The sequence below is a fragment of the Coregonus clupeaformis genome, chromosome 35 (assembly GCF_020615455.1).
Source record: "Coregonus clupeaformis isolate EN_2021a chromosome 35, ASM2061545v1, whole genome shotgun sequence".
NCBI classification, from domain to species: Eukaryota; Metazoa; Chordata; class Actinopteri; order Salmoniformes; family Salmonidae; genus Coregonus; species Coregonus clupeaformis.
Window position 1 is genome coordinate 1,299,597 of NC_059226.1, and position 243,838 is coordinate 1,543,434.

At 42.7% G+C, this 243,838-nt stretch overlaps 8 protein-coding genes across 11 annotated transcripts in view; 6 read left to right on the plus strand and 2 right to left on the minus strand.

Annotated features, from left to right (window-relative positions):
* The window catches only part of pdgfbb (platelet-derived growth factor beta polypeptide b), a 12,723-nt gene extending 6,930 nt beyond the window's left edge, over positions 1 to 5,793 (plus strand). Inside the window, exons 2-7 of the mRNA XM_041863707.2 lie at positions 47 to 143; positions 951 to 1,028; positions 2,248 to 2,441; positions 2,760 to 3,795; positions 3,976 to 4,141; positions 4,336 to 5,793. Of these exons, the coding sequence (XP_041719641.1) occupies positions 47 to 143; positions 951 to 1,028; positions 2,248 to 2,441; positions 2,760 to 3,795; positions 3,976 to 4,121 (1,551 nt within the window). The 3' untranslated portion in view covers positions 4,122 to 4,141; positions 4,336 to 5,793. The remainder of the gene's footprint in view (positions 1 to 46; positions 144 to 950; positions 1,029 to 2,247; positions 2,442 to 2,759; positions 3,796 to 3,975; positions 4,142 to 4,335) is intronic.
* A 36,842-nt stretch (positions 5,794 to 42,635) lies between these two features.
* csf2rb (colony stimulating factor 2 receptor subunit beta) lies at positions 42,636 to 55,239 on the minus strand. The gene is made up of 13 exons (XM_041864599.2): positions 55,170 to 55,239; positions 54,291 to 54,424; positions 53,879 to 54,026; positions 53,554 to 53,714; positions 49,724 to 49,878; positions 46,730 to 46,874; positions 46,245 to 46,368; positions 45,889 to 46,043; positions 45,345 to 45,472; positions 44,937 to 45,120; positions 44,107 to 44,201; positions 43,369 to 43,438; positions 42,636 to 42,720 (listed from the first exon to the last, which is right to left on the minus strand). Exons 2-12 carry the CDS (start codon positions 54,391 to 54,393, stop codon positions 43,370 to 43,372), a joined length of 1,467 nt encoding a protein of 488 aa, XP_041720533.2. The 5' UTR covers positions 54,394 to 54,424; positions 55,170 to 55,239; the 3' UTR covers positions 42,636 to 42,720; position 43,369.
* Positions 55,240 to 78,838: 23,599 nt separating this feature from the next.
* Positions 78,839 to 123,531, plus strand: LOC121551123 (parvalbumin-7). 2 transcript variants are annotated; one of them, XM_041863674.2, is made up of 5 exons: positions 78,839 to 79,033; positions 121,350 to 121,418; positions 122,253 to 122,385; positions 122,664 to 122,773; positions 122,889 to 123,531. In XM_041863674.2, the coding sequence occupies exons 2-5, from the start codon at positions 121,358 to 121,360 to the stop codon at positions 122,912 to 122,914; spliced, it is 330 nt and encodes a 109-aa protein (XP_041719608.1). In that variant the 5' UTR covers positions 78,839 to 79,033; positions 121,350 to 121,357; the 3' UTR covers positions 122,915 to 123,531. The 2 variants fall into 2 exon arrangements, with proteins under 2 accessions (XP_041719608.1, XP_041719606.1); XM_041863672.1 differs by lacking the exon at positions 78,839 to 79,033 and adding an exon at positions 114,043 to 114,149.
* Positions 123,532 to 123,849: 318 nt separating this feature from the next.
* On the minus strand, positions 123,850 to 148,899 carry LOC121551927 (brain-specific angiogenesis inhibitor 1-associated protein 2-like protein 2). The gene is made up of 12 exons (XM_045210608.1): positions 148,829 to 148,899; positions 148,067 to 148,153; positions 131,958 to 132,019; positions 131,580 to 131,651; positions 131,234 to 131,314; positions 130,839 to 130,964; positions 130,156 to 130,345; positions 129,587 to 129,806; positions 129,167 to 129,232; positions 128,826 to 128,994; positions 128,159 to 128,202; positions 123,850 to 126,085 (listed from the first exon to the last, which is right to left on the minus strand). Exons 1-12 carry the CDS (start codon positions 148,896 to 148,898, stop codon positions 126,007 to 126,009), a joined length of 1,266 nt encoding a protein of 421 aa, XP_045066543.1. The 5' UTR covers position 148,899; the 3' UTR covers positions 123,850 to 126,006.
* A 7,230-nt stretch (positions 148,900 to 156,129) lies between these two features.
* LOC121551723 (neuronal pentraxin receptor) lies at positions 156,130 to 166,125 on the plus strand (the record flags this gene model as incomplete). Its single annotated transcript, XM_041864463.2, has 5 exons — positions 156,130 to 156,852; positions 162,026 to 162,341; positions 164,353 to 164,594; positions 165,294 to 165,473; positions 165,783 to 166,125. Coding segments are annotated over 5 exons (1,704 nt in total), but the record flags the coding sequence as incomplete, so codon positions are not given.
* Positions 165,953 to 179,661, plus strand: LOC121550562 (dynein axonemal light chain 4). 2 transcript variants are annotated; one of them, XM_041862876.2, is made up of 4 exons: positions 165,953 to 166,021; positions 178,359 to 178,442; positions 178,561 to 178,644; positions 179,368 to 179,661. In XM_041862876.2, exons 2-4 carry the CDS (start codon positions 178,371 to 178,373, stop codon positions 179,530 to 179,532), a joined length of 321 nt encoding a protein of 106 aa, XP_041718810.1. In that variant the 5' UTR covers positions 165,953 to 166,021; positions 178,359 to 178,370; the 3' UTR covers positions 179,533 to 179,661. The 2 variants fall into 2 exon arrangements, with proteins under 2 accessions (XP_041718810.1, XP_041718808.1); XM_041862874.2 differs by lacking the exon at positions 165,953 to 166,021 and adding an exon at positions 177,320 to 177,704.
* Positions 179,662 to 186,684: 7,023 nt separating this feature from the next.
* LOC121551683 (extracellular serine/threonine protein kinase FAM20C) lies at positions 186,685 to 197,573 on the plus strand. Its single transcript, XM_041864398.2, has 11 exons — positions 186,685 to 186,989; positions 187,381 to 187,902; positions 188,094 to 188,272; positions 192,238 to 192,316; positions 193,914 to 194,006; positions 194,160 to 194,275; positions 194,627 to 194,807; positions 195,086 to 195,195; positions 195,499 to 195,580; positions 196,810 to 196,869; positions 197,153 to 197,573. The coding sequence occupies exons 2-11, from the start codon at positions 187,382 to 187,384 to the stop codon at positions 197,403 to 197,405; spliced, it is 1,674 nt and encodes a 557-aa protein (XP_041720332.1). The 5' UTR covers positions 186,685 to 186,989; position 187,381; the 3' UTR covers positions 197,406 to 197,573.
* A 1,930-nt stretch (positions 197,574 to 199,503) lies between these two features.
* On the plus strand, positions 199,504 to 224,765 carry LOC121551164 (membrane-spanning 4-domains subfamily A member 4A). 2 transcript variants are annotated; one of them, XM_041863711.2, is made up of 7 exons: positions 199,507 to 199,757; positions 199,881 to 199,997; positions 200,383 to 200,439; positions 200,742 to 200,897; positions 201,215 to 201,337; positions 216,474 to 216,575; positions 224,186 to 224,765. In XM_041863711.2, the coding sequence occupies exons 1-7, from the start codon at positions 199,587 to 199,589 to the stop codon at positions 224,270 to 224,272; spliced, it is 813 nt and encodes a 270-aa protein (XP_041719645.2). In that variant the 5' UTR covers positions 199,507 to 199,586; the 3' UTR covers positions 224,273 to 224,765. The 2 variants fall into 2 exon arrangements, with proteins under 2 accessions (XP_041719646.2, XP_041719645.2); XM_041863712.2 differs by lacking the exon at positions 216,474 to 216,575 and having other exon boundaries at positions 199,504 to 199,757.
* The last annotated feature ends 19,073 nt before the right edge of the window (positions 224,766 to 243,838 follow it).

Here is a 243,838-nt window from a genome sequence, read left to right on the forward strand (position 1 = left end):
TCTGATTTGGAGAATCTAGTTTTATTCCTGTCATCTTTTCTTTCAGGGAGATGCTCTCCCTCCTGGTTTGGTGGAGCTGGTTAGAAGCAACCCTATCTCTTCCATAGAGGACCTGCAGCTGCTACTGCTCAGTGACTCCGTAGGTAAAGATCTCTAACATTGTACTATACTGATACTCATCAACATGCATATGCCATTTAGCAGAATCTGTTTACAAAGAGACTTACTGTCATAGGTGCATATATCTTTACGTATGGGTGACCCCGGGAATCAAACCCACATCCTGGCTTCCAAAGCCTAATGCTCTATCAACTGAGCCATACAGTACCACAAGCCAGCCAGACGCACTGGTCACGCCAAGAGATCTCAGACTAACTAACCCAACCAACAGAGACTGAGGGAAAGATAATGAAAACATTGTCACATGATGCCCAGATTTCATTCCCTACAGGGACAGGCAAACATCACACACAGTAAATACTACAAACAGAATCTCACAGACTGACTAACAGACAAACCGTCAGACCCACAATGACACAGAGGGTAGACAGACTTCTCAAATAGTTACACATATTGCCCAGATTTTATTCCCATCATTGACTAGCAAACATCACACACAGTAAACACTATATACAAACTCAACGAGATAAGAGAAACGAAGAGTGAAGTATTCAACGTCTCAAGATACAAAAACATACAAACATGAGGTCATGACAGATACAAATTCCCACACAAACAGACATCTATTAAAGGGAAGCTAAACGTACAAACAATGTCTCAAACTCTCTCATAAACACACACATGCATCGTACACAAATAAACACACAGACGCACGCACGTGCACGCACACACACACACACACACACAGTAAAAGTCATAACAATAAACAATTGAAGCAATGAGCTGATTAGATCTGTAAACTAATATTGGAGTGGATTGTTTTTTCTCAGATGAGGATGTCTCAGATTATTTATTACCCAGTGGACAACACTCCAACAACACTAGTAACCGACTGCCAAGGAGTCTGGGTGAGTTTGCCTATGTTGTCCTACCCAACTTTCTATGCCTCACGTCTATGTATCTCAATGTCTATTTCTGGTCTAAAACTGTCTCCAATCCAACCATGAAATTATTAATCAGGCAGCTGACAAATATATTCGTTTTTACACCTAAAACACTTTGAGCTGGTTTCCCCGACTCACATTAAGCACTTTCAAAGGAGATTCTCCATGCTTTTTAGTCCAGGATTAGGTTTAATCTGGTTCTACACTGAAAAGGTGCTATCTAGAGCATAAAATGTTCTTCGGCTGTCCAATAGGAGAACCCTTTGAAAAACCCTTTTTGGTTCCAGGTAGAACCCATTTGGTTCTAGGTAGAATCCTTTTGGGTCCCATGTAGAACCCTTTCCACAGCTGTAGGAGTGTTGTAAGAGTTGTAAACCAACTGTAAATGTTGATTAATGGACTTTATATGGTTCTAGTGATATGTGGTCATGTGTGGTTCAGTTGGTAGAGCATGGCACTTGCAACGCCAGGGTTGTAGGTTCGATTTCCACAGGGGACTAATACCATAAACTAAAATGTATGCACTCACTACTGTAAGTCGCTCTAGATAAGAGGTTCTGCTAAATGACTGAAATGTAAAAAATTTAAATATGCTCAAATTCTCCAGTGACCCTTCCTTTTTATCCTGATAGAGCACACATCCTCATAGTCTCTGACACTAGGCTATAAATCCACATATATCCATCACTCCTGTTGACTTGGGTGGTTTTGGACAGCTGTATCTAATCCAAAATTAGTTGCGTAATGCATGTTGTGGTAAAGAAACATCTAAAGTATGTCACCATATTGCGATACATTAGTTATTTGCTGAACAAACACCTTATGACTTGCAACTCCAAGTTCCAAATAGTTCAGCATATAGATTCACTGTTTCAATAGCATGTGCTTTCTTTAAACAGCATAAGTAATATACCTTCAGTAGAATTAGTGTAAACAAAATGTTTTATACATTTTGAAGCCTACAGTATGTGCTGGCTGTTTGGTATGCACTGAGCACTGAGCAGTGTAGAGGGTATGCTTTTAACATTAAGCCTGAGGCTAACTCGAGCACATTTACAATTATGTGTCTGATATGTTGATTAATGTACACTGTCCCATCTTATGAAATCTGTAAGTAATAGGTGACTTAAAAAAAAAAAAAAACATTTTTAAATTGTCTGTCTGTCTGTCTATGTTGTCTCAGACGCACAGCCGGCTCAGCAGGCACAATGTAAGGTGAGGACAGAGGTGATGGAGGTGACCCGTGCCATGTTGGACCGCAGCAACGCCAACTTCCTGTTGTGGCCTCCCTGTGTGGAGATACAGCGATGCTCCGGCTGCTGCAACACCAAGAGCCTGCAGTGTGTCCCCGTGCTGACGCACACCAGGCACCTACAGGTACATATACACACCCCCATCTCAACCCCTGTCCTCTACCCTGAAACTCTCGCCCAGGTTGTTTTTGTAAAATAAAATGTTCTCAGCTGACTTAGTAAAATGGTAAAAGAAAGGGTTAGTCATTACATTAATAAAACATAAAAAAAGTGTTTTAGTCGTTTTGATTTCGTCGTGCCTACCTGGTCAAATAAAGGGTTAGTTATTACATAAATAAAAAATAGAAAAGCGGTTTAGTCATTTTGAATTCTGCACTTCCGGAGAGCTAATCTCCCTCCTCCTCCTCCTCCTCCTCCTCCTCCTCCTCCTCCTCCTGAAAAGGTGATGAAGATCCAGTACGTGGAGAAGCGGCCCAACTACTCCAAGGCAGTCGTCTCGGTCCACGACCACGTGGAGTGTCGTTGCCAGCCCGCCCCTCGCCCCCCGGCCATCCCTAAGAAGAAGTCTACGCCCCGCAGACGGCAGAAAGACAACAAAGGAGAGGTGCATCCAGCCAAGGCCAGATCCAAGGAGGAGCTGCACCGCAGAGACGAGCTGAAGCACAACCAGAGGATCCAGCTGGAAGACCTGCTGGACCAGCACTGGAACCCCAAAGACACCTCCTCAAAACCAGGGGAGGGGAAAGGGGGCTATGGGCTAAACCATGACAAGATGGATCCTCAGTGGGTACTTAACGCTACCAGACAGCTGGGGGCTAAGGAGTGGACCGGACGTCGACATGACATGGAGGAGGAGAGAGACAGTAGTAGTGTCAACGGCACTACAACTGCAGTGGACGTCGACATGGCACAGCTTGATCACGAGAAGAGAGACGGGGTCGAGACGCGAGGGGACTCGCTATTTAACATTACTGAGGGAAATGTCAGTAGGGGAGATAGGCAGCAGGGTAGTCTGAGCCTTAGTGAGGAGGAGGGAGACCAGGAGACACAGAGACAACCCACACAAACACAGAGTCCCTCGCTACGCACCAACACATCAAAGCAACAGCGACATGGGAACAACTCCTCCTCAGAGGAAACCAAAAGCAGAGAGGGAGCCAATCAAAGAATGGAACAGCGATTCCATCCTACGGAGGAAACCAATCAGAGGCCCGAGAGCAGATTTCCTCCCCTTGAGGAAACCGATCAAAGACGTAAAGACAATGAGACCCCTGATTCAGAGAGGAGGCTCCAGCACGCTCTCCAACTGGAACAGGAGAAGCTGGAGGAGGAGAGGAAGGAGCTGTTGTTACTCCACAGGAGGCTGGACGATGAGAAGGAGCTCCTGAGATGGGAGCAACAGAAACAACAGCAAGAAGAAGAGGAGCAGCAGTACCATCGTAAACATCATCAAACTCAAACCACCACACAAAGAACAGGTAGATAGAGAATATTGTGAGCTAGCAAGTGTGTGTGGTGTGTGGTGTTTGTGTGTGTGTGTGTCTGTGTGTCTGTGTGTGTGTGTGTGTGTGTGTGTGTGCTTTGACTTATGTTTCTCAGTTTAAATTGTATTCAAAACTGTTAAATCATCTGTATCTCATATTCTTCTATTCTCCCAGACACAGTGTCGCCCACTTCGACGCGAGCGCCCTCAGTCCCGGCTGGTCCCCGGCCACCTGCTCGGCCCGGCCCATCTAGGAAGAGAATGAGGAAGAACAACCGCAAGCGCATCAGCAAGGCTGCGATGAGAGCAATGCTAATGTAGAACCTACAATCTCTCTGCAGGTAAGAGATCCGCTCTAACACAAATACTTTCCAAACCCATTCAAATACATTTCAAGTACTTTCAAATACCAACACACATTTGCAAATACTTTCCACAGAAAAGTGTATATGCATACACAAAAACTACATTCTAGACAAGCCAGGTCTAGAATGTAACCATTTAAACAATTTTTCTGTTTCTCCTTCTCATCCAGCTTCCATGCTCTCTGTCTTTGTTGTGGACAATCCAGTGACGACACCGAGCAGTTAATTCCTTTCTTATGAGTTAATATTCATGTGTCAGTAACCTGCTCGTCCTGTGACCGTGAGGTATTCCCTAATAGTACTAATGATTGTCTGGTGAACCCAAAACAACCCTTGGACGGAAAGAATTATGGGACAAGAAAAATTGGATGTAAATACATACGAGGTCGAGATGATCCATCAACATATCTCTGATCCATCAAATGATGATCTCTTATTAACAACAAGATGTTCCCCCAGTCTGATCAAGAACACTGGAACGTTGAAACAGAACATTCAAACAACATTAGACCGTTGGAACAGATAATTGGAACAACATTAGAACGTTGGAACAGATAATTGGAACAACATTAGAACTTTGGGAGATATCATTGGAACACTGGAAGAACGTTGGAACGTTCACAAGGATGTTGGACTGTCGTTGGACTCAGTGCTATTGGACCTTCCTCATGACTTTTGAACAGCGTAGTGAACCACTCCAGTCGGTAGACATCAAGTCGGTTAAAGACTCTTCGTATACTCATCCGAGGCATGGTTTACTATAACTCCCAAGAAGTGGACTGATCACGCTTGTCAAGCATTTTTATGTCAGTTAAAATCTCCCCTTTCCCAATGAGCACAAGATGTTGAAAATACATGTTTTTTTGTTGAAAATACATACAACAAATACATATTAAAAAATGTTGCTCACTGGGTTCTGACATGGAAGAAGATATTTTCTTTTTCGGACTAGAAAGACACACTGGTAGAGGATCGGGAAAATAACATGGCAAGCAAATATTACAGGGACAATGGGAAAGAAAGAGGGACCAATGATGACATTTATATGAGCTAGGACAGTTGGAATGACTGGTAGTCTTGACTGATGCGAGCAGTATCCCTACATTGTGTTTAAGCTGCTCTATACGTTCTAGTCTATTCCCGCACTAAGGGAGGGCAATAGAACTACACAGCAAAGATATTACGTCTCTATAGTTACATAATGTAGAATCTCGTTTTCTATAAACATATTTAATTTTATTTAATTTGATTTTAAACACTGGAATTCCACCAACAACAATGCACAGGATTGCATTCTCATGTTCAGCTGAGGCTTTTACACTTCTTCCGGAGAGTGTAATTGAAACAAGATGCAAGGTGCTATACAGGGGTTGCATTACACCTTTATGTCTGTCTTTAACATTATTTATTCCTTATATCACATAGGTCTCCTGTGTTCATTTTCAATAGGATTACTGCATATGAAGCATTTTGGGGGTTGAATATTGATCACTCTTCCGGTCTCAATATAATTTGAGCTGTCAGCCTTTGTGCACACAGACAATAGCCTAGATTCAATCAGATCTAGCGTTATCCGGCGATAGCAGACACCCGCATAGGGGATGTTTTGGCGGTGTCAGAGGAAGAAATGCGTTCAGAACGAGAAAGTGTAGGCTATATAGAAATAAATTAAAATTAAAAACTAATGAAACAAAATAGAGGATTTCTATCATCCTAATCGAGGTGTAGATTACAACTCACATTCCAGTGTTCGAACTTGTAAACAAAGCTGCATAGGATTTCTGTTAATGAGACTCAGACAATGGCAATGTCCGCTTTAGGTATGATGCCGGGAGCCACTTACGGACTTGACAGCTCTAACTCAGTTCCACCTCCGACACCGCCAAAACAACCGCTATGCGGATGTTGGCTAAAGCGGATGCGGATCTGATTGAATTGAGCCCAATTTAACTACAGAGAAAAGCTTTGAAAAGGGAAAAGGTGTTGTCTGTTGCCTGCCATTCACTGTCTGTATGATGGACAGGTGATGGTAATGACTTTGTGTTGTTGTATAACTTTGTGTGTCAGTGTGGGTGTGCGTGTGTATGTGCGTGTCTGTACTCGCGCATGTGTACAATATGAGCGTGTGTGCCCGTGTGAGTGTTAGAGTATATATATGTAAGTATGTGAACAGAATCATATTTATATGTTTGATTACTAACACTCATGAATCCACAAGTCAGATAGTCCCTGATTCACAATGCTCATTGCTAACCAGGCCTTGTCTGCATAGGGAACAGTAGAGCATCAGACCTTCTGTATCCTGAGGCTATGTGTTGCTGTATTTAATACAGACAGACACAGCAAGGGTGCTGGAATGAGGTGCCCTTGTCATTTTTAACACAGAGAATTATGCACTACCGAATACAGAAATTGGGGCTTCTCTCTCTCTCTCTCTGTCAGTTTGTGACAGCACACACAAACACGCCCCAGACTGAGACTGCAGTATTGTGAACCAGCTAAAGCAAGGATTGTGGAGAAATCATACAGTGTGACAGTGGGCCAGTAATCCTAGTTTTAACACCCCTGCTGTATTCAAGCCTTTGCTACAAAATGTTGACATGTAATCTTGATTTACAGTAAATTGTCCTGAAAAAAGGGTTCAAGCTTTGTTTAGTAGTATCCTATGGATTTTACAAGGCCGTTTAGCAAAACTATTAGGTGAAAAATCTAACACTACAATTTGAAGAGAAGAAGTGCCCTGATAAAAGTGTCAGATATTAAAAGCAGCATGGGTCAGATGTGTCAAGCAAAGAAGCTCAGTGCTTGTGTGTGGGCCACTGCTGGTCACCTTTCAGGAATAGTGTGCACACTTCAAATAGCCTAAATACCAGCCAAACTTATTTTAAATATTGAAAATGTTGCATATGTCATAATGCCTTCTTTCAACTGTAATTAGTTATTGTCTGTTTTGTTATGAGTTATCAAAAAATGAATGTTGTGATAATTGCCACTTAATTCTATTTTGATATGATTATAAAAAACATATGTGAGAAAGTGTATTTGTGCTGTGAGCTGTTGCCTTGCTTTTTGTGTTGTGAAGTAAGAGAAGCTACCCACTGGGAACAGACGTCAGTTCGTCTAGTTTTGATTTACATTTGGTTGAGTTGACTAAGGTGAATTCAAGATTGAAGTTATAATGTCACGTGCACAAGTACAGTGAAATGCCTTTCTTGCAAGCTTCAAACCCCACAATGCAGTAATCAATAGGCTAGTCTACATGATGAGATTACTATGGATAAGAGCGAGAATATAAAAAAAATGTAATGGCAGTCAAGCATCAATCCTTATGTCACCAGAATAAGACCTTCGATATTTATTGGAAAGGAGCATCAAAATCACTGTGCACTTACACCACCCTGTGAAGTTCATCATAACTTATTTAATCTGTAGCCTAATAAACTGCATGGTTTCCCAAGTCATAGTGGGAGGACCACACAACATATCACGTGACTCCAAGTTCACTTCGATATGATGGTTATTATATCAATATTAGCGCATAAATGCGTTTCCAGCACCATTTAATTTAAAATACATAAAATGATCCCACCATGTCGAACGAACAAATTATCTGTCGGCATTTATACAATTGTACCAAAACGACCTGTTTCCATCACAGCTGTCATGATTTTTTTTATACGGTATGATTTTACTCCAGAGGAGGCTGGTGGGAGGAGCGATAGGAGGATGGGCTCATTGTATGGCTGGAATGGAATCAATGGAACGCAAATCAAACACATCAAACATGGAAACCATATTCCATTCCAGACATTACAATGAGCTCATCCTCCTATAGCTCCTCCCACCAGCCTCCACCGCTTTACTCGCATAAAAACTGTGGATGGAAACGTGGTTAGTGTAGCACTAAAAATAACATAAGGTAGAACAACAACACAGAATGAATAAAAATAAGAAATGAGATAAGAACACAAGAAGGTAAGAAGCTATATACAGGGTCAGTTCCAATACCATATTTACAATTTGCAGGGATACTGGAGTGATAGAGGTAAATATGTATAGGGGTAAGGTGACTAGGGATCAGGATATATGATAAACAGTAGCAGCAGCGTAAATTATGATTGTATGTGAGTATGTGTGCCTGTGTGTAGTCAGTATAAAAGTGTGTGTTGGAGTGTGCATGAGTGTGTAGAGTCCTGTGAGTGTGCATAGAGACAAAAATGTAAATAAAATACAAGGGTCAACACAGATAGTCTGTGTAGTCATTCTGTTAGCTATTTAGCAGTCGTATGGCTTGGGGATCAGTGGCGTGTATTCATGAAGGCCAGGTTTCCCAAAAAAATTGACAAAGAAAACAAGAAAAAAACATACAATCATTTATATTTCATCTCTCTGTGTTTTCATAATCTTCCTTCAATTCGCAAAAGGCTTCACCGGAGAAAGCATCCGAGCCGAGCGAAACAGCGCCCCTCAGTCTCTGTATGTGTAGGCCATCTATCTGATGCGGTCTGGTCATAAAGAGTATGAATTTGTTGCCACCCATAGCCTTGAATGCAAGGGAAGCCGGTGAGCATTTGGCCTCCCTTGATAAAAAAAGTATAAAACAATAGCCAATCAGCGTTGAGCTAAACTGTGAATGGTCCTGGTGCACCAAAAAAAAGTGTCAACGGAAGGCAGTTTGGATTTGGCTTCAATCCTATCACAGAGAAATATGTAATCGATAGAAACAACTTGAATTGATGCATCTCGTTGTGTTGTTGTCCTCCGGTGGCTAGCTAGCCAGCTAGATACAATTGGCCCTTTCCTAAATTAGCCATGGATGGAGATAGGGATTTGGACTTGGGTTTTACTTACTTCTCTGTACTGGATAATGATTATAATGGCGATTCTGATCCAACCATAAAATACAGGATAGAGGATGGACGTTCATTATGTAGCTAGAAGTAGAAGGCTAATGTTAACTAGCTAACGTTGCCCATGAAAGGAAGATAGGCTAGCGAACAAGCATTTTAGCTAGGTAGCCTAGGACAACAAAAAATAAAAGCGTGTACTGTATGACAGAGTCATAGACCGTTTCGTCAACATGACTGAGAGGAGGATGGCATTGCCGTTTCTCTACAAGTAGGGTGAGTCAACATGTTTTTTCTACTTGCACGAACGCACAAACACACACACACACACACACACATACACAGAACCATGGACAGCCACATCATATTTAGCTTACATTGATTGGATAGTTTTTGGTATCTTTTAGTTGTCACTGTATTCGACTAAGCATAGGTAATTTGATGATGTTGAAATGTTGAAGATGAAATAGTGCTGGAATAGTGGAGGCAGCTCCTGTTTTCTTTGCAACTTGCAGTAACTCTCTGTGGTTCTAAATCAATAGTTGTTAAGTAGTCCAAAAATGTCAGAAAACATGAACGTTCTTGACCATGCTGTAGGTCATGTAACTGTTTGCTGTTGTCATACCAAGTAGTGATGCAGCCAGTCAATATGCTTTCAATGGTGCAGCTGTATAACCTTTTGAGGATTTGAGGGCCAATGAAAAAACCTTTTCAACTTCCTGAGGGGGAAGAGGTGCTGTTGCACCTTCACGACTGCGCGCGTGGACCATTTTAAGTCAGTGATTTGGACACGTAGGAACTTGAAGCTCTCGACCCGTTCCACTGCAGCCCTGTTGATGTGGATTGGGGCATGCTCGCCCCCCATTTCCTGTAGTCCACGATCAGCTTTTTGTTTGATGATTTTTTGTTTCCACGTTGATTCAACGTCATCACATAGATCTTTTGGGTTGAAATGATGTGGAAACAAACATGATTCAAACAGTTTTTGCCCAGTAGGTTACTTTAAATACATTTGTGAAGTCATATCTATCTGTTCCCGATATTGAGTAGAATAGGCCTATAGGCCAGAACCAGTGGAAGTTACTAGAATTTGCCACTGTCACATTCTAAACCTATCAGTTCCATTCACTTACTTTTACTTCAGCTTTTGAGAGTTGACAAGAGAGAGTTCTCTTAAACGAAACAAGACATTTTTGTCTGTGAGCCAACAATAAGGGCGAACAAGGTAAGGCCGAGCGATCAGAATATCTTACAGAGATGTGAGAGAAAAACAGACTTACGGATTAGAAAAACAACTCGTGGTTTTTCACAGAGAGGCATCAACAACAGGTGAGTATGAAGTGGGAACCAGCTGGGAAAAAACTGCTACATGGATTTACACACGACGAGCAGCGCGCTATGTAAACGGCACTATGATTCTCTCAAAGTGTTTTGGCGCTGGGAGTCTCTCACTGATGGAGTGCTGAGGCGAATGCAGCAGGTGCTCATTCCAAGCAACTGCGGTGGGGACACACATGAACTCTGGCACACCTTTTAATTCTGTGGTTTACTTTGCACACTTACCCTCTACTCGACTTCTGGCACTCACAAACTCAGCTGTAAAACTGCATCTCAGCCTCTGCTACATGCAGCAGTGCAAGCCTGCATTGGCACACAGCACAGAAACTATTGCTGCCCCTGCAAACACATGAATGTGGATAACAATTCCTCAGCTGTCAAGTAGTCTAATCTATCAATTCAATTAGAGAATGGTCCCCATGATAATACAAAACACATTCTCATATTATCTCAATATTTTCCACTTCTTTGTGACTGATTATGGCCTTTGAACACAACAGCTGTCCCTCTCTTCTGTATTGGGCTTGGGCACACACAACATAGCTTTATGTTCCTCTCAAGACATCATACAGCAGGTCCCAGAATCCTATACACAAGGCCCATGGCCCTACCATCAACCTCACATCCCCATACTACTTTTAAACAGCACACCATCTCAACATTCAGCACAGAGGTGGGAGGATATATTCAAGGAAGGGATGGTGTAGTTGTCCAACCCCCACAAACATCAAACAACAATGGGGAGGTCACAGAGGTGGGCCTGTTGACTGCCCTCATAGTCCCCATAGTCCCCCAGTAGATTGGGTTCATCCACCATGGCAGTGGGTGTATGTGTGGGACCAGGGACCATGACTAAGGAGACATGGTTCACAAATGACTGGGCCACCCCTACACTGATCTGGGTCATCGGATCAGAACAACACCCTCCCCAACTCTGGACATTCACATCCTGTGCCATGTGAGATATCTCATCCTCTTTCTTGGTTTGTGGGGACTGTTCAACCTTCTAACTTTGTTTCTCTTCAGCCCTTTCTTCACTGCTATTCAATGGTGACTTGAGTGGAGCAGGTGATTGTGGCATAGACAGGGTAGGTGATAGATCCCATGGTTCTGGTGGTGATAGCACCCTTAGAAATCTCCTGGTGACTTCACAGTTTTCTTCTTTTCTATATTTGGGCATTATATCTACAATACTCTGCAAGAAAACACACACATACACATACACACACACACACACACACACACACACACACACACACACAGGGGTGCAACTTTGGTTTTAGAAGTGTGAGGGACATAAACTTGCGGGGGGTCTGGGGGTCCTCCCTCAGAATTTATCTGGGCATCTAAAGCTAAAACCCTTTTGGGGTCTTTTTGGGGTCATTTTGGGTTCATTTTTATTGTAAATAATAATATAATATGTTTCTAAACACTTCTACATGAATGTGGATGCTACCATGATTATGGATAATCCTGAATGAATCATGAATAATGATGAGTGAGAAAGTTATAGATGCACAAATATCATACCCCCCCAAAATGCTAGCTTCCCATGTTGTTGTAATGGTGAGAGGTTAGCATGTCTTGGGGGTATGATATTTGTGCGTCTGTAACTTTCTCACTCATCATTATTCATGATTCATTCAGGATTATCTGTAATCATGGTAGCATCCACATTAATGTAGAAGTGTTTAGAAACATTCTATTCTTATTTACAATAAAAGTGACTCCAAAATGACAATGCATTATTTACCATTCATTTCTATTTGGCACAAAATAATCTAAAACACAACCAAAACAAATAGCAAATACATCCAACAAATGTGTAGAGTCACAAGCTTGATGTAGTCATTGCGTGCTATGAATGTGGGACCAAATACTTCTCACTACTTTAATACACATATAAGTGAATTTGTCCCAATACTTTCGTTCCTCTAAAATGGGGGCACCATGCACAAAAAGTTGTCTAGTTTCTAAACGGTTCACCCGATATGGATGAAAATACCCTAAAATTAAAGCTGACAGTCTGTACTTTAACTTCATAGTCATTGTTTGATTTCAAATCCACACTTTTGGAGTATAGAGCCAAAATAAGAAAAAATGCTTAAATGACCCAATAATTATGGAGGGCACTGTAATTCATATCATAGGCCTAATAAATAAAATAAAATAAAATAAAATAAAATAACATTGTATTGGCCACATGCGCCGAATACAACAGGTGCAGACATTACAGTGAAATGCTTACTTACGGCCCTTAACCAACAGTGCATTTATTTTTAATAAAAAAGTAAAATAAAACAACAACAAAAAAGTGTTGAGAAAAAAAGAGCAGAAGTAAAATAAAATAACAGTAGGGAGGCTATATATACAGGGGGGTACCGGTGCAGAGTCAATGTGCGGGGGCACCGGCTAGTTGAGGTAGTTGAAGTAATATGTACAAGTGGGTAGAGTTAAAGTGATTATGCATAAATAATGAACAGAGTAGCAGCAGCGTAAAAATTTGGGGTGGGGGGGGCAGTGCAAATAGTCCGGGTAGCCATGATTAGCTGTTCAGGAGTCTTATGGCTTGGGGGTAGAAGCTGTTGAGAAGTCTTTTGGACCTAGATTTGGCACTCTGGTGCCGCTTGCCGTGCGGTAGCAGAGAGAACAGTCTATGACTAGGGTGGCTGGAGTCTTTGACAATTTTGAGGGCCTTCCTCTGACACCGCCTGGTATAGAGGTCCTGGATGGCAGGAAGCTTGGCCCCAGTGATGTACTGGGCCGTACGCACTACCCTCTGTAGTGCCTTGCGGTTGGAGGCCAAGCAGTTGCCATACCAGGCGGCGATGCAACCAGTCAGGATGCTCTCGATGGTGCAGCTGTAGAATTTTTTGAGGATCTGAGGACCCATGCCAAATCTTTTCAGTCGCCTGAGGGGGAATAGGCTTTTTCGTGGCCTCTTCACGACTGTCTTGGTGTGTTTGGACCATGATAGTTCGTTGGTGATGTGGACACCAAGGAACTTGAAGCTCTCAACCTGTTCCACTACAGCCCCGTCGATGAGAATGGGGGCGTGCTCAGTCCTCTTTTTTTTCCTGTAGTCCACAATCATCTCCTTTGTCTTGTTCACGTTGAGGGAGAGGTTGTTATCCTGGCACCACACGGCCAGGTCTCTGACCTCCTCCCTATAGGCTGTCTCATCGTTGTCGGTGATCAGGCCTACCACTGTTGTGTCGTCGGCAAACTTAATGATGGTGTTGGAGTCGTGCCTGGCCATGCAGTCATGGGTGAACAGGGAGTACAGGAGGGGACTGAGCACGCACCCCTGAGGGGCCCCCGTGTTGAGGATCAGTGTGGCAGATGTGTTGTTACCTACCCTTACCACCTGGGGACGGCCCGTCAGGAAGTCCAGGATCCAGTTGCAGAGGGAGGTGTTTAGTCCCAGGATCCTTAGCTTAGTGATGAGCTTTGAGGGCACTATGGTGTTGAATGCTGAGCTGTAGTCAATGAATAGCATTCTCACGTAGGTGTTCCTCTTGTCCAGGTGGGAAAGGGCAGTGTGGAGTGCAATAGAGATTGCATCTGTGGATCTGTTGGGGCGGTATGCAAATTGGAGTGGGTCTAGGGTTTCTGGGATAATGGTGTTGATGTGAGCCATGACCAGCCTTTCAAAGCACTTCATGGCTACAGACGTCAGTGCTACGGGTCGGTAGTCATTTAGGCAAGTTATCTTTGTGTCCTTGGGCACGGGGACTTTGGTGGTCTGCTTGAAACATGTTGGTATTACAGACTCAGTCAGGGACATGTTGAAAATGTCAGTGAAGACACTTGCCAGTTGGTCAGCACATGCTCGGAGTACACGTCCTGGTAATCCGTCTGGCCCTGCGGCCTTGTGAATGTTGACCTGCTTAAAAGTCTTACTCACATCGGCTACGGAGAGCGTGATCATATAGTCATCCGGAACAGCTGGTGCTCTCATGCATGTTTCAGTGTTGCTTGCCTCGAAGCGAGCATAGAAGTGGTTTAGCTCGTCTGGAAGTCTTGTGTCACTGGGCAGCTCGTGGCTGTGCTTCCCTTTGTAGTCTGTAATAGTTTTCAAGCCCTGCCACATCCGACGAGCGTCAGAGCCGGTGTAGTATGATTCAATCTTAGTCCTGTATTGACTCTTTGCCTGTTTGATGATTCGTCGGAGGGCATAGCGGGATTTCTTATAAGCGTCCGGGTTAGAGTCCCGCTCCTTGAAAGTGGCAGCTCTACCCTTTAGCTCAGTGCGGATGTTTCCTGTAATCCATGGCTTCTGGTTGGGGTATGTACATACGGTCACTGTGGGGATGACATCATTGATGCACTTATTGATGAAGCCAGTGACTGATGTGGTGTACTCCTCAATGCTATCTGAAGAATCCCGGAACATGTTCCAGTCTGTGCTAGCAAAACAGTACTGTAGCTTAGCATCTGCGTCATCTGACCACTTTTTTATTAACCGAGTCACTGGTGCTTCCTGCTTTAGTTTTTGCTTATAAGCAGGAATCAGGAGGATAGAGTTATGGTCAGATTTGCCAAATGGAGGGCGAGGGAGAGCTTTGTATGCACCTCTGTGTGTGGAGTAAAGGTGGTCTAGAGTTTTTTTTCCCTCTGGTTGCATATTTAACATGCTGGTAGAAATTAGGTAGAACGGATTTAAGTTTCCCTTCATTAAAGTCCCCGGCCACTAGGAGCGCTGCCTCTGGATGAGCGTTTTCCTGTTCACTTATGGCCTTATACAGCTCATTCAGTGCAATCTTTTAATGCCAGCATTGGTTTGTGGTGGTAAATAGACAGCTATGAAAAATATAGATGAAAACTATCTTGGTAAATAGTGTGGTCTACAGCTTATCATAAGATACTCTACCTCAGGTGAGCAAAACCTCGAGACTTCCTTAGTATTTGATTTTGTGCACCAGCTGTTGTTTACAAATATACACAGACCACCACCCCTTGTCTTACCGGAGTCAGCCGTTCTATCCTGCCGATGTAGCGTATAGCCCGCTAGCTGTATGTTGTCCATGTCGTCGTTCAGCCACGACTTGGTGTCCCGTTGGTAGGATAACCGTAATCTTAGGTCATCCAATTAATTCTCAAATGATTGAAGATTGGCTAATAGGATTGATGGGAGAGGCAGTTTACTCGCTCGCCGTCGGATCCTTACAAGGCACCCCGACCTACGTCCACGATATCTCTGTCTCTTTCTCATGTGAATGACAGGGATTTGGGCCTTGTCGGGTGTCTGTAGGATATCCTTCGCGGCCGCCTCGTTGAAGAAAAAATCTTTGTCCAATACGAGGTGAGTAATTGCTGTCCTGATATCCAGAAGCTATTTTTGGTTATAAGAGACGATGGCAGAAACATTATGTACAAAATAAATTACAAATAACGCGGAAAAACACACATAATAGTACAATTGGTTAGAGGGCTGTAAAACGGCAGCCATCTTCTCTGGCGCCATTCTTCCGAATAGTACTCTAGAGCTATTTTTACTTGTTGCACACAATATAGCTGGATAGCCCTGTACTGCCCCTAGGGGTCCACCACCCTGCAGCCCCACAACCCAACACACCCCACTCAGCTTTAGGATCTTAGTGAAACATTCATTATTGGTTTCAGGTGTGTTAGGCCAAGGCCAGAGTGACAACCAACAGTACGGCAAAACCCCAGGGCCAGGACTGAGCAGCCCAGCAGCTAGGGATTGCCTAAATAGGTATCTCCCCTGACGTGGGCATGTTTTCAATACAGACTCCTTTTGTCATACAGTATTCCATATAAGGCATCCAGACCTTATGAAAGTTGCACAGTATACCTTTACTCTTGTAATATATCAAATCTAGTGATACATAACTTTACATTTCTGACATCCATTGTGACATAGCGGGAGGCTAACCTACCTTCCAATTAATGGCAATGCATTTCTTAGCCGCTATAAATGCTAGGTTACACAGTTTCTTCAGATAAGTCTCCAGTATCAACATTTCCAAGCAAACAAAAACAGGGAGAATCTGTAGACATGCTGAGATAAAAGAACATACTCTTTGCCAAATTTCATGCCAACCTTCACAAGAGCATAACATATGCAAATATGTCCCCTTTTTGTGTTTTACATCTCCAGAAGGATAATGACATTTCAGAGTGCATGATATTCAGTTTAACTGGCATTTAGTACGTTCTATGGATTGTCTTAAACTGCAGTCATTTATGTCTGAGATTATATGAACATCACTGTGCATTCAAGCATATCTGTATCCATTCATCATCATCAATAGTGTCTCCCAGGTCTTCCTCACATTTTTGTTTGACATCTTTTGTGTCATCGGGAAAAGCCTCTATCAACCCTTGATACAGTTTGGAAATCAACTTTGGAGGTTTGTCAGACTGCCTTAATATAGTTTCAATCTTTGAAGCTTTTGGCATGTCCAGTGTTTGCTGTACAAAAGATAATAAAGAGTTGCATCTGTAAAAGTTCACCTCAGCTCCATCACAGACTGGACTTCCCTGGTTGCCTGACCCTGCTGAGACCCCAGTCACCATCTGATCCTGCTCAGATGAGGCATGACAAAGAATTACCTTGGTGTACATTTATATATTATATTATCCAATAATAGAATCAATGCTTCAATAATAGAAATGACCATTATTCCCAGATCCGAGACCCCAGACTGTAGCCCACCCATCAACTCAAGATGGAACTTTGTATCCATTCACTGGTTGTTATAATATACTGCAAAATTCACCTGAGCTCCATAGACTGGTTTTCCCTGGCTGTCTGACCCTGCTGAGACATGATGAGCATAGTGTTGTGTACCGACTGTGCACCATGACAGTGAAGCCAGTAGAGCTGTTTATACCATGTCAGTGTGAAAAGTAGGGAATTAGCTAGGGAACCTGACAGATCAATAACGTTACATTGCTATACTGACTCTAAAAAAAACTCACATTGCGCTGTCAAAAAATGTCCGAATATCGGTCTTCAATCATTTGGCTGCTGGTTGCATCGTTTGATTCAGGTCTAGACTAGTGTGATTGAGGCAAAAATAATAGTTAGTGAGCTAGCTAGCTATCTAACATTAGCCAACTTTTTGCTAGCTCTAATGGTATATCAACTGGCAAAAACTAGCCAAGTTAATGTACTTCTGTTGAAACAGGACAAAACAAAGGCTACAAAACATTTCCATACACACAACAGCTGTTAGATACTGCTTCCTGACAGATAGCAAGAGGCTAGAGCTGAACTGTCTGTGGTAGCTACAGTACTTCCTAGCTAGCTAGTTCATTCACTTCAGAGAGAACTTCTGTCGAGAGGGGATGAAACATGTAGCTAATGCATTAGCTAACGTTTCATGTCAGTTACACTAAAAACTCAGCACTGTAAATAAATACTTATTTTTCTGTTAAGTCAAACAGCATTTACCCTGCCAGCTACATCAATCAAATAAAGAGTACCCAGTTTCTGCTCTGCTTGATTTTACAACTCAGAGAAAAAGCACAACACACACAAACAGTTGCCTCTGTTCGCACGTTCTGTGGTGTCTGCACGGTCTTAAATCCAGCCGGTTGATACCACCAAACAGCCTACCCGACCGCTCTGAGGTGTCCGCATGGTCCTAAAGCACCCCATTGCCGCTTTTTATATCACAGTGCAATGATAAAACTGCAGGGGACAAAAATGCCCCGTCCCCAGTGAAAGTTGTGCCCCTGCACACAAACACACACACATACACACACACGGAGGAATAAATCAAACCTGCATAAGATAACAGGAAGAGCCCTTGTGCTGCAGGGAAAGATAAAGATCATATCCATTGTGTGTGCGTGTGCGTGTGTGCCCCTGTGCGACTGTGTGAGTCGTGTGTCCAAGTACTAAATGAAGTCTACAGATGACCTGTAGCCTACTGTTGCTTACTTAATTTTCCCCAATGTCTCATTCACAAAGCTTTTGTGGCTCCAAACTACCTCCATCTCTTTGACGTAGAGAGCATGGAACATGTAATTTTACTGCATGTTGTCTGCAAACATCAGTAAACAACCTTTCCACTTTCCCACTTCTCTCTAATTTAAAGCCATCCTCTGTTCAATTTCCAAGACTTGCACATGATCAGAGATATTACAAGCCTTAGTCGCTGTCCCAAATGGCACCCTATTCCCTACTTAGTGCACTACTTTTAAGTAGGGCCTTATGGGAAGCACATTTAGAGTCGTAAGAATTAGGGGAAGGCCCATTAAACAGTTTTTTTGGTTGTAGGTCGTTCCTGAGTTGGAATTACAGTGTCGCAGTGGAGGCTCCTCAGAGGAGGAAGGGGAGGACCATCCTCCTCAGTGAACTTCATAAAAATAGAATAGTGAAACATAAAAAAAGTTATACTTTTTAGATGAAACTATACTAAATACTGCATATTCATGTCACCAAATAATTGATAAGTAATACACACTGTTTTGCAATGAAGGTCTACAGTAGCCTCAACAATACTCTCTGGGGTAGCACCTTGGTGTAGCCAGAGGACAGCTAGTTTCCGTCTTCCTCTGGGTACATTCACTTTAATACAAAACCTAGGAGGCTCATGGTTCTCACCCCCTTCCATAGACTTACACAGTAATTATGACAATTTCCGGAGGATGCCCTCCAATTTATCAGAGCTCTTGCAGTATGAACTGACATGTTGTCCACCCAATCAAAAGATCAGAGAATGAATCTCATACTGAAAGCATAAGCTACAGCTAGCTAGCACTGCTGTGCATAAAATGTGGTGAGTAGTTGACTCAAAGAGAGAGAAAGAAAATAGTTGAACAGTTTTGAACAAATTAATCTACCGCTTCTTAGACTTGCTTTCAATGATAATGACAGATCTATAACACACATTTCTATGTGAAAGTTACTTATTGCAGCTAGCTAGTGAATGCAGCTAGCTAGTTTAGCCTACTCAAACACCCATCTCAAACAGAGAGGGAAGCTATGTTAGCTAGCTGGCTATGGCTATCCAACACTGGAACTCTTCCAAGTCAATGTAAGGTTTTGGTTTTATTAATTTATTGCCACCAGGGCACGCCAGTGTAACTGCTAAACTGCTTGCTGTACACTGTACTGCATGATTGTAGCGAGTTTACTAACATGTTAGTTCTAGTAGCTACACTATATATACAAAAGTATGTATATACCCCTTCAAATTAGTGGATTCGGCTATTACAGCCACACCCGTTGCTGACAGGTGTGTAAAATCCAGCACACATCCATGCAATCTCCATACACAAACATTGGCAGTAGAATGGCCTTACTGAAGAGCTCAGTAACTTTCAACATGGAACCGTCATAGGATGCCACCTTTCCAACAAGTCAGTTCGTCAAATTTCTGCCCTGCCAGAGCTGCCCCGGTCAACTGTAAGTGCTGTTATTGTGAAGTGGAAATGTCTAGGAGCAACAACGGCTCAGCTGTGAAGTGATAGGCCACACAAGCTCACAGAACGGGACCGCTGAGGGCTGAAGCACGCAGCACGTAAAAATCACCTGGCCTCGGTTGCAACACTCACTACCGAGTTCCAAACTGCCTCTGGAAGCAAGGTCAGCACAATAACTCTCTGGAGTGATGAATCACTCTTCACCATCTGGCAGTCCGACGGATTAATCTGGGTTTGGCGGATGCCAGGAGAACGCTACCTGCCCGATGATTCTGTGCTTTCAACTTTGTGGCAACAGTTTGGGGAATGCCCCCGTGCACAAAGCGAGGTACATACAGAAATAGTTTGTCAGGATCGGTGTGAAAAACTTGACTGGCCTGCACAGAGCCCTGACCTCAACCACATCGAACACCTTTGGGATGAATTGGAATGTCGATTGCGAGCCAGGCCTAATCGCCCAACATCAGTGCCCGACTAATGCTCTTGTTGCTGAATGGAAGCACATCCACGCAGCAATGTTCCAACATCTAGTGGAAAGCCTTCCCAGAACAGTGTAGGCTGTTATCGCAGCAAAGGGCGGACCATCTCCATATTGATGCCTATGATTTTGGAATGAGATGCTCGATGAGCAGGTGTCTACATACTTTTGGTCATGTAGTGTATGTTGACTATGACGTTAGCTAATATGGTGATTATGATGTAGGCTGTGTGTAGCGGTTAGCGGTAATGGTATAAAGTTTTGGCTTGGAAAGGTTTTTTCGCCTGGCCACAGAATAGCGCGTAGATGCGAGAAGGAATTATACAATGAGCAAAGCGATCATGCTGTTTGTATGTGGCTGCTATGAAAGTGAACTGTGTTTGGGGATGATCAGGGGTGTATTCATTCCGCTGATTCTGTTGAAAAACGTTTCTTAAACGGAAGAAAATGGAACGATATGGGGATAAACATACCTGAATTTGTCCAATAGAAACTCTCGTTTGCAACTGTTTGGACTAATGATTACACCCTAGATCAGCTAGATGCAGGCAAGAGCGTGCAAGGCGGTATTGAATGTGTCACTGTATGTCACCTTGATTACTCTAATTTTTCTCTCGACCTGTGCCCCTATGTTGTAAATGTTCATTCGTAGGCTAGGTGGTAGCAACCTCATGATGGGTATAGGGACAATTCGAGTATCATGAAGTAGCCTAAACCTATCGATGTTCCATTGAGCTGGGTGAATGGAATATGAATGACAATCATACAATAGGCTGTAATAGAAAAAAAAAGTAAAAAAACATCCTCCCTACTCTTAAACAGCACTGACCGCCAATGCAGTGTAGGTACAGTGAGGGAAAAAAGTATTTGATACCCTGCTGATTTTGTAAGTTTGCCCACTGACAAAGACATGATCAGTCTATAATTTTAATGGTATGTTTATTTGAACAGTGAGAGACATAATAACAACAACAAAATCCAGAAAAACCCATTTTTAAAATGTTATAAATTGATTTGCATTTTAATGAGGGGAATAAGTATTTGACCCCTCTGCAAAACATGACTTAGTACTTGGTACTTGGTGGCAAAACCCTTGTTGGCAATGACAGAGGTCAGACGTTTCTTGTAGTTGGCCACCAGGTTTGCACACATCTCAGGAGGGATTTTGTCCCACTCCTCTTTGCAGATTTTCTCCAAGTCATTAAGGTTTCGAGGCTGACGTTTGGCAACTCGAACCTTCAGCTCCCTCCACAGATGTTCTATGGGATTAAGGTCTGGAGACTGGCTAGGCCACTCCAGGACCTTAATGTGCTTCTTCTTGAGCCACTCCTTTGTTGCCATGGCTGTGTGTTTTGGGTCATTGTCATGCTGGAATACCCATCCACGACCCATTTGCAATGCCCTGGCTGAAGGAAGGAGGTTCTCACCCAAGATTTGACGGTACATGGCCCCGTCCATCGTCCCTTTGATGCGGTGAAGTTGTCCTGTCCCCTTAGCAGAAAAACACCCCCAAAGCATAATGTTTCCACCTCCATGTTTGACGGTGGGGATGGTGTTCTTGGGGTCATAGGCAGCATTCCTCCTCCTCCAAACACGGCGAGTTGAGTTGATGCCAAAGAGCTCGATTTTGGTCTCATCTGACCACAACACTTTCACCCAGTTCTCCTCTGAATCATTCAGATGTTCATTGGCAAACTTCAGACGGGCCTGTATATGTGCTTTCTTGAGCAGGGGGATCTTGCGGGCGCTGCAGGATTTCAGTCCTTCACGGCGTAGTGTGTTACCAATTGTTTTCTTGGTGACTATGGTCCCAGCTGCCTTGAGATCATTGACAAGATCCTCCCATGTAGTTCTGGGCTGATTCCTCACCGTTCTCATGATCATTGCAACTCCACAAGGTGAGATCTTGCATGGAGCCCCAGGCCGAGGGAGATTGACAGTTATTTTGTGTTTCTTCCATTTGCGAATAATCGCACCAACTGTTGTCACCTTTTCACCAAGCTGCTTGCCGATGGTCTTGTAGCCCATTCCAGCCTTGTGTAGGTCTACAATCTTGTCCCTGACATCCTTGGAGAGCTCTTTGGTCTTGGCCATGATGGAGAGTTTGGAATCTGATTGATTGATTGCTTCTGTGGACAGGTGTCTTTTATACAGGTAACAAACTGAGATTAGGAGCACTCCCTTTAAGAGTGTGCTCCTAATCTCAGCTCATTACCTGTATAAAAGACACCTGGGAGCCAGAAATCTTTTTGATTGAGAGGGGGTCACATACTTATTTCCCTCATTTCTGACATGCGTTTTTCTGGATTTTTGTTGTTGTTATTCTGTCTCTCACTGTTCAAATAAACCTACCATTAAAATTATAGACTGATCATTTCTTTGTCAGTGGGCAAACGTACAAAATCAGCAGGGGATCAAATACTTTTTTCCCTTTAGAACTGATCTAAAGACAGAGGTAGCATACTGTGCTTGGGTTTTCCTGTAGTTGCCTTGGTGGGTAAATTATGTGTTGAAAACATGTCTGGTCTTGTTTCTTCTCGTTTTATGTTTTTGGTTGGCTTTGAACTTGAAAGTGTTGTTTGGAATATACATGCCTAATGCTCCTCAACTGTGATCATTTTTTAATTGAAAGCCTTCGGGGGGGGTGAATGGTGTCCTCTGTGGCACTACATGGTGGCTCCCACCTGTCAGGGGTGAGGGTGACCTAGATGAATTGATCCTGTCGAAAATAGAACAAAATACTTTGAACAAGCCCTTGCATAAGCATCGCTGTGGCGCCACGCACCCCCTACACCTTCTTCACATTTTATTTTCCTGTTCTTATTTACGACAAAGGATGGGGACAGACTGTACACAGAAAAGCCCCCAAGCCCCCACCCCAGACATCACCGACTCTACCTCAACCCAAGCTGCCCTCTCTCTCTTTCTCTGTCTATTTCCCTTTATCCCCCCCCCCCCCTGTGAACAATATAATTGTGGTGTTGACAGAGGAATGTAGGCCAGAGGAATGTGAGTGTTTTGGGGCAGTTTCAGCATCTGAACCAGTTTGGAATGCTTGGAAAAAACGAATCACCTCTTTACCTTCACGCCACGGTCAAGGCCGTGATCTCAATAGTTAAAAAAAATAAAGCTACATGAGAATGTTTGGGGGCAGTTTGACCGAAATGCATGCACACGCGCGCCACACACACACACACACACACACACACAAACACACACATACACGTCTCTGAACAGAACCCCAGAAGACAGGAAGCTGTACCTTGCGAACAGGAAGTAGTACCTTGTGATGGGTTGAAAACACAGGAAGTTCACATCATCGTGCCTGAAATTCTTGCATTGTGTTTTCTGCGCAGACAGAGACACGCACAAGTACACACACACACACACACATATACAACACAAATGACGAATGACACCCACACTAAGGGCCACTGAGATATTAACCATGAATACATGCTACAGTAATTCTCACACACTGACACCAGCTCAGAAAGTGGTTAGTTGGATGAGCAGATACACATGGTCATAAATTTGATGATAAGTAATTCAGAACTGCAGACACAGGAATATTCCCCACGAGCCAGGCTTTTGATGTCAATAGACAGCCAGCCAAATTACACCGTTCAAATAACAGGTGACCTAGCACCTACAGTCGGGAAAAAAAGTATTTAGTCAGCCACCAATTGTGCAAGTTCTCCCACTTAAAAAGATGAGAGAGGCCTGTAATTTTCATCATAGGTACACGTCAACTATGACAGACAAAATGAGAATTTTTTTTCCAGAAAATCACTTTGTAGGATTTTTAATGAATTTATTGGCAAATGATGGTGGAAAATAAGTATTTGGTCAATAACAAAAGTTTCTCAATACTTTGTTATATACCCTTTGTTGGCAATGACACAGGTCAAACGTTTTCTGTAAGTCTTCACAAGGTTTTCACACACTGTTGCTTGTATTTTGGCCCATTCCTCCATGCAGATCTCCTCTAGAGCAGTGATGTTTTGGGGCTGTCGCGGGCAACACAGACTTTCAACTCCCTCCAAAGATTTTCTATGGGGTTGAGATCTGGAGACTGGCTAGGCCACTCCAGGACCTTGAAATGCTTCTTACGAAGCCACTCCTTCGTTGCCCGGGCGGTGTGTTTGGGATCATTGTCATGCTGAAAGACCCAGCCACGTTTCATCTTCAATGCCCTTGCTGATGGAAGGAGGTTTTCACTCAAAATCTCACGATACATGGCCCCATTCATTCTTTCCTTTACACGGATCAGTCGTCCTGGTCCCTTTGCAGAAAAACAGCCCAAAAGCATGATGTTTCCACCCCCATGCTTCACAGTAGGTATGGTGTTCTTTGGATGCAACTCAGCATTCTTGTCCTCCAAACATGACGAGTTGAGTTTTTACCAAAAAAGTTATATTTTGGTTTCATCTGACCAGATGACATTCTCCCAATCCTCTTCTGGATCATCCAAATGCACTTCAGACGGGCCTGGACATGTACTGGCTTAAGCAGGGGGACACGTCTCACACTGCAGGATTTGAGTCCCTGGCGGCGTAGTGTGTTACTGATGGTAGGCTTTGTTACTTTGGTCCCAGCTCTCTGCAGGTCATTCACTAGGCCCCCCGTGTGGTTCTGGGATTTTTGCTCACCGTTCTTGTGATCATTTTGACCCCACGGGGTGAGATCTTGCGTGGAGCCCCAGATTGAGGGAGATTATCAGTGGTCTTGTATGTCTTCCATTTCCTAATAATTGCTCCCACAGTTGATTTCTTCAAACCAAGCTGCTTACCTATTGCAGATTCAGTCTTCCCAGCCTGGTGCAAGTCTACAATTTTGTTTCTGGTGTCCTTTGACAGCTCTTTGGTCTTGGCCATTGTGGAGTTTGGAGTGTGACTGTTTGAGGTTGTGGACAGGTGTCTTTTATACTGATAACAAGTTCAAACAGGTGCCATTAATACAGGTAACGAGTGGAGGACAGAGGAGCCTCTTAAAGAAGAAGTTACAGGTCTGTGAGAGCCAGAAATCTTGCTTGTTTGTAGGTGACCAAATACTTATTTTCCACCATAATTTGCAAATAAATTCATTAAAAATCCTACAATGGGATTTTCTGGAATTTTTTTTCTCAATTTGTCTGTCATAGTTGACGTGTACCTATGATGAAAATTACAGGCCTCTCTCATCTTTTTAAGTGGGAGAACTTGCACAATTGGTGGCTGACTAAATACTTTTTTCCCCACTGTATAAGCAGAAACAGACAGGGACTGGAGAGAAACCACGTTTTGAACAAAATGACAAGAAAAAAATCTAAATATGAACACAGGTGTTTTTCAGAACTTCTCGCAAAATCGAGTGACACTGCCCAATTTCAATTCAACTACTTCAGTAAAATTCATTCCCTATAACCAGGTTTCCATCCAACCATTTCATGTGGATGAATTACCTGACGGATAGAAAAATTGGATAGCAACCTCTGTCCAGTGAAGTCCACAAAGCATATTGCATGTACAGTAACAGACAGTTACATGACCTACAGCATGGTCAAGCAACTTAATGTTTCCGACATTTTCAGACCACTAAACAACTATTGATTTAGAACCACAGAGAGTCGCAACGAAAACAAGAGCTGCCTCCACTATTCCAGCACCATTTCAACTTCAACATTTCAACATCATCAAATCACCTTTACTTAGTCTAATACAGTGACAACTGAAAGATACCAAAAACGATTTAGTCCAATCAACGTAAACTAAATATTATGTGGCTGTCCATGGTTCTGATTTCTGTGTGCATTTGTGTGTGTGTGTGCGTGCACATTCGTGCAAGTAGAAAAACATGTTGACTCACCCTACTCACCCTACCGCCAATGCTATACTCCACTCTTTCATGTTGACAAAACGATCTATCTCTCTGTCATACAGTACACACTTTTATTTTTTGTTGTTCCTAGGCTACCTGCCTAAAATGTTATCTCGCTAGCCTAACTTCCATTCATGGGCAACTTTAACTAGTTAACATTAGCGTTATACATGTAGCTAAATATTGAACTTCCATCCTCTCAGGCCAGGGGCACAACAATGTATGAATTAATGGTTGGATCAGAATCACCATTATAATCATTGGCCAGTACGGAGAATTAAGTAAAACCACAAGTTCAAATCTCCATCCATGGTTAATTTAGGAAACTGACAATTTTAGTTAGCTGGCTAGCTAGCCACCGGAGAACAACAACACAACGAGATGCAACAATTAAACGTTTAAAACAATTTTTTTACAATTTTTTCTGTCAATGATGTATGCTCTCAATGGGATTTCATATGAGTGATGCCAAATCCAAGCTGGCTTTTTTTTGGTTCGCGCCGAGACTAAATACATTTTTTTGTTGTCTTTTTATTATTGGTCCAATTTCTGGGGAAGCCTGGCTTCCCTTGACATCCATGAATTCAAGCCACTGCCTGACGCATGAAAAAAGTGACGGCAGTCTGTTATAAATGATGCCAGACAATTTGTTCGTTGGACATTTAGTTATTTTTGTGTCAGTAAAATGTATTATGCGGGAAGTTGTGGTGGAAACGCTTTTATGCGCAAATATTGATATAACAACCATATCGAAGTAGGCTAAACTTGAAGTCATGGGATGATATGTTGTGTGGTCCTCCCACCATGACTCGGGAAACCATGCAGTTTATTAGGCTACAGATTAAATAAATTGGTGAAAGTGCACGTGATGAGCTTGATGCTCCTTTCCAATAAATATCAAGGGTTTTATTCTGGTGACGTGCTGATCAATATGGCTACCATTTGACAAATAAAAAATATATTGCTCAACAGTTTATGTGATGAAACCATCAGTAGAGTTCAAAATGTGATGGGAACCATTTAACTTGTATTTTTCCTTCGGTACATGGGAATTTAATCGCAAATGTTATTTTGATGTGCACTACATATATCTGCAATAAGTCAGTTTAATGGAAACACCTCTCTGGTGGGAAAATGCGCATATTATTTTATCCAGATTTTAGAATATTTGCATGAAAATCTGTCGCAAATTGGACGGAAACCTAGTTTACTTGTGCTATTCTCTATAGTGCTCAATTTTTTTGATGTTCTGGAAACTACCTGATATAGCCCTCATCTCTACTCCACTTTTTCAGGTTTTCTGGAATGATGCCAAGAAAACAAAAAAACGGGTCCGATGGAGTATAGCACTGTTGAGGCCCTCTGCTCCAATAGGCGCTAAAAGGAATAAGTCAAGTAAAGTGCTAACTGTATTGGTTAGGCTCAAATACAGCCATGATATAAGGTTTAATGGGTAGGATCAAGATCCATAGGTCACAAAGTTCCTAAAGAGCAAGGTTCTGGAGAGACTGCATACATCTGAGAAAGCAAGGTGATGAGAGAGGGAGCGAAAGTGATGGTGGGTCAAGCACATCATAAAATATAAGTAATGGTTGAAAAAGAAAGGAAAAAGAGGGAAGAGAGGAAAGAGGTAGTTGGGTGTCCAAGGGGTGCTGAGTGCCTTGACTAGAGGGATTCGAAATCTCAGATGGGGTGTATGAACAGCTGTTTCTCTCCCACTCCAGATGTCTGTCAGAGAGAGGGGCCACAGAGACAACATGTATGGGCGCAAGAAAGAGGCTTGAATTATCCAAGCATATACTGTACGTTATGTATATTTTCTATAATATGTGTCTGTAGCAGTGGAGGCTGGTGAGGGGAGGACGATCATAAAAATGGCTGGAATGGAGTGGATAGATGATAACCATGTGTTTGATACCATTCCATTCACTGCATTCCGGCCATTATGATGAGCCATCCTCCCCTCAGCAGCCTCCACTGGTCTGTAACATATACAGTGGGGAGAACAAGTATTTGATACACTGCCGATTTTGCAGGTTTTCCTACTTACAAAGCATGTAGAGGTCTGTAATTATTATCATAGGTACACTTCAACTGTGAGAGACGGACTCTAAAACAAAAATTAATTGTATGATTTTTAAGTAATTAATTTGCATTTTATTGCATGACATAAGTATTTGATACATCAGAAAAGCAGAACTTAATATTTGGTAAAGAAACCTTTGTTTGCAATTACAGAGATCATACGTTTCCTGTAGGTCTTGACCAGGTTTGCACACACTGCAGCAGGGATTTTGGCCCACTCCTCCATACAGACCTTCTCCAGATCCTTCAGGTTTCAGGGCTGTCGCTGGGCAATACGGACATTCAGCTCCCTCCAAAGATTTTCTATTGGGTTCAGGTCTGGAGACTGGCTATGCCACTCCAGGACCTTGAGATGCTTCTTACGGAGCCACTCCTTAGTTGCCCTGGCTGTGTGTTCCGGGTCGTTGTCATGCTGGAAGACCCAGCCACGACCCATCTTCAATGCTCTTACTGAGGGAAGGAGGTTGTTGGCCAAGATCTCGCGATACATGGCCCCATCCATCCTCCCCTCAATACGGTGCAGTCGTCCTGTCCCCTTTGCAGAAAAGCATCCCCAAAGAATGATGTTTCTACCTCCATGCTTCACGGTTGGGATGGTGTTCTTGGGGTTGTACTCATCCTTCTTCTTCCTCCAAACACGGTGAGTGGAGTTTAGACCAAAAAGCTATATTTTTGTCTCATCAGACCACATGACCTTCTCCCATTCCTCCTCTGGATCATCCAAATGGTCATTGGCAAACTTCAGACGGGCCTGGACATGCGCTGGCTTGAGCAGGGGGACCTTGCGTGCGCTGCAGGATTTTAATCCATGACGGCGTAGTGTGTTACTAATGGTTTTCTTTGAGACTGTGGTCCCAGCTCTCTTCAGGTCATTGACCAGGTCCTGCCGTGTAGTTCTGGGCTGATCCCTCACCTTCCTCATGATCATTGATGCCCCACGAGGTGAGATCTTGCATGGAGCCCCAGACCGAGGGTGATTGACCGTCATCTTGAACTTCTTCCATTTTCTAATAATTGCGCCAACAGTTGTTGCCTTCTCACCAAGCTGCTTGCCTATTCTCCTGTAGCCCATTCCAGCCTTGTGCAGGTCTACAATTTTATCCCTGATGTCCTTACACAGCTCTCTGGTCTTGGCCGTTGTGGAGAGGTTGGAGTCTGTTTGATTGAGTGTGTGGACAGGTGTCTTTTATACAGGTAACGAGTTCAAACAGGTGCAGTTAATACAGGTAATGAGTGGAGAACAGGAGGGCTTCTTAAAGAAAAACTAACAGGTCTGTGAGAGCCGGAATTCTTACTGGTTAGTAGGTGATCAAATACTTATGTCATGCAATAAAATGCAAATTAATTACTTAAAAATCATACAATGTGACTTTCTGGATTTTTGTTTTAGATTCCGTCTAAAACAAAAAATGATAAAAAATGACAGACCTCTACATGCTTTGTAAGTAGGAAAACCTGCAAAATCTGCAGTGTATCAAATACTTGTTCTCCCCACTGTATGTAGGCCTATATGTGACATAGAGGTCATATCCAAAGCCATAGTCATTTTATTCTTAAATAATAATAGAAGCATACATTAACATCTGACTATAGCAACATAATCTATTTGGATGATCACCTAGAATAGGCCTACAGCACAAAACACATGAAATACATGGTTATTAAAAGTTGGTATACTTTTTCATACATCTCATGTAAAGCATAATATCAATATATTATATTGAATAGTTCAGAAATAAATATGACAGACAAATAGTTAACATTGTGCTAAGGGCACCAGATGATCCAACAGGGCATATATAGTGTGCCAAAGACTCACTAACGTTTACTCTGTGCTGCAGAAACGTTCATAAAGTAGGAGAGACTGGGGATGGTTGTAACACCCACCCCCCAGGTCAGTTGTAACAGCGTTTGGGGTGAAATGTGACAGTTTGAAAAAAATGCATAAATCATGATATGCAATGAAATATTGAAAACCTTATTGAGAACATGAGAACAACATTGCCATGTTTAACATTTTGTGCCGCAGGAATAATACAATATTTGTACGTTCCATTAACTGGTCCTTCTCAACTAAACAACAACATCTGGACTAAACAACTGTATGTTTGTGGTGTCCCTTACGGAAAAAACTAATGAATTCCACACGTGAACACGTGAACACGTGTGATCTTGTGTGATCACATGGCATTTTATGTGAAGTTAATGTGATAAAATGTGACAACATGTGAAGCAACATGTGATAACATGAAACCATACATGACAACGTGAGCACATGTGAGAACATGATCTCATGTTAAATAAATGTGACAACATGGGGATGCAAAATTTCAACATGTGATACCATGAAACTACACGTGACATTTCACATGTGAAATCATTTGTTTTTGGAACACTTCACATTTGTGAAATTTCACATGAAATCATGTGCAAATGTGTTTTTGGAACACTTCATATGAGCTATTGTAGGGATTTCATTATCTGACACAGGTTGCCCCGGCGGGAGGAGTTTGCCCCGGATAAAACGTGATTGCATTCGGTTTGGAACCGGGCTGCATCCCGGGGGTGAGCCAGGTGCCCCGTTCAAAGCCCACGGCGATGTCGGCTCAAAACAAAAGTGACGTACTGTAGATTAAGCACGTGGATGTCCTCAAGACATTTGTTTTATCAGTCATCAGGACGTCACATGATGGTCCCAGATGGTCCCAAACCATTATAATAAAGTAATGGTACAGTGGCTTGCGAAAGTATTCACCCCCCTTGTTGCCTTACAACCTGGAATTAAAATGGATTTTTGGGGGGGTTGTATCATTTGATTTACACAACACGCCTACCACCTAGAAGATGCAAATAAGACAAAAAAACAGAAAACTTGAGCGTGCATAACTATTCACTATTCAAAGTCAATACTTTGTAGAGCCACCTTTTGCAGCAATTACAGCTGTAAGTCTCTTGGGGTATGTCTCTATAAGCTTGGCACATCTAGTCACTGGGATTTTTTCCCATTCTTCAAGGCAAAACTGCTCCAGCTCCTTCAAGTTGGATGGGTTCCGCTGGTGTATGTTATGTTTGTTCCTTTAAATAATGACAAACCAGGGCATAGGTTGAACTACTTTTAATAAACTGATACTTTAGCTAGCAATTTCCTTGTGTAGCCATGCAAGGCATACTTAAACTTCCCCCCCTCGCATAGCCTGCTGGGTAACGTACTCTTCATGATATTAACACATAACAACACATCTTCCTTCCTTTGAAAGAAAACTATATTTTCTCTGTAACTAAACATGTCACATCACATTTGTTTACTCAACCTGCATAACATGCCATTTTCAATAACACACATTTCTTTCCCCTTTTTTTTCTCAACTAAATGCAGTCTCTGTCCAACAATACTCTATTGTGGCTCTATTTCTTTTCACATAAACAAAAACATCCAATCCAGGTGCCCCTTTTTTTAATATATATATATTTTTAGCAATTCTCAATAAGCCTTTCAGGGGCTCTGACAGTCGTTCTGCTGAAGTGCTTCCTGAAGCAGTTGGACAGCGTTCATTGTCAGTCAGGGTGTTATGACTGAATTGTCCATTGGTAAAGGCATTTGACACTTCAGCAGTATCCTCCTGATGATCCTCAGTCCCTTGAGTGAATGGCTGAAGCCTTAGATCCACTCTGTTTAATCTCAGTTGTGATCCATGCTCCGTTTGGATCTCATAGGATTGCGGTGCAACTTCTCTCTGCACGCACCCTTGCTGCATCCAGGTTCTTGTAGTGATGTCTCGGATTTGTACATGATCTCCAGGTTTCAGTTCAGGTAAGTGTCTTGCACTTTTGTCGTGTCGCTGTTTCTGTTTGTCTTTCTGTTTTTCCTTTGCGAGTTTGACGTTGTGAGCACCTCTGGGTGTTAACAAGTCCTCATCAATGGGTAGGTTGGTTCTGATGCGACGTTCCATCAACATTTGTGCAGGTGAAAGTCCATTCTGCAGCAGTGAGCTGCGGTAGATCATCAGACTTTTTAGGAAATCCACCTTTCCATCATGTGCCTTTTTCATCAGACCTTTGACTATTTTGACTGAACTTTCTGCTAAGCCATTGGACCTTGGGTAGTTGGGGCTGGAGGTGTTGTGTTGGAATCCCCAGTCATTAGCGAATGATCGGAATTCAGAACTTGAGAACTGCGGGCCATTGTCCGAGTACAGTTCAGACGCAACTTGCGAAGACTGATTTCAGGTAGGTGATTACAGCTTTGCCGGAGGTAGTTGGCAGTGTTGCTACTTCAGGGTAGTTTGAGTAGTAGTCGGTAACAACAATGTGACTTTTGCCATTGCAGTGAAAAAGGTAAACTCCAACATTTTAGTAGGGTCGGTTGGGTACTGGATGAGGCATTAGCGGTTCTGCTTGCTGCTTTGGCCTGTAGGTCAAACACAGTTCACATGAAGCAGTGGTCTGGCTGATTTCCTGGTTCATTCTTGGCCAGTACATTACTTCTCGTGCTTGTCGTTTGCATTGTTCCTCACCCAAGTGGCCCTTGTGTATTTTCTGTAGCATTTCTTTGCGTAGTGTCATGGGAATGACAATCTTGTTGCCTTTGAACACTATGTCATCCACAACAGTGAGCTCTGCTCTGCACATCCAGTAATCCTGTATTTTCCTTGGACAGTTGTTTTTCTGTGCAGGCCATCCTATCAGTATTGTTTCTTTCAACTTTGTCATTGTTTGGTCAGCTGCTGTCTCTCTTTTGATCTGCACTATTCTCTCAGAAGACACAGGAAGTGATGCAACGATTGTGTTGACGTAGGCCTGAATCTCAGTGTTTTTCTGTGTGTCGGCGCTCTCTTTCTTGTCGACTGCTCGAGAAAGAGTGTCGGCGGCGAACATGAACTTTCCCGGGGTGTAGATCATCTTCACATCATACTTTTGCAGTCTGATCAACATTCTCTGGATTCTCATTGGACAATCATTCAGTGGCTTAGACATGATTGACATCAATGGTTTGTGGTTGGTTTCTACTTGGAAGGCTTGTCCGTAGAGGTATTGGTGAAACCTTTCGCACGTGCATGTGCTCGCCAGTAGTTCTTTTGTTTCTGCGCCTGTCAAGGCTCTGGACACATAAGCGACAGGTTTGCAATGTGTCTTTATGCAGTTGCAGAATAACTGTTTTCAGGCCAAACTGTGATGCATCTGCAGTAGGGGTGTAACGATCCATCTACTACATCGATGTATCGATTTATATTCCTATGATCCAACTACATCGATCTGTGCTCGGCGAGTTGGCCTTTTGGACAACATATATCGATCTAACATCGTTTTAAAATGTAATAAATCGATTGTATCGATACTAGGAAATAACCCATTGGATTTAAGCACGTCAGACTTTATATGGATGTTTTTTCTTAGCACTTTTAATGATAAAGGCTTTAAACATTACTCGATTCAGTCTGCCTATCCGTGATGTCATCGCGCCAACAGCAGCGCAAAGGCGCAAAGACAACAAAACATAGCATGGCGGACGACAGAGGAGAAGCCGACGAGCGAGAAATTATCAAGCCACCATTGCGGTCCTTATCCAGGTATCCAGGTATTTATTTCAGTCACACTGGTTGAATTTTTGGCTAAAAGGTTACTGAATCGATTTCAAGTCACTGAATCGTTTCGGATCGTATCGTTCTAAATGAACCAATATCGTCCTTGAATCGTATCGACAACCACGAATCGTGATACAAATCGAATCGTTGTTAAAACGAATCGTTACACCCCTAATCTGCAGAAATCCTTGTGCTTTTTCTGGATCATAGAACCTGAGCACTGGCTCTTCCGTGATTGCCTTCTTTAGGTTTTTGAAGCAATTTTCCTGCTCATGGGACCATTCCCATTAATTTTTCTGTTCCAGAAGACATCTGAGTGGAGCAGACTGTGCTGACAGTTGAGGTATGATCTTTGCAAGGTAGGTGATCATGCCCATGAAGCGTCTCATGTCATCCTTGTTCTTCGGTCGCTCCATGTTGTTGATGGCTGATGTTTTCCTCGGGTCTGGTTTGACTCCATCCTCTGAAAGTACGTCTCCCACGAAAGTAAGTTTTTTCACACCAAACTCGCATTTGTCCTTGTTTAGCTTCAGGTTGACTTTCCGTGTTAGGTCCAGCACTTGTCTCACTCGCGCGTCGTGTTCTTCTTTTGTGGACCCCCAGACGATGATGTCGTCCATCATGGTCTCTACTCCTGGAATATGCTCGAAGATCTTGTGAATTGTCTTGTGGTAGATCTCTGGCGCTGAGAGAATCCCATATGGTAGACGAAGAAATCTGTACCTGCCCTCAGGTGTGTTGAATGTGCATAGCCTTGAGCTTGCATCATCTAACTTCATTTGCCAGAATCCTGATGAGGCCTCAAGCTTACTGAACCACTTTGCTCCAGCAAACTGCGACATTATCTCTTCTCAGGTTGGCAACTTGAAATGCTCTCGCTTGATAGCTTTGTTGAGATCTCTCGGGTCTAGACATATCCTGAGATCGCCGTTCTTTTTCACCACAATAACCAGTGAGCTTACCCAATCTGTAGGTTCATCCATTTTTGTGATGACGTCCATCTTTTCCATGCATCAGAGTTCCTCCTTTAGTTTTTTCCTCAGTGTAAATGGAACTTTTCGGCACGCATGCACAACTGGAGTAATTTTGTCATCAGTACATATTTTGTGTTCTCCAGGTAAACATCCGAGACCCTCAAACACATTCTCGTACTCAGCCAGTAGCGATTCTTGGTCATTTTCAGTCTGTGATGTCACTACATACACTCTTTCCACCAAATTGAGCTTTTCACATGCACTGATTCCTAGAATAGACTGTACACTCTTTTCCACGATCAGCAGCTGTGCTTTGAACTGTTTTCCTTTGTGCTGTAAAGTTACTATGCAGCTTCCTTTAACTGGTACGTTCTCCCCAGTATAACCAGTAACCTTGATTTTCACAGGGTGTATTTTGCTCTTCACTTTCAGTGTTTTGTAGTCATCCAGCGACAACAGGTTTACCTGAGCTCCACTATCGAGCTTGAATGATATTATAGTTTCATTCACAGTCAATGGCACAATCCATTCAGCTTTTACTGCATTGCATATTTCCACAGAATCAACAAATAATTATTCAGTCTCCTCTTTGACTGTGTGAACCTTTTTCTTTGTAGCCTCAGCTTTGCAGCATTTTGAGAAATTATTATTTTCCCCACAGTTGTTACACTATTTGCCATATGCAGGGACATTTTTTGGTTTGTGGATAACTCCACATTTTCCACATGTAGTGTTTAGATTTTTAGATTTTGCTTGTTTTTGTTTTGTAAAGCGTTGTGTGTGTTGCTCATCCCTGTGCAGCTCTTTAGCTTGTGCTCTGGTGGTTTCAGCTGCTCCACACATATTCACTGTTTTATCCAAAGTTAAATCTTGCTCACGCAGCAATCTCTCCTTGAGTCCATTATCAAGTATGCCACAGACTATCCTGTCTTTCACTAGTGAGTCTTTCAGATTTTCAAATTCACACGTTTTGCTCAGTGTGTTCAGCTCAGCCAAGAACTGGTCAAAACTGACTCCCTGTTTCTGATCATGAGAGAAAAACTTGTATCTCTCAAAGGTGACGTTCAGGCTTGGTACAAAGTACTCCTCAAATTTTGCCATGAGCACAGTCAATGTCAAGTTAGCCTCGTCTAGCTGAAAGCTATTGTAAATGTTCAATGCATCCTCTCCAATAACATGCAGAAAAATGGAAGCTTCCAATTTCTCATCATCTCCCCCTGCTCCGCTGGCTGCTAGGTAGATATTGAATCTCTGCTTGAAACGTTTCCAATTGTCAGCTAGATTGCCTGTTAACTGCATAGGAGTAGGAGGACTAAGCCTATCCATGATGGGAAACACTCGGGAAACAGGTACAGTTTCAATTTCTCTTACTTCTGTAGGTTGCTCATCAACTTGCTCATAAACAGATTCCAGTGCAGCCTCGCTCTCGCTGCTGTCACTCTCGCTGCTGCGGCTCGTTGGCATCGCTGTCACGGTTTCGGCCGAGACTGCTCCTCTTCCTGGTTCGGGCAGGCTTCGGCGTTCGCCGTCCCCGGAATACTAGCTGCCACCGTTGTATGTTTCGTGGTGTGATTGCTTTGGTCTGTCTTGTACACCTGTATCTGTTTGTGTCCTGATTACGTGTCCTATAAGTTCCTTGTTTTGTATTAGTTTGATTGTGTGTTGTTATTCTGCCTGTCGTGCGGAGCTGCGTGTTTGCGCTCTGTCTATTTTGGAGTATTGTTTACGCATGTTTGCGTAATTGCCTCGCCTCCGTTTGTTTTCGAGGTCGTGTATTGTTTTGTTGCACTTTGGACTATTAAAGTATTTTGGACAAATCCTCTGTGTCCTGCGCCTGACTCCTCCACCACATCCACATCGGTTCTTCTGACAATCGCTCTTGCAAGCTAGCATCTTCGACTACTCACGTCACTGGACTTGTGGTAGAATGTTCAATTTTCGTCGCGGAAATTTGCAGAGTTACTCTTTTATTTTCTCTGTCTCGTCATAGCGACTACCAGTCTGATACCATGTTATGTTTGTTCCTTTAAATAATGACAAACAGGGGCGTAGGTTGAACTACTTTTAATAAACTGATACTTTATCTAGTGATCTCCTTGTGTAGCCATGCAAGGCATACTTCAACTTCCCCCCTCGCATAGCCTGCTGGGTAACATAGTCTTCATTCGTTATTAACACATAACAACACAGTGTACAGCAATCTTTAAGTCATACCACAGATTCTCAATTGGATTGAGGTCTGAGCTTTGACTAGGCCATTCCAAGACATTTAAATGTTTCCCCTTAAACCACTCGAGTGTTGTTTTAGCAGTATGCTTAGGGTCATTGTCCTGCTGGAAGGTGAACCTCCGTCCTAGTCTCAAATCTCTGGAAGACTGAAACAGGTTTCCCTCAAGAATTTCCCTGTATTTAGCGCCATCCATCATTCCTTCAATTCTGACCAGTTTCCCAGTCCCTGCCGATGAAAAACATCCCCACAGCATGTTGCTGTCACCACCATGCTTCACTGTGGGGATGGTGTTCTCGGGGTGATGAGAGGTGTTGGGTTTGCGCCAGACATAGCGTTTTCCTTGATGGCCAAAAAGCTCAATTTTAGTCTAATCTGACCAGAGTACCTTCTTCCATATGTTTGGGGAGTCTCCCACATGCCTTTTGGCGAACACCAAACTTGTTTGCTTATTTTTTCTTTAAGCAATGGCATTTTTTCTGGCCACTCTTCTGTAAAGCCCAACTCTGTGGAGTGTACGGCTTAAAGTGGTCCTATGGACAGATACTCCAATCTCCGCTGTGGAGCTTTGCAGCTCCTTCAGGGTTATCTTTGGTTTCTTTGTTGCCTCTCTGATTAATGCCCTCCTTGCCTGGTCCGTGAGTTTTGGTGGGCGGCCCTCTCTTGGCAGGTTTGTTGTGGTGCCATATTCTTTCAATTTTTTAATAATGGATTTAATGATGCTCCGTGGGATGTTCAAAGTTTCTGATATTTTTTTATAACCCAACCCTGATCTGAACATCTCCACAACTATGTCCCTGACCTGTTTGGAGAGCTCCTTGGTCTTCATGGTGCCGCTTGCTTGGTGGTGCCCCTTGCTTAGTGGTGTTGCAGACTCTGGGGCCTTTCAGAATAGGTGTATATATACTGAGATCATGTGACAGATCATGTGACACTTGGATTGCACACAGGTGGACATTATTTAACTAATTATGTGACTTCTGAAGGTAATTGGTTGCACCAGATCTTATTTAGGGGCTTCATAGAAAAGTGGGTGAATACATATGAATGCACCACTTTTCCGTTATTAATTTTTTGAAACAAGTTATTTTTTTCATTCCACTTCACCAATTTGGACTATTTTGTGTATGTCCACTACATGAAATCCAAATAAAAATCAATTTAAATTACAGGTTGTAATGTAACAAAATAGGAAAAATGCCAAGGGGGATGAATACTTTTGCAAGGCAAAAGTTTTCAAGTAAGTTGTATGCTGTTCATCTAAAATATGAGAGAAAGAGAGAGAGAGAGAGAGAGAGAGAGAGAGAGAGAGAGAGAGAGAGAGAGAGAGAGAGAGAGAGAGAGAGAGAGGTGTGCTAATCTTTCTGCTGCACCATAATGTCTGTAGCATTCCGCTACACATTCATTGCCTATAATACATATATGCACTAAGCAAAATAGTGCAATCTGCAGTGCTGTTGTAGTTAACAGTTAATCTGACTATTCTCTCATCACTGATTTCATTTACTTATTTCAGCAATTTGAAGGATTTCTGTATAGTCGTCTAATGTTGGTGGGGCATATTATTCTGTTTCAATGTTACTCCTGAATCACTATGATAAATACATGTACATAGTTTTTCTCGAGTGTATATTTAACAATGCTAAGATTTACTTTGAAGTCCACAGTGCAGGAATACAGGTGTGGTGGCGTAGCAGACATATCATAGTGCCGTGAACAAAGAGGTTGTGAGTTCAAACCCCAGATGATGACACATTGAATAATATTTACTGTATAAATAAACATACACAATGTAGTCAAATATGTAAGAAGAAGACACTGTATGTTAAAAGCACTATATGTGTATCATAGACACATTTTTTGTTGTCCAAAAACACGTTTTCACATGTGAAATGTCACATGTGAAGTGTTCCAAAAACACATGTTTTTTTGCATGTGTGTGTGTGTGTGTGTGTGTGTGTGTGTGTGTGTGTGCAGTGTGAGTGAATGCTGGACATGTTCACTCAATCAGAGTCAGAGTTGTGACAGTGGTATGGTAGTCCTGGGGTACAGGCGTGAAGGGCCCATCATTTGCATTACCAGCACCCAGACCTCCTTAGGCTTGTTCCAACTAGGAATCAGTGCAAATCTTCAATTTTAGCTTGTTCAAAACTTTAGCATTGCTAAGTTATATCAAATATATCTACACACACTGGTTATAAACCTGATATAAGTTTGGTGAATCTAACGACAAAGCAGGGGATGCCATCGCCAAATTAATTTGGTCCCAAAAATTATTTCTTACTTCAAAAACATATTTTTTTCAATAAAATCTGCAGTCTATAATTTGGGACTCAAACTTTGCTACTGTGTGCCCTCCTCTGATGTGTAACGTAAATCTATTCCTGTAGTCGATACAACGCCACATTTTTTATACGTGAGGTGAGGTCCTCGGGACTACTCTAAAACACACAGGTTCTCTAACATCAGGAAGTGGAGCGTGTGAATAATAGGTATAGCGATCAACAATAATTTATTTTCCTGCTGCTTTACACCATACAAAACAATATTTTCATCTTCATCTCCAGACATACGTGTTCCTTGGAAGCTCTAGCGCATACATAATCCCTATCACAGGACATAAAAAACGTTAGTTGACATACAAATCCACAATTAAATTCGATATAGGCCTGAGCTATGGCATAACACAGATCAGATCAATTACTCATGGTCACAGAACATGTTGCACAATACTCTCAGGAGGGCATGCCAAGGGAGAAGGAGAGCGGGTCAAATTGGCATACGGGTACTCTTACCATACACATTTACAAGATCCCCGTATATACTTCAGAATTTGGACTAACCCAATGTTGCCGCTCCCATCCTCCCTGTGCATGCTAACCTTCTCATGGTCATGTGAATCTGTAGAACAACAAGAACAGCCAGGTTAAATACTGAAGGCCACACCCTTAATTACAATTAACAATCTCACACACCTGGCACTGACAGAGGCACAAGTCTGCATTCACCAACTCAATAGTTCCACCCTGTTACATCTTTCCCCTCTATTTTTGAAATGTGTCCTCGCATTTAACCAAGAGAGCTAAAAGTTTGCCACGCTGACCCTCAAGACAGGGGCCCCTCAGGGGTGCATGCTTACTACCCTCCTGTACTCCCTGTTCACCCACGACTGCGTGGCCGCGCACAACTTCAACACCATCATTAAGTTTGCTGAGACCGCCTATAGAGAGGAGGTCAGTGACCTGGCAGTGTGGTGCCAGGACAACAACCTCTCCCTCAACGTCAGCAAGACAAAGGAGCTGATCGTGGACTACAGGAAATGGAGGGCCGAGTATGCCCCTATCCACATCGATGGGGCTGTAGTGGCGCAGGATGAGAGCCTCAAGTTCCTTGGTGTCCACATCACTAAGGAATTAACATGGTCCACACACCCACACATTTGTGAAGAAGGTACGACAACGCCTCTTCCCCCTCAGGAGGCTGAAAATATTTAGCATGGGCCCTCAGATCCTCACAAAGTTCTACAGCTGCACCATTAAAGGCATCTTGACTGGCTGCATCACCGCTTGGTATGGCAACTGCTTGGCATCCAATTGCAAGGCGCTACCGAGGGTAGTGCGTACGGCCCAGTACATCACTGGGGTTGAGCTCCCTGCCATCCAGGACCTCTATACCAGGCGGTGTCAGAGGAAAACATCCACCCAAGTCACAGACTGTTCTCTTTGCTACCGTATGGCAAGCGGTACCGATGCACCAAGTCTGGAACCAACAGGATCCTGAACAGCTTCTACCCCCAAGCCATAGGACTACTAAATAGTTAACCAAATAGCTACCCAGACTATATGCATTTACCTCTTTGCACTAACTCTTTTGACTCATCACATATGCTGCTGCTACTGTTTATTATCTATCTTGTTGCCTAGTCACTTTACCCGTACCTATATGTACATATCTACCTCAATTATCTCGTACCCCTGCACATCAACTAGGTACTGGTACCCCGTGTATATAGCCAAGTTATCGTTACTCATTGTGTATTTATTCCACGTGTTATTATTTGTTTCTATTTTTTTTCTCTCTGCATTGTTGGGAAAGGCCCGTAATTAAGCATTTCACTGTAAGGCTACACCTGTTGTTTACGAAGCATGTGACGAATTACATTTTATTTTATTTGACCAGGAGACCGTCATCACCATTCCCATTCTTTAACACAACACTTTGTCGACCCCTGCTGTAGAATGACAGGAACAGCCACTGGTACTGACAGAGACACAAGGCTGCGTTCACCAACTCAACAGTGCCACCCTGTTACACATTTACCTTCCATGTGATGTGGTGGGAACCTGGGAATCTGGCCCTCAGTCACCTTACCACCCAGAGAGGAATGTTTGTAGTTAGTCCTTACAGTAAAATCCATAGGCCACCTCTGTGAGTTCAATAGATACACAATAAGTACAGTGCTGCCATCTGCTATTGTGAGTAATCAAGGGAGGCTACCTTATGAGGCTCAAACAGTTTTCCTTCCTAGAAATAGAAATGTTTCTCAATCTCAACCCACATGTGGTCCTTTCCAACACTAACACACCTGATTGAACTAGTCCAACTAATAATCAAGCTCTTGTGATTAGTTGAGTCAGGTGTGTTAGTGTTAGAATGGATCAAATATTGAGAACAGTGGCATATAGTGGCCCTCATGTCCTGAGAATGTATTCCACCATCAGATGGGGTTAGCTAGTTAGCTAAGTGGCTAGCTGGGACAGTCTGACGTAGGGATCTTCCTTGCACTGCTCCCCTTGCCCCCTCTCTCTCCTCCAGTCCTGCTGCTCTTGACTGCCCCCTATAGGAGGTCCAGAGGACTGCACATGGCCCCAGCCCCCAAGTGCCTGTAGGGCTGGGAGGAAGCAGTACCCAGAGGTGTGTACGGTAGGGCCCACTGGGGGCAAGGTGAAGGGGGTGGTGGTGGTGGAGGGCGTGTACGCTGGAGGAGGGTCTTCGTTCTCACTGGGTAGTGAGCCGTTGGACATAGCGCTAGGTCGGGGTGGGAGGAGCTCTGACTTGGGCCATGCCATTATGTTTTTGTTGCCGTTGTTCTTACTGTCGTCCCCTACTTCAGCGCTCATAAGACCATCAGACACTCCCTCTGTTGATCTGGACAGGCCAACACTAAACTGAGGCATCGCCACATAGCCCTCGCTCGACCCCGAGAGGGATGGGCCAGTCCTCTCCGAGGAGGAAGATGAAGTGGGTTCAGAGTTAGAGAGAGTGTTGTCGGACTCCTCACATGGAGGCTCCAGACTCAGAAACTCACTCGGCGCTGGTGAACTGTCGCCACACAAGATATAAGGGCCACTGAAGCTGAAGCCAGATGAGTCCAGAGCAGGAGGGCCAGATCTGTCCACAGACAACAGATGTAGGGAGGAAGAGTTTGGGTCATACTTCTTCCACCCATCCTTGGTAATGGAATGGAACAGTCCATTGGCCTTTACATCTGGGGTCAACCACAATGGATTATCTGAAGAGCTGCAACACAACAGAGTGAGGTAAGGGTTAGGGTTGAGGCTTAGGGTTGAGCCAGGTCACCGTGTGTACGAGTTATATTTTATAAGTGTTGGACAGTGAAGGTTAGAAGTATGAAGATATGAGCCAGTTTTACCAGCTAAAGCAGAGACTGATATCCTCCCTGCTCTCCAGTGTCTGTACGCTGCAGATGTAGGTCTGCTCACTTCTCTCACTCTCGGGGAATAACAACCTATCAGGAGACTTCTGTGAAAGAGAATGAACTATGAAAGATGGATACATGCAGGCAAGGTCACAGATAGATGATCTACTGTGTCCTCCCACTCCCCTTTGCCCTCTCACTCGCCCTTCTGGATGGTGGTATATCTTTCTTTGTATACAGTGTTTGTCGTTGTTGTTCTGAACCCATTGCCCCCAAGTCGTCGCGACATCGTCAAGTTCACCCCCCCCCCTCCCCCGTCCCCATTTATAATAAAATGGTCCCCATGAGTGCAACTTCTGTAAGCGCCTCTACTCTACTGCTCTATTCCAAAAAGCAAATGCGATGATATGCAATGCTTTATTATAAAGGTAAAATCAGTTTTTTAAAAATATGTTTAAATGTTCGCTACAGAGGCAGTTAGTATGTTATGAATTTCGAGATATGAATTGCCCTTTTTTTTATTTTGAACACCTGCCCCCTGAAAGGTCTGTGCACAGCCCTGGATCCTACATTGTAATTTATAGTGGTTATGAAAAATAATATTTGTGTACAGTCTAGCCGATTTTAAAACTATCATTATTATTATTATTGAGTGCAGTTGTCATATATTCAATAGATTAATAGTCCACAGCGAGATGCTTTGTGAATAATGCTGGATGAATACTCAGCCATTCAGATGTATTCAGACTTACCTTAATGACCTCTCGCAGTACCTTGCTCTTGAGGGGCGACGGGACAGACACCTCCCACAGGACTACCCTCCTACAGACAGAAAACAAATGAATTAATCAATGGATGGATGAATTAATAGAATGACAGGTAACTGCCAAAATAAATGAAACACCAACATAAAGTTTCTTAAAAGGGTGTTGAACCAGAGCCAGAACAGCTTCAATGCACCTTGGCATAGATTCTACAAGTGTCTGTAACTCTATTGGAAGGATGCGATGCCATTCTTCCACGAGAAATTACATAATTTGGTGTTTTGTTGATGGTGGTGGAAAACGCTGTCTCAGGTGCCGCCCCAGAATGTCCCATAACTGTTCAATTGGGTTGAGATCTGGTGACTGAGACGGCCATGGCATAGGGTGTATATCGTTTTCATGCTCATCAAACCATTCAGTGACCACTCATGCCCTGTGGATGGGGCCATTGTCATCCTATGGGGGCATAGCTATGGTAGCCCAAATAATGGCCTGCCCAGCATTTGTATACATGACACTAAGCATGATGGGATGTTAATTGCTTAATTAACTCAGGAACCACACCTGTGTGGAAGCACCGGCTTTCAATATACTTTGTATCCCTCATTTACTCAGGTGTTTCCATTATTTTGGCAGATACCTGTAGTTTAACATTAGTAATAACACAAAGGGGAATTAAAATTGTAGAAAAACAATAAAAACAGTTGGAGAAGTCTGAGTAATCACCTGTGACAGGCTGGTATGGTAACGTAGAGAGTGATGAAGACAATGGCCACCAGTACACCGATGAGGACGGAGGAAGGTGGTGGCGGACCAGGAAGCTACAAGGAGACATGGGACAAAACATGCATATGTAAGAGTGGAAAATGTAGTTGATGATCATTGATAAGTAATTGATTAGTAGTGTCTGGAAATTCCTGTCTGTCACGTGAACTGATTGAGTGGTTGCTTTAAGAGAACAAAGTCACATTTTTTATGGTAGTTCAATGATAAAACATCCAACTCATCCAAGTTCATTTTTCACATGAAAGCAAATATCGAGGCTTCACGTAAGGCTAACACGTGGAAGCAAGAAACGCTCTTCAATAAATAATGAAAGTGTTTACGTTTGTTTTTGAAAACATTCTTCAAGAGAGATGAACATTGGTGCTTTTTCATTCAGCATCTCATGAATAGATAATCACATTATAGTTTTTAGAGCTCCGCTGTTTTGACTCACAAGGCTGGCACAGCTAGATGAATTGTAAATAATAAAATATGGATCACATCCCCCCATTTGTACTTGTTCTAGTCCAGACTGGTTATCTCTGATGGTAAAATATGTTTTCAGAGTTATTTGCAAAAAAGTATAGAATTAGCTTGGTCCAAGTTTGTGCTCTTGCCAACTCCATTGCTGTCATTATCAAGCCATATACAGCAATTTACATGACAATTAGTGACAAGGAGTTGGCATGATAGCAAAAACAGACTCTCTCAGGCTAGAATAGAATACAACAATAGAATAGAATACTATTAAAAACATGCTTCAACCAGGAGCTACCATATAGGTCCATTACCTGGTTGTGAGGTCCACTCCACTGGATCGGTCCATTCTGAAGGTGGTCCTTCATAAGCATCACCCCTTCCCGGGACCACCAGGGCTCTCACCTTAACCAGGTAACATTCAGAGGGGCGCAGGGACCCCCCCAGGATGGAGAGCGAGAAGGACCCCTGGGAGACATTGAGGAACCTAGTATCCTCCTGAAAAAGAGATTGTTGGACAGAACCAAGTGAGACACCGTAGAATTATCAGTCATCATCAAATGATCTATTCATGAGATGCTTAAAAATGCAAAAGTCTATCTCGCTTGATGAGCATTCTTTAGATGATGATCTAGAGATGATAAAATGTAATACTGAAAATGAAAAGACATCCCACTTCCTGTGAAAGTATAGCACAAAAATAGATCAAATACTTCTCCTACCTGAGTCTCATTACTCCAGTAGTGCACTTGATAGGAGAGTTCAACATTTGATTTTGGCTGATTCCATTTTAGAATCCAGTTCCCATCTATCTCTTCTATCTGCACGTCGAGTGGATGGTTTGGGCGAACTGTGTAGAGAGAGACATCAAGAATCTTTAAAGAGATTGAACGGGATATTAAGCACTTACGAATGTATACATTTTTTGCAGGACGTAACATATCATACGAAATGGATGACATTGTACACAGTTATACACAATTTCCCTGGACCGGTTTTGGCTCATGAGCACTAATTTCTAAACTACTGGCTGAAATTATACATGACCTTCTAGCATCACCTTTGAGAATACTCTTGGGAACCAGCAGTACATTGTGCCTGTGCTACCACAATATAAACTCCAGGTGGCAGCACTGATACACAATCACTGAGGCAGTATATTTTCTGGATTGCATCAAAACAAATATCATCATAAATTGAGTCTCAGCTATGAGATTTTATTCTCCCCCAAATATCACCCCTGTGTCGGAGTGAAAAATGACTCACTGTGTTTGTGTGTTTGAAACTCTTTGGTGTTGCGTGTGGGGATGAGCTCCACCTCCAGCTGCTCTGAGTCTTGGACAGGGAAGGAGCAGCTGTATTTGAGCATTGGACCCCTAGATGGAGCGCTGACCATGGTGTTAACACAGCATTTCTGGGCTCTGGAGAGATGGCGAAAGGGAGAGAGAAATGGATGGATGGAGAAGAGGAAGGACAATTCTGTGAAAGAGAGTAGTCATCTATGAGACTGAAGTGTAGTCAACTGTTTCGTCTCTTATCCATGGGCACAAACATGAACGCATGCACGCACGCACACACACAAATGCATACACACAGTGCTTTGGCAGCAGATCCTAACTCACGGTGCAGTGTTGTTGTGTTTGCAGGACAGATCGAAGGTAAGGAACTGAGCCAGGTCTCTCTTCACCTCCCAGCTGCATGTCACCACATTCTCCTCATCCAACACACACTGCGCATTGGAGGGGCCTGGCAGAGGGAGGGAAGGGAGGTCAGGCAGGGAGGGAGGGATGGAGCAGGAGGACAGGAGGAAGAGAGAGAGAGAGAGAGAGAGGGAGAGAGAGAGGGGGAATTAGGGAGGACGGGAATGAACAAAAGGGAAGGAGACGTTGATGCACCAGTGAGCAATGCTATTCCAAACACATGACATGTTGAGATCACAATTCCCTGACACCTCCACGTAAATCCCACACAATCCTATAAAGTTGCTCATTACAATTTCATTACAAACGCACTACAATCCTATAAAACGAATACATTCCATTACATTATATGACATTACATTATGAAGGATGGAGTATGTTTATGTATATGTAGGGTTTCTACTCACCCTCCTCAGTCAACCAGGTCACTAGGGGGCTCCACTCGCTCCATAGTCCCATCTTCCCCCTTGCCCTCACCTTGGCCTCATACTGGCAGCCAGGCACCTGAGCCTCAAACTTCACACTCAGATGGGTGTCCTCAACCTCCACTGTCTGCACAGAGAGAAAAAGACAAAGAATATGGAGTCCCAAATGGCATACGTCTAAGGCAGTGGTCTAAGGCACTGCATCGCACTGCTAGCTGTGCCACTAGAGATCCTGGTTCGAATCCAGGCTCTGTCGCAGCCGGCCGCGACCGGGAGACTCATGGGCGGCGCACAATTGGCCCAGCGTCGTCCAGGGTAGGGGAGGGAATGGCTGGCAGGGATGTAGCTCAGTTGATAGAGCATGGCGTTTGCAACGCCAGGGTTGTGGGTTTGATTCCCACGGGGGGCCAGTATAAAAAAAATAAAAAAATAAAAAATATATAAAAATATGTATTCACTAACTGTAAGTCGTTCTGGATAAGAGCGTCTGCTAAATGACTAAAATGTAAATGTAATAGGGCCCCACAAGACTCTGGTCTAAAAATTTACACTATATAGGCAATAGGGTGCCATTTGGCACGCACATTATGTGTACATCTCAATTTACTAAAGTAGCTCACCACTGGGCACAGACATCAATTCAACGTCTATTTGACGTTGGTTCAACATCATTTCATTGAAATAACGTGGACACAGCGTTGATTCAACCAGTGGGTTCCTTTCTTTGCCTCCTTCCCTTCATCTGCACTAGTGTGAAGCACCTGGTCTGGACAGGTTGAAAGTAGACTTCCTGAAAGAATCTTTAAATTGCTTTCACCTATAATGTGGTTTCAAATCAGTGCAGATGAAAGGGAGGAAACCATTTTAGACTATTGAGACACAGCCCTGATCTTTATCGGACTCCCGGTGGTGGTTTTGTTTTCTGTACTTTTGCCTTGTGACATCCTGTCTCAGATAGTAGCGCGGTAATCTTTGGTGAGGATCGTGACGTGCAAGAGGAATGATGCCGGAACATGGACGTCACCAGGACCTGGCTGTCGGAGATTTAGCCCCAAATGATTTTGGGTCAGCCACGAATCTTTTGCGCTGCTGCAATGGTCAAAAAAAAAAAATGTGTCAACTGAATGCGCCACTTAAACTGAACTCATCTTGATAAATCAATCAATGTCAGATTTTTGTTTTCACTGAATGTCCGTTTGGATATTAGGTTACAATTATGCTGGGTAATGTTAGCTAAATTAAGGTGAGTACTCATGACTCATTCGTCTAGCAATTAAAAGCAATGCAGATTTTATCTACACACACATTAGGCCTATAGCCTACCTGATGAGCTTGCCTGATGTTTTCCTGAACTTTCCAATACTTTTCTGATGCCTTTCAGTCACTTAGCCTACTGATGCGAATACACATGTGTACACTTTTCCCATAGGCTATTCAAGTCATTTGTCATATTTTGAATTGTTTAAAAAGGTCATAAGGACTACATCGTCTCAATAACAATATAGCTGAAACAACTATTATATTATTGTAACAGTAAGCCTACCTACACAATAACCTAATGTGGGGTTACTGACCACAATCCATTGAATTAATAATAACAAGTGTTGATTATTTGGCCTTGGGGAGAGCATAGTGCATGGAAGAAACCATAGCGCTTGCAGTAAGGGGTGCGGGATGTGCTGCAGATAAATTGAAATAAATTGAACAAATTATATAGTTACTCCTGTCTCTATAAAAAGAAATGAAATCATTGAAATACTACACCAGCATAATTTAGCCACAGAGGATCAACAGCTTATTATTTTTTTGGGGGCTGTAGATAGTGTTTTGTCACATTATGAACGATTAGGCCTTAGTCTACAGTTGGAAATCCTGCAATTGGGCAACCCGGACGGCAAATATAAAACAGCTGATTGTTGAGCAGCTAGAAGGTATTTCGCAATATTTCACAATACAATTGCTGGATAATTCTGTTTAAATAGGTGAGTGCCCCTGTAAAGTTGATGGACTGTAATTTCCTCCTCATTATTGTAGGCCTAAGATCTGTGTACCCACTCTTTTCATTGGCCTATGCTATTTGTTGCATTTAAGACATTGGTTGTTTGTTTTAGTGATCTCAGTATGTAAATGTCAGAGTAGCTTGACATTTTGATCATTCGTGTGGTATAAAAAAATATTATTGTAATGTCTCTAGTCATGTAAAATGATGTCGAATTGCAGGAAATTATTTTAGAAAAGGCCCTTTTTTTCTCACCCACAGCCCCTTCAGCCCCTAGTCTTCAGGACTGAGCCCCCGAATGTTATGAAACTCTGGTGACGCCGCTGGGCAGGAAGCAGAGAGGAAGTGATGAATAATTCTAAGTAAGTGATTAATGATTTTGTAACTGAGCAAAACTACCCTATGCTTGTGCTTGTTTTGCGTGGGATATCTCATGCCATGATGAATAACCATGAGAATTAGCATGTCTTTTTACAAGAGGGTCGGAAAACATAAGCAATATGTTAACTAACAGTCCTCCTACACTCTTAGAAGCAAAGGTGATATCTAGAACCTAAACAGGTTATTCGGCTGTCCCCATAGGAGAACCCTTTGAAGAACCCTTTTTGGTTCCAGGTAGAACCCTATTGGGTTCCATGTAGAACCCTTTCCCCAGAGGGTTCTACATGGAACCCAAAAGAGTTCTACCTGGAACCAAAAAGGATTCTACCTGGAACCAAAAAGGTTTCTCCTGTGGGGACAGCCGAAGAACCCTTTTGGAACCCTTTTTTTCTAAGTGTATACTGTATTTATGAAGATTCAGAAGCACATTTCTTAGATGAATAGGAGTCTTTGAGAGCACCTTGTATGTTAACCTGGTCCCAGATTCGTTTGTGCTCTTGCCTGCTATCCTTGACAATGAGTGACAGGGAGTTGGCAATATATAGCACAAACAAGACATGGTACTCAAGCTAATTGTTTGTTACTCCATTACATACTGTCCAGTCATCCTGGTTAGACCTCCTGTAGTTGACCTGGTAGTTGAGAGTGGGGGTCAGGAGGGAAGAGGGGGGGTAGGGGCTTTCCCAGCTGAGCAAACGGACCCCTCTCTCTACAGCCTGCTGTGATAGGTGGACTGGTGGACGCACCCTCACTGTAATACACACACATACATACACACACACACACACACACACACACACACACACACACACACACACACACACACACACACTGTCAAAAACAAATGAACACATAAATGAATAGTCAAATAATATAGATATAGGACCCTATATATTTCTAGCTAACTTGCAACTAAAATGTAACATGTAAATGTAAAATGATTGAGAACCATGATTTATGACAGTGTCCTGTAATGTTTAAACTCACTATTCTATTTATTTTTATTACTTTTTTACTTTTTTTTAGGGGGCAGATCAGTTTTAATATTGCAGATAGATTGTAACTTCCATCAATGTAATTGTCTGCATCACTTCCAATCCCCCATATATGTTTTTTTTTCTCGCAAATACAGTGAGGGAAAAAAGTATTTGATCCCCTGCTGATTTTGTACGTTTGCCCACTGACAAAGAAATGATCAGTCTATAATTGTAATGGTAGGTTTATTTGAACAGTGAGAGACAGAATAACAACAACAAAATCCAGAAAAACGCATGTCAAAAATGTTATGAATTGATTTGCATTTTAATGAGGGAAATAAGTATTTGACCCCCTCAATCAGAAAGATTTCTGGCTCCCAGGTGTCTTTTATACAGGTAACGAGCTGAGATTAGGAGCACACTCTTAAAGGGAGTGCTCCTAATCTCAGCTTGTTACCTGTATAAAAGACACCTGTCCACAGAAGCAATCAATCAATCAGATTCCAAACTCTCCACCATGGCCAAGACCAAAGAGCTCTCCAAGGATGTCAGGGACAAGATTGTAGACCTACACAAGGCTGGAATGGGCTACAAGACCATCGCCAAGCAGCTTGGTGAGAAGGTGACAACAGTTGGTGCGATTATTCGCAAATGGAAGAAACACAATAGTACTGTCAGTCTCCCTCGGCCTGGGGCTCCATGCAAGATCTCACCTCGTGGAGTTGCAATGATCATGAGAACGGTGAGGAATCAGCCCAGAACTACACGGGAAGATCTTGTTAATGATCTCAAGGCAGCTGGGACCATAGTCACAAAGAAAACAATTGGTAACACACTACGCCGTGAAGGACTGAAATCCTGCAGCGCCCACAAGGTCCCCCTGCTCAAGAAAGCACATATACAGGCCCGTCTGAAGTTTGCCAATGAACATCTGAATGATTCAGAGGAGAACTGGGTGAAAGTGTTGCGGTCAGATGAGACCAAAATCGAGCTCTTTGGCATCAACTCAACTCGCTGTGTTTGGAGGAGGAGGAATGCTGCCTATGACCCCAAGAACACCATCCCCATCGTCAAACATGGAGGTGGAAACATTATACTTTGGGGATGTTTTCTGCTAAGTGGACAGGACAACTTCACCGCATCAAAGGGACGATGGACGGGGCCATGTACCGTCAAATCTTGGGTGAGAACCTCCTTCCCTAAACCAGGGCATTGAAAATGGGTCGTGGATGGGTATTCCAGCATGACAATGACCCAAAACACACGGCCAAGGCAACAAAGGAGTGGCCCAAGAAGAAGCACATTAAGGTCCTGGAGTGGCCTAGCCAGTCTCCAGACCTTAATCCCATGGAAAATCTGTGGAGGGAGCTGAAGGTTCGAGTTGCCAAACGTCAGCCTCGAAACCTTAATGACTTGGAGAAGATCTGCAAAGAGGAGTGGGACAAAATCCCTCCTGAGATGTGTGCAAACATGGTGGCCAACTACAAGAAACGTCTGACCTCTGTGATTACTAACAAGGGTTTTGCCACCAAGTACTAAATCATGTTTTGCAGAGGGGTCAAATACTTATTTCCTTCATTAAAATGCAAATCAATTTATAACATTTTTGACATGCGTTTTTCTGGATATGTTTGTTGTTATTCTGTCTCTCATTGTTCAAATAAACCTACCATTAAAATTATAGACTGATCATGTCTTTGTCAGTGGGCAAACGTACAAAATCAGCAGGGGATCAAATACTTTTTTCCCTCACTGTATATACAAATGAATTACTTAAAAATCATACAATGTGATTTTCTGGATTTTTGTTTTAGATTCCGTCTCTCACAGTTGAAGTGTACCTATGATAAAAATTACAGACCTCTACATGCTTTGTAAGTAGGAAAACCTGCAAAATCGGCAGTGTATCAAATACTTGTTCTCCCCACTGTATATATATACATATATACACATACATATATATATATATATATATATATATATATATATATATATATATATATATATATATATATTTATATTTATATATATATACATATACATACATATACATACACATATACATATCCTTTAAAAAAATATATTTCCCTTTATTACTTTCCAACCCCACCACCCCTTCCCTAATTGGAGTAAACTAGTGAACAACAATGCTTAGGCCTCTACTTCCAGCTTATACATACTATATACATTTTATGGACAATTTCAATTTTACAATAATTCTATTTTGTTTGTTTTTTCTCCTGAACTTCCTCTACCCTCAACCTCTCCGATAATTTTTATTATGTCCATCCGGTTTGCTTCTATATACCATATCTTTCTAACTGTGCTCTTCACAAAAGCTCTCAATCTATAACCTATATACTTATTATGGACACAGTATGCTTTACATTATTAGTTATCTTGTTGTTGTAAGTTGTTGTTAGTTGTTATTAGTCCCATCCTTCAACTTCATTCAACACCACCCATCTATCTCTTAACACCATCCATTTTGGATTTCTATTTGCCATATATTTTTCAACTGTACTGTGATGTTTTACAAAAGTTCTGAACCTTTCTATTCTCATTGCTTCTACAGATTGTAAATTGAAAATAAACATTTTTGCTGAAAGTATTATTATAATATTGATCGATTGACTATGACTTTTCAGATCACCCAGTAGTGCTATCTGCAGGGTTAGCTCCAGGTAAATATAGCAATCCTTTAGCCATTCCTGGACCTGTGTCCAAAAACAAGCTACAAATGGACAGTACCAAAACAAATGATCTAATGATTCTGTCTCTTCGCAGCAAAATCTGCAGAGCTGGGAAGATTATATCCCCCCATATAAATAACATTCTATTGGTAGCAAGAATTTTATATAATAATTTAAATTGAAAAATTCTAAGTTTTGAATCCGGCAATACGTTTTGCGTATCAGTTTATAAACACTATGCCATGGAATCGGTATGTCAAAAATCTCTTCCCAACTATTTTGCAATCTATATGGTTCCTTACTTTTTCCCCCTTCCACTTTCCTCTTCCATTTTTGCGGTAATGCTGCAATTATTTGGTTGTAATTTTGGGTAGAGCAGACATTTCCATATGTTTTTGTTAGCTGCATGTGTGACATAACTCCACCAGTCTTACCGATGATATCATTTACGAAGATTATACCTTTTTTAAACATTTTGTCAAAAATAAACGTTTTTTTATCAATTAGTATATTTCAGTTTAACCACAATATTTGTTGCATTATTTGTTCTGTCGTTTCTGGAGGATTAAATTAAAATTGCAACCAACTTTCTATGGCTTGTTTTAGAATAGTGATATTTGGGAGATTATTTCCTTTTCAAATAACTGAAAGTGAGATGTTGTAATCTGAATAAAGGGAAAAAGGCCATTCTTGAACATTGGGTGAGACAATCTTACTAATTTGCTAGAGAACCAGTTCGGATTTAAGTAAACTCACCATTCTTAGACAGAAGCAGGGCAGAGGGACAGGAGGTCTTGAAGAAGAAGACATGGTTGGTATTGATGCCAAAGTAACGAGTGTTGTACTGACACTGGACGGTGAGCTTGCTGTTGTTGGGATTCAGTGCTGGCTGACCGTAGGGTTTACACAGGGACTCACTGGAGAGACAGAAAAAGAGAGGAGAGAGAAAGAGAGAGCGAGAGATAGAGAGAGACATGAGTTCATTGAGTATATTGTTTCTCGGTGTCCACCTCTTCCTTCTCCCCTCCCTCCCTCCCTCCCTCCCTCCCTCCTCTCATCAGCCCATCAGCTCTATCCTTACCGGTTCTCAGTGCTGTCCCAGTAGTATAGGGCTAACGGAGCTTGTGCGGACGTATGTGGACTCTCCTCCCAGCTACAGCGGACGTAGGAGCTGTAGTCATTGTAGCACTGCAGGGACTCAAGCACAGGGGACACTGTGGATAGAGGGACTGGGAACAAGGATATAGACAATAGAATTAGAAGACATTGTGCTGTATGATGTAGAGTACAGGTCTCACTATAGGGCAGAAAATATGATCTACAATCACTTCTGGAAAAAATACATGTCCAAGTGGATGGCAGTGTTGTGATATTGTCTATATCTTAATAAGACTTTCTATAATGTCCACAATGAAACATTTAACCATATGTCCAACTCATACATTTTGTTGTCATCGATATCTGCTAAAAAGATTCTTAGAGTTAGACCCTACCATGATATTGTTTGTTCTCTTGGATTGTGCAGCGTTTTTGTCCATTATTGCAGAGGACCAGGAGAGGGAGTAGTGATCCACAAGACATCCAGAAGAGAAGCATGTTTCCTGGGTAGCGCAGGAGGACAGGTCCCCTGGAGCAGAAGAACATGGGTAAGGGTCAGCAGGTGGGCCTCAGTAATTAACCTTCTAGATCTAGACCATCCTGGACTGACTGCTATATCTGTCAGGGTTCAGAGAAAAATGGCTCAGATGCAAAAAGTCTCACTCACTCAAACATACTCTCTCTCTCTCTCGCTCTCTCGTGAACGTGTACACACACACTCACCAATATAATCATTCTCGGAAAAAAATGACATCATTACCACTCACTTCCCTTACAGTATATTCTTCTCTAAGTGATATTCCTCCCACCATCCGCTGTGACCACACATCCGTTCTTCTCACCCATGTTAGCTTTCTCTGTCTGCATGTGTTTCAAATGGCACCCTATTCCCTATATACAGTGCACTCTACCCTATGGGACCTGGTCAACAGTAATGCACTTGATAGGGATAATGGTGCCAGTATGGACATAGCCTCTTAATGTCGTGCTATCAGACACTTTGGAAGAGAAGAAGGAAAAAGGATGTGGCAGACATTTGTGACTGTAGAGATATCCCCCTCAGATACAGTGTGTCTGTGTGTGTGTTGTGTGTGTGTGTGTGTGTCTGTGTCTGTGTCTGTGTCTGTGTCTGTGTCTGTGCGTGCTTGCATTTATAAATAAGCATTCCAAGAATACATTGTGGGATAGAGGTTAAAATACAAAGAGATGGTAAGAATCCCCCAAAAATGTACACTTATATGTAAGCTTATTTATACAAGTGAAGTTATTCTCACCTAGTCTCCTCTTCAGTGTTCAGTGAATTCTGTAGTCCTATTTCCAAGAAGTTATGGTGTGTGAAGCAATGTCAAGATCTGTTCGGTCTGTAGCGTCAACTTTATCTGCTTCCTCTTTTCATGCGGCTGTTTACCATGTGGTCAGAAATGACACTTAATCAGCGTTCAGCTCCGTCACAGCGTGATCAGTATGCTCCCAGCGAGCACAAGACATTGAAAAAACAATTTTCAACCCAAAATAAATATTTTCAACATTTTTTCAACCAAAAAGGCATCTTTTCAACATTTTCCACATCTTTTCAACCAAAAAGGTGACTTTTCAACATTTTCAACATCTTTTCATGTCTTGTGCTCATAGGGCTATAGTGTGGCATGAAATGCTGCCCTTAGAGTAGTATAAGTAGCCTAGTAGGTATAGTATGTGTAAATTATGAATATCACTTTCACACAATTTATCTAAAACAAACTTATTCATTTTCTGTCATCTTATAATTGTCTTGCTGTTACAAAAGGGTGAGCTTCTAGCCCAGGCCTTTTATGAGTGATGGGGATTTCCAGTGAGGTGCTACTGAACAGTGTGAAGATTGAGCAGTGAAGTCTCTTAGTTGGTTCAGGCAGTGTCACGTCAGTACAGCAATCATCTGAGTCACAAATGGCACCCTATTCCCTATATAGTACACTACTTTTGACCAGAACCCTATAGGGTGCTATTTGGGATGCAAACAATTGATGTCCTTTAGGTCCCTTTGGCCAGGACTGCACTTCAGTAGAAGATCAATTCCACTGTATAATACACCAGTCCTTAGCTAACCCACAGTCCTACAGGGAAACGCCTGAGTCTGGATCCTGTGTCCCAAACGGCAATCTATTCCCTACAAAGTGCACTACTTATGAACAGAGGCCTATGGGGTGCCATTTGGGACAGAGTCTGGAAGCTGTGCTGTGCTGCTAGAGCAGCTTATCCTGCTCAATGTGGCGTGAAGGGAGAGGCTCGATATCTGTAGAAGAACTCCAGTCTAGTCCCTAGCAGGGTGATGATTTGACTCTGTTAAGTGTATGCTGCTCACATAGACCACTAATGTCCTGAGGTTATTTAAGGTGACTGAAAAGCCTAAACTTACAATCAAATATCGTCACAGAAAGAACAGTGACCATTGAGGATAATGATAAAGCAACACAAGCTCCAAAGAAAACACCACCATAACTGCAGCAACAGAAATACGCCATCCCTGGCTGTTTTAATGATGGTGTGTGGGACAGGCTGTGGTGCTGTCTGTAGATTATGGACTGTGTGGCCGTTTTAATATTTTGACATAGGGGAGACCGGGGATGGTTGTAACACAGGATAGTTGTAACACCCTCAATATCTCTAATCAGGAACAAGCTAGAATCATGTGACTCACTGTGCACATGCTCAGTTTAGTCCTCAACCGTTATGTGAAGAAGCGAGACCCTGTGATAGACTGCAGATTTTATTGACAAAAATCTGATTTTGAGGTAAGAAAGTACTTTTTTGACCAAATTTGTTTTTGCGATGGCATCCCCTGCTTTGTCGTTAGATTCACCAAACTTATATCAGGTTTATAACCAGTGTGTGCAGATATATTTGATGTAAGTTAGCAATGCTAAAGTTTGAACAAGCTAAAATTGAAGATAGCTAATGGCTGCAAGGGTCAGGGTTAGTTGGAACAAGCCTAAGGAGGTCTGGGTGCTGGTAATGCAAATTATGGGCCCTTCAAGCCTGTAACCCAGGACTACCATACCACTGTCACAACTCTGACTTTGATTGAGTGAACATGTCCAACATTAACTCACACACACACAAAAAAAATGTGTTTTTGTAACACTTCCCATGTGACATTTCACATGTGAAAACGTGTTTTTGGACAACAAAAAATGTGTATATGATACACACATAGTGCTTTTAACATACAGTGTTTTCTTCTTACATATTTGACTACATTGTGTATGTTTATTTATACAGTAATCATTATTCAATGTGTCATCATCTGTGATTTGAACTCACAACCTCTTGGTTTTCACGGAATTTTGATATTTCTGCTATGCCACCACACCTGTATTCCTACACTTTGGACTTCAAAGTAAATCTCACCTTTGTTAAATATACACTTAAGAAAAACTATGATACTGTATTTATCATAGTGATTCAGGAGTAACATTAAAACAGAATAATATGCCCCACCAACATTAGACAACTATACAGAAAACCCTAAAATTGCTGAAATAAGTCAATGAAATCAGTGATGAGAGAATAGTCAGATTAACTGATAACTACAACAGCAATGCAGATGGCACTATTTTGCGAAGTGCAGAGATCTATTATAGGCAATGACTGTAGGGGGAATGCTACAGACATTATGGAGCAGCAGAAAGATTATCACACCTCAAATCCAGATAACATGAAACTAAACATGTGACAACATGGGGGGAGTTCTATTTACCTGAACCGTGGTGATGGAGGAACACCCTTCTCTAATCGAATAGTAATCTGTGCCGCTAGGTCATGTTGTCAACAAGGCAGCATGGTGCATCGTCCAGAAACATACAATCTCTTTTCCATAAAATGTATGTTAGAATTTAAAAAATAGTTTTCATTGGGAAGGCAGATAGTGTCTTTATCAAAAGCAATCACTTTGCATGTGAAAACACAGAATCCTACTCATTATTCTATGGTTCCAAAACGAATGCAATCACTTTTCACCCGGGGCAAACTCCTCCCGCCGGGGCAACCTGTGTCAGATAATCAAATCCCCTCAAACTGAAGAGTTCCAAAAACACATTTGCACATGATTTCACATGTGAAATTTCACTTGCACATGATTTCACATGTGAAATTTCACTTGCACATGATTTCACATGTGACATTTCTCAAATGTGAAGTGTTCCAGAAACACATGATTTCATATGTGAAATGTCAGGTGAAGTGTTCCAAAAACAAATGATTTCACATGTTGCTTCACATGTTGTCACATGTTATCACATTAACTTCACATAAAATCACATGTGATCACACAAGATGTGGAATTCATTCATTTTTTCGATAAGGGACACCACAAACATTCAGTTGTTTAGTCCAGATGTTGTTCTTTAGTTGTCAGATATTGTTGTTTAGTTGAGAAGAGCCAACTAATGGAACATAAAAATAATAAACATTTAATGATTTGTATTATTATTTTATTATTTCTGCCGCACAACATTTTTAACATGGCAATGTTGTTCTCATTTTCTCAGTAAAGACTTTCAATATTTCATTGCATGTCATGATTTATACATTTTTTCAAACTGTTACATTTCACCCCAAGCCCTGTTACTGACCAGGGAGGTTGGGTAAATTGTAACATTTCACTCCTTGTATTTGAGACAAAGTCACACCTTGTCTGTTTGATTTAGAGAGATAATACCAATTTGTAGCAGACAAATGGAAGCTGTTCCTATCACACTTTGAATGCAGTAGCTCAAACAATCTCTGAGAAATTTACAAAAATGCTAAAAGTGTTACAACCATCCCCAATCTCCCCTACGTTAGCTGTCAGTCAAACTGTGCAAAAGTGAAACCAAAACTTACCTTGATGGTTAAGTTTAGGAATTAATTTTGAGAATTTGGTTTAAGCCCATCCTCAACCCCATCCGCAACCCGTAGCTCATCGCAAGCCTACTCGATGGGAATAGGCGCTCGCATTGCCCCTAGTGGACGGTAGGAAATTGATATTGAAATAAAATGAAACCCAGTGCCATAATTTCACCATTTCAATTATGGCACTGGGTGTCATATTCCACTAGAGTCTGGCCTGTGATAAAGTCAGGGTCTGCGTCACAAATGGCACCTTATTCCCTACATTATGCACTACTTTTACCCAGGAAATTAGTGCACTATAGGCAGTAGGGTACCATTTGGGATGCAAAAAGGCCTTTAGCTGTTTTTATTTCACATTCATAACTACCACAAATAAGCCATAGTCCTGTGCCATCCAAGTTTCTATGTAATTTCCCTGGCTGTAACCTCTCTGAACAACTACTGTTCTATTGTATTCAAATACAGTTTTCTATTAGATTCTATTCAATTCTATTCCATTCTATTTCTGTAAGGCCCCTCACCCCTATCCCTCAAGAGCAGCAGTCGTACAGTGCCCTTCGAATGAAAAACCTGGCATGTCTATATCAAAGTCACACAGACAATTAACTGAGCTCAGATCAGATACTCTCAGCTCACAGCCACACTGTTCAATTCACTCCCACCAGACTCCCCCTGTTCACGTGCTCAGAAACACCCCTCTAGTCAATCAGACGTGTTTGTTGTTTTGCATTTGAGAAAAAACACCATTTGAGAGAACGCCTGACTTTTCACAAAAGCGTCACTTTCTGTTTTGGACTATGACCTTGTTGTTTAGGTTAGAACATTCTGGCATACTCTTAATCTCTACTCAGTACAGTCAGAAGAGGATGGTCGTGTGACCCAAGTCTCCTTTCTATGTTTCTTTCTACTGAGTTTAATCTGGCCACTGTGCTCTCGCTTCTGCTTTTCTTGGTCTTTGGGGTCTAGGCCGGGTTACTGTAAAGCACATTGTGACAACTGCTGACGTAAACAGGGCTTTGTCAAATAAATGGGATTGATTGGTTGATTAAGGTCCAAGAGTGTGACTGGGATGCAACAGTATATTGCAGTTGTTTGTGTTCAACTCCCTTTTCCATTCACTATCTGTCTGCCAATTAAATGCTTTAACGTTGTAACTATCTGTTATTTAGAGACCGGCAGAACTAAGTAGGATCAAGGAGTTAGCCAGATAACTTGCCTAAATATATATATATATGTTTTAAAGGTAAGCTTGACATGGGCATGGTCTTATTGGCTCAACAACCAAAAACACATATTTAGCTTTCTTAATTAACCAGAAAATCAATAGTTATTTCTGGTTATTTATCAAATTAGCTGGCTAGATTCTTCTTTTTAGTATACCCCTCTGAAGTGTCTTAATGTGTTGTTGTGTCTCACTTTCTTTAACTTCCTGTAAGCAAGTGTCAAACCAAGCAGCAAGTAGTTCCTCTTTCTCTGAAAAATGTGCTCTTAGAATTGTCTTGTGGGTATTCGATGCCTTTCCAAAGAAGGAGATGTTCTATCATCAGATATTACAGTTGTTGGTTGCACTGTATATCATTTCACACATTATCACAGTGTTGAGAGAAATGTATGCATACAGTAACTAATGAGGAAGTCCTTACTGTTATATTCAAGAACTCAACAGAAGTTCACAAATACCCTCCCCATCTTAGATTATAATAGTGATAGCAATAGTGATATTGTTAGGTTTTTTGAAAGGTGTTCTGTGTACTTCTATATCACCCTTATGCAGAGTGCGAATTACACCATGATACACCATGATTTTTTTAGTATGGGCCTAATAATAAAGACGTCATTTAAACTGTAAAAATGAATCACGTTTTAATGTGGCATTAACACAACCAGTCATGATATTTTCATCTGATTGTCAAACAAATCACTTCAAAAAGTAGGCTACCTGTGCATGTTCATCCACTCAAAAATAATTCCAGCATCCAAACTGCATGTATACTGGCGCCATTTGAGGAATGTAAATAGACATCTGTTACAAAACACCAAAAAGTGTGCCTAATGACATTCAGTTATTGCAATTGTTTAGGCCTATATTCATTGATGCATCTTGCTGACAAATTGACATTTTGTAGCTTGAGAAGTCGGGACACCTGAAATGGGGCTGAAACTGTCCCGGGTAAAATGGGATGGTCACCCTACAGTAACACACATGGTCAACTTACTAGACTAGGCTACAATGCGTATAACCATGAACTTCAAAAAGGCCTACCAGTAGGAATTGCGTAAAGATCCTTGCGACATGGGGCCATGCATTATCATGCTGAAACATGAGGTGATGGCGGCAGATGAATGGCACGACAATGGGCCTCAGGATATCGTCACAGTATCTCTGTGCATTCAAATTGCCATCGATAAAATGCAATTGTGTTCGTTGTCCGTAGCATATGCCTGCCAATACCTTAACCCTACAGCCACCATGGGGCACACTGTTCACAACGTTGACATCAGCAAACCGCTTGCCTACACGACGCAATACACGTGGTCTGCGGTTGTGAGGCCGGTTGGACGTACCGCCAAATTCTCTAAAACTACGTTGGAGGCGGCTTATGGTATATTAAATGATCTGGCAACAGCTCTGGTGGGCATGCCAATTGCACACTCTCTCAAAACTTGAGACATCTGTGGCATTGTGTTGTGTGATAAAACTGCACATTTTAGAGTGGCCTTTTATTGTCCCCAGCACAAGGTGCATCTGTGTAATGATGATGCAGTTTAATCAGCTTCTTGATTTGCCATACCTGTCAGGTGGATGGATTATCTTGGCAAAGGAGAAATGCTCACTAACAGGGATGTAAACAAATTTGTGCACAAAATTAGAGAGAAATAGGCTTTTTGTACGTATGGAAGATTTCTGGGATTTTTTATTTCAGCTCATAAAACATGGTACCAACACTTTACATGTTGTTTTTATATTTCTGTTCAGTGTAATACGAGTTGAATCAAAACATGTTTTACATCGTAGTTCATGAGTTGTCCATAATTTATGAGGTAATGCTTGGAGTCTTCACAGATCGTGTGACATAAAACACTACCTTTCTTTCCTTACATTAATGACATTTATGACAGTGTTATTTGTAATTATTAAGAATGTATCAATTTAATTAGAACATTGAACTTAAACCCTGTACGAATCATGGATATTGGAGATCTCTGAAAATGCACCGCAGGCCTAAGTGTAACTATGCCTACTTAACTTTTCATTATGTTTCACTGTGAAAACAGTTCTCATGGGAACACAAATCCAAAATAATGTAGGCCTATGCCATTGCAAAATGGAATGCTTCTAACCGAAAGAGTTAACTATAGGCCTATTGTCATTAATGTATACTTGTTGGATGGATTGGATGCGAGTTGGTGTCTAGCTGCAGGCTAGTTGTCTGATGATTGTTGTAAACAGTTGACTGACAAAAGCAAACAATGATAAATCAAAGGATAAATCTAATGCGTTGGAATAAAGGCTATTTTTATCAAGGACGCATGGCAAACAAATGGAGAAAATGAGGACGTACAAAGATAAATCTATGCGTAAAGGAGCTCAGCTGAGGCCGAAATTCAGAACTACTGGATGAACAGTTCTGCCACATAGAAATAAATGGTTTAAACCATGACAGAGAGATGGGGGTGTTTGTTTCATTGAAATATTTTATTTTCATATTTACCACTGCATTTTAAACAAATAGGAGAATGGTTAAATTAGCATTATTTAGAGACCCCCCCAAAGTTTGACTTTTGTTGCATTTAGGGAAGCTAACATCTCATTCAGGGGAGCTGAGCCCCCCCTGGCTCCCTCGTAATTCGCACCATGCCCTTATGCTAATAAACCTCTCAAAATGCCCCTAGGCAAACGCAATTCATATTAACCTCACCACTTCCATCTAGTGACCACGAAGTGTTACTCTCATTCAGTTGATCAGAAAAGGAAATGTCGTTTTCAGCTGATTTTCAATGTAATGTTTCTTTTTAGAAAACCATTCCATAGTGAGTTCACAATCATATGGACTGTTTTCCTTAATATGTTGGTGATCCATTGCTATTTGTTTTGCTATATCCTATTTTAAGAGTCAAACTGCCACTTTCACAAGCTTCCATTTGGTTGATCAGTTTGAGGTATTGCATGCAGCTATTTGGACCATCTATAAATAAGAGTACACAATGTTGACTATACAATGTTATTTTGTATACACTAAGAGGAAAACAAAAATGCATTGAGTCACAAAAAGGCACTCTTTCCAGAAAAAGATTTTCAGAAGAAGCCTTTATTCAAGGAGAGACTTATTCACATCTTATGAAATGGCTTTTCTCCAGGGCTTATTCATTTTGTTACTGACAGACATTTCATCATGCATAATTTCCACGCTACTATGTCACAATAGTGACTTGCACTAATGTGTGATTACCTTAGCGTGTCATCATTATGAAATATTACAGCCAATAACATCCCACACAGAGGAGGCTGGTGGGAGGAGCTATAGGAGGAAAGGCTCATTGTAATGGCTGGAATGGAATAAATGGAATGGATCAAGCATATGGTTTCACCCTATTCTATTCCTACATGTTTTATAGCAGGTTATTCATCAGAAGTGGAAACATTTTAAATGAAGACATCATGTAACCGTATAGGACCATTTAGATCAGGGGTGTCAAACGTCCGGCCCGCGGGCCGGATCAGGCCCGCAAACGGGTTTAATCCGGCCCGCGAGATGATTAAAAAATATATATAAAAATAAATAAATAATAATAATAATAATAATTTTGTAAAGTATAAAAATGCGCTGCAATTTTTCAATAAAATTAACTGCTGTTCCAATTGCGTCCACTGGATGGCGCAATAGCAATTGTGTTAAGCAAGCAAACTGTTTATACCGGGGCAGAGCAATTAGGTCAAGCACGTGCAGCCAATGAGCTACTTTGTTTTGCCCGCGATATTTATTACGGCTTCTACTTTTAACATTATGTGCTTTGGCACCCTCATTGCCCCAATATGTCTCTGTCAAAAAAGAGAAAAGTGGACGCAGAGTGCAGAGTGTTCCAAGAAAAATGGTCATCCTATTTATGCTGAAAGAATATAACCTTCGTCGCCACTATGTGAGTCTTCATGCCGACAAATATGACAACTTTCAAGGACAGCGGAGATGAGAGAAGGTGAATGAACTGTTGGCGGGTCTGAAGAAACAGCAGTCTGTGTTTACTCACAGCCGAGACATCAGTGACATCAGTGACATCAGTGAGCTAGCTACCTCATTGCTAATGAAATCGCAGTGGCTTCAAAACCATTTAGTGAGGGTGAATTTGTAAAAACATGCATGATGAAGGCAGCGGAGATTGTGTGCCCTGAAAAGCGGCAGGCTTTTGCAAATATCAGCCTGACAAGAAACACAGTTGCAGACAGGATTTCCGATCTTTCAGTGGATTTGGACAGCCAGTTGAAGCAAAAAGTAAAGTCATTTATTGCGTTTTCGGTTGCAATTGATGAAAGCACGGACATTACAGATGTTGCACAACTGGCCATTTTCATCCGCGGAGTTGATGACACATTGACCGTCACCGAGGAGTTCGTGGAGTTGGTGCCGATGACAGATACAACGACAGCAGCTGATATTTTTACCGCACTCGTCGGGCGCGCTGGACAGGGTCGGAGTGGACTGGTCCCGCGCTGTCAGCCTGGCTACAGATGGTGCGCCCTCAATGATCGGGAAAAAAGCAGGCGTTGTGACAAAGTTCAGAGAGAAAGTGCAATCTGCAAATGGAGGACGTGATTTTTTGACTTTTCACTGTATTTTGCACCAGGAGGCTTTGTGTTGCAAGTCATTAAAGATGGATAACGTCATGAAGGTGGTCATCCAAACTGTTAATTTCATCCGATCCAGAAGCCTGAATCACCGTCAGTTTGACAGCCTTCTCAGAGAGAAAGACCACATCTATGGCCTGCCATACCACACGTTTCTTTGATTTACGAGAAGAAATTGAACAGTTCATGGAAGAAAAGGGCAAACCAGTGTTAGAATTTCATTCCGCAGAATGGATGCAGGACCTTGCATTTATGGTGGATGTTACAGAGCACCTGAATAACTTGAACAAACAGCTGCAAGGGCGCAACAAAGTTGTCACGCAGTATTATGACAGCATACGTTCTTTCAAGTTGAAGCTGTCATTGTGGGAGACGCAACTTGCCGGTGGTGATGCAGCTCACTTCCCCTGTCTGAAAAATGTGTGCGCGACCCAACATGTGGCAGACATGAAGCGGTTCAAAGATAAAATAACGGGACTGTTACGGGAGTTTGAGCAACGCTTTCAGATTTATGTTTATATGTTTTTATGTTGATGTGCTATTGTTTTTAATTGATTTTATTTTATTTGTATATTTAACCTATTCTTGACTCTGTGGTTCTTGCACTTGTTTGGGGAACAGGATTTCATTATTTTTATCTACATTTCTGCCTGAGAAATGACACCCTGATATAGTTCTGTGATCTGTGATATACTTCTGATAATCACTGAGGCATTGTGTGTTTGTGTGTTCTTTGTCCTCAGAACTTTCAAATAACTTGAGGTGTTTTATGATTAATAGTGATGATGTGCTTTTGGACACTGTCCTCAGGCTCCAGCTTTATGTTTATATGTTTTTATGTTGATGTGCTATTTTTTTTAATTGTTTTTATTTTATTTGTATATTTAACCTATTCTTGACTCTGTGGTTCTTGCACTTGTTTGGGGAACAGGATTTCATTATTTTTATCTACATTTCTGCCTGAGAAATGACACCCTGATATAGTTCTGTGATCTGTGAAACAGTTCTGTTAATCACTGAGGCATTGTGTGTTTGTGTGTTCTTTTTCTTTAGAATTTTCAAATAAACTTGACGTGTTTTATGATTAATAGTGATGTTGTGCTTGTACTATTTTGGACACACTGTCCTCAGGCTCCAGCTTTATGTTGTATGTTGATCGTATTAAAACAAAGAAAACAATCTGAAGTTGTTGTTTTTAAGTTATATATACCATGATTTTTCCGGTCCGGCCCACTTGGGAATAGATTTTCCTCCATGTGGCCCCTGAGCTAAAATGAGTTTGACACCCCTGATTTAGATCAATAGAGAGAGAGAGGGATGGATGGATGGGAGGGAGCTGTTCCGTTCACACTCTCCTTTATAGATACATTATTGAAATTATAAGGCACTTGTGGTTTTAATCTAAGTGAAGTGCTTTGGGGAGAGCAGAGGAGAGGAGATAACTCTCTAAAACTGCCTTTGAATGAGATAGCTAGAGGGGAGGGGATAAGCATCCACAGCACATCGTGTTGGCTTTGTCTTAAAGCAGCACCATCTCTCTCTCTCTCTCTCTCTCATTCTCCCTAGCTCCCTCTCTATCTCATACAGTGCCTTGCAAAAGTATTCATCCCCCTTGGCGTTTTTCCTGTCTTGTTGCATTACAACCTGTAATTTAAATGGATTTTTATTTGGATTTCATGTAATGGACATTCACAAAATAGTCCAAATTGGTGAAGTGAAATGAAAAAAATAACTTGTTTCCAAAAATGTTTTTTAACAAATAAAGTGGTGTGTGCATATGTATTCACCCCCTTTGCTATGAAGCCCTTAAATTAAATTTGGTGCAACCAATTACCTTCAGAAGTCACATAATTAGTTAAATAAAGTCCACCTGTCTGCAATCTAAGTGTCACATGATCTGTCACATGATCTCAGTATATATACATCTGTTCTGAAAGGCCCCAGAGTCTGCAACAACACTAAGCAAGGGGCACCACCAAGCAAGCGGCACCATGAAGACCAAGGAGCTCTCCAAACAGGTCAGGGACAAAGTTGTGGAGAAGTACATATCAGGGTTGGGTTATAAAAAAATATCTGAAACTTTGAACATCCCATGGAGCACCATTAAATCCATTATTAAAACATGGAAAGAATATGGCACCACAACAAACCTGCCAAGAGAGTGCTGCCCACAAAAACTCACGGACCAGGCAAGGAGGGCATTAATCAGAGAGGCAACAAAGAGAACAAAGATAACCCTGAAGGAGCTGCCAGAAAAAAGCCATTGCTTGAAGAAAAGAATAAGCAAACATTTGGATGAGACAAAAATTGAGCTTTTTGGCCAACAAGGAAAACGCCATGTCTGGCGCAAACCCAACACCTCTCATCACCCCGAGAACACCATCCCCACAGTGAAGCATGGTGGTGGCAGCATCATGCTGTGGGGATGTTTTTCATTGGCAGGGACTGGGAAACTGGTCAGAATTGAAGGAATAATGGATGGCACTAAATACAGGGACATTCTTGAGGGAAACATGTTTCAGTCTGCCAGAGATTTGAGACTGGGATGGAGGTTCACCTTCCAGCAGGACAATGACCCTAAGCATACTGCTAAAGCAACACTCGAGTGGTTTAAGGGGAAACATTTAAATGTCTTGGAATAGCCTAGACAAAGCCCAGACTTTGTCTAGGCTATTCCAATTGAGATTCTGTGGTGTGACTTAAAGAATGCTGTACACCAGCGGAACCCATCCAACTTGAAGGAGCTGGAGCAGTTTTGCCTTGAGGAATGGGCAAAAATCCCAGTGGCTAGATGTGCCAAGCTTATAGAGACATACCCCAAGAGACTTGCAGTTGTAATTGCTGCAAAAGGTGGCTCTATAATGTATTGACTTTGGGGGGGGGTGAATAGTTATGTACGCTCAAGTTTTCTGTTTTTTTGTCTTATTTCTTGTTGGTTTCACAATAAAAAATATGTTGCATCTTCAAAGTGGTAGGCATGTTGTGTAAATCAAATGATACAAACCCCAAAAAAATCAAATTTAATTCCAGAATGGAAGGCAACAAAATAGGAAAAATGGCATGGGGGGTGAATACTTTCGCAAGCCACTTTACCCACACATATGCACGCACACACACACACACACACACACACACACACACACATACACACACACACACAGTTAATTGTGTGATATATGTTAGTTGTGAGATATATGTGTGTTTTTCCCCTCAATTCCTTCACGTCCCCCTGAGAATAGAAGAAGCAGGAATGAACATGTATTGAAATACACTACCAGTCAAAGGTTTGGACACACCTACTCATTCTTTATTTTTTACAGTTCTTTACATTGTAGAATAATAGTGAAGACTTCAAAACTATGAAATTACACATATGGAATCATGTAGTAACCAAAAAGGTGTTAAACAAATCCAAATATATATTATATTTGAGATTCTTCAAATAGCCACCCTTTGCCTTGATGACAGCTTTGCACACTCTTGGCATTCTCTCAACCAGCTTCATGAGGTAGTCACCTGGAATGCATTTCAATTAACAGGTGTGCTTTGTTAAAAGTTAATTTGCGGAATTTCTTTCCTTCTTAAAGCGTTTGCGGCAATCAATTGTGTTGTGACAAGGTAGGGGTGTATACAGAAGATAGCCCTATTTGGTAAAAGACCAAGTCCATATTATGGCACGAACAGCTCAAATAAGCAAAGAGAAACGACAGCCCATCATTACTTTAAGACATGAAGGTCAGTCAATACGCAACATTTCAAGAACCTTTAAAGTTTCTTCAAGTTGAATGCACCAATTTGTAAGTCGCTCTGGATAAGAGCGTCTGCTAAATGACCTAAATGTAAATGTTAAGTGCAGTCGCAAAAACCATCACAGCCTTGAACCACGTGACTTCCGTCTCGCTTCCGCATTGTCTCCGTGCTGCTGTGCTGTTTGTTGCTACTTGGCTACCTGCCAAACTATTCACGTTTTACTTTTAATAAACGTTTAATCAATCTCTGTGTTCAACAAATTTACCAACTTTTTAGTTTTGTCCTCACTCATCTTTTTTCGTTAAACTTTTTCACCCCGGACGTTTTATCCCGAGACAGAAGAGTCATTTTCCTGTGCGTTTTAGCTGCCAATTTTACTTTATTTTCCATTTTTCCATCGCAACTTTTTTCCCTTATTCAACTTTTTCACTCCGGACGCTTTATCTGGACATGGTTCGTCAACATCTTCAACAGCCGAAGCTAAGTAGTAACATTAACATGATGTCTTCTAATTGCAGTCGCTGTACTCATAATATACAGGAGAACGATCGCCTTACGGCGAGAATAGCTGTGCTACAAGCCCAGCTTCAGACGCAATCGTTAGGCAAGGGTAATGTCAGTGTAGGAAAGGAAGAAACAGCGTCTGTGCCACCAGTAAGTACAGACAGTAACGTTAGTATAAATCCCCCCGCACAGTCCCCGCAGCCGGACAACTTTCTCATGGCTTCTGGAGGGAAATACTGTTGGAATGCTCAACCGGTGTCGCTCATTCAGCCGACAGAAACCTTCAACCGGTTTTCCCCATTATGTAGCGAGTCGGAGTCTGAGTCTGAGTCTTCTCTTGTCTCTACTCCTCCCGTTACGGGGTCTGAGACGCCGAAGGCTCCCACCATTAGCTCTGACAAATTGAAAACCCTAGTCATTGGCGACTCCATTACCCGCAGTATTAGACTTAAAACGAATCACCCAGCGATCATACACTGTTTACCAGGGGGCAGGGCTACCGACGTTAAGGCTAATCTAAAGATGGTGCTGGCTAAAGCTAAAACTGGCGAGTGTAGAGAGTATAGAGATATTGTTATCCACGTCGGCACCAACGATGTTAGGATGAAACAGTCAGAGGTCACCAAGTGCAACATAGCTTCAGTGTGTAAATTAGCTAGAAAGATGTGTCGGCATCGAGTAATTGTCTCTGGCCCCCTCCCAGTTAGGGGAAGTGACGAGCTCTACAGCAGAGTCTCAGCACTCAATCGCTGGTTGAAAACTGTTTTCTGCCCCTCCCAAAAGATAACATTTGTGGATAATTGGCCCTCTTTCTGGGACTCACCCACAAACAGGACCAAGCCTGACCTGCTGAGGAGTGACGGACTCCATCCTAGCTGGAGGGGTGCTCTCCTCTTATCTACCAACATAGATAGGGCTCTAACTCCTCTAGCCCCACAGTGAAATAGGGTGCAGGCCAGGCAGCAGGCTGTTAGCCAACCTGCCAGCTTAGTGGAGTCTGCCAATAGCATAGTCAGTGTAGTCAGCTCAGCCATACCCATTGAGACTGTGTCTGTGCCTCGACCTAGGTTGGGCAAAACTAAACATGGCGGTGTTCACCCTAGCAATCTTATTAGGATAAAGACCTCCTCCATTCCTGCCATTATTGAAAGAGATCGTGATACCTCACATCTCAAAATAGGGTTACTTAATGTTAGATCCCTCACTTCAAAGGCAGTCATAGTCAATGAACTAATCACTGATCATAATCTTGATGTGATTGGCCTGACTGAAACATGGCTTAAGCCTGATGAATTTGCTGTGTTAAATGAGGCCTCACCTCCTGGTTACACTAGTGACCATATTCCCCGTGCATCCCGCAAGGGCGGAGGTGTTGCTAACATTTACGATAGCAAATTTCAATTTACAAAAAAAAAATGGCGTTTTCATCTTTTGAGCTTCTAGTCATGAAATCTATGCAGCCTACTCAATCACTTTTTATAGCTACTGTTTACAGGCCTCCTGGGCCATATACAGCGTTCCTCTCTGAGTTTCCTGAATTCCTATCAGACCTTGTAGTCATAGCAGATCATATTCTAATTTTGGGTGATTTTAATATTCACATGGAGAAGTCCACAGACCCACTCCAAAAGTCTTTCGGAGCCATCATCGACTCAGTGGGTTTTGTCCAACATGTCTCTGGACCTACTCACTGCCACAGTCATACTCTGGACCTAGTTTTGTCCCATGGAATAAATGTTGTAGATCTTAATGTTTTTCCACAAAATCCTGGACTATCGGACCACCATTTTATTACGTTTGCAATCGCAACAAATAATCTGCTCAGACCCCAACCAAGGAGCATCAAAAGTCGTGCTATAAATTCTCAGACAACACAAAAATTCCTTGATGCCCTTCCAGACTCCTTCTGCCTACCCAAGGACGTCAGAGGACAAAAATCAGTTAACCACTTAACTGAGGAACTCAATTTAACCTTGCGCAATACCCTAGATGCAGTTGCACCCCTAAAAACGAAAAACATTTGTCATAAGAAACTAGCTCCCTGGTATACAGAAAATACCCGAGCTTTGAAGCAAGCTTCCAGGAAATTGGAACGGAAATGGCGCCACACCAAACTGGAAGTCTTCCGACTAGCTTGGAAAGACAGTACCGTGCAGTACCGAAGAGCCCTCACTGCTGCTCGATCATCCTACTTTTCCAACTTAATCGAGGAAAATAAGAATAATCCAAAATTTCTTTTTGATACTGTTGCAAAGCTAACTAAAAAGCAGCATTCCCCAAGAGAGGATGGCTTTCACTTCAGCAGTAATAAATTCATGAACTTCTTTGAGGAAAAGATCATGACCATTAGAAAGCAAATTACGGACTCCTCTTTGAATCTGCGTATTCCTCCAGGGCTTAGCTGTCCTGGATCTGCACAGACTCTGCGAGGGCCTGGGATCGGGAGAGACACTTAAGTGTTTTAGTACTATATCTCTTGACACAATGATGAAAATAATCATGGCCTCTAAACCTTCAAGCTGCATACTGGATCCTATTCCTACTAAACTGCTGAAGGAGCTGCTTCCTGTGCTTGGCCCTCCTATGTTGAACATAATAAACAGCTCTCTATCCACCGGATGTGTACCAAACTCACTAAAAGTGGCAGTGATAAAGCCTCTCTTGAAAAAGCCAAACCTTGACCCGGAAAATATAAAAAACTATCGGCCTATATCGAATCTTCCATTCCTCTCAAAAATTTTAGAAAAAGCTGTTGCGCAGCAACTCACTGCCTTTCTGAAGACAAACAATGTATACGAAATGCTTCAGTCTGGTTTTAGACCCCATCATAGCACTGAGACTGCACTTGTGAAGGTGGTAAATGACCTTTTAATGGCGTCAGACCGAGGCTCTGCATCTGTCCTCGTGCTACTAGACCTTAGTGCTGCCTTTGACACCATCGATCACCACATTCTTTTGGAGAGACTGGAAACCCAAATTGGTCTACACGGACAAGTTCTGGCCTGGTTTAGATCTTACCTGTCGGAAAGATATCAGTTTGTCTCTGTGAATGGTCTGTCCTCCGACAAATCAACTGTACATTTCGGTGTTCCTCAAGGTTCCGTTTTAGGACCACTATTGTTTTCACTATATATTTTACCTCTTGGGGATGTTATTCGAAAACATAATGTTAACTTTCACTGCTATGCGGATGACACACAGCTGTACATTTCAATGAAACATGGTGAAGCCCCCAAAATTGCCCTCGCTAGAAGCCTGTGTTTCAGACATAAGGAAGTGGATGGCTGAAAACTTTTTACTTTTAAACTCGGACAAAACAGAGATGCTTGTTCTAGGTCCCAAGAAACAAAGAGATCTTCTGTTAAATCTGACAATTCATCTTGATGGTTGTAAAGTCGTCTCAAATAAAACTGTGAAGGACCTCGGCGTTACTCTTGACCCTGATCTCTCTTTTGATGAACATATCAAGACTGTTTCAAGGACAGCTTTTTTCCATCTACGTAACATTGCAAAAATCAGAAATTTTCTGTCCAAAAATGATGCAGAAAAATTAATCCATGCATTTGTTACTTCTAGGTTAGACTACTGCAATGCTCTATTTTCCGGCTACTCGGATAAAGCACTAAATAAACTTCAGTTAGTGCTAAATACGGCTGCTAGAATCCTGACTAGAACCAAGAAATTTGATCATATTACTCCAGTGCTAGCTTCCCTACACTGGCTTCCTGTTAAGGCAAGGGCTGATTTCAAGGTTTTACTGTTAACCTATAAAGCGTTACATGGGCTTGCTCCTACCTATCTTTCCGAGTTGGTCCTGCCGTACATACCAATACGTACGCTACGGTCACAAGACGCAGGCCTCCTAATTGTCCCTAGAATTTCTAAGCAAACAGCGGGAGGCAGGGCTTTCTCCTATAGATCTCCATTTTTATGGAACAGTCTGCCTACCCATGTGAGAGACGCAGACTCGGGTCTCAACCTTTAAGTCTTTACTGAAGACTTATCTCTTCAGTGGGTCATATGATTGAGTGTAGTCTGGCCCAGGAGTGTGAAGGTGAACGGAAAGGCTCTGGAGCAACGAACAGCCCTTGCTGTCTCTGCCAGGCCGGTTCCCCTCTCCACTGGGGTTCTCTGCCTCTAACCCTGTTGCAGGGGCTGAGTCACTGGCTTGCTGGTGCTCTTTCATGCCGTCCCTGGGAGGGGTGCGTCACTTGAGTGGGTTGAGTTACTGACGTGATCTTCCTGTCTGGGTTGGCGCCCCCCTTGGTTTGTGCTGTGGTGGAGACCTCTGTGGGCTATACTCGGCCTTGTCACAGGATTGTAAGTTGGTGGTTGAGGATATCCCTCTAGTGGTGCGGGGGCTGTGCTTTGGCAGAGTGGGTGGGGTTATATCCTTCCTGTTTGGCCCTGTCCGGGGTTTCTTCGGATGGGGCCACAGTGTCTCCGGACCGCTCCTGTCTCAGCCTCCAGTATTTATGCTGCAGTAGTTTATGTGTCGGGGGGCTGGGGTTAGTTGGTTATACCTGGAGTACTTCTCCTGTCTTATCCAGTGTCCTGTGTGAATTTAAGTATGCTCTCTCTAATTCTCTCGTTCTCTCTTTCTCTCTGAGAACCTGAGCCCTAGGACCATACGTCAGGACTACCGGGCATGATGACACCTTGCTGTCCCCAGTCCGCCTGGCCTTGCTGCTATTCCAGTTTCAACTGTTCTGCCTGCGGTTACGAAACCCCTACCTGTCCCAGACCTGCTGTTTTCAACTCTTAATGATCGGCTATGAAAAGCCAACTGAGATTTATTCCTGATTATTATTTGACCATGCTTGTCACTTATGAACATTTTTGAACATCTTGGCATGGTTCTGTTATAATCTTCACCCGGCACAGCCAGAAGAGGACTGGCCACCCCTCATAGCCTGGTTCCTCTCTAGGTTTCTTCCTAGGTTTTCGCCTTTCTAGGGAGTTTTTCCTAGCCACCGTGCTTCTACACCTGCATTACTAGCTGTTTGGGGTTTTAGGCTGGGTTTCTGTACAGCACTTCGAGATATTAGCTGATGTAAGAAGGGCTATATAAAATAAAATTGATTGATTGATTGATCAAGCGCTATGATGAAACTGGCTCTCATGAGGACCGCCACAGGAATGGATGACCCAGAGTTACTTCACCTGCAGAGGATAAGTTAATTAGTTACCAGCCTCAGAAATTGCAGCCCAAATAAATGCTTCACAGACACATCTCAACATCAACTGTTCAGAGGGGACTGTGTGAATCAGGCCTTCATGGTCGATTTTGCTGCAAAGAAACCACTACTAAAGGACTCCAATAAGAAGAAGAGTCCTGCTTGGGCCTAGAAACACAAGCAATGGACATTAGACCGGTGGAAATATGTCCTTTTGTCTGGAGTCCACATTGGAGATTTTTGGTTCCAACCACCGTGTCTTTGTGAGACGCGGTGTGGGTGAACGGATGATCTCCGCATGTGTGGTTCCCTCTGTGAAGCATGGAGGAGGAGGTGTGATGGTGTGGGGGTGCTTTGCTGGTGACACTGTCAATGATTTATTTAGAATTCAAGGCACACTTAACCAGCATGGCTACCACAGCATTCTGCAGCGATATGCCATCCCATCTGGTGTGGGCTTAGTCCGTCTATCATTTGTTTTTCAACAGGACAATGACCCAACACACCTCCAGGCTGTGTAAGGGCTATTTTACCAAGAAGGAGAGTGATGGAGTGCTACATCAGATGACCTGGCCTCCACAATCCCCCAACCTCAACCCAATTGAGATGGTTTGGGATGAGTCGGACGGCAGAGTGAAGGAAAAGCAGCCAACAAGTGCACAGCATATGTGGGAACTCCTTCAAAACTGTTGGAAAAACTAGAGGAAGGATGATGATGCAATCACACTTTCCATTGCTCGGGCAGTGGCTGAATGTACCTTTCACAATCTAGCTTTTCATTGACAATTCTGTGCTCTTTTACAATCTATACTGTTGTAGCGAGCAGCACTGTACCCCAGCTTTCAAGTCAAGTCAAAATCCCTATTCTGGACCCCTGCCCCTAAAGCCTCTCCAATGACTCAGGTAGAAGTCCACTCCGACTTCTCGAATTGTGACACACTCAAAATCAATTGGGACACATTCACCTATTCACAAAGCAACTTATAGTAGGCGTGCTAATCAAGAATCAGGTCCTCCCTCAATAATTTTGATGTAAAACTCTAAGCTGATCCTAGATCAGCACTCCTGCTCTGAGACACTTTGTGAATTCCAGAACTAACACTCAGACCAAGGTCTAGAACAGCCAGCCTAGTCTTTTAGACTAGACGTAACATACTAAATGTAAATCTGTGATGCCCAAATTAGTATGATATGTTACGTTTGGTATGGTTACATAAGACAGAAGGTTACTTAAGGCAAAAACGATCGAGGTATAACGCGAACATCTAGCACCCCAAAGATTAGCATTTTAGCTATTTAGCAACTTTGCAACTACATACTACTTTTTAGCTACTTTTCAACTATTTAGCATGTTAGCTGACCTTCCCCTAACCCTTAACTCTTTAACCTTACTCCTAACCTTAACCTTAACCCTAACCTTAATGTTAGCCACCTAGCTAACGTTAGCATTAGCCACCTAGATAATGTTAGCCACAAATTCAAATTCGTAACATATGATACGTTTTGCAATTTGTAACGTATCATACGAATTGTAATTCGTAACACATTATACTAAATGGAGTGTCCGGATTTACATTTTACAATGTTACATCTATCCCTGAGTCCAGGTTGGAACAGCAGGTTGATATGGGGATATTTCTCAATCTGTAATGCATGTGGTAAGGTTAGAAGTTATCCTCAGGCACTGATCTAGGATCAGCTGAAACTCCCCCAAAGCCTAACTTAAACCATGAGGGTGAAAACACACACCTGACCCTAGATCAGTTTCTACTGTCTAGAGCAGGGGTGTCAAACGTCCGGCCCGCGGGCCGGATCAGGCCCGCAAACGGGTTTAATCCGGCCCGCGAGATGATTAAAAAAAATAATAATAAAAAAATAAAATAATAATAATAATAATTTTGTAAAGTATAAAAATGCGCTGCAATTTTTCAATAAAATAAACTGCTGTTCCAATTGCGTCCACTGGATGGCGCAATAGCAATTGTGTTAAGCAAGCAAACTGTTTATACCGGGGCAGAGCAAGTAGGTCAAGCACGTGCAGCCAATGAGCTACTTTGTTTTGCCCGCGATATTTATTACGGCTTCTACTTTTAACATTATGTGCTTTGGCACCCTCATTGCCCCAACAGCGGAGATGAGAGAAGGTGAATGAACTGTTGGCGGGTCTGAAGAAACAGCAGTCTATGTTTACTCACAGCCTAGACATCAGTGACGCTGCAGTGAAAGCTAGCTACCTCATTGCTAATGAAATCGCAGTGGCTTCAAAACCATTTAGTGAGGGTGAATTTGTAAAAACATGCATGATGAAGGCAGCGGAGATTGTGTGCCCTGAAAAGCGGCAGGCTTTTGCAAATATCAGCCTGACAAGAAACACAGTTGCAGACAGGATTTCCGATCTTTCAGTGGATTTGGACAGCCAGTTGAAGCAAAAAGTAAAGTCATTTATTGCGTTTTCGGTTGCAATTGATGAAAGCACGGACATTACAGATGTTGCACAACTGGCCATTTTCATCCGCGGAGTTGATGACACATTGACCGTCACCGAGGAGTTCGTGGAGTTGGTGCCGATGACAGATACAACGACAGCAGCTGATATTTTTACTGCACTCGTCGGGCGCGCTGGACAGGGTCGGAGTGGACTGGTCCCGCGCTGTCAGCCTGGCTACAGATGGTGCGCCCTCAATGATCGGGAAAAAAGCAGGCGTTGTGACAAAGTTCAGAGAGAAAGTGCAATCTGCAAATGGAGGACGTGATTTTTTGACTTTTCACTGTATTTTGCACCAGGAGGCTTTGTGTTGCAAGTCATTAAAGATGGATAACGACATGAAGATGGTCATCCAAACTGTTAATTTCATCCGATCCAGAAGCCTGAATCACCGTCAGTTTGACAGCCTTCTCAGAGAGAAAGACCACATCTATGGCCTGCCATACCACACTGAGGTAAGATGGTTAAGCCGAGGTGCTGTGCTGAGGCGTTTCTTTGATTTACGAGAAGAAATTGAACAGTTCATGGAAGAAAAGGGCAAACCAGTGTTCGAATTTCATTCCGCAGAATGGATGCAGGACCTTGCATTTATGGTGGATGTTACAGAGCACCTGAATAACTTGAACAAACAGCTGCAAGGGCGCAACAAAGTTGTCACGCAGTATTATGACAGCATACGTTCTTTCAAGTTGAAGCTGTCATTGTGGGAGACGCAACTTGCCGGTGGTGATGCAGCTCACTTCCCCTGTCTGAAAAATGTGTGCGCGACCCAACATGTGGCAGACATGAAGCGGTTCAAAGATAAAATAACGGGACTGTTACGGGAGTTTGAGCAACGCTTTCAGATTTATGTTTATATGTTTTTATGTTGATGTGCTATTGTTTTTAATTGATTTTATTTTATTTGTATATTTAACCTATTCTTGACTCTGTGGTTCTTGCACTTGTTTGGGGAACAGGATTTCATTATTTTTATCTACATTTCTACCTGAGAAATGACACCCTGATATAGTTCTGTGATCTGTGATATACTTCTGTGAATCACTGAGGCATTGTGTGTTTGTGTGTTCTTTGTCCTCAGAACTTTCAAATAACTTGAGGTGTTTTATGATTAATAGTGATGATGTGCTTTTGGACACTGTCCTCAGGCTCCAGCTTTATGTTTATATGTTTTTATGTTGATGTGCTATTGTTTTTAATTGTTTTTATTTTATTTGTATATTTAACCTATTCTTGACTCTGTGGTTCTTGCACTTGTTTGGGGAACAGGATTTCATTATTTGTATCTACATTTCTGCCTGAGAAATGACACCCTGATATAGTTCTGTGATCTGTGAAACAGTTCTGTTAATCACTGAGGCATTGTGTGTTTGTGTGTTCTTTTTCTTTAGAATTTTCAAATAAACTTGACGTGTTTTATGATTAATAGTGATGTTGTGCTTGTACTATTTTGGACACACTGTCCTCAGGCTCCAGCTTTATGTTGTATGTTGATCGTATTAAAACAAAGAAAACAATCTGAAGTTGTTGTTTTTAATAATAATAATAATATGCCATTTAGCAGACGCTTTTTATCCAAAGCGACTTACAGTCATGTGTGCATACATTTTTACGTATGGGTGGTCCCGGGGATCGAACCCACTACTCTGGCGTTACAAGCGCCATGCTCTACCAATTGAGCTACAGAGGACCAGAGTTGAGGTAGATAGTTTTTAAGTTATATATACCATGATTTTTCCGGTCCGGCCCACTTGGGAATAGATTTTCCTCCATGTGGCCCCTGAGCTAAAATGAGTTTGACACCCCTGGTCTAGAGGCATCTTGGATAAAATAGCCCCAAAATAGACTTCTAAATAACCACAAGAACAGGAATTTCAATGTAATCTTTCTCTCGATTTCTTCATGTTATTTTCTTCCTCTGTCCTCCTCCCCGTAACCTTTCACTCCTAAGTGCACTCACCCCCAGCCCCAGGCCAAACTGACATGTTCTCTTTTCTCTCATCGCCATTCTCTCCATCTCTCATCAGCACTTCATCTATAGGACACTCATCCCTCGCTCCACTTTGTACTCCTCCTCCACTCTTCTCTTTTCCATCACCCCCTCTCCTCTCCTCTCCTCTCCTCTCCCCATCCCTTCTTCCACTATCTCCCTCCACTCTACTGCAATCCCTCCCTCCTCTTAAACATCACAAAATCCCCTCCTATCCCAATCCAGGCCTCTCTTCCTCTCTCCCTCCCTCTCCATTTATCTTTCCCTCCCTCTCTCTCTCTCCCCTTCATCTCACCTCCAGCCACTCAGCGCTCCCTCTCCCTCTTCAGCAGCACCGCCCGCTCTCTGTCTCTTTCTACCTTTCTCTCTCTCGCTCTCTCATTTTCTCTCTCCTCCTCTCTTTGGCTCACAGAAGGTTCCCAGGCTGCTGGTCCGTCTGCCTGTCCGTCCGCCCGTCATCCTGACTGTCCGACAATCCCACTGAAGCTCCAGCATCAACCGGGACACAGACTCTCACAAAGGTAGGAAATAGGGGACGATGAGAGGAGAGGAGAGAGGGGCTCTGCTTCCCTCAACTATCACTGATACTGGAGGCAGACAGGATGAGGGAAAGAAAGAGAGAGGGAGTGGGGAGAACCAGAAATGAGAAGAGATAAAGTGGAACAAGAAGAGGGAGAGAGGAGAGGAGTGGAGAGGAGAGGCGGTAATGCAGTGCACTGTTACTTGTGAGAAGAGAGGAATATAGAAAGAGATGTGTAGATTGAAATGGTGTGTCTTGAGGAAACTGTCTGAGAACAGAAAAAGAGAGAACACTTTGATGCATGCAGCGGGCAGAAATGCAGAAAGGGAGAGAGAGAGGGAGAGAGAGGGATAGAAAGAATGTCATGAAAATGTTGGTTTATCAACTGTGTGTGCGGCTGCAGAAAGCAGAAAGCAGCGGCAGCTCTGCCTCTCCGTAAAATCCCATTCACAAATAAGAGCTGAACTCTGGCGACTCCGATTGGTCCCCGAGCGGTGTGTGTTTGCTTCAATGTGTGCGTGCACTGTTTTAGAGAGTGATATTGAGAGAGGGTGTGAGGGAAGGAGGGAAAGGGGGAGGCAGGAGGGGAATAGAAAATCTATTAAATAGCTCTTCTATGGGTCTGGTGCTGAGCGGCTGCTCCAGCAGCACACACCATGCAGGCTAGCAGAGAGAGAGAGAGCTGGGCTGAGTTGGCGTGTACGCTTTCATACGAGATGTAATGTAGGGAGGGAGGGAGGGGGTCCAAATGGAAATAATGAGTGATGTCGCCGGTGCGGGTGGTTATACTTGTCATAATGCAGGCTTTAGAGACAGACACGATCAGTGTGACTTTGCGACAGACTTTGGGACACTTTCCCTCCTACCCTCCTCCCTCCCCTTCCTTTACCCTCCTCCCCTACTCCCTAATTGCCTTGTATCTCACTCCAGATTGCCCCCCATTGATAATATCTGTACAAACAGAGCTGCACTCCTGGCATGCAAACAGCAGTCTGTAAAAGTGACGTTATATTTGTGGGAAACTGTCGTCGGTGTGGCACAGTACGGGCAGCTTGAAGGATATATGGGAGGGAGAGAAGGATGGAGAGAGAGGAATGGAGAGAGGGGGATGGAGGGATGGGAAGAACTTCAGCAACACAAGGGAGATAACCTCCACGGGATCGGTGTCCCGTATACGGGACGGTTGAGCTAATGTGCGCTAATGTGATTAGCATGACTGTTGTAAGTAACAGCAAACCTTCCAGGACATAGACATGTCTTATATGGGCAGAAAGCTTAAATTCTTGATTATCTAACTGCACTGTCCAATTTACAGTAGCTATTACAGTGAAAAGATACCATGCTATTGCTTGAGGAGAGTGCACAACAACAAAAAATGTATCACGGCAACTGGTTTGGTACATTCACCTCTGAAGGTAAATAATGTACTTACTGTACATTCAGTAATCTTGCTCTGATTTGTCATCCTGACGGTCCCAGACATCAAATGTAGCATAGTTTTGTTTGATAAAATCAATTTTTATATTCAGATGTAGGAACTGGGTTCTACAGTTTGAACCCTTGCTGTCTCTGGCTCCACACCCACCCCGCCCGGCCATATAGATGTGTGAAAGTTAGTGTATAAGCTAATGATCCATCATGTATGACATTCCTGGGAGTGTGTAAACTTACATTTTGTATTACCATATCATTTGTGTATGTTCTCTATAGTTATGTACTTGTAAATATATCAATTGACCAATTCGGCACATTTGGGCAGACTTGATACAACATAGTCCAGTATTGCAACGCTTCACTGGATCAATCTGAAACTATGCATACACACTGCTGCCATCTATTGGCCAAAATCTAAATTGCGCCTAAACTGCAATATTATATTGTGGCCTTTCTCTTGCATTTCAAAGATTATAAATATATATATATATATATATATATATATATATATATATATCTGCATGTGTTTTTGTTTGTATTATCTTTTACCAGATCTAATGTGTTATATTCTCCTACATTAATTTCACATTTCCACAAACTTCAAAGTGTATCCTTTCAAATGATATCAAGAATATGCATATCCTTGCTTCAGATCCTGAGCTACAGGCAGTTAGATTTCGGTATGTCATTTTAGGCGAAAATTGAAAAAAGGGGTCCGATCCTTAAGTGGTTAATGGGACAGAGAGGAGAGAGAGAGAGACCGGGAGAGGGAGAGAGAGAGCGAGAGAGAGAGAGAAAAAGAGCAAAAGCATAAACTGACATATGGTGGGAATGAGGAGAATAATGAGTTGGCAGGAGAAAAAGAGGAGTAGGGTTGGACAGACAGAATAAAGTGAGTAGACACAGAGAGAGAGAGAGAGAGAGAGAGAGAGAGAGAGAGAGAGAGAGGGGAGACGAGAGGTGGTAATGCAGTGCACTGTTACTTGTGAGAGGAGAGGAATATAGAACGAGATGTGTAGATTGAAATGGTGTGTCTTGAGGAAACTGTCTGAGAACAGAGAAAGAGAGAACAGTGTGATGCATGCAGCGGGCAGAAATGCAGAAAGGGAGAGAGAGAGAGAGAGGGATGGTAAGAGAGAGGGATGGAGAGGGATAGAGAGGATGTCATGAAAAGGTTGGTGTATCAGCTGTGCGGCTGCAGAAAGCAGAAAGCAGCGGCAGCTCTGCCTCTCTGTAAAATCCCATTCACAAAAACGACCTGGAATAGATGTTGAATTGACATCGGTGCCCAGTGGGTAGAAAGAAACTTCTGCTCCATCCATCCTCTATCTCAGCTTCACTACATATAGTATCTCACACCCCGTCATTCCTCTTTCATTAGAAGTGAATGTGAGGGGTGTGATGCATGACTCTAGTCTATATCACATCATGATTTTCTAGGGATTCACTGATTTAGAGGCGAACTGCTCTTTGGAGTGTGAAATACACCGCCACAGTGTCCGTCGCATTTGTGGCGGCTGGGATCGGCTGGGATACCCAGTACAGCACAAGACAGGAGTGATGGTGATGTGCACGGGAGCATGGTGGAAGGGTGGGACTGTAGGGAGATTTAAGGGTGGAGTCAGTGGGGGTAACTGAGTTCTTGTGTTGTACACCTTCCGCTTGGTGGTAGCTACAGTATGTGTTCAAGGGTTCTGCCTCTGGTTTGGTTTGCTGCTGCAGTGTGTGTTAGAGTAACTTTCGCACTCCTTCTTCTTGGGGTGTCCCTCCACAAACCCTGTCTAAAATAGTGGAGTAGTACAAGCATGTTATTGTGTGTGTTTGTGTGTGTGTCTTCATCCAGACCAGGCAAGAGCAGGCCTCTACAGCGCAATATACTGTAGCACCGCAGTTAATGAAGAATATCTCATCCCAGATCCCTGATTCTGACTCAGGCATGGGCAGATTAATGACACCATGGAACATGGATGGGATTAGAGTACCAATCCAACAGAGATGATCAATCTAGCCTGCTACTACCAGTTTACCAGCACCAGTGTTGCATCCCCACATTAGCCCCATACATCAAACTACAGATATACTTATTATCTATATATTTTCTACAGTTCCACAGACGTGTGTGGGTGCCTTTATGTGTGTGCAGTGCACGTATGTTTGAGTGAGTTTGAGTGAGTGGGTAGCTAGCTGTGTGCCTGTGGGTGGAAGAACAGGAACATATCATGATTACATGGAGGAAGAGTATTTGTTTGTGTGGGATTGTGTAGGTGAGAGGTTGTTAGATGTTAGATAGGACCAACTAATTGTGTGCGGACAGATCCAGAGTGCATGTTAGAATTGTTACGTGGGCAGCCTCAAAACTCAACTGTAGGAAACTAAAGCACAGCTGCATTCTACAGTCCGAAAGGCATCACTCGCAATTCAAAAACTCCCTCACAAAAACTCCCTCACACACACGCATGCACGTGTGCACGCACGCACACACACACACACACAAGCACATACACACAGAACTACACTTTTAGAAAAAAGTATTCCAAAAGGGTTCTTCGGCTGTCCCCATAGGAGAACCCTTTTTGGTTCCAGGTAGAACCCTTTTTGGGTCCAGGTAGAACTATTCCACTCTGTGGAAAGGGTTCTATATGGAACCCAAAGGGGTTCTTCAGAGGGTTCTCCTATGGGGACAGCCGAATAACCTTTGAAGTTCTAGATAGCACCTTTTTTTTCTAAGAGTGTACAGGGATGTGATGAAAACGAACTAATGTATCTTCCCCCACTTAAAAGGCTACTTGCAATTAGCCATCACCCATTATGTGCATTTCTGAGAGATGAAATTGAATTAATTTAAACAAAGCTATTCTCAATTTGCACTGATAGATTTTGACATTAAACATGTAATTAACACAGAGTTAATCGACCTCTTGCAGACCGTTAATTAAAAAACAGATCTCCATCATTATAAAGAGGAGAATAAATGGGGGGATGAGAAAGAGGAGAGGATTTTGTGCTGAAGTGGCAGGCTGTAGTTACACTATAAGGCAGTGGCGGTCGGTGCCGTTTAAGATGAAGGAGGGCCATTTTATTTTTATGAGCATGGCCTTATTTCTATTACAGCATATTGGATGACTGTCATTCATATTCCATTCACCCGGTTCAATGTAACAGCGATAGGTTTAGGCGACTACATGATACTCAGATTATCCCTACACCCATCATGAGGTTGCTACAACCTAGCCTATGAATTAAAGTTTACAATGTAGGTGCACACAGGTTGAGAGGAAAGGTTTGAGGTGACAGACAGTGACACATGGACAGAAAGTGACACATTCAATACCACCTTGCACACTCTTCCCTGCATCTAGCTGATCTAGGGTGTAATCATTAGTCCAACATTTGCAAACATTTGCTTCCGTTTAAGAAAAGTTATTCAACAGAATCAGCAGAATGAATACACCCCTGATCACACGTAAACACAGTTCACTTTCATAGCAGCCACGTTGTATTCCTTCTCGTATCTATGCGCTCTCCTCCTCTCACCTTTTCTCTTCGCTTGTGGACTTCAATGCACAACACATCAGCTGTATGTGACCAGGCGAAAAAACCTTTCCAAGCCAAACCATATCATAACCGCTACACACAGCTTACATCGTTTTCACCATATTAGCTAAAGTAACGTCATAATCAACATAGCTAATATAACTAATGTGTTAGCAAACCCGCTACAATCATGCAGTAACGTTACAGTGTACAGTCAGTAAGCAGTTTAGAACTGACACTGGCGGGCCCCGGTGGCAATAAATTAGTAAAACCAAAATATCACTTTGACTTGGAAGAGTTCCAGTGTTGTGTTGGATATTCATAGCCAGCTAGCTAACATATCATCCCTCTGTTTGAGCAGGGTGTTTGAGTAGGCTAAACTAGCTGGCTGCATTTGCTAGCTAAGTAAGTGAAACCGAAAGTGAAAAAAAATGACAAAATCTCTCTATCTCTCTCTTGCTTGTCCTTCATTTTGGAATAAATTAAATTGTTAAAAACTGTTCAACTATTGTCTTTCTCTCTCTTTGAGTCAACTACTCACCACATTTGATGCACTGCAGTGCTAGCTAACTGTAGCTTATGCTTTCAGTACTAGATTCATTCTCTGATCCTTTGATTGGGTGGACAACATGTCAGTTCATGCTGCAAGAGCTTTAATAGGTTGGAGGACGTCCTCCGGAAGTTGTCATAATTACTGTGTAAGTCTATGGAAGGGGGTGAGAACCATGAGCCTCCTAGGTCAATGTACCCAGAGGAGGACGGAAGCTAGCTGTCCTCCTGCTACACCATGGTGCTACCCTACAGAGTACTGCTGAGGCTACTGTAGATCTTCATTGCAAAAAAGTGTGTTTTAATCAATTATTTGGTGACGTGAATATATTTAGTATAGTTTGATCTAAAAATGATAACTTTTTTAATGTTTTACTTTTTAAAAAAGAAATTCACTGAGGAGGATGGTCCTCCCCTTCCTCCTCTGAGGAGCCTCCACTGCTGTAAGGAGAGGGAAACTCAGAGGCTGCTGCCTGCCTGCCTGTCAGCATCGTGGTGATTGATCCCAATGCAGTTTGACACTCATGTCAACTCATTATTGTGCTGAGACACACTTGCAATAACCCCCACTTGTGCGCACACACACACCAACACACACACACACACACACACACACACACACACATGCCACTTATAAACCCATTTCACCTAGATGCACACATAGCGAGATGTCATACACACCGTTCCGGAAGAGGACATCTAGTTTTTCCATTGCTCAGCAGAACAGCACAAAACCATCTCCATCCCTCCATCCCTCCATCCCTCCATCCTCACCTACATAAACTCCCACGGCCAGGTCACCAATGCAATTCATTCATCTCTTGAAGTTTGGCCAACAAAATTCACTTAGACCTCCCATCATCCTTCAACTCATAATGCCCATGTTTTGGGGTTAGGGTTAGGGTTAGGGTTAGGGTTAGGGTTAGGGTTAGGGTTAGGGTTATGTTTATGGTTAGGGGTTAGAGAAAATAGGATTTTCAATGGGACTGAATTGTGTGTCCCCACAAGGTTAGGTATACAAGACTGTGTGTGTGTGTGTGTGTGTGTGTGTGTGTGTGTGTGTGTGTGTGTGTGTGTGTGTGTGTGCAGAGTGTGTGTGTTACTGATCAGATGAAAGCACATGTGGGACCAAGTGGCATTACGAGGCTGGAAGTTGGAAGCCAGAAGCTGGAAGGGAGCCATAACTTTGAGCCACCTGCTAATAGAGAATTATGGCTGTGGTGCTAATGTAGCCTGGTCCCTGATCTGTTTGTGCTTTTGGTGCATGGTGCTAATGTAGCCTGGTCCCTGATCTGTTTGTGCTTTTAGTGCATGGTGCTAATGGTGCATGGTGCTGGAGCATCATCTGTCATTCCGTCTACATTTGCATCTTGATCATATGATTTCAGTCGTTCTAGTTTTACAAACTCCCTGTGTTATCTTGCAGTAAGTGTATTAATGTGTGGAGGGGAAAATCGTTGTATTGTTTTGATGGATGAGGGATTTTTCTGTTGTTGAATATCCAGGTGCTGATTTAATTGCCACCACACCTGCAATACCCTCACTTTCTTGCATATTCCTCTCTCTCTCTCTCTTTTCCTCTCTCGCTCTCTTCCTCTCTTCCTCACTCTTTTACTTCCTCACATTTTCTTTCTTTCTCTCTATCACCAGCGCTCTCCCTATCCAGATGAAGGTGTGAAAAGGGGACACTTCCCACTTTGTGCCAAAGTTCAGTTGATCTATTTCAGAGATTTGGCCATGTATGTTTTAAGGCCAAGGTATTTTTAAACCGCCCGAGCAACAGAGGTCACTGAGAGCGAATCTAACTTTAGTACTGACACAGAGGTCACCGCAGCTCTGCAGGAGTCAGGCCTAGCAATTAAAACATCCACAAACTCCTAAATGAGATCATTAGTGTGCTGGGATGGCTGGATGTCATCTGGGAAGAGGCAGGGGAGAGGAAAGTGGATTGAGATTTGTCTTTTTATGGGTCACGGAGGGAGGGAGTTTTTGGTTAAATAAATGGGATGATAATATGACATTGTGACCTATTTTGATGCGGAGTGACTTAAAGTCCTTAATCTTTTGGGAGTGCCAGCGGATCTGGATGATATATAGACCCAGATGTACACACAAACACTAAACACACAACAAATGGTACTTCTTACTCAACATCGTTATATAAAGGTGTACTCCTGCTCTGTGACCTTAAAACAGCATCCCTCTGCACCCCAGTTCATGTAAGTGAGACAGGGGGAACTGTTTCACAGACAAATGGATGAGTAGATGGAGATACTGCTGCATTCCCTACATGGGGGCTCAAACTTCTGCTCCATCTCCTCCTGAGGTTTCTCATGAACCTACCTCTTACCGGCTACATAATTAGTCCCTTACAGAAGACTGCTGCCTGGTCCCTGGCTGAACAGTTCAATCTCAGAACTACTCTTTTCTACTCCCTGCATAGAGAATAGAAGCCAAGAGAGGCCAACCTAGTGGGCAAAGTGCAGAAGTTACCAAACTCTATTCTATTCCTGGCAATGCCTATGATGACCAGATATCAGTGTGATACAAGAGATGAGCATGACTTGGAATAGCATTCGTTGTGACCAATATACATCATATCCAGTCCGCCTGGCCTTGCTGCTATTCCAGTTTCAACTGTTCTGCCTGCGGTTACGAAACCCCTACCTGTCCCAGACCTGCTGTTTTCAACTCTTAATGATCGGCTATGAAAAGCCAACTGAGAGACCTGAGCCCTAGGACCATACGTCGGGACTACCGGCCGTGGTGACTCCTTGCTGTCCCCAGTCCGCCTGGCCTTGCTGCTATTCCAGTTTCAACTGTTCTGCCTGCGGTTATGGAACCCCTACCTGTCCCAGACCTGCTGTTTTCAACTCTTAATGATCGGCTATGAAAAGCCAACTGAGATTTATTCCTGATTATTATTTGACCATGCTTGTCACTTATGAACATTTTTGAACATCTTGGTATGGTTCTGTTATAATCTCCACCCGGCACAGCCAGAAGAGGACTGGCCACCCCTCATAGCCTGGTTCCTCTCTAGGTTTCTTCCTAGGTTTTGGCCTTTCTAGGGAGTTTTTCCTAGCCACCGTGCTTCTACACCTGCATTACTAGCTGTTTGGGGTTTTAGGCTGGGTTTCTGTACAGCACTTCGAGATATTAGCTGATGTACGAAGGGCTATATAAAATAAAATTGATTGATTGATTGATTGATATTCCACATCAGCTGTCATATTATCATACACTCCTGAAAACGAGCGGAGAGAATGATGGAAGTTTTCCTCTCCTCCTCCCCCATTACTTTTCTGGCCTGCTATTATGTTTTAAATGGGAGCTGGGAGCATTTCGGAGTGGCCCCTGATCATAGAGGTCATCTGAATGCAGGAAACATGCAATCTCTTTGTGTCCGAAAATCCTCTACATCCCTATATAGTCAACTGCTTTTTAATAGAGCCCTATGGGCACTGGCCAGGAGTAGTGCACTATCTAGCGAATAGGGTGCCATTTTGGATGCAATCGTTATGTCAGTGTGAACGAGGGGCTTGCAGTATAGACAGCGCTAAACGTCTCTGTTTATCGCATATTACACTGATCAGCCTCATTCACTTGAATGTCATCCTCTAGTTGGGAGTGTTAGGTTGAAGCCTTATCAGTGAATGGGCTTTGGTCATGATACTGTAGTACTGTAGATTCACACAGTGTGTGTGTGTGTGTGTGTGTGTGTGTGTGTGTGTGTGTGTGTTCTTTAGCTCTTTTAGATTGTGTCAATCACTCTATCTTTTCTATCTTTATGAATGACTGCACACATCGCTCCTTTGTAGGACCATGAATGTGTGCATCCCCCTTCTCCCTCCTCTCCATCTCTCACCTCCTCCCTCCCTCTTTTCTGTGTGGAGCTGTGAGAGCACTGGCTGGACACACTCAACTCGGCTTGCCCCAGGCTCGGCCCCAGCTCCCACCAGCAGAGTGTGAAGACTGTGTCAGAGTAAGAGAGCAGGAGAGCAGTAGAGGAGGAGTGGAAGCCCAGTGCTGGACTGGCTTTTATTGTGCAAGGTCAATGGAGGGTTTATATTGCTGTGCTCGCACACACACACACACACTTCTGCAAGAAAAGAGGCGCTGTCAGACAGCAGAGTTTCTGCTGCCATTACTGCTGACAAGGCAAGCCACTGCCAATGGGACAGGGGCTTCAGCTCTCTCTCTGAATACACCGACACACTCCGACAATCTATATTGAAACACACACACGGACACACGCACACACACCCTGACTCACTCACACACTCAGTAGATACATGAGCTGAGGAATGTGCAGTTATGCGTGGATGGTGGTCACCCACCCAGTCACCCACACTGCACGAGAAAACACACCAAGAGCTAATGCAAATACATGAACACATACTCAATGTCTGGTTTATATTTAGTCTGATGCAAACAACCACACACGACAAAGCATAGTTAAGTAACGTGATGTTTTGTCAAAGTTCTGACGGATAGACCACTTATTTCATGTACTACTTCTTTGCAGATAATCCCGTAATTACAATTTTGAGAGCCGCACAACCGATAACAGCACAATTATAGGGCTTTGGGCTTTTGTGTTCCCAGCCTGCAAAACCATGGGTTAAATCCCAGACAAACAGAGAATGTGCTGACAATGTAAAGCCCAGACAAATTGTATGTTCAACAATTTTAAGCAGCCTACGACTGTGACTTTAAACCATGTCTCCCCCCTCCTTCATCCCTCTTCTACACCCCCCCCCCCCACCCCCCCATCAAAGACTAGCACAGAATACAAATTGTGTTGTGCTTTAGTTTCTGGGTGCCGTAAGCCGAGGACGTGAGGAGAATGGGGAATAAGAGTGGTCTGTCCCAGGAAGAGAAAGGAGGCACAATAGCTGAGACCGGTCTGATGCAGACAGCTGAGAGGAGGAGAAGAAAGGAGAGAGAAACAAAGAATAAAAGAGAGAGCAAGGAGGAGGAGGAGGACTGTTGAAAGGGAGGTGCTGGAGGGCACGCGAGAAAGAAAGGAAGAGAGGAAGAAAGGAAGAGAGGAAGAAAGAAAGAGATAAAAAAAAAAAAAAAGGCAAACCAGACACAGAGGAGAGGAGAGAGGGATAAAATACCAGAACATAAAGGAAGATAAAGGAGTGTGTGATGGATGGAGGCAGTGTTCTGCGGATGTATGAAGCCTCATCTAAACAGCGCCGGAGAAGATGGCTGCCGTTTTACAGCCCTCTAACCAATTGTACTATTATGTGTGTTTTTCCGCGTTATTTGTAATTTATTTTGTACATAATGTTTATGCCATCGTCTCTTATAACCAAAAAGAGCTTCTGGATATCAGGACAGCGATTACTCACCTCGCATTGGACGAAGACTTTTTCTTCAACGAGTCGGACGCGAAGGATATTCTACAGACACCCGGCAAGGCCCAGATCCCCGTCATTCGCCTGAGGAAGAGACGGAGATATCGTGGACGTAGGTCGGGGTGCCTTGTAAGATCCGACGGCGAGCGAGTAAACTGCCTCTCCCATCAATACTATTAGCCAACGTTCAATCTTTTGAGAATAAAATTGACGATTTAAGATTACGGTTATCCTACCAACGGGACATTAAAAACTGTAATATCTTATGTTTCACGGAGTCGTGGCTGAACGACAACAATGATACCATTCAGCTAGCAGGCTACACGCTACATCGGCAGGACAGAACGGCTGGCTCCGGTAAGACAAAGGGTGGCGGTCTCTGTATATTTGTAAACAACAGCTGGTGTACAAAATCAAATACTAAGGAAGTCTCGAGGTTTTGCTCGCCTGAGGTAGAGTATCTTATGATAAGCTGTAGACCACACTATTTACCAAGAGAGTTTTCAGCTATATTTTTCATAGCTGTCTATTTACCACCACAAACCAATGCTGGCATTAAGATTGCACTGAATGAGTTGTACAAGGCCATTAATCAACAGGAAAACGCTCATCCAGATGCAGCGCTCCTAGTGGCCGGGGACTTTAATGCAGGGAAACTTAAATCCGTTCTACCTAATTTCTACCAGCATGTCAAATGTGCAACCAGAGGGAAAAAAACTCTAGACCACCTTTACTCCACACACAGAGACGCATACAAAGCTCTCCCTCGCCCTCCATTTGGCAAATCTGACCATAACTCTATCCTCCTGATTCCTGCTTATAAGCAAAAACTGAAGCAGGAAGCACCAGTGATTCGGTTAATAAAAAAGTGGTCAGATGACGCAGATGCCAAGCTACAGGACTGTTTTGCTAGCACAGACTGGAACATGTTCCGGGATTCTTCAGACAGCATTGAGGAGTACACCACATCAGTCACTGGCTTCATCAATAAGTGCATCGATGATGTCGTCCCCACAGTGACCGTGACGTACATACCCCAACCAGAAGCCATGGATTACAGGCAACATCCGCACTGAGCTAAAGGGTAGAGCTGCCGCTTTCAAGGAACGGGACTCTAACCCGGAAGCTTATAAGAAATCCCGCTATGACCTCCGACGAACCATCAAACAGGCAAAGAGTCAATACAGGTCTAAGATTGAATCATACTACACTGGCTCTGACGCTCGTCGGATGTGGCAGGGCTTGAAAACTATTACAGACTACAAAGGGAAGCACAGCCGCGAGCTGCCCAGTGACACAAGCCTACCAGACGAGCTAAACCACTTCTATGCTCGGCTTCGAGGCAAGCAACACTGAAGCATGCATGAGAGCACCAGCTGTTCCGGACGACTATGTGATCACGCTCTCCGTAGCCGATGTGAGTAAGACTTTTAAGCAAGTCAACATTCACAAGGCCGCTGGGCCAGACGGATTACCAGGGCGTGTACTCCGAGCATGTGCTGACCAACTGGCAAGTGTCTTCACTGACATTTTCAACATGTCCCTGACCGAGTCTGTAATACCAACATGTTTCAAGCAGACCACCATAGTCCCCGTGCCCAAGAACTCTAAGATAACCTGCCTAAATGACTACCGACCCGTGGCACTGACGTCTGTAGCCATGAAGTGCTTTGAAAGACTGGTCATGGCTCACATCAACAGCATAATCCCAGAAACCCTAGACCCACTCCAATTTGCATACCGCCCCAACAGATCCACAGATGATGCAATCTCTATCGCACTCCACACTGCCCTTTCCCACCTGGACAAGAGGAACACCTACGTGAGAATGCTATTCATTGACTACAGCTCAGCATTCAACACCATAGTGCCCTCTAAGCTCATCACTAAGCTAAGGATCCTGGGACTAAACACCTCCCTCTGCAACTGGATCCTGGACTTCCTGACGGGCCGCCCCCAGGTGGTAAGGGTAGGTAACAACACATCTGCCACACTGATCCTCAACACGGGGGGCCCCTCAGGGGTGCGTGCTCAGTCCCCTCCTGTACTCTCTGTTCACCCATGACTGCATGGCCAGGCACGACTCCAACACCATCATTAAGTTTGCCGACGACACAACAGTGGTAGGCCTGATCACCGACAACGATGAGACAGCCTATAGGGAGGAGGTCAGAGATCTGGCCGTGTGGTGCCAGGACAACAACCTCTCCCTCAACGTGACCAAGACAAAGGAGATGATTGTGGACTACAGGAAAAAAAAGAGGACTGAGCACGCCCCCATTCTCATCGACGGGGCTGTAGTGGAACAGGTTGAGAGCTTCAAGTTCCTTGGTGTCCACATCACCAACGAACTATCATGGTCCAAGCACACCAAGACAGTCGTGAAGAGGGCACGACAAAGCCTATTCCCCCTCAGGAGACTAAAAAGATTTGGCATGGGTCCTCAGATCCTCAAAAAATTCTACAGCTGCACCATCGAGAGCATCCTGACTGGTTGCATCACCGCCTGGTATGGCAACTGCTTGGCCTCTGACCGCAAGGCACTACAGAGGGTAGTGCGTACGGCCCAGTACATCACTGGGGCAAAGCTCCCTGCCATCCAAGACCTCTATACCAGGCGGTGTCAGAGGAAGGCCCTCAAAATTGTCAAAGACTCCAGCCACCCTAGTCATAGACTGTTCTCTCTGCTACCGCACGGCAAGCGGTACCGGAGTGCCAAGTCTAGGTCCAAAAGACTTCTCAACAGCTTCTACCCACAAGCCATAAGACTCCTGAACAGCTAATCATGGCTACCCGGACTATTTGCACTGCCCCCCACCCCATCCTTTTACGCTGCTGCTACTCTGTTAAGTATTTATGCATAGTCACTTTAACTCTACCCACATGTACATATTACCTCAACTACCTCAACTAGCCGGTGCCCCCGCACATTGACTCTGCACCGTTACCCCCCCTGTATATATAGCCTCCCTACTGTCACTTTATTTTACTTCTGCTCTTTGTTTTCCTCAACACTTTTTTTGTTGTTGTTGTTTTATTCTTACTTTTTTTGTTTAAAATAAACGCACTGTTGGTTAAGGGCTGTAAGTAAGCATTTCACTGTAATGTCTGCACTTGTTGTATTCGGCGCATGTGACCAATAAAATTTGATTTGATTTGATTTGATTTGATCAGCCTAAGCACCTAGTGACTAAGTGATACACAGGACCCTGATATCCACCCCCTCCACATAGTCTCTTTCTCTCTCTTTCCCTCTCACCCCTCCCCCCAGGATCCTCTGGCCTCCTCTACTCCGCACACAGGGCTGTGTGACTCAAGCCTCAGCGCCCATCAAAACCCATCAGGCTCATCCTGGACAGGCCTCGCTGCCACTCACGCTATACTAAAGGAAACAGGAATCCCCTTCATACACATAGACACACACACACGCACACTTAGACACACACACCCACACCCAAACACATACACACACATAGTTAACTGGGGGTTAGAGGCAAACCATTTCAGAGTATCAAAGATATTGTCAGTTTGTATACATGTGTGTCACTCAGTATACGTGTGGGTCAGTTTGGATGTGCTTGTGGCACACGAGCCCTCTCCTGACACCACCGTGACCTCTTTTAGCCTCCTTTGTTTACTGCAGTGGCCTGCCCCTGTGGATACTGCTCTCTCTCTCTCTCTCACACACACACACACACACACACACACACACACACACACACACACTCATTCACAAGCACAAACACACACACACACACACACACACACAGTGGCATTGGGGGTGACAACATCTGTCTCGCTTGATTTAGTGTTTTTTTCTACACACAAAGGAAAATTGGGGTGAACAGTAGAACTTTATAGCTCAGGGAAAAAATAAGCCCTTACATCACACTGTGTAAGGCACTCATGCTTGAAAGGGACTGTGGTTTTTGTCCTTGCAGATAGTCTAGTTAGTAATGCACCTATAGGACACTTATTTTGGTGTGGATAGCTATCTGTAAATATCTGTCAATCGAACATTGACTAGTGGAATGCAGTCATATACATACTGTACATAAAGGTACAGAAGGGGTTCAATACCAAAAGAGAATATCCCATCCCTGCCAATCTGGCACTCGTCACTCGAGACTCAATCAAATGCTCTTAGCATATTTGGAGGGGGGAGCCAATTTGACCAGAGGAGGCTGGTGGGTGAATAAATAGGAGGACAGGCTCACCGTAATGGTTGGAATGGAATAAATGGAACGGTATCAAAAATATGGAAACATGTTTGATACCTTTCCATCCATTCCATTGCAGCTATTACGATGAGCCCATATATTGGGAGTTGTTCCCATGTGGTGAATGGATGCTGAGTTCAGAGTTGTTCAGAGTACTCTTGCCCCCCTGCTGAGATGAGGCTTATCACATATGTTGGGTGTTAGGCTCTGAGACTCTGAGGCAGCAACAGGTCAGTCAGCAGTGTGCTGCCTACCTACCTACTCCTTCACCCACTACTACTAATACTACTCTGCATTGGCAAGCCCCCAAGCTGTCAGTCAGTCATCCAGAAGGAGAAGGGGAAGGAGGAAAATGCCCCAGCAGCAAAGAGAGAGGGAGGGAGGGAGTAAGAGAGGTGGAGGTTGGATGGAATGATGCAATGAAGAAAGAGAGATGGAGGGAGGATGTAAGAGGGATGGCAGGAGGTAGAGAGGAAGAGCACCACTGACTGACATAAACCATTCACTGCCAGTGGATTACTGTAGACTGGAAAGACCTTATCGTTTGAACGTTTTACCCATAATCACAGATTATGTATGTTTATAGGGGAGATCACATGTCATGATGTCATTACCAATAAAGGTACATCGAGTGTCCCATCTCAAGACCCATCAAATCAAATGAAGTAGCAGTGGAATAACATAACAGGAGCACTTAAATATAAACAATACCGGAACCTATTTCAGTCCAAGTCAAGCACTGCATAACAGTGATGGAATACATTTACATTTACATTTACGTCATTTAGCAGACGCTCTTATCCAGAGCGACTTACAGTTAGTGCATACATTTTTTTATTTTTTTTTATACTGGCCCCCCGTGGGAATAGTCTGAGTGTTACTGGAAATACTGCCTCTTAAAAGTCGAGTAATTAACATAATACAAAAAATCTCCACCAAAATCTGTCTGTTTAAGCTAGAAATGTCCGGGGGGGTTTTGTATGGGCTGCGTCTCAATCCACCACATCCACCGATCGATGTCGGCCTTCCACATCTGCGGTGGAAAGTGGCAGAGCTACAGCTCTGTTTGTCAGACCAGGAGAAATTCCGAAAATTGGTCTTCTCACGAAAATGTCTGTAGCGTTCCAACTGTTTGGCCTACAAACTATTATGACCACTTTATGGGAAAGGGGAGACTCACGAACACAATGGTTTTCTCCGTTTTGTTCTATGACCCCCACAAGCCCCATGGGACTCATCTGAAGTCGGTACCGCCAATGTGCCAACTTCTGTCTGTAGCGCCCAAATTGTTTGGGATAAAAACGAACTATGATCCACACAAGTGTCACGGGACTCTTCTGAAGGTAACCCGGATGGAAGTATGGAAGTCGTTTTGTGCATCTTAAAACAGGGGTTATTAATAGAGAAGATGAATTTATCCATTTGGAAAGAAAGAGAGGAGAGACCAGAGAGAGGGAGCATTCAGACCACCAAGAGAGGACACCAAGAGGGGGAAGGGGGATGACTAAGCCAGGACAGAAAAACAAAGCTAAAGCAGAAACAACATCACATAAAAACCAGGGTCATATTCACTAGATACCAAACTGAAGAAAATAGACAGAAATGGGGAGGGACTGCCTGAACTGATAAGGAACACTTGTTTTTTGCAAAACGAAGTGCAATAATGAATACAATCCTGATGTTATTCAATGTAAAGCCAGCGACTCCCTGCCAAGGTACATCTGGGCCTCCTTGTTATTGTTCTATCTAACCCACCTGGAACAGAGGGGGCAGGAGCCAAATGATACAGTCATGATAATGGATGGAGAGAGAGATACACACACAGAGAGAGAGAGAGAGAGAGAGAGAGAGAGAGAGAGAGAGAGAGAGAGAGAGAGAGAGAGAGAGAGAGAGAGAGAGAGAGAGAGAGAGAGAGAGTGCCAACATGGCTGGCAGACAGTCACATCATTTCTTAATCTCTGCTGTTTCAAGAGGCTCAAGAGAAACTCCTGATCAGACATTTGGCAAATAGATAAAGAGCAAGATATAAATAAAGAAAGCTAAAGAGAGAGAGAAAATATGTCACAGAAACCAGAGAGAGGGAGCTAAAGACAGGAGTGTTGCATGCAACGAACCAAAAACTATTTGGAGAAGGAGCCGAGCGGAACAAACTATATATTTTTTTATATAGTGAGTAGCGAATAAGTAGAGTCCTTCAAATGGGCTAGCTAAGGCATCAAGCTGCGAGAAGAGACTGGTGATTCCATATTCATAACAGGCCGTTGACAGGGAGAGGACAGGAGAGGTGCCTCCTGTCTGGCAGGTAGAATACCACTCAGCTCCTCAGATTTCCACTCCAGTGGTACAATTGACAGAAATACAGGGGGCAGAGGAGGAGAGGAGAGGCGAGGAAAGGAGAGGAGAGGAGAGGCGAGGAAAGGAGAGGAGGTGGCACTCTTGCATTTCATTTGGCACTGGTTGCATGTGGAGGAGCAGAGTAATGAGGAGAAAACTCAGCCAAGCCAGCAGCATGGCACCTCAATCACACCGTATCTATCTCTGCTCAGAGCAGCATCCACTGGGCCGTTACTGAAGGAGTTTAGCTTATCAGCTCCTCTCCTCTGAGGCCTCCCTCACTTCCATTCCTCCCTCCGGGACGCTGCCACCTCACAAGCCTCACACGCCTCTCCTAATTATGCCCCCTGTCTGTCTCCCAGCCTCTCCACACCTTCCTCCCCTCTCTCTCTCCCCCCTCTCATCTTGTCACCTCCAATTCTAGTTCAGATGGCTTATTGGCAAGGCCACTTCAGGTTCAAAACCAATGCTGGCATTCTGAGAAGATTCCATTATCATCATGACAACAGTAAATAGAGGTTGGTAATAGAATGGTAACAACAGCGGCCAACTTCAATAGATGATCATTGTTCTGAACCCTGGTCAGTTCCTTGGGATTACCTTGTTTAATTAGGGGCGTTCGAAATGCAAGGTCGTGCAAGAGCACTGAGGCTGAGAACAATTGCCATTTATCAATGGTGATCTCCTACCGGTGTGTGTATGACTCTCATAGGATTGGTTTATGCGTATGAACATTCTAAATTCCATTCGTAAGTAGTATTTGAGATAAATTGATAAATGAGGCCCCAGGTGTTCCTTGTCTATGTTCTGTCCACTTACCCACTGCCTATGCTCTATAAGAGGAACGAGACATAGACAAAGGGCTGGTTAAAAGGTTTGGCTGCATCAAATGTCCTTACAACCCTCAAAAATTATGTTTATTTTTCCCTTAGTCTGATAGTCTTTATCATGTGTGTCTTTCACTAGTAGAAGAGCTTCTAGCCAAGCCTGGCTACAGATGAAATAGTCCCGTCTTTGTGTTCACATTCAAACCCCTCTGCCCATATGTGTGAGACTAAGATATATAGAGAGAAATAGTGGGGGACATGAAAGAAAGAGAGGGAGAGAGAGCCAATTGAAGGATATGAGAGAGAGAGACAGCTTGTGTGAAAGTGTGGGCATCTAAGTGCCTCGGGAGAAACAGGCAACATTAGAATGTGAGTAACTGAACTGAGCTCTCGTGGCTCTCTGCTCTAGCGTGATGTCTCCTTCAAATGCATTGTTGTCTCTCCACTGGCTTGCCTTTTGGCCAGTGAGTATAACCTCCTAGATAACTCCTCTCCTTTCACCAACCCGTAATTGTGTGGAAAGAGTCACGATAGAGTTTACGACTCAGTTAGTTATTATAATGCGTCTGTATTAATCAGGGTTGGGGTCAATTCTATTTAATTTCCAGTCAATTCAGGAAGTACAATAAAATTCAAATTCTCTTCTATGCTTTTCAATTAGGAAACATTTGAATTTGAATTGGAGTTTGGTTCACTTTTTGGAATTGACTGGAATTTAAATGGAATTGGTCCCAACCCTGGTATTATTCCTCCGACCCTACACTACACCTCTCATCCCTAGGCGACGTGGACCCATCCTACATCTTAACATGATAGTGATCCTCATCCTACATCGACTTACTGACTACTGACACGAAGGGAACCAACAGGGTCATGAACCCTCCTCATCATATAGTCAGGCCTATAATGTGAACCGAAATGTGTTTTCTCTGTGCCTCCATCTCTCTGTGTAGGCAGAGAGAGAGAGAGCAGAAGAAAACACAATGTACTAGTAGAGAGAGATATATACACGGAATGCATAATAAATAGCCTACAGTGGCGCGATAATCTAAGAGTGAGCACTATCATGTCCTTGCTTGCTAGCTGCTGACAGTACGGGCATAATATCAAACCGTAGTCCTTCCTCTGACCGTCAGGCTCTGTGAAGCAGGAGAGGGTGTGAGCGGGTTTAAAGCTTGATCAATAGCTCGACCTTTGGGCCGATATGGCTGAATAGTATCCGTTATTCTCCTGGGACACTGCGTTCGTTCAACGGCCAGAATCAAAAACTTGCACAAGCCAGGTGAATGTCAATGTTCTTGACTTCAAAAAAGAGTGTGCATGTGTTTGTGTGCGTGTGCACGTGTGTTGTGCATGTATAAATAGTGCTCTCTGTCATCTCCGAGAACAAAGAAAGAGTAATAGAACGCAAGTTAAAGGAAAAAAGAGAGAGAGATGGAGATGGAGATAGAGAAAAGGGGAGAGTGTGTGAGAGAAAGAGAGAGTTGGAGAGAAACCGAATATTTTAACCATATACAGTGCATTCGGAAAGTGTTCAGACCCCTTGACCTTTTCCACATTTTGTTACGTTACAGCCTTATTCTAAAATGGATTAAATAAATAAAAAATCCTCATCCATCTACACGCCATACCCCGAGTGGCGCAGTGGTCTCACGCACTGCATCGCAGTGCTAGCTGTGCCACTAGAGATCCTGGTTCGAATCCAGGCTCTGTCGTAGCCGGCCGCGACCGGGAGACCCATGGGGCGGCGCACAATCTGATGAAACCAAGATTTAACTCTTTGGCCTGAATGCCAAGCGTCACGTCTGGAGAAAACCTACTGTGAAGCATGGTGGTGTCAGCATCATGCAGTGGGGATGTTTTTCAGCGGCAGAGACTGGGAGACTGGTCAGGATCGAGGGGAAGATGAACAGAGCAAAGTACAGAGAGATCCTTGATGAAAACCTGCTCCAGAGTGCTCAGGACCTCAGACTGGGGTGAAGGTTCACCTTCCAACAGGACAACGACCCTAAGCACACAGCCAAGACAACCCAGGAGTGGTTTCGGGACAAGTCTCTGAATGTCCTTGAGTGGCCCAGCCAGAGCCCGGACTTGAACCCGATCGAACATCTCTGGAGAGACCTGAAAATAGCTGTGCAGCAACGCTCCCCATCCAACCTGACGGAGCTTGAGAGGATCTGGAGAGAAGAATGGGAGAAACTCCCCAAATACAGGTGTGCCAAGCTTGTAGCGTCATACCCAAGAAGACTCGAGGCTGTAATCGCTGCCAAAGGTGCTTCAACAAAGTACTGAGTAAAGGGTCTGAATACTTATGTAAATGTAATATTTAAGTTTATTATTGTTTATAACCTGTTTTTGCTTTGTCATTATGGGGTATTGTGTGTAGATTGCTGAGGGGGAAAAATTTTTTATTCCATTTTAGAATAAGGCTGTAACGTAACAAAATGTTGAAAAAATCAAAAGGTCTGAATACTTTCCGAATGCACTGTATATGATCAAATTCACCCAATTAAAGCCTGCAGGATATATACAAGGCCGTACCATGAAATACAATGGCACAACCAAAAAAAGCTATGAAAGAAAAACTGAAATAGAGGTGCTAGTGTCAGAGGTTGAGTACTACCAAAAGGTTTTATTTGGCTCGCTCAGTTGTGGCTTGACCAGTAAAGAATAAAACTACAAAGAGAGGACCATTAGGACAATTCAATTTGGTTTAGCTATGGCAAATATACTTCGACTGAGTAGGCAACACTCACCAATAAGCCATCAATCCTCAACAGCTCTCTCCTGTAGGCGTATTGGCCAACATTGCTGTTCTGCAGAATGAACGAGTCGTGCTATTGCTGTTCTGCAGAATGAACGAGTCGTGAGCTCCACCTGGCCAATTTACGACCACATTCAGCAGCGTTTTTTGCGCATCACATCACATAACCATAGAACTAATTTTGGGATAGTGCTTTTATGGCGATGTCGGTGAAGTCTATTGCTCCATTCGGTTTTTGGAAACAATATCTGATGAGCCAATCTGTACTTTCTGCAAAAAAAGTCCCACCTATCTCTAAAAACGAGCTCTCTGTGAAATGCAGTGTGTGCCAAAACTTTAAACAGAGCAAGATCAGCCATCTCTCATTCGATTTCACATTATCTCAGTCTTTCATAGTATTTCAACAATGGTTTCACTTTCACACGTACCTCTAATTTAACAAATTACTGTACTTTATTTTGATTACTATCTTAACAAATGCACTGATGTGGTCAAATTATATGAAATAGCCTGTCAAGAAATGTTGCATGAATTCACAATGGAAATACAATGAAATATATATATTTAAAAAGTATTACTCACACAATTTCACAAATGTTCAACATACAGTGCATAGAGACAGTCTACACCCACTTGAATGTTTTTCTAATTTAGCTGCCTTAATATTACATCTAAAAAGGGGTTAAATTAGATTTTTTTCCTACAAATCTACACAACCTACTCCACATTTTTTAAGTGAAAGAAAGTTTTTGAAAATGTTCCACAAAAAAATAATAATAGTGAAATACAGTATCATAATTGGATAAGTCTCCACCCCCCTGAGTTAAAACTTGGTGGAAGCACCTCTGGCAGCCATTACAGCTGTGAATCATTGTCATTAAGATTCTACCAACTTTGCACGACTTTTAGGGAAACATGCAGTGCCTTCAGAAAGTATTTATACCCCTTGACTTTTTCCACATTTTGTTGTGCTACAGCCTGAATTTAAAAAATTGACCAAATTTAGATTGTTTTTTTTACGCACAATACCCCATAATGTCAAAGTGGAATTATGTTTTTTGAAAATGTTTACAAATGAATAAAAACGAAAAAGCTGAAATGTCTTGAGCAATAAGCATTCTAACCCTTTGTTATGGCAAGCCTAAATAAGTTCAGGAGTGAAAATTTGCTTAACAAGTCGAAATAAGTTGCATGGACTCACTCTGTGTGCCATAATAGTGTTTAATATGATTCTTGACTACCTCATCTCTGTACCCCACACATACAATTATCTGTAAGGTCCCTCATTCGAGCAGTGAATTTCAAACACTGATTCAACCACAAAGACCAGTGAGGTTTTCCAATTCTTCGCAAAGAAGGGCACCCATTGGTAAATGTTTTTTTTTTTTAAAGGGATAAAAAAGAAACTTGAATGAGTAGGTGTGTCCAAACCTTTGACTGGTACTCTATATATACTTAACATCTAATCAAGATACACTACCGGTCAAAAGGGTTTTTCTTTATTTTTACTATTTTCTACAGTGTAGAATAATAGTGAAGACATTAAAACTATGAAATAACACATATGGAATCATGTAGTAACCAAAAAAGTTTTAAACAAATCAAAATATATTTTATATTTGAGATTCTTCAAATAGCCACCCTTTGCCTTGATGACAGCTTTGCCCACTCTTGGCATTCTCTCAACCAGCTTCACCTGGAATGCTTTTCCAACAGTCTTGAAGGAGTTCCCACATATGCTGAGCACTTGTTGGCTCCTTTTCCTTCACTTTGCCGTCCGACTCATCCCAAACCATCTCAATTGGGTTGAGGTCGGGGGATTGTGGAGGCCAGGTCATCTGATGCAGCACTCCATCACTCTCCTTCTTGGTAAAATAGCCCTTACACAGCCTGGAGGTGTGTTGGGTCGTTGTCTTGTTGAAAAACAAATGATAGTCCTACTAAGCCCAAACCAGATGGGATAGCGTATCGTTGCGGAATGCTGTGGTAGCCATGCTGGTTAAGTGTGCCTTCAATTCGAAATAAATCACCAACAGTGTCACCAGCAAAGCACCTCCACACCATAACACCTCCTCCTCCATGCTTTATGGTGGGAACTACACATGCAGAGATCATCTGTTCACCCACACCGAGTCTCACAAAGACATGGCGGTTGGAACCAAAAATCTCAATTTTGGACTCCAGACCAAATGACAAATTTCCACCAGTCTAATGTCCATTGCTCATGTTTCTTAGCCCAAGCAGGTCTCTTCTTATTATTGGTGTCCTTTAGTAGTGGTTTCTTTGCAGCAATTCGACCATGAAGGCCTGATTCACACAGTCCCCTCTGAACAGTTGATGTTGAGACGTGTTTGTGACTTGAACTCTGTGAAGCATTTATTTGGGCTGCAATTTCTGAGGCTGGTAGCTCCAATGAACTTATCCTCTGCAGCAGAGGTAATTCTGGGTCTTCCACTCCTGTGGCGGTCCTCATGAGAGCCAGTTTCATCATAGCACTTGCTGGTTTTTGCGACTGCACTTGAAGAAACGTTCAAAGCTCTTGAAATGTTCCATGTTGACTGACCTTCATGTCTTAAAGTAATGATGGACTGTCATTTCTCTTTGCTTATTTGAGCTGTTCTTGCCATAATATGGACTTGGTCTTTTACCAAATAGGGCTATCTTCTGTATAAATTTCACAAATTAACTTTCAAGAAGGCACACCTGTTAACTGAAATGCATTCCAGGCGACTACCTCATGAAGCTGGTTGAGAGATTGCCAAGATTGTGCAAAGCTGTCATCAAGGCAAAGGGTGGCTATTTGAAGAAAAAGTAAAGGGGTGTGAATACTTTCTGAAGGCATTGTATTTGTCAAAATTGCTCAAGCTCATTAAAATTATTTCATGCAAAAAGAATTTTTTGCCTTACTGCTGTACAAATGCATTGAAAAACATATTCACTACATGGAACAACAGATAGTACCAAAAAAATATAAACAGAAAGTTTGTTCTGAAGTGTCTCTCCTATATCTGAGAGGTATAAGAAAGATCAGTAAATATTTGTTTGTTTTTTTACATGTATTTAACCCCATATTTTTGGCATCAAACAGTCTCCATCAGTGGAGGCTGCTGAGGGGAGGACGGCTCATATTAATGGCTGGAATGGAGTAAACGGAATGGTATCAACAACATGGAAATCATGTGTTTGATACCATTCCATTGACTCTATTCCAGCCATTATTATCAGCTGTCCTCCCCTCAGCAGCCTCCACTAGTCTCCATATATACTGTACTTCTATAAATGTTTTCAACTGGTACCGGGGGACCTTCAGATGAGTCTTGTGAGGCCTGTAGGCGTCCTAGAGCAAAACAACCGTTGCACAGAGGGGGTAGCCCAAATGGTATTAGTGGGTAGCCCAAACGGTTCGGACGCTACAGGCAGAAGTTGGCAGATTGGCTGTACTGACTTCAGACGAGCCTCCTGACACTTATGGAGGTCATAGAGAAAAACGGAGAACATCATTGTGTTTGTAAGAGTCTCATCTTTCCATAGAGGGGTTTGTAGGCCAAACTGTTCAGACGCTACAGACGATGCAGTGCATTAAGACGTACAACTGACAGATTTCTAGGGGATTTTGTATTATGCTAATTGATTTCCGCAGGGGCGCAGACATCAACCTTATGGGATGACATTTGCTTGAAAATCAGAGACAAGGTTTGAATATTGCTGTCCATCAATGACTCCCAACCAAATTGACTGAGTTTTAGCAATTTTGACGTAAACAATGTATATATGTTGGAGTTCTGCGAAGTTGGTAGAATCTTAATGAAAATGATTCACAGCTGTAATGGCTGCCAAAAGTGCTTCCACCAAGTATTAACTCAGTGGGGTGGAGACTTATCCAATTATGATATTTCAGTCGATTTATTTATATACATTTTTACCATATTCAAAAACTTTCACTTTGAAAATGTGGAGTAGGTTGTGTAGATCTGTAAGAAAAAAATTGAATTAAATCCCTTTCTAGATAACATTTTAAGGCAGCAAAATGTGAAAAACATTCAAGGGGGTGTAGACTTTCTATAAGCACTGTGTTTTTTCCCCATTCACTAGGCTACACTTGACAAGCAGTTCCCTTATTCCACCACTTGGCACCGTGTGTACACATGGTCATGGCTGTGCGTAAATTTACGCACACTCTCAGGCAAACTTTCATATTGATAAATCTCACACAGCGTGGAAATGATCTCACACGTGGTTTACGCACAGATTTGTGCCTACGCATGATTGATAAATTAGGTCCCTGGTGCGCTGTCATCTACTATTCTATCTTAAAAGATTAACCTGAAGCTGGGAATATTGACTTTTATGTGAGTGTCAAAATTATTCTTTGATCTTTTTTAACCAGACATCCCTCTATGGATTTTCTCAGATGTAATAGCAGTGGTCGGTTATTCTGTCTTTTTGGTAAAATATTAATTTTTTCTGTTTGTTCACACAAATCATGAATGATTCAGAAAGAGAGTTGTTCAAAGACTCTGAGACAAATCACCCAACACCCCAATTAGAAGACAATGGTTTGTGAGTGAGTGCGTGCGTGCGTGTGTGCATGTGTTCATGTGTGTGTGTGTGTGTGTGTGTGTGTGTGTGAGTGTGAATGTGTGTGTCTCACCCATTATGTTGGGATTGTGTCGACTGGAATCCCCCACATGAGTAATTAATAAAAATTAACCAACATTGTTTCTCCGAAACGGAAATGTGATATTGTGTGAATGTAATTTCTGCTGAGAGAGATAAAAATAGTTACTGGCGTAAAGCTCATTACCTATATTGAGTGCATCCGAAAAAGACACTCACTTCAAAATCTGCTACACACAGTTAAACCTAACACCAACTATACTCTACATGCAGTATATGTTACTAAATAAATGGCCCAAAACAATGAACGCTTCTTTAGATAATTACACTATGGTGCAGTTGGCTAGCGCAACGACCATGATAAGTCTAATGTGTGTGTCCCAAATGGTACCCAATTCCCTATATAGTACACTACTTTTGACCAAAACTCTATGGGCCCTGGTTCAAAAGTAGTGTAGTAAAATCGAATTAGGGTACCATTTGGGACACTGTCTACTGACTGGCGCAGCTGTGCTGAGGGATATTAGAGTATAGTGGATTGATGTGCACTGGGTGCAGTGCATTAACATTGCTTGATTGCTCTATGGTGGCCACCCCCTGGCTCCCACACACACACATACGTACACACACACTCCCCATACAATGTTAATTTCTCTACTATAAGCTGCCTCCAACGTTGTTTTAGCGAATTTGGCAGTACGTCCAACCAGCCACACAACCGCAGACCACGTGTAACCACGCCAGCCCAGGATCTCCACATCCGGCTTCTTCACCTGCGGGATCGTCTGAAACCAGCCACCCGGACAGCTGATGAAACTGAGGAGTATTTCTGTCTGTAATAAAGCCCTTTTGTGGGGAAAAATTCATTCTGATTGAAGGTCCTGGCTTTCCAGTCGGTCGGCCTGGCTCCCAAGTGGGTGGGCCTCCCAGGCCCACCCATGGCTACGCCCCTGCCCAGTCATGTGAAATCCATATATTAGGGCCTAATGAACTGATTTCCTTATATGAACTGTAACTCAGTAAATTCGTTGAAATTGTTGCATATTGCGTTTATATTTTTGTTCAGTATACATTTAGGGGAATAATTATCATTGTTGTAGTTATTATAATGCTGTGATGCCATTTAGAGCTGCAGTTTAAGCCTGACTGCTTCTTAAGTCGAATGAACTTTAGTGCTCTCTCTTCCTCAGGCCTTGAGCTGGTGTTATGCTCGCTGTATATATTAGAGCTACTATTCACAGTCTTATTACAGTTCATTCACACTATATACTACACCCACACATCTGACACATGTAGCCCACAACTTCAAGGTCATACCGATCTTGGTGTGAGTGTGTGTGCCTGTGCCTGTGCCTGTGTGTGTGTGTGTGTGTGTGTGTGTGTGTGTGTGTGTGTGTGTGTGTGTGTGTGTTGACATGCATGCTTGCATTTTTGTGCTTGCTTGGTGGTGTGATTCTCAAGCGACATGGTTATAAATGTCATTTTGTCAGTTGGCCTACAGAGGAAGAGAAGGTATCACTGACTCGCTGACATGCTTCCTAAAACAAACAGGAACACACTGACATTAGAACCCAAGGAGAGCTAGAAAACGTATGACTTTGATATACAACACACTGATATTAACTCAAAAAGTGTTTTGTTTCCATCCATTATTCGTACTAAATTACATATTTCACACACATCATTCCTCAAACTCAAACTTGCATCCAGCATTAGTTATGACGACATCGCCAGGGATACAGCGTCTGTCTCCCATATTACATTTGTAGCATTGCCGGGTGCAACTCAACACCTCTCTCTTGAGTTGTACGTCGACAGATACTCCTGAGGAATCTCCTCACCCCTCTACTCCCTCTCCCCCCTCACCTCCCTCTCGCTCGCTTTCCCTTCTCAAACTCATTTCCTCACCTTCCTTTCACTTATACCTCCCTCCTCAAATCCCCACACCCTTCTACTCTCCCTCTCTTCCCTCTCCTCATATCTCTTTCCCCATGTTCTCCCTCTTCCCTCATATCTCCCCTTCACAATCTCATATTCTCCCAAAGCCTGTCTCTCTGGTCTAAAGCACCGGTTGAAGGGATTACACACCTCCCTGTGCCAAGTCCATTTCAGACCAGCTCTGATACTCTGTCTACGTCCCAAATGGCACCCTATTCCCTATATAGTGCCCTACTTCTTACCAGAGCCCTTAGGACCATGGTCAAAAGGAGTACATTGCATATACAGTTGAAGTCTGAAGTTTACATACACCTTAGCCAAATACGTTTCAACTCAGTTTTTCACAATTCCTGACATTTAATCCGAGTAAAAATTCCCTGATTTAGGTCAGTTAGGATCACCACTTTATTTTAAGAATGTGAAATGTCAGAATAATAGCACAGAAAATGATTTATTTCAGCTTTTATTTCCCAGTGGGTCAGAAGTTTACATACACTCAATTAGTTTTTGGTAGCATTGCCTTTACATTTCTTGGGTAGCCTTCCACAAGCTTCCCACAATAAGTTGGGTGAATTTTGGCCCAATCCTCCTGACAGAGCTGGTGTAACTGAGTCAGGTTTGTAGGCCTTCTTGCTCACACATTTCCTATAGGATTGAGGTCAGGGCTTTGTGATGGCCACTCCAATACCTTGACTTTGTTGTCCTTAAGCCATTTTGCCACAACTTTGGAAGTATGCTTGGGGTCATTGTCCAGTTGGAAGACCCATTTACGACCAAGCTTTAACTTCCTGACTGATGTCTTGAGATGTTGCTTCAATATATCCACATCATTTTCCTTCCTCACGATGCCATCTATTTTGTGAAGTGCACCAGTCCCTCCTGCAGCAAAGGACCCCCACAGCATGATGCTGCCACCCCCGTGCTTCACGGTTGGGATGGTGTTCTTCGGCTTGCAAGCTCCCCCTTTTTCCTCCAAACATAACGATGGTCATTATGGCCAAACAGTTCTATTTTTGTTTCATCAGACCAGAGGACATTTCTCCAAAAAGTACGATCTTTGTCCCCATGTGCAGTTGCAAACCGTAGTCTGGCTTTTTTATGGCGGTTTTGGAGCAGTGGCTTCTTCCTTGCTGAGCGGCCTTTCAGGTTATGTCGATATAGGACTCGTTCTACTGTGGATATAGATAATTTTGTACCTGTTTCCTCCAGTATCTTCACAAGGTCCTTGTCTCCTTCCTGAGCGGTATGACGGCTGCGTGGTCCCATGGTGTTTATACTTGTGTACTATTGTTTGTACAGATGAACGTGGTACCTTCAGGCATTTGGAAATTACTCCCAAGGATGAACCAGACTTGTGGAGGTCTACAATTTTTTTTCTGAGGTCTTGTCTGATTTATTTAGATTTTCCCATGATGTCAAGCAAAGAGGCACTGAGTTTGAAGGTAGGCCTTGAAATACATCCACAGGTACACCTCCAATTGACTCAAATTATGTCTAAAGCCATGACATCATCTTCTGGAATTTTCAAAGCTGTTTAAAGGCACAGTCAACTTAGTGTATGTAAACTTCTAATACCAATGGAATTGTGATACAGTGAATTATAAGTGAAATAATCTGTCTGTAAACAATTGTTGGAAAAATTACTTGTGTCATGCACAAAGTAGATGTCCTAACCGACTTGCCAAAACTATAGTTTGTTAACAAGAGATTTGTGGAGTGGTTGAAAAACGAGTTTTAATGACTCCAACCTAAGTGTATGTAAACTTCCGACTTCAACTGTAGGACTAGGGTACCATTTGGGACGTATACTCTGTGTGATTAACCCACCCATCGTCTCTGTTGAGGTTCAGCTTTTCTATTGCGGCCACCATCATCTCAAGGGGCTTTCAAGATTTATTGTAATGATTTAGTTCAGATTTGTTGGCGCGATTCACATTGGTTGTCCATACTGGTGTGACCAACTGGATCTGTTAGCCTGCTAAGCCTAGGCATTAACTTGGCGCTAACACAAGTCTTCAGGTCTAAGAAAAGTTAGGCTACTAATCATGCGAGTGCAGTTCACCTGTATGGTCGTCCTTTGAGGTTGACGACAAGACACTGGCGTCCATCTGATTTTTTTCCCTATAGTTTGAGGAACCTTCCTTCATCACATTCGACCAAAACTCAATTTGTCCTCTTTCTCTCCCTGCCTCTCCTTTCTCTTTTTTCCTGTCTCTTTCATCTGTATCTTCTGCACACTATTACTCTCCTAGCCTTCAGACTGGCCCATCATTCTTACTGTCTCTGTGCGTCTCTTGGTATTCCTCTTTTGGGTGTGTCTTCCTCAGCCCTGCGGCGTTCTGTCTATTCTTGCATCAGAACGAAACAGCGTTACATCATTGCAACGGAACGGCTGATCATGCGGAGTGAGAGAGGAGGCCCATCCATCTTAATATTTCAAATGCAGACTCCAATTTATTAAGGCTAGGAGAGGATCCCTGCAGATGGACGACCCAGTAGCTCCTTTATTAAACAAGTCATTAATTTCTGTCCCATGGCCGTCCAGCTCTCATTCTCCTCTCATTCCCTCTGTCAGGACCCATGGATGTCCTTGTCCATCTTGTCCTTTCTCTTTCTTTATCGCTCTCTCTCTCTCTCTCTCTCTCTCTCTCTCTCTCTCTCTCTCTCTCTCTCTCTCTCTCTCTCTCTCTCTCTCTCTCTCTCTCTCTCTCTCTCTCTCTCTCTCTCTCTCTCTCTCTCTCCCTCTCTCTGTCTCTCTCTACCTCCCCTTGGACAGTATCTAATTCCATCGCCTCTCCATTGCCTACCCTTTGTCTTTCTCTCTCTCTTTACACCTTTCATGTTCCCTTCATCCCTTGTTCCCTTGTTCCCTTTATCCCTCTCAGTGTCAATTTTTGCTCTGTGTCTCCCTTGGAGAAAATGCTGAAACAGAGAAATGTAATAGTTGAAGGGAGGATGATGATGATGATTTTCTGTAATGGGTCTATCATGTGATGTCCCACAGCAGGCCAGACAGACAGCAACAGCAATGCCCCTACATACCCACATCTACTGCCAGGTGGCAAGGCTCAGCACAGCACAGCTAAACAAGTAAACAATGCATTGCTTTCAGTGGGTTGCTGAAACAGACTTCGCCAGTATTTTACTGGATACTGATGACACAGTAAATAAACCAGGCTACAAGAAAAGGCTGGCCCTCCAAAATGTCCATAAAAGAAGAAGAAAAAATATGTAACCTCGTTTGAAAAAATAAAAGCCTTCATATTGTCCAACTTTTCATCCAGACCCACACTGTTCTGCAAAGATGACATTTGGAGATCCCACTACCTCTCATCTCACCCTGGACCAGCCGCACAGCCCTTCTGCCTCTTCAAAAGCTGTCAGTTTCAAAGGGACTGAGATTTTGTCTGTTTTAGCTGAGCTTTTTTAGGACTTTTTCAAAGCTTCCCTCCGTCCCCCACCTCCTGTCCCCGCTCTCTCTCTTTCTCTCCCTGGAATTCGGCTTCCTCTAAAACATATTCAGTTTTATCCTCTCACTCTGTCTTCCCCAGAATAACTCTGTCTTTGTTATTGCAGGGAAACAGGGAAATATGTAAACATATTTGTGCTTTCTTCAGCCACAGGAAGTGGCTCTCGCTAGGAAATGTGTTATAAAGAGGAGGCCTTCGAACGACAGTCGCCCACCAGAAACGTAAAAAATAAATATGTGGTTTGGCTAAAGTATAACCATATTTGACATTTAGTTTCATATTATAACTTTGTTTCAGAGTAGACCTAGTGTGAAAATGTCACAGACTTAGACGAACTGAAATCAAACACTCAAAGACCTCATTACAGTTTCAAATCAAATGTTATTTGTCACATGCTGTGTAAACAACAGGTGTAGACTAACAGTGAAATGCTTACTTGTGGCGCAGTGGTCTAAGGCACTGCATCGCAGTGCTAACTGTGCCACTAGAGATCCTGGTTCGAATCCAGGCTCTGGATTCGAACGTAGCCGGCCGCGACCGGGAGACATGGGGCGGCGCACAATTGGCCCAGCGTCGTCCAAGGTAGGGGAGGGTTTGGCCGGCAGGGATGGCGTTTGCAATGCCAGGGTTGTGGGTTCGATTCTCATGGGGGACCAGTATGAAAAAAATAATGTATGCACTCACTAACTGTAAGTCGCTCTGGATAAGAGCGTCTGCTAAAATGACTAAAATGTAAAATGTTACTTATGGGCCCTTCCCAACAATACAGAGAGAAAAAAAAGAGAAATAGTAGAAAATAAATTGAAAAATAACAACACAAGGAATAAGTACATAATGAGTAACTATAACCTAGCTATATACACGTGGTACCAGTACCGAGTCGATGTGCAGGGGTACGAGGTAATTGAGGTAGGTATGTGCATATAGGTAGGGATAAAGTAACTAGGCAACGGAATAGATAATAAACAGTAACAGCAGCGTATGTGGTGAGTCAAAAGAGATTAGTGCAAAAAGTGTCAATGCAGATAGTCCGGGTAGCTATTGGTTAACTATTTAACTAACTATTTAGCAGTCTTATAGCTTAGGGGTAGAAGCTGTTCAGGGTCCTGTTGGTTCCAGACTTGGTGCATCGGTACCGCTTGCATCGGTAACACCCAAGCACGCTGTGGGGTTAAGTCATGCCTCTCGTGGCTCTTGGCTGCATGGACCTGAAAGGCAGAGAGAGGAGGATGATACATTTAGTCTAAGGAAGGATGGAGAGCACAAAAGTTTAGTGGAAGGAAGGAAGGAAGGGGCCCCTTAAAAGGAGGGAATATACCTCTTCATGCAGTGAACGGAAGGCGGAAGGGATGATATCATGAAGGGAAAGAGAGGAGAGAAAGAGTTAAAGATATATAGTGCTTGAGCGCATTAGAATTGGATGGGGGAATAATATTCCCATGAGTGGTACCAGAGGGAATAAGGAATAGGAGAAAGAGGTCTAAATTATAGAGTTATAAATTGCAGAGAAGTACAGATGGGGAGGTGTTCCATATCAAAGTAATTGATTGGAAATATGTCACGATGACTCAACAGCTAATCAAACTGCGTGATTAACCTCATTTGAGAAATGCATGTCATTCCAGAAACAAAACTTTATCAGATTCTTTAAAAAGTACAGCATCTGCTCCATAAACATTCCTGTTGAGATATGGTAAGAAGGTTTAATAGCAGCAGTCACTGAGGTCCCCTCCTCATCACACCATGTCCCAGTACATTTACACATGGGAGCTCAGTGACCCACACCACCACTGCCTCCCTACAAGCATTTCGCTATAACATCTGCTAAATATATGTATGTGACCAACACAATTTGATTTGATTTGATCATATCCAATAGTAAACCTGTTTATTGCTCTCTTTAAGTACAATACACTAGCACCGCAGCCCACATCGCACTCTCCATCTCTGCCTTCAAACCCACCTTTTCAAAGGTCAAAGAGTACACACACACACGCATGCATGCGCACGCACACACACAATATACACAAACACACACACACAATCCCCCCCACACACACACTTCAATAATATCTCAGACATGGAAACAGCTGATGTGTGCAGTCCACTGGTACAGCCATAATCAGTAATACATATCTATATGTGACAGGCTTTAGAGATTCCTGAGGGGGTGCTGCCCCAACCAGATTGACCTGACCCACCAAGCCTCTGTGTTTTATGGTTAGATGATGCTGAGACCCTGTTTGGATTCGTTCCCCACAAAGTAATATAGCCTGCGTCCCAAATGACGCCCTGCCCCCTATATAGTGCACTAATTTTGACCACACCTACACTGTACATATGTAGGATCTTAATTTGATCACTTTTTTGTTGCTGAGATTTTCCTGAACTGCAGGAAATGCAGATGAGCTTCATGATTTACATAAATTCACTGAGAATTCGCATTAAAACATGGTTATATTAACAGTATTGCACTTTTCATGTAGCCTAATTTTGACCAGCTAATAGCCTAACCACCGATCAAGCAACATTAGGGACTAAACGTTCCAATCCTGTTGCTGCAGGATTATTTTGCTGCGATAATACTGGTCAAATTAAGATGCTACATCTGTATATAGGAAAAAGGGTGCCATTTGGGACAAACTCATATGAGCATAGAGCATAAGGTAGCCCACGGATATCAGATTTCAGTTACAGTTAAGATCATGGACGTAAAAAGAAGTCATGATTGTTCCGGATTTACCTTCAGCTTTGCTTTGCCTTGTGTCTGCTATATATAGATTAATTAGGGACAGACAGAAAAATAATAGGATAATGAAGGTGGATGTAAAGGGATGGATTAAGGAAGTTGGCTGATGGTTTTAATCCCCCATCAGAAGGAAAGGTAGATGAGAGAGACGTTAAAATAGGGATGGCCATACATTACAATTAGAAAATACAACTACAAAATACCCTAAAGACCAATGTATCAAAATAAAATATAAGATACTTTTGCAAAGTATTGTATTTAATTTAAATACATGTCTTTTGTATTATAAAATACAAGTAAACGACCGAACAGAAACAACATTCTCAGTAACGGTTACAGAAACGTCTTACTTACTACGACTGTGATATGTTGTTGTTTATCTACCTTAGATGAATGCACTGTCACTCTGGATAAGAGTGTCTGCTAAATTACCAAAATGTAAATGTAAATGTGAAAATGAACAACAGCAAAGCACACTGGCTATTGCCATTGGCCTTGTTTCGGGGCAGCGCTCATTAGAATAATACTCAGCATGCCTTGCAATTGTTCATTTTTACATATACATTTACATTTAGTTAATTTAGCAGACACTCTTATCACACCATAGTGACATCAAACTTTTGATACCAATGTAGGGTGAAAGGGGGCCACAAAATGTTTAACTTCTATAAAGAAATGGTATAGAAAAGTATTTTGTATTTTTTAAATTACAGCTTTCGAAAATATATTGTTACAAAATACATTGGACTGTAGTTCAGCCCAATGTAATACACATACAAAATACTCAGAAGTAATTCAAATACGTATTTCAAATACATGTAACAGAACTACTACCCTTCTCTGCTTTGAGAATGGTTAAGTGTGAGAGACAGGGCAAGTTGGAGACAAAGAAAGGCTTAGGAGATGAAGAGAGTGACAGAGCGAGAGGAGGAAAGAGAGAGATAAAATTACAAAACGAGAGAGTTTCTGAGAAAGAGAGAAATCAAGGGAGGATCTAAGGACAGAGCACCCTGAGCGGGAGGTGTGAGAAAATCAGATGGGTGTAGGGAAGGCGAGAAAGAGCGAGAGTAAAGAAAAGGGTGTCAGGTGGAATGGGTGCTGGAGCCTGAGCAGGTGATTATTAATAGCAGGGGTTTGATTAGTTAAGTGTGGTTAAGGGAAGCGATAGGGTTTCCATTTTCCCTCCTAAAATAGGCGGAGGGGAGGGGTATAAAAAAGAAAGGAGTGGACCCTCGTCTCTTTATCAGACCTCCACCCCACCTCTCTGGCCCCTTTCTCCGTCTCCTCCATACTACTCCTCACCTTAACTCAGGTAAGGCTGCGCGCTTTGGGCAACAACCAGGGTTGGGGTCAATTCAATTTTAATTCAGCCAATTCAGGAAGTGAACATTGAGATTTCAGTTTACTTCCTGAATTGAAATGGAATTGACCCCAACCCTAGTAATAACATGGAAGAGGCTCCATAAATTGGTCACCACAGTAGAGAATATCAATAGTTCAATGTTAAGCAGTTTTGCAGTACACTTACTAACAACTACTTTGTGGGAAAAATGTCAAAAATTCTATGCAAAATTGTGAGGGTAAGCTCTTGTTTAAGTATGTAGGTAGTTACGTGTTGGAAAATAGCATGAGCAGGTGCAATTTATGGTGTTAGTTGTATAATGTGAATAGCTACTGTATAAAGAATATGAACCAAACGACCAAACCTTTCAACAATGACGAAGAGGACATTAACTAAGTATGGTGCAAATTGCTGACACTGTGAAATTGTATTTATTTATTAAATTTTTTAACAAAGATGCCTCTCGGGACCATAACCTTCCCTCATTATCATTCTGTATGTGATTACGTTGAGTCGTTGAGTATGATTAGTGCATTTGCATGATACTCATGTGCTCATATCTCCATGTTAATGCATATTCATGGAGTCAGTGAACTGTTTCAGTGGCTATAGCCTCTGTTAATTAAACAGAGACAAATAATGGTTGTGTCCCAAATGGCACCCTATTCCCTATAGTGCACTACATTTGACCAAGACCCAATAAGGCTCTGGTCAAAAGTAGAGCACTTTGTAGGGGAAAGGGTGCCATTTGGTACGCATGCAACGTATTGTTTGTGTGTCATGATGAAATAATGTATGACTTAAAGACTTCAGATGTTGCTTTAAATGCTAATGGTAGCTTAAGCGATTTACATATTTTTCTTTATTTAATAATTGTATATTATTCTGTTTGTGTTTTATGTAAATGTCTCATGATGTGGTTGTTATTGACATGTTTGGCATTTGCATGTAGATTATTGATTGTCCCATTGTCCCAGATGGAGTTATGAGATGATGTGATTAGTTGATTAGATACGTTTATCCAGGAGAGTCCCCACTACTACACAATGCCTGTTGTTGTAGCTGCTTAGTCATTGAATTGTGGGAACTTTGGTAGCCAGACCTGGGTTCAGATATTATTTGAAATATTTTTTGCATTAGCCTACCTGGATAGCCAGGTGGGCAAGGTTTGCACTGGGACCGCTCTATTGGTTCCATTGTTACAGTCAAATTTAGTCAAGTACAGATAAAGTATTTGAACACAGGTGTGATTGTTCAGTTGTACTGTGGCGGTCCAGTAGGTAGCTAGCTCAGCAGTTCTTTTCAGCACCATGCTGTGAGATAAGATAGTGGACTTTTTTGATATGTCCAAAGATGATACCCCACAATCAATCCCCCACTGCTCTTTGGGTTTTGGTATTGTTACCATGACAAGAGAGGCTGTCATGGTAACTTTTTATAATGAAATCAATGATTTGCAGAATCAATTGCATTTGTTCTGATGGACCGTGAATAGCAAACATTAGATTGGATACACTTAGCACAAGATAGCAGCCATAACTAAAGACATCATTACCCTTGGAGCTACAGCATTGTGTTGTAGCCACCCAGTTGAGCTGTTCTATACACACTTTCAACAATTCATTTACAAGTTGGCTATCATTCTGAATCAAAATCCTCCAATAAAATGTTTCTGCTGGACAGTAGTCCCAGTTTGTTGTGTTTAAATCATTCTAATTCACATAGTGGGTATTTCAATGTGTAATCAACTTGTAAGTAAGAGCCCTACAGGGTATATGAGTCCAGACACACAATATTACAAAATATTATCTAACCAACAGCACACAGACGTACATATATGCATGTACACAAACACACACACAAACTCATAAACCTCCCCATATGCATACCTAACCTATACCAAGCACACAGATCAAATCTAAGTTCGAACACATCACAGACATATTTGCAAAGCCACACTTTCAGTCATACAAACACACACTCTCACACACACACACACACTGACACTAGAAACGACCGCATACAAACATACACATGCTCTAGTAAACTGAGATCGAGGGGGCTTAACTTAATGGGCTTGAGTTTCTTGAGACGCAAGTACATTCTCCCTTGATCCCTTGCTCTCCTCACCCACACCCGGCCTGCCTAGACCCAGAACCCCCTCCTCCAAACATGCACACGCACGCACCATGCAGCTGTTGTAATGAAGGCTAGGAGTCGGTCCGTTCTCCTGAGGCGCGGTTGGGTTTCCCTCACCTCTGGGTGAGAAGAAGGGCACAGCCGGCTCTCACGCAGGACAAAAAGGAGGGTTTCATATTTATACTTTTCATTGGAGCCAAAGGGTTAGCCAAATGGAGGAGTGTTAGAAAGGGGTTGGGTGAAAGGAAGCGCTAGATCTCAATAAGATGAGGCTGACTGTTAAGGCATTCGCATAGGACAAACTGTGGAAAGAGGCTAACTACTAAATAGGGTCTTGTAGGCTCCTATAGAGAGCAATAGTAATGGCGCCTTTTTGTAGGCACTAACTCCACCATGGCTCATTGGCCAAAGCCTACGGGGAAAATGAATGGGTTTTTGGATAAATGGCAAAATAAGGTCTGTAGTAAACACAGGCTTAGGAGACTTTATATGTCTTGTTCTATGAGATCATCTTCATCAGTTAATGTCACTTTTTGTGAATTTTGAAACATTTATGTAATCAAAACAAGCACATAAAGCACATAACCCTTACAGAAAAACCACATGAATTTCAAATGGTCACATATGAAAACGTGTTATCGTGTGATCACATGTCAACAATGTGACCGTGTAAACACATGCAAAATCATGATCTCATGTGAAATAAATGTGACAACATGGGGATGCCAAATTTCAACATGTGACACCATCAAACTACATGTGACAACATTTGAGCACATGTGAAAACCCAGGTGTCAAATGTAATTGAGAATATTTTACTTTAAATGGCATAATTGACATGGGGTACAAAAAGTCAAAGGTAGACTTCACAGGCACACATATGAACTCACATGGTATAGTTTGGTACCTTGTAGGTATAAAGGGTCATTTTTCTCCCCAATATTTTGAATATAAGGTACGAACGTCACTGCACTTCGATAGGTGGGGGCAATGTACTGTGCAATGGCCTCTCCTGAAAAATCAAGTGAAAACAAATAAAATGTACTGGTGGGTTCATTAGCATATTTGGGGGCATGGTCAAATGTATGTGTATTTGTGCCAACAGTTAGTGGAAGTGTTGTAGCAGTTTAAGTGTTTGATGGTTATGTCAATGCAAGTTGAGCACCTCCTTTGACGCTGTCTGTTCTGCATAGGTCACTAATGATCTGCACTCTAAAGAGGTTATTGTGTGTTTTCCAGTAAGTTAACGACAACTTGTTGTTAGAAGTTGCTGTGAATTTGTCAGTAAGTTATTGTAAAATTTGCAATAACTTACTCGCAAAATGTTGAAGTAGGCAACTTGCTGCCACTACCAATACATGCCAGTTAGTGATGTTACGTTTGAGACTGGCGCTCCGAGACATGCGTCGAAATCGCTAAGCAGTTTACTTGAAGCAGTGTGCGGATGCTTGTATCACTTTATCAGAAGCACGTGATCAATGACGTCCAAAGCTTAGTTTTGTCTAACAACCACCAGATTGGTTCGGTATTGGTTTGGTTAAAAAAAGGCTACCCTGCTCACGCGCTATGGTGTGTGCGGATTCATCTATAATAATTTGGCTGTTCTAAATTCTTTTGACCAGCAGGTACCACTAGTGTACAACGTGTTGATCAAAGCCTCGAGTAATGAACAATTTTTTCCCTGACACAATTGGCTGGAAATGCTCAATGCTCCCTTTCCCCGTCACTAATGCCAGTATCCTACTGTGCCTTCACTGTGTTGACAACATGCAACATTACTAGTTAATTGGCAACATACTATAGCAGCTGCAGCCTATCATAATATTGCATGTGTAGCTTATTGGAGGCTTTCAGCTAGCTCTTTCTGGTCTCCCATGAGCAGCAATATCATCCCTGTTAAAACAGATTAGCAACAGTAAATTACTATGAACTTCACAACAACCAATTTGCAGATAGTTGACAATAAGTTATTAAAACTTTTCTTTTAACCATCTGACGTTAAACTACTGGAAATTGCACAGCAACCACTTAACAACACAGCTCTTGAGCATCATCAGTTCTTACAACAATTGAAGAACAGACAGTGTCAAAAGAGGTTCTCAACATTAATCAACATAATGATGAACCACTTAAACTCATACAACATTTCCACTGACGGTTGGTACAAATACAACATATTTTAAACCATGCCCCAAACTATGTTAATGAGCCTGAGCCAGCACATTGCCCCCACCTACATAATAAAGTGCACACTCTAAAAAATGATGGGTTAAAATCTAACCAATTTGGGTAAATATTGGATAGTTATTTTTGGCCACTAGTGAGAGTAAATGTAATACCAGTTAACATATTCTGTTGTATTGTCAACACATGTTAAGGTTGAGCACTGACACTTCGTAGCTTTAATAAGGCTTACACAGAAGTATGAGTTCCTTAAGTGCCTATGCATATCCCAATGTAGCTACCACTTTGTTTTGATATTAAAATATATAATCTGAAGGAAAATATGTAATGTGGAGGAAAACAGAAGTTTACAGTGTACAAACTTAACATGATGAACATTAATGACATTTGCTCTCACGGGTGGCCAAAAATAAATATCTCCACGCCACACAACAAATAGGCTACACCTTTGGATTACCCAAACATGGCTTAATTTAACCATCAGTTGGGTTTTAATTCACATTCATTCTGGGTTGAGCCAGTAGATGGGTCTTTTTTAATGTAATCCATAGTTTTTTTTTTTACTTTCACAGGTGGCCAAAAAGAACTGAAAGCCACGCCTCCAGTATTCTGTATTCTGATCTGACCTGGTGGATCATAGCTCAATAACCCAACTAAGGGACCCAACTGGCTGGGTCAAAAATAACCCAACGTGTTCTGTCCGCTATTTACCCAGCACTGGGTTGTTTTTAACCCAGTACTTTTTAGAGTGCAGTAGGGATTTTACATAGAAAAAATGTACATTATAATAGATTATGCGCACATGTACCCTAAAAGATATTGACCAGTACCCAGTGCCAGATTAAGAAATATTAGGCCCCGGGGCAACAAGCTATATATTTGGTGCGCATGCTGGTCAAAAATGTTGGCCTTTCCAACCAGTAACTGCCAAAATAAGGGACACACTTGAGTAAACAAGAGATACAAATAATATGTTATGGTCTAGGGTGCATTTTCATGGCATGGTTTAGGTCCACTTGTAGGATTTATGCCAAGGCGCATTGAAGCTATTCTGGCAGCTCGTGGCCAAACCCTTTAAAGACACTATGTTGGTGTTTCATTTATTTTGGCAGTTACCTGTATGTGCTTGGAAGTTTTTTTATCCACAGTCATTTTTGGGAAACTATTGTTCCTCTGTGGCTAAATTATGCTCTCTGGTGTATTTTTTTACATTGAGGACGGGCTCCTGTGGTTGGATAAAAAAAATATATATAATAATTTTGCCTCTTGGGCCCTGCCCCTGACTCACACAATTGAAGCCCCTGCATTAAGCCCCTGCATTAAGCCGGCCCTGCCAGTACCATGTGAATTCCTATGTGTACCTCTGAAGGTACCTTATGTGTACCTTTGACCTTATATTCTTGTCTATAAATCTGTGGCCACAGACCTGGTTATGTAGCAGGAAATGCAGCTTGCTGGCATCCCCATTACAGAGAAATTGTGTGTTTTTTTCTGTAAGGGAAAAGCTTAATAATTCATAAAGGTCATGTTAACTAACTGATATTATCTCATAGAACAAAACTTATAAGATCTCCTAAGCCTGTGATAACCTCAGACCTTATTTTCGGCGTTTATCCCAAAACCCCATTCTTTCCCCATTAATTTCCCCCATAGAAACGGTCGAACGAACCAGAGGCAATGCATTTCCATATTTTAGAACTACAAGCTGCTGAGCTCTATTGTACTATATATGTCTAGCTGGGCCTTTTTTCTCACTTATCCCATGAGCCTTTGCTGCAGCAGTGTCTTAGGAATATATCTTAGAGCACCCTACTTGGCCCTGCCGTCCTGCCGCCCTGGAGCAGGGCCACCCCTCGGGGGCCATTACAGATGTAAATGAATCCAAAGATAGATGTATAAATTGCCCTCGCACGATATCATAGCTCGATATGATATCCACCACACGGCCACCACACGGCCACCACACCTCAACCCACTAATCCATTCCTCAATCACTCCTTCTCAACACCACTCGCTCCCCAACTCTCCTCTCCTCTCCTCTCCTCTCCTCTCCTCTCCTCTCCTCTCCTCTCCTCTCCCTCTCCTCTCCTCTCCTCTCCTCTCCTCTCCTCTCCTCTCCTCTCCTCTCCTCTCCTCTCCTCTCCTCTCCTCTCCTCTCCCCTCCTCTCCTCTCCTCTCCTCTCCTCTCCTCTTCTGGGAGACAGATGGGGGCTGGGGGCTGGGGGCTGGGGGCTGGGGGGGGTTAGGAAGGGTAAGGTGATACATTTGTAAGTATGAAGCAATTGACTTCAATGGCACACAAGGTCGGACACACAGGGCCAAGGGGTTTGGACACACAGCTCGCCTTTCAAAGTGTGAGACATATGGAGCCCCCGTCCCACTCTGTAGCTCTACACAACTCTAACTGTTCTGTGGTATGTCCAACGGCCTCCTAGCTCCACAGCTCTAGCTCTTGTTCTTGTTCTATGGTATGTCCGACACAGCACAAGGCTCAGATCCAATGGCGCTAACCCTGCTGAGTAGATGCCTGGAGACCTGCCACGTTTCTCTTATAATACCCCCAACGTCAACCCCCTCCTAAAAAACACACACAAACTAAATGGAGAACTGAGCACCCCCCACCCCCTCCTCCATTTTCTCCTCCTCCCTCCTCTCCCTCCTTTCTAATTCGTTCTCTCAATATCTCGCTCTCGCCCTGATTTCTTGCTCCAGTTCACAAGTCTCAGCAGTGTAATATGAGAATGTCTCTCGCTGTTCCCTTTGCTCTCATGTACCCTTGTGTTTAACTCCTTTCCCCCCTTTTCTTCTCCTCCTTCCTTCTTCTCCCCCTCTTTCTTAACGTTCCAGCTGCCGAGATGGCGATGAACAGCATTCTCAACGCTGCCGATATCAAGAAAGCCCTAGACGCATTCGCAGGTGACCAAACGTCATGTTCTTTTGTTACATCACATTTAGGAACAGTCCAGGACTAAGAAGCATTCTCAATTAAGATTCTCCATTGAAATATTTAGTTTTTTGTCCAGGACTAGGCTTAATCTGTGTATGGGAAACCATCCCATAATGTGTAAACAAGAAAACACTGAATATAGGCAAAATAAATGGCTAAAAATGCTTAGTAAAGGTATAATTCACTTCTTGTATTGCACATTAGTGGCTAATATGTGTTCTCTATACTAAAGTGTTAACAGGCAGATCCCATTGGTCCAACATACACATTGGATGTGTTCCAAATAGCACCCTATTCCCTATAGTACACTCCTTTTGACCAGAGCCTTATGGGATCAACACATTTTTACATAACTATGATACTGTAATAACACATATCTGACATAATTATTATACTATAATAACTGGTATTGATGCCAGCTAGTCCTGGGGTTGGCACAGTCCTCTGACCTATATAGTTGATGTGATCACTGGCACAACACATGCTCTGAATCCACACACACAGACACATGTACACACAGACAAACGCCGCATCATAGTGTAAAAATAGTAATTTCTTAATTAAGGATTGTTTGCCATTAACGTTTAGCCTCTGGGGTGTTGTATCCAGGCAGTCACCCATATAGTTTTTTGTACTTTGTGTGTGTGTGTGTGCAGGCACCCACGCGTGCGTGCCTGTCTGTCTGCGTGCATGTGTGCCTGCCTATGTGTGTATGTACGTGTGTGTGTGTGCCTGCCTCCATGTCTTCCTGTACTCTGTGTGTGTGTGTGTTCACTAAACTGTGTGTCTATCATGTCGTGCAGCGGCTGACTCGTTTGACCATAAGAAGTTCTTTGAGATGGTGGGTCTGAAGGCCAAGTCGGCTGAGGATGTGAAGAAAGCCTTCCTGGTACTGGATGCTGACGCCAGCGGGTTCATAGAGGAGGAGGAGCTCAAGTAAAAGACCCACACAGGGAGACACACACACACACAGAGACAGACAGACATACACAGAGACACAGAAAAACACAGACAGAGAGAGACACACACCGACACTTTGACTGACCACACACTCCTTGTGTGACTGACCAGTGACCACGTGGACATGCATCCACATCCCACATACAAACACATACAAACACTCATGGTTTAGGTTTCTGTTTAGGCACCAGAGCATTCCTAATTGTTGTACTGTCTGTACTCAAGTCTCTCTACCCTCCTGCTGTTGTCCATAGGTTCGTACTGAAGGGATTCGCCTCAGACGGCAGGGACCTGACCGATAAAGAAACCAAAGCATTCTTAAACGAAGCCGACAAGGACGGGGACGGCATGATCGGCATCGACGGTAAGAAAACTCTCTCTCTGACCGACGGACACGTACTCACCTGTGTCATCACAGCGTAATCAGACCAGAGTCTACAGAGTGTTCTAACCTCTTGTCTCTTCTTGTTCTCTTTCAGAGTTCGTTGCCCTGGTGCACGAGTAATAGACACCTCCCTAAACCGACTAGTGCTCCACCACCCGGCCCCGATACTCACTCCCCATCTCCCAGTCCGCAGCCGACCCCCACAGGCCCCCCTCATTCCTCCACCTACCCTCACTGACACCTAGCTCTCTCCCACTCAAGCGCACTACTACCACTGCACTGGAGGAAGGGGGTCGTGGCTCCCGCCCCCCCACCCCGCTAACTTACCCCTCTCCCCCACTCCCACCCACAACCCCCACCCCCATCCTATTTATTTGTTCCTTTTTATACAAACATATGTGTTTCTGTTTATGAATAGTTATCAGACCGCCTGGAAGGCCAATAACCTCAAGTTAAAATAATCATGTAGATATTTCAAAATGAGAGAAAGTCATATCTCCTTTGAGTTGATTTTACTTCACCCCTTTTTCTCTCTCCCTCTTCCCCCACTCTTTCTCTTTCTCTTTCTCTGTCCCTTGTTTCTGTCTCTCTCTTCTATCTCTATTTCAACTTTCTGGCACTGCTCCCCTCCTTTCCTTTCCTCCCCATCCTTCCATCCCTCTCTCCTTTGGTAATGAGCTGTTGTAAAAACACACCAAAAGATGAAAGAGGTCAAGCTGTGAAAGAACAAAATAAAATAAAATAAAGAAATGCCTCAAGAACAACGACTCACTCCGATGCTTCCTTTAATGCTTCCTCTCCTTCTCTTCTTTGATTGGTAGTGCTGAGCGGTTAGTGATTTTTGAGGTCGGTTCGATGACAAAAAAGTATTCACGGTTTTCGATTTCAGTTTTGATAATATATTTTGCCTTTTACTGCAGTGGGCTAAATCAGGGTCACACAGAGTGTTTGGTAGTCTTAAACAAATCTACTTTGAAACAATAGTATACCCCTCATTCACATGGTTATGGGCTTAAAATAATAAGACACCTGTACCATGTCAGATATAGAGTTGAAATGTATTCCATTTTGAGTTTCCATCCCAATATTACACTTTATATACACTACAGAAGACGGAAATGTAGCAAAACCGTTTGACATAGATTTTCGGCGGCTTTAAAATAAAGTATGTTTATTAATTGGGAAATTATGAAAACTATTAATAACATTCCACCCATGAGGCCACTAGAGGGCAATTTGGTCATTTGACTACAGGAAAGGGGTACACATTAAATGCATTTCAAAATAAAACAATGAAAATGATTTAAAGCTTTTTAATGGACATTTCAAAGCCAAAAATAGTGAAAATGAAATTGCCAAAACATTACAAATATTCCATTGTCTCTGTCAGGTCAACATTGGGTAGACAAAATAGAAAATTACTATGATAATAATAAATATTTCAGTTGTGTATATTACTTCGTTTTTATCTGATGACTTTATTATTTTTCATTCCTTAAAGTCATCATATCATCTCTGCTCAGGCAGTAGCAGCCAGCCAGACCATCTAACGTTATCTCTCTGCTCCCCGTACTGTACTGTCTTTAGTCATCCTATTTAGCTAGACTAGCCTGTCTAATAATGCTGCAGAGCAGTCTGACTAAATCATTTGACTAGTTCTTCAAAGGAGATAAGGCATACATTCACAAACTATCTCTGTCCCTCGCATCGCTGTGTTGTGTACATTCCTCTCATGTGGTCTATTTGGTCTGTGTGTATCTAACCTAACAGCCAAGCCGGAAAGTACAGGCGCAATAGATTATGGTCATTGTAGTTAATTACCACGTTTCTGCACTGAACTAGGTTTAATTATTGGCTTGATACTACAGCCAAGCGTCGCACATAGTTCTTGAATTGATTTCTCTCGTGAATTATTTGATTTCTCTCTACAGAAACGGCGCATTGGACTCAAATAACTGAACCGACGTCGGTCAATTGGTTGTTCAACCCCCCCCCCAAAAAAAACAAAACACAATTGCTTAGCACTACCGATTGGCCCTCAATAACTAGAAAATAAATGTGTAAAATATCGACAGCAACAGCAACTAAAAAACGTCAGAATCAGAGGATGTATTTCTGTCTGATTAAAGGAATTTGAAACAATGTGAAAAGCAGCTGCCATTTTTTTTCTAGCAGTAAAGTCAAAAGTCATTGTTTATTTAGAGCTATTACATTAGCGCAACACTCTCACATGTCAGCTATTTACATAGCTGAGTACACTCTAAGGCTAATTTAGGTTAAGTATCCCCATTGGTGGATTAGAATTGACAACCCTCGGGTTCTTCACTATAGTAGTAGGCCACCCTAATGCCTGCATGAGCAAACAAACACATACAAATCTTATAGAACATTTACTAAAGGCACTGGACAAAACAGCACGGTTAAGTTAGTAGCTCAAACTCACTTGTCATAACAATCTATCTACATGGCATTCCTAAGAGAAAGATTACCTCACTGTGGTTCACTGTAGTTTCGAATCAAAGTGAAGTATTGGTTTAAATTGGCATATTGTTACTGTACAAGCAAAACTAAACAAAAGTGCTACTTGAAGAACAATGCAAAAGGCTTTGATAAACACAACTACTTCTACCTGTACCTGATACCTGATATTTCCTGTACCTGACATGTATATGAAGTCACTAAATATCCCTGATTCTGAAGAAATGTGCATAAATGAGCGCCCACAAAGATTTGTCTCACTAATGAAATAAAAATGATTAATGCACTTGCCAGGTCAATCAGTGTACCAAGCATCTGTTTCTGGCATCTTACATTGCCCCCTGAACTTCTTTTATCACTGTAGTCATCCGATAAACTCCATAATATATTTAAATAACTGTACAGGATTGGTATTAGGGGGTGCTTAGGGAATGTTTGGGGCAGTTTTAAGACAGTTTTCAACAGTTTGGGAAGATTTTGGTCAGTTTTAGGGCATCAACCCTAAAACCCCCGCTGCATGGTAGTGGACACGTTTTAGTCTGACTACATTTCAGACACCTGCCAGATCTCACAACGCCTGGATAGGTATTTATTTAACAGATCAGTGAATCATATGATATAGCAGTCGACTGCACAGTCGATAAAGTGGCATGAAGCCATTTGTTGATGCAGTGTAACAACTGAAATGTAGTCGACCTGGAACGTGCCCAGTACCTCCCAAGGGCGTGACCTCTTCACCGACGGAGCCGTGGAGCAGATCTGTCATCGGTGGACGTGGGCTTCAGCTTGACAGTGGCGAAAGGGTTAGTGCCTCTATACAACAAAGACAGAGTGAGAGAACAGAGATATGTAAGGCCACCGAAACTCACACGTAGTTTGTTGACTAACATTAACAGTCCAGAACAATGATTTCCCATGAAATAATCAAGTTGTTGTTTATTTGGATGAACACAGTGCAAAGCAGCACTTACCCAACGCACACCGGCGCCTCTCCAAAACTAACTGACCCAGCATTCCCCAGCATCATCACATACAGCAACTCATTTGCATAACATTGTGTGATAGGCTGAGAGACATTCGAACGTGTACACACATTACAATATCACCAACAAGCTCTCACAGTCTCACTTATTTCAAAGTTGCTCCAAATGTTTTTGACACCCTGGGTTGACTCCTGCTGCTCTGAATCGTTCCATTTCTCCAAACGTCAAAATTCGAAGTTTAGGGATAAGTTTAGGCACTCATTAAAATGGTTAAGGTAAGGGTTAAGGTTTGGGATGGGGTTAAAACATTAAATTTAGGCACTCATTCCGAATGGTTAAAGGGGCAATCAATCCATTTTTTGACTTATAAATTCATGATATATACCCATTGATTCTTGAAGAATATAACTTAGAAATGCCTCATGAGCTTAGTTCAACTGTCGTACCTCAATATAACTTAAACTATAAGCTTATTTTGCTTCAACATTTGTAAACAAAGAAAATGTTAACATGGTTAAAACTATAATTTTTATATCATGGATGACCAGTCTTTGCATCCATAGTCTGTCTATGAATTCGAGAGTGATTACATTTCTCCAGCCCCATCCCTCAACTTTTTACCGAACCAGGCAGGGAGGCTGCTTTGTTATTATTTCTACTGCTGATTGCCGCTTTAAAACCTCTTAAGGATCCTTTTTTTCAATTTTCGCCTAAAATGTCAACTCTTAACTACCTGTAGCTCAGGACCTGAATCAAGGATATGCATATTCTTGATACCATTTGAATGGAAACACTTTGAAGTTTGTGGAAATGTGAAATTAATGTAGGAGAATATAACATATTAGATCTGGTAAAAGATAATACAAACAAAAAAACATGCTTTTTTTATCATCTTTGAAATGCAAGAGAAAGGCCACAATATAATATTGCAGTTTAGGTGCAATTTAGATTTTGGCCAATAGATGGCAGCTGTGTGTGTGCAAAGTTTCAGATTGATCCAGTGAAGCGTTGCAATACTGGACTATTGCAAGTCTGCCCAAATGTGCCGAATTGGTCAATTGATACATTTTCAAGTACATAACTATAGAGAACATACAAAAATGATATGGTAATACAAAATGTAAGTTTACACACTCCCAGGAATGTTATACATGATGGATCATTAGCTTATACACTAACTTTCATACATCTAGATGGCCAGGCGGGGTGTGTGTGGAGCCAGAGACAGCAGGGGTTCAAACTGTAGAACCCAGTTCCTACATTTTAATATAAAAATAGATTTTATCAAACAAAACTATGCTACATTTTATCTCTGGGACCCTTAGGATGACAAATCAGAGCAAGATTATTGAATGTAAGCACATTATTTACCTTCAGAGGTGAATGTATCAAACCAGTTGCCGTGATAAGTTTTTAATTGTTGTGCACTCTCCTCAAACATTAGCATGGTCTTTTTTCACTGTAATAGCTACTGTAAATTGGGCTGTTACTTACAACAGTCATGCTAATCACATTAGCGTACGTTAGCTCAACCGTCCCGTATACGGGACACCGATCCCGTAGAGGTTAAGATAAGGGTTAAGGTTTGTGATAAGTTATATATGTGTTTTTAAACAGTGACGACAACTGGGATCGAACACACAACCTTCTGATCCAGAATCATGGGATTACACCCAGCCACCATACCCGTCCACAACGCCCTAGCAAAACCCAAGCCTACTTGATGGTAATAGAGTTCACTGTTGCCCCTAGTGGCCGGTTTTGAAGGCATTTCCCGATGTCCTCGGGACATGGATAAACATCTAATTTAGACGTCCATCTTGAACGATCTCCCTAGATATCACTATTTAGTAATGAATAAACACAGATAGGATTGATGAGAACTGCAATGGTTGTTCCTTACTTTGGGAAGAGGTTTGGCATAGGTCCACCATGGCGCTCTCCTCTCTGGAGGGGAAGGAATGAACACAACTTTAAAGGTGTCTATTCCAACCCATGCAAACATTTTTACATATAGAGCTGAAACCCAGAGAGGGGGGCAGAGCATCTATGGGTGTGCAATCCACACCATGCAAAGATCCAACACCATGCAAACATACACACAAACACACACACACTCACACACTCCTCACCCCCCTACACTGTCAGCAGCTGGAGCTTCCCCCCTGCATCCACCAGAAGGAGGGCTGTGGCGTCATAGAGAACAGCACATTGCCACAGTGCCCCTGCTGGCCGGAGGACAAACATGCAGCAGATTTTTAATACTAACTTCTCTATTTGAAGCTTTCATTAAACCTTTTCAGCTTTAACTCCATTCTAACTAGCTTTTACTATAACTAGCTTTTCATTACTTGATATGCCTCACCAAAAACCTGAATAGGAATGACTTTCACTCAGAAACTTTCCTCAGAGTATCATGTTAACAATAACAAACCAACATTGATTTTTTAGAAACACCAAGTTAGTGTAGTACAGCAGGCTCATCATAGAGTAAACACTGTAAACACTAGACTTTAAGACCTTCATGGCCAACATCGATCCTCAGTGATCATTCACCCAGGCAGCGCTACCTTGTTGTCAGAGTGAGACTCCGCCCTTCTCTCCATGCTGGGTGTGATTGGACGCATCTCTGTCTGTCTATTGGGTGGAGGCGGGGGCGGGGGCGGGGGTCTGCCGTGGTTGCTGCCTCCTGATTGGTCCAGCAGGTTGTCCATACTGTGGAAACTCCTAAGAGTGGAGCTAGTGAAGGGTCAAAGGTCACCAAAAGTCAAAACAGCATTAGCAACTCATTAGCTATTTTTAGAATATAAAACACGATAGACATAGCTCACTAGCAATGTTTCATAATTCGCTAATAATTTCCCTTTTGGGTGAAGTGTCCCTTTAAGAGACAGTGGAGCTAGTGGATTACCTGGAGCCAGTTGATCTAGGGGCCTCCTCCAGTGACCCCACAAAGGCAGCTGGGAACCAGCCCTGACTGTGGGGGGAAGCAGAGAAGAGATACATTTCTATGAAGGATAGAGAGCTATGGCATGCTAGCATTCAGCACATGTCATAAGCAAGTAAGCAACAAATATATATATTAAAATGGTATTTTAAATGTTCTGATACATATCCCAAAGACTACAGTATCTAGTGGAGTATCTCTCGAATGGCTTGAAGTTTTCTTTATACAATGTTGTTCTGTGAGGGCAGCTCTGCCTCGAAGGCAGGAGCATCTCTCTCTCTCTCTCTCTCTCTCTCTCTCTCTCTCTCTCTCTCTCTCTCTCTCTCTCTCTCTCTCTCTCTCTCTCTCTCTCTCTCTCCCTCCCTCCCTCCCTCCCTCCCTCACCGTGAGCTGTTCTCAGCCCGGCCGTAGAACCAGCCGTTACGGGGTTCCTGCACCAGCACGCTCACCACCTCCCCCCGGGAGAAGGGCAGCAGGGTGGGGCTGTTGGAGTTAGCGGGGTGGGACACCAGAGCTCTCATAAGTCTCCCTCCTCCACCTCCACCCAGACCTAGGGACTCCCCAAATGAACTGGACCGGGAACGGATGTTCTGGGGTGAGGGGGCTGGAGGGGGGATGGAGGGGGACGGGGGATGGGGGGGGGGTGAAGGGTGAGAGGGGAGGGAGGAAAGAGAAGGAGAGGATGTGTGAACATCAGACGGCCAGGAGGGCAGGTCATAAGAGAGGAAAGACATCTGAACACCATGGGTATGGTATGTGCATGGTCTAGTATTTATTTATGGTATGGTCATAGAGCTAGACATAGGACTCCAGATGGATATAACCTGTTTTAGCATGGACATTGCTATTGATGGCTTCCACCAAAGTAGTCAACTGCGCACGAAGATGGGTCATCTATCTAACTCTATAGGTATGGTATACTGTAGTGTAGATATCCAGTATCATGCCCCCACCTCTGGAGGGCACTCTTCCCAGAGGCTGCTCCTCTTTGCCTGACCATTGGCTCCCCCTGTCCTCCTCCCTCATTCTGGACGTGTTGTCCTGGCCCAGGCGAGAGGGATTCCGGGATCCAAGTCCTCTGGTGGCGTTGACCTGGTCCCTCCATCCATCAGCTATCTGCTGAAGGCCTCCCCCTGCCCCTGTCTGGCCCATCGAAAACACACACACACACACACACACACATTACATTACTTTCATTCACCTTGTTTATTCATTGGCTTTAATCTACTCACTTTCTTCTCTCTTATTTAGGTGACTCTCTTTCCAAATAAAAACTGAAAGCAACAAACTAGGAGGAGCCTCTACTTATTAATTCCCTTCAAATCCACAAACTGGAGATAACATGGAAAGGCCAGGAGCAGGTTGTCATATTGGAAACCAGCCAGGTTCTTTCTATGATGAATGTGGTTTATGACAGTATTGGAGAGGGTGGTCCTCTGTAGCTCAGGTGGTAGAGCATGGCAGTTGCAATGCCAGGATAGTGGGTTTGATTGCCGGGATCATCCGTACGTAAAATGTATGCATGCCTGACTATAAGTCGGTTTGGATAAAAGCGTCTGCTAAATGGCATATATTATTGTGTGTGTCTGTACTATGACTAAATGAGACTGTAGTACAATGAACTAAGCTACACTACCTTGTTCATGAGATAAATGAGGGACTGAGTGAGACCACAGTGTTTCTCAGCCAGGAAACGGTATCTCCTCTCTTCCTCCATCAGAGCCTCGCGCTGACTCTCCCTCAGGAAGTGAATGTACTCATCCTGTGGGCGCACACACAAAAGCAATGTGTAAATATATCACTTTTTTTTGTTTTACTCATACTCTTTCTCTGACACACACACACACACACACACACACACACACACACACACACACACACACACACACACACACACACACACACACACACACACTGTGTAAATATATAACTAACAAAACCATCATAGTTTATAGAAATGTAAAGGGGCACTCTTAATCTTTATTTTTTATTTATTTTACTCTTTATCTGACACACACACAGAGGACTGACCTGGTGAGGCCCTCTCCTCAGCTGCCTCTCCAAAGATGTGGCCTGGCTCCGTATCTCCATCTCATATCGCCTCCTGCTGACCTGGAGGACACATTACACCAATGCCAGATTTACACTGAGCGCGTAAAAATATCATTAAGGACCAGTATTAAACACGAATAGTCCAGGAGTAAATAACACTGTTTGATCCTCACACAAAGCATCAAACTTTCTGCCCACTACTTCTCTTCTCCCTTCTGGTTTTGTCTGTGCGCCAGTCCATGCTCTTCACTACACTACTTCTGCACTGTCAACACAAGGGGGTACAGTATGTGAAAGGGGTATGTGAAGGAGAGTGGCTACTCACTGCTATGTAGTCCTTATCCAGTTTGACATTGTTGTCCATCTCCTGCAGCACCTCAGTGTGGAACCAGCGGAACTAGAGCAACACAGAGAATGTTTATTATGATCGCAGTAGTTGAAACACCATTGGTAAGCCAAACAGTCACATCTCAAACTGATAGATTATAGAATCAACTGTGTTGTCACACCATCTAGTAAAATATACAGTACAATATCTTAATAAGTGGGTTGCTTAGTTGTGAGTTGTTTTGAGAGGTGTATAACTACAACCCAGGTACAATTGCAATACACTCTTAATTCTTCGTTTTGAATTCTAATACAGTAAAAGGACTAGTGCAGTGCTACTGTTCTGCTGTTTGATGAGGAGGGTAAAGTAACCTACTATTCCTTCCAGTTCAGTGGTGAGTCGCCTCTGGTTCTCTGAAATCTGAATCAGGACATCTCCTGTGAGACAGAGAAATTATTATCATAGGCAGACATTAAGAAACACACACACACACCCTCAACACACACACACACATGCTCGTGCGTGCATGCGCGCGAGCGCACACATCCCAAAAAGAGAGACACACAATGTCAGAACACACACATGCTCCCATTATTACTTCAAATGTTTATGTGGTACTGACTCAAAACTAAATGAGAAGTCACATCAACTCAATTTTTTAAAGTTATGATAACAAATTAACTTTTTCCCCAGCATACTCTACTGCAAGTACATTTGGGGGAATTGTTTTTAAGATGTGTTTTTGCATGTACATTGAGTGATTGGTCAATTGATCTTATGCTACACAAAGATAAATAACATACATTTTTCAACTGTTAGATATCCTAACTCTGGCTGGATTCCAATATGAATCAAACATCACTTTGCAAACCAGCATAAAGTGACTTGCAAGTAGGGTTGCAAAATTCGGGTACATTTCCCTGGTTTTCCAGAAATCCCTGTTGGAAGATTCCTGGAAATCCTTTAGCTAGGATTTTTGAAAATCTGGGAATTTTGGGAAGGCTACTGGAACTTTGCAACCCTATTTGCAGGCCTGATGTGGCCTGTAAACCATGAGTTTCAGGCCACTGTATAAGGGTAAAGATAGGCCTCAAAATAAGGCCTTATGAGATATGTAATGTATTTTCTTTGTTATAATGATAACATTGTCCTATTAATTTACTTGGTGAAGACCAAAGGACTGAATATGAACAAATTCAACAACTGTGTTTCTTTTGCCCTGTAGTCACTGTCAGTTTCGAAGCCTTTGTTAAGGCCTAATTTGCAAGTGATATAAAACATCAAATATCAGTTGGTATGTTGTAATATATAATTACATTAGCAATTGCTGAATGGCTTTTCAATACAATTCAACAATAAAAAAATATTGCTCTTTTGCTGTATATTTTTTATGTAGCAAACTGTAAATTGTGTTGCATTGTGGAAAAATATTGTGGGCGGGGAAGGAATCGCTGGCTTATTAACATATTGTAAGGCATGCGTTGCAAGTGGCTATATTTGTTTCACCCGTTAGTGAGAGTCCTGTACTGTCCTGTACTGTATATGGTAGTAGTTCCCAAACAATTAAATGTATATAGAGGATAGATCAGAGTGGAAACTGGTTTTATTTTGCCAAGCTATCCCTGTCAAAAAAAATATTAAGAGGCACCTACTGTCCATCACAATTCTACATCCCCTGTAGTTTGACTTTCTGCTTGGATTATCTTTTATTTTGCATCTCGTTTATATTGTATTGTTTGTTTGTCCACACTGCTGAATCTGTGTGATTTATGACGATTAGGAGGGGGCGGGGTGGGGGGTTACCCGACAAGCCTGTTTGGGCTTTTTTTGCCCCTCCTGCACATACTGTTTTTTTCATTAATATGCTGTAAATGACTGGCAGCCAACCTGCTTGCTCCCATCCCTTGTAATTACAGTAAAATACTGTAAAAAATAACTTATGTAGCAAACTGTAAATTGTGTTGCATTGTGGAAAAATATTGTGGGCGGGGAAGGAATCGCTGGCTTATTAACATATTGTAAGGCATGCGTTGCAAGTGGCTATATTTGTTTCACCCGTTAGTGAGAGTCCTGTACTGTCCTGTACTGTCCTGTACTGTATATGGTAGTAGTTCCCAAACAATTAAATGTATATAGAGGATAGATCAGAGTGGAAACTGGTTTTATTTTGCCAAGCTATCCCTGTCAAAAAAAATATTAAGAGGCACCTACTGTCCATCACAATTCTACATCCCCTGTAGTTTGACTTTCTGCTTGGATTATCTTTTATTTTGCATCTCGTTTATATTGTATTGTTTGTTTGTCCACACTGCTGAATCTGTGTGATTTATGACGATTAGGAGGGGGCGGGGTGGGGGGTTACCCGACAAGCCTGTTTGGGCTTTTTTTGCCCCTCCTGCACATACTGTTTTTTTCATTAATATGCTGTAAATGACTGGCAGCCAACCTGCTTGCTCCCATCCCTTGTAATTACAGTAAAATACTGTAAAAAATAACTTTCTTACAGTTTAAAGTACTGTGCTGTGTTTCATTGGTTTGACATTAGAATTATTTACAGGAACCTGGCATCAAGTTAGTGTCAATATCTCAGTATTGGCCCTATTCAGATATGGTCAGAGATTGTAATTACAATTATTTTGAAGACCTGTGTATCCTTAAATGCCCAGATCACTAAAAATCCACTTTTTAAAACTGAAAGACAATGGCCAGATCTTACCCAATATGTTGCACATCAACTTAAGTCAATAAGTCGTAGTATAATATATTTTGGCTTGAAGTGACAAATCCAAACTTACCACTTTGCGCAAATATGTGTGAATGCCGTATCTTTTCCTATGACACAGTATGACATACAAATTATTTTAAACCTACGTTTCATTTCAGGGCTGGGATTTATTTGAATGTTACCACCACACCAGCATACAGTGGGGAAAAAAAGTATTTAGTCAGCCACCAATTGTGCAAGATCTCCCACTTAAAAAGATGAGAGAGGCCTGTAATGTTCATCATAGGTACACGTCAACTATGACAGACAAATTGAGAAAAAAAATTCTCCAGAAAATCACTTTGTAGGATTTTTAATGAATTTATTTGCAAATTATGGTGGAAAATAAGTATTTGGTCACCTACAAACAAGCAAGATTTCTGGCTCTCACAGACCTGTAACTTCTTCTTTAAGAGGCTCCTCTGTCCTCCACTCGTTACCTGTATTAATGGCACCTGTTTGAACTTGTTATCAGTATAAAAGACACCTGTCCACAACCTCAAACAGTCACACTCCAAACTCCACTATGGCCAAGACCAAAGAGCTGTCAAAGGACAACAGAAACAAAATTGTAGACCTGCACCAGGCTACGAAGACTGAATCTGCAATAGGTAAGCAGCTTGGTTTGAAGAAATCAATTGTGGGAGCAATTATTAAGAAATGGAAGACATACAAGACCACTGATAATCTCCCTCGATCTGGGGCTCCACGTAAGATCTCACCCCGTGGGGTGAAAATGATCACAAGAACGGTGAGCAAAAATCCAGAACCACACGGGGGGATCTAGTGAATGAACTTCAGAGAGCTGGGACCAAAGTAACAAAGCCTACCATCAGTAACACACTACGCTGCCAGGGACTCAAATCCTGCAGTGCGAGACGTGTCCCCCTGCTTAAGCCAGTACATGTCCAGGCCCATCTGAAGTTTGCTAGAGTGCATTTGGATGATCCAGAAGAGGATTGGGAGAATGTCAGATGAAACCAAAATAGAACTTTTTGGTAAAAACTCAACTCGTCGTGTTTGGAGGACAAAGAATGCTGAGTTGCATCCAAAGAACACCATACCTACTGTGAAGCATGGGGGTGGAAACATCATGCTTTGGGGCTGTTTTTCTGCAAAGGGACCAGGACGACTGATACGTGTAAAGGAAAGAATGAATGGGGCCATGTATCGTGAGATTTTGAGTGAAAACCTCCTTCCATCAGCAAGGGCATTGAAGATGAAACGTGGCTGGGTCTTTCAGCATGACAATGATCCCAAACACACCGCCCGGGCAACGAAGGAGTGGCTTCGTAAGAAGCATTTCAAGGTCCTGGAGTGGCCTAGCCTGTCTCCAGATCTCAACCCCATAGAAAATCTTTGGAGGGAGTTGAAAGTCCGTGTTGCCCAGCGACAGCCCCAAAACATCACTGCTCTAGAGGAGATCTGCATGGAGGAATGGGCCAAAATACCAGCAACAGTGTGTGAAAACCTTGTGAAGACTTACAGAAAACGTTTGACCTGTGTCATTGCCAACAAAGGGTATATAACAAAGTATTGAGAAACTTTTGTTAATGACCAAATACTTATTTTCCACCATAATTTGCAAATAAATTCATAAAAAATCCTACAATGTGATTTTCTGGATTTTTTTTCCTCATTTAGTCTGTCATAGTTGACGTGCACCTATGATGAAAATTACAGGCCTCTCTCATCTTTTTAAGTGGGAGAACTTGCACAATTGGTGGCTGACTAAATACTTTTTTTCCCCACTGTAGCATTGTTTATTAATCAGAAACAGCTGCAAAGTATTTCCTAATCTTGACTGAGATGAGCCAAATAGCCTGGTCAGAGATATCCGGGATCCTTGGGACGTCCCTACCCAAAACCCTAACCTTAACACTTTTTTGGTTACTACATGATTCCATATGTGTTATTTCATAGTTTTGATGTCTTCCCTATTATTCTCCAATGTAGAAAATTGTAAAAGTAAAGAAAAACCCTTGAATGAGTAGGTGTGTCCAAACTTTTGACTGGAACTGTATATATACTGAACAAAAATATAAATGCAACATGCAACAATTTCAAAGATTTTACTGAGTTACAGTTCATAGAAGGAAATCATCCAATTGAAATAAATTCCTTATGCCCTAATCTATGGATTTCACGACTGGGCAGGGGCGCAGCCATGGGTGGGCCTGGAAGGGCATAGGCCCACCCACTGGGGAGCAAGTCCCAGCCAATCAGAAGGAGTTTTTCCCCACAAAAGGGCTTCATTACAGACAGAAATACTCCTCTGGGATTTTTTATTTCAGCTCATGAAACATGGGACTTTACATGTTGAGTTTATATTTTTGTTCAGTATATGTGACTCGTTTCAGGAAACTAGGCGTATGTCGCGCGTCACTACTTCACAGGAGAGCCATTTGAATGTAAACTTTTTTTTAAAATCGAAATTCGTTTTTTAGCAGAAATGCCTTCTGAAACATGTGAACTTTCATTTACCTTAATAACACACTTGTATGCCATCTGTAAATACGAATACAATTGTTAAATTACGAGCCTAGTTGGTTTAGCCACAGAAAAAGACAGCAACCTTCCCGCTAGCCATGATTGGCTGAGATAATGAGTGGGCTGGACATGCCGAGAGATGAGTTCGGATTGGTCTGCCATGTAGCGCGCTTCAGTCTATTTGAGCTGGTCAGTATGGGTAGGTAATCCTGTCTAACGCGGCTTTAAGGAAAATATATTGCATAGTAGAAACGCATAAGTGTTGCTCTCCAAATTCTGGAGGACCGAGTTTTGAAATCAGTGGAATTAGAGAATAATAGCTAAGGAAATGTTATACAATTGTATAATTTATATAATTGTAAATATAGGGTCTAATATAGAACCCAAAAACATTTAAAAGAAAAAGTACCACATTAAGAAAAAAAATGTAAGCCTTGATATTCACATTATTATTACATTCTAAAATCTCTCTGTACTTTGCTCCGTTCATCTTTCTCTCCATCCTGACTAGTCTCCCAGTCCCTGCCGCTGAAAAACACCCCCACAGCATGATGCTGCCACCACCATGCTTCACCGTAGGGATGGTGCCAGTTTTCCTCTGGACGTGACGCTTGGCATTCAGGCCAAAGAGTTGAATCTTGGTTTCATCAGACCAGAGAATCTTGTTTCTCATGGTCTAAGAGTCTTTAGGTGGGCTGTCATGTGCCTTTTACAGAGTAGTGGCATCCGTCTGGCCACTCTACCATAAAGGCCTGATTGGTGGAGTGCAACAGAGATGGTTGTCCTTCTGGAAGGTTCTCCCCTCTCCACAGAGGAACTCTAGAGCTCTGTCAGAGTGACCATCGGGTTCTTGGTCACCTCCCTGACCAAGGCCCTTCTCCCCCGATTGCTCAGTTTGGCCGAGCGGCCAGCTCTAGGAAGAGTATTGGTGGTTCCAAACTTCTTCCATTTAAGAATGATGGAGGGCACTGTGTTCTTGGAGACCTTCGATGCTGCAGAAATGTTTTGGTACACTTCCCCCAATCTGTGCCTCGACACAATCCTGTCTCGGAGGTCTACGAACAATTCCTTCAACCTCATAGCTTGGTTTTTGCTCTGACATGCACTGTCAACTGTTGGACCTTATATAGACAGGTGTGTGCCTTTCCAAATCATGTCCAATCAATTTAATTTACCACAGGTGGATTCCAATCAAGTTGTAGAAACATCTCAAGGATGATCAATGAAAACAGGATGCACCTGAGCTCAATTTCGAGTCTCATAGCAAAGGCTCTGAATACTTAAGTAAATATGGTATTTCTGTTTTTTATTTTGTATTTATTTGCAAACATTTCTGATAACCTTTTTTCTCTTTGTCATTATTGGGTATTGTGTGTAGATTGCTGAGGATTTTTATTTATTTAATCCATTTTAGAATAAGTCTGTAACGTAACAAAATGTGGAAAACATCAAGGGGTCTGAACACTTTCCGAAGGCACTGTATTCACTTTTAGTCCTCTAAGTACACATGTCAAACTGCATCATTTCTGTTTGTTTGTTTCAAACCATTTTGAAATGTTTATCCCAATGTCACACATTGGGCCATTATTTATAGAAAGACCCATATACTGTATACAGTGCCTTCAGAAAGTATTAACACCCCTTTACTTTTTCCACATTGTGTTACAGCCTGAATTTAAAATGGATTAAATTGAGATTTTGTGTCACTGATCTACACCCCATAATATCAAAGTGGGATTTTGTTTGTAGAACATTTTAGAAATTAATACAAAAATGTAAAGCTGAAATGTCTTGAGTCAATAAGTATTCAACCCCTTTGTTATGAGAAGCCTAAATAAATTCACGAGTAAAAATGTGCTTAACAAATCGCACAATAAGTTGCATGGACTCATTCTTTGTTAAATAATAGTAGTTAACATTATTTTTGAATGACTACTCCATCTCTGTACCCCTCTCATACAATTATCTGTAAGCCCCTCAATTCCAGTAATGAATTTCAAGCACAGATTCAACTACAAAGACCAGGGGGGGGTTTCAATGCCTCACAAAGAAGGGCACCGATTGGTAGATATGTAAAAATAAAAAACCAGACGCTGAATATCCCTTTGAGCATATTAATTAGGCTTTGGATGTTGTATCAATACACCCAGTCACTACAAAGAAACAAGCGTCCTTCCTAAATCATTTGCCGGAGAGGAAGGAATCTGCTCAGGGATTTCACAATGATGCCAATGGTGATTTGAAAACAGTTACAGAGTTTAACAACATTGTAGTTACTCCACAATACTAACCTAAATGACAGAGTGAAAAGAAGAAAGCCTGTACAGAATACCAATATTACAAAACATGCATCCTGTTTGCAACAAGGCACTTAAGCAATACTGCAAGAAATGTGGCAAAGAAATGAACTATTTGTCCAGAAAACAAAGCGTTATGTTATGGGCAAATCCAACACAACACATCCCTGAGTACCACTCTTCATATTTTCAAGTATGGTGGTGGCTGCATCATGTTATGGGTATGTTTGTCATTGCCAAGGACTATGGATTTTTTTTAGGACTATGGATTTTTTTTAGGATAAAAATAAATGGAATAGAGCTAAGCACAGGCAAAATCCTAGAGGAAAACCTGGTTCAGTGTGCTTTCCACCAGACACTGGGAGACAAATTCACCTTTCAGCAGGACAATAACCTGAAACACAAGGCCAAATCTACACTGGAGTCGCTTAACAAGGCGACATTGAATGTTCCTGAGTGGCCTAGTTTCAGTTCTTACTTAAATCCGCTTGAAAATCTATGGCAAGACTTGAAAATGGCTGTCTAGCAATGATCAACAATTAACTTGACAGCTTGAAGAATGTTAAAAAGAATAACGGGCAAATATTGTACAATCCAGGTGTGCAAAGCTCTTAAGAGACTTACCCCCAAAAGACTCACAGTCTTCTACTATGGTGGTTCTACACAATATTGACTCAGGGGCATGAATACTTATGTAAATTAGATATTTCTGTATTTTATTTTCAATACATTTGCAAAATATATAAAAACATGTTTTCACTTTGTCATTATGGGGTACTGTGTGTAGATGGGTGAGAAAAAACATACATTTAATCAATTTTGAATTCAGGCTGTAACACAACAAAATGTGGAATAAGTCAAGGGGTATGAATGCTTTCTGAAGGCACTGTATACATATATACAGTGGGGGAAAAAAGTATTTAGTCAGCCACCAATTGTGCAAGTTCTCCCACTTAAAAAGATGAGAGAGGCCTGTAATTTTCATCATAGGTACACGTCAACTATGACAGACTAAATGAGAAAAAAAATCCAGAAAATCACATTGTAGGATTTTTAATGAATTTATTTGCAAATTATGGTGGAAAATAAGTATTTGGTCAATAACAAAAGTTTCTCAATACTTTGTTATATACCCTTTGTTGGCAATGACACAGGTCAAACGTTTTCTGTAAGTCTTCACAAGGTTTTCACACACTGTTGCTGGTATTTTGGCCCATTCCTCCATGCAGATCTCCTCTAGAGCAGTGATGTTTTGGGGCTGTTGCTGGGCAACACAGACTTTCAACTCCCTCCAAAGATTTTCTATGGGGTTGAGATCTGGAGACTGGCTAGGCCACTCCAGGACCTTGAAATGCTTCTTACGAAGCCACTCCTTCGTTGCCCGGGCGGTGTGTTTGGGATCATTGTCATGCTGAAAGACCCAGCCACGTTTCATCTTCAATGCCCTTGCTGATGGAAGGAGGTTTTCACTCAAAATCTCACGATACATGGCCCCATTCATTCTTTCCTTTACACGGATCAGTCGTCCTGGTCCCTTTGCAGAAAAACAGCCCCAAAGCATGATGTTTCCACCCCCATGCTTCACAGTAGGTATGGTGTTCTTTGGATGCAACTCAGCATTCTTTGTCCTCCAAACACGACGAGTTGAGTTTTTACCAAAAAGTTCTATTTTGGTTTCATCTGACCATATGACATTCTCCCAATCCTCTTCTGGATCATCCAAATGCACTCTAGCAAACTTCAGACGGGCCTGGACTGGCTTAAGCAGAGGGACACGTCTTGCACTGCAGGATTTGAGTCCCTGGCGGCGTAGTGTGTTACTGATGGTAGGCTTTGTTACTTTGGTCCCAGCTCTCTGCAGGTCATTCACTAGGTGGTTCTGGGATTTTTGCTCACCGTTCTTGTGATCATTTTGACCCCACGGGGTGAGATCTTGCGTGGAGCCCCAGATCGAGGGAGATTATCAGTGGTCTTGTATGTCTTCCATTTCCTAATAATTGCTCCCACAGTTGATTTCTTCAAACCAAGCTGCTTACCTATTGCAGATTCAGTCTTCCCAGCCTGGTGCAGGTCTACAATTTTGTTTCTGGTGTCCTTTGACAGCTCTTTGGTCTTGGCCATAGTGGAGTTTGGAGTGTGACTGTTTGAGGTTGTGGACAGGTGTCTTTTATACTGATAACAAGTTCAAACAGGTGCCATTAATACAGGTAACGAGTGGAGGACAGAGGAGCCTCTTAAAGAAGAAGTTACAGGTCTGTGAGAGCCAGAAATCTTGCTTGTTTGTAGGTGACCAAATACTTATTTTCCACCATAATTTGCAAATAAATTCATAAAAAATCCTACAATGTGATTTTCTGGATTTTTCTTTCTCAATTTGTCTGTCATAGTTGACGTGTACCTATGATGAAAATTACAGGCCTCTCTCATCTTTTTAAGTGGGAGAACTTGCACAATTGGTGGCTGACTAAATATTTTTTGTTCCCCACTGTATATATATATATATAAACTCAGCAAAAAGAGAAACGTCCCTTTTTCAGGACCCTGTCTTTCAAAGATAATTCGAAAAAATCCAAATAACTTCACAGATCTTCATTGTAAAGGGTTTAAACACTGTTTCCCATGCTTGTTCAATGAACCATAAACAATTCATGAACATGCACCTGTGGAACAGTCGTTAAGACACTAACAGCTTACAGACGGTAGGCAATTAAGGTCACAGTTATGAAAACTTAGGACACTAAAGAGGCCTTTCTACTGACTCTGAAAAACACCAAAAGAAAGATGCCCAGGGTCCCTACTCATCTGCGTGAACGTGCTTTAGGCATGCTGCAAGGAGGCATGAGGACTGCAGATGTGACCAAGGCAATAAATTGCAATGTCCGAGACGCCTAAGACAGCGCTACAGGGAGACAGGACGGACAGCTGATCGTCCTCGTAGTGGCAGACCACGTGTAACAACACCTGCACATAATCAGTACATCTGAACATCACACCTGTGGGAAGGTACAGGATGGCAACAACAACTGCCCGAGTTACACCAGGAATGCACAATCAGTGCTCAGACTGTCCGCAATAGGCTGAGAGAGGCTGGACTGAGGGCTTATAGGCCTGTTGTAAGGCAGGTCCTCACCAGACATCACCGGCAACAATGTCGCCTATGGGCACAAACCCACCATTGCTGGACCAGGCAGGACTGGCAAAAAGTGCTCTTCACTGACGAGTTGTGGTTTTGTCTCACCAGGGATGATGGCCGGATTCGCGTTTATCGTCAAAGGAATGAGCGTTACACCGAGGCCTGTACTCTGGAGCAGGATTGATTTGGAGGTGGACGGTCCGTCATGGTCTGGGGCGATGTGTCACAGCATCATCGGACTGAGCTTGTTGTCATTGCAGGCAATCTCAACGTTGTGCGTTACAGGGAAGACATCTTCCTCCGTCATGTGGTACCCTTCCTGCAGGCTCATCCTGACATGACCCTCCAGCAAGACAATGCCACCAGACATACTGCTCGTTCTGTGCGTGATTTACTGCCAGCGAAGAGCCCGGAAAATAAACACAGTTGACTGTGAGAGGATGTTTCTTTTTTTGCTGAGCTTATATATATATATATATATATATATATATATATACACTATATATATATATATACAGTATCTCACAAAAGTGAGTACACCCCTCACATTTTTGTAAACATTTGAGTATATCTTTTCATGTGACAACACTGAAGAAATGACACTTTGCTACATTGTAAAGTAGTGAGTGTACAGCTTGTATAACAGTGTAAATTTGCTGTCCCCTCAAAATAACACAACACACAGCCATTAATGTCTAAACCGCTGGCAACAAAAGTGAGTACACCCCTAAGTGAAAATGTCCAAATTGGGCCCAATTAGCAATTTTCCCTCCCCGGTGTCATGTTACTCGTTAGTGTTACAAGGTCTCAGGTGTGAATGGGGAGCAGGTGTGTTAAATTGAAAATGTCCAAATTGGGCCCAAAGTGTCAATATTTTGTGTGGCCACCATCATTTTCCAGCACTGTCTTAACCCTCTTGGGCATGGAGTTCACCAGAGCTTCACAGGTTGCCACTGGAGTCCTCTTCCACTTCTCCATGACGACATCACGGAGCTGGGGGTTTGTTAGAGACCTTGCACTCCTCCACCTTCCGTTTGAGGATGCCCCACAGATGCTCAATAGGGTTAGGTCTGGAGACATGCTTGGCCAGTCCATCACCTTTACCCTCAGCTTCTTTAGCAAGGCAGTGGTCGTCTTGGAGGTGTGTTTGGGGTCGTTATCATGTTGGAATACTGCCCTGCGGCCCAGTCTCCGAAGGAAGGGGATCATGCTCTGCTTCGGTATGTCACAGTACATGTTGGCATTCATGGTTCCCTCAATTAACTGTAGCTCCCCAGTGCCGGCAGCACTCATGCAGCCCCAGACCATGACACTCCCACCACCATACTTGACTGTAGGCAAGACACACTTGTCTTTGTACTCCTCACCTGGTTGCCGGCACACACGCTTGACACCATCTGAACCAAATAAGTTTATCTTGGTCTCATCACCGCTGGACATGATTCCAGTAATCCATGTCCTTAGTCTGCTTGTCTTCAGCAAACTGTTTGCGGGCTTTCTTGTGCATCATTTTTAGAAGAGGCTTCCTTCTGGGACGACAGCCATGCAGACCAATTTGATGCAGTGTGCGGCGTATGGTCTGAGCACTGACAGGCTGACCCACCACCCCTTCAACCTCTGCAGCAACGCTGGCAGCACTCATATGTCTATTTCCCAAAGACAACCTCTGGATATGACGCTGAGCACGTGCACTCAACTTCTTTGGTCGACCATGGCGAGGCCTGTTCTGAGTGGAACCTGTCCTGTTAAACCGCTGTATGGTCTTGGCCGCCGTGCTGCAGCTCAGTTTCAGGGTCTTGGCAATCTTCTTATAGCCCAGGCCATCTTTATGTAGCGCAACAATTCTTTTTTTCAGATCCTCAGAGAGTTCTTTGCCATGAGGTGCCATGTTGAACTTCCAGTGACCAGTATGAGGGAGTGTGAGAGCGATGACACCCAATTTAACACACCTGCTCCCCATTCACACCTGAGACCTTGTAACACTAACGAGTCACATGACACCGGGGAGGGAAAATGGCTAATTGGGCCCAATTTGGACAATTTCACTTAGGGGTGTACTCAAATTTACACTGTTATACAAGCTGTACACTCACTACTTTACATTGTAGCAAAGTGTCATTTCTTCAGTGTTGTCACATGAAAAGATATACTCAAATATTTACAAAAATGTGAGGGGTGTATATGTATATACAGTACTCACTTTTGTGTGATACTGTATATATATATATATATATATATATATATATATAGCTATATATAGATATAGATATATCTGACCATTTTATAAATGGTATAATTGCGTGATATGATAACATTTTGCAAACCCGCTCCCCCCTGTCGCACCAAGATGGTTTTGAGGACTAAAGTTTTGCTTCACTACATGCTCCACTGCTTTGATTGGTGTAACGTTAGCTAGAAACCACAAGTGTCTATCCAGAATTATCCCCTATCTTATAGTTACATGTCATTTGCGGTGTGCATGATCATGAGAAAAGTCATTGTAGCCTATCATTTGACTTCCTCTGTGAGAACCATGAGCACGGGCTGACTTGGCTTTATTGTACCGCAGCCGAAGCCTGCCAACAGCCTACCTACCAAAAGTTGCACCGTGTCCGTTACAATGTAGAAAAATGCATATCAGCTATCTTTCAATAGTTATCCATATTATTAATATTCTTCATAATTTCATAATAAATAAACATGATTAAAAAAGACACACTGAAAATCCAGTGTTTCTATGTCAAACCGTTTTGTTATATTTCAGTCTTCCTTGATGTATATAAAGTGTAATATTGGGATGCAAACTCAAAATTGAATACATTTCAACTCTATATCTGACATAGTACAGGTGTCTTCTTTTCTTAAGCCCATAACCGTGTGTGAGGTGTACACTTTTGTTTCAAAGTAGATTTGAAGGTTAGCAAGATACAGTGGGGAAAAAAAGTATTTAGTCAGCCACCAACTGTGCAAGTTCTCCCACTTAAAAAGATGAGAGAGGCCTGTAATTTTCATCATAGGTACACGTCAACTATGACAGAGAAAATGAGGGAAAAAAATCCAGAAAATCACATTGTAGGATTTTTAATGAATTTATTTGCAAATTATGGTGGAAAATAAGTATTTGGTCAATAACAAAAGTTTCTCAATACTTTGTTATATACCCTTTGTTGGCAATGACACAGGTCAAACGTTTTCTGTAAGTCTTCACAAGGTTTTCACACACTGTTGCTGGTATTTTGGCCCATTCCTCCATGCAGATCTCCTCTAGAGCAGTGATGTTTTGGGGCTGTCGCTGGGCAATACGGATTTTCAACTCCCGCCAAAGATTTTCTATGGGGTTGAGATCTGGAGACTGGCTAGGCCACTCCAGGACCTTGAAATGCTTCTTACGAAGCCACTCCTTCGTTGCCCGGGCGGTGTGTTTGGGATCATTGTCATGCTGAAAGACCCAGCCACGTTTCATATTCAATGCCCTTGCTGATGGAAGGAGGTTTTCACTCAAAATATCATGATACATGGCCCCATTCATTCTTTCCTTTACACGGATCAGTCGTCCTGGTCCCTTTGCAGAAAAACAGCCCCAAAGCATGATGTTTCCACCCCCATGCTTCACAGTAGGTATGGTGTTCTTTGGATGCAACTCAGCATTCTTTGTCCTCCAAACACGACGAGTTGAGTTTTTACCAAAAAGTTATATTTTGGTTTCATCTGACATTCTCCCAATCCTCTTCTGGATCATCCAAATGCACTCTAGCAAACTTCAGACGGGCCTGGACATGTACTGGCTTAAGCAGGGGGACACGTCTGGTACTGCAGTATTTTAGTCCCTGGCAGCGTAGTGTGTTACTGATGGTAGGCTTTGTTACTTTGGTCCCAGCTCTCTGCAGGTCATTCACTAGGTCCCCCGTGTGGTTCTGGGATTTTTGCTCACCGTTCTTGTGATCATTTTGACCCCACAGGGTGAGATCTTGCGTGGAGCCCCAGATCGAGGGAGATTATCAGTGGTCTTGTATGTCTTCCATTTCCTAATAATTGCTCCCACAGTTGATTTCTTCAAACCAAGCTGCTTACCTATTGCAGATTCAGTCTTCCCAGCCTGGTGCAGGTCTACAATTTTGTTTCTGGTGTCCTTTGACAGCTCTTTGGTCTTGGCCATAGTGGAGTTTGGAGTGTGACTGTTTGAGGTTGTGGACAGGTGTCTTTTATACTGATAACAAGTTCAAACAGGTGCCATTAATACAGGTAACGAGTGGAGGACAGAGGAGCCTCTTAAAGAAGAAGTTACAGGTCTGTGAGAGCCAGAAATCTTGCTTGTTTGTAGGTGACCAAATACTTATTTTCCACCATAATTTGCAAATAAATTCATTAAAAATCCTACAATGTGATTTTCTGGATTTATTTTTCTCATTTTGTCTGTCATCGTTGACGTGTACCTATGATGAAAATTACAGGCCTCTCTCATCTTTTTAAGTGGGAGAACTTGCACAATTGGTGGCTGACTAAATACTTTTTTTCCCCACTGTAGATAGCTAGCCAATAGCTAGATAAGGTTATTTGTTGATTTGTTGATGTTTATCAACTCCACGTTGCTGCCAGTAAGTTACTGTATATTTTACAGGAAATGTTTTACAATGTGGGAGAAGTCCAATCAGTAAATTCTCAACTAGACTGAGTCAGTTTGTTATGCTGGTTTCCATAGCCAACCTTACATTCAGATGTAGGATCTTAATTTGAGCCAGTTTTCTACAGCAGGAAAAGAATCCTGCAGCAACAGGAAATGTGAATTATTATGTATAATTAATGGACTTTTCTGTAGGGGGTGATACATTTTCGTAAGGTAAAATCATGTCTGAAATTTCTAAGTGGAAATTACAAACTTCAGAAGCCTTTTTAAACCTCAAATACGTACAAGTTTTACATTTCCTGCATTGCAGGAAAGTTCTCCTGTAACAGGGTGATCAAGTTAAGATCCTACATCTGTAATGCATTTTAGCCTCAGAGTGTCTGTGAGTGGCTAGGTTCAGGCTGGGTTAAATGAACTAAACAGGACGCACAGCCTGTTACACTCTATTATTCATATGGTTCTGACGACTACCTGTCTGTCTGTCACCTGATCCCACTGCTATAGTACAGACAACCCCCCCTAACAAGGGCTCCGGTTACATTATTCCTCTGGACCAGTTGTTATGGTTAGACTCACGCTCAGGTTGTCTTGTTATCTCACAATGCATCTACATTGCAGTCACACTGATGTGGACAAAGTTAATTTTAATTAATATTCCACTGTGGGGTAAAAATAACATAGATATGCACACCTATGCCCTCTATAACTCTGCTCTATACAAACAGGAACATCATACTGTATATGGCAAAAACATAACAATCACACGCATACACCACATCTGCTAATCAACCCCACCCAACCCAGTGTCCACCCTCTGCCCCATACACACACACACATGCACCCACGTCTAAGAAAGCTCCAAAGGTATTGTGACGGTAAAAGGAAGTGTACCAATGTGCTGCCTGTCAGGTAAACTTTGCTCTGTGTGGTTTGGTGATAGGACACTGCATTGATTGGGGTAATAACCACAACCATAAACAGCACAAAGGACCTATACAGTACATGAGTCCATTGTGTGTCTCTAGCTTTGTTCCTGCAATCTCTACCTTTCTCATACTTTTTAACTGACCTGACACACACACCATACGGCAGACACATGCACATATGTAACGTACGCACACACACACACACACACACACACACACACACACACACAGTGAATGAAGAGGTTCTCACCAATAGAGCGAGACGACATGGTGTGCAAGGCCTGCTCCCCTATCTTAGCAAGGGTGCTGAAGTAAGCATCACTGGTTACAGCAAGGGCTAAACACACACACAGAGAAACAAACAGGCAATTGAATTGCATATTCAGTTGATATGATTCACTTTGGTGACATCCAAGAGTTAGACTCATACAAGTAAAAAACATTAATCCGAAAGCAGCAAATTGCAGAAAGGTTGTTTAATATGCATCGACAGATTAATCACCACATATACATGTCCCATATTTACTATCTCATTGCTTTGGAGTGGAACAGGAGACAGACAGAACATAAAATGGACAGACATATTTACATTCAGCAGCTCAACCAATAGAAACATGTCTAGGTTATATGATGGCCTATAGGTTCATGGTAATAAACATTCCCAGGTGATATGCCAGTACTTTACAAGGGAAACCTCTGTTGACAAAATGAAAAGTAATTTGCATTTATTTCCAGGAGGTTTGTTGTGTAGAAGGAAGGAAGGGAGAATAGGCTGCAAGGAAGGGCACAACTAAGGATCTCTCATTGATGGGATTGAATAGCAACGATGTGGAAGCATTGTATAGTTCTAAGAAGGACCTCCAGTAGAAATCAGAGTCATATACTGTATGTATGACTCTGCTGAGAATGACTCTTTTGTCACAATGTACTTTATTGTATTGGAATGCTTCATCGTATTCAAATGCATACCAGAAACGTCATCCGTTTCGCTTCCTTTCTTTCTCTTGCTCACCTTGGAAAGCCTGCATGTAGCTGTTTCCCAAAGACACTAGCTTCTGTAGACTTGGGTTGAACTGATCCATCAGGCTCTGTTGACACACACACAGACACACACAGAGAGAGAGAGAGAGAGAGAGAGAGAGAGAGAGAGAGAGAGAGAGACACACACACACACACACACAGAGAGAGAGAGAGAGAGAGAGAGAGAGAGAGAGAGAGAGAGAGAGAGAGAGAGACAGAGAGACAGAGAGACAGAGAGAGAGAGAGAGACACACACACACACACAGAGAGAGAGAGAGAGAGACACACACAGAGAGAGAGAGACACACACACACACAGAGAGAGAGAGAGCGAGACACACACACACAGAGAGAGAGAGAGAGCCACACACACACATACAGAGATAGAGAGAGAGAGAGACACACACAGAGAGAGAGAGAGAGAGAGAGAGAGAGAGAGAGAGAGAGAGAGAGAGAGAGAGAGAGAGAGAGAGAGAGAGAGAGAGAGAGAGACACACACACACACACAGTGAGACATTGAAAGGTGTGGTGTTTATCTTGGACAGTTTAGGCTGTATGTGTTGGTAGATACCTACTGTTCATAAGTCATATTGTATTTATCCATAGAATACAGTACTGCTCACAAGTATAGTGCGCTAAATTGAACAGTATATGCATACAAACAACAAATGTGCATTGCAAATTAGGCCTAAAGTTGTAGTTTATATCTAGGGCTACGCTACAATTGCCAAGAGTTCAAACCAATCTCACTCAAAGTAGAGCGGTGCAACTGGTCGCTGTTTTGTCCAGACATTCTGATGCTTTAAGTGTTCCCACTGGCTGCCTATGAAACGTTCAATCTATTTATTTATAGGTTGTGAAACATAAGGCAACAGTCCCGAAAGTCCCCTATCCGTATCAACGCGGATGTTCTAATTCACAGAAAACTGGGTGAGGAGCAGAAGAGAACGAGTGAGAAATTGAAACCCGGAGCTCAGAGAGGACTATTGTAAATTATTAATCAAGTCAAAGCTATAAATGACTCAACAACACAGAACACCCAGCAACTAGTGACCTGGCGGGAAAAATAAATCGAATTAAGCTTTCAAAAGATAGGTTAGTAGTGTAAGTAGGGGCCTTAAATGACAATTTTCATTATCTCCAGCACAATACCAGTGTCTACATATGTGAAAACGACACCAGTGTCTCCCCACGGACTACTGTTTCCAACTTTTCTGTTCACGTACAATCCAGATTCATACTGAGGCTCGGGATAGTAGCCAGAACTATAGTTCCCAATTTCCAACTATGAATAAGATTCATTATTACAATCTTTAATATTACAATATGTTAGAAGAATCATTGTATTTCCTATTTATATACAGGTATTAACGTGAAGATAGTCTCGTCTATATAGGTATTGGTTGAAGCTCACTGTTAAATTTAAATCACCCTACCATCATATCTAAGCCAATATGACACCAATCGCAAATCAACTCAATTGGAGATACACAACACACTCCCCTCCCCGCCTCTCGTCATGATCCGTCCATCCGTTACCGAGAACCACACACCAGATTTTTTTTTAACAGTGTCATTAGCAATTGAGTTTTAAGAGTATTTCTTGCGGCTACCTGGCTCAAATTCTAGAAGTCGGATTAAAACAAGACTATAGCGTCCATAAAGTGACCATTGAACTTTAACAATGTCGGATAGACTAAGTTTGTAGGTGCAACAGTTTTTATGAAATGTATAATTTCTTGCTCTCACGTGCACATTTCCGTCCATTAAAAAACAATGATGTGCTACCTTTTTGTAGCATTTCTGACAATGCTAACATTTTTTCAGCCGAATCTCAGAGTTCTATCAAACCGGGCAATCAACTTCGTCGCTCAGCAACTTGCCAACACAAACAGCTCGCCGCCTCCATCAGCCAGGCAGCCAGGCAGCCAGCCATGATAAGAAGTGGTTGAGGACAAACCTAGGCTACTATAGATAGCTATATGTTGGTATTCAAGCTGAGGTTAATCAATAAATGCATACAGATAATTGTCCAACATAAAACATGTGTTGGTTGTTATTAGTGAGCTGAATGTGGTTTTGTTTTGATTAGCTAACGTTATGTAGCTAGCTAGCCAGCAGCTGTAACGTTAGCTAACTAGCTAACGTAACGTTATACCACAGAATAGGTTACCAGTCAGATGAGAACTAACGTTGGCGCAGTGGTCTAAGGCACTGCATCGCAGTGCTAACTGTGCCACTAGAGATCCTGGTTCGAATCCAGGCTCTGTCGTAGCCGGCCGCGACCGGGATACCCATGGGGCGGAACACAATTGGCCCAGCGTCGTCCAAGGTAGGGGAGGGTTTGGCCGGCAGGGATGGCGTTTGCAATGCCAGGGTTGTGGGTTCGATTCCCATGGGGGGCCAGTATGAAAAAAATAATGTATGCACTCACTAACTGTAAGTCGCTCTGGATAAGAGCGTCTACTAAAAATGTAAAAAAATGTAGCTAACCAACAAGCGAGGAAAGCTACCTAGCTATGTTTTGCCAGGGAAGGTTCTTTATATAAGACTGAAGTCATCTGTGTAAACAAACAGATAAGCTAGCTAATGTCCTTGCCTGCTATAGCCAGCTAGTTAGCCAGTAAAAACACAATATTCCACAAAGCATAGCTAGCTAGCTAAGTAAAGTTCATAGTCAACACCCAGATTTGTCTGACAATAACTTATATCCCACATTCTTCCACAAAGCATAACTATCTATCTAGCTAGCTAGCTAAGTAAACTTCACAGTCAACACCAAACTTTGGAAAACTGCCACACGGCTAATTTATAATACATCATGCAATGGGCCTTGCTCATCTAACATTAGCTACTCTATACAGTAAAATTGGCTTGCTCGCTAACGTTACATGTACAACCAGATTTCAACTCATTTAACGTTAACTAATATTAGAGACCTTACCTTATGCATTGATTCAGTACGCTCCATCCTCTCTCAATGCAATTGTCTTCCTGTCATTATAATCCAAATTTGCACTGACAGATCAATACAGTGTCAAGTTACTTTTCAGTGTGTTCCCAAAAATCCGAATTTGCCATCCACATAAGTGCACTTTGTGCGAGTGCACATGTGCACCCAGTTAAAACAATAACATCATTGCTTGCTAGTGCAACCGAATCTGAGCACAGTTAAAATAAAATGCCATGCCTGCTAACTTGGTTAGAGCTAACTCTGTATATGACCTAACTGTATAAATGATACTGTTTTCAACACATCAACTTTTTAAGACGATTTCTTTTTAAGCAAGCAAGATAAATCCACGTAAATGAACAACAAAAACATTGTGCAACAAAAGCTTCCAGGCGCATGCCCACAATCAGCCACTCTGCCATACAGCACCACTGTGTCCCTGGGCATTACTGTAGGGATGGTGTGCATCTCACAGATGAGGGAAACGACCTCTTTCTTCCTTGAGAGTCTGAGAGCTGGTCTCTCCTCTGTTCTAGCAAGACGGATGCAGTAGTACACACCACCCCACTCACTGCCACTTGCCTGCCACTCCACGAACCCAAAGGCTCTTTTAAGAGCCACCTAATAAATGCAAATAAGCAGTGTGTGTCAAAACTATATACTAAAGAGAATGGAAAACTGTGTCCTCCGAGAGGAGGACCCAGGACCTTCAGTTCCAAAGACGGTGACGCTAACCATTACAGTCTGGCCTATTTAACTGGAAGTCTGGTGATGACAGGAGTTCATCAATATTGCTCTTGATGATCCACAGCGTTATGCAGGCTTTTCTGATCAAGCCCAGCGCTACCACACCTGATTATACTACTCATCTGTTCATCAAGACCTCAGCTGTTCATCGAGATCATAAATAGTAGAATCAGGTGTGGTAGAACTGAGCTTGAACAAAAAAGCCTGCATAAACCTGTAGCTTGTCAAGAGCAATTGTGGCAATCCCTGAATTGTATTTACAAAGTTGACTATATCTGATGAATGTACATTTGGTTGTACATTTTATATTTAGTGATAACTCACTGTTGTTTACAGGTAATGTAGTACTTGGCCTTTCTTCAGTAAACTATAAGGTACATGTTTATCTAAATAGTTAATGGGTACATGTTGATTATTTGTGCATTTTCAAGGAGGTTGTTCAATTGTTTTAAAATCTAAGAAACATAATTAAAAAATCCCTGTTAGTTTAAGACCATTATCCCTCTGAAGAGTATGAAATAGGCTGTTTGAGAAGGTTTGAATCCTAAGCAACCTGCCTACACATACAGTAGCTTGAAGTACAATACCAGCATAGCTACTGTAGTAGGTCAAATCTGTGTGCTGGAAAACCTTAGTAGAGCATGGGTGGAATAGGCATTGTGGCACTCATGTGAATTTCCTTTCTTTTTTGGCTTCAGACCAATGCCTATTCACACTTAAATCGTAGTTTTTTGTTTTTAATATACAGGTAACTGCCAGAAACACTTGAGTAAATGAGAGATACAAAGTATATTTAAAGCAGGTCCTTCCACACAGGTGTGGTTCCTGACTTAATTCAGCAATTAACATCCCATCATGCTTAGGGTCATATAAAAATGCCCAATTGCCCATTATTTCAGCTGCCATGGCTAGAAAAAAAATGTCTGTGACTTTGAAAGAGGGTTCTCAAAGGAGCATAAGAGGTTTAAAAGGTGTGTGGGTGGGTGGGTGTGGGGGGGGGGAGGACTGGAGAGGGGGGAGGAGAGAAAGAAAGAAAGAAATATGTTGGCGGGAAAGGGGAGAGAGAGAAGGTGAGAGGGACAGATAGAGATAATGAGAGAAAGAGAGATGGAGAGAGTGAAAGAAACAACAGAAGGGAAAGAGAAAAGGAAAGAGAGAGAGAGAGAGAGAGAGAGAGAGAGAGAGAGAGAGAGAGAGAGAGAGAGAGAGAGAGAGAGAGAGAGAGAGAGAGAGAGAGAGAGATCTAAGACTGAGAGAGAGAAAGCAGAAAGCAGGGGATAGAGAGAAAGTGAGAGAGCGAGAGAGAAGGCCCTTGAGCTCTCATAAAACTAGTGGCGCAGTAATCATGGTCTGTCTGTCTGATGGCTATTTGTACACTAGGTGGCACCATAAAACCACCGGAGACATGACTGGAATTTTAAACAGCTGCGCTCTCCATAGACATGCATCATTGACTCTCTCTCATACAGCAGCAGCAGCAGCAGGGGAGCATACCCTACACTAAAAGCCTTTACAGTTTGAATGGAACCCTTAAGGCTGCCTACACATATAGGCTTATGCAGCAGCAATACATACAACTATTATGCATGTAATCCCTTATGGAAAAACCACATTAATTCCACATGTGAACACGTGATCTCATGTGAAGTTAAATAGATAACATGTGACAACATGTGAAGCAACATGTGATAACATGAACTACATGTGAGAACATGATCTCATGTTAAAGAAATGTGACAACTTGGGGATGCAACATTTCAACATATGATACCATTAAACTGAAATCATATGTTTTTGGAAAACTTCACATTACATTTCATGTGAAAACGTGTTTTTTAACATTTCACGTGACATTTTACATGTGAAATCATGTGAAAACGTGTTTTTGGAATACTTTATATTTGTGAAAATGTCAAATGTAATGTTATATTTTCACACCGGATAGGTGCAGTGAAATGTGTTGTTTTACAGGGTCAGTCATAGTTGTATGGCACCCCTGGAGCAAATTAGGATGGAGTGCCTTGCTCAAGGACACATCAACATATTTTTCACCTTGTCTGCTCGGGTATTCAAACCAGCGACCTTTCAATTACTAGCCCAACTCTCTAACCGCTAGGCAAATCATATACGTGATAAGTGAAATCATGTGAAAGTAATATTTGAGATCTATTAATGGAAATGATTCATTGGAAAACAGATTCGTGGCCCGTTACTGTTGGGCGGTCATCCATTGAATGTATCACCCTTTCTGTCTCTTTTTGATTCTGAATTCCCCCTCAACCTCCGTCTCTGAGTGAGTGCCAACAGCCGATTTTACTATTCTTCTATTAAAAGAGCCCAGACCCTAGTGTTGGCACACTTCGAGTCTAGGCCATTTTCTTCTCTCTGAAACATATTTTAGAGCATAGAGCCTATTCCCTTGCCTCGCAGAGGAAACGCTTTCCATAAACATACCAAGGCTGACAACTCTTCTCTCACCACAATTTCCCTTTGCATTCACTTTTGTGATAAAGCGCGCGCGCAAACACACACCCCGTGCAGTCACTGACACAAACCACTGCACCTATGTGCTGTGTTTAGCTGAGATTGCCTTTGTTAACATGACCCGCTCGTGCTAGGCACGATCTCATGGTTATCCGGGTACACTAATCATAGTTGCTCGGGTTTATCACGCTTTCTCGTGTTCCTGCACCAACACTTACAACACCACCACCATCAGTCTTCCTGCCTCAGCGGAACATTGGATTTGACTAATGGGGACGCGCGCTAGATTGTGTGCTATGTGCCCGCGCATCGTCCCTGATAAGAATGATGAGAACCAGCTGTACGAGTTTGATGATACCCTAGGCTACTACTGTTCCACGGGTTGTCCTGTTTTCTTATTTAGGTTATGCATTCATCGACATAAATACATAACATCAAGTGATCACAGCATATGAAAAGCACAAACAAATTGAATGCTTATCAGATTATTATTATTAACTGCAAAGGGAAACTATAAACTGTTGGATTATTGTCACCTCGATCTAAATTTTGTGCGACGCGAGACACTGTCTCATATCATTCTCACCATCTCCGGTGCTGATGGTCCTCATGATCAGTGAGATTGTGTTGCAACGACAGTCCCGCCTCTCGATATTGACTTTCATGCTTTTGCTCTCTCTCTCTCTCTCTCTCTCTCTCTCTCTCTCTCTCTCTCTCTCTCTCTCTCTCTCTCTCTCTCTCTCTCTCTCTCTCTCTCTCTCTCTCTCTCTCTCTCTCTCTCTCTCTCTCTCTCTGTCTGGTTGTCTCTCTCTCTCTCTCTCTGGTTGTCCTGGTGATAACGAGATAGAGGAGCGGAACAACACTGAAGGCAAGGGACAGAGGGATGAGATGGAAACGGTTGGAACAAGTATCTGCATTCATTATAGCCAAATGATTGAATGAAGTGGAACATAGCTTGTGTAGTGCCTAAAAGCCTAGCAAAGCCATTAGATGCGTCTTTCATGATATGTTCACGGATCCTTTGATCTGCCCAAAAAAATATACCCAGACTGCGCTTTTTCTGTGTTGTTGAACTAGATAGACAAGTCCTTTTTCTCATAATTATTGATTTCTGACGCCGCCAACCTGAAGTTCATCTTTATCATTTTGGCCGCCGGGATGGTGGCCTTCGTTGGAGCGGTAATCTGCATCATTGCCGCCATCCATACCGGCTCCGCTGCCGAATCTCCCCAGCAGCCGGTGGCAGACAACCAGTCGCAGTATCTGGACGCTGGAGTGCAGCAGACTTTCCCCGGGGGCTCAGTGGCGCGAGCGGGTCCACTGGGCGCTCTCCATGGTTCTGAAACGCAGGACGGAGAAGGAGAAGCGCCCACCTTCTTCCACGTCCCCAGCGGCTCAGATGGCATTGGTGGAACTAGGCAGGTTAGCCGACTTATCTGCAGCCCAGTCCCCGCCGGAGAATGCAACCCCAAAAACTTTCCGCAACAAGCGGAAGACCCGTCGCTGTACGCCGGCGAGGACTGGGGATACCTCCGTACCACGGCAGAGGAACTAAAACAGACAGTGCTCCAGCAGAAGGACCAGATTGTCACCGACCAGCGGACCATTAGGGCTCTGTCAGGCAAGCTTTCGGAGTGTGAGAGCGGAATAGAGAGGCGTAGCGGCCCGGAGAGTAGCGCAGGGCTCTGGGGAGGTAAGAGGGTAGATGAGGACCGGCTCATGGTCCGGGACATTGCTCCGTCGTCGACTGTGGCAGAGCTGCTCACAGCTCAAGCTGTGGACGAACTGGAACAGGCTATCGTTCAGATGAAAGACCGCATAGAGAAACTGGAGGTAAGGGGACATGGGAGAAACATGTATCATGTCTGTTGGTGTTGAATTCCACTATCACATATCTTTATTTTAAACCAACTGTTATTGTATCTTTAAATAAAGCAGTGAATAGGCCAATTCTGTCCCTCTTGTGGGTTTGAGCCGATGTGGTAATTACAGAGTCAGTTGACCTACTGGGCAGACCTCGATAGCACTCATTACATCTGAATTTCTACTCAGGTCTCTGATGGCAGGTAACTGCCAAAATAAACGAAACACCAACATAAAGTGTTGGGCCATTACGAGCCGGCAGAACAGCTTCAGTGAGTCTTGGCATAGATTCTACCAATGTCTGGAACTCTATGGAGGGATGCGACACAATACATTCTATCATTTGGTGTTTTGTTGATGGAAAACGCTGTCACAGGCCTTGCTCCAGAATCTCCCATAAGTGTTCCAATGGGTTGAGATCTGGTGACATACCCACCCTTTAAACTTCCAATGCTCCGTTGAGACCACTCTTTCAAAGTCACTGAGATCTGTTTTTCTAGCCATGATTAAAATAATGGTTAGTGCTATCCGGGATCCTTGGGACATCCCTACCCTAAATCCTAAACTTAATACCTACCCTTACCATAACCCTAATTTGCACCATAACCCTGACCTAAACCAGTTTAAATTTCAACTTCAATGGGTTAATGTTGAAGTCCCAAAGATGCCGGATAGCAAGGACTCCCAAATAATGGGCATTTGTATACATGACCCTAAGCATGATGAGCTTTTAATTGCTTAATTAACTCGGGAACCACACCTATGTGGAAGCACCTCCATTATATTCGTCATTTACTCAAGTGTTTCCTTTATTTTGGCAGTTACCTGTATATCAACATCTTTGAGGTTGATTAGATGCATTATATTACAATTTATGAGATGCATTATATTCAACTTGGCTATAGCAATATTTACATATTTTGGTATCATTTGTTTCTATTGCACCATTACACTGTCTTCTCAACCTGCTTCGCAACTCAAATAAAATGTAGCGAATTGGATTAATGGAAAACCAAAAACAAGAATGTTGTAGGATTATTGATTAGGCCTAGTCTACAGACACAGGAGCATTTGTTATTCCAGCCAGCTCTGCTTCCCAACATAACTAACCCAGGGGAGGAGAAGAGGAGGGGTGGAGGAGGGAGGGGAGCGTAAAACAAAGCCAAGCAACATATGATGTACAACCCCATTTCTTCTGGAGAAAATATCATAAATGATTCATCCGACCAGTTACCTATAATTGTCTAGAGCAGAGACCATCATATTCTTTCTGCAGCCTCTGCCTAGCACAGTGCTATTATACTATATCAGTGGTGTACATCTGTATCAGTGGTTCCCAACCGTCTTTGGTCACTGAACCCCCAGTCACGTTGCAACTGATCATTAGGCCTATAGTCTTAACAAATGTACCCCATGTGGAAAGGCGAGGTACCCCCAAGGGTACTAGTACCTCATGTTGAGAACCACTGCTCTATACGTAACTTACAGCATGTGCCTCACTGTAAATAACATGTTGCATTGTCTCTGTGTGTATTTGACTGCATTTCATTTTGCTGCAGTTGTACTGTTTTTCCTTGGCTGACTAATGACTGAGAGGACATTTAATTACTTGCTGTCCCGGCACTTTTTCTGCATTTCGCTGCACATAATTGATTACGCATATTTATTTATTTTTAACTCCAGAGATTAGAGTGCTTATCTAACAGGAAGGCCCACATTAATCACAGCACATGAAAAAGTGTGAGTGCAGCTCAAAAAATCGAACTGGCTTCCAGTGTTTTGCGCTCGAGACCACCTAAAGCGAAACCGGTTCAAGACCAAGACCGGAGCAAATTGAGTTAGAGTCAAGACCAAGACCGGAGGGGGGCGAGACCGAGTCAAGACCGAAACCGGGAGGGGGACAAGGGCTCCAAGACCGAGTCAAGACCGAGACCAGAAAAATGCAAGTCCAATTCAAGACCATGGTTGTAATTTTGTCAAATTGCCACCATAATAAGAGTTCAAAATATCCAGTATTTCTGTGTTCACATTTCAGAAGAACAAATGCATTTTTTAGACATTCAGAAAGGTGAAAAAAATATATGCTGAGGGCAAAAAGATCCACTCTACTAATTATTACTAACCCAAACACAGTGGGGAACAATGAGGGCCTTCTGCGCCTTCAGAGAAGGGCTAAGGATTTATAGAATAATAATAACAATAATAATTCTAATTTTCAATTATGTTCTGATTTAATCTCTTCAGTTTTTGTTGAAAAGGGTTAACACTGAAGAGAAAAATATATAAAATCAGGATTTTTCTTTGGTCGTCTCTGGGGCTAGCTAAGTCAGACATTGGCTAGGCCATCAGAAGCTAGATAGAAGGCATCTGCCATTCAACTGTATTAGGGCAACAATTTGGAGTGACAGTGGAATCAACCAATCACATTTTGATTTGTAATCGGTGGGACCGTTTTTACAAAAAACTTTCTCTTCTCAAAGGCCAACAGGTCACTACGCAATAGCAAGCAGTAGTTTTCCCACAGTATAGCTAGCTATCTTTTGTTGTAGGCTAATTTGCAATGGCTACAACAGGTGTTATAGAATAAGATGTTTTTGCTAATTTGTTAGCTTCTCCCTTTTCAAGAATAACTTTCAACAAGAAGTTAACCTTTTACTGCAGTGGGCTAAATCAGGGTCACAGAGTGATTCTTGGTAGTCTTAAACAAATCTACTTTGAAACAAAATTATACACCTCACACACATGGTTATGGGATTAAGAAAAGACACCTGTACCATGTCAGATATAGAGTTGAAATGTATTAAATGTTTTGTTTGCATCCCAAGGCAACAATGGGTATGCAAACCAGGTATTACAAAAGTTTAGTTTGAAGTCTTGGTTTGTATGCTATGTGTGATGTGCAATGCAGTCATCATGAGCTGTTTGCATCAGGGGCATAGACATGAGTGGGCCTGTGTAGACAAATATCCGACTACTATGAGTGCATTTGTAAAGTAGTCGGAACCCTTTTCCCATATTTTGTTGCATTACAGCCTTATTCTAAAATGGATTTAAAAAAAAAACATTTCCTCATCAATCTACTACACACAATACCCCATAATGACAAACCGAAAACAGGTTTTTAGAAATGTTTGCAAATGTATTACAAATAAAAAACAGCAATACCTTATTTACAGTATTCAGAGCCTTTGCTATGAGACTCAAAATTGAGCTCAGGTGCATCCTGTTTCCATTGATCATTCTTGAGATGTTTCTACAACTTGATTGGAGTTCACCTGTGGTAAATTCTATTCATTGGACATTATTTGGTAAGGCACACCTGTATATATAAGGTCCCACAGTTGACAGTGCATGTCAGAGCAAAAACTAAGCCATGAGGTCGAAGGAATTGTCTGTAGAGCTCAGAGAAATGATTGTATCGAGGCACAGATCTGGGGAAGGGTACCAATACATTTCTGCAGCATTGAAGGTCCCCAAGAACACAGTGGCCTCCATCATTCTTAAATGGAAGAAGTTTGGAACCACCAAGACTCTTCCTAGAGCTGGCCACCAGGCCAAACTGAGCAATCGGGGGAGAAGGGCCTTGGTCAGGGAGGTGACCAAGAACCAGATAGTCACTCTGACAGAGCTCCAGAGTTCCTCTATGGAGATGGGAGAACCTTCCAGAAGGACAACCATCTCTGCTGCACTCCACCAATCAGGCCTTTATGGTCAAGTGGCCAAACAAAAGCCACTCCTCAGTAAAAGGCACATGACAGCCCGCTTGGAGTTTGTCAAAAGGCACCTAAAGGACTCTCAGACCATGAGAAACAAGATTCTCTGGTCTGATGAAACCAATATTGAACTCTTTTGCCTGAATGCCAAGCCTCACGTCTGGAGGAAACCTGGCACCGCTCATCACCTGGCCAATACCATCCCTACACTGAAGCATGGTGGTGGCAGCATCATGCAGTGGGCATGTTTTTCAGCGGCATGGACTGGGAAACTAGTCAGGATCGAGGGAAAGATGAACAGAGCAAAGTACATGAACCTGCTCCAGAGGGTTGTTTCAAATAAGCATCATCTGGTGAGTGGAACTGTGTTTTTTGTAATAATAATGTCTTATTTTTTTGTTTTTGCTCAATCTGATTGGGAGGGCCTGGCAATGCCTGGCTCCCCAGTGGGTGGGCCTCTGTCCACACAGGCCCACTCATGTCTATGCCCCTGATGCAAACAGCTCATGATGACTGCATTGCACATCACACATAGCATACAAACCAAGACTTCAAACTAAACTTTTTTAATACCTGGTTTGCATACCCATTGTTGCCTTAGTTAGCATTTACTGGTAGATATCATAAGTTGAAACGTCTTTCCTACCTACCGGCTACCGATGACTTTCTTCTGTGAGCTGCTCCATGCCAAAACCAGTTGAGAGCTGCGCTCTTGCTGCCTGCAGATGATATTCTGCTAAAACTAGGCTATGTGTGCGGCACACATGTGAATATATTTCACGTGCTTTACGATTGTGTAGGCTACTTTTTGCATGATTTCACTATTGTACTACATAATTGAGAAGTTGAATACCTCCACTACACTACTTGATACGCATCAGTGGGGAGTAAGAAGTGAGTACACGCAATACACACTGAAAAACAAGTGGGTATACAGTGTCTACCTGCATATAGCTTCCACACCATTGGCCATTTGTGTTTTACAAAAAGTGCACTGTCCTACATGAGTGTGCTGGTTTTACCGTTGCTGTCCTTTCAGAATCACAAACCTGTCACACACTGAAGGCCTCGGTCCAATAGGTTCGCCACTGCGCAAACATTTCTATAGATAGATATAAAGACTATTCAGGTATTCAGGTTGAAAGAAAAGAGTGTATATATTTGGCCTGGCTAAGCGGTTTTATGCGCTTATTGAATGGAAGCTGATAATCATGAGTTTTTTACTCTGCTGGTCTCGGGAAGAAATTACGAGTCCTCACTGTTCTAGACTGAGTCAAGACCGAGTACAAATGTATCCGACACCGAGACAAGACCGAGACACACAAAATGTGGTCTCGAGACCGGACTCGAGTACTACAACACTGCTGGCTTCATTTGTCTTTGATGTATTTCATTGTCTGCTCCTCCCTCCCACACTCCCTCCCATGAAGTCAGATATCGCACCGCTGGCATTCCCTCACAACAACACGGATGCAGCAACTGTGGTGGCTTCAAGAGGGGCTGGTGGTGGTGGGCTCTCTGAGGCCCCTGATGGTTGGGGTGAGGCAGGGCCAGGGGGGCAGGCCGGGACAGGGGATGGACCAGAGCAGTGGCCACGGATGGAGGATCTGGAGGGAGAGCTTGAGAGGAAGCTGGAACTCCTGGAGAAGGAGAGGAAGGCGCAGCGAAAGGAATCCCGAAGACACCAGCAGGAGATCGACCAGGGGATCAACTCCCTACACCACCGCATCGCTGGCCTGGAGGAGGGTGAGAGAAGGGGCAGAGGGTTAGGTGTAAGAGAAGATCAATGGTCATGAGTGATACTCATACCTGAATGATATTGATTGATATGGTGGGGGGTTAAGAGTCGGGGACATGAAACCATAACTGATGTGCCAGAAATGTAACTTACAGTGAGGGAAAAAAGTATTTGATCCCCTGCTGATTTTGTACGTTTGCCCACTGACAAAGAAATGATCAGTCTATAATTTTAATGTTAGGTTTATTTGAACAGTGAGAGATAACAACAACAACAACAAAAAATCCAGAAAAACGCATGTCAAAAATGTTATAAATTGATTCGCATTTTAATGAGGGAAATAAATATTTGACCCCCTCTCAATCAGAAAGATTTCTGGCTCCCAGGTGTCTTTTATACAGGTAACGAGCTGAGATTAGGAGCTCACTCTTAAAGGGAGTGCTCCTATCTCAGCTTGTTACCTGTATAAAAGACACCTGTCCACAGAAGCAATCAATCAATCAGATTCCAAACTCTCCACCATGGCCAAGACCAAAGAGCTCTCCAAGGATGTCAGGGACAAGATTGTAGACCTACACAAGGCTGGAATGGGCTACAAGACCATCGCCAAGCAGCTTGGTGAGAAGGTGACAACAGTTGGTGCGATTATTCGCAAATGGAACACAAAAGAACTGTCAATCTCCCTCGGCCTGGGGCTCCATGCAAAATCTCACCTCGTTGAGTTGCAATGATCATGCGAACGGTGAAGAATCAGCCCAGAACTACACGGGAGGATCTTGTCAATGATCTCAAGGCAGCTGGGACCATAGTCACCAAGAACTCAATTGGTAACACACTAAGCTGTGAAGGACTGAAATCCTGCAGCGCCCGCAAGGTCCCCCTGTTCAAGAAAGCACATATACAGGCCCGTCTAAAGTTTGCCAATGAACATCTGAATGATTCAGAGGAGAACTGGGTGAAAGTGTTGTGGTCAGATGAGTCCAAAATTGAGCTCTTTGGCATCAACTCAACTCGTTGTGTTTGGAGGAGGAGGAATGCTGCCTATGACCCCAAGAACACCATCCCCACCATCAAACATGGAGGTGGAAACATTATGCTTTGGGGGTGTTTTTCTGCTAAGGGGACAGGACAACTTCACCGCATCAAAGGGGCGATGGACGGGGCCATGTACCGTCAAATCTTGGGTGATTTCCCTCAGCCAGGGCATTGAAAATGGGTCGTGGATGGGTATTCCAGCATGACAATGACCCAAAATACACGGCCAAGGCAACAAAGGAGTCGCTCAAGAAGAAGCACATTAGGTCCTGGAGTGGCCTAGCCAGTCTCCAGACCTTAATCCCATAGAAAATCTGTGGAGGGAGCTGAAGGTTCGAGTTGCCAAACGTCAGCCTCGAAACCTTAATGACTTGGAGAAGATCTGCAAAGAGGAGTGGGACAAAATCCCTCCTGAGATGTGTGCAAACCTGGTGGCCAACTACAAGAAACGTCTGACCTCTGTGATTGCCAACAAGGGTTTTGCCACCAAGTACTAAGTCATGTTTTGCAGAGGGGTCAAATACTTATTTCCCTCATTAAAATGGAAATTAATTTATAACATTTTTAACATGCATTTTTCTGGATTTTTTGTTGTTATTCTGTCTCTCACTGTTCAAATAACCCACCATTAAAATTATTGACTGATAATTTCTTTGTCAGTGGGCAAACGTACAAAATCAGCAGGGGATTAAATACTTTTTTCCCTCACTGTATTATCAATCTATGAAAATGACTTCAACACATTATGATACAGAATAAGAAAAAAGGACATAACAAGAAAGAAAATCCAAGTGGATATATCATAGAACAGAGATATCCTGGGGGCAGGAAGGAAGTCAATGTAGCCATTGCATAAACCCCCAAAGTACACTACAAAGTCCTAATAAGACAAGTCTGTTCAACATTCCCCCTACTGAATTACCTCATTACTCATACACTCTTTCCCTCCCTCTCTCTTTCTCCAACTATACCTCCTTACCCCAGGACTCTCAGAGTACACCTACCCCGAGGGCTACAAGCTGTCCTTCCCAGTGCGTACCAACTATATGTACGCAGTGGTGCGGCACCCCATCCCTGAGCTGCGTGCCTTCACCGTGTGCCTCTGGCTGAGACCCACCGAAGGGGGAATTGGCACCCCTTTCTCCTACGCTGTGGCGGAGCAGCCCAATGAGCTAGTTCTGTTGCAGGGCCTGCACACCCCTGTGGAGCTGCTCATTAACGACAAGGTAATGGAGGAAACAGAGCAGCAGTATTTTAGGGCACACTGAGTTAGACACAGCACAGTTTAAGCTTGAGCTATAACAGTACCTGGGAGTTTACTGTAGAATGATGGCTGCGAACGAAATGACACCCTATTCCCGATATAGTGCACTACTTTTGACCAAAGCCCTGGTAAAAAGTAGTGCACTACATAGGGAATAGAATACCATTTGGGACACAGACAAAGCACCATTTAGGCTAGAGCTGGATAGTGTAGATTAGCATGATGTCATTATGGTAATACATGCCTGGAAGGCATAGAGAGCTACCTAGCTGGCTGGGTCCTTGAGGAAGTGCAGTCCGTGCCTTTGAGAAAGTAATGCTGCAGTCCCCAAATGTTAGTGTAATAAAAGTGCTGGATTAATATATTCCATTTGTTTAATGTCTCCATACAGTGTGTTGAGCAGCAAGATACCAGCACTTAAATAGCACAATATTTTATCTAGTATAATATTGAGTTTTAGTCTAGGATATTCTATACAACACATGGTTTAGGGTCAGTACTGAGAACCACTTCGTTGTATGATTGATTGGCCATTGATTTGTTGTTGTTGCCTTCTTAAATACTTCATTTGCAGTCTAATATAGTCTGCAGTATCCCTGCATTACCTGCACTATAACACTTACACTCATACTCACCCGCACTGTTGTCCTCCCACCCCTAGGTGGCGCAGTTACCTCTGAACCTGTCCCGTGGCAGCTGGCACCACATCTGTGTGAGCTGGAGCCAGAGAGGTGGGGCGTGGCAAGCCTACCAGGGGGGCAAGCTGAGAGGAGAGGGGCAGGGCCTAGCAGCCTGGCACCACATCAGGCCTGGAGGAGTCCTCATCCTGGGGCAGGAACAGGTAAGACCTGGAGGGGTTGTATTTTGGTGAGGTCAGGAGTGGTGGGTTGAAGAGACAGCAACTGCATAGACCTATAGGGGTATGTTGTTTTTAAAGGAGAGCATATTTGATTTTTTATTGAGATATGGACACAGGGATGAAATGAGAGGGGCCAGGTGAGAGGAACATGCAGAGTTGAAGTGGGGGACTTGAGCATGAAACCTCGGTCTCTCAGGGCAATGCCAAGTCCGGAGTTACCACTAGAACAAACTCTGACACGTCCCTTCCTCTTTTCACCTCTTTCACTCCTCCACCTCCTTCTGCCTGTAGGATACTCTGGGCGGGCGTTTCGACTCGTCCCAGGCCCTGGTGGGGGAGCTATCCCAGTGGAACGTATGGGAGCGGGTCCTGACCCCCAGCGAGGTGTCCATACTGGCCCACTGCAGCCAGCACGGCCCCCAGCCAAAGGGTAACGTGGCCCCCTGGACCAACCGGGAAGTGGAGGTGTTCGGAGGAGCCACCAAGGTGCCCAGGGAGCCCTGCGCTGCCAAACGCACCAACACCCCACTGTAAGTGGAAGGGAGATACAGGAGCCAACGACCTTATTCACAAAGCGTCTCAGAGTAGGACTAGTGATGGGGGGGAAATCAATACAGTTACATATCGCAATATTATTTTAGACAATATTATATCGCTACTTTTTGTTGTTGTTGCTAGGTAGCGTTAGCTAGCGCTAGTCAGATATTTTGTTGCTCTCCATCTTCTTTTTAAATAATGAGCCAACATGTTTTCAATGCTTTTATTTCCATGACTGATCCAAACTCATTTTCTCATGCTCTCTCGTCTCTCTGCAGCAGACATATAGAGAGCAATATCTTTGGAACATCAAATTGCAATACATTCGCAGTATCGAATCGCAATACATATAGAATCGTGAGAATCGCAATACATATCGTATTGTCACCCAAGTATCATGATAATATTTGTGAGATCCATAAGTAGGACTGTACATGTCATATTATACAAGTAACCTTATTTATTATGATCTAACAGTCAAAGCTGATCTTTCATCAGCACTTGTACTGAGACTGAGAGCCCTGAGCTGTGTTCAGTAGGGCAAAACATTGTGGAGGTAACATATTTCTATCTGAAAAACTAGTTGCGTAGAACAGCAGGAATGCCTCACTGACATGTAGATAAAAAAATCATGTCAGCTATATTCATCACATTTCTATCTGCAAGGTTCAGTATATTGTACATTGTGAATTGTGAAGTGAATTGATGGGTGGAGCTCTGATGAAAGGGAATAGGGGAATGAGGCACATTGCTAGAAGTGGGAGTAACACTGGATTCGTAACTACTCCATAAAGACTTTATTTAGCCCTCAAGGGGAAATGTTGCTTTGTTTCGCATGTTTAATTTATCCCGGTTTTACATCTATTGTTGGTTAGGTTTATTCAGAGCTACAGGACAGAGAGTGGGTAGGCTAGGTATACGTACTTCTACATTTGAACTGCTGCTTTGGACGTGGTCTGTGGACTAGCACTAGTTCCTAGGAGCCCATTATGTTTTCTCAATTCGAGCTAAAAATTGGTTATCTATAGCTTTCTTTATCCTCTGACTTGTGTCTAACTCTGGGTACATTGTGATTTTATACAACATTTTATATGCAGACATTAAGACACAATCGTGTCTGTATGGCATTGCTTTTTTTAAATACTTTTTTTTAATCAACTTCTTTCAAAACAGCATTCTAACAGTATCTCTTTTCATATTCCTTCTCGTTAACATTTTATTAAATAGTTTGTATCTTAGGAATACAGCATGTCTAATTATTCCCTATGACTAATAAGAACTACAGAGATAGAGATATGAACTAATCTCTTTGGCACTAATTCAAATTCAATAACTGTATCCAGTAAATTGAATGTGAGGCTTGAATTGATCCAGAAAAGATGTCTTAGACTTGGTCAGTGGTATTACCCAAGCTTATTGAATAGCTTTGTTGCACAATATGGTATAGCACAAGGTCTGATACTTTCTAGACCACCAGAATAGGTATTGGCACTGTTAGAAATTGCGTAATTCAAATCTGGTATTGGAATAAGAATCAAGAGATCTTCAATCCAAGCTTAATTTATTATATGCAAAATGTATGTATGATAAGTATGAAGGTTCGTATATACGGGTCCACCGAGATACCACACAGGGCACTCTTAGGACTAAGAATCTGTAAACAATAATTCTTCTCAAATACTCTGACAGAAAGCCTCCACCTCTTCTGTTGGCCAACCAGAGCAAAGGACTGAGTGTGGTCCAGACTCCATTTCAGCCAATCTGTTCCATTTGTTACCAGGCATAGTTGCTATGATAATAACCTGCGGAGTCAGCACCTGAAAATACACAAATCCACTGTAGCCATGTTCAAGGACAGTTTCACAGACAACAGAGAGAGAGTGTTCGCATCTGCAAGAAACACAAGTCTTATCTGTCCTACCCCCAACGTTCCCCACCCTGTTATGTGAAACAATCCATATCAGTACATTGCTCCTCATTAATGCATTCCTTCCAAGCTATTCATCACATACAGATCCAATTATGAGAAAAATAAAACCCAACAGTACCAAGTTGTGCTGTCATGTATAAACTGTGTTATATAATACTTTTATATTCTATGTAAAAAGTGATATGAATAACAATGAATTTAAAGGCATGTCATTATACTACATACACTACCGGTCAAAAGTTTTAGAACACATTTTACATTTAAATTTTAGTCATTTAGCAGACGCTCTTATCCAGAGCGACTTACAGTTAGTGAGTGCATACATTTTGCATACTGGCTCATTCAAGAGTTTTTGTTTATTTTGACTATTTCCTACATTGTATAATAATAGTGAAGACATCAAAACTATGAAATAACACTTATGGAATCATGTAGTAACCAAAAAAGTGTTAAACAAATCAAAATATATTTTATATTTGAGATTCTTCAAATAGCCACCCTTTGCCTTGATGACAGTTTTGCACACATTCTCTCAACCAGCTTCACCTGGAATGCTTTTCCAACAGTCTTGAAGGAGTTCCCCCGTATGCTGAGCACTTGTTGACTGCTTTTCCTTCACTCTGCGGTCGAACTCATCCCAAACCATCTCAATTTGTTTGAGGTCGGAGGATTGTGGAGGCCAGGTCATCTGATGCAGTACTCCATCACTCTCCTTCTTGGTAAAATAGCCCTTAAACAGCCTGGAGGTGTGTTGGGTCATTGTCCTGTTGAAAAACAAATGATAGTCCCACTAAGCCCAAACCAGATGGGATGGCGTATCGCTGCAGAATGCTGTGGTAGCCATGCTGGTTAAGTGTGCCTTGAATTCTAAATAAATCACAGACAGTGTCACCAGCAAAGCACCCCCACACCATAACACCTCCTCCTCCATGCTTTACGGTGGGAAATACACATGCGGAAATCATCTGTTCACCACACCGCGTCTCAGAAAGACACAGCGGTTGGAACCAAAAATCTCCAATTTGAACTCCAGACCAAAGGACAAATTTCCACCTGTCTAATTTCCATTGCTAGTGTTTCTTTGCCCAAGCAAGTCTCTTGTTATTATTGGTGTCCTTTAGTATTGGTTTCTTTGCAGCAATTCGACCATGAAGGCCTGATTCACACAGTCCCCTCTGAACAGTTGATGTTGAGATGTGTCTTTTACTTGAACTCTGTGAAGCATTTATTTGGGCTGCAATTTCTGAGGTTGGTAACTCTAATGAACTTATCCTCTGCAGCAGAGGTAACTCTGGGTCTTCCATTCCTGTGGTGGTCCTCATGAGAGCCAGTTTCATCATAGCGCTTGATGGTTTTTGTGACTGCACTTGAAGAAACGTTCAAAGTTCTTGAAATATTCCGTAATGACTGACCTTCATGTCTTAAAGTAATGAAGGACTGTCATTTCTCTTTGCTTATTTGAGCTGTTCTTGCCATAATATGGACTCTGTCTTTTACCAAATAGGGCTATCTTCTGTATACCACCCCTACCTTGTCACAACACAACTGATTGGCTCAAACGCATTAAGAAGGAAAGGAATTCCACAAATTAACTTTTAAGAAGGCACAACTGTTAATTGAAATGCATTCCAGGTGACTACCTCATGAAGCTGGTTGAGAGAATTTCAAGAGTGTGCAAAGCTGTCATCAAGGCAAAGGGTGGCTGTTTGAAGAAGAAAATATATTTGGATTTGTTTAACACTTGTTTGGTTACTACATGATTCCATATGTGTTATTTCATAGTTTTGATGTCTTCACTACTTTTCTACAATGTAGAAAATAGTACAAAAAATTAAGAAAACCCCTTGAATGAGTAGGTGTTCTAAAACTATTGACCGGTAGTGTACATGTATTCATTTTACGTATCAATGCACATCCATATTTAATTCAATGTATGAAAGCCCCCTTAATCTTCTACACCTTGCCATCCAGTGACGTGCGGTGAGGTCTGAGGCCGGGTAGGCACATTCTTGAGTAATTTTGTCGCCTCAGGGACAGTCTGCGTCAGGTCATGCTGGGAAAAAAAGCTGAGGAGCTGTCCAGGTGATTTGTCTCGTACCATTTGTGAACTGTACAATCCGACAACATCAGCCTTAAGTCTAACAAAATCGAAGTACTTGGCAGATTTTGACAGGTTCTTATTTAATGGTGTCGAACATTTGTGACATTGTTGAATTTTTTTTGCAGTCCACTAAGCCAAGGAAATTAAGTTCGCCAAAGTGGTCAAACTTGGCTCTCATCTGAACATTGATATTGTCCAGTATGTTGTTATAGATTTGCCCCCTCTCTACTCTGATCGGCTGTTTAATTTGAGTTTCGCTTTCTGCCAGGCCCAGATCATTGCATTTCTGCTCAAATCACTCATAGAAACGTATCAGTTTGTCTCTGCCGTTCCGGTGCTTTCATTGTGCTGCTGATCTGGGTATGGCAGACACCCATATCCATCACAAAAAGGAAAAACTGTGGCAGACTCTAGATGGGTTGCTAACTGTTCATTTATTTCAGCAAAGGCATGTAATAGTTCCACATAGTTGCCCCTGGGCCTGTTTGATGAGCTGGCACTCTCTTTGTTGCCGCAAAATGCCAACTTCTGTTTACCTAGGCAGCATGATGTAACATTAATTAGCTAGGGCTTTCAACATCTCATTGTTGTCTTTTACTTTTGCAGAGTGCATGCTGATGTTCAATCTCTGTTGTTTATTCAATGCCAGATGTATCCGTAAGCAGCCAAATGTCTTAAGAGCTATCTGGCTTTGGATGTGAGACACAGATTTCTCATGCTGAGTGTTATAGGCAAGTTGTTCAAGTCGCAGCAAATGACTCTTGCCCACACACTGTCGTTGGTGGAAAACAGCAGGCAGGGGAAGCAGCCAGACTTTCCATTGATAGCACTCAGATTGAAATGATTGTGTTATTTTCTGTCCTCTGATGTAGGTCCCCAAGCTCAGGTGTTGGTCTTCAACCCCCTGTTTTGCTAGAAAATCCTACTTTGAAAACTGTTTCAGATGCAATATGTTAGCCGTCCTGATTAGTTTACTTTAGCTAGCAGTAAAACTAACATAACTGCCAAAAGGCTGCAGATCACGTGTGACATCGATAGGCCGGAGCGAGCTCTGCTATATCCTCCTGCATATCCACCTTAATTTTTTCACTCCAATACGTTTGCACTTTTATTATTTGAGTGTAATGAAAATGAATGGGACATATTGAAACATGAAAGGCAGCGAAGCTCTCTGCCTGCCTTTCGGCGTCCGTTAGCTGGCAGAATAAAGTTGAAACACGCATGCGCAAGTCAAGTCAATGCCTTTCATTGAGCTTGGTTTGAAGGATGGGAGAAAGGCACACGGTGAGGCTGCCTTTCCCCTGGCCTTTTTGTGCATTTTGTACCAGATCACCGCAAATATGGGAAGTAGTAGTGGTAGTTCAGAAATCGATTTTATCATGTAGGGAAAAAATGATGACAAAATTATTATTGATAAAATGTATATTTATGTATTTTTCATTAGTTATTTTTTCATAAATTTTCACTCTGCCTACCCTGCCTAACCTTACCGCACGTAACTGTTGCTTTCCCTGGTTATGACTTAGTGGCAAGTGCCTGTCTGGGTATCTTTACCCATTTTAAAGTAATATCCATTCATTTCTCTACTGTAGTTATGATTCCAACATCATTCTGCAGTGTGATCAGTGTTTTGCTTGTCTCTGGTCTGTTCGGCTTATGTCTGTACTTATTGTCTCTGTGATGTTGTGGCAAACTGTACAGCTTAGAAAATGAATAAGCAAGATATTTTCTCTATTAACCAAACAATGTCTTATAGCCGGTGTTTGGAAAATTACTCTTTGTATTACCTGTATTTTTAACAGGTTTTTACTTCATGTGTAGGTCGATGTTTAGGCAAATTTGTCATCTCTGTCTTTTTCCTCTTATTTCCTGTTAGAGTTGGTATACTCTATGTGTGTTTATGTCCTTGTCTTCAATGGTTTTGAAATGCACAGCCCTAAAAGCTCAAATTGCCATTATTAAAGTCTATTTCGATTGTGAGTTCTGTGTATTTCCTTTCTTTTCCCCTCTGTGTCAATTAATAACCTTTACTACATCTCACCCAGTTTCAAAAGTATTGATTATAAGGTCAGCCTTAGATGGTGGCTATAACACATGAATAGGAAATTATATTAATTGATTTTCACTGTGCATGTTCTACATGTGATTGCATGTATTTGGACTTTGCGTGTTGAAGTGTTTATGTGTTTTGCATAGGGATAGAGCTCTAGGTATTACTGTTGGAGTAAAGCGCACACATGCTTGCTTGCACAGGCTAGATATGTGGGATTTAAGCATATCTAGTAAGTAGACGTTTACTGGTATGGTGAGAGAGGTGCTTGGGTGTGTGTGCTTTTGCACACCTGTGAGCAAAATAATTGGCAGGATTAAGTGTGTGTGTGGGAGAGAGAGAAAGCGATAAAGCTCATGGTTATTATTTGGACAAACAGTGAGACTTTACATACCGTGCAGCCTTTTCTTCAAGACACAGGTTCTTGAATAGGGGAGGGTCAATAGAAACATGACCTGGGTACTGGATATGAAAAAACACAACACAGGATTATAAAAAAGATATAGCTTTTACTACAAAGAAGCAATGTGTACATTTACAAATATGGCTGTTGTCTGGTAAGTGCAATAAATCAGGCAAGGACCAATACACAACCGTGTAAACAATAAATAGCATACCTGTCTCCAAGTGTACACAGCCACCAGACAAAGTTGTACTGAGAATACTTGCAATGACTATTTCACAAACACAGACACTGGAAATGTTGGTTGAGACTAGTTGCTCGGGGGCTCTGGCAGGCAGAAAGAAATGCACCACCATTCTTCTTCGTGTGGTTTTCCGGCAGACTAGACACTGTGTTGCGTATTGGTGCCTTTCGCAGGTCAGAGTGTGGATTGCACATTTTGGTCACCCCCCCCACAAAAGGACAAGGGGCATGGGAAAACTTAAATTGCACCACCCTCTAACCCTGCACCTATACACTATACCAAAACCCACCACCCCATCCCACTACCTTGGCCCTAAAAGATCTTACACCAGGCCATCGGCCTGGGAGGATGGAACCCCTTCTCTCAAAACTTCCTGTAGACCTTCTGCACTAAAATCTCTCACACCCAAACATTTCTCTGCTGCTGCAACTAGGACATCTATCTTCTGTGATTTCCGCTCCATCAGCGCAGTGCAGTTGATCACCATGGCTATAAACGCAAGAAATCCAACCTTACTATAACTCATCCTCTCTGGCTCTCTCTCTTCAGGCCAGAGTGTGCAAAGCTGTCATCAAGGCAAAGGGTGGCTATTTGAAGAATCTCAAATATAAAATATGTTTTGATTTGTTTAACACTTTTTGGGTACTACATGATTCCATATGTGTTATTTCATAGTGTTGATGTCTTCACTATTATTCTACAATGTAAAAAATAGTAAAAATTAAGAAAAAACCCTGAATGAGTAGGTGTGTCCAAACTTTTGACTGGTAGTGTATATAGCCTTAGAACTCCGGTTCATGAAATCAATAACTTACTAACATCAGATAGCATTCATATATTAGCCATTTCTGAGACTCACTTAGATAATTCATTTGATGATACAGCAGTAGCAATACAAGGATATAGCATCTATAGAAGAGACAGGAATGCTTAGGGGGGAGGTGTTGCTGTATATATTCAGACCCATAACCCTGTAATGCTTAGAGAAGATCTTATGTCAAGTGTTTTTGAAGTGTTGTGGTTGCAGGTTCACCTGGCACATCTAAAGCCTTTTCTTTTGGGGTGTTGCAATAGGCCACCAAGTGCTAAGAGTCTAAATCATATGTGTGAAATGCTTGAAAGTGTATGTGATGTAAACAGAGATGTCTAATTTCTTGGGGACCTGAATATTGACTGGTTTTCATCAAGCTGTCCGGTCAAGAGGAAGCTTCTCACTGTAACCAGTGCCTGTAATCTGGTTCAGGTTATTAATCAACCTACCAGGGTGTTTAAAAACACTACAGGAACAAGATCATCCACATGTATTGATCACATGTTTACTAATACTGTAGAACTTTGTTCTAAAGCTGTATCCGTACCCATTGGATGCAGTGATCACAATATAGTGGCTATAACCAGGAAAGCCAAAGTTCCAAAAGCTGGGCCTAAAATAATGTATAAGAGATCATAGAAAAGATTTTGCTGTGACTCTTATGTGGATGATATAAAAATGTTGATTAATAAGGTGCATCCAGATGCTGCACTTGATGAATTTATGAAATTGCTTCTTCCAATTATTGATAAACATGCACATGTTAAGAAACTGACTGTTAGAACTGTTAAGGCTCCATGGATTGATGAGGAATTGAACAACGGTGTGGTTGAATGAGATGGGGCAAAAGGAGTGGCTAATAAGTCTGGCTGCACATCTGACTGGCTGACTTACTGCAAATTGAGAAATGATGTGACTAAACTCAACAAAAAGAAGAAGAAACTGTATTATGAAGCAAAGATCAATTATATAAAGAATGATGGAAAAACTTTGGAGTACTTTAAATGAAATTATGGGTAGAAAGACAAATTCAACTCCATCTTTCATTGACTCAGATGGCTTATTCATCACAAAACCATTTGATGTTGCCAATTATCTTAATGATTACTTCATTGGCAAAGTGGGCAAATTTAGGCAAGAAATGCCAACAATGAACAGTCAGCCATCGTATTCATGCATAAAAAAACTAATAATGAAAGAAAAGCATTGCAAGTTTGAATTTTGTAAAGTTTGCGTGGGAGAGGTGGAACAATTATTGTTATCGATCAATAATGACAAACCTCCCGGCATTGATAACTTAGATGTAAAGCTACTGAGCATGGTAGCTGACTCTATAGCCACTCCTATCTGTCGTAACTTTAATCTGAGCCTAGAAGAAAGTATTTGTCCTCAGGCTTGGAGGGAAGCCAAAGTCATTCCTCTACCACAGAGTGGTGAAGTGGTCTTTACTGGTTCTAACAGCAGACCTATCAGCGTGCTGCCAACTCTAAGCAAACTGTTGGAAATATTGTGTTTGACCAAATACAATGCTATTTCTCTGTAAACAAATGTACAACAACTTTCAGCATGCACTCAACATGTACTGCACTGACACAAATGACTGATGACTGGTTCAAATAAATTGATAATAAGAACATTGTGGGAGCTGTACAGTTAGACTTCAGTGCAGACTATGATTTTTTTTTTAAACATATGTCTTATGGCTTTTCAAACTCTGCCATATTGTGGATTCAGAGCTATTTATCTAATAGAACTCAGAGGGTTTTCTTTAAAGGAAGCTTCTCTAATGTCAAACATGTAAAGTGTGGTGTACCGCAGGGCAGCTCTCTAGGACCTCTACTCTTTTCTACTTTTACCAATGGCCTGCCACTGGCATTAAACAAAGCATGTGTGTCCATTTATGCTGATGATTCAACCATATACACATCAGCAACCACAGCTAATGAAGTCACTGAAATCCTTAACAAAGAGTTGTTGTCAGTTTTGGAATGGGTGGCCAGTAATAAACTGGTCCTGAACATCTCTAAAACTAAGAGCATTGTATTTGGTACAAATCATTCCTCAAGTTCTAGACCTCAACTGAATCTGGCAATAAATGGTGTGGCTGTTGAACAAGTTGAGGAGACTAAATTAGTTGGTGTTACCTTAGATTGTAAACTGTCATGGTCAAAAAATATAGATTCAATGGTTGTAAAGATGGGGAGAGGTCTGTCCATAATAAAGAGATGCTCTGCTTTTTTGACACTGCACTCCACAAAGCAAGTCCTGCAGGCTCTAGTTGTATCTTATCTTGATTATTGTCTAGTCGTTGGTCAAGTGCTGCAAAGAAAGACCTAGTTAAGCTGCAGCTGGCCCAGAACAGAGTGTCACGTCTTCATTGTAATCAGAGGGCTAATATGTATACTATGCATGCCAGTCTCTCTTGGCTAAGAGTTGAGGAAAGACTGACTGCGTCACTTCTTGTTTTTGTCAGAAACATTAATGTGTTGGAAATTCCAAATTGTTTGCATAGTCAAGTTACACACAGCACTGACACACACACTTACCCCACCAGACATGCCACCACGGGTCTTTTCACAGTCCCCAGGTCCAGAAAGAATTCAAGGAAACGTCCAGTATTATACAGAGCAGTGAGTGCATGGAACTCCCTTCCATCTTATATGTCGCAAGTGAACAGCAAACCTGGTTTAAAAAATAAAGCAACACCTCACGGTACAACGCCTCTCCCCCATGTGACCTACTTGTTGTGTGTATGTACTGACAAGTGTATGTAACTGATAGATGCACACACACACTACATGTTCATGTTTTTAAATGTATGTCAATTGTATATAAGTATTTTGTCTGTAATGTATTTTTCGTTACGTGTCAGACCCCAGTAAGACTAGCTGTTGCCATTGGCGTCGGCTAATGATGTGGATGTCGATTAAGGCAGCCCCCCGCACCTCTCTGTTTCAGAGGGGTTGGGTTAAATGTGGAAGACACATTTCAGTTGAATGCATTCAATTGTACAACTGACTAGGTATCCCCCTTTCCCTTTCCCTAATGGGGATCCTAAAAAATAAAATAAAATAAATAATGATTACGGCTCTAGATTGCAGGAAAAGCTGTTTCACGTGAAAAAGACCCCCACCCCCCCTGCCATACTCACATACTTGTGCCCCCTCAGATATTTGGCTGCCTTAGAATAGAGGCACATCCACCCTATTACAGTAGGGCTGTACATTTTATTGGACATTAACTAGTGTTTTCAATGTTGGCTAGAGACTACAGAGAACACATTTAGTTATGGATTACATGGATTCCATCACTTTTCATTTCCGGAAGTTATACCCTCACGTGCTCGTTCCTCTCTGGAATGAAAGAGAAACACTGGGCTAGTTTGATTGGTAAGGCAAAAGCAACCGACTGTAGATGAAAGTCGAGGAGTGAAGTCGGGGGAGGTTCATCTGTGACAGCTGACAGTCGGATACTGATGTGGTTTTCCAACAACAAAGCTCAGTGTAACAAGTCGATGTTGCCATTGTTTATAATAAAAATTTCTCCAACCCCCATATCACAAATTGAATATATATATATATATATATATGTGTACATTGTACAATCAATTGGTGAGAGAGAGAGACTGAGCAGCTGGGAAGGCATTTTTTCTCTATCCAGAATTCTATGAGGAGGGTCAGTCAGTATACCTGAGGAGTGAAAGGAGGGATGGGGTTCTGTTGACAAGGCTGAGGTTGGGTCATGAGGTTGAGTTGTGGGGAGGTAGAGACTGTGAAGCATGCCCTGTTGCAGGCGGTGTGCAGAGGATAGGATCACTTTTTTCTGTGAGTTGGCTGAGTTATATCCACATTTTCGCTTTTAACAATTTTGGGCTCAAATGAGAGGCAGAGCGAAATAGCAAGGAAGCTGTTGTCGATTCTCTATTCCACCGGCCTGCTACGGGTGTGAGGCTATTAGATATTTAAATGTGTAATTCGCACACCGACCTGAAAAAGGTAGCAAAACGCAAGTCTAGTCTGCCGGAAACGCACAAGAAGAAGAAGGAGAGTCCCGGAACGAAAGAAGCAGTTGCTATGGCCGACATGTTTCCATGTCAACAATAAATGGACCTAGCTTCTGCTGAAAAACTAGCCAGAGGTAAGTATCTAGCTAGCTAGCTACCTAGCTACCTAGCTAGGTAGGTTATCTACCTAGCTAGCTATTTAGTTAACTTGCTATCCATAATCAAGTAGAATTCAAAGAAGAATGGCTCATAACGGCGTGCAATGTTTGCAACTCTTTCATTAACTTGTAGCATTGCATTGCAACTAAGAGAACGTTAGTGAGAAGGCAAGACAACAACCTACACAAGCCACAAGATAACTAGCTATAGTGCAGTACAGCTACTGTAGGCAGATACTTTCGTAAGATGTCTTGTTAGGTAGCTACCTGTCAAAGTGTGCTGTCATAGTTAACGTTACACGTATAACGACTAACGTTACTAGCTAGCTAGCTAACGTTAGCTAGTCAACCCTGTGGATACCTTTCACCCATTTTTGATAATTGACAAAATATGCATGACATGTCACTTTCCTGGCCATAGCGACCTACTCTGCAGTCACTACATTCCTTGCTTGTGTTGTCATGAATAGAAGTAAACAAAGACGAAGTGAGCAGGACTAGGAGGGTCTCTTTAGCTCAGCCTTTGCTCATTGTTAGTACTTGACAAACATTGTGGCAACATATAGCTATATTTTAACCTGACAAATAAACAAGAAGGCTTCCATTCAAATGTGTGTGTTTTCTCTGCAGAAGGAGAGGGGAATGGCAGAGACAACAGAGAGCAAAAAGGAGGAGGCCGATTACAAGAGGCTCCACAGCTTCCCACTCATCAGGGTGAGACAGAGTCTTGCTGCTGTGACACGTATGTGGTTCACAAGTACAGGCTATGTGACCGTGGGTTTCGTGGAGTAAATGGTGAGTGTTGTAATCTATTGTTCTGATTTCTTCACAGCACACAGACATGCCAGAGGAGATGAGAGTGGAAACAATGGAACTGTGTGTCACAGCCTGTGAGAAGTTTGCCACCAACAATGAGGTCAGGACCATGCTGATGATGAGGATGATTGTGTGTGTGCGTGTGTGTGTGTGTGTGTGCGTGCGTGCGTCTGTCTGTACACTGTGCAAAGTGAGGCTTGATTATTACAGTACACTCACTAATGCTTTAATCCACCCACTCATCCGACCCAGTCACTTTTTAAAACCAGGCCTGTATGTAATCCACCCACTCAGCCAGTCTGGCATTGTGTCAGCCTGCATCACCACTCATTCCAGCAACCCTGTGTGTCCATCTGGACTAGAACACTGGTTGTCTCTCTCTTCCTCCGTCTCTCTCTCCTCCTCCCCTCTGTCTTTTACCCCCTCCATCACTTCCTCTCCTTTCTCATAGGCCTGATTCCAAACTGATCCCTCGTCCCTATCCTCAGGTGCTTGTTATGGATAAGTGTTTTACCCCCAGTGGGCTGGATGGAGTTTCAGCCATATTGCTGACTCCTATCCTTTACTCTCAAATCCACAAGTGGGTGTTGACAAGGGCTTAGGGATAGGAGCCAGGGATTTGGTTTGGAATCGGACCAGATGGTCCAGTCATTATTGGCCGGATCCCATAACTTTAAACATCTGTGCGTTTAACTCGGATTTTCGCTAACATCATGCATTGATGACAAATAGTAGATGTGCATGAAAATGTACGTTTACAGCTTTAGATTTGGTTTCTGTATCTTCTCTAACCTCTCTCTCTCTCTCTCTCCCTCCATTTCAGAATGCAGCAAAGATGATCAAGGAGTCGATGGATAAAAAGTTTGGCAGCTCGTGGCACGTGGTGATCGGGGAGGGCTTTGGCTTCGAGGTGACACACGAGGTCAAGAACCTGCTCTACACGTTCTTTGGAGGCAGCCTGGCCGTGTGTGTGTGGAAGTGCGCCTAGCACACACACACACACACACACAACCTGGCTCCCCTCCCATCCACCCCTCCTCAGTCTGTCTCTACCTAACGAGTGTTTTTATATATTTATATACACATCCTGGATGATTCACCCATCTCTGAGCTATGCGGGGGGTCTGTGTACATGTGCTTGTGTGCGTATGTGATGTCCCTTACATCATTGATTGAATAGGCTAAGTCATTCTTGATATATTGTATTCAATATCAGCATGTCACACTCTTGCCTTGTGTGTGAACATACAGTATGATCAAGTTTTATCTGTATACGATTGTGATAATTTCTACAGAACAGTGTTCACTGCATGAAGGAGTCTGGTCTCTCTCCTACTATCCTATTGATGGAATTCAGTGGGGCTGAAACACTTGCACTCGCTTTCCCTATAACTTTCTGCTCTACTTCTTTAACTCGAGGCGGTGTGTGTGTGTGTGTGTGTGTGTGTGTGTGTGTGTGTGTGTGTGTGTGTGTGTGTGTGTTCTCATCAACATCTCCTCATGCTCACCTTTAAAAAAAAAAAATATCCAGCTCTGTGTCTTTCCTCCACTCCGTACGTTGGCACACTGTCGTCTCGGTGGGCTGCCATGCCATCTGCTGAAAAACATCCTTACACACACAAACACACACACACTCTTCGTCTCTCTCATTGCTCTCAATTCACACTATCTCTCTCTGGTTTTCCAATCCTCTCTCTCTCTAGATTATGTTTTATCTCCTTCTATAGTAGTATACTCTTAGTCTTCATCTTTCAGACACAAGTCCCATACGTCACCCTTGTCTGTGTCTACCTCTCCTATAACTGATAAGAAGGCACAGGGACTTTTATATCCTCTCAATGTACTGTAAATACTTGAATGTGAAGATAGGATCTGATTTTGTATATGATCATCATAGGGCTTTTTATGAAAGAGCTTATTGTTGAAATAATAGGTATTTTCTGTCACGCCAATGTTACAAGAATGTAATGGCTGGGTGTCGTTGTTGTTATGAATTTGTATCATAACTGATGATATTACATTAGCTATTCTGACTCCCTAGGCCTAGGCATTACATTTCAATGAATATCAACTAGGCATACAGTCTCATTGCCACATACAGTGGGGAGAACAAGTATTTGATACACTGCCGATTTTGCAGGTTTTCCTACTTACAAAGCATGTAGAGGTCTGTAATTTTTATCATAGGTACACTTTAACTGTGAGAGACGGAATCTAAAACAAAAATCCAGAAAATCACATTGTATGATTTTAAAGTAATTAATTTCCAAAGATTTTCTATTGGGTTCAGGTCTGGAGACTGGCTAGGCCACTCCAGGACCTTGAGATGCTTCTTATGGAGCCACTCCTTAGTTGCCCTGGCTGTGTGTTTCGGGTCGTTATCATGCTGGAAGACCCAGCCACGACCCATCTTCAATGCTCTTACTGAGGGAAGGAGGTTGTTGGCCAAGATCTCGCGAGATATGGCCCCATCCATCCTCCCCTCAATACGGTGCAGTCGTCCTGTCCCCTTTGCAGAAAAGCATCCCCAAAGAATGATGTTTCCACCTCCATGCTTCACAGTTGGGATGATGTTCTTGGAGTTGTACTCATCCTTCTTCTTCCTCCAAACACAGCGAGTGGAGTTTAGACCAAAAAGCTATATTTTTGTCTCATCAGACCACATGACCTTCTCCCATTCCTCCTCTGGATCATCCAGATGATCATTGGCAAACTTCAGACGGGCCTGGACATGTGCTGGCTTGAGCAGGGGGACCTTGCTGTGAGTTGGGGATTTATATATAAAGTATGTCTCTAGTGTAAATGGGACGAAACGGGGAGGGACCTACCTGAATTTGTCCAGTAAGAAACACTTGTTTTTGTTTTTCCGTTGCAAAACGTTTGGCTATGGTGTGCGCTATCACCCCTGTTGTGAAGGAAAAAGGGAGGCAGCTGGAGGTCTAGGAAAGGCCAAAACCCTGCAGAGTTCCCTTTTAATTAGCCACCATGCTAACACTACAACCAACAGGGCAACCCGCCCTTTAAAATGCTACAACCAACAGGGCAACCCACCCTTTGATGGAATAGTTTCATATTATAGAAGACAATTTACTGCTAGACCCTTGGTGGTCCTTATCGATAGTCCAAGCTCTGAAGTAAATACTTCCATACAGCAAGGTACTTAACACATTGCTCCTGTATGTCCCTCTGGATAAAATGCAGGTTGTGTGTGAGCACAGCACTGACCCTGAAATTTTAGTTGCTCTGGGTGTGATTGAACCTAAGCACGGCCTTTCTCCTAGACTAGAGAACTAATGGTATACTTAAGCAATTAGGCCCGAGGAGGTGTGGTGTATGGCCAATATACCACGGCTAAGGGCTGTTCTTAGGCACGACACAACGTGATGTGCCTGGACACAGCCCTTTGCCATGGTATATTGGCCACATATCGCAAACCACTGAGGTGCCTTATCGCTATTATAAACTGGTTACCCAATGTAATTAGAGCAGTAAAAATAAATGTTTTGTCATACCCGTGGTATATGGTCTGATATACCACGGCTGTCAGCCAATCAGCATTCAGGGCTCGAACCACCCAGTTTATAATGCTCCATATTCCGCCTCACACTGTTATTGAGTGCAAGCAGTAAGAGTGGTTTTAAATCTTAGCTCTCTTTTCCTCTTCTCAATCATCCCAGATTCCCAGAACCCTCTAGTCTCTCTCTCTCTCTTTCGCTCTCTCTCGCTCTCCCTCTCCGTGTGTCATCTGTTTCCCTCATGTCTTCCTTTTTATTTTACACATGATGCAGGGATACTACAGTTTGTGATATAGTATACTACAGGTTTACTACACTGAACAAAAATATAAACTCATATAGCAATGTAAAGTGTTGGTCCCATGTTTTATGAGCTGAAATAAAACAATCCCCGAAATTTTCTATACGCACAAAAAGCTTATTTCTCTCAAATGTTGTGCACAAATTTGTTTACATCCCTGTGAACATTTCTCCTTTGCCAAGATAATCCATCCACCTGACAGGTGGCATATCAAGAAGCTGATTAAACAGCATGATCATTACACAGGTGCACCTTGTGCTGGGGACAATAAAAGGCCACTTTAAAATGTGCAGTTTTGTCACACAACACAATGCCACAGATGTCTCAATTTTTACAATTGGCATGCTGACTGCAGGAATGTCCACCAGAACTGTTGCCAGAGAATTGAATATTCATTTTTCTACCATAAGCTGCCTCCAACGTTGTTTTAGAGAATTTGGCAGTACGTCCAACCGGCCTCACAACTGCAGACCACGTGTAACCACGCCTGTCCAGGACCTCCACATCCGGCTTCTTCACCTGCGGGATCGTCTGAGGGGAAAAAGCCCTTTTGTGGGGAAAAACTAATTCTGATGCCCTCCCAGGCCCACCCATGGCTGCACCCCTGCCCAGTCATGTGAGGGACTAATTCATTTATTTCAATTGACTGATTTCCTTATATGAACTGTAACTCAGTAAAATATTTGAAATAGTTGCATGTTACGTTTATATTTTCGTTCAGTATATATAATTCTATAGTAAACTGTAGTATTTTATCATGTTGGGGCCTCCCCCTCTTATTTTCACTCTACTTCCTCCATCCTCTCTCTCTCTCACCAACACACACAGTCTGGCACACTGACACACACACACTCTCTCTCTTCCTCTATAGCCATTGACAGATTGTCCCAGTGGGAGACAGGGAGGATTAGCACTGCGCTATCCCACAAGCTGTTGCCTTGGAACAGAGAAAGCGAGAGAGGGATGGATTGATGGAGAGAAAGAGTCAGGGAGTTAAAGAAAAAATGCATTATGAGGGTGGGATGAAGACAAGGATGACAGTCTTTGGAATACAGGGATGCAGGATAACACAGGGATTATTTAACTGTGTGTGTGGCTATGTGTGTGGAATCTGGATCAGTCATATCATGGAACATGAACACATGTTAGCAGCACTATGTTTTGGTATTCCACGTGTCCCCTCTTGCTGTTCATTTCCCATGGAGTAACTGAACCACCAGTGCAACCCACAGTGGCTCTGTCATCAAAGAGCTCTACCCTCATCTCTCTGCCGGCCCCGCCATCACTTCACCCACCATCTGTAACATGAAACACTCTCTCTCTCCCTCTCTCTCTCCCTCTCTCCCTCTCTTTCTCCTCTCTTCCTCTCTGTCTCAACACTGTATAAGTAAGTCTGCCTGGTCTCTGAGGTGCAACAAATTAGTCGACTGCGTCAACGTTGTTATTGTACCATGCCTTTCTTTTTAGTCCAGATCTACACCTTACAGATTCACCATCTGGTTGGTTTGAAGTTACAGACTCTTCAATTATGGTGAGAATTCTGGGTCGTTTCCAAGCAACCTACATTAAGCTTTAACTGCTCTGAGGGAAACAGGACGGGCTTTGAAGCTTTGATCTGTGTGTATGTCTGTCTCTGTTTGTGTGTGTGTGTGTGTGTGTGTGTGTGTGTGTGTGTGTGTGTGTGTGTGTATGAGAGAGAGAGAGAGAGAGACACTGAGAAAACACAACAACATTGTTTTAATGTATCATCATTATAAGTGCATTTTACAAGCATACATACACCAATTAATAAACAATAAAGCAACATATTTTTGTTTGAACACTTTCCGTACAAAATGCCTCATATTAAAAAGAATCTTTGAACATCTATAGGGAGCAGCCTATTAGTACCATGAAATGCATTATGCATCTAATTTCTCTCATAGCTATGGTGTTTCACTAACAACAATTTTGTACAGCATGTTGAGGCATAAACTGTCCCCACCAGGAAATCACCAGGGTTGGAGGGAAGGAATTAAAGAGATAGAGGGAGATGAAGCAATGCATTTATGAGCAGGTAAGAGAGCTGGAGGGAAGGTAAAAGGAAATGGGGGACTTGAGGAGAGATGGATGAAGCTGAGAGAAGAGGAGAGAAGGAGTACGAATATTTGATCTGGTCTGTGCCCATCGGTGCTTTGTGAAGTCAGAAGAGACATGTAATACTACTACAGTATATTACTACAAAACTCTCTACAAACATGTGAAGCTGAGTGTGTGTGTGTGTGTGTGTGTGTGTGTGTGTATACAGTGGCTTGCGAAATGTTCACCCCCTTGGCATCTTTCCTATTTTGTTGCCTTACAACCTGGAATTAAAATGGATTTTTGGGGGGTTTGTATCATTTGATTACACAACATGCCTACCACTTTGAAGATGCAAAATATTTTTGGGTGTGAAACAAACAGAAAACTTGAGTGTGCATAACTATTCACCCCCCTAAAGTCAATACTTTGTAGAGCCACCTTTTGCAGCAATTACAGCTGCAAGTCTCTTGGGGTATGTCTCTATATGCTTGGCACATCTAGCCACTGGGATTTTTGCCCATTCTTCAAGGCAAAACTGCTCCAGCTCCTTCAAGTTGGATGGGTTCCGCTGGTGTACAGCAATCTTTAAGTCATACCACAGATTCTCAATTGGATTGAGGTCTGGGCTTTGACTAGGCCATTCCAAGACATGTAAATGTTTCCCCTTAAACCACTCGAGTGTTGCTTTATCAGTATGCTTAGGGTCATTGTCCTACTGGAAGGTGAACCTCCATCCCAGTCTCAAATCTTTGGAAGACTGAAACAGGTTTCCCTCAAGAATTTCCCTGTATTTAACGCCATCCATCATTCCTTCAATTCTGACCAGTTTCCTAGTCCCTGCCAATGAAAAACATCCCCACAGCATGATGCTGCCACCACCATGCTTCACTGTTGGGATGGTGTTCTCGGGGTGATGACAGATGTTGTGTTTGCGTCAGACATAGCGTTTTCCTTGATGGCCAAAAAGCTTATCTGACCAGAGTACCTTCTTCCATATGTTTGGGGAGTCTCCCACATGGCTTTTGGCGAACACCAAACGTGTTAGCTTATTTTTATCTTCAAGTAATGGCTTTTTTCTGGCCACTCTTCCAAAAAGCCCAGCTCTGTGGAGTGTACGGCTTAAAGTGGTCCTATGGACAGATACTCCAATCTCCGCTATGGAGCTTTGCAGCTCCTTCAGGGTATTCTTTGGTCTCTTTGTTGCCTCTCTGATTAATGCCCTCCTTGCCTGGTCCGTGAGTTTTGGTGGGCGGCCCTCTCTTGGCAGGTTTGTTGTGGTGCCATATTCTTTCCATTTTTTAATAATGGATTTAATGGTGCTCCGTGGGATGTTCAAAGTTTCAGATATTTTTTTATAACCCAACCCTGATCTGTACTTCTCCACGACTTTATTCCTGACCTGTTTGGAGAGCTCCTTGGTCTTCATGGTGCCGCTTGCTTGGTGGTGCCCCTTGCTTAGTGGTGTTGCAGACTCTGGGGCCTTTCAGAACAGGTATATATATATTGAGATCATGGGACACTTAGATTGCACAAAAGGTGGACTTTATTTAACTAATTATGTGACTTCTGAAGGTAATTGGTTGCACCAGATCTTATTTAGGGGCTTCATAGCAAAGGGGGTGAATACATATGCACGCACCACTTTTCAGTTAATTTTTTTCATTTCACTTCACCAATGTGGACTATTTTGTGTATGTCCATTACATTAAATCCAAATAAAAATCAATTAAATTACAGGTTGTAATGCAACAAAATAGGAAAAACGCCAAGGGGGATGAATACTTTTGCAAGGCACTGTATGTGTGTGTGTGTGTGTGTGTGTGTGTGTGTGCGTGTGTGTGCGTGTGCGTGTGTGTATGTGTGTGTGTTTATGCGTGCATGTGTCTGTGTCTGGAGGGAGAGAGGGCCTTGGTCAAAAGTAGTGCACTATATAGGGAATAGGGTGCCATTTGGGATGCAAGCTCAGTAGACAGAGGGCTGTGGCTGTAGACTAATGTGGGTGACGACCCGTCAGAGTGTGTGTGAGTGTGTGTGTGTGTGTGTGTGTGTGTGTGTACAGTATATAAAGAATGAGAGGCAATTCAAAGGCAGGGTGGGATGACGATCAGATTTAAGAGTTTTTCCCCCTGTCTGTTTCAGCCCACTTGGGTAGTGTGTGGTTTTTTTCATGTCAGGGCCTGTCAAGTTCTTGTGTAATAAATCCCATCTGCAATTCAATCCAATTACGCATTACAATATGTATTTCTATTGCAACTATCTGGTGTTCACAGAAACATTGATCCTAAAATAAAGGGTTAAAGGGTATGAATGTCCCTTCCTCACTGTAACATCCATCCAGGTCACTCTGACCTGGTTCCTCCCTCTGTTCTGTTTGAACTAGCGTGACAACACAGATAACAGGATCACTATCAGCTGTCTGTCAGGGAGAGAAAGGGGAAAAAATTGACAAAACGACAAGATACTACAAATGTCATTTTTCCCTGTCACATTTATTAAGGAGTCAGAGAGAGAGAGGAAGAGAGAGAGAGAGAGAGTCTTACAACTTCTTGGCACATTGTGAAAAACAAAGTAAGTAATTAGCCAGCCTGCTGCTGCTTCATACTGTGAATGTTGGAGCAGTGGGCCTTCAATAGTAAATTGATTCTCTTTAGCGGTGCTTGATTCTCAGGGCTGACTGGAATCACATTGTGTCTGTGCTTTGATAGGGAGAGGAGATTGTTAGAGGTGTTTCTGGAGCACCAGGAATACTGGCTGGCTGGCTGGCTGGATAGCTGGCTGGCTGTCTTTTCTGTCTGTCTGTCCGCCTGCTTGCCAGGCTATGTCTCTGTTACATCTCCCTTTGTTTCCTTTATGCCTGTTAATCTGTCATGACTCGTGACTCAACAACTGCCTTCTTCAGAGTTTTGAATATTATATTTGGAGGCAATGTGAATTGAAGTTTCTATTCACTCTCTCTCAGCATGGCGAGGCAGGGCGTGGGTCGTCTCTCTCATTCTGTCTGTCTGGTATTGGCATGTCTGTCCCTGGCTCTCCACCTCATCCTGGCCCTCTTCTGTCTCTCCATCCTCCAAACATCCTGCGTTATCCCCCCCTCCTCCTCCTCCTCTTTGTCTTTTCCTGGAACTAGTCCCCATGGACAACAGGGGAGATCTCACTCCATTTCCTCACAAAGCAGCTCACACAAACTACCAACAAGTCTCATGAATGGAGACTTTACCAAAATGGCCTCATTCAACATGATCAATGAGAAGGAGAAGGACAAAAAGCTGATTGTAGCCAAAATGGCCACCAAAGTGAGCCAACAGGTCAGCAGTCGCTCCAAACTGGAGGCCCTATTCAGCCACCCGCTGTACAACCTGCCACGCCCACATCTGCAGGAAGACGATTGGCTGCTGAAGTTGAAGCCAAAGAAGAAGGGGGAGGACAGTGAGGAGGAAGATGAGGAGGAGGACAGTGACAAAAGCAGTGAAGATAGTGAGTGGTGAGTGAGAGAAAGAGGTGTGGAAGACTACTGATAACAACTGATAAGAATAAAAATGTAAGAGGAAAAAACAACATGACAACAAAGTATATCATTCTGTCATAGCATATTACTTTTCTCATACATTTGTGATACTCATTGCTTAATTGGCCAGTTTCCCCATCCATCTTCCCCTGCTAATTTCCTGATAGGCAGAGTGACAGCGAGCAGGATGGCTATGACCGAGCTAATTGGACAAGAAGCGCGGAGACCCACCCCCCCTGGCTGAGGTACCACCTTGGGATCGCTCGCTGGGAGCTGTATGACAGGAATGACCCTAGCGTTGCCGAGGTGATTCAACAGATGGCCACACAACGCATCCTCAGCGCAGGTGAGAGGGTTGAGCCGGGGTGTGGACATGTAGCTAGGATTAGGATTAAGACTAAGTTTAGGGTTGAGCCGGGGTGTGGACATGGAGAAGCTAAGGTTCAGGTTATGGCTAGGGTTAATGTTGAGCTGGGGTGTGGACATGAAGCTAGGGTTAGGGTTATGGCTAGTGGTCTGTATAATTCAGGAACGGCATTGTACACTGAACAAAAATATAAATGCAACATGTAAAGTGTTGGTCCCATGTTTCATGAGCTGAAATAAAAGATCCCAGAATGTTCCATATTCACAAAAAGCTTATTTCTCTCAAATTGTGTGCACAAATTTGTTTACATCCCTGTTAGTGAGCATTTCTCCTTTGCCAAGATAATCCATCCACCTAAAATGTGTGGCATATCAAGAAGCTGATTAAACAGCATGATCATTACACAGGTGCACCTTGTGCTGGGGGATAATAAAAGGCCACTTTAAAATGTGCAGTTTTGTCACACAACACAATGCCACAGATGTCTCAAGTTTTACAATTGGCATGCTGACTGCAGGAATGTCCACCAGAGCTGTTGCCAGAGAATTGAATGTTAATTTCTCTACCAGCATGCCATCGTTATTTGAGAGAATTTGGCAGTACGTCCAACCGGCCTCACAACCACAGACCACGTGTAACCATGCCAGCCCAGGACCTCCACATCTGGCTTCTTCACCTGCAGGATCGTCTGGGACCAGCCACCCGGACAGCTGATGAATTTCTGCACTCAAAAACCGTCTCAGGGAAGCTCATCTGCGTGCTTGTCGTCCTCACCAGGGTCTTGGCCTGACTGCAGTTCGGTGTCGTAACCAACTTCAGTGGGCAAATGCTCACCTTCAATGGCCACTGGCATGCTGGAGAAGTGTGCTCTTCACAGATGAATCCCGGTTTCAACTGTACTGGGCAGATGGCAGACAGCATGTATGGCGTCATGTGGGTGAGCGGTTTGCTGATGTCAACATTGTAAACAGAGTGCCCTGTGGTGGCGGTGGGTTTATGGTATGGGCATAAGCTATGGACAACAAACACAATTGCATTTTATTGATGGCAATTTGAATGCACAGAGATACCGTGACGAGATCCTGAGGTCCATTGTCGTGCCATTCATCCGCCGCCATCACCTCATGTTTCAGCATGATAATGCAAGGCCCCATGTCGCAAGGATTTGTACACAATGCCTGGAAGCTGAAAATGTCACAGTTCTTCCATGGCCTGCAATCTCACCATTGAGCATGTTTGGGATGCTTTGGATCGACGTGTACGACAGTATGTTCCAGTTCCCGCCAATTTCCAGCAACTTCCCACAGCCATTGAAGAGGAGTGGAACAACATTCCACAAGCCACAATCAACAGCCTGATTAACTTTATCCGAAGGAGATGTCACGCTGCATGAGGCAAAGGGTGGTCACACCAGATACTGACTGGTTTTCTGATCCACGCCCCTATCTTTTTTGTAACAGATGCATAACAGATGCATATCTGTATTCCCATTAATGTGAAATCCATAGATTAGGGCCAAATTAATGCATTTAAATTGACTGATTTCCTTATGTGAACTGTAACTGCAAATCTATGAAATTGTTGCATGTTGCATTTATATTTTTGTTCAGTGTAGGTTACTCCATGTCCACTCCATGTCCAGTTCATGTTGATTGATACAGAGTTGACCTCAACTCTGCTTAGTAACACAGTCATCATCATGTTTGAGGAAGTTGGGCTTCCCCTTGGGGTTGAAAGATAAAAGAGTCCCACCACCATTTAATGGCTCATTAATTTAACCCAACTGTGTAAAAGCAAGCTACAGTGGTGCCACAGGCTACTGTACTGCAGGCAGTCGTGTTTGAATTACAATATTTCTGGCTTAGTTTACTCAAAAAAGCAGTATAAATTAAAGGGATACTTCAGGATTTTGGCAGTGAGGCCCTTTGTGTACTTTCCCAGAGTCAGGTGAACTGCTGGATTCCATTTTTATGTCTCTGTGTCCAGTATGAAGGAAGTTAGAGGTAGTTTCGTGAGCCAATGCTAACTAGCCTGCTAGCATGCTAGCAGATACCATAGACTTCCAGTCATTGCGCTAACACTAGTTAGCATTGGCTCGCGAAACGACCTCTAACTTCCTTCAGGAGCACTAACTTCCTTGAGGAGCATTAGCGAGACATCACACACACACACACACACACACACACACACAAGAGTTGGCATTACAGTGGATGAAGAGATTACCCTGGGAGGCTGTAAAACATTGTCTGATGGCCCTCAAATCCTGTCTGTTATGAGACTGTTCAGAAGCCTTAGTTGGGATCCATTTGTTTATCTGTCACATGTAAACAAGGAAGTAGCGTGCACTCTAAAAAATAACTGCTGGGTTGCAGGCGTTGGGTCACTTAGATGGGTTGTTTTCTTTAAGAACTGCTGGGTTATTGATGCTGGGTGATGGGTTATTTATGCTGGTTTATTGAGATATGACTCAGTGGATGAGCTCAGAAGACTAGAGGCAGGGGCGTGTCTTTCAGATTGTTATTTTTGGCCACCTGTGAGAGTAAATGTAATTCCGGTTCATCTGCTTTGTTGTATTGTTAAGATCCTCAAGACCCTATGCATTTGTTGGGTAATGTAAATAATAATATTATGAATTTTATGAATTTTATATTATAATATGTCATGTGCAAAAAAAAGAAATTTGCGGTGTACAAACTTAACATGATGAATAGGAATTACATTTACTCTTACAGGTGGCCAAAAATAATTATCTGAAACCCACCTCCCTAATAAAATAACCTATGGAGCTGCTATGTCATCCCAACTAATGGTTAAAAAAAACAACTGATGGTAAAATTAACCCATGTTTGTATAATGCATATTCACGCAACCCAACTGGCTGGGTCAAACTAACCCAATGTGTGTTCTGTCCAATATTTACCCAGCGCTTGGTTACCAAATAACCCAAATTGGGTTGTTTTTAACCCAGCATTTTTTGGTGTAAGGGGAAGGGGAAGGGGGGGCGGGAGTTTTGTGTGTGTGTGTGTATGTGTGTGTGTATGTGTGTGTGTGTGTGTGAGTATAATAATTAAACACACAATCTAAAGAAACAAACAAAAGCCAAAATCAATTCTTAAACACTAATCAATCAACCATAAACTGTGAGGATAAAATCTAAAACCACTGAAAAAAGTATTTAAACTGCAACATACACAAAGTGATTACACCAAACTAGAACGCCAGCAAATGGATGAGAGCGAAGAAACAATCAGAGCAGAAACTTGAAAGACAGATAATCGAATGTCGTAAATAAATCTCCAGCTCCTCTGATCTTTTGTTCTGAGGTCTGTCATTATAATCCTGCACTGATCATAAGAAATCCCACTCACACACCCACACATATACACACACACAAACATATGCTCACACACAAACACACGCATACACACACACACACTTTGAATACTGTATGGAGATTGTGTTGAGCATAAAAGATTACGCAATAATCAGCTTGTGTGTGGGCTGGCCCATAGCCACGTTTTATATACTCCTCCTCATCTTCCTCCTCCTCCTCCTCCTCTCTAAAGACCCTAGATTCTAGACTCACCACCACTGACGCCAGACAGTTTTTGATGTTCAGCCACATTCTGTACTTTACGTAATGAGGACTCCCTGTGGAGAACTGGGGTAACTGCATTTATGTAAAATTCACTGGAAATACTGCACTATTACCAATATAAGACCATCAGTGCAGTCAATGACAATTACCTATGGTGTATTTTCCTTTGAACGTTGTGGAGACCCTGTGACTTTCATGTGTTTTAAGTCGCTCTGGATAAGAGCGTCTGCTAAATGACTAAAATGTCAAATGTAAAATGTGTTATGTCTGTGTGTTCTGAGGGTCTGCATACTGGTGTGTGATTATTATGGTGACGTTGGTGCATTGTCTGTTATGTGTGTTTCAGTGCAGAAGAGTGGGGGCACCCAGCTTAAGCTGATCATGTCATTCCCCAACTACGGACAGGCCCTCCTCAAACCCATGAGGTGAGAATCCACGATATGATATATGATACAATATACAATATTTATTTATTTTACCTTTATTTTACCAGGTTAGTCTCATTGAGATTAAAAATCTATTTTGCAATAGAGACCTGGCCAAAAAAGCAGCACACAAAGTTTCGACATGTACAACATAAAACACAAAGCACTACAGTTTAAAAACATCAGTTAACACATTTAACAGGCACATTGGTTTTAGGAGGAGGGTTTCAACTAGGGGTCAAAACATTGACAGCCCCCTAAATCATTTTACACCATAGTTTTTACCCTAGCTTTAAAATCATTTAAATAGACAACTGCTGTAGTTTCAAGTAATTGTGAAGCTCATTCAAAGTAGAGGGGGCAGAGTACTGGAACGCTTTTTTACCTAGCTCTCCACAGGCATGAGGCACAGTCAAGGAGATACAGTACTGTGAGCGTAGGTGATAATTGTCATTAATCAGCTGGACAATGTACAGTGCTATGAAAAAGTATTTGCCCCCTTTCCAAATTTCTCTACCTTTGCATATTTGTGATACTGAATGTTATCAGATCTTCAACCAAAACCTAATATTAGATAAAGGGAACATAAGTGAACAAATAACACAACAATTACATATTTATTTCATAAGCAAAGTTATGCAACACCCAATTCCCCTGTGTGAAAAAGTAATTGCCCCCTTACACTTAATAACTGGTTGTGCCACCTTTAGCTGCAATGACTCCAACCAAATGCTTCCTGTAGTTGTTGATCAGTCTCTCACGTTGCTGTGGAGGAATTTTGGCCCACTCTTTCATGCAGAACTGCTCAGTGACGTGTTGGTTTTCAAGCATGAACTGCTCGTTTCAAGTCCTGCCACAACATCTCAATTGGGATTAGGTCTGGACTTTGACTAGGCCATTCCAAAATTTCCAATTTGTTGCTTTTTAGCAATTTTCATGTAGACTTGATTGTGTGTTTTGGATCATTGTCTTGCTGCATGACCCAGCTGCGCTTCAGCTTCAGCTCACAGATGGATGGTCTGACGTTCTCCTGTAGAATTCTCTGATACAGAGCAGAATTCATGGTTCCTTCTATTAAGGCAAGTCGTCCAGGTCCTGAGGCAGCAAAGCATCCCCTAACCATCACACCACCACCATGCTTTGGTTTTCGCCAGGCATTACTGGAACCATGTCGTCCAAAAAGTTATACTTTTGAATAATCTGTCCATAGAACGTTCTTCCAAGAGTCTTGATGATCATCCAGGTGCTTTTTGGCAAACTTGAGTCAACTTTTTGGACGAGATGGGTCCCATTATGCCTGGCGGGTTACATCTTAGATTTCGTGAAAACCATCAACATTGACTTATCAGCATTTAAGAGCATCATCAGCTGACAGAGCTGAGCCTGGACAATAGGAAATGCACATTCATCAAAGAACAATATCATATACAATACAATATGATATACAATACGATATACTACATTATGATATACGATATGACTTACAATGCGATATGATACTATACAATACAACACAACAATACAACTTTATTGTATCAGTCACAGTAATCTTATTTTGAAGGGGAAAAAAACATAATCCTGTGTGTGTTTTATGCAGGCAGGAGAGAGATGCAGAGACAGACTTCAACCTATTCTACTTCTCTGACTTTGAGAGACACAACGCAGAGATTGCTGCCTTCCACCTAGACAGGTGAAAACAATAAAATATGGACCTCCCATCTGAGATTCATCTGTGTGTCAAATGAAAGAGGAGAAACAAACTACTAAAGGCTACCACTGATTTCTCTCTCTCTCTCTATGTGTATGTGTGTGTGTGTGTGTGTGTGTGTGTGTCCTCTCTCAGGTTGCTGGGTTTCCATAGAATCCCTCCAGTGGTAGGTAGACTCATCAACTTAACCACGGAGATCAGAGATATCACCACAGACCACAAACTCTCCAGAACCTTCTTCACCTCTCCTGGTGCGTGGCGGTTGGTCCAATCAGCTTTCATAATCAAATCTAACTCTCCTGATGTGTCCAATCAGCACAGATAGCAACCAAATGTCCCTCCTTCTCTGTTATTAAGCTTGTATGTGTATAGTGGCTTGCGCTTTGTGCTAGTCCAGAGTTTCCCAAATGGTTGGTTGGGTTGCACTGGTGGGCTACAGTTTACTTTCCATTTCGTTTTAGGACTGGTCACAAGAAAAAGCTCCAAATGCTTTTAGGTGGGTTACGACCCCAAATGTTTGGCAACAACTGTCCACTGTAGGCCTACTACTTCCATTTTGTCGGCCAACCCTCCCTCTCTCTCTCTCTCCAACCCCCTACCAGTGGGTAATTTGTGTTTCCACGGCCAGTGTGAATACTACTGCTCCACAGAGAACCCAGTGTGTGGTCGACCCCAGGTCCTGGAGGTGTCCCTGGCCTCCATGCTGCCTGACCTCTCCCTGGCCCCCAGACGCTCCTGGAGGTCCCCTTGGAGACGCTCCTACAGCCGCACCAAACTGGCACCGTGGGTAGTGGGTACCGAAACGGGCCCCTTGACTGGGGGTCTCTAACTATGGGAGGGGGTGCAAAGAAACCATGTGAAGTAAATGTCTGTATTAGTGGTTATATACAGTAGAAAGCAAACCGATGGTTTGAATTGCATTGATAGAATTCAACTAATCAATCATGAACGCAATGTAATAATGTGTAGTAGTATCATACTGTCCTCCACTGGGAAGAAGCCATGCATTTGACTAAAGCATGTTGTAGTCCATACCTCACATGCAGCCGCTACTGTTTCAGATGGCAGAAGAACCCAGACTACTGTGACACAGTGAAACAGACTCCTCCATACAGCCAAGGCACCAGACTGGTGGATCTAATTGACATGGTCATTCTGGACTTCCTCATGAGTCAGTAAGCACACTCAACTACACAGCTTCTACTACTGTTACTACTTCAGTCATTCTTATATTCTTGAATGAGTAACAATTCAACACAATACCTTTATTTTTCTCATATTTTTTTGTGAACAATATAGATTCTTTGTTGAATCACTGAAGTAATACATACCATAAGAATGACACCCTGTTCTGAACACTTCCCCACACAACCATATTAGAAATGTGCCAAGGTTTAAGTCCATTGATAATGTGGAACCGATTTCGAATAGACAGAGAACAATAAACTATTATCTTGCTATAATTCCTACAAAGGTAATATGGACAGACATCACTACGAGACTTTTGAGAAGTTTGGGAATGACACTTTCCTGCTGCACCTAGACAACGGGAGGGCGTGAGTATCATACCATCCATCAATACCTTATGATGTGAATACATACTGTATGTTCAGTGGCGATTCTAACATTGAAATATTGGTTGTGAAAACTCAATCAAAAAGTTAATATGCATCGAAACCACTACACACACAAATGTTATAACATTTGGTTATGTTCAGTTTACTTCCCATAGTCAAATTCAGCATGGGTCAACAATATCGCTACATTATTAAAGTATTGGAACGCAGCCAAAACACCATTCTGAGTGTGTCTGCCTGCCTTTTACCAAGATGCTCTGTTTAAGAATAAAGCAACAAAGTTTATAAAGTTCCTCCCTCACTTCATCTATTGCATAGTTACAGTTCCATGGGTATAACAGTCAGACATCAAACATTAACAAGCCACGTCGTATAGCTACCTCAAAACAGATGTTAGCCACTGCTTCCATCCACCACCAACCACATTTGAATCTTCTTTTCCAGCTTGCTTTATTTTTAACGGGTGGTTTCAATGTTTAGTGGCTGATGAGCACCGAGATGTATTATCTCTGCATTTTCTTCACAACGCTAAGTTTGAAAATGATTTGCTAGGAGATAGTCAACATGATTCATGATAACTTTTCAGCTGGCTAGAAGACGTGGTAAACAATGAAGTTGACACACATCAGTCCAATCAAAGTTACCGGAGAAAAGACGTTGACTTATCTGTGGCCAATGACCTTGAGCCTTCTTGGACAGGCACTGCCAATTTAACTATATTGTTAGCACCCAAGGGGGCAGAAGCTGCATGGCCCTCAGTGAGCTATCCCAGTAGGTGCTGCGGTGCTGTGAGTGACATCACCCTGAGCCAATCACGCGCAACCAGAGAAGATCAATGACACTTACGCTCTGTGCTTTCTCTGGCTGCCCCTCCGCCACAGAAGGCACATGAGCAAGGCTAAAACAGCTGCATTCTGGAGCTGCCTTACTAAAACAATAATATGACAGGGAGTCGAGTATGCTGCTATATTAACTCAATAAATTATTTTGTTTCCATTGTTTGCTAACTGATAAGATATAATATTGTGACATGAAATAATGCCAGAATTACATGCAAAACAGCGCCATCTGCTGGACAGTGGTGGGGCTGTGCCTCACTTGCCCTAAATGATGCGTCGGCACTGCATATTGAAGTTGTTGAAGTTGTTGTAGTTTATACATACCGGTATTACAGTTATGTAATATTGTGGAAATTATGTTCTTTTTAGGTTTGGGCGTCATTCTGTGGATGAACCCTCCATATTGGTGCCCTTACAACAGTGTTGCAGGTAAAACTATCAGCTTGTATAAAGATCTGGACAACTGCATCAGAGAAAAAGTGCAAGATGACATCTCTCCCCCTCTCTTCCTTCTCTTTCTCCCTTTCTTCCTTCTCTCTCTCTCTCTCTCTCTCTCTCTCTCTCTCTCTCTCTCTCTCTCTCTCTCTCTATCTCTCTCTCTCTTTTCCTTCTCTCTCAATCTTTTCCTTCTCTCTCCCACTTTTCCTTCTCTCTCTTCTCTCTCTCCTTGTCCTCCTTCTCTATATCTTTTTATTCTCTCTCTCTTTCTCAGGATCCGTCGTTCCACTCTGATGCGTCTGCGTCTCCTGTCCCTCCCGGGCTTCCGTCTGAGTGATGTCATGAGGGAGTCTCTGTCCCAGGACCCCCTGGAGGGTGTGGCCCCCCTCCTCTCTGTACAACACCTCTCCGCGCTGGACCGTCGCCTGAAAACCGTCCTGCAGGCTGTACACACCTGTCTGGAGGACCATGATGACGTTATCCATGATGATTTACAGGGATATGATGTTAGTTTATACCGCCACTAGACAATAATAAAGACTGCACATCCATTTACAAAACCATCACTGCAAGATGTCTATCATTTGATTCAGCTGTGGTTGATAAGATAATTGTATTTATCAATCAATCAGTAAAAAAAAATAAAAATACAATAACAAATCATTTAGTTAATAAAGCCGCATACAAACATGGTCTCTTTTTTGCTTTATTGAGTAAGGCAGCTCCAAAATGCAAGTGTTTCAGCCTAGCTCAGTGCTTTTTGTGGTGGTGGGGCAGCCAACGGAAAATACGGAGCATAGGTGTTGGTAACGTTCTCTATTTGCGCCGTTGCACTGATCATGTCAACATTATACTTTCAAAATCTTAGCTAGCAATCATCATCATTAATCAAGACGACAATCTACTGGCAAATCCTTTTTAATCCTTGTCATATGAAGAGAAATAATAATGAGAAATTATAGATAAAACATATCGGTGCTCATCAGCCATTGGACATAAACATTACACAACAAGTTGGAAATTGCTATTTTCAGCAATGAGTGGTTTGGAAGGAATCAGTGGTTAACTGCAAGCATTGCAAAGCAATCACTAGCCTGCTGTTCAGTGGAGTGGCTGTGTGGTCCCAAATCTGGGATTAAGGGTCTCTTTTCCAAGTTTAAAATGATAAACATTCAACATTGGCCATGCTGTCAATGAAGCATGATTTGTGCCGCGCTCAAAACAACTTAACTCGGAACTGCAAAATCTGACTTCAGTGAGTTCAAGACAACTGTGAACTCGGGAAAAATGAGCTCCGCCTGGGAAAATACGTTTTGAACGGTCATCCAACTCGGAATTGTAAATCTGGAACTCGGGCCTCTTTCTAGAGCTACGACCTGAAGATCACACGTCATCATGATTCAACCTTGTTTTTTTCAGAGTTCCCAGTTGTCTTGAAAGCACCATAAATCCAGAGAATGCCAGACTGATGACAAAGTTGTCCACAAGAAGGACCGCCGCGCCACCTTCCTGTTCAAGTGAGCACAGCACAACAAGATGAGTCCAAAAATGTATTGTATGCTGCTGCAGAAATTATGTAATATGCCAGGGAGCTATGTATACTGTAGCTAAGAAAGTAATACTAAGTGTATGTTGTGTAGTAAGCTGTTAGTAGCCCATGTGTCTCAACCTAATAATTTGGTATATTTTCCCCTCGTAATTTCGCCTATTGTTCTGACTTGGTGGTGCACATGTAGCCTATAACCTGTTTTAGAGAAATATAATCATCGAATATTGTAAGAGCCTTCATTGTCTGCTTATATGCCCCCTTTATTTATCCCACGGTTCTGACTTGGTGTACAGGGAGAACACTGTAAGACGGCCCATGTTCTGAATTCTGTCGCTGTTCATTTCAAAAGTGCTGAACAAATCATTATATTTACTACGTCTGTCCTAGCTCGCTCATTAATGTCTTAATCGAAATTATGGATTGTCGTCCGCTTGTCGTCCCCTTATGCTATAGTTTGTACATCACAATTGTCAGTAGAACCCACATTTGTTTAAGCAAGTCAACCATATCAGCTATATATTTTTTAAAGGCAGTAAATGAGGCTGAATGAACTGTTTCGCTGCCAGACAAAGCTCCGCTGATAGCCAGGTGTAGCTGTGGTAAGGTGTTGGGACTGCTGTTGGGACTGCTTTATGTAGACCCTAACAGTTTGTGAGCACCGTTTGTCACCGTTATAGTGCAATTAATGTATTGTTTAGTGTTGTGTTGTGTAGTGGCTTTGCTGGCATGCATCCCACATTATTATATTTTTTGCCCCACCAAGATTAGGTGCTAAAATCGCCACTGGTTATGGTGAACCTTAAAGTCACAACAACTTCCTCCTCTTTGTTTCAACAGCAACAGATTAAACCACTCAAACAGGTTCCTACCACTCAAGTAATCCAACAGTGTACGCCGCCATATAATCTATTTCTAGCCTTCTCTCATTGATCGAGACAGGTGATTGTCCACCTCAAAGCGCCACATGTCATTATGACACACAGCCTATATTCAATGGAGAGAGTTCAAAGTCTAATGTGTGGCTGACACACTTGTTAACCATGACAGTCACAGGTACATTATTACCAGGAAGTCCCAGGTAAAGTCTAAAGTTTGACGCACAACAATCAGTCAGATCACCTCTTACTGTACTACAAACATCCTTCCCTCCTCTGTGAAGATGTCCAGCTCTGTAACAACCACCACTAACGGGGTGGTGGTCATCACCCATGTACACCCTACTGGAAACGAGATGGGGGTCGCGGGGGTTGCTTCTGCCCCTCACTGTTTGGGACAGACGGTCTACTCAGCGCTGGGAAGTTTCCGGGCGGGGCATCCAAAAGCGCTGGGGGTAAGAATTTCTGTTTTACATCATAAAAAAAAAAAATGAAATAAAAAACAACCATTTTGGTTGAACGTATTGGAAGAAGAGAAAAATGAATTTCCTGCTTTGTACTTTGTTTTTCTCTCACAGACCGTACAGATCATGATTGGTTTGCTGATGCTGTTGACAGGAATCGTGATGGCTACAGGACCAGAAGTAGACAATATTGGAGTATTTAGTGGAATATTTGTCTGGGGATCTATCATTGTGAGTGAGCTGTTCTGTCTAACAAACCTATCTTACATTTCCTGTCTGCCTGGATGCAAAACAAAACGTCCTCATAGTTAAATCATGTCACTTAAAAAAATATATATATTTAATTTGAGGTAATGCTTTATAAATAATGACTTGTCTTAACTAATGACTTTTATCAACGTATATGTATTTGGATAGGCCTATGCCAATTATACGCTCATGCATTTCTGTTTGTATGGAATTCTATGTGGGTGTAATTCAACTTGAATTTGAACTTTGGTCATACAGTAGAAATATGTGTGCCCCAAATGGCACAGTATTCCCTATATAGTGCACTATGGAGGGAATAGGGAGCCATTTAGGACGTAGAGTTGAATAATCTCTTCCTTGTTCTCAGTATGTAATTGCAGGCTCTCTCACTGTTGCCGCTGACAACAAACTGAACAAATGTCTGGTCAGTATCAATATTTTTTTTCCTCAATAAAGTTTAGGCTTTTGATTCATAAAGTTCCACTCTATTTGAAGACATATAATCTACTGTACACTAGGCCTTCATGTTTTCATTCATCCTGCTTGTTTTCCTCCCAAGACACAAGCAGTGGGGTGGGCACTGGCATTAACTGTGCACCTTTAAAGAATTGTAATAACGATTATAAGGAACAACAACACACTGAATTCGGTATTGCATTTTGTTCTCAGAAATGTTCATCCACAACCAGACATTCCCATGTCCTCTTTCTGCTCTCTGTCCCTTAGGTGAATGGCTCCCTGGTAATGAATGTTGTTGCCACGGTTACTGCTCTTACTGGCATCATCCTCCATTCTTTAGACGGTGCTGGGATCCTCTACTCCTGTTACTATCCAGACAATCCTTCATCCTACCCTCCATACTATGTCTGTCAACAGTATTGGGTATATACCAAATACTTATTCCTTTTTTACTTTCATTGGTCAGGAGATATTTGTAAATTGATAAAGGGGTATTTATCATCTATATTCTTTTGTATTGTACTGTTGGATGCTTTTTATTGGGCTCATTTAAATTATGCCTATATGTGACAACTACAACATGCAAGCAATAGTAAGGTAGATAACTGCTATTGAGTTAGTTTATAGTTATTTTTAGTCCACATCGAAACTGGAGTCAAAGTTCACAAAGGGTTCATAATTGCTCCAAAATGGCAGTGAGGTGTAGTTAACTGCTGTTTCCTGTTCCTCTCTGTCTATAGGTCAGGTCCCAGGGAATTTCAGGTGTTCTGGCTGTTTTCTCCGTGCTGGAGTTTATAGTGTCCATCTGTGTCTCGTCATTCGCCTGCAGAGCTGTCTGCCAGTGCTGTCGTTCCACCCCTGAGGTGAGTCTATGGACATAGATTTCTGTCAATTTTTTTATTTTCAGAATGTTGTAAATCTCAAGGTTATTTACATTACCCAGGTTCTCTGATATTATGAGTTAAGTACACTACATCTGTGCAGGCCAGTCAAGTTCTTCCACACCGATCTCGACAAACCATTTCTGTATGGACCTCACTTTGTGCACGGGGGCATTGTCATGCTGAAACGGGAAAGGGCCTTCCTTCTGTTGTAACAAAGTTGGAAGGACAGAATCGTCTAGAATGTCGTTGTATGCTGTAGAGTTAATATTTCCCTTCACTGGAACTAAGGGGCATAGCCCAAACCATGAAAAACAGCCCCAGACCATTATTCCTCCTCCACCAAATTTTACAGTTGGCACTATGCATTAGTGCAGGTAGCGTTCTCCTGGCATCTGCACCATGCAGATTCGTCCGTCGGACTGCCAGAGGGTGAAGTGTGATTCATCACTCCAGAGAACTTTACAACACTCCAGCAGACGCTTGGCATTGTGCATGGAGATCTTAGGCTTTTGTGCGGCTGCTCGGCCATGGAAACCCATTTTATGAAGCTCCCGACGACAAACAGTTTTACGCACCATGCGCTTCAGCACTCGGCGGTCCCATTCTGTGAGCTTGTGTCGCCTACCACTTCGCGGCTGAGCCGTTGTTGCTCCTAGACGTTTCCACTTCAATATAACAGCACTTACAGTTGACCAGGACAGCTATAGCAGGGCAGAAATTTGACAAACTAACTTGTTGGAAAGGTGGCATCCTATGACGGTGCCACGTTGAAAGTCACTGAGCTCTTCAGTAAGGCCATTCTACTGCCAACGTTTGTCTATGGAGATTGCATGGCTGTGTGCTCGATTTTATACACCAGTCAGCAACAGGTGTGGCTGAAATCGCCGAATCCACTAATTTCAAGGGCTGTCCACAGACTTTTGTACATATAGTGAATTTCACAAATGGAATTTTGATCCGAAAGCCTCAAAACTTGAAGTAGCCAATAACAAACGTCTGAACCATCCCAGTACAAGATGGTATAGGAGAAGAAGGGTATCCATCCTCTGTCGAGAGCAGGTACCAAGGAGAGCATAACAGTGTAATCTAAAGCTCTCTTCCCCTCCAGCAAGATGCTGGAGAGATGCTCTTCTGGTGAAGGAGACGGGCAGTGTTGGGGAAGCTACTTTGAAAATATAGTTTACCAAGCTACCAATTACTTAACAGTGGAAGAAGTTAAGCTACACTAAAGATACCCTTAAGAAGAAGAAACAAAATGTCCTAACGAAAGTTAATTTGAAAAAGTAGTTCACTACATCCAAACTACTTTGTGAAAAATTATCATATGTAAATTTGAAATGTCATAGACTACAAATTGCAAGACAGATCACTTTGGGATCATATGTTAACATAATATGTCATTTAGTCTATTAAACACAAAAACTGTTTCAAGTGGGAATTAGGCAGGTCTGATGCCGAAAAAAAAATAATGATTGCCTACTTCACCAATATTTAATGTAATTTTTGCAAAAAAAGTAGTGTGTCGTTTCAGTACTTAGCTACACATGGCAAAACATTTATTGACTACTGAAAACACTACCTAGATTTGAATTTAGTTCAACTACCACCAAGCTACTGCAAAATGTAGTTCACTACTCCCAAACACTGGGCGGGCAAGAGGTCAAAAAGACTCCCAAGGTACGACTAAGAGTCATCCTAAGCCACAGAGAAGGGAGAAATATACCAGGGAAAACTGCGTTTTAACAGCGAGCCGGAAGAGAACAGTCCACACTCTTGCTTTTGGGGATGCCCAGGGCTCAAAGAAAGCGTGTGACCAGACTAGCTGCCAAGGAGAAATCTTTAAGCACAGACAAATCAAAAAACGATAAGTCTGGGAAAAGGCAACGCGCCCAGACATAACAGAGGGTTGCAGGATGGCCATGTTAATGTCAATGCCAGGGATGGGCAACAATTACAAAATACAATTACAAAATACCATAAAGATCAATGTATCAAAATAAACTACAAAATACTTACTGTATATTTTGAAATGTATTTAATTCAAATACATGTATTTTGTGTTTTAAAATATAGAAATTAATTTGCAAGTAGCCGGCCCGAAAAGCAACAACATTCTCAGTAACGGTTACAGAAACTTTTTACATTCTGTGATATTTTGTTGTTTATCTACATTAGTTAAATGCACTTACTGTAAGTCAATCTGTATAAGAGTGTCTGCAAAATGACCAAAATGTAAATGTATATATGAAAATGTACCAAATTGAACTGCAAAGCACACTGGGTATTATTATTGGCCTTGTTTCGGTGTGGAGCTCATTAGAATAATACTCAGCATGCTTTGCAATTGTTAATTTTTACATATACATGTAGTTCATTTAGCAGACGCTCATTTATCACAACATAGGGCCATCAAAGTTCTGATACCAATGCAGGGTGAAAGAGGGCAAAAAAATGTTTACTGCTCTAAAAAAAATGGTATAGAAAAGTAGTTTATATTTTCAAAATACAAATTACAGCTCTCGAAAGTATCTTGTGACAAATTACAATTGAAGTCGAAAGTTTACATACACCTTAGCCAAATACATTTAAACTCAGTTTTTCACAATTCCTGTAAAAATTCCCTGTCTTAGGTCAGTTAGGATCACCACTTTATTTTAAGAATGTGAAATGTCAGAATAATAGTAGAGAGAATTATTTATTCCGTTTTTATTTCTTTCATCACATTCCCAGTGGGTCAGAAGTTTACATACACTCAATTAGTATTTGGTGGCATTGCCTTTAAATTGTTTAACTTGGGTCAAACGTTTTGGGTAGCCTTCCACAAGCTTCCCACAATAAGTTGGGTGAATTTTGGCCCATTCCTCCTGACAGAGCTGGTGTAACTGAGTCCGGTTTGTAGGCCTCCTTGCTCGCACACGATTTTTCAGTTCTGCCCACACATTTTCTATAGGATTGAGGTCAGGGCTTTGTGATGGCCACTCCAATACCTTGACTTTGTTGTCCTTAAGCCATTTTGCCACAACTTTGGAAGTATGCTTGGGGTCATTGTCCATTTGGAAGATCCATTTGCAACCAAGCTTTAACTTCCTGACTGATGTCTTGAGATGTTGCTTCAATATATCCACATAATTTTCCTTCCTCATGATGCCATCTATTTTGTGAAGTGCATCAGTCCCTCCTGCAGCAAAGCACCCCCACAGCATGATGCTGCCACCCCCGTGATTCACGGTTGCATTGGTTTTCTTCGGCTTGCAAGCGACCCCCTTTTTCCTCCAAACATAACGATGGTCATTATTTGTTTCATCAGACCAGAGGACATTTCTCCAAAAAGTATGATCTTTGTCCCCATGTGCAGTTGCAAACCCTAGTCTGGCTTTTTTATGGCGGTTTTGGAGCAGTGGCTTCTTCCTTGCTGAGCAGCCTTTCAGGTTATGTCGATATAGGACTTGTTTTACTGTGGATATAGATACTTTTGTACCTGTTTCCTCCAGTATCTTCACAAGGTCCTTTGCTGTTGTTCTGGGATTGATTTGCACTTTTCGCACCAAAGTACGTTCATCTCTAGGAGACAGAACGCGTCTCCTTCCTGAGCGGTATAACAGCTGCGTGGTCCCATGGTGTTTATACTTGGGTACTATTGTTTGTACAGATGAACGTGGTACCAGGCATTTGGAAATTGCTCCCAAGGATGAACCAGACTTGTGGAGGTCTACAATTATTTTTCTGAGGTCTTGACTGATTTCTTTTGATTTTCCCATGATGTCAAGCAAAGAGGAACTGAGTTTGAAGGTAGGCCTTGAAATACATCCACAGGTACACCTCCAATTGACTCAAATTATGTCAATTAGCCTATCAGAAGTTTCTAAAGCCATGACATAATTTTCTGGAATTTTCCAAGCTGTTTAAAGGCACAGTCAACTTAATGTATGTAAACTTCTAACCCACTGGAATTGTGATACAGTGAATTATAAGTGAAATAATCTGTCTGTAAACAATTGTTGGAAAAATTACTTGTGTCATGCACAAAGTAGATGTGCTAACCGACATGCCAAAACTATAGTTTGTTAAAAATAAATTTGTGGAGTTGTTGAAAAACAAGTTTTAATGACTCCAACCTAAGTGTATGTAAACTTCCAACTGTACATTGGAGTGTAGTTCAGCCCAGTGTAATACACTTACCCAGAAGTAATGGAAATACATATTTCAAATACATGTAACAGAAATACTACCCATCTTTGGTCAATGTCATAATGGGCTAGAAATGGGGCCGGTAGGAGCTGCCCAAAGGTGCATGACCATGGGGCGCGTTCCAGAGAATCGGCTGACAGAGGTGTGACTGCGCAGTTAGCAATGAGCACTCGGAAGGCTGGCGTCCCTCCAGAGAGACAGCTTTATTGCCCATTGCCTCATTCACGGGGCACCAGCGATATCAAATCAAACTTTATTTGTCACATGAGCCGAATACAACAGGTGTAGACCTTACCGTGAAATACTTACTTACAAGCCCATAACCAACAACGCAGTTCAAGAAAGAGTTAAGAAAATATTTACCAAATAAACTAAAGTAAAAAATAACAAAAAAGTAACACATTAAAACAACAATAACGAGGCTATATACAGGGGGTACCGGTACCGAGTCAATGTGCGGTGGTACAGGTTAGTCGAGGTAATTTGTACATGTAGGTAGGGGTATACATAGATAATAGACAGCGGGTAGCAGCAGTGTAAAACAAATGGAGGGGGGTGTCAATGTAAATAGTCCGGGTGGCCATTTGATTAATTATTCAGCAGTGTTATGGCTTTGGTGTAGAAGCTGTTAAGGAGCCTTTTGGTCCTAGACTTGGCGCTCCAGTACCGCTTGCCGTGCGGTAGCAGAGAGAACTGTCTATGACTTGGGTGACTGGAGTCTTTGACAAATTTTTTGGCCTATCCTCTGACACTGCCTAGTATATAGGTCATGGATGGCAGGAAGCTTGGCCCTAGTGATGTACTGGGCCGTGCGCACTACCCTCTGTAGCGCCTTACGGTCAGATGCCGAGCAGTTGCCATACCAGGCGGTGATGCAACTGGTCAGGATGCTCTCGAAGGTGCAGCTGTAGAACTTTTTGAGGATCTGGGGACCCATGCCAAATCTTTTCAGTCTCCTGAGGGGGAAAAGGTGTTGTTGTGTCCTCTTCACGGCTGTCTTGGTGTGATTGGACCATGATAGTTCGTTGGTGATGTGGACACCAAGGAACTTGAAACTCTCGATCCGCTCCACTACAGCCCCGTCGATGTTAATGGGGGCCTGTTCGGCCCGCCTTTTCCTGTAGTCCACGATCAGCTCCTTTGTTTTGCTCACATTGAGGGAGAGGTTGTTGTCCTGGCACCACACTGCCAGGTCTCTGACCACCTCCCTATAGGCTGTCTCATCGTTGTCGATGATCAGGCCTACCACTGTTGTGTCGTCAGCAAACTTAATGATGGTGTTGGAGTCGGGTTTGGCCATGCAGTCGTAGGTGAACAGGGAGTACAGAAGGGGACTAAGCACGCACCCCTGAGGGGCCCCAGCGTGGCAGACGTGTTGTTGCCTACCCTTACCACCTGGGGGCGGCCTGTCAGGAAGTCCAGGATCCAGTTGCAGAGGGAGGTGTTCAGTCCCAGGGTCCTTAGCTTAGTGATGAGCTTTGTGGGCACTATGGTGTTGAACGCTGAGATGTAGTCAATGAACAGCATTCTCAAATAGGTGTTCCTTTTGTCCAGGTGGGAAAGGGCAGTGTGGAGTGCGATTGCTTCATCTGTGGATCTGTTGGGGCGGTATGCGAATTGGAGTGGGTCTAGGGTATCCGGGATGATGCTGTTGATATGAGCCATGACCAGTCTTTCAAAGCAGTTCATGGCTACCAACGTGAGTGCTACGGGCGGTAATCATTTAGGCAGGTTACCTTCGCTTCCTTGGGCACAAAGATTATAGTGGTCTGCTTGAAACATGTAGGTATTACAGACTCGGTCAGGGAGAGGTTGAAAATGTCAGTGAAGACATTTGCCAGTTGGTCAGCGCATGCTAGGGGTACACGTCCTGGTAATCCATCTGGACCCACGGCTTTGTGAATGTTGACCTGTTTAAAGGTCTTGCTCACATTGGCTACCGAGAGCATTATCACACAGTCGTCCGGAACAGCTGGTGCTCTCATGCATGCTCCTGTGTTGCTTGCCTCGAAGCAAGCATAAAAGGCTTTTAGCTTGTCTGGTAGGCTCGATCTCACTGGGCAGCTTGCGGCTGGGTTTCCCTTTGTAGTCCATAATAGTTTTCAAGCCCTGCCACAGCTGACAAGTGTCAGAGCCGGTGTAGTAGGATTCAATCTTAATCCTGTATTGACGCTTTGCCTGTTTGATGGTTCGTCTAAGGGCGTAGCGGGATTTCTTAAAAGCGTCCGGATTAGTGTCCCACTCCTTGAAAGCGGCAGCTCTAGCCTTTAGCTCGATGCGGATGTTGCCTGTAATCCATGGCTTCTTGTTGGGATATGTACTGTATGTACGGTCACTTATTGATGAAACCGATTACTGAGGTGGTATAGTAATGCCATTGGATGAATCCCGGAACATATTCCAGTCTGTGCTAGCAAAACAGTCTTGTAGCGTAGCATCCGCGTCATCTGACCACTTCTGTATAGAGCGAGTCACTGGTACTTCCTGCTTTAATTTTTGCTTGTAAGCAGGAATCAGGAGGATATAATTATGGTCAGATTTACCAAATGGAGGGCAAGGGAGAACTTTGTATGCGTCTCTGTGTGTGGAGTTAAGGTGGTCTAGAGTTTTTTTTCCCTCTGGTTGCACATGTGACATCCTGGTAGAAATTAGGTAAAACGGATTTAAATGTGCCTGTATTAAAGTCCCCGGCCACTAGGAGCGCCGCTTCTGGGTGAGCATTTTCTTGTTTGCTTATGGCCTTATACAGCTCGTTGAGGGCTACGAATAATATAGATGAGAACTCTCTTGGTGGATAGTGTTGTCTACAGCTTATCATAAGGTACTCTACCTCAGGCGAGCAATACCTCAAGACTTCTTTAATATTAGACATCACGCACCAGCTGTTATTGACAAATAGACACACACCCCCACCCCTCGTCTTACCAGACGTAGCTTCTCTGTCCTGCCGATGCATGGAAAATCCCGCCAGCTCTATATTATCCGTGTCGTCATGCAGCCATGACTCGGTGAAACATAAGATATTACAGTTTTTAATATCCCGTTGGTAGGATATTCTTACATTTTAGTCATTTAGCAGACGCTCTTATCCAGAGTGACTTACAGTTAGTGAGTGCATACACTTTTCATACTGGCCTCCCGTGGGAATCGAACCCACAATCCTGGCGGTAGGATATTCTTGATCGTAGATCATCCATTTTGTTTTCCAATGATTGCACGTTGGCCAATAGAATGGAATTTGTCGCGTGGCAGCCATGCTCCTGCTGTTCTCGTCCCGTCCCAATCTTAGAACCACAAGCACAAGAACGTTGGGATTTGAGTGTTAGGCTCATCTTGGGTAGGGGTAGCGGTAGCCATTGTGAAGAAAGAAGCACAGCGGCTGATGGCTAGTAGTGGTTAGCACAGTAGAGAACGCTATAGCCACAAGGCTGAGACGCGTTAGCTAGCAGCTACCCAAAGGTGTGCTGTAGCTAGCTCAGTGCTTAGCTAGAGGGGTTGTGCTAGGATAGTGTTAACCCCTTAGGTTAGCTTACTCCCGCAACCGCAGAGCCATGTTACTGGGTCGGCGGTCTAGTTAGTGCCTGCGACTGAACGCAGGTTAACTAGGTGAGGGGGAGAGCTCGCAAAGCTACCGTGTTGCAGGTAGAATTGCGTGGTCAGTTAGCCTAAGCCTAGTGGCGTGGGCTACTCGAGTCCCACAAGCTAGCTAGGTAGCTACAGTAAGTAGCTAGCCTGAGGTGACCGAGAGTTAGAAACAAGGGTTCTTTCTACACGACCAATACTACCATTTTGCAGGTAGAATTGCAAAGCTAGTTTGCTTTGCAGCGAGTTAGCCAAGTTAGCTTGTGAAAAAGAGTGCCACCATGTGGTGGTCTCCAATAGAGGTGCCGGTTTTGATTATAGGTGCAACTGTCCCAGAATCCCGGCAAGAGGACTGATAATGACCGGCAGGAGACAGCGATACAACTGACACTTTATTTCCACACCTAACAGACAGGAGAGGAGACTAGTTATTGATAGTGATTGTATGGTCAGTGACGTACTAACATATCGTTGGGAAGTCCAGAGTGGAGGATTGTCCTTGTCGGAAGGGTCCAGTGGTGAGTTGTGTTGAGGTGGTGCAGAGTTCTTCTTACCTGTTGTCTCTCTGCACCCCTGTGTATAACTAAAGCGCAGACTGTGTTGGAGGTTTGAGATCCCCACCAGGTAAAGCCTGTGATTGACTGGCCAGGTCATATGACACTAGTCAGGGGAGACTGTTCTGGAAGGGCCCTTGGCAACCCCCTAGCAACACAGTAGCCAGCACAAGAGATGTGAAACCGGGGATGGTGGCCTCTGCTGGGCTGGAGAGTTTCTAAAGTTTCTGCCTCAATAGCTAGGTTTCCATCCAATTGGCGACAGATTTTCATGCGAATATTCTAAAATCCGCATATAAACTATATTTGCATTTTCCCAGCGAGCTAGCCAAGTTTTCATCAGCCACGCGTCGTGGGCTAACCGAGTTCCTATAGCTAGCGGTGAAGCTAGCTAGCAGAGGTAAATTATTTTGCATTTCTACAGAAAATAAGGTACTACTCAGCCTCACAAGGGTTTCTGAAGTCCCACGTTCAGCAGTGATGACCTTGCAGGTCGCCAGTGAACTGTTGAGTCAGACTGGTCTCATAGACTAGATGTAACATATTAATTATAAATCGAGGACACTCAAATTAGTATGATATGTTACTTTTGGTATGGCTACATAAGATAGAAGGCAGAAATATAAGGAAGGTGGTTGGTTGGGTGGATAAGTGGGCATATAACACGAACGTCTAGTGTCCCAAAGGTTGCGTGTTCAAATCTCATCATGGACAATTTTAGCTAATTAGCAACTTTGTAACTACTTATTACTTTTTAGCTACTTTGAAACTACTTAGCATGTTAGCTACAGTGCCTTGCAAAAGTATTCTTCCCCCTTGGCGTTTTTCCTATTTTGTTGCATTACAACCTGTAATTTAAATGGATTTTTATTTGGATTTCATGTAATGGACATACACAAACTAGTCCAAATTGGTGAAGTGAAATGAAAAAAATTACTTGTTTCAAAGAATTCTAAAAAATTAATAATGGAAAAGTGTTGCGTGCATATTTATTCACCCCCTTTTCTATGAAGCCCCTAAATAAGATCTGGTGCAACCAATTACCTTCAGAAGTCACATAATTAGTTAAATAAAGTCCACCTGTATGCAATCTAAGTGTCATATGATCTGTCACATGATCTCAGTATGTATAAGCCTGTTCTGAAAGGCCCCAGAGTCTGCAACACCACCAAGCAAGGGGCACCACCAAGCAAGCGGCACCATGAAGACCAAGGAGCTCTACAAACAGGTCAGGGAAAAAAAGTGTGGAGAAGTACAGATCAGGGTTGGGTTATAAAAAAATATCAGAAACTTTGAACATCCCACGGAGCACCATTTAATCCATTATTAAAAAATTGAAAGAATATGGCACCACAACAAATCTGCCAAGAGAGGGCCGCCCACCAAAACTCACGGACCAGGCAAGGAGGGCATTAATCAGAGATGCAACAAAGAGACCAAAGATAACCCTGAAGGAGCTGCAAAGCTCCACAGCGGAGATTGGAGTATCTGTCCATTGGACGACTTTAAGCCGTACACACCACAGAGCTGGGCTTTACGGAAGAGTGGCCAGTAAAAAGCCATTGCTTAAAGAAAAAAATAAGCTAACACGTTTGGTGTTCGCCAAAAGGCATGTGGGAGACTCCCCAAACATATGGAAGAAGGTACTCTGTTCATATGAGACTAAAATTGAGCTTTTTGGCCATCAAGGAAAACGCTATGTCTGACGCAAACACAACATCTGTCATCACCCCGAGAACACCATCCCAACAGTGAAGCATGGTGGTGGCAGCATCATGCTGTGGGGATGTTTTTCATCGGCAGGGACTGGGAAACTGGTCAGAATTGAAGGAATGATGGATGGCGCTAAATACAGGGAAATTCTTGAGGGAAACCTGTTTCAGTCTTCCAGAGATTGAGACTTGGACGGAGGTTCACCTTCCAGCAGGACAATGACCCTAAGCATCCTGCTAAAGCAACACTCGAGTGGTTTAAGGGGAAACATTTAAATATCTTGGAATGGCCTTGTCAAAACCCAGACCTCAATCCAATTGATAATCTGTGGTATGACTTAAAGATTGCTGTACACCAGCGGAAACCATCCAACTTGAAGGAGCTGGAGCAGTTTTGCCTTGAAGAATGGGCAAAAATCCCAGTGGCTAGATGTGCCAAGCTTATAGAGACATACCCCAAGAGACTTGCAGCTTTAATGCTGCAAAAGGTGGCTCTACAAAGTATTGACTTTGCATTTTCAAAGTGGTAGGCATGTTGTGTAAATCAAATGATACAAACCCCCCCAAAAATCCATTTTAATTCAAGGTTGTAAGGCAACAAAATAGGAAAAATGCCAAGGGGGGTGAATACTTTCGCAAGCCACTGTAACCCTTCCCCTGACCCTAACCTTGACCCTTTTAGCTAACCCTTCCCCTAACCCGAACATTAACCGTTTCAGCTAACCCTTCCCCTAACCCTTTATGCTAACTCCTAACCTTAACACTAACCTTAACACCTAACCCATAGAGCTAGCTAACATTAGCGTTAACCGCCTAGCTACCTAGCTAACGTTAGCCACATCAAATTGGAATTGGTAACATATGATACTTTTTGTAAATTTGCAACATATTGTACAAATTGCAATTCGTAACATATCATGCGAATTGTAATTCGTAACATATCATACGAAATGATTGATGGAAATCCACAAATTAATACATACCATATGAAACGTAACATATCATACTTTTTTTTATTTTTTTATTTCACCTTTATTTAACCAGGTAAGCCAGTTGAGAACAGGTTCTCATTTGCAACTGCGACCTGGCCAAGATAAAGCAAAGTAGTGCAATAAAAACAACACAGAGTTACATATGGGGTAAAAAAAAAACATAAAGTCAGAAATACAACAGAAAATATATATACAGTGTGTGCAAATGTAGCAAGTTATGGAGGTAAGGCAATAAATAGGCTATAGTGCAGAATAATTACAATAGTATTAACACTGGAATGCTAGATGTGCAAGAGATTATGTGCAAATAGAGATACTGGGGTGCAAAAGAGCAAAATAAATAACAATATAGGGATGAGGTAGTTGGGTGGGCTAATTTCAGATGGGCTGTGTACAGGTGCAGTGATCGGTAAGGTGCTCTGACAACTGATGCTTAAAGTTATTGAGGGAGATAAGAGTCTCCAGCTTCAGAGATTTTTGCAATTCGTTCCAGTCATTGGCAGCAGAGAACTGGAAGGAATGGCGGCCAAAGGAGGTGTTGGCTTTGGGAATGACCAGTGAGATATACCTGCTGGAGCGCAGACTACGGGTGGGTGCTGCTATGGTGACCAATGAGCTAAGATAAGGCGGGGATTTGCCTAGCAGTGATTTATAGATGGCCTGGAGCCAGTGGGTTTGACGACGGACATGTAGTGAGGACCAGCCAACAAGAGCGTACAGGTCACAGTGGTGGGTAGTGTATGGGGCTTTGGAGACAAAACGGATGGCACTGTGATAGACTACATCCAATTTGCTGAGTAGAGTGTTGGAGGCTATTTTGTAAATGACATCGCCGAAGTCAAGGATCGGTAGGATAGTCAGTTTACGAGGGCATGTTTGGCAGCATGAGTGAAGGAGGCTTTGTTGCAAAATAGGAAGCCGATTCTAGATTTAACTTTGGATTGGAGATTCTTTATGTGAGTCTGGAAGTTGAGTTTACAGTCTAACCAGACACCTAGATATTTGTAGTTGTCCACATACTTCTAGGTCAGACCCGTCGAGAGTGGTGATTCTAGTCGGGTGGGCGGGTGCTAGCAGCGTTCGATTGAAAAGCATGCATTTAGTTTTACTAGTGTTTAAGAGCAGTTGAAGGCTACTGAAGGATTGTTGTATGGCATTGAAGCTCGTTTGGAGGTTTGTTAACACAGTGTCCAATGAAGGGCCAGATGTATACAAAATGGTGTCGTCTGCGTAGAGGTGGATCTGAGAGTCACCAGCAGCAAGAGCGACATCATTGATATACACGGAGAAAAGTGTCGGCCCAAGAATTGAACCCTGTGGCACCCCCATAGAGACTGCCATAGGTCCAGACAACAGGCCCTCCGATTTGACACACTGAACTCTATCTGAGAAGTAGTTGGTGAACCAGGCGAGGCAGTCATTTGAGAAACCAAGGCTATTTAGTCTGCCAATAAGAATGCGGTGGTTGACAGAGTCGAAAGCCTTGGCCAGGTCGATGAAGACGGCTGCACAGTACTGTCTATTATCAATCGCGGTTATAATATCGTTTAGGACCTTGAGCGTGGCTGAAGTGCACCCGTGACCAGCTCGGAGACCGGATTGCATAGCGGAGAAGGTACGGTGGTATTCGAAATGGTCGATGATCTGTTTGTTAACTTGGCTTTCGAATACTTTCGAAAGGCAGGGCAGGATGGATATAGGTCTGTAGCAGTTTGGATCTAGAGTGTCACCCCCTTTGAAGAGGGGGATGACCGCGGCAGCTTTCCAATCTCTGGGGATCTCAGACATTATGAAAGAGAGGTTGAACAGACTAATAATAGGGGTTGCGACAATTTCGGCGGCTAGTTTTAGAAAGAAAGGGTCCAGATTGTCTAGCCCAGCTGATTTGTAGGGGTCCAGATTTTGCAGCGCTTTCAAAACATCAGCTGTCTGAATTTGTGTGAAGGAGAAGCGGGGGGGGCATGGGCAAGTTGCAGCAGAGGGTGCAGAGTTGGTGGTCGGGTTAGTGGTAGCCAGATGGAAAGCATGGCCAGCTGTAGCAAAATGCTTGTTGAAATTCTCGATTATTGTAGATTTATCGGTGGTGATAGTGTTTCCTAGCCTCAGTGCAGTGGGCAGCTGGGAGGAAATGCTCTTATTCTCCATGGACTTTACAGTGTCCCAAAACTTTTTGGAGTTAGTGCTACAGGAAGCAAATTTCTGTTTGAAAAAGTTAGCCTTTGCTTTCCTGACTGCTTGTGTATATTGGTTCCTAACTTCCCTGAAAAGTTGCATATCGCGGGGCTATTTGATGCTAATGCTGTACGCCACAGGATGTTTTTGTGCTGGTCAAGGGCAGTCAAGTCTGAGGAGAACCAGGGGCTATATCGGTTCTTAGTTCTGTATTTTTTGAATGGGGCATGTTTATTTAAGATTGAGAGGAAATTACTTTTAAGGAACAACCAGGCATCCTCTACTGACGGAATGAGATCTATATCCATCCAGGATACCTGGGCCAGGTCAATTAGGAAGGCCTCCTCGCTAAAGTGTTTTAGGGAGCGTTTGACAGTGATGAGGGGTGGTCGTTTGACCGCGGACCCGTTACGGACGCAGGCAATAAGGCAGTGATCGCTGAGATCCTGGTTGAAGACAGCTGAGGTGTATTTAGAGGGTGTGTTAGTCAGGATGATATCTATGAGGGTACCCATGTTTACGGATTTAGGGTTGTACCTGGTAGGTTCGTTGATAATTTGCGTGAGGTTGAGGGCATCTAGCTTGGATTGTAGGATGGCTGGGGTATTAAGCATATCCCAATTTAGGTCACCAAGCAGTACAAACTCTGAGGATAAATGGGGGGCAATCAATTCACATATGGTGTCCAGGGCACAGCTGGGGGCTGAGGGGGGTCTGTAGCAAGCGGCAACAGTGAGAGACTTATTTCTGGAAAGGTGGATTTTTAGAAGTAGAAGCTCAAACTGTTTGGGCACAGACCTGGATAGTATGATAGAGCTCTGCAGGCTATCTCTACAGTAGATTGCAACTCCACCCCCTTTGGCAGTTCTATCTAGACGGAAAATGTTATAGTTGGGGATGGAAATTTCTGAATTTTTGGTGGGCCAGGATTCAGACACTGCTAGAACATCAGGGTTGGCAGAGTGTGCTAACGCAGTGAATAACTCAAACTTAGGAAGTAGACTTCTGATATTTATGTGCAAGAAACCAAGACTTTTGCGATTACAGAAGTCATCAAATGATAGCGCCTGGGGAGTAGGAGTGATACTGAGGGCTGCAGGGCCTGGGTTAGCCTCTACATCACCAGAGGAACAGAGGAGGACTAGAATAAGGATACGGCTAAAGGCTTTAAGAACTGGTCTTCTAGTGCGTTAGGTACATAGAATAAAGGGGGCAGATTTCCGGGTGTTATAGAAAAGATTCAGGGCATTATGTACAGACAAGGATATGGAAGGATATGAGTAAAGTGGAGGTAAACCTAAGCGTTGGGTAACAATGAAAGAGATAGTATCTCTAGAGGCATCAATTGAGTCGGTCTCTGAGTGTATGGGGGGAGGGACAAAATAGCTATCTAAGGCAGGTGGAATGTCTAGGAGTTATCTAAATGGAATGTCTAGGAGTTACGTACAGAATAATACAAAATGCTCTCTGACCACTTTGTTTGAGTGGAGAAAATGGAGAACCAGTCACGTAGAGCTCTTCAATGAGGAAGCGAACATGGACAGTAAGTGGGACAGTATCGCTTTTATACAGGGTACCCTATTCACTGCTATCCAGGTCTCCAACAGACATTTGTGATTGGTTACTTCATGTTTTGAGACTTTCGGAACAAATCTCACTTGTGAAATACAGAATAAGTAATTGAAACATATCTACATATAAGTCTTACTATAATGTAAAAAATTAATATAAAACTAAGTCAAGTATGTTCTGGCAACTGTAAGAGCACTGAGCAGCCACGGCACCTCAAATAGTAGGAGGAGAACAATCAAGCTGAACGAAAATAACTGTTATTATCATGTTTACATGAATACACCGTATTTTCGTTCAAGCAAAGACTTGAAATGGACTGAAAATTGACATGTCTGTCTTTTAGCAAGTGTCCATCATTGGGAATCAAATACCGGTACCTGATGGCAGGCATTGCAGCATAATGACTCCAAGCAACGCCCCTTTCCCTCCACAGAACAACTACAAGGTATGACATATTTTCCAGTTGAATTGCAGGGTTGACATGTGAAATAGGTTGCTCAATATAAAATATAAAAAATAAGATCTCACCGGTGTCCTAGTAACTGAGTTTCTGGAGTCATTTTAAACTTCCACTGCTCATTTGAAATTGGTCACTGTGTGTGTCCCAAGTGGCACCCTATTCCTGATATAGTGCACTACTTTTGAACAGGGCCCATGTAGTGAATAGTGTGCCATTTGGGACGCCAACAAAGAGATTCTGCACTGATTAAATATTATGCACTGCAATTTTGACTCACCCTGTAGGCTAGATACTGTAGCATGTGTACTTGAGCTTTTTGTAGCTTTCTTCAAGTTTAAGTTGCTTTCAAACACTGACCTCTACTGGACACCAATGTTCTCTCTAAGCTGTGCACGTGCGTGCAACTCCCCCCGGAACTGCCGCACAGAACAAATATCAGCCCCGCACAGAGAAGTGCAAGATTTAGGCTTTACAATTAGATACTGGGGAAATGCCACTATCCCTTAGACAAGTTAAGCTAGCCCTGGCATACTGGGCAAGACTGAAGGGTAGATCGGTAGATCATCCTACACCGACAGTACTCGAAGACTGCTGGGAAAATGAACGATATCAAAAGACTCAGGGACCTTGTTATAGGGTCATCTGTAGCAATAGGAAATGTGCCACCACGGTTTTATACAAGACAACATGTTGATCTTAGCCTGATCGAAGAAAATAAACAGTGGCATGAAGATAATGTAGGAACAATAATGGATCAATATATTAGTAATATGTTTTATTATTGTCTTGCAGTGTATACAGATGATTCAAAGGATCTCATGAATGGGAAGACAAGAGCAGGTGTATTTATTCCTGAGTTCGATGTTAATCTTTGCAAGAAACTAACAAATTATTTATCTGTATATTCAACAGAAATGGTTGCGATAATTGTTGGATTGCAATGGATAGAGGAGGTGCAATCAAGAAGAATAGTAATATGTTCGGAGTCTTTATCAGTTTTGTGTACTTTAAGATCTGGAAAGTCAGAACGTGAGGATTTATGGTTAGAAATAATGATGCTGTTGTTGGGCTTACAAAGAAATGGTATAAAAATTAAGTTCTGTTGGATTCTGGCTCATACAGGAGTTTATGGAAATTATATAGCAGATATAATAGCAAATAAAGCAGTGAAAAATTATATTGTGGATATACAGGTGCAGTTGGGTAGAAGGGAAATTAAAACATTGATTCGGAAAAATGTGTTGGTAGAGGAAACGGTTGTACACTATTATATACACTGCTCAAAAAATAAAGGGAACACTATAACATCCTAGATCTGAATGAATGAAATAATCTTATTAAAATACTTTTTTTCTTTACATAGTTGAATGTGCTGACAACAAAATGACACAAAAATTATCAATGGAAATCAAATGTATCAACCCATGGAGGTCTGGATTTGGAGTCACCCTCAAAATTAAAGTGGAAAACCACACTACAGGCTGATCCAACTTTGATGTAATGTCCTTAAAACAAGTCAAAATGAGGCTCAGTAGTGTGTGTGGCCTCCACGTGCCTGTATGACCTCCCTACAACGCCTGGGCATGCTCCTGATGAGGTGGCAGATGGTCTCCTGAGGGATCTCCTCCCAGACCTGGACTAAAGCATCCGCCAACTCCTGGACAGTCTGTGGTGCAACGTGGCGTTGGTGGATGGAGCGAGACATGATGTCCCAGATGTGCTCAATTGGATTCAGGTCTGGGGAACGGGCGGGCCAGTCCATAGCATCAATGCCTTCCTCTTGCAGGAACTGCTGACACACTCCAGTCACATGAGGTCTAGCATTGTCTTGCATTAGGAGGAACCCAGGGCCAACCGCACCAGCATATGGTCTCACAAGGGGTCTGAGGATCTCATCTCAGTACCTAATGGCAGTCAGGCTACCTCTGGCGAGCACATGGAGGGCTGTGCGGCCCCCCAAAGAAATGCCACCCCACATCATGACTGACCCACCGCCAAACCGGTCATGCTGGAGGATGTTGCAGGCAGCAGAACGTTCTCCACGGCGTCTCCAGACTCTGTCACGTCTGTCACATGTGCTCAGTGTGAACCTGCTTTCATCTGTGAAGAGCACAGGGCGCCAGTGGCGAATTTGCCAATCTTGGTGTTCTCTGGCAAATGCCAAACGTCCTGCACAATGTTGGGCTGTAAGCACAACCCCCAGCTGTGGACGTCGGGCCCTCATACCACCCTCATGGAGTCTGTTTCTGACCGTTTGAGCAGACACATGCACATTTGTGGCCTGCTGGAGGTCATTTTGCAGGGCTCTGGCAGTGCTCCTCCTGCTCCACCTTGCACAAAGGCGGAGGTAGCAGTCCTGATGCTGGGTTGTTGCCCTCCTACGGCCTCCTCCACGTCTCCTGGTAGCGCCTCCATGCTCTGGACACTACGCTGACAGACACAGCAAACCTTCTTGCCACAGCTCGCATTGATGTGCCATCCTGGATGAGCTGCACTACCTGAGCCACTTGTGTGGGTTGTAGACTCCGTCTCATGCTACCACTAGAGTGAAAGCACCGCCAGCATTCAAAAGTGACCAAAACATCAGCCAGGAAGCATAGGAACTGAGAAGTGGTCTGTGGTCACCACCTGCAAAACCACTCCTTTATTGGGTGTGTCTTGCTAATTGCCTATAATTTCCACCTGTTGTCTATTCCATTTGCACAACAGCATGTTCAATGTATTGTCAATCAGTGTTGCTTCCTAAGTGGACAGTTTGATTTCACAGAAGTGTGATTGACTTGGAGTTACATTGTGTTGTTTAAGTGTTCCCTTTATTTTTTTGAGCAGTGTATTTTTTGTGAAATGTATGATGTAGGAAGGGAGAGGTTGGACGGGAATGGGGAGTGGGTGGTATTTTTTTATGGGGGGGGCGTGGTGATGGGAGTAGTGAGGTTTGTAGGGAATTATTTTATTTTATTAGAAATTTGGGGTTAGTTAAGAGAATATAGTGGTATAGATAGGTCGTGACCAGCCTCACACTCCAGTACAGTAGGTGGCGGTATATACACCTGTCAGTTGGTTGCGATCCGTCAATAAAAACTTAAAGAAGACGAAGAAGCACGAGATTTAACTTTCTATAGTTTTCTGTTACACGAAAGCCTACACGAAACACAGACTTTATTTTAAGTGTTTCTAAAATCCCCTATGGGAAAAATTAATGGTGGAAATACGATTGGAACCATTTCCCTGTTGACCGCTAGGTTTTATGGGTATAATGACTCATACCGTGGTACTCTATTGACAGATACGACTCAGGCCCATACTCTACACAGACCAGTGTGCCATAACCAACCAGAGCTGCAATAGGGCTATATGCAAATAGACCATTGCCATATACAGTGGCTTGCGAAAGTATTCACCCCCCTTGGCATTTTTCCTATTTTGTTGCCTTACAACCTGGAATTAAAATGGATTTTTTGGGGGTTTGTATCATTTGATTTACACAACATGCATACCACTTTGAAGATGCAAAATATGTTTTATTGTGAAACAAACAAGAAATAAGACAAAAAAACTGAAAAGTCATACCACAGATTCTCAATTGTATTGAGGTCTGGGCTTTGACTAAGCCATTCCAAGACATTTAAATGTTTCCCCTTAAACCACTCATGTTGCTTTAACAGTATGCTTAGGGTCATTGCCCTGCTTTAAGGTGAACCTTCGTCCCAGTCTCAACTCTCTAGAAGACTGAAACAGGTTTCCCTCAAGAATTTCCCTGTATTTAGCGCCATCCATCATCCCCACAGCATGATGCTGCCACCACCATGCTTCACTGTGGGGATGGTGTTCTCGGGGTGATGATAGGTGTTGGGTTTCCGCCAGCGTTTTCCTCGATGGCCAAAAAACTCAATTTTCTTCTTCCATATGTTTGGGGAGTCTCCCACATGCCTTTTGGCGAAAAGCAATGGCTTTTTTCTGGCCACTCTTCCGTAAAGCCCAGCTCCATGGAGTGTACGGCTTAAAGTGGTCCTATGGACAGATACTCCAATCTCCGCTGTGGAGCTTTGCAGCTCCTTCAAGGTTATCTTTGGGGGCTTTGTTGCCTCTCTGATTAATGCCCTCCTTTCCTTGTCCAACGATTTACTGCAGCACCACGGCGTTCTGATTAAAAAAGGAGGGGGGGAGGGGGCTTCTGTTAACCTTTTAAGGATCGGACCCTTTTTTTAAAATTTTCGCCTAAAATGACATACCCAAATCTAACTGCCTGTAGCCCAGGACCTGAAGCAAGGATATGCATATTCTTGATAACATTTGAAAGGAAACACTTTGAAGTTTGTGGAAATGTGACAATGTAGGAGACTATAACACATTCAATGTGGTAAAAGATAATACAAACAAAAAGACATGCGTTTTCTTTCTTTTTTTAATCATTTTTGAAATGCAATATAATATTGCAATTTAGGCGCAATTTAGATTTTGGCCACTAGATGGCAGCAGTGTTTGTGCAAAGTTTCAGATTAATCCAGTGAAGCATTGCAATACTGGACTATTTTGTATCAAGTCTGCGCAAATGTGCCGAATTGGTCAATTGATACATTTTCAAGTACATAACTATAAAGAACATACATAATGATATGGTAATACAAAATGTAAGTTTACACACTCCCAGGAATGTCATACATGATGGATCATTAGCTTATACACTCACTTTCATACATCTAGATGGCCGGGCGGGGTGGGTGTGGAGCCAGAGAGAGCAGGGGTTCAAACGGTAGAACCCAGTTTCTATATTTGAATATAAAAATGGATTTTATCAAACTAAACTATGCTACATTTTATCTCTGGGACCCTCCGGATGACAAAGCAGAGCAAGATTACTGAATGTAGGTACATTATTTACCTTCAGAGGTGAATAAATCAAACCAGTTGCCGTGATACGTTTTTTGTTGTTGTGCACTCTCCTCAAACAATAGCATGATATTTTTTCACTGTAATAGCTACTGTAAATTGTTACTTAAAACAGTCATGCTAATCACATTAGCGCACGTTAGCTCAACCGTCCCATATACGGGACACCGATCCCGTAGAGGTTCATCAAACGCTGCTATTTATTGTTGACCAGCAGGTGTCGCTAATGTGCATTGTGAACCGATAATGAAGCTCTGAGTAATGAACCGTTTTTCTGCACAATTTGGTGAAAGCTCCGAAGCCTTCAGAAATCCTTGATTTCCCATCACTATTCATTATTAGATTTACCCTAACACAGTGGTGTTAGGAAACTCCTGGTTTACAGGCCACATCAGGCCTGCAAGTCACATTATACTTGTTATGTGTAATTCCTATTTGAATAGGAATTAGGATATCCAACAGTTATATTTTTTATTCACCCGCAACCTACATTCAGAATGACTGTCAGGATTAGGAAACCTGATAAAAAAAATTAAAAAACACTACTTAAATAATTTTAACCAGAACAACTATTTCAGTAATGGTCCAAAAAAATCGAACTAACTGATTGGATTAGTTCCGATAATTGTACATAATTTATCTTTGTGTAGCATAAGGTTAATCAATCAATCAATGTACATGCAAAAACACAGATATTAAAATTAATCCTAAAAAAATCTACCTGCAGTAGAGTATGCTGGAAATATGATAATGATTGGCGTGGTTTTGATGGGACTATTTTACTCTCCACAGTCTAAAACAATAACTCTGGTTATTAACTCCAACACTGGGGGTTATTTTACACCACTGAGTGTTAATATCACTCTTACAGAGTGAATTGAACTCCTGAATCAATACTAGAAATGTTACACTGAAAAATCAACACTGGAATCCCAAATGACATCCTATTCTCTATACTGCACTATTTCTGACCAGTGCATAATATGGGATACAGTGGGGAAAAAAAGTATTTAGTCAGCCACCAATTGTGCAAGTTCTCCCACTTAAAAAGATGAGAGAGGCCTGTAATTTTCATCATAGGTACACGTCAACTATGACAGACAAATTGAGGGAAAAAAATCCAGAAAATCACATAGTAGGATTTTTAATGAATTTATTTGCAAATTATGGTGTAAAATAAGTATTTGGTCACCTACAAACAAGCAAGATTTCTGGCTCTCACAGACCTGTAACTTCTTCTTTAAGAGGCTCCTCTGTCCTCCACTCGTTACCTGTATTAATGGCACCTGTTTGAACTTGTTATCAGTATAAATGACACCTGCCCACAAGCTCAAACAGTCACACTCCAAACTCCACTATGGCCAAGACCAAAGAGCTGTCAAAGGACACCAGAAACAATATTGTAGACCTGCACCAGGCTGGGAAGACTGAATCTGCAATAGGTAAGCAGCTTGGTTTGAAGAAATCAACTGTGGGAGCAATTATTAGGAAATGGAAGGCATACAAGACCACTGATAATCTCCCTCGATCTGGGGCTCCACGAAAGATCTCACCCCGTGGGGTCAAAATGATCACAAGACCGGTGAGCAAAAATCCCAGAACCACACGGGGGGACCTAGTGAATGACCTGCAGAGAGCTGGGACCAAAGTAACAAAGCCTACCATCAGTAACACACTACGCCGCCAGGGACTTAAATCCTGCAGTGCCAGACATGTCCCCCTGCTTAAGCCAGTACATGTCCAGGCCCGTGCTAGAGTGCATTTGGATGATCCAGAAGAGGATTGGGAGAATGTCATATGGTCAGATGAAACCAAAATATAACTTTTTTGGTAAAAACTCAACTCGGTCGTGTTTGGAGGACAAAGAATGCTGAGTTGCATCCAAAGAACACCATACCTACTGTGAAGCATGGGGGTGGAAACATCATGCTTTGGGGCTGTTTTTCTGCAAAGGGACCAGGACGACTGATTCGTGTAAAGGAAAGAATGAATGGGGCCATGTATCGTGAGATTTTGAGTGAAAACCTCCTTCCATCAGCAAGGGCATTGAAGATGAAACGTGGCTGGGTCTTTCAGTATGACAATGATCCCAAACACACCGCCCGGGCAACGAAGGAGTGGCTTCGTAAGAAGCATTTCAAGGTCCTGGAATGGCCTAGCCAGTCTCCAGATCTCAACCCCATAGAAAATCTTTGGAGGGAGTTGAAAGTCCGTGTTGGCCAGCGACAGCCCCAAAACATCACTGCTCTAGAGGAGATCTGCATGGAGGAATGGGCCAAAATACCAGCAACAGTGTGTGAAAACCTTGTGAAGACGTACAGAAAACGTTTGACCTGTGTCATTGCCAACAAAGGGTATATAACAAAGTATTGAGAAACTTTTGTTATTGACCAAATACTTATTTTCCACCATAATTTGCAAATAAATTCATTAAAAATCATACAATGTGATTTTCTGGATTTTTTTCCCTCATTTTGTCTGTCATAGTTGACGTGTACCTATGATGAAAATTACAGGCCTCTCTCATCTTTTTAAGTGGGAGCACTTGCACAATTGGTGGCTGACTAAATACTTTTTTTCCCCACTGTATGGTGCAGGCTCTGGTCTAAAGTAGTGCACTATATAGGGGATAGGGTGCAATTTGGTATATAAGCATAGTCAAGGTCATATATGTCATATGATGTCCTGTGTTGTTTTCTCTACAGCCTGTGAACTACCCAAAGGGTCCTGAGGGAGCCGGTATGGGTACAAGGTTTCAACAGAACCACCTGCTTCCTCACTACACTGCCTGAGAAACGGGCCTCAGTGAATACATTGCTATTTTTCTTGTTGAAATCATGTTCTTATGTAGGCCTATGATTACGATGCAAGCCAGGCAATGGTTAGCAGCACCACATCACTGATCTGAATAATTTGACAGTTAAATACTGTTAGTGTATTGCAATGTTATATATCAGTATGATATTTTGGCTACTATATGGTTGATATTTTAATGTTTAAAAAAAACAAAATTCTGTCTCTCATAATTTTCTATATAAAAATAGTTGTCTTCATTTATCAACAAAAATCAACCACAGTGTATCCTTTGTCAATGTTTGTAAATGATATAGGCCAGTAATGATTAACTTTATTATTATGATTATTATTATTATATTAGCAAGCAAATACATATCACTGAATGTCAGGTCATGACAAACGTAAAATAAATGACAAAGAATCGAGTTTGGAGTCACTTTTGTCTTCTACAATGTAAGTAATGACAAAGTAATAAAGTAAATAAATGTATATTTTCGGAAGAGTGGTTGAACGGTCTGAAAACATCCTGATAAGAAGGGAGCGGTGGATGTTTGCATTGGGCATTAAATCCTTTCTATCTTGAGTTTGTGCAACATTAAGCTTGGAGCCGAGGCTAGTGCAATAGGCCTATTGGATAAATCAATTTGAATTCAATCACTTTTTGACAGCACTCTTTTTGATTTGAACGAAAGCTTCCATACGTTGTAGAAGTGCTCAGAAAGTGACTTTCTGGACCTGAATGCCAAAACATTCAAGAGATAAAGGTGCTCAAAGTTTATCCATTTTGCATACCCCAACATACCATTAGAAATGCATGTCTTCATCACCGGAAAAGTTCAATGTTCGAGATTGATATAATTTAAAAGCTTATAAACAGGGTTATCAAACTATTAAGACATTTCTGATTTAAATATTTTAACCTCAATTATCTAAAAAGGCATAAACTCCCCCCAAAAATGCACATACTGTTTGTTGTAGCTTAGACCCTATTTGACATCATCTAAGGTTTTTGTGTTGTGCCCGCCATCGGTTGAGACACATCAGACTCTTGAATACAGGGTGGATGTCATGTTTTGGCTGATAAATGTATACTAAAATTTCAACTTTCAAATGGTACCACAAAGATTGTTGGAGGTCCACACATCAGAGCATGTTGACTTGAATGGGAATATATGTTGTTTTAAATTATACTGTCAATCCTCCATAGGAAACCTATTGAAATCATAGAAATATAGGTATTAGAATAGACATTACCATTTAAGTTGACATTCGACGGTGGTCATCTTTGTAGTAGTAATTAAAAGTTAAAATGTCAATTCAATTTCCATTTCAAATGGTGTACCAGCTAAATTGCAGTTCTGAAGGGATAGGTCCATTCTATGGATTACATTTCTATGATTGAAATGACACCCACCATGTATTAAGGAGCATGGTGTCCCAACCAATGGCGGGCATAATACAAAAACCTCAGATTATGTGAAATAGGGTCTAAGCTACAAAGATTGACTATGCAGAAATCTCTCCGCCATGTCCTGGTTGCTAAAATTCTAACAGTTTGTGACAAAACAAGCAAATATAATGTATAGAATCATTGTACCATCTAAACCAAATATATTGTACTTTCAGCTGATGTACAAAACCGAAAGAAAAAACTAAACTTGAGAATGGGAAGCATAGAAATAGTCACATAGAACAGGTCTACCACTTCTTAGACTTGCTTTCAATGAGAATGACTGATCTATAACACACAATTCTATGTGAATTTGGTCAGGTCCCGCAAAACGTTACATATTGCAGCTTTAAAGGTTTAAAATAATAACATGTTTCAAGAAATAATATTAATAGTTTGACAACACTAAGCTTTTAATTATATCAAACTCAACCATTTATGTTTTCCAGTGATAACGACATGGATGTCTCATGGTATGGTGGGGTATTCAAAATGGGTCAATTTTGAGCACCATTATCTCCTGACCACTTCTTCCATGGGCAAACATGTATGGAAAGTTTTGTTTAAATCTAAAGGAATGCTGTCAAAAGATGATTGAATTCAAAGGGATTTGCCCTATTACAAACAAGGCAACAATAAACATGTTGTCCCCCACGAATGATGCATTCCCCCTTGGGCCAATTGCGATAATGCGTGCGACTAACAAATGTCAGTTATCGTGTGTGACCACAGATTATGCATTATATTGACCAGATACTCAAGTGGCCGCCCTAACAATGAAAATAAATGTCTTCAAACATGGATAACCCTAAAGCAAAAGTGTACACTTTCTATTCAAACAGGCACAAAACATTCTCCCGAATTGATTTCGTATGATTATCTACTCTATTTTCTTTCATCAAGAAAATAGAAATTCGACATATGATCCTATCTGATCATCATGCTTATTACTGCCAGATACAACCTCTCCCTCAACGTGATCAAGACAAAGGAGATGATTGTGGACTACAGGGGAAAAAAAGAGGACCATTCTCATTGACAGGGCTGTAGTGGAGCAGGTTGAGAGCTTCAAGTTCGTTGGTGTCCACATCACCAACAAACTATCATGATCCAAACACACCAAGACAGTCGTGAAGAGGGCACGACAAACCCTATTCCCCCTCAGGAGACTGAAAAGATTTGGCATTGGTCCTCAGATCCTCAAAAAGTTATACAGCTGCACCATCGAGAGCATTCTGACTGGTTGCATCACTGCCTGCTATGGAAACTGCTTGGCCTCCGGCCTCAAGGAACTACAGAGGGTAGTGCGTACGGCCCAGTACATCACTGGGGCCAAGCTTCCTGCCATCCAGGACCTCTATACCAGGCGGTGTCAGAGGAAGGCCCTAATAATTGTCAAAGACTCCAGCCACCCTAGTCATAGACTGTTCTCTCTGCTACCGCACGGCAAGCGGTACCGGAGCACCAAGGCTAGGTCCAAAAGGCTTAACAGCTTCTACCCCCAAGCCATAAGACTCCTGAACAGCTATTCAAATGGCTACCCTGACTATTTGCATTGTACCCAGACTTTTACGCTGCTGCTACTCTGTTTATTATCTATGCATAGTCACTTTAACTCTACCTACATGTACATATTACCTCAATTTCCTCGTCTAACCTGTGCCCCCGCACATTGACTCTGTACCGGTACCCCCTGTATATAGCCTCGCTACTGTTATTTTACTGCTGCTCTTTAATTATTTGTTACTGATCTATTTTTTACTTAACGCTTATTTTTCTTAAAACTGCATTGTTGGTTAGGGCTTGTAAGTAAGCATTTTACTGTTGTATTCGGCACATGTGACAAATACAATTTTATTTTATTTGATACACATTTCAGAATCTCGTAAAAAGAGCCACAAGATGGTGCTTTAATGTTTCCTTTTCTACAAAATCCTACTTTCTGTGAACAATTTGAAACTGAATTGAATGAATTTATAATGATTAACAAACATTCAGTCGATGATCCTTGCATTTTATGGGACGCCATTAAAGGTTTTATTAAAAACAAGTAACTGCATTTGCATCTGGGGTGAATGTATCACAATTAAAGAAGGTATCTGAGTGGTTAAAGACAAAAAGTTGTAAATGATGTTAGCGCGTTCTCAAAAAACACTTTTTTCAGACCAGGTAGCTACTACTCTCTTCAAAGTCAAGACTGAACTAAATCTATTGGTAAGACAAAGCAGAATTTGCCATCCATCCAGTTAGACTCAACCATTACTTCCATGGAAATCGACCCAGTCATCTACCGACTTACAAGCTTTGCAGTAATGATCAATTAGCGGACATTGCTATTGAATCTGAATCAGGTGAATTACTATCAGAACCCAAATTAATCAACCAAAGATTCTCCCGTTTCCGTAAAGAATTGTACACCTCTGATTTTAAATCCACACAAAGCCAGATCGAGTCCTATTGAAAAGACATAAGAACTTCTCTTTTCTCAACTGAGGAAGTCGGCATGCTGGGAACCCAAATCTCTCTCCATGAACTCAAAAGGGCATTGGATAACATTAGTTGGTTGTGACGGTATTCCTCCGGTCTATTTAAACATTTGGAACCAATTAGGGCCACTGTTACTTGAAATGATTAATACAGCCGTTCACAAAGGCTCATTTGGAAGGGATGTAAATACAGCACTAGTTTCGTTTTTATACACAGGTAAGGACGCCACCCAGTGCTACCATTATCGCCCTCTATCTTTGATAAACACAGATATGACACTATTTTCAAAAATTCTGTTGTCCTGTCTCAAAACTTACATCTGGACCAAAGCGGGTATGTTAAAAAACTATTATCATCAGTGTTACGAACCCCGTGGCTTTAAAAGTCTAGGGTGGATGGAAAGAGACCCGTAACATAACTCATGTAAATTAGAATAGTGACACGGAAACAATGAGAACAAATATACACCGACAACCATAAGCTACCGTCAAACACAAAATGTTTATTATAAACACACGGTAAAGGTTTGGGAAAAGGGGCTGAGCAGGACCCAAGGAATGAAACAATAATGTCAAAAAACCCTAAACTGATCTTGCCTGCCTCAAAAACCGCTAAGCTACTGCAAACCATACAAAAATACAGCGGGTGGTCCGCTCAGGTCTAACTAGTGTTTTTAGACAATGTTTTCCTACGGGTAATGTATGCCCAAGGGCAACATAGTTACCATATAGAGTAAAAAGCAAATGAGTGAGTACACAAAAAACAGGACACCACAGTATCCACACTCACAAACGAAAAGAGTCTCTGTGAGAAAACACAACTGACTGGCTTTTAAAACAATGGGATGTGTGATGTGAGTGAAAATACAGAAACAGGTGGTGCAATGCAGAGGACTGTCCACTGATTGGTCCACCTCAGCAATCAGTAGACAAACGGATGTCGGACAGGTGGGACACCCCAACGTCCACCAATCAGGAAAACAAGGGACACCAGTGATTAGGGCAGAAGGAGAGAAAAAACGAATACACATACAGGATACCTGTATCCGTAACACTCAGATAACCTCCGTCGTCTATTACATATTTGACATGCTTCATCACAAACCAAAGCTCCTTGGGCAGATCTAGCTCTTGACACAGAAAAAGCTTTTTATAGAATGGTCATATTTGGTCACACAGGAAAGCAAGTTATAAACGCAGAATTTAAATCTTGGGTGATTTCATGTTTCATTTGCAGTCTCAGCAAGTACCTTATAGTGTAGCCAACCATAAAATCCGATATTAACACTGATTGTTTGGAAAACAAAAATAAAACCATCTACAAACTCAATGATGACATATTGCAAAAAGTTGCCAATTGGCAAAATTTGGACTGGGCTTATTAGAACACATTTCTTTCCACACAGCAATCAGCTGTGCGAGGAGTTGGGTACTCTGGCCACCGACAGTTGATATTCAGCTGATAAATAAACAACATAGCTCATGAGCAGCTTCGGGAATTAATCTGTTTTAAAAACAACTACAGTGAGGGAAAAAAGTATTTGATCCCCTGCTGATTTTGTACGTTTGCCCACTGACAAAGAAATTATCAGTCTATAATTTTATTGGTAGATTTATTTGAACAGTGAGAGACAGAATAACAACAACAAAATCCAGAAAAACGCATGTCAAAAATGTTATAAATTGATTTGCATTTTAATGAGGGAAATAAGTATTTGACCCCCTCTCAATCAGAAAGATTTCTGGCTCCCAGGTGTCTTTTATACAGGTATCAAGCTGAGATTAGGAGCACACTCTTAAAGGGAGTGCTCCTAATCTCAGTTTGTTACCTGTATAAAAGACACCTGTCCACAGAAGCAATCAATCAATCAGATTCCAAACTCTCCACCATGGCCAAGACCAAATAGTTCTCCAAGGATGTCAGGGACAAGATTGTAGACATACACAAGGCTGGAATGGGCTACAAGACCATCGCCAAGCAGCTTGGTGAGAAGGTGACAACAGTTGGTGCGATTATTCGCAAATGGAAGAAACACAAAATAACTGTCAATCTCCCTCGGCCTGGGGCTCCATGCAAGATCTCACCTCGTGGAGTTGCAATGATCATGAGAACGGTGAGGAATCAGCCAAGAACTACACGGGAGAATCTTGTCAATGATCTCAAGGCAGCTGGGACCATAGTCAACAAAAAATAAAAAAATTGGTAACACACTACGCCGTGAAGGACTGAAATCCTGCAGCGCCGGCAAGGTCCCCCTGCTCAAGAAAGCACATATACAGGCCCGTCTGAAGTTTGCCAATGAACATCTGAATGATTCAGAGGAGAACTGGGTGAAAGTGTTGTGGTCAGATGAGACAAAAATGGAGCTCTTTGGCATCAACTCAACTCGCCGTGTTTGGAGGAGGAGGAATGCTGCCTATGACCCCAAGAACACCATCCCCACCGTCAAACATGGAGGTGGAAACATTATGCTTTGGGGGTGTTTTTCTGCTAAGGGGACAGGACAACTTCACCGCATCAAAGGGACGATGGACTGGGCTATGTACCGTCAAATCTTGGGTGAGAACCTCCTTCCCTCAGCCAGGGCATTGAAAATGGGTCGTGGATGGGTATTCCAGCATGACAATGACCCAAAACACACGGCCAAGGCAACAAAGGAGTGGCTCAAGAAGAAGTACATTAAGGTCCTGGAGTGGCCTAGCCAGTCTCCAGACCTTAATCCCATAGAAAATCTGTGGAGGGAGCTGAAGGTTCGAGTTGCCAAACGTCAGGCTCGAAACCTTAATGACTTGGAGAAGATCTGCAAAGAGGAGTGGGACAAAATGTGTGCAAACCTGGTGGCCAACTACAAGAAACATCTGACCTCTGTGATTGCCAACAAGGGTTTTGCCACCAAGTACTAAGTCATGTTTTGCAGAGGGGTCAAATACTTATTTCCCTCATTAAAATGCAAATCAATTTATAACATTTTTGACATGCAGTTTTTTTCTGGATTTTTTTGTTGTTATTCTGTCTCTCACTGTTCAAATAAACCTACCATTAACATTATAGACTGATAATTTCTTTGTCAGTGGGCAAATGTACAAAATCAGCAGGGGATCAAATACTTTTTTCCCTCACTGTATATACAGTGCCTTCAGAAAGTATTCACACCCCTTGACTTTTTCCACATTTTGTTGTGTTACAGTCTGAATTTAAAATGGATTACATTTAGATTTTTTTGTCACTGACCTAAACCCAATACCCCATAATGTCAAAGTGGAATTATGTTTTTCGAAATTTTAACAAATTAATAAAACATGAAAAGCTGAAATGTCTTGAGTCATAAAGTATTCAACCCCTTTGTTGTGGCAAGCCGAAAGTTCAGGTGTGCTTAACAATTCTCATAAATTTCATGGACTCACTGTGTGCAAGTGTTTATTTCTATTTAATCCTTCACAATCTTCCCAATGTCTGACGCTTCACACTTGTTATGAACCAGGATTCAGTTTCCAAGCGGAGGCAAGAATGTCAAAGTCTTCACTCTCCATTTCGAGTGAGCCCCCCCCCCTTGACGGCATAGGCGGGGGTCCAATCGATGTCCAGGGGAGGCGGAGGGGTGTCGCGGGGGACAGCACCAGCCAGGGGACCAGGAACCATCAGCTTCAGGCGTAGCAGAGGTTCCTGGGTGAGAGCCAGACGCGATCACCAGGATGGAACACGGGAGCCTCACTGCGGTGGCGGTGCTCCTTCTGGCGGCGGACAGCGCGTTGGAGCCTCACATGGGCAGCGTTCCAAACCTCCTCTACGCCGGAACCACTCGTCCACCGCAGGGACTTCAGTCTGGCTCGGGGTCCATGGGGCCATGGCCGGCTGATATCCCAGGACGCACTGGAAGGGAGTCAGCCTGGTGGAGGAGTGACGAAGTGAGTTCTGGGCATACTCCACCCAGAGAAGGAACGGGGCCCAGTCCCCCTACCGGTCCTGGCAGTGACTCCTAAGGAACCTCCCCAGCTCCTGGTTGGTCCTCTCCACCTGCCCGTTGGACTGAGGCCGGTACCTGGATGTGAGGCTGGCCGTGGCCCCCAGCTTCTCCATGAAGGCTCTCCATACACGCAACGTGAATTGGGGGCCACGGTCGGAGACGATGTCCTCCGGAAGGCCATAGTGCCGGAAGACCTACTGGAACAGTGCCTCAGCGACCTGGAGACCGGTATGGAGACCAGAGAGAGAGATAAAACGGGAGGATTTGGAGAATCTGTCCACAACAACCATAACAATGGTGAAACCATCAGACGGGGGAAGATCAGTAACGAAATCTATGGACAGATGGGACCAAGGCCGTTGAGGCACAGGAAGGGGAAGGAGTTTCCCTGCCGGAGCGTGCCAGGGAGATTTGGTTTGGGCACATACAGAGCTGTCCATATGTACTCCAGATTCCGATGGTTAGTGAGGATGAGAAATGGGTCCTTGGCGCCCTCCAGCCAGTGTCTCCACTCCTCTAATGCCAACTTCACCGCCAGGAGCTCCAGGTCACCGATGTTATAGTTCCTCTCTGCAGAAGACAGTTTCTTAGAGTAGTCTGCACATGGATACAATTTCTGTGGGTTACCTTGGCGTTGGGACAGGACGGCCCCCACCTCCACCACGAAGGGCAGTGTAGGATCTTGGTGTTTCAGCAATGGGGCGGAGATTAAACGCCCTTTCAGTAGGCGGAAGGCCTCATCGGCTGCAGAACTCCACACCAACTTAAGGGGACTGCCCTTGAGGAGAAAAGTGAGAGGAGAGGCGATGGAGCTGAAGTTTTTAATGAATCGGCGGTAGAAGTTGACAAACCCCAAAAACCGTTGTAGTCCCTTACGGTGGTTAGGACTGGCCGTGACCGGACTGCCTCGACCTTCCTCTCATCCATCAACACTCCCTGCGGGCTGTTCCGGTATCCCAAGAAGGAGACAGCGACCTGATGGAACTGGCACTTATCCACTTTGATATACAGGTGGTTCTCCAGGAGGCATCCCAGGACTAACCAGACGTGGGCAATGTGATCCTCCAAGGTGGCCGAGAAGACCAGGATGTCGTCAATAAACGACCACCTGGCGCCCAAGCATGTGCCGGAACACCTCGTTCACGAATGCCTGGAACACCATAAGGCATCACCAAGTACTCGTAGTGCCCAGACATCATGCTGAAGGCCGTTTTCCTTTCATCCCCCTCCCGAATGCAGATCAGATTCTAGGCACTCCGCAGGTCCAGTTTAGTAAAAAAATAAACGGGCCCCACGGAGCTGTTTGAATGGCGGCCGGCACCAATGGGAGATGGTAGCGGTACTTGGTGGTGATGGAATTGAGGCCTCTGTAGTCGATGCACAGACGTAGACCTCCGTCCTTCTCGGCCACAACGAAGAAGACTGGGGAGGTGGATGTGCGGATGAAACCCTGTTGGAGAGCCTCCTGGAAGTCCTCCTCCATGGCCTCGGTTTCAGCCACCGACAGAGGGATCGGCAGCACAGAGCCTGCAAACAGGTCGAAGGCACAGGCCCAGGGGTGATGAGGAGGGAGACAGGTGGTGCGGGTCTTGGAGAAAACCTCCCGGAGATCCTGGTAAACCTCTGTGATGTCGGGCTGGAGGGCAACCACAGGACCGTCAACCAACGTGGAACCACAGGGTAAGGGAAAGCGGGTCTTCCGGCATCCGGGTGTCCAGGCAGTGATTTTCATCCTCGACCAGGAGATGGTGAGGTCATGACAGACTATGGGAGGCGCACAGTACTACATAGAGCCATGACTACATGGAAGTCTATTCCACATCAAGTAACTGATGCAAGTAGTAAAATTAGATTTGAAAAACAGATTAAAAAACACAGTATGGAACAGCGGGGACTGTGAAGCAACACAAACACAGGCACAGACACATGCATACACACACACAATAACATACGCACTATACACACACGTACACATGGATTTTTGTAATGTAGATATGTGGTAGTGGTGGAATAGGGGCTTGAGGGCACACAGTGTGTTGTGAAATCTGTGAATGTATTGTAATGTTTTTAAAATTGTATGAACTGCCTTAATTTTGCTGGACCCCAGGAAGAGTAGCTGCTGCCTTGTAGCAACATTTTCTAAATTCTTGAAGCTCTCTAAAATTGGTTGTTGATCATTGCTAGACAACCATTTTCAGGTCTTGCAATAGATTGTCAAGCAGACTAACTCGGCCACTCAGGAACATTCACTGTCTTCTTGGTAAGCAACTTCAGGGTAGATTTGGCCTTGAGTTTTAGGTTATTGTCCTGCTTAAAACTGAATTAATCTCAGCGCCATCTGTTCATGGGAGGGACTTCAATGGTTTTACATAAAATCATTGTACGGAGTACATATTAGGAACTACATAATTTCTCCACCTCAGACCTCACCCCTCACTTAGTCAAGTATCAACCCAGCACTAGTCAAGCCTCACCCCTCCTCTTCAACCCTCCTCACCCCTGCATTGGTCAGTTATCATCCCTGCTCTAGTCAAGCCTCACCCCTCCTCTTCAACCCTCCTCACCCCTGCATTGGTCAGTTATCATCCCTGCTCTAGTCAAGCCTCACCCCTCCTCTTCAACCCTCCTCACCCCTGCATTGGTCAGTTATCATCCCTGTTCTAGTCAAGCCTCACCCCTCCTCTTCAACCCTCCTCACCCCTGCATTGGTCAGTTATCATCCCTGTTCTAGTCAAGCCTCACCCCTCCTCTTCAACCCTCCTCACCCCTGCATTGGTCAGTTATCATCCCTGCTCTAGTCAAGCCTCACCCCTCCTCTTCAACCCTCCTCACCCCTGCATTGGTCAGTTATCATCCCTGTTCTAGTCAAGCCTCACCCCTCCTCTTCAACCCTCCTCACCCCTGCATTGGTCAGTTATCATCCCTGTTCTAGTCAAGCCTCACCCCTCCTCTTCAACCCTCCTCACCCCTGCATTGGTCAGTTATCATCCCTGTTCTAGTCAAGCCTCACCCCTCCTCTTCAACCCTCCTCACCCCTGCATTGGTCAGTTATCATCCCTGTTCTAGTCAAGCCTCACCCCTCCTCTTCAACCCTCCTCACCCCTGCATTGGTCAGTTATCATCCCTGCTCTAGTCAAGCCTCAATTCTCCTTCTCACCCCTCACCCTTGCACTCAATTATCCACAATAAAGATATTTTCCATTGGCCGAAATACATTATAAGAGCTGAAAACAACAATAACAACAATAATAAAAACAACAACAAATGTGGAGGTACAAGTTTGGGAAAATGTAGCTGCCAGTTATGAATGATCATATTCATAATTAGCTATGATTAAATTATTTCAGTGACAATGTTGCTAGCTAATATGGATGTAGTTGGCACTCCACTGGCCGCATGTTAACACAACCACTCCACTTCCTGGATCTAGGCTAACCTATTACAATCTTAGATTTCTGGTACACCACCATAGCTTAATATCGCTAAATAACATGGGTTGGTTTAATCAAATAAAGAAAGTCATGCCCATTTCAAACACATTTCCTAAATATAAGAAAATGAATTGGCTATAACTCATTGATCCTGCTTTGTAACTAGACCTACCCCATCTACACTGAACAAAAATATAAACGCAACATGTAAAGTGCTGGTCCCATCTTTCATGAGCTGAAATAAAAGATCCCATAAATGTTCCATACACACAAAAAGCTTATTTCTCTCAAATGTTGTGCACAAATTTGTTTACATCCCTGTTAGTGAACATTTTATCCTTTGTCAAGATAATCCATCCACCTGACAGGTGTGGCATATCAAGAAGCTGATTAAACAGCATAATCATTACACAGGTGCACATTGTGCTGGGGACAATAAAAGGTCACTCTAAAATGTGCAGTTTTGTCACACAACACAATGCCACAGATGTCTCAAGTTTTGAGAGAGTGTGCAATTGGTATGCTGACTGCAGGAATTTCCACCAGAGCTGTTGCCAGATAATTTAGTGTTAATTTCTCAACCATAAGCCGCCTCAAAAGTCATTTTAGAGAATTTGGCAGTACGTCCAACCGGTCTCACAACCGCAGACCACATGTAACCACGCCAGCCCAGGACCTCCACATCCGGCTTCTTCACCTGTGGGGTCGTCAGTGTCGTCATGTGAAATCCATAGATTAGGGCATAATGCATTTATTTCAATTTACTTGATTTCCTTATTATGAACTGTAACTCAATTGTTGCATGTTGTGTTTATATATTTTTGTTCAGTATAGTTTGTGTGCTAGCTAGCCTGTTAATAAAATAACATATCTAGCTAGCAAGTGAAGTCCTCTAGTTTGTGTATTTAAACATATAATTTCCCTAAGCTATTGTTGCTAGAATCTTTGAAATTAATTGAATCATCATGATGATAAATTATCATTGCTAGCTGGCTCTTTGGATTTGTATTTTGGCCAATAAACATGCTCATTGTGGGGCTGGGGCCAGTTGTACTGTTAGAGGGGCCAGTTACATTAGACATTGTTGTTGTCATATCGTTTTCTTCACTGATAGGCATTAATAGGCAAAAGACCATGTTTATAATCATTCAACTATTTATTATTTGCATTTCCATTACATATTCAGTATCAGCTACATCAACTGCATTTACGTTTTTTGTGGTTTCTTGCAAAAAGATCAGCAAATTCATCTAGATTCAAGGCCTTTGCCCTCCTTGACGCAATACTTAATGCACCTAAATTGCTTAATCTCACATCTGACATTGTGGACCTAAGATACATTTTCACCATTTTTAGTGCAGAAAAACTCTGTTCACAAGAAGCGGTACTAACAGGGATTGAAACAGTTATTTTGCAGTTTAAAGCGCTCAAAGAAAACATATTTATAAGGCTCAATGAATAATGCTCTACTACACTGGAGGGTCTCTGCATGCCACTCTGTATTTTTCTTTGTAAAATTATTCTGAACTGATGTAGTTCATGCCCCATGTCCTCAATATTTGATTCATACATTGTAGCAAATGGAAACAGGGACTTCTCTTTGAGAAATGCATCACTTTTGGGGTTTAGAGTTTGGATGCCATTCATTATGTCAGTTTTTGCTAGAGAACAGTCTGTTAAGCTCATTGAGCATCTGATCTTAGACAGGGTAGAATAAGGTTGTACGAAAACTCATTATCTATTTCTGAATCTGACCTCTGACCTACTGTACTGAGTACACGGTCTCCATTAAATTGAGAGCTTTATTGGTGGTTTTGCAGGGGGCTGTATTGCAGTATCACATTGCACAGCTGTGTTCAACACTTCATTCCATAGGTCATCAAAAAATGACTCATCCCTGTAGTCATTCAAAGTTTGAACTAAGGCTTCAACTAAATCAACAGCCTTTGACAGGTCAAGTGATGAAGACTGTAGCATATCTGATAGAAATGTTGCTTCTCCAAAAGCTTTATGGAGTGTAACAAGGAACACAATGAATTGTAAATCTATCTGTGCAAGCAGACCTCGTGCCTCAACAGATCTGTCACCGTTGTGTTCTTGGACTATGTCTTGCAGGACTCGCTTAATGGCAGGCAATCTATCCATTATAGTATGTAGAGCCATATATCGACATGCCCAGCAAGTGTCACTTAGTCGCTGAAGCTCTCTAGGTGCACCTGGGTACGTCTCCCTTTGTACGCTAAGCCATTTTTGATGCACATATGACCCAGATGAGAAGACATACAGTCTTTCTAGTAAGGAGAAGAACTGTCCTACTTAAGGGACAGCTTTGACTGTATCCACTAAAACTAAGTTTAGACAGTGTGCACTGCAGTGGATGCAAAACGCATGCTTTTTTTGTTCTTTAATGCGTGCCTGGACGCCTGAATGCTTGCCACTCATAACTGAAGCACCGTCATATGTTTGGCCTACTAGGTTGTTTTTGTATTCAAGACCATGACTTTCTAATCTGTGTATGATTTTTCAGTAAGCCCGGCTGTATCTAGTCGATCAGCTGATTCAAAGTGGAGAAAGCTCTCATGGACAGCTCGACTGAAATAGTACCTGAGTACTAGAGATATGTGCTCCTTTTTTTTAAACATCTTTTACTAAAGACCTCACTGTCTTTCACTTCTTCTATAAGAAGAAGTAGCTCAATTGGTAGAGCATGGCGCTTGTAACGCCAGGGTAGTGGGTAGTGGGTTCGATCCCCGGGACCACCCATACGTAAAAATTTATGCGCACATGACTGTAAGTCGCTTTGGATAAAAGCGTCTGCTAAATGGCATATTATTTATTATTTATTTTTTGTTCGAACCATGTCTGCCAAACAACTCAGAACCTCATTCTGAATCCCTTTGCTTGTGTATTTTGCATTATGAATGGAAGTCAACCTTTTTTTTCCAGTTGTGTCATGCTTCGCTATTGTTTCTAGGATTGCCATGAAGTTCCCTTTATTATCAGACTCTGCAGACTCATCGTGTCCTCTTTGTGCAATGTTTTGTGTGGCTGTAAGTAGTAGTACATCAATTTTTTTTATATAGTCCCGATTTTCTTGAACCTGTTTGTTGTGTTCCTTGTTTAGGGCATTTACCAGTGTTGCATTACTTTTTACAGCTTTCTGATAGTCTCTCCATGTAATCATTGCTTGTTTGTGCCGCTCAGACCTTGCATGAATTGCAAATCCCCCCTCTTTGTAAGTTGCCTTCTTCCAATTGTTAAAACCCAATTTTGAAAGAAATACAGTCTCTGAGACTTTGGGAGTGCTAAAATGCCTGCAGGCGTAACAAAACACAGAGTCTGATTTCATTGAATATTCAAGCCAGGGGTGGATGTGGTACCAGGCCGCCTTGAAGCTCCTCCTCCTGTGCCCCATCAGAGTTCTTGGGTACATGTTCATCACTGGCTGCACTGGTGGGTCCTACCGGGATTTGCTGATATCTGTCGAAGAAAAAAAAACTATAATTAAAAGTATCTATTTAGGTAATTTTAGACACATACCATAGCCATCAGACAACTTCTGAAATCCATCATATCTATATGACAAGCCCAATAGCATGTTAAATGAGATCATTCATTTCAATCATAAACCGACACATTTCTATACACCATATAAACTGACTAATTGCACTGCTTTACAAGAAACCACAGATTTATTCAACATCACAAACCTGATGGTCCACTGCTTGTGGACGCACATGGTTCCTCTGGTGGTGTCTCACTCTCAGCCTCTACATCCCCATCAGCCTCAGTCTCTCCATCTGTCTCACTTTCCTGCTCTACTATGCCTTCACTTTCAGTCTCTCCAATGGACACGTCTTCCTGCTCTCTCTCTGCTTGCTCTTGCTCTCTCCACACCTGAACCCCCTGGCTCTGTCTGACTTTCTGCCTTGTCTTTTCTTTGGAAGAAGGACATTATGTACTTTTTTCTCTTCATGTTGGTGAGAACTATAGAGCAAAAGCAATGGGGACCAAGCTTATTAATTCCTTTACTGAAAATAACTGACGTGCTAGGTAGCTAGCTTTCATGTCTAACCTTTTAACGTTACAATGCGTTTACTGAGTGTGGTTTAAGTAAAAGCACTCAGCACCATGCGTTTTTGATCAAATATTATATCCTTTTTCATATTGCCATATATGTTCGATGCCTGACTGTTAGAATTTGCTACAAAACTAAACCAAAAACAATGCAAAGGAATACATATCCCAGGATTCAAGCCAATTCATTAATTAATTCACAAAGAAAGTAACAAACGGCCAGGTTAACGTTAGCTGATCTAACGTTACACTTCTGTAATACATTTAATGGTTAACTATGTTACAAATACAACATATTAAACATTTTGCTCAACTCTCTTTATTTCCTTCTTCTTGCTTTAACGATATTATTCACGCCGAATTTCTTTTAACTTCTGAATAGAAAAAAACTTGCATATCCGTGTGGTACGAAACTGTTGTGTTCCGCCTAAAGGAGTCCCACTAGAAAATGTGTTGGGTTACTTTACTGTTCCGCTTTGCCACTTTCTAATAACGGATGTAAAAAAAGAGAAAGAACATGATCGCAAAAATGTATTATGTGATAATTATTTCAGACTCCGCATTTTGGGGAGCCACAAGGGGGTCCAAGCTTGTTGTCACAGGGGCACTGTACCCCCCCCCCAAAAAAAAAAAATATATAATAATGATGTTCCTAATATGTATTACATAGTGTGGACACTTTCACTTTCTAAACGTCATTTGAAGTGGACTTCCATGAAGGCGGGAGATCTGGTTTATCCGCGATAACGGGATATTGTCTATTTTCGGCTTGATTTCTGTCTATCATCTGAATGAATCAATCCACCCCAGGCCTGTATTAAAATGTAAATAGCCTACATTATGTCAATCAAACGTGAATTTAAGAGTCTATAAATATGTACAGCACAATATGAAGTTCGTGTATTAATAAACTGTTAAGGAAGTGACCTGATCAGGTAAACTGCAATGGACACTTTTAATTTTTTGACGGATGAGCAGTTACTGCGGTTTTTCCGCTGTAGTAGAACAGAGATGTCATGCATGGAGCAACCAGAGGCCTTCCTTAATCATGTCCGAGACCACCACCTCATTCCGGAGGAAATGTACAAGGTGAGAGCAGTAGACACAGCCGCCCACTCAACGTTTAACCATTCAACGGTAACATAACAAATTGTAGAGAAAATCTTTGGTAACGTTCATTCTCCTATTTAGAAACAATATAAATTACAGGTCTCTCTGAATGTTGTAAAAGTAGAAATTGGAGTTGATAATCATTGATAAGTAATACCTGACGTATGTATATATATTTATGTCTGTCACGTGAACTGATAATTGAGATGGTAGTTTCTTCTAGAGAATAAAGTCTATCACTCCACTCCACCCTCAGTTTAAAAAACAAAAAAACAAACAGATTGGACCATAGTTTTGTATTTGACCTCTCCTGCACAAGCTGATTCGGATGAGGAGCAACGGCGCGGCCAAACTGGCACGTTGATTTTATCCGTGTCTGTGAATTCCAACGCTTTCTCATAGGAGTCATACGCAGGCCAGTGCCAGGACGAATCAGTTGGACAGATTTCTATAGGCGGGCCCGTTTATTTGTGCACGAATTGTGTTAATGGGTGTTATAATAAAGACCATAGGCAGGTCATGAGTTTCAAGTTTGGGGAAGCTTACAATTTAGCCTACCATTTCTACCTACAGTATCTGTGTGCCAATTATGATAACTTTAAATGCAAATTTTCCTGGAACAGTTTAATTTCAATAATAACGTTTTCGTTTCTCAAAATTATTGTCAAATGGTTAATCAAAAAAATCTAATGCAAGAGCACCCACCTTTGCCTTATGGACACATTGATACACCTTGATCCATTTGCGGCTAAAGAAATTAGCACATAGAACTCAGAGATAGCCTAGGCTATAGGCCAATGCAGCAGTAGGCCTATAACTTCCATTGTCAACTAAGTAAAATACATAGGCCTAAAGCCGAAAAAATTAAAACTGTAGAAAATATCCGTATGAAAATGCAGGTTATTTCAATTGCATTAATCACGATACTCCGCCTGTCTGCCTCCCTTTCTCTCTGTCTTGACTTGAGCTATCACTATGCCACATTGTATCAACTCAGCAGGTTGGCGTGCTCAGGCTCACACAATCTCTCAAAGTTATCAGGACAGAGAAACCACACAGGTGCTCATTGCTCACATGGAGCACTCCAAACAAAAGACAATGAAAAAAATTGATAAAACTCTTAAATGATGGTTATGAAGTAAACCAAAACATGTTTCTCACAAGTGTAGAAGGCTGTGAACTCTGCAAACAACGTTTCCACTCCGAGAATGAGAAAGGTAAATGACTGTAATACATGAGTTAAAATAAATGAATGTAACCAAATGAAATGACGGGGATTAACGGTACATTTACTATGCCTACTGGTTACATATGTAATGGAGAATTGATCCAAATAAACAATCAAAGGGCAAACAACTCACACAATGAAACAATACATGTGCAAGAATTGGCGGGAGACAGCGGAACACATTCTGGAGAGCTGAGTGCATGCATTTTGGAGAGAGACGCCCATATCTTCGCCACACACCCCTCCCCTTCTTCTTGTCTAAACATTTGAAATTAAACTCAAGACACATTATCTTCACACATTTGAGATGCTTTTCACTGACAGCCGCAACTCAATAATCAACTAGGCTTATTGCCATGTGTGCTGCCCAAATTGCTGGCTTCCCAAATAGGCCTATCCACAGCATAAAATAAATAAGATAATGATCCTCTGTGGCTAAGTCAAGCTCTCTGGTAAAGTATTTTGAATGATTTTATTTAGACAGGAGTAATTAGGGGAAGCATCCGAACAGTGTTGTCACGATCGTCAGGGAGAGAAGTAGACCAATGCGCAGCGTGTTGAACGAACATGTTAGACTTTATTTAATAAAGCACGAACAAAACAATAAACGACTCGTAACGTCCAATGGTAACAAATACCGACACGGAACAAGAAACCACAAATAATGAATGCCTAACGGCTACCTAAGTATGACTCCCAATCAGAGACAACGAGCTACAGCCGTCTCTGATTGGGAGCCACCCTGGCCAACATAGATATACAACAACTAGAACATAAACAAATGAAAACTCACACCCTGGCTCAACATACTAGAGTCCCCAGAGCCAGGGCGTGACAGTACCCCCCCCTAAAGGCGCGGACTCCGACCGCGCCAACCAAATACAACAGGGGAGGGACCGGGTGGGCACTCCGCCTCGGCGGCGGATCCGGCTCCGGACATGACCCCCACTCCTTCTCTAACCCCCCAAAGTACCCCTGGTCCGGTCTGGCCCTGCTGACCAGAGCTGAACTGAACACTGGTGGAGCGGATTGCTCTAGCTCCGGCGTGACGCAGCACCTGACCGGTGCCGGACCCGCCACCGGTGGAACAGGCACGGGCCGTGCCGGACTGGACGACGCACACCACTGGCTTGGTGTGGGGAGCAGGAGCGGGCCGAGCCGGGCTAACTAAACGCACCACTGACTTGGTGCGGGGAGCAGGAGCGGGCCGGACCGGTTGACGTGGCGCACCACTGACTTGGTGCGGGGAGCAGGAACGGGCCGTGCCGGCTGACGACGCGCACCACTGACTTGGTGCGGGGAGCAGGAACGGGCCGGACAGGGCTGACGAAACGCACCACTGACTTGCGCGGGGAGCAGGAATGTGCCGGACTGGGCTGGCGACGCGCACCACAGACTTGGTGCGGAGAGCAGGAACGGACCGGACAGGGCTGACGCAAACGCACCACAGACTTGGTGCGGGGAGCAGGAATGGGCCGGACTGGGCTGGCGACGCGCACCACAGACTTGGTGCGGAGAGCAGGAACGGGCCGGACAGGGCTGACGAAACGCACCACTGACTTGGTGCGGGGAGCAGGAATGGGCCGGGCCGAGCTGGCGATGCGCACCGTAGACTTGGTGCGAGTGGCAGGAACAGGCCGGACCGTACTGGGAACACACACCACTGGCCCTACGTGGGGATCAGGAACAGGCCGGACCGGACTGGCGCCAGTACCTCTCGCCGTGCCTCTACATCTTCCACCCCCTCTTCGACCAGTGGCCCCCGTAACCTGGCGGCCTCCTCTGCCAATCCGCTGGGCCGCTCTGCCGCGGTCT

Coding starts and splice junctions, on each gene's coding strand:
- csf2rb (XM_041864599.2), bottom strand. CDS start 54,393: ATGCTTCTCTTCTGGATGTCTTGTGGATCACTACTCCCTCTCCTGGTC. Junction 45,473..45,888: donor GTTTCAAACACACAAACACA/GTGAGTCATTTT, acceptor CTCTCTACACAG/TTCGCCCAAACCATCCACTC. Junction 43,439..44,106: donor ACCATACCAGCCTGTCACAG/GTGATTACTCAG, acceptor TTCTGTCTGTAG/GAGGGTAGTCCTGTGGGAGG.
- LOC121551123 (XM_041863674.2), top strand. CDS start 121,358: ATGGCGATGAACAGCATTCTCAACGCTGCCGATATCAAGAAAGCCCTA. Junction 121,419..122,252: donor AGCCCTAGACGCATTCGCAG/GTGACCAAACGT, acceptor CATGTCGTGCAG/CGGCTGACTCGTTTGACCAT. Junction 122,774..122,888: donor CGGCATGATCGGCATCGACG/GTAAGAAAACTC, acceptor GTTCTCTTTCAG/AGTTCGTTGCCCTGGTGCAC.
- LOC121551927 (XM_045210608.1), bottom strand. CDS start 148,898: ATGGATCAGTTCAACCCAAGTCTACAGAAGCTAGTGTCTTTGGGAAAC. Junction 129,233..129,586: donor CGGGCTGAGAACAGCTCACG/GTGAGGGAGGGA, acceptor TTCCCCCCACAG/TCAGGGCTGGTTCCCAGCTG. Junction 128,995..129,166: donor CCTAGATCAACTGGCTCCAG/GTAATCCACTAG, acceptor ACCCTTCACTAG/CTCCACTCTTAGGAGTTTCC.
- LOC121550562 (XM_041862876.2), top strand. CDS start 178,371: ATGGCAGAGACAACAGAGAGCAAAAAGGAGGAGGCCGATTACAAGAGG. Junction 178,443..178,560: donor ACAGCTTCCCACTCATCAGG/GTGAGACAGAGT, acceptor ATTTCTTCACAG/CACACAGACATGCCAGAGGA. Junction 178,645..179,367: donor AGTTTGCCACCAACAATGAG/GTCAGGACCATG, acceptor CCTCCATTTCAG/AATGCAGCAAAGATGATCAA.
- LOC121551683 (XM_041864398.2), top strand. CDS start 187,382: ATGGCGAGGCAGGGCGTGGGTCGTCTCTCTCATTCTGTCTGTCTGGTA. Junction 195,196..195,498: donor CATTCTGGACTTCCTCATGA/GTCAGTAAGCAC, acceptor ATTCCTACAAAG/GTAATATGGACAGACATCAC. Junction 195,581..196,809: donor CACCTAGACAACGGGAGGGC/GTGAGTATCATA, acceptor TGTTCTTTTTAG/GTTTGGGCGTCATTCTGTGG.
- LOC121551164 (XM_041863711.2), top strand. CDS start 199,587: ATGTCCAGCTCTGTAACAACCACCACTAACGGGGTGGTGGTCATCACC. Junction 199,998..200,382: donor TTGTCTGGGGATCTATCATT/GTGAGTGAGCTG, acceptor CCTTGTTCTCAG/TATGTAATTGCAGGCTCTCT. Junction 216,576..224,185: donor CTCCACAGAACAACTACAAG/GTATGACATATT, acceptor TTTTCTCTACAG/CCTGTGAACTACCCAAAGGG.